This window comes from Diadema setosum, chromosome 3 (genome assembly GCF_964275005.1).
Source record: "Diadema setosum chromosome 3, eeDiaSeto1, whole genome shotgun sequence".
In the NCBI taxonomy this organism is placed as follows: domain Eukaryota; kingdom Metazoa; phylum Echinodermata; class Echinoidea; order Diadematoida; family Diadematidae; genus Diadema; species Diadema setosum.
The window spans coordinates 13,366,363-13,638,191 of NC_092687.1; the positions used below are offsets into that span (position 1 = coordinate 13,366,363).

The window sequence follows — 271,829 nt, forward strand, 5'->3', positions numbered from 1 at the left end:
TCTGGGAGTTCTGTGGAGGACATGGCACCGACCATTGCGGCAACAAAGGTCTCTGTGGACGCCGCGCTAAGAACCGTTCTAGAAAGAGGATCGCGTGCCAGGCGCTCTTCCCTCTCGGACGAGGACGCCGGATATTGCGAGGAGCCGACTTATATCGAAGCCATTCGGAACGCCACCCTCGACCAAGGGAGTGACATCACTAGGCCCGAGACAGCCGCGTTTGCTAACACGTGCGAAGTTGACTACCTGAAGGGAGACCTGACGAACCTAAAGGACAAGACACTGTGTCCCTGGAAGATGGTCATTGATCACGACTCGAGCAGGTGAGTGTCCAGTGGATGAAGAGAGTACTCCCGTCTGAATGATTTCATGACTTGCTTTGCCCATGCACCTGTTACAATAAACTTTATATGTATTCTATATTACTCAATGTTAACCGTCATCATAGGAGAGACGTCTACTTCTTTGAGACATAACCAAAAAAAAAAAGCTAAAGTCGTGCGTCTGTTGCAAGTCCATATAAAGACATCTTCCGTTATTGCAACGATAGCAATTTCTTCTTTTTTTTTCACAAAATACCATGTTTGCTTCTGCCATAAAGAGACTGGTAGAATACTTGGGCCGCAGAGAGAGAAAGCAAAGTAGCTGGGGTCTTAAAAGTCATTTGGCAGTAACAGCTGCAAACAAGGCGACACTACAAGATTTGCTTCGATGGGAGTAGTTTTCAACTTAAACGTTATAATGGGCGTGGTTTTCCCCTCTCTCTGTTCCTGCTCCAGATACCCACGTGACATTCCGGTCGCCCAGTGTGGATGCAAACGTTGCATCAACCCAAGACGCCACTACGGGGGTTCGACTATGTACAGGTACAACACTCACACGATCTTCAACCGATGCCAGCCTGTTCATCGAACTATCACTGTACTCAAGAGAGGGAACTGTGAGAATGGCATGTACAGGTGCGTTGTTTTGGCCCTCTAAGGCCACCTTCTTGTTCTCCCTTAATACGTAGATTGTGCACTTGAGTATGACTCAAAATGATCGAATGCAATGCGTAATCAAAAAGAAAAAGAAAACAAACACACACACACACAAAAAAAAAGACTTAGGGAATCTAACATATCGTAGATGTCTTAACGAAAATTATGGGTGGAGCTAAACTTTTTCAATGTTTGCCCTGAAAAAAAGAAGCTAGACTCTACGTATACAACTTCAACCTAGGATAAAGTCAAAGATAGCACTGTGATCGAGTTTGAATAAAATTAAATGACTAAAACAAATGTGATTTAAGTTAATGAAAGAGAGGTTGGGAGTTTAAGTCCTCTTTGTTGGTTCGTCAATTGATCTCTATTCTCTCTACTTTTTTTGTTTTGTTTTACAGGTATAAGGTAACAGAGATGAGCATACCGGTTGCCTGTGTGTGCAGCCGGCAACGTATGGCTTAAACAAATGCAGGCCTAGGCTCACTGGCAAGACCAACTCATCACCATTGGATTTAAGAGCGATGTCTTCGGGGTTCCCTAACCCAGTCGTCACCAACATCAACTCTGCTGTATGCCATGTCAACGGTATTTAAAATCAAAGGCTCTGTGAGGGTTAAGTGTAGACAATGAAGCACCAAAAATACGTTGGGTACCAGCTCATCTCAGGTGTGTTACAATATATTTTCTACTGGGGAGAAAAGTATCATATACATTGTACCATTATTTATTTCTGCAATGGATTCCATATCCTACGATGTACTGGTCATCGCGATCACCTCAGAACACGCATATCTACCTCAGCCATACGTTAAGAGGCTGCAAAAGATCTGACATTGATTGCAATGAAAAATTCACAGAAGGTCAAAGTGGTGGTGTCGAAATTCTGTACTGACCGATTATTGTGTGCTGCTTGTTTGATTGTAAATTGATTCTTAACATTCAATATGAATTTTCTGATTCTCTCTCGTCTACTGCTCCTTGAAAGAAAAACCTTGATGTACAGTAAGTCAGCTTTAAATAGTACTTGTGCGATAGTCATATCAATGTATTGCTTGTTGGACCACCATAGTTATTTATTAGAGTGAATGTGAGGCTGTAGGCCTATGTGTGCTTGAGTCTTTCTGTGTTAAAATGGAATCCCATGGATTCTTCTAGAATTTCCCATCATGTGATGTAACCGACGTTGTTTGAGACATGTTTTCTATATTGCTAAAAAGGCATTATTTCGCACAGGGAGAAAGTTGAATCGAAACATGAAGGAGGAGTTTCAAGGGGGTAAAAGGAAATATGAAAAAAAAGTTGTTAGTCGATGTTGTTCAGTGTGAGCTCTAATAGCGAAAAAAAAGAAGAAGAAGAAGAAGAAAGAAATGTCTTTGTCACTTGCTTCAGGCATTATCTTTCATGACCAGGTTAAACAGTATACCCGATATACTCCACAAGAAATCGTTTCTGCCACACAAATTGACAAACCTAGGATTCGAATACAGATGTCCAAACATGAGATCTTTCGTCATATATATGCATGTTCTCCTGAACTTTTTGAGTAATCTGAAAAAAAGACCTCTGTGATTTTTGTGTATTGGAACAACAATCTCCCTGTAGTGAACGTCCCTTAATTGTGAAAGATATTCAGCCTATAAAGCAACAATCTTATACAGATATAAAGCATTTTTATATTTTGCAATTACGTTACAATGATGTTGTGGAAAGCAAACGTTCGGTGGATTTAGAAACCCAAAAGTCATGAAATAAGTGACGATATTTCTTTGTAAATGACACCCATTTCGACTGGGTAAAATCACAAAAAAAAAAAAAACATTAGTGATATTTTCTGTTTGTGTGTTTGTTTTGTGTGTCAGTGTGTGTGTCTTCCAAATCTTTTATTTGTTGATATTTTCTAGTCTCTTACTTGCTCGCTTACAGATTTGTGGCAAGTTTCACCAACTTTTTTATACTAGTTATAATTCCCCTTTTCATACCTCATTACTTGTTTCGTCGTGTCCACACGCTGTTTCCAAGGGTGTATTCAGTGTTTGAACAAAGATCTTCCGGAACCTGCGGCCAAATTGTGGCGATGCACTATACCATCATCGTTAATTAGGCCTACTCATAATCATCCGTAATTGATGAGGACCAGGATACAAAGTGTGTATGCTATTTTTAGACCTTAAGGAGAGTGGCCTCTTCTATTGCCTCATAGGTGAAATCTGTCGGGTTTTAAACACTTTACTATTTTTATTTTGTTGAACGTTAGTGCCGTCTGACCAAAGGTTATCAATTTCCGTTTATTCTGTGAATGAACATCCTGTTGAATCAGGAACTTCCGGTCAGTAAAAAGACCTCTTTCTCTCTCTGCCTCATTTCCCTCTTGTTCCACGCCTGTCATTTGATCTTGCGATGTATGGAAAGACCTTTTCCCTGGATATTAAATCTCAAATAACTATATGTGGTAAGGCTAGTTAGTATTGCAAAGGAAGAAGATATCCACAACATTATACCCAATAGTGGTCGGGCCGTGCATTTTTGCCCTTGGGTAAATTGTTTCAAAGTTGTCGTCGTGCGCTTTTGCATAATGTTTATGTACTATTTCTGTGAACTTATCTTAGTCATTTACTCTTTTTGAAAGATTTTAATTTGTACATTGTATCTTAAACTATTGCTCTTGTTTGCTGTGCAAGTATTCCTGCTTCTATTTATATTATTGAGATGCATACATGCCTTAGTAATGTACTCCGCAATGGCTGAAATTCAGTCAAGGAATATAATTAGGCAACAACTGAAATCAAATGACGGTAATGTCAAACCAAAAGCGCATATTGCGCGATTACGAACGAAGTCTTGTATAAAACTATTTTTGCATGATTTAATCTGTCTCTGACGTATTTATTCTGCAGTGACATATGTCATTGTAACATATGCATGACAATAATTTTGTCAAGTGTATAAAATGTACTGAGTGAATGTCCTAAAAACCCATGCCTCTATGTATCTTATCTATCATTTTGTCTTCTATACTTCATTTCATATTGAGATGATAAATTGTTGTTGATATAAAATATGTGGTGCTGTAAATAAAGTATGAGGCTGAATCCCAAAAGCAACTTCTTTTTTCTCCGTATTTTGTCCAAGTGTATTTTTTTTTAAACACATGGAAAGAGTATGATTTCGCTAGGTACAGTATTTGATGTTTAGTGCTATTGAAAGTGCCGGAATCATAATTTCAGCATACTTACTAGCGGACATGTGTTATGGATACATAGCAATACGTGTATATTTCCACGAGCACGCCCGCACACCCACACACACATACACACACCTATTTACATACATATACACAAAGAGAGAAAAAGAGTTCGATTGTGAAATTCAATTCAAATCATTTTACTTCCATATAAAGTAATGCAAAACAATGTACATATTGGATAGCGCTTACATGAATAAAGAATTTCAAATCGCACAAATCGTAAAAGAATACATAATATAATCTTAGTCATTACGTCTTTAGATTTCGATAAATGATCTAAGGAAGCAATTAAAATTGCATTATTCAAAATGAAAGGCTAGGAGCTCCATTTTAAAAATTCTAATTTAAGCCCATCTTGAGTTCTGTCTAGCAAGATAAAACCTCTCCAGTGATACCTCATTTGTAACATAACGGGGAATATTGTTGTTGTCGTTAAGAAATATTCCATTTTTGGTCTTTTCGCAGCTTTAATTGCAAATATCCAAACCTACTAAGAGTGGCGTAAACTATTTAAATAGATAGATTGATAAATAGACAGATAACTTCCACGAATTTCCATGTAGTAGGAAAGGTTTTAAATTTTGTATGATGGTGGCAATAATGTCCCTTCACAGGAAATTATTGAGAGTGCTCACTTTTAGACCAGAACTAATATTTAATATAGTATGCAATATATGATATATTCATATTTTTCTTGTCATCATAGATTTCAGCTATCTTGTCTATCTTCTTAATTCGAGTCCAACGTAAATGTTAACAAGTATAATACAGTGTACTTTAAGTGCGAGTTTATCAAAGTGATTATTTCGCTATGTTTGTAGCTTTTTTTTGTATTTCATTAAGAATTAGGTGTATTAATCTAAAACAAACAAACAAACAAACGAAAACAACACTGCAAAAAAAATCCGACGTTAAGAATGAAACACCGAGCTGATGTTAAATTTCCGATGCTCATTTGTGGTGTTTGATTAACACCTCCATGTGGCACTACAAAAAAAAAAAAAAAAAAAAAAAACACACACACAACAACAACAACACTACACAAAATAATAATAATAAAAAATATACATAGGCTTTAACGAGACGATCAAAGACTTTCCGATAAAGTATTTTTCTGTTTTAGTGTGAACACATTTACACCAAAGTAACACCAGTTGGTGTGGTTTCCTATAGACACAGGGAGTGTGCTACACTATTGACATTAACACCAGCAATATCAAATCAACACCATGTGGTGTCATTGTTGAATTAACACACCATCGAAGTGTCAAAAATATTACCTGCTACAGTATCAAATTAACACCACGAAGTGCCAGCTGAACACTTTTCAACCCCATCACTATAATACTTTCAACACCTGTCGGTCTGGTACTCTATTGACGCTTGATCGGTGTTAGATTTGACACCCATGGTGTGAAAATGTAACGCCGATTTTTTTTTCCTTCTTTTTTTTTTTAAGTAAAGGTGCGTATCAACAAACCCTTGTAAGGGCGAACCTTCTTTCATTTTCGGATAAATGAACTTCCAGAATAGTGAACCTTCGGAATAACGAATTGTACATGTAAATTCCTAGTGACCCGGCTCTTGATCTTACGAGCAAGGATGTCTCGGGTTCAATGCTCAGTGAAATCGACTGTAAAATACTGTGAGCACTCACGAGTGCCTTCCCCCCTGTTAGAACGCTAAACATATTTTGCCTCGGACAAGACATGTCTGGAGGTCCAATGAATGTGTGGGAGGTGCATAGACTAAAGTCACAGATTCCACTCGGCTTTTCCCGTCAAGTTCATGGAGCGGAGGGAAATCTCAGCATAGTGATGCGTTCCTAACACCACGGTTGCTAAGCAACTGATTCCCTACACCCTTGTCAGATCTCCCCCAGGCGACCACATCAACAACGGTCGATAGCCCGGTATCCACCCCGGAAATTGCTTCACTACGAGAAGAACAAGGCGGTAGGACTCTCTCCCAAGAGTGCATCCTGCTTCCGGGTGTAAAGAGGTGAGTTTGGCACCGATCAGTGCCGTAGATGGAAGATGACATATTAATATCATCAGCCAAGATTAGATGGAGACGATTCTGTCTTGGAAATTCCCGGGTGTGGTTAAGGCATAATTAACCTATAATTCCCTTGTTAAAAAGTGATAAAGACACTTGTTAACATCATGGTGGCTCACATTATTTCAGAAATTTTGGAGCTCTTCACTAGGCGACCTTTTGATGCCATAATTCGTAAATCTAAAACCATCAAACCTATTTGGTTTAGAGATTTATGCTGTTTCTATTAAGAGATATATGAACAAACTCTCATCCTGCTAAATGACAAATCTAACACTATTTTCTCTCCCACCTTTACCTAAAGAAATTAGAGAATGTTTACGTATAAATATAGCCCCTACACGCAAACATTGTTTGTTTTTTGTTTTTTTTAAGTAGCATTCTAGTACTTATTGTGACCATTGTTGATTAGTCATTGAGATGTAAAATTGCGCAAGTGGAAAATATCAAAGAATTGAAACTATCTGTAGGCCTATATGGAAGATATTTGAAAACCATCATACAATTTCTTCACTGCTTTAAAGCATTTACTATTAGTTTTCAACCCTACCATTATACTTACCTTCATATTTACATGATATCATATAGACCCTCCATGGTTGTATGTTAAGCCACGAAGCTCAGATTCTTCAAACTATAACCATTGCCTCTGAGATGCTAATTTCATTGCACACAGTAAACGTCTTGAATATTTTGTTTAATACTTGACCAGCCAGCTCTGTAAAGCGTCTTTTTATACCGATTGAATACAAACAATAAAAAGAAACAAAGCACAAATTAAGCTTCCTTCTGTTTACTTAAATCATACTTTAAGCAGAAGAAAAGAAAATAGAAGAAATGAAAAATAAGTAAAATAAAGCAGTCTCTAACCAGGCAATACACATAACTAATCTATCAACTCGATTGGTTTCTGTAAACAGTTTAATTTTAATTAATAATCAGAGAATTCAATCCTTGAAAAAAAAAAAAAAACCAGAGCTTCCTTGTACAAAAAAAAGGGGATTAAAATCATTAAATACTACCACCGAAAATCGGATATAGGAGGTTTCAAGTAGATGTAATGCAATGTTCCTTCTGACGCTTCTTAGAGCAAGAATGATAAACCTTAAATAGAGGGCAAGAAAAATAAAAACGAAAGCGAGTGAATATGAGAGGAGAGATTTCAAAGTGGTGACGTCTTTCGAAACTATTTTTTTTTTTTACATCGACTGATTCATTGAACAGACGATGAACACTGTACAATAACATGAACAAACCCATGCAAAGAGAGTCATCTATGAATCTATTGATGTAATGTATGTACATACATATGTCATATGGTTCTGTATGTGAATATAAACAAATTAACAAATAATTATATCTATAAAAAATATAACATGCTTAATTCTATATAGTGTTCATGTTTATATACGTATATATACATCATGACGAAGTGTTTTAAAAATACATGTAAATCTTCGCGATGGTGAAATATGTTATGCAGTTTTGCATTTTGCTGTTCACCTTATCTTATCCATACATTCATAACATAATCATAATTTAAGTTGTATGTCATGCCTTCACGGATAAAAGAGTCTAGGTACAATTATATGATGTCTCACTATTTTTTCTTTACATTATGCATGAATATGAATTTATATGATATGATATACATATAAATATATTCATATTAAACACAACTTTTTCTTTCTCTCTCTCTTATAATCTTTAAATCTAAAATTTTTGTGGCCCCAAAAAATAAAGTATGCCTATTTGCTTGATATAAGAGAAAACAAAAATGAAAATCTTTTTGTTGATCTGAATTGTTAGATTGGTCCACGATAAGACAGCCTTTAAAATAAATGGTGACCCGACATTAATTTTCAGTGGCCCCAGACAGCAGTCCAGGGCCATTACCGAGCCCAAGGTGATACATGAATATAGAGAGGTTTAATTCAACACATAATTATTATAACGATTCGATGTTTTCAAGCTTCCTAAAGTAAGTTCACCCTGAAAAGGAGAGAGACAACATCTTTTTAATGATAAGAGGCCTACACTGTTTACTTAATGATATCCTGGAAGGTATTGTCAAAATTACCACGTAGTAATTATGAAGAATTATATTTCACTTATTTTCTTCGATTTTCAGCGCTTTTATCTCTATTATTTCAAACTGATAGAAATGGATCTGCTGTTTGTACTCTTCATGTACACGCGTGTGAATGATATGCACACAAATGGGTCATGTTAATCAAAAAACATGGTGACGATCCAACAAACATTTGTTATTCCCACCATACCCTTTAGCCTACTGCAGGACGTTCAAAGGATACGAGTTTCGGTTCGCATATATCAATTAAACCCCACGGATACTCGGCAGACCGCATCCAGACGTCACCAATAATACCAAAGTGTCAATGACCGAGTCCCATGTCCCGAACGGTGGAAGATCAGGTCGAAGGTCATACTATGACCTCAAGGACTTCATACACCGGGAGTTCCCGGGTATATGCCCGGAAAAAGGGAGCAGCAGTCAGCTGAGCCCTGCCCGCAGCGCATCTATAGACTATTCCCTGTTTCCTCAAGATCATGTAACATGATTCCGTCTGTGAACAGTGAACTAGGTCTAAGATACTATATGCGGTGGCTGCAACAGCTACAGTTTCACTTCAAAAACAAACAAAAAAAATAAACACGTTGACTTTTTCGATGCTTCTATTTTCACATTCAACGTGTACAAAGTTTGAATTTACGATATATATACATATATATATATATATATATATATATATATATATACATAATTTTACATGCATTGTTGTGTATGTTTACATTTACGCACCTATATGTTTATTATTTATCACACACACACACACACACACAAGGTTTCAAGTTACCTTGCATATTCAAGATTTGAAGAACAAAGCGAAATATATCGAATTTTAGTCATAAAAAGCTGATTAAAAAAAGGAGCACAAATGTGCTACATTGTCATTGAAGTAGGTATGAACCCCGAAAATCAATTCTTAAAGAAAACAGAAAAATAATTAGTGCAGTCAAACGGTGTACATCAACTGCGACCTGGGCCCTGTTGCATAAAACCCTTACCGCTGGACTTACAGCTCCTTTCTAGCGGTAAGTCTTCAAATTAGCGGTAAATTTTATATCCTTGATGCTGATTGGCTGTGACGCCTAATTTTGACGGTAGTTACCATTGAAATTCAATGGTAAGTTTTATGCAACGGGCCCCAGCTTCCAACGCAACAGTATAACTGTGTACAAGCAGCGCCCGGGGTTACTGCTGGGCATACTTGTTATAGTCATAGAGAAGAGAGTGGCACAATGATTTTATGGTGTGTTTAGGATGAAGGGATGGGATCAAAACTATATATTTATGGATGGATGTAAAAGATAGCTCCCATTCTCTTTTAGGACAATTATTTTGTTTACATTTGTTGTTGTTGATATTTCATTCATTTCAAACGGATTTCCATCAGATAAGCATTGGTTCATGGACTTCAAATGGTTTGTGGGATTTAATATTGTTTATACAGGGTACTGATGAATAACCCATTTCTGATTATTATTATATATTTTTTTTTTTAAGTCAGACGGGTCCGGCGGTGATCCGATGAGGAAAGATCGTCCAATGAGAATCACGCGCGACATGAACCATGTCTGACACCCATTTGATATTAATACTCGACCAACCGAGTCGCATTATTCATCGGACGGCGAGCCGATACACTTTCGTGGGTGGCCGGGAGTAATAATCTTTGCTTAAGATGAATTACCGATTAGCGAGAGAGAAAAAAAAGTCTCTCTTGAACGGGGGAAAATGTATTATCTACAAGGGGTTTAGCGCAATTACCCCCTGGGCAATTACCCCGGACCCATCTCCTGTCCCTTATCCTAATCCTGAACCTAATCATAACCCCAACCAAAACTCCTAACCCTAAACCTAACCCTAATCCTAATCTTTACTCTAACATTACTACTAACCAGTACTAATAAGCCGGGGGAGGGGGGGGGGGGGGACTGCCCTCTGGGGGTTAATGCCCGGATACGACCTACGCATTTGTGGTACATCTTTTCCTGCCGTATGATGCAGTATAACAGAACAGGGTAAGGAGTGCTAGTCTTGTATCCGGCTCAGGCAGCACCACCTGATCCTCAAGATCCTTAAGCCTACCTGCCTGTAGTCTCTGGACTCTTTTTACTCGTAGCCGTGATTCAGTGTACGCGACAAGCCGAGGGCGTGACAACCGAAAATTGTGATACGCCGAGAACCGCGATTTCCGAGGGGAATCGCGGTTCTCGGCGTTGGGGCGCGCAGTCTCACGATTATGGCAATCAGAAATTTGCGCCCTCTCTTGGTTTATCGCACCAAGGAAAAGGGGACGGAGCCAAGACTAACGTGCCTGGCGCAGGTGGCAGTCTTCCACGATGTGACTCAGCGTCAGCGTTTGATCAGTATACTATAGTACCTTCCATCCGTAACGTGAAAATGGCGAGAGCCCGAGCGCCGCTCCCATCTTCAAGACAAGTGTGACAGTCGCAAGTCGCGGTATAAAGGAACCTTAACATTTCGACCATGAGATGAATGGCCCATTTTTCTAGACAGCTCGACACGCGAGAAATGGAAGCACCCCCCCCCCAAAAAAAAAAAAAAAAAAAAAAACGAAAAGCAAAGCAAACGTTTCACCCGAATCTGTTGCAGTTTAAAGTGATCATTATCAATATCTATGGCTATATCAAACTCCAATTTGTTATCATGGCCCGTGCAAGCGGGAGGAGGGGGGGGGGGGGTCGCCACCCCCCCCCCCCACCCCCTTCTTTTGTAACATACAAAGGAATGTACATACATTGTCACCACTTTCGACCTAAACTTAGTTTTTACCCCGGAAGTGCGTAACTGTTTCTTCCTTCTTTTTTTTTAATCACGGAGAAAATATGATCAAATTATGAGTTTTCCCGCTGCATTCAAATATAGAACATATCCTCTCATACTATACTGCACAGGTATCGAGCTGTCAAAGATTTGTGGTCGATTTTGGAGTGGATGGAATTGTATTGTAGCCGAGTTGTGTAACTCCTTATTGACAGGTGTAAACTCTGAGGACAAAACTTGATACAATCTAACCAATCACAACGCATATTTTACTCTACCTATTTGCTATCAACGATTATTGAATAACTTTTGGTGTAATTGGGTTTGCTTTGAAGAGAGGAGGGATGTGTACAGTCATAACGGCTTTCCTTCATCGTACTGTTCTCTCTGTGAATGAGATCGTATTGCTTGATTTGTATTATCATGAGGACTTCATTTATGCGTACGATGGCAGTCTCCGGCATTGTTCGCAATAACTAAAGTTACTGAAATAATCACAAATTTTCTAATTCTCTGTTGGTGTAATGTTTTAATACAATTGAATTTTACATAATTGTATGTGTTATGATTTGTGATTGGTATGTTTGTATCATTTTGTCCCCTGCAGGTTTATTTTTTATTTCTTTTATGTGTGTCATGTTATACTGTTCTTCAAGAGTGCAGAGAATTAATCAAATCAAAATAAATCATATCAAACCAAACACTAGATGAAGGTGAAAGCAATAAAAAAGCAACGGTCCTAACTTTATCTGTGTTAAATTCATTCGTGACAAAACCTTTACTGTTTCGTATGTTTGGTTATTGACTAATCTATTTGTTCCATTCCTTCTGGGATGAATATTTCTATGTACAAAATGCACATAGTTAAAAAAAAAAACCAACTCCCGTTTCTATGATTACTATCAATCTGTACTTTTGCTCGCGACTTTATCATTGTTCGCAAGAACTGCGGAATGCTGAACATGCGAACGCCTTTTCACCATGCTACCGCCAACGGCTGGATCCGAACAGTAAATCATTCTGTTCATAAGGGAAGAAGCTGTCATCAACGTTGTTGACTTGTTAGAGTTATGTGAGTGTTCTGTTAGTAATTCTTTCATTTTCCTTGGTTAGGGTTATAAGGTTAGATTAATGTTAGGGTAAAAGTTGGGGTTAGTGTTAGGATTAGGTTTAGGGTAAGAGTTAGAGTTAGGGCTAGGGTTAGAGTTAGCAGGGGCAGATCAGGAATCCCGTAAAGGGGAGGTTTACAAAATTAGGGGGAGTTGCACTTGCTCCCCCTACTTTTTTCTCTTTATATCTTTTATTTAAACACAAAAAATAAAGAGGGGTTGTTCTCTTCTTCTTTTTTTTTTTTTTGCATGGAAATTGAGCAGTTTTTAATATGCGTTATTCACTGAACAAGTATTCTTGTCATGTGTGACTTAAAAAAAAGTTTGTCAAACCATAATGTTTCAGTTGTTAGTAATGAAACGTAAATAGCAGGATGTTATTTAAGATGTATATTTAACAATGATAAATTCTTTTCATTGATACTTGTATCGAAACTTCCTGAGGTAGCTAGGTAAATATGTAGCATGATAGCATATCTCCATTAATGGTAATGGGAATGTTAAAGGTGAAGAGATCATCTTCTTCTTTCGTGTGAGAGATAGTAGTATCAGGCTATTTCTTGAAGCCGGGCGAGCCAGTTGGCTTGGGCATCGTTTGGACTTGTCAGGTCGGTCATCCCATCAGGGGGTTGAAGAACAGGGCAGTTGTAAATGACGTGGTCTGCTGTCTGCTCGTCTGCTCCGCAAATGCACGCCGGTGACTCTCGAAGTCCCCAACGATGCATGTTAGCATTAAATCTGCCTACCCCAGTTCGCAGCCGGTTGAGTGTTACCCAATCCCTCCGGGGTAGTTCAGAGCCAGCTGGAGCTTTGGTGTCGGGAGGAATGGTGAATTGATGTGGGCGGGCTGTCCCTTCCCAGTTCTTTTCCCACTCCTGAATTAGGTTGAAGTTTGAGCTGCTTAGGGTGGCTGCATGTCGGGAGAAAGGTCGACGTGATCGGAGGCGTTGACGACGTAGATCTTGCGATCTTGTCATTATCCTGTGTAGGGGGTGACCTTCATCAGCAAGGGATTTGTTTGCTAGCTTGTTTGTGAGATTCTCACGACGTAGCCTTGGTGGCGCAATCCCTGCAAGGACCGGGAGGAGATCTGTCGGTGTGGGGCGGAGACATCCGGTGATGAGACGTAGGGTGTCATTCAAAGCACAGTCCAGCTTTTTGGTGTGGGTGCTCCTGCACCATGCCTGTGCAGAATATTCAGCAGTGCTGAAGACCAGGGCCAATGCTCCTGTGCGAAGGGTGGATGTTGATGTTGATGTGAAGAGATCAACTACTCAGTATCACAATGCTTTATAATTTAAAGCATTGTGATACATATTTGATATATTATTCTATCAAAAAGTTACCGAATCCAGTACAGCGCGTGTATTTTTTCTCTTTTTTTTTCGTCTGTATAGATCATACCATGTACTTGTCCTTTGTCAATGTGAATTAATCCTAGTATTAGAGAAAGGCATTAGGATCCTTCTTGAGAAATTGTAATTAACTTACCAAAGATTGTCTTTAACACAGTTTGAGCTTTTAGTAAACAGCTGAGACTACAATGCTCTCAAAGATCCCTTCACAAAGATGCAGGTCCGTGCATTTGTGGACACATTTTAAACAATGTCAATACAGTATGTTTGTAATTGTTATCACAGATTCTCTCTCAAGAGTTTCTCTTAACTCTTTATGTGCCAAGGAGGAAACCCCTCGTGTGCCACATTATTCTGAGACACCAACGTGGTCAAGCGTTGAGAAAACAAGAAGGACAAGAAGGAAAAAGAAATGAAACGAAGTTTAGTATGCATGTTGATAATATTTTATGGTAAATCTATGCTGGGTATGGTGTAGTATGCATAGTATCCAGGTGTGGTATGGTATCGTATGGTATGGTATGCTTGTAACACGGTGCGTACCTCTTCCCGTGTGTCCAATAAGCAATGCAGAATGTTACAGTAACTAACAGTGACCAAAATGTATTAACCCGTTCCATACCGAATTCTGAAACCCCCATAGACTTAATACACAGGCCACGAGGTTTCCGCATGGAAGGGGTTAAGAGTAAAGAGCTCAACGTCGAACAAAAAGATATATATATAAATCCTACAAACCCCATAAAATTTGATGAAGGGGAAAAAAAGTCAAGCCCAACAAAAAAAGACTAAGTAATCGAAGTACGTTGAAATTCAAGGAAAAAATAAATTCATGTACGCTATAGATTTAGCTGATTGTTGATTTTTGCTTTTAAACTTTCGTTTGTTGGTTAAATGTTGGAAAGTCTCCCCATAGTTTGATCGCATGATATCTAAGGCTTCCTTTTGGAAACAATCATAATATGTGTAGGAGCTACATTTTAAGTGTGTCGACAATTTGACATGATTTGTTTTTCAATCCGTAGGCCTTATTTCAAGATTTGTCGTCGACACCAAATTCTGGTCCTATGCCCAGGATGACTTCAGCTGACATGATTAGGTTTTCACTGTACAGATTTAGAAATAATCGTTAATTGAAATATGCTTTGAAGCATTTCAAATTCCTTATTTCTGCACCAACTTTACTTTCAGCGATTTCAGACGGAGTAATTACAACAATATCATATGGGTCTGCATCTTAGCATCAAATGGCCCATCAGGTTCAGGTTTATGAAATCACTAACCGGCATCAAGAATTCGTTTTATCACGTATTTTGTTACCTCCGCCAAAGGATGTGGTTATGTTTTCGTTACCGTTTGTGTGTTCGTTAGTTAGTTCGTTAGTTTGTCCGTGTGCAAAATAACTCAAAAAGTACTTAACGGATAGGAATGAAACTTGCAGGAAAGGTTGAGGATGACACAAGTAACAAACTTTAACTGTTAGTAGTGATCCAAGAATATTTAGGGAATTTATGAGGGGTTTTTGATATTTTGGTAGGTAGGGTCAATGAACCCGAGAGTTCAGGCTGCGGGTATTTCAGGTTTGCATGCGTGCACTAAAGTGCGTGCCGTAGTTTTTGCTAGGGCGAGGCGCGAAGTGCAGCTGAGGGTTTATGACGAAACAAAGGCTTCTATATTGGTAAATCGAGCGACTTTCAGCACAGAATGGGTGGATATGATTGATATCTAGATCTCTATGGAAGAACAAGGTCAGTGGTGGAAATGAGCTGCATGCTTGGCGAAGGTCTGTGCTCTCAGAGTGCTTCTCTTGTTTTTTAATGGATTCATTTTGATTTTTTTTTCACATGTCTCACTCACACACTCTCTCTCTCTCTCTCTTATAAACAAACAAAACAAACAAACAAAAAAACAAACCAATTATCTTATCAAAGTTAAACTGCTACTCCTATATAGACTGTTTATTTCTCATTGAAAAAACATTTCTTTATAATTTGAAGGTAGTTGGTACACAGAAAGCGATGGGTAGTTGTAATCGTCTGAGCAAAATTTATTTTGTTATGGTTCAATTATACTAGACATGACAAGCATGAAAAAATATATTCAAAGCATGCTCTCCCTTCACTAGCTCATAAATCCATATATCGGATGCTCCCTGGATCTTCGCAGTCATTCTTCTTTGCATTCATTATCTTGTTTTCAATCTTTGTTCACCTTTACGTGATTACATTCTGTGAATTTCATGAATTTCATGATACACGATGAAATTCCGTTGATATTCCAAAAAAATGAAAGAACTCGATATTTTATTGGTGTCATCGTTTTTCTTATTCTTTTCCTTCTCCATTGCTCTTTTCGTCACGAAATTCACTGACGTACATGAAGTAGAAATCCTATCTAAGCGTATTTTACAAGATAATATTAATTTGCCTTTCATCAGAGCGATGTTGGTGTGCGAACTTTGAATTGAGAACAACTGTAGAAAAAAAAAAAAACATGCGCGGTACTTAGGCCCTATGTTGTATTGAAACAAAATATTGTGCTATATTCACTCTAAGATCTCCTATATCTACGACTTTTGTACCACACACTTGTGTGCTCCTGCAGTATAGATAATGTAGGTGCCACATCCTGTAGATTCTGTTGATGCGCTATAAAGTAAGATGGTAGATTTGCATAATTTCTTAAAATCGAAATTTCAATAGCATTTTGATACAATGTGAGCACAAATACATAATTGCCATTTCTGAAAACAAGTTAAAGGGATCGTATATTTTTGGTTGAGACCTAATTTCAGGTTTCTATTTTTTTGTGTGAGATAATGAGAAACCTCTTACGAAATATGAAAGAGCATGTAATTTCAAGGATTCAACGCTTATATGATGAAAATTAGTCTTGAAATGGCTGAGATATTACTAAAGCGATCCAACGAAAAGAAGGAAATGACAGGCCACAGGTTTCTTATTATGTCACCAAAAAATTAGAAACCTGAATCCTCACCTCAGTTAGTATACTATAAAAAAATGGACCTCGTAAAAGTCACGCTGCTTAGGCTGGAAATGCGAAAGAAAGTGTGCAAATCTCTCGGAGCTCCAAATGTACACAACCAGTAATTCTTATACAACAGTGGCAAAGAACAGTTACATAACGCAACCAATAGTCGTTTGAAGCATTATACACAACTTGTTAACGTGTAACCAGATTTTTCACATTTACTGTTGTGTGAAAATTGATAACACTGTGTAAAATGTACAAAACTTGAGTTGTGTATGACTTTACACAACAACTGTGTGGTTCATATAGTACTCAGGGGTTGCGCAAGAACATTTTACACAACTAATTTGCAGTGCACTGTCTCTTTAACATGTGTTTCGTTAAGAGGGAGAAAAATCAGGAAGTGATTCTCTTTAATCTCTCATAGATAGCTGGAATGGTCGCGAATACACATTCAAAACAAATACTATAAAACCAAAGTCTTTAACCACTTGCTGAAGAATGTTGTGCATTATCGTAAACATTATGAACACTTTTTGGTTAATTACGTCATTTGATGACAGGAATCAACGACTTGAAATATCTTATCTCTCTTTTTGAGAGGTAGCCTTAAATAACATATCTCAGTGATCAGCCGATGAATGCACATTTGTAGTCCAAATTAACTCTATCAATCGCGAATAATTCTGAAGCAAAAAAACAAAAACAAAAAACAACACGTCAATTTCTTACAAAGCAAGTGGAGTGTATTTTAAAAGGCAACATAATTCACTCATGTGACCATGGCTATTCTTTAATACCTAAATAGCCAAGTAGGCCTATTGTCATATTAGATTACTTGTCACGACATTGAAAATATGGTCACTTTCTTTCTGAAGATGAACTTGACTTTGCACCAGAAAATATTTTTCTTTTGTTGATCCCTTCTTGATTTAACATTATCACAATCTTTACATTACATTGACCATAAACGCTGGGAACATCAAAATGGAAGCAGGAATGTTATTACTAAAAGTATTCACCTATAGTTAGTTCGCATGGTAAAATATTGCGCAGTGTGACTATAAGATTAGTTCCTAACTCATATCAACTTAAAACCAAAGATCCTTTAGGGCCTATGCGATATTTTGCAGTAAATCGATTTTTTGCTTGTTTATAAAGTACATACTAATAATTGTTATTAACATTACCACAATCAATGATACAACTCTACACATAATTGTCACACAACATCTACAAAATTCGTGTAGGTAACCCTACTGGGAAGAACACAGTGTGATTACATTGTTGACTATGTCAGAACGCTCGAATTAAACTCGAATTAAACTAGACTGAGCTAGAACGTGAGTAGACAAGCGCGAAACTCACCAAAACCCTTGTCCACCAACAGAAAATTGACCTGCATCCTGGAAAATCCATACACTCAATAGGCCCACGTACTTGCCCTGAAAGGTGTGACAGGGCCTCACCAAAAACAAAACCTTATAAATGGCATTTCGTTCTAACAAGTAAACATTCAAGTTCGAAAATTATCATGTATTTCTTCGACTGTAATGGAAGGTCGATATAAGAAAGAAAACTGCCTGTACCTAGTGCTTTATTTGAATGGCATTTGATATCAGGTCCACATTAGTGTGAAAGAAATCGAAATGCACCTGTATTCTTTCTCTTGTGCTGCTAAATCATTTTTCCAAAATACAGTACAAAATATGTTGGGGTTTTTGCTCAAGTCATGCAATGTTTATATAAGAGGAATGACATGAAATTATGCATGACTCTAAGAAAAAGCTACATTATCAACCTAATTAAGCCAATCCTTATCTGCCTCATTACACACACACAAACACACACAAACACACAAAAAGAAACTTGTGGTGCTGAATCACCTTATTTTTTAACATATTTTTTTCTTTTGCAGAGCACGCTCTATATACAAAAAGAAATTATCAAATTCAGCATATCTATTAGAGAAAAAAATGTTGATCAACTTGATCAAATCAATCACTATCTGCTTCATTACATAAACTCTAAAACTCCCTTACACTCCCATGAGAATGTATTGTTTCCTAAAATCTTCAGTAAACTGAAAACCAAAATAAATCACGCTTAAACTAACAGAACGAAAATCATCATTTTTTATAACCTAATTTTTATCAACCTACCCCCTGTATAAAACAAAACAACCATGATATTATGTGCATATTGTCAAAACAAACGCCATTTTTTAGCTTAACCTTAAAGGTAGGGAATCTCATTTGCATGCCTTAAATGAAGAGTTGTATAAACACAGTGGTATGTTGAAGAGAGTATCATTTTAGAAACTCCCATAAAGTATTGAAAGTGGAAGGTAACATTTAGTACATTTTTATTGACCGTTAGATTTTGAATTGAATTCTCTTCGGGGCTCACCGTAAATTCCAGTACATTACTAGGCTACCTTTGCAGACCCATGCACTGCATGTGTGTCCATCATGAATATTTTGTGAATAAAGTTCATCAAAACTTACAAACATTTCTATATACATTCTTGCCACACACTCTATATGTTATTACATCAGCTCTTATACTTTTAGATTTGTGTTTATAGATTAAAAAAAATACAGAAGACTGCAACAAAAAGGCTTAAGTGTGGCTGACACACAGAACTACTGAGTAGTTGAGTTTTGTGCATTATTCAAATTTTAGATAACTGTTGACTTCCAAATTTCTCAGCAGTGGCCTAAACAAGACCCCCTGAGGTTCATATTTAATGTTTAGCTGCATTTTGGGAGTTCTGTAAAAGGTTTCCCCTACCTTTAACATCAATACGCCGAAACCGAAACTGACAACACGTCTGATGTGGGGGAAGAAAAATTAAGAATGGCATAATTAAGATATACAATTGAAGAGTTTGTTTGCAAAACCGATACATCCATTTTTGAAGATTTTGAAGTACAATCTCTGTCATAAAGTACAAAATAATACCCTTTAAATGATATATTGGTCATTACATATAAAGGTACATTTTTGAAGTTATGGTCAAAAGAAACGAAAATTTTCATATTATTCTCTTTATTTTTCTTGACCTTTAATCGCAAATATCTCCGTTTGGGAAATATGGACATATCGGTTTTTGCAAACAAATTCTTCAATTCATATTTCAATTCATATTCATATCATATTCAAATAGCAATCCCTACAAAAATCTTCAACTGCCCCTATTTCTGCGAATGAAACCCGGCTCACCTGCTTTACCGCAATGTTCTTTTTTCTCCATTATAATAAAAAAATAAAAAAAAATCTTTATCGTTTCCTTTTGGGTAACTTATTATCTACTCTTGACCGAAATATTACAACATTCATCAAAACTATCAAAGCATTCATTTCGATTTGAACTGCCTCGTAAGCTCTAGAAAATGTCTCTCCATGTGAGATCCTCTAACCCAACTTATTCATGATACTCAATAAGAAACGGCGATGTCGGCTTTTCTTTAACACAATTATGTGAACAAATATTTTCCCTTGTGTATATCACCCCGTATAACAACTTAAACCAAAATTCTCCTTTCTAACTAAGTAATGTCTTTTTTTTCTAAAAAATAACTTTCTAATTTACTTAACCGTGAATTTGTGCTTCATTTCACCATGTTATACAGTTCTTGTAAATATGTAACAAAATAATCATCCAAATTTTTGACTTAGTATTCTGAAAATCTAATATTTTTCCAGAAATCTTCAACTCTCTATTTAAGGTAATACATCAATTTGCTGAAACCTTAAGCTACCTGTGGGCTGTTTCGAATTCTCAAAAAAAAAAACATTGTAAATATCATTTACCTTAACCCGTTGGGTACGGGAACCTGGTTGCCTGCGTATTAAGTCTTTGGGCATTTCAGAATTCAGTACGGGACGGGTTAAGTACACCATTTCCCATTATTTACAAGTACAAAGGTGGAATTGGCTTTGTCAGTGTCAATCTAGACCATTCATAATCACATAGGAATAAATCCACATAAACCACATAATACATTGCTTTTTGACAACCAGCGTAAAATTTATCTTTCGCAGTCCCCCATTGATTAATTCAAATTTTCAAATTCAAATTCAAACTTTATTTTCACTTTCTTTCTTCAACAGAATGTATAAGAAACAATATCATGAACTTTACATGCGACTCGTTGTAAATATATATAACCAGACAGGTTTAACAACATATTCTTGTCAACATGATCAGTAAAATAAAGATACATACACTCTATATATACACATTGAGGAGAAAAAAAGTGGAGGTACCCACTCAAAAGACTAAGCTTGTAACATGTGGATACCTCTGAGGGAAAGGGGGAAAATGGGGTGAAAACTTACAACTACAAAGAGTGCGGGAAACTGGGGAAGCGGGGAATAGAGAAAAAAAGAAAGCAAAAGTGTGAGAAAAAAAAGAAACAACAAACAGGGAAAAGAGGAAGAGAGAGAGAAGAGAGAGAGAAACCAAAAATTTGTTGATGCATACACCAAGGGCGAAAGCCCACAGAGACAATTAGCCAGGTGTTTTCGAAAGTGACAAATTGTCGAGCAGCTTTCCAGCGGAAGAGATTCAACTGTGAGGACGAATGAACGAGAGCACGTATAGAATACTACCAGGTAGTAAAAATAAGTGATACCTCAAGAAAACGCAGCCTTTCAGTCAAAGAAGAGAAGATGATATCGTGCTCACAAAATATATTACAAAATTACAAGCATTCAGTTACATTATAAGACTTCAAAAGAAGCATTTTCAATCTCGTTTTAAAAGAATTCAATGAAGGTGCACTTATCATATCCATAGGAAGGGAGTTCCAGAATCTTGGACCTACATAAATAAAAGTCTGTTGAGCTAACAAGGTTCTTAACAGAGGTAAATGAAATTCATTTGATTGTCTAGTTGGGTATCTATGGTATGTCCGGTTGCGCATAAACATGGAGTTAAATACAAACGGGAGGCAATTATTATTATAAGTATACATAAACTGCCCTAATTGTAATAAAAACAAATCCTTAATTTTCAGAATCTTGTTATCAAAAAACAAAGGATCTGTATGAGAATATGGGACAGTATTACAAATAATGCGAAGAGCCTTCTTTTGTAACAGTAGAATCCTATCCAATAATAATTGATGCGTGTTTCCCCATACCAAAATTCCATAATTTAAATAAGGCAATATCAAAGATGAATACAATGTTAACAGCGAATGCTGAGGAATAGACAGTTTTAATCTATTAATAACACCTATGTTACGTGAAATTTTCTTGCAAACATTATCAATATGAAATTTCCAAGAAAGTTTGTCATCAACTGTAACACCGAGAAACTTTATATGGGGAACACTTTCTAAGACAGCGTCACCAAAACAAATGTCCATATCAAAATTATCTTAAGTGTTACTAAAAAGCATATATTTTGTTTTTTGGATATTCAAAGACAACTTATTTGCTTTTATCCACTCACATAAATTTTCTAATTCGGAATTAACTGTCTGCACAAGAATATTTGGGTCTTCATGTGAGTAAAAAACATTTGAATCGTCGGCAAAAAGTATGAACGATAACACATCTGACGAAGCACAAAAATCATTAATGTAAACAATAAACAATAGTGGGCCCAATAAACTACCTTGTGGCACGCCACACTTCAGTTCTCCCATATCAGAATTATGATTGTTCAAAAATACATATTGTTTGCGATCAGTTAGATAACTCCTGAACCACTCCAAGGCCTTCCCACGTATACCATAATGAGACAACTTGTATAGTAAGATATCATGGTTTATAGTGTCGAAGGCCCTGGAGAAGTCCAGGAAGATACCAATCAAATGTGACCGATTGTCTAAAGCATGTGCTACTTTGTCAACAAAATTAAGCAAAGCATGACAGGTGCTGTGCTTTTCTCGGAATCCAAACTGCGAATTTGTAAAAACATCACACATCTTTAAAAAATTCATCGTTCTTTTATGTATAATTTTCTCTAAAATCTTGGACAAACAAGACAGTAAAGAAATAGGCCTGTAATTGCTTATACCCAAACTATCTCCATTCTTATATATGGGAATAACTTTAGCTATTTTCATTTGCTCCGGAAACACACCCGTTAACATAGACAAATTAAAAATATGTGCCAAAGGATCCGCAACAGAAGATATAACACTTTTCAAAATCATATTGCTTATGTCATCATAACCGGAGCTTTTTTTGTTTTTCAAACCAGATACAATATCAGTAATCTCGTACCTCGTGGTAGGGGTAAAAAATATTGAATTCGTATTATATCGATTTAAAAAATGAGAGAAATGTTTATTAGTATCGGGAATTTCTTGAGCAAGGTTTTCTCCGATTGTTGTGAAATATGTGTTAAAAACATTTGCTATATCAACAGGATTATCAATAATTTCATCATTAAATCTTATTTTCGAAATACTTAACTTTTCATTTGAAATATTCATTGCTTGTTTCAATACATTCCATGTACTTTTCATATCACACCTATATCTCTCTAATTGTTTAGAATAATATTTTTTCTTTTCAATACGTATTATCTTAGTGAGAGTATTCTTATACAAAGAATATTTAATTCGTGCTTGTTCAGTTTTTTTTTTTCATTTTAAATACATAAAACAGTTTATTTTTCCTATTTATGGAACGTAAAATAGACTTGGAAATCCATGGAAGCTTTGGAGTTGTTTTATAATTCCCCCTTTTATCCTTTCTTTTAGGAATGTGAATATCCATATGATTATCAAAAATTTCCAAAAAATTATTCAAAGCCAAATTAATGTCGTCAGTATCAAACACACAATCCCAATTAACATTATCCAAGGAAGCGCAAAAAGAAGACAAATTTTCTTGGGTTACTTTACGCCTCAAATATCGCTGGGGTGAAGTATTACTAATATGGCTAAATTTAAGGTGCGTCATTATTGGAAAATGATCAGTGATATCTGATAAAATTATCGACGACTTTGAAAGGGTTAAAACATTACTAAAAATATTGTCAATTAAAGTGGCTGACTGACGTGAAACGCGTGTCGGTTTCGAAATAAGAGGTAAGAAAGAAAAGGACAGGAATGTCTCAAGAAATTCTCCCGAGATGTTGTCCGTTGTATGCTTTAACAAGTCAATATTGAAATCACCGAATATAAAAGAGTTTGAGTTTATAAATAAAGGGTTTGTAAGCACCTCGGTGAGATATGATAAAAAGTCTCTGTTGTTGGAATTTGGAGGTCTGTAAATAATACCTATTACAATGTTTTTATTACCGGGAACAGTAATCTCAATGAAAAGGGACTCAACAATGTCATTCATTGTGCTAAGCTCATCAAGGACAGTGCATTCAAGGCAGCGTAGAACATATAAAGCGACTCCACCACCAGAGCGATCAGATCTATTATTTGCAAAAATATTATACCCTTCAAGTGTAAAAGATTGTTTTGGACATGAGGACAACCACGTTTCAGTGAGTCCTATCACTGAAAATAAAAATTTATCTGGGTTATCCAACAATAACTGCAATTCTTCAAAATGCTTATTCATACTTCTTATATTTAAATGTACCAATGAAAATGTATCTTTCACAAAACCCTTTCTAATGTCATTGAATTGATTCAAGGTGACATAATTACACAATGGAGCTTGAGTCAGATCGTTAAAATCATACTGCATTTCTTCCGCTGCAGAATTAAGATTGTCCGCAACTAGTTCATCAAAAGGATATGAGCGTGTATTAAAAGCTTCTTCTTTATCTAGAAAATCAAATTCCGGCGTAACAGGTCTAAATAAATCAAAAAAATCATCATCTAACATAGAGTGAAAAGGTACATCTTCTATCCTGTCATTCATTCTGAATAAGGGCAATTCTGACTAGGTGTTATCCGAGCCATTGCTGCAAGAGGGCAACCATGGCTAACGTTGGCACAACAGAGAAACTGACATGACAGGAACTTAACGCGATACTGCGGGATAAAAGCGAATGTAGAGGATAGTGGGTAGCGACCATGCGTGACTGTGAAAGGTACGCGTTCTTTGTATGCATACGAATTGTTGAACAAGGCTGGTTGGCTGTTAACGAGAAGTGAGGTGCAGAGAGTGTCAAAAATGAAAAGATATAAGAAACAATGAATATACAACATGTAGAACGTGGCTAATGTCTCAGTAGGCCTTCCCCCCGATAGAATGCACAAGAACAAAAGGAGTGAAGCACGTCGGCCAGAGAATAGCTTCATGTTATTACCAAGCAAATGCTTATTCAGCATCTGACGATGGTGAGCTCCCTTTCTTAAAGGGGCTTTACAGAAGGAAATACTTTTCAAGGAGGAGATAAGGAAATGGAATAGAAATTAAGAAAGTGAGAACGGCAATAAGTTGACCAAAATTTGTGTTTAGGAAAAACACAAAATTTGTGTTTAGGAATAAGTCAAACCACACTTTTATCAAATATATACCCATTATTCAAGCATTCATTATAAAAAAACATCCAAAATTAAAACGTTTCCATGCGTTCGCATATTCATTCATAAAGTATTCTTGTAGGCATACGATAGTAACTTCAGTTATGCGAAAAACCGTTTTCAGTCCATATATTAACAAAAATACATGTATACATTAATAGGAGAGCGAGGTCTGATCATGCAGACAGTAAATGGTGGAGATTTAGTGTAGTCAAAATATTTAAAGTAAAAAAACTTCAAATATTAGAAATTAACTGTTTTATAGCATACAGCTGTAGCACTTGCACAAAAGTGAAAAAAAATGGGAATTTATGTGACATGAATATGTGCACAATTCACCAACGTACTGTAAATATTTTACGTTCTCTGTTAGTTTTCTAAGCAACCGTGACCAACGTTTGTCTCAGGTGCAAACCATAATTGTGTGATTGCGTCTAGCATGAATAAGGTGTCAGGTAAACATGATTGGTGGCAACCAAAAGGGAAGAACACACTCGGATATTGAACATTACTTTGAATACAAAAGCAGATATCATTATGAATATACAAAATATATACTAGTATACATTTTTTTTTCCACTTCAACCCGTATACTTCAACCCGTATACTTAAGATAAAACGCAATGCTATAAATTTCAACGAAAAAAAAAAAAATCTTCATACGCATTTCTAAGTACAAGGTTGTATACGCATATCACAAATACATCAGGTGCCTGACTAAAAATGCAGACGTAATTTTAGTTTACAAAAGGTGAGCAAAATGTCAAAAGGACAAAATTCATATCAATCGGACAATTTACTTTCCAAAATTCGACCCAAAATTACGTGACATTAAAGACAGTTCTTCCACCTCTGGATAGAAGAGAAAGGAGCAGTGCCCTTGTCAGGGGTCAGATATCACGCCAACACATGAAAGTTTATACCAGAAGAAATGAAACTTTCTGAGTTAGACGTCTTTTGGAAGATGCATAATAATAATAATAATATTGTATACGGGCTAGGCTTAAGAGAGGGGAGAGTGCTTTACTTATTATATTATAACCGACACTGGCGCCACCATGTGATTTCAGCATAAACAAATAAAACGATGCATAAACAAATAAAAAGATGCATAATAATAATAATAAAAATGTATACGGGCTAGGCTTATGAGAGGGGAGAATGCTTTACTTATTATATTATAACCGATACTGGCGTCACCATGTGATTTCAGCATAAACAAATAAAACAGTCTCATCTCGGACTGCTATAGCTGCCAGGAGGCAGAACATGGATATTTAATGAGGGGAAAAAATGGGAATGTATATATAGTCACTATGGGGTGACAACACATTACTTTGATTCGATCATGGTATAGTCCGTGACAGTGCGCCAACTTGATGATGCTGGTATCGAAATGTACCAGAACTGCAATAACAAGAGCTCCGGCATTAATGGTACATACAGGATTAATAAAGATATAACAATAGAGATTTTCTTCATATACACATGGGTCAACAGCCAGTGCTGTGACCTCGAACATCATTTGGTTTACACGTCACTGTTACAAATGGAGAGCAAAACAAATCAAGTATGTATGTGTGAACAGTTCAAGAACAAAAACAATGAACATTGAGAGGGTAGGCATTCTGCCTTTTCCTTTGTGTGATGTTAAGGTATTTATAACCAAGTCTATAGGTTAAGATGGGGGAATAAGATACTTTGCTAATGTTGCTGGAGATTGTTAAACCATCAAAAATATTCAGGCCCTCATTTCGTCGTATAAAGAAACAATTAGGCATAGTTGTATATTTCCTAATTCCAGGATCTTTGTTCTGTAGCTCATAGCTTCTGATTAATCAGCTGGACATACCAAATAGGTTTGGACATACTATTTTTCTGAGATTCAAAAAAAAACGAAACAAAATTTAGTACGATGTATTCATTGCCGTATCAACACATCCATGCCCCCATGATACGTACACACAACATACACCGCACAGGGGTATCGTTCGATCGTACACTACTGGACGTCGGACATAAAACGCACACAGTGGCTATACACACAATGTACGCAGTTGTCGACAGCTTGCTCTGCTATAAACGGACCGCGGATCGTAACCTCTGGGATGCGGTCGCGCTTGTGTACAGTACACTTCAGTAGTATATCACAGAACTCTCGCAAGAGTTCTGTATAGTAGTATAGTATCAGTAGTATCCGAAAACCGACTTTCTTCTCGGGACCGCAAGGGGGCGTTGTGAATCATGCGCTCGAGACCAAATCCTTCCGTTTAAACGAGCCGTTATTTTGCGAGAGTCACTACTGCAGTTCTCATCTAAATTGACGTTCTAGTAATCAAACATGAGTTATAATGCTCCCTAAGCATCATACTGACTAGCAGTTATATCCAGATACTTTGAATCATGGTTTCACTCGGTGTTAATGCACCTTAACAGGAACTCCATTTTATCTTTAAAAGGTATTATTTTGTACTTTATGACAGAGACCGTAATTCAAAATCTTCACAAATGGACTTATCGGTTTTTGCAAACAAACTCGTCAATTGTTCAGAATATTGAGTTTTTGTTTCTCCTTCCTCAAACAATTCGGCCCTACAACAAACTCTCAGACCTTGTCGAGAATAATCATGAATTATTCAATTTCCCTTTCTAATTTCTCTATTCTACTTCTTCTTAATCGTGCTTTTTCTTCAGAATAACTCATGTAATTATTTCAGTACTAAAATTTTCAACAAATTCTCTCTCTATACATAAACTGTTTTTGAATTTCCAATATGACTCACCATAACAAAACGTATATTCCAACTATTTAACCTGTAGCAAACAAAACTAGAATGGCGGCATTGACGTTATAATTCCACACTTTTTCAGTGTAGCTTTGAATAACAGGCCTTTTTTTAGTCTGAACGCTAATAGTTGTATTTTCAGATTTTCCTTTCTCCATATATCTATCAAATTAAATATATTCGCAAAATCAACTTTTTATTAAAAACAGTTTTCAACACCTTCCTCTTACACATAAGAGCATGCACATAGTAATGGGAACTCGTTAAGTTGGACACAGTGATCGAGTCAATTTAGATCGATCTTACGATTCTTCGTCTAACTTAAACCCACTATGTTCAAGCAATACGTCTATCTTCTTCTCCATCCGATCAAATCGATCCTTCAAACTCTTTTGTTCCGATTGCATGTTGAAAAGCTCTTCTAGCCTGCTAGCCTGCTTTGCCATCTCATCGTTCACACTACCGCCAATGGTTTCTACTTTGCTATCGATTTGCTTCAGACGATATTTCAGATTAGTGAAGAGCTGACCACTCGTAACCGTTTCACGCATGACGTTGCCCTAGATGAAAAAAATATGATTGTGACGATAGTGTTTAGAGTCCCACAATCACTATATACCATTTGTTCTGTATTCTGAGCTGTTATGGAAGATTTCAAGCACTCCTTGCATATTCCAAACTTACTGTATGTAAATGAAGATAATGCATGAATGACGTATTGAGACGCCCGTGTTTTCCACTTCTTCACAATGTTCCTGTGACCTTTTTAACATTTGAAACCAAAAGTTGATTTTGAATCAACGGTTTGAATTTCTTAATTTCTCTGAATTCCTCTTATGTATCTGCAACGTATACTATAAAAGTAAATTCTAAAATATTGCTGTAAGATACATTTTATTAGTGTTTACACTCCAGTGATTCGATTTCAACGAATAACGTTAGATCAAATTATGCCATGCTAATAATGAAGAAATGCATCATAACTCGACAACAACAACAATAACTAAAAACCTGGAATGCTAAAACTTGAGAGATTTCTCAAGAAAGTATTATTGTCGAAAATTAAATATACATATTTATTAGGTGTAAATATCAGTCAGCATAAGATTATTCTAGCCCCCCCCCCTCATATATATATATATATATATATATATATATGAAGAGTTTGTTTGCAAAAACCGATAAGTCCATATTTGCCAAATGAAGATATTTGCGATTAAAGGTCAAGAAAAATAAAGATAATAATAAGATTTTTTTTTTGCTTCTTTTGACCATAACTTAAAAAATATACCTTTATATGAAGTGATCAATATATCATTTAAAAGGTATTATTTTGTACTTTATGACAAAGATCGTACTTCAAAATCTTCAAAAATGGACTTATCGGTTTTTGCAAACACACCCTTCATATATATAATATATATATATATATATATATATATATATATATATATTGTGTATACGAAGAGTTTGTTAGCAAAAACCGATAAGACCATTTTTGCAGTTTTTGAAGTCTTAAACTACAAAATAATACCTCTTAAATGATATGAAGAGTTTGTTCGCAGAAACCGATAAGTCCATATTTGCCAAATGGCGATATTTTCGATTAAAGGTCAAGCAAAATAAAGAGAATAATAAGAAATGTGTTGCTTTTTTTACCATAACTTCAAAAATGTGCCTTTATATGTAGTGACCAATATATCATTTAAAAGGTATTACTTTGTACTTTATGACAGAGATCGTACTTCAAAATCTTCAAAAATGGACTTATCGGTTTTTGCGAACAAACTCTTCATATATTAGTCAGTCCATATAAAGGTACATTTGAGTTATGGTCAAAAGAAGCAAAAAAAAAAAATCTTACTATTTTTTTTTCTTGATCTTCAATTGCAAATATCCCCATTTGGCAAATATGGACTTATCGGTTTTCGCAAACAAACCCTTCATATGTGACTCTGTATCACAAAACCAACAAAAAGTCGCCAGACATGAATTTTCAGTTAAGTTTAGAATTATGTATAGCTCAATTCACATGGGCTCCCCTAACCTACCTAAATACTGGAAAGAAAGTACACACTCTGGAAAAGTGTGAACTGATCAAAGAAGCTCTGAAGTACATAGTCTATACAAGCGCAATCTTTAAGATTAACGAGCCGTGCTAGCTGTTCCATGAAAGGGACAAAACACAGGATGTAAACCACCGGAGCAACAACAATGATGAGATTATTAGATTAAGCTGAAATTAAGCATGTTTTATTACCACATTCTGCCCATAATTGATGCTAACTTTCAAAGCAGTAGTGTTATCCTTTCAAAAGTTATTAGACTTGAAAGTGAAGAGTTTGCAAAGGATTTCAAGACATGAAAAGCGCCCTCTACCTGATCATTCTATTCTTCCCCCCCCCCCCAAAAAAAAAGCGTTGTGGAAAAATTGCTAAAAATACACTTTCACATCAGTGTTAAGATACCAAACTGAACAATAATGTGGAAGAAGGATAGCTCTTTCAGAAAATATGAAAAACTGAAAATTGACTTGGTTGAACCATTTCACCTCTTTTGAGTCCTCACTTAAAATACAAGGGGTGCGACTTTTTGTTTGTTTTGTGGTGCACGGTCACATATTATTAACTCTTTCAATACAAATTGGTGTAATTATTCTGGGATACTTCCTTTGCAATCGTCTGGGCCTGTTTTTCTTTTAACATAAAGCCAATTAACCAATGACAGTATTAACAGTCCATCTCTATACTCACTTGTGTTTGGTTCTTGATGCAGATCTTGGAAGCCTGACGTAACACATGCTTTTCCCCGGTGAAGGCGCGGTACCACTTCTTGAACCAAGCAAAGCGTGCTCGATTCACGTAGACACGTTTGCGCCGGATGACAGCCGACCGCCAAATAAAGATTGGGAGAGCTTGCTGGACTTCCATCACCAATTTCACCTTTTGACGAAAATGCCAATAATCTCAGAAGCTCTACCGTATAGCCTCAAATCAAGTTTTAGTCATGTCACATAATCATGAAATTTGTAAGAGGGGTATAATGACCTTTTGGCTTTTGCAATTAAGCAGAAATAACAATCTGATGATGGAAATCTGTTTCAGGTTAACTCTATATTTCAATGATTACAGTGTATTTTCCTTCTTTTTCTTTTAAATTTCTTGGTTTTTCAAATTACTCATCATTACGATTAGATTCATTTGAAATGAATATTCTTTTCGGCCAATATGACAAGTGCCGCATTTTTGGCAAAATGGTGCATCTGTAGGACAGTGCAGGAACGCCACTTTGTCATAACCAACAGAAGGGAATTATATTATAAATCCCTTCTGTTCGTTATGCCAAAGTGGCGTACATATGCATCCTGTTGCCATCACATTTGGACCCACAATGTGAAAATGGCTCAAGATATATCCTTTCATCTAAGAAAAAGCAACAACAACAAAATGCAGCACATTCGAAAGTTGACACTGGCCTCTTGGCGTAATTATTATAGTTAAATTATAGCGCCTATTCAAGTTTGAGATTAAAAAAAAAAGAAGAGCAACTTTTCAAAGGAAGTGGGTATACTTACCTGCATCGCAAGACGATGTAACTTGGCTTTCTCTTGGATAGCATGAATATCATCTACCGCCAAGCCGACCTGAGAGACCGCGAACATAAACATTATACATGCTATATCTAAAACTATAAAAAAAGTGTTATAATGATACCTCGAACTACACCGCAACCCGTCATATCAGTTGTCTTGAAAACATGATAGGGGAGCAGTGTGGAGCTGATACAGGGCTAGTTTTAACCAAAAAGTTTGAATTTACTCGCCAATCCAGCTTTTGTTCGTTTGTTTGATTATTTCTATCTGAGAAGATGGCTGGATAGTCTATATTCAGCTACGCTAAGCTGGTCTTCCGTGGGGTCCAGCTGGATGTGAGGTGGGACCACTTCACCGGATTAAATACCCTGCTCTTTGCGATGAATGAATGAAGCGAGATCTTTTACATGCATGAGTTGTGACTCTCTCACACATGGGACCTCCATTTTATGTCCTATCCGAGAGACAGACTGTTTTTTTTTTCTTCTAACTAGAGGGGACGATATGATTACACACAACATTGCAAAGTCAAGACTTGGGTTTGAACCCGGGTCCTTTGGATCGCGAGGCAGACGTGCAGCCGACTGCTACCGACTGAGCCAACTCTCCGTCCTGGGTGATTTCAGTAGGGCCTATCTACTTATCTGTCCATCTAGCCATCTATTCATCTACAGACATACCTACATGGTCAAGTGGATAAGGATATAGAGCCTTAAAAATTAGATCAGTGGTTAGAATCCAGGACCTGCCAAGCGCTTATCAAACATCTTTTGACAAGACGTTTCACCCACTATTGCTCTCTTGTGTAGTTCCGCAATGGGTATTACAGAACGTCGGGTATTAGCAAATACAGGACTCCTTGTTAAAAGAAAAAAAAAGGGGGGGGGGAGTCCTGTCACTAAAGAGGTTAAAAACTGAACGTTGATGTGCTGTAGTATGTAAATTCAATGTTATGTTTATGTATTACATATGTTTGACCAGTTAGTTCAGAGTTTGACTATAAATGAACACGTAATATTGATGCCGTTTGCCGTTTCCGTGCAGCAAAATCATTTTTCTCCAAACTTACCAGCAGATTCATGATGAGGATTGACATGACAACGAGGAAGAGTGTGAAAAAGCTGTAGGTGATGCCTTGATTAAAGACGGAAGACAAGAAGTAGTCTTCCTCGCCATCCGCTGGAGTGTTTTCAGTGTTTAGGTAGTTCTGACTATGGAAGATGTCACTGAAATCCAGCTCGCCAATCATCATGACGAAGATCTTGGCGAAAGAAAATTCGATCCGGTGGAATGGTTCCTACATCGGGTGAGAAAAAAAAAAATACTGTAGCATGTGTATATAATTCTGTTCTGAACAGATGCTTATATGGATCCTGTGGGGAAGATAGTTTGATAAATGCAATGAACACTAACAAGAAATTGGTAAAGCAAAGTAACTGTTTTTTTTTTCTCTCTGAAAATGTATACACCCACATGTCCGTGTATATGATTATGAAAGGTGATCAAGCATGGCATACGAGAAACATAGTATAGAAATCATTTCGAGCGTTGTTTATCGCTTGGATAATATCTCTCATTGGTTACCTGGTTCATGAGAAGGGTGTAAAAGGCGAGGGCGAAAGCCACGATGAAGAGAATTAGCACCAGAACGAACCTCATGAAGGTACGGACAATGTCTAAAGGAAAAAAAAAAACATATATATATATATATATATATATATATATATATATATATTATTGATTATCTGTAAGACATTATGATAGACTGGAAACGGAACATTGCCTAAAGCTGGTCTGAGGCTCGCATTATAGGTAAAAAAAAAAAAAAAATGTTCTCTTGGCTCAGCACTTCTTATTGCCATCTTTTTCATACCTCAGATGAAACCAAAAAGTTTAAATACTTCATAAAACACTTCAACATATTTCGTAGTGAAACATAAATTCCACATACACACACATACACACACACACACACACACACACACACACACAAACACACGAACAAGTACGCGACTATGGTGGAAATCGAGGACATGTTTAACAAACAAGAATTTTACCACATAACAGAGGACCTGTGTGTAAGTATATAGGAATCTTGTCAACCGAGGACTCATTCGCATATTACCATACTGCCGAGGACTTATTACAGTAATGTTAATCGAAACCTACGAACATGTACTCATACATGCAAAAGCAGACCGTCTGGAGTGGTCTGGAAACCAAGCACGTCCTCGGTTCGATGGGTGTTTAAATGTTAAATTCGTGTGTATATCCTCGTTTTTTCACCATGGGTAAATCCATGCATACACAGACACACACACACAGACACACACACACACACACGCACACACACACACACACACACACACACACGGTTCTACACTGATGTATTGTGAATGATTAATCCCTGACGTAGAAGCATGTACCTTTTAATGGGAATGTTGATACATGCAACTGTGTACATAGAATGTATGAATAGATTAATGAGTACGTATTACCAAATAGGTATAAACACGTATATATATATATAATTATAAAATAAAAACTTTGAGCAAAGAAAATGGGTTTCCATCGGAATATTGAGTAGCCTTTTTTGCACAAAACCCATTTTCTTTTTTTCAGTTCAAAGTTTTCACTATTTACCATTTGTTTCTTGTCAGTTTTACCCTTTCTTTGTTTCAATATATGTATATATATATATATATATTTATATATATATATATATATATATATATATATATATATATATATATATATATATATATATATATATATATATATATATAAGAAGAGTTTGTTCGCAAAAACCGATAAGTCCATATTTGCCAAATGGAGATATTTGCGTTTAAAGGTCAAGAAAAATAAAGAGAATAATAAGCAAACATTTGCTTCTTTTGACCATAACTTTAAAAATATACCTTTATATGTGGTGACCGATATATCATTTAAAAGGTATTATTTTGTACTTTATGACAGAGACCGTACTTGAAAATCTTCCAAAATGGACTTATCGGTTTTTGCGAACAAACTCTACATATATATATATATACATATACATATACATATTTGACCGTGCACCTCAAAACGAACATAAAGTTGCACACACTGATTTTGCGTGAGGACTGAAAATAAGTGAAATGGGTCAACCTAGCCAAACTTGACTTTTTCATATTTTCTGAAAGAGCGGGTCTTCTTTTACATTATGCTAAAATTTGGTATCATAATACGGGCAGGAAAGTGTGTTTTTTTTAGCAGTTTATCTCGAACAATTTTGGTAGAATAGTGTGATTAGGTGTGTCTTTGGAATCCCTCTTTCATGTCTGAAAAACCTTGTCCATACTCTTCACTTTCAACTCTAATAACTTTTGAAAGGACAGTGCTACTGCTTTGAAAGTTGGCATTACTTATGGACAGAATGTGTTAATGAGGCATGCTTAATCTTAGTCTAATCTGATAATCCCTTCATTGTTGTTACTCTGGTGGTTTACTTCCTGTTTTTTGTCTCATTCATCGCACAGCCAGCACGGTTTGGCAAAGATTTAGCGCTTGAATAGACACTGTACTTCAGAGCCTCTTTTCTCAGTTCACACTTTTCCTGAGTTTGTGCTTTCTTTCCAATATTTAGATAGGTTAGGAGAGTCCATTTGATTCGAGTTATACATCATTCTAAAGCTCAAAGTCTGCTCTTTCAGAAAATGGTCTTTACTAAAAATTCATGCCTGGCGACTTTTTGTTTGTTTTGAGGTGCAGGGTCACATATATACATATACATATATATATATATATATATATATATTCACATTGAGACAAATATGTACCTGCACAAGACCCCAATATGTGAGACTTTTTCCTTGCAAGCCAAGATGCCTCTTCAGGTCGATTTCATCGTAGACTGATTAAAATGGTGTGACTGCAGAGATATCGCGCACACACTATTACTAGCCTTACAGACTACCGAGACGAGTGTGCCAACATGCATCTTCAAAATGAGTCATAATGTACCCGATTGAGTTTCTTTTTCCCACCTATGAACATGATCACGTAGATTCCGAGTGCCGAGAACCGCCGTATGAAAAGAATGAGGTTGATCCAAGCAAGGAAAACGGCAACCGCCCCACACTGCCATTGCCAGACCTTCAATGTCAAGGTTGGAAATCAGAATACAATTATCATATTTTTCCTTGAGAGTTTCTGGTTTAACTATGCAGAGGTAACTCCAATTAGGAGTTTTTCATGGAGTGGATTAGCCCTGACGTGAATAGGTATTTTCGAAGCACCGATCCTTTATAGTTTCACCACTAACTCGAATGTAGGCAAAGCATATTTGTCTTATATTTTGAAGCAAAAAAGTTAACCAAAGACAGGGAAAATGGAGAAAATGCGAGGGGCAAAGTTGTGTGATGGATGAGATGTTGTGAGGGAACCCAAAGAAGCCGCGCACAATGTTATTGTTTTTTGACGTCACAATATTTTTGGTAAGAAATGTTGCATTTCACTAAATGACGGTGCAAAGCCATGCACAATTTAAGAACTGCTTTGTGACATCATTTTCAAATAGTATATTATTTGTAGATGCCGTCATACATGTAGGAGTGACGTCATTTTGCATTATAGTACATCATGGTGAGTTAAACATGCCAACACTCTGACATAGCTTAAAATACCTATAATCACGTGAAGCTCTTTCAACCTATCGCTAGAGGACGAATTTTTGATCCTAGATAAAATTAAGGATATCGGACAAGCTAGGTTACGCGTGATATCATTCCTTTACTTTGCACAGAAGAACAGACACACTATGAAATGTTTTTAAAGTTCGGTTGTTCTGTATGTTTCAGTCGCTACAATATGCGTTGTTGGATGTGTAACATGAAAACCCTGACGAAGCCGAACACTCCAGATAACTATAAGTCTCTTGATTATGGGATCTGTATTGAAAGACAAATTTTGTGATGTTAAAATGCCATCTACTTCTCTGTTCTGCCCCCCCCCCCAAAAAAAAAAAAAAAAATGGAATGGATACGGCCTGGGGAACCCCCTTACCAATCGTATGCTTATTCCGTTGTAGTATTCAATCCGGCTCAGAGGGAGAACGAGTAAAATGGCAAGAATGTAGAGGGACCACTCTATCAGATTGCCAAAACCAAAATACGACATGCGTCGAAGGAACAACTGGAAAAGCTGTTTAAGGAATGAAAAGGGAGAGAGAAATAAATGATTTGATCCCACCCCCCCCAAAAAAAAAAAATAATAATAAATAAATAAATAAATAAAAAATAAAAATTACAATTGAAAGACCGGAAACATATTCTCCTGCACTGATTCAAAGTTTCAAGTGCATTTTAAAACGATCCGAAATAAAGAAATGAGCAGTACTAGTGTTAATTTGTCGTAAACTCCGCCAATAAATGTCTGAAGTGAGAAGATGTAATGAACAGTCATATCATGTTCATATTTCGTAGATTGAAAACTATAAAATTTATCAGTACTGGACACCAAACGTCATCGCATTCTGCAAAAAAAAAACCCTTTAAAGACCAAGACTTCGAAATATCAACATCATCTGACTGTAATATAGCTCTACTGAGACAGAATGAGTTAATCTTACAAGGTCGTCAAAAAACTTTTAAACAAATGCTGCCATTGCTGCGTTGTTTATGCAAGAAATCTGTATCACAATTATCCCAACAATTATGCATCACTGGTTACTGTTCAGCGACTAACAATTAAACCGTTTTTTTTTTCATTATTTTTTTTTATGCGAGGTGATGTCTTGTTTTTAAAAGGGGATGTCTAGTAACTGATCAGTAGGAATGCTGGGAGATGATTGTTCCAATCCTTGTGGAATTCATTGAAGAGTACATTATATATCTATTATTGTGTATTGTGTTATTGCTTCAGAATGGTCTCACATTCAAGTAATGTGCAGTTTAATGTTTCCAGGTTAGCATGCCTGTATAGTGACGGGGCATTAAACTGCACATTACTTGAATATGAGACCGTTCTGAAGCGAATAATTTTCATACAACAATAGATATATAATGTACTTTTCAATGAATCCCACAAAGATTGGAACAATCATCCCCAGCATTCCCACTGATCAGTTACTAGCCATCTCCTTTAATGTGGTACTACAGTTGTATCAAAGACGCTGGCACCGATGCAGTATCCAGCCAATAGGCATATTTATTTATTTGCCTTTGTAAGAGCATGGAAACGTTATGATGATTCTTTTCACAAGCTTACTTCGCGAATGATATTGATGATGGCAAGTCCAAGTATAATCCAGTCGCCAATACAACCGAAAAAAAACAGCGTGGTCTCGGAGAATTCCCCCACCCAGCGCTCCTCGCCGTTCGTGAACCACGTCACACCATCGGTGGCGTTGGCGAAGCGCACATAGTAACTTGGAGGAACGACGAGGACATAGCCCGTGAGCATGGCCACGAACAGCAAGTAGAACACCAGAGAGGCCCAGAAGAAGTATCGTCCAACTCTTCTCCACTTGTGATTGAGGAGGCTAGTCACCAATGGGTGGGATAGGATTTTTGTCCTCTGGGCGTAAACCTGTGGCAAAGCATGTAACACTTTTTAGAAAGCAGATTTCAATCGCTTATTGAATGGTTATACAAAAATGCCACAGACATACACTTTTAAGCGCGGGGGGGGGGGGACGAAAGCTAAAAACAGAGGTCGAGTTCCACTCCCTCTACAAACTAAGTAGACCAAGATTATTTTCAAGTTTTAACTGTAACAAACAAAATTCCACTGGTCTACCTCCAAAAATTTGACGCGAAAGCCTCCAAAAGCAAGATGGCGTCCAAGATGCCCGCCATATTAACTGAATTTGTTATTTGAACGATAAGATTTGATAGAAACATTAGATTTCAACAAATTTGATGTCATATGAAAAGGAATACAATTTTATACAAGTTGATGTCATTTTGGGGGGTTATTGTGACAACTGCACTGAGATTTTAAGGAAAAAATATGTCTTATTTTTTTTTTGGGGGGGGAAGGAAAATCATGAAAATGCTTGATTCAGCATAAATTAAAGAAAGACTGAAGGATTTTCTTGAAACGTTTGAAAAATTCTGTTTGCTATATGATTAATACTTGGAGAAAATTAGGGTTCAGTTCGGGAGTGTTAATGTCTCAAACTTGAGAAGTAATTTTATTTAAAAATGGCCACTTTAGTTGTGACAATACCTTGTTGGTCGTAAAAAAGTCTGCGCGCACCAAGATTACTACACGCACCACCTGACTGGCAGTGCTACAGGTGCCAGTGCCAGTGTAATATTTTTGGCAAAATTAACTTCTTCTTCGACAAACAAGTACGGAGCCCGTAAGGGGACATGGCAAGAAATATTTTTCCTAAGTCGTTCCCACGACTTACTAAGTCGTTCCCTCGACTTACTAAGTCGTTCCCACGACTTACTAAGTCGTTCCCTCGACTTACTAAGTCGTTCCCACGACTTACTAAGTCGTTCCCTCGACTTACTAAGTCGTTCCCACGACTTACTAAGTCGTTCCCTCGACTTACGTAAGTCGTTCCCTCGACTTTCGTATGTCGTTCCCTCGACTTACTAAATTCATGCATAGAAATGCTCCATAGCTCAATGTGTCGTGTCTCTCCTGTGGTTGAGGTCTGCTGTGCGATCACTGGAGATTCAAAACAGAGTAAGTTGAAAAAATTGTCGACTTTGATCCCATTATTTGCTCATTTTATCTTGTATTGAAAAGAGCTAGTTCCTTAGACTTACTTCTTATAAGAATTTCCGTGAAAATGAGAAACTTGTGTTTCCTAGAACTGACAAAGTTGTGGCCGTCTCGAACACTCTGTGGGCACACAGTTTATCGATCATAGTCCCACACATAGCTCTTTGTGTTGGCATTTTTGTTGTTGCATTTGCAAGCTCCTTTTTTTCTGCTGCCAGGGCTCTGTCTAGTACAGTATAGGCTAGCTTTGAAAGAAAAAAGAAAATCGGAAAAAAATCAATATCAGCTAGACCTTCTGAAAGTATGAAAGTGTGAAAAGGACGTTAAGATAATGTTCATTGTCAAAAACCGCTACTTTCAAGCAGCATTCAGGAGCCACGGTAGAGTGCTGGTGCATGGTGATCCGTACCGTGATTTGCTAGGCCTACTGCTAGGCCTACGGCTACACCTATGAAGGAAAATTACCTGATACATACCGGTACCTAGTTAGTTACTACCATATACATAGGCCTACCCCACCTCCTTGGCCTCATTCCCCTCCTGTACATGTATAGGCCCTACAGATCATGCTGTAGGCTAGTTATTTTTCGTAAGGTTTACTGTCCATGCGACACGAAAGCTTGCTGAATTTTTTGAAGGATCAATTGAAATCTTAGAATTTAGTGTTCACTTGCTAGATCAATGAAAAGCTAAGACTCACAATGAACAAAGGCCAAGTACATCTGTTTTGTTTTTCTTGGGGGGGGGGGGAGAGAGGGAAGAGAAATTGAATCATATCCATAGCAAGTAGCTGAAAGTGATCAGAGATGCAATGATAGTACTGTAGTGTTAAAGTGTATTAAACATTGCCAGTAAAATCTTAAGTTTTGTAATACAGTGTGTAGGTCTATACTGACTATAGCCACCATGTCTGACATTTCAGACAAGAAGCGTACGATAAGATCAGCAAACTGACTGTAGGATATCCAAGCAAAACTAGTTATCAGTGCTCTTGTTGAAAACAAGTGATTGAAGGGGTATTCGTTGAAAGCTACAATGGCCTGGATTTCCAGTGATTTACTTGATGGAGTCATATCTATGAGTACAACAAACTGACTTCTTTATGCTCTTTTGTTTTGTGGAAAGAACGAATAGTCCTTGTTAGAATGCATTAAAACAAATGGTATTATGGACACTTACCAATTTGATACCAGAGTTTGCATAGTAGGCCTACTCTACTACTTTCGATAAAAGGTGTGTGCCAACCTATAGTGTAGTTGTATGTAGGCCTACTCAAGCCCCAAGTCACGGTGACCTCTTGATTGAGGGGATGAAGAAACATGAGAGGAGAGTGCTTGCAATAGGCAGGGCACATGAGGGCCTGATGGATATAGGATATGTACCATGTGTACACAGTATTTTAAAAATAGATTTTTGTACATGTCTGCATAATCATGAGTGGGGGCTGATGGATTGATGTACAGTCAACAGTGCCTAAGTCGAATTTATTTGAACTAAAGAAATAGATTCGGCTTCAAAAAAAAAATTCTTTTGAGGGATCAAATTTAATAGAATATAAAGGGAAAAGGATGTGAAAAGATTGTAGACTTTGGTGATCATTTGGCTTTAAGATGCAAGGTGAATGAATGCATAGGCGCCGGAAGTGGGGGGGCAGGGGGGCGGCCGCCCCCCCCCCCCCCCCCCGCCAATCCAAAAAGTGGGGGGGGGGGCAAAACGCATTTTTGCCCCCCCCCAAAAAAACCCCCCCCCCCCAAAAAAAAAAAAAAATAAATAAATAAAATAATGATAATAATAAAAATAAATGAATAAACAAAGAAAATAAAATAAATATGTATATATATGAATAAAAGGGAAAAAATATGGCTACAAACGGCAGCTTTTGGACTGTAAAATGTCAAAATTTTCAAGCTCGCTCGCTTCGCTCGCTCGCATCAAGCAGTTGAGCCCGGTGCGCCTCTAGCGAAAACATAGCTACGACGGCAGTTGTTGGACTCTAGAATGTCAAAATTTTCAAGCTCGCTCGCATTGAATCGTTATGCCATTCTCCTAATGTTGCTGACAGTAATTGCCAGTAGTTGCGCCCGATGCCCCCACCCCTTAATTTCCAAAGCGAAAGAATATAGCTACAAACGGGAGTTTTGGGACTGTAAAATTTCAAAATTTTCAAGCTCGCTCGCTTCGCTCGCTCGCATTAAATCGTTATGCCACTCTCCTAATGTTGCTGCCAGTAATTGCCAGCAGTTGCGCCCGATGTCCCCCTTAATTTCCAAAGCGAAAGGTATAGTTATAAACGGGAGTTTTTGGACTGTAACATGTCAAATTTTTCAAGCTCGCTCGCTTCACTCGTTCGCATTGAATCGTTATGCCACTCTCTTAACGTTGCTGACAGTAATTGCCAGCAGTTGCGCCCGATGCCCCCCCCCCTTAACTTCCAAAGCGAAAGATATAGCTACAAACGGGAGTTTTTGGACTGTAACATGTCAAAATTTTCAAGCTCGCTCGCTTCGCTCGCTCGCATTGAATCGTTATGCCACTCTCCTAACGTTGCTGCCAGTAAATGCCAGCAGTTGCGCCCGATGCCCCCCCCCCTTAATTTCCAAAGCGAAAGATATAGCTACAAACGGGAGTTTTTGGACTGTAAAATGTCAAAATTCTCAAGCTCGCTCGCTTTGCTCGCTCGCATTGAATCGTTATGCCATTCTCCTAATGTTGCTGCCAATAATTGCCAGCAGTTGCGCCCGATGCGCTCCCATTTATTTCCAAAACGAAATATATAGCTACAAAACTCCAGTTTTGGAACTGCAGAATATCAAAATTTTCAAGCTCGCTCGCTTCGCTCGCTCGCATTTTATTGTTATGCCATTCTCCTTATGTTGCTGACAGTATATAATTTGTCGATCGTTTCACACCGTCATTCCATAATCCGTGTAAGGAAAACTTACAATGTTCCTCAATGACTGCGTTGTTGAATGTATCACATTCCGTAATGTATTGTAGTCCCATTATTGCTCACGCACACACGCACAAGCATACAGACCGTCAAAATTACTTTATGGTTCCCCCATGTTTCGACCCACCGTACGCCACTTTACATATATGTATATATATATATATATATATGTGTAATAGATGTGTGTGCGTGTGCGTGTGTGTGTATATATGTGTATATTGTGTAACATATGCATGGTCTAATCTTGAGCCCCCTCCAATGTTTGCCCCCCCCCCCCCCATCCAAAACTGCTTCCGGCGCGCCTGAATGACTGTATAGAGGGTTAAATTGTTACTGAGGGGAGGATATGAAAGCAGTTCAAAGAATGTTCTTACATTATTGTAATATTGAGAAAAAAAGTGCCTGCTTCTAAACATCAGATGTCCATTTTGTTCCTACATTGATTGTTTGCAAATTATCATTCCTCTTTTGTACTGCATGATAAGACAATTTTATCTATTTTATCATCAGGCAAAGGAAGAAAAAGAGGAAAAAAAAAAAAAACATGTTTCTTCACGGCCGAGACTCATACCAGCATAGGAATTCCAGCTAGTGCACACAGACAGTAAGTGAACATTGTAAATTGTACAATTATTTCTAGTTATAGAGAGAGAATGAAAAGTTAAGAACCTCACAGCTTGAAATGTTCATAGATTGATTTGTTGGAATCTGTCTGTATTGTTTTAGGATAACTTCTTATATGACTTCTCATTTGAGGATACCTGTACATCTGTGACTTTATCCTACTGAACAAGAAAATGTACAGCATGGCATAGTTATGAATAAAGAAGACTTCACAGCAGTTCATTCAAGATTGTAAAGCTAAAATGATGCAATGAAATTTACATACCCAGGTAACACAAATCTACCAATAACGAAAGGACTGTTTTGAACAGCAATAGCTTATATTGTGTTTACTAAAGAGTTTGGACCTTTAAATTTCTTCATAAAGCCCTCTGAAAACTGAAAATGCTCTACATGTCCTGGCAGAAGTACAAGCCTTCATGATTCAGGTACATTGTGTAATTTTGGCGCATGAAGTTACATGTAATACTCATCAGTATCTTACTGATTGTTATGTGAAATTCCCCTCATTTTCAAATGAAGATGTTGGCACCATCATACCTTTATACAAAACACTTTTAGATCTGCACAAAATGACTTTTTGAGTGCAATGTTGCCATATTTATTTTCTTTTTCTTATTTATTCAATATTTCTTATATCATGTATAGGTATAACTTCTGTGAATCAAGGGGAATGGCAGCTGAGGGCAGACAGGCCAAACTTGACGTCAGGAGATGGTATACACTGCAAAGGATGAGCAGCTCGCTGTCAACAATGACGAAAAGTGCAAACAGAACAAGGCGCTGATTTGTTAAGCACATTTCATCAGGCTGAGGTCATCACCCTTAAAAAGCAAGGGAAACACCAAGCAAGCAGTGTTTCAGAGCTTTAACAAGTGCATGGGCAGTAATAATCTCGGCTACATCAAATGCATCCAAGTGTGATAATTGCGATAATAGCACATTGTACTTTTCAAAGATATTGAAGAGTCCTCTGGATATTTTGACCCTGATAAAACTCATTTATTCTGCAGTGTTAGCACGGATAATCAGACACATCGTCATCCTTTCACTGTTGTAATAATGAACATCGTTGAACTCAAAATTGCCAAGGTGTATTGCGAGACATTTCATGTTTCTCGGTGGTTAAAAAAAAAAAAGTTCTTAAATAAGTACTGGTTAAAATTATGATGATGTTGATCTTGTTTATTGTGAAGCACCACCTGGGGGCAGATGAACCTGTGCTGTGGCAAGATGGCACTGAATTTTATTTATTAGCAAATAAACCACTTATTGTATTGCATTCATGGGTCCAGGGGTGGTTCCTTCAGGTAGTTACGAGATACGTAGTAAACCATATTTTCCAACAAGCTGCGTCTGTTTCACACTAGCATAAAGGATCAGTAGATACTGCTGTGGACCAAACAGCAGATTAGATTACCAATCAGTTGTACAAAATTATATAGTGAACACAATGGCAAATCTATTTTTGTTAATATGTTGTTCCCAATTGACATTGTGATATTGTAGCATAATTGTACACATTTCTAGGGCATTAATTTTTGCATACACTTTTGAACAAAATCAACAGTTCTGCATGTTGGAACTATTTTTCAGTGTAACATTTGGTTACCATAAACTTAATAAAGCTTGTTGGTATGATTAGATCACAGCACAAGTATACAAATGCAGATAAGTTACATGTAGATAATCTAACTTTATACCTGGTTGTATTGATATTCAGCTGTATTAGTACATCTTTGATCAAGCATGCTTAAAAGACGTGCATGAGTGTTTGACAGTGTGGAACACACACATGAGCCCATGTATTCAGCCATAGATGTGGGTTCATTTTGAGCTCAGTGTAAATTGATGGTAGGATCTGGGATAGATAGGGTTTATGCAATGGGAAGAGAAACTTGGTGTAATTCAGATGTGATTGCATGATGTTATCATGAAGATGTTCATGTCACACACTGTAGGGCCTACATAATGTGTTCATCCGTGCTGAACTGCAGAGAAGACATTTGGTATAGAATACAGATTTTAATGTGGAGGCTTTGACACATTTAGCGATGGGCCTATATGTCCTTAGAAGAGAGAATGTGAAGTAATCCTATTCATGAGGATAGCTAGGTGACTGAAGAGTTTCCAGCAGACTGTCACCCAGTTGGCAATTAAGCATGGTACAAAGAACATTGAATTTATCAGTTTTAAGTTAAATTCATGGGGTAAAACTGTTTATTGACTTAAAAGACATAAAAACAAATGGAAAAATCACAAGCAAGGGACTAATGAAATCATTACTCTTTGTTCACAGCTTTGATGGAGTCAATCACACAGTGAACATGGAGGTATGTAAAGAGCAGCATGTTAGAAACATACGGATTATCAGCAGTAATGAATTGGCACTTTGATTTGCTTACCCCTTATCCTTTCGTAGGTGTAACCAGTGTTTCATATTATGAGGAGTGTATGAATGGCTCTTCTGTACTCGGCAAGGTGTGCATTCTCATTAACTGCCTTTGCATACTCGTAGTACTTAGTATACTTTTCTTTTGCACATTTCTCTTTACCATCATTCATTATAATAGTATGAACACTTCTTTCAATATGAGAGCAATATTAAAGAAAAGAGGTACAATGTAGGGGTCCTACATATCTGTGAAAGTGCACACTGTCTTGTTCTTGGTAAACAGCGTACATTGCGTAAGAGCATTCAGCATTATGAAAACAATGCAAGTACATGTATCTATGTTCGACAAAATTGTAAAGAGACAGTGTGTCTTGTGTCTCTATCATGTCTTGTCATCAATAGCCCAACATCTAATATGTTGGGGTGGTTGTGGGGGGGGGGGGTTGAGGAGCAAGCTTAATTTGCTAAGCTGTACACCAGGTGTACGCCATATATTTAGCAAGTATTTATCAAGACTTTGAGACAATTGTGCAAGTACTTAAATTCATGATTGTGGGGTACACAGTATACTGAATGTACAAATATATGTATGCAGATGCCTTCTCATGTCAGTGTCAGAGTTGATATTTTTGTGTGTTTATAAATTCATGGATACATGTAGCAGCTGTCTTGGGAAATTCATGAAGACAAATACCTTGCAGAATATTGAGCGTATACAACAGGTTAATTTTAGTGTGGTATGGTGTTGTATAGCGTGTAATGCATCATACTCATAATTTACATCTAAATTTAAAAAAAAAAGTCATTCTAGTGCTTACAGCTGCTTAAAAATACTTCTTGTGCAGTTCTAAGTTACCATCCCGACATGTGCCAAAATTTCCTCTGAATTTCCTAAGAACTGGAGATGAATTTACATCTACATTTTAAAACCAGATTTCACGGTCAAAATGCACTGTTTCCATGGCAACAGAATTTCAACTGTACTCTTGAAAAATGTGTCCAGCACAAATTTGCACTGACCTTACTATATGTGTGTGTGTGTCTGTCTGTGTGTATACATGTGTTTAGTACATTGTGAGTACCTGGTGAGTTTGACTGCTGCAGTAACCGTGGCAACACGTGAGGTACAAACACAGAGCGTCTTGCATAACTACACCTATAGATCATTGTAGGAACTACATACTCAGTTTGAAATAAATTGCTTAAACACTGGAAATAGTTCACTCCACAATGTTTGGGGGAAATTGCGGTTACCATGGCAACGCTTTCTCCGACAAACGAACAAGCGAACAAAAAATAATGTCTTGCATATCTACACCTCAATGTCATCATGTGCACCATATCTAAGTTCAATTTCCTCAAAATTGTGGAAGCAGTTCACTCCACAAGATTTTTCAAGAAATATTCCACAAGATTTTTCAAGAAAACATGCAGTTACCATGGCAATGCCTTGTAGGGTACAAACACAAAGTGTGTCTTGCATAACTACACCTACGGATCATTATACATACCAAATTTGAAATAAATTGCTCAAATACTGTGGAAGTAACTCTCTACAGGGTTTTTGGAAAATTGTGGTTACCATGGCAACTCTTACTCCGACAAAAAAAAAGCATGTCTTGCAAAATATTATGTTCTTCTCAATGTCATCATGTAACCAGTTTCATTGAAATTGCTTCAAAACTGTCGAAAGAGTTCACGACGCAAGATTTGCAACGGACCGTCCGACCTACTACACGCTGATTCCTATTACCCCTTAAACACATTAGCCCGAATTCACGAAGGTGGTAAAAATGAAACCATGGTTTAAACCATGGACAAAAACCATGGAGCGCCAAGTGTCGCATGGAATATTTTGCTACGAAATCAGTCATTTCATCAATGAAATGATTATTTTGTAACGAAATGACAACATTTTGTAACTAAATGAACATTTCGTCCACGAAATGATAATTTCGTTAACGAGACGGTCATTTTGTCGACGAAATGACCAATGTCGTAACGAAATGTTCCATTCGACACTTGGCGCTCCATGGTTTTTGTCCATAGTTTTTAAACCATGGTTTCATTTGTACCACATTCGTGAATTCGGGCCTTTGTGTATGCGGGGAGTATTTTTTTAAAGTGTATCTTACACAATCATACATTTCATCAAAATGTCATTTGTACGGAATATTTTCTTCTTCTTTTTTTTTTTTTACAAGGAATGAATAAATTTGGAGATTAAATATTTTTGTCCCCCAGCATTTATATAACAGCCTCAATTATGACATTTGCAATCTATTGCAAAATTTGCAACTTTTATCCCTGAATCTATTGCAAAGTTGCAATTGATTGGCAATAAGCATTTTTTGATCAGTGTTTTAGAACCAACATTTGCTGTCGGGCGAAAGCTCCGTGGTCTAGTGGAGATGACGCCTGTCCGGTGATCAGGAGGTCGTAGGATTGAATCCTGCTCGTGTATGTACGCCCATGATTTATATCACGGCTACTATGAAAAAAAAAAAAAAAAACACTTATCAATTAAGTGATTATTTAAGTCGATGTAAGGCGATTTGTCAATCAATTGCAATGAAAACATCTCGACGGAAGAATTTCATGACTAAAGAACCTCTGAGTAGGTAATTTGTGTGTTCGGATTAACAAACCGGAATAACGAACAGCACCCGATTCGGTATGCATGCCCCTGAAAGATGAATTTCTGGCCAGCATGCTCCCCAAAGAGTTGGAAAGGTGGATTTTGCAAGTGCAGGAATTGTAATGAATCTAGTTACTGGAGTATCAATAAGATGTTGTGCTGAAGGATTCATGTGCCATCTTTCTAATCACCATAAAGAGGATCTGCTTTGTCAAACAATGTTGATGAATCAATTTCACATGTACGTTCCATCAGGTGTTCAACCTATAGCTTCACTTTTTTGATGGAGCATGCGTGACGATTCTCCCATTTTGAAGTTAATAAGTAAATGGCATTATTCTCAAATGACCTTTACACATTCGCAAACTTCCGTAAAGCTGTAAAATGCTCACAGATGATTTACTTCGTGTAAGGTGCTGTGCAATGTATATGAAATGAAATTCATTATTATAGGATACTGTATGTTAATATCTCTGCACGTTAAGAATATAGTATTGTGGATGTTGCCCCCAAAACTGGGGGAGCTCCTCCTCCACCGCCCATACAAAAGCTATCTTATTTTTAATTGTGGTGATATCAATAGCATACTTGAATGGATTCTTTTATTCAGACAGGCACATATAGCTGTATAATCCAAGCCAATTTAATTTATAACTAAATTTCAGGAAAATGAACTCCAGCCTCCTGTCCTGCATGTGGACATTTTCACGCTTAGATGTGTATTCTTCCTTATTTCATCTTTATAATGTAATCTCCGTAAATTTGAAAGAAATATACTATTTTCATGTGAAATATTTCTTATTCAAGACCTTGATTTGTTGAATTACAAACCACTAGAGGGCAGCAGACAGTTGTGACGTAGTTCTTGGCGTGTCTCTATGAGATTATGCGTAAGTCGAGGGAACAACTTATAAGTCGTGGGAACGACTTACGTAAGTCGAGGGAACGACTTACGTAAGTCGTGGGAACGACTTAGTAAGTCGTGGGAACGACTTGGTAAGTCGTGGGAACGACTTACGTAAGTCGAGGGAACGACATAGTAAGTCGAGGGAACGACTTAGTAAGTCGAGGGAACGACTTAGTAAGTCGTGGGAACGACTTAGTAAGTCGAGGGAACGACTTAGGAAAAACATTTCTTGCCATGTCCCCTTAGGGGCTCCGTAAATACATAGAGCCCTGGCATCAGAAAAAAAAAAAGGAGCTTGCCAATGCAACAACAAAAACGCAACACAAAAAGCTATGTGTGGGACTATTATCGATGAACTGTGTGCCCACAGAGTGTTCGCGACGGCCACAACTTTGTCAGTTCTAGGAAACACAAGTTTCTCATTTTCACGAAAATTCTTATAAGAAGTAAGTCTAAGGAACTAGCTCTTTTTAATACAAGACAAAATGAGCAATAAATGGGATCAAAATCGACAAATTTTCAACTTACTCTGTTTTGAATCCCCAGCGATCTCACAGCAGACCTCAACCGCTGGAGAGACTCAACACATTGAGCTATGGAGCATTTTTATGCATGAATTAGTAAGTCGAGGGAACGACATAAGTAAGTCGAGGGAAGGACTTACGTAAGTCGAGGGAACGACTTAGTAAGTCGTGGGAACGACTTACGTAAGTCGAGGGAACGACTTATGTAAGTCGAAGGAACGACTTAGTGAGTCGTGGGAACGACTTAGGCTCCGTAAGTCGAGGGAACGACTTACGTAAGTCGTGGGAACGACTTAGTAAGTCGTGGGAACGACTTATAAGTCGTGGGAACGACTTATAAGTCGTGCGAACGACTTAGTAAATCGAGGGAACGACTTAGTAAGTCGTGGGAACGACTTAGGAAAAACATTTCTTGCCATGTCCCCTTACGGGCTCCGTACTGATGAGATGAAGCAAGAAATATTTTTTTTTTTCAAATAGAGGTAGAAGCTCGAAACTTGGCACCAACCTAAAGATAGTTGAAGATAAAATTTAGATCAACCATTAAAAAAATCAAGATGGCGGCCATCAAAGTTGGCATAGTGTATTACGCCAAATTAAACGTATCACTTCGATTTTGATACAACTTTGTCTATTTTGCTGTCTATTTATATGTTTTTTTTAATATATTCTGAACATTATAATGCTAATTGTGTACAATCTGTAACAAAGCGCTGATATTTCGAACTTGGATATGAAACATCACTACTAGATATCAAGTTAATGCATTAGATAATAAACTGATACACCTCGACAATCACTGATCTGTGTTGATGAGCTTGGCAGTGTGGTACGGCAGCCTGACTTGATCTGTATCAGATTCCATGCAAGTTTCATTGTGGTTTAGTACTATCGTTGAAGGCACAGTAATTGATGATATCTTGGTGGGAAATCGCCCTTGAGTGTACGAGCTCAGCATTGGTACGATCTCCAAAGTGATCCTGATATTTTATACAGGAAAACATCTACCAACGGCACAAGTTCAAAAATCTACTGAGGTGTACTTACGGAACATTGCTTTGTATGTTTAAAAGTTGAAAATATGTATGGTCTTGTTTATAGAGAAAGTGGAACTCAAAAAGTAAGCACTTTTTTTTTTTATTTGACCCTCTGTGAAGTCCTTGGAAACAGATGCGTGTAAATACATGATAATGAATTTTGAAGGTTTGAGACATCATAACTCCTGAACTGAATACAATACTGACCTATAATTATCTCCAAATGTTAATTATATGGTAAAGATGTTAAGTTCTACATGACTACAACATTTTTTTATTCTATTTTTTAGCCTTTTAAATAAATATTCATGGTGCATTCTGAAAAAAATGTCTCCATAAAAACCTAAGACGGTTTAAAATAGCATTAACCATGTTCAGAATATATAAAAACATATAAACAGCAAAACAGACAAAATTATATAAAAATCGAAGTAATACATTTGCTTTGGCGCCATACATTGTAATCAACTTTGATGACCGCCATTTGAATTTTTTACCCATTTACCTGCCGCTATGAAAATGAATAATGATTGTTTGACTGAAGTTGAATCGTCTAATTGTGTAGGTCTTTATGTTGACCATGAATTAACATGGAAATATCACATAGATTATTTATCTAAGGTGCTTTCGAGAAATACTGGCATTTAAAATAAGCTAAAAAAAATTTTCCAAGTATATTTTGAAAAAAAAAAAATATATATATATATATATTCAACGCTTGTTTTACCCTATCTCAGTTACGGTATACTTGCCTGGGGTAACTGTGCCAAATTACACATTGATAAATTTTTCAAACTACAAAAACGGGCTATTCGTTCTGATTTTTATCATCACACGAATTATTTTTCTTTGAAAACAGACTCCTTAAAGGTATCAGCCCACATTTGTAAACCTGCAGCAATTGGTCTCATCGTTGGCATGGAGTTTGGGTATGATTGCAGTAACACCTGTGCAAAATTTCGTTCCAATTAGTCCATTACTTTCATAAAGATAAATGAAAATGCACCGTAATCCGTATGCATGCGCATAACGCTCGCTAGCTCCGGTCCACGTACGTGTTACATGTACAATGTACGTAGCTATAGCCCGCGCTCGTAATTCGATTTTGGGTCGGGTTGACCCGGTTTGAGAATTGATTTTAAAACGATAATTTTCTCTCTTTTATCGAATGGTATAGACAAAGAGCGACAAGTGAGGTATGTTACTGTTATAACTTGTACTTGAAGTCATATTGGACCTGTTTTATGCAGTTTTGATTTTCGTGGGTTTGCAAATGTGGGCTAGTACCTTTAAAGTTGCTGACTTGTTTTATACAAATTAGGCTCATTTATGTTTCAGTTATCAGCCAACGGCTTGCCTGACGTATTTACTCATATGTTTCAGAAAAAAACTATGCCGTCCATGCTTACCAAACAAGACAAAGAGATTCATTTCACATTCCACGTACTCGCACACTCCTTGCTTAAAAAAAAGAAGATGAGGTTGGGTTGGAAAAATCATTCTAATTTTAAGGAAAATCATTATTTGTCCATATGCCTCCTGATTTTATAAGTGAGATATATTCTCAACACAGTATACGTGTTTTGATGAAAAAAGGACTTGCTCTAATGTGTCAAATATGTGCCTTAACATGAAGCCAAAATTGCCAAACAGGCATTCATGCATTCATACTACATAGACTGCAGAAAGGTACAGTGTATACTCTTTGGTATGGGAGTACTGATTTCACATAATATACGTCACTTAGAAACATCAGACACACATACAACACACACTCCCACACGCATACAGCACACACTCCCACACACACACACACCCACAACAAACACACATACACTCACAACAAACACACACATACGCACACACACGTACACACCAAACCACATTTTTTTTTTCAAATTCCAACACACATGCACACACACACACACACACACACACAACACACAGTGTGTTTTGTGTGTGTGTGTGTGTGTGTGTGTGTGTAAGAATTTGAAAAAATGTGGTTTGGTGTGTACATGTGTGTGCGTATGTGTGTGGGTGGGTGTGGGAATGTGTGTTGTATGTGTGTGGGAGTGTGTGCTGTATGTGTGTCTGATGTTTCTAAGTGACATATATTATGTGAAATCAGTACTCCCATACCACAGAGCATACACTGTACCTTTCTGCAATCTTTATTATGTAGTATGAGTGCATAAATGCCTGTTTGGCAATTTTGGCTTCATGTGAAGGCACATATTTGACACATTAGAGCAAGTCCTTTTTTCATCAAAACACGTATACTGTGTTGAGAATATATCTCTCTTATGAAATCCGAAGGCATATGGACAAATATTGATTTTCCTTAAAATTAGAATGATTTTTCCAACCCAACCTCATCTTCGAAACTGTACTTTACGTGTATTACTATAGGCACTTCCGGGTTCAGTCTTCTGGTAGTCGACCTCTTTGCTAATGGCGGCGGGTCGTTCAATTGGCCCCGCTTCTGTATGCGAGCGCGCGCTCCATCACATATATAGAACCTCTTTGATGCTGACACACTTTCTGTTCATGACCCAGTTCATAACATATTTTGTATCTTGCTTGGTTTCTATTCTTTTTTGAATGTATCTCGATGTCAAATGAAATATGAAAATAAACGTGCTGGAACTGTTCACTGTGTCTCGCGTGTAAGACCAGTGCAATTTCAGTTATTCAATTCAATTTAATTCAAAGGTTGGTGACAAGTTTCGAGCTTCTACCTCCATTTGTAAAATATTTGTTGCTTCATCTCATCTGCTTCAGAACAATCTACTTTAAAATAATAGCGATCAGCGTCACCTCCCACAAGGTATGAAAAGTTACTTTTGCATGCACAAACACTTGTTTGTCGAAGAAGAAGTCAATTTTGCTAAGACTACTACACGCACCACACTGGCACTGGCGCCTGTAGCACTACCAGTGGTGCGTGTAGTAATCTTGGTGCGCGCAGACTTTTTTTACGACCAACAAGGTATTGTCACAACTAGAGTGGCCATTTTTACATAAAACTACTTCTCAAGTTTGAGACATTAACACTCCTGAACCAAAAATGGTACTGAACCCTAATTTTCTCCGATTATTAATCATATAACAAACAAAAATTTTTCAAACTTTTCAAGAAAATCCTTCATTCTTTGTCTGATTTATGCTGAATGAAGCATTTTCGTGATTTTTTTTTCAGAACAAAATTCAAAAGCATTGTTTTTTCCATAAAATCTCAATGCAGTTATCAAATTAACCCAGAGAAATGATATCAACTTGTAAAAAAAAAAAAAAAAAAAATATATATATATAATATATATATATATATATACATTCTCTTTCATAAATTATGACATTAAATTTGTTAAAATCTGATGTTTCTATCAAATCTTATCGTTCAAATAGCAAATTCAGTAAATATGGCGGCCATCTTGGACGCCATCTTGGATTTGGAGGCTTTCACAACAAATTTTTGGAGGTAGACCAGTGGATTTTTTTTTGTTACAATTAAAGGTAGGGAATCCCATTTGCATGCCTCAAATGAAGAGTTGTATAAATACAGTGGTATGTTGAAGAGAGTATCATTTTAGAAACTCCCATAAAGTATTGAAAGTGGAAGGTAACATTTAGTACATTTTTATTGACCGTTAGATTTTGAATTGAATTTTTTTTTCGGGGCTCACCGTAAATTCCAGTACATTACTAGGCTACCTTTGCAGACCCATGCACTGCATGTGTGTCCATCATGTATATTTTGTGAAGAAAGTTCATCAAAACTTACAAACATAAACATTTCTATATACATTCTTGCCACACACTCTATATGTTATTACATCAGCTCTTATACTTTTAGATTTGTGTTTATTGATAAGAAAAAAAAAAAGATACAGAAGACTGCAACAAAAAGGCATAAGTGTGGCTGACACACAGAACTACTGAGTAGTTGAGTTTTATGCATTATTCAAATTGTAGATAACTGTTGACTTCCAAATTTCTCCGCAGTGGCCTAAACAAGTCCCCTGAGGTTCATATTTCATGTTTTGCTGCATTTTGGGAGGTCTGTAAAAGGTATCCCCTACCTTTAAAACTTGAAAATAAGCTAGGTCTACTCAGTTTGTAGAGAGAGTGGAACTCACTCGAAAAGTAAGCGAGTTTTGGGGGTTTGGCCCTCCGCTTTTAATAATATGCCAAAATACATGATGTAGAATACCACTGCTTTTGCAATTTACTATGTGCTGACTCTTTGTTGATTTTGATTCTTCTTTGCGACATATTATGTACATTTGTTATGAATGGCTGTATATTATAGAGCTACCTTATTAAATGAATAACAAACACGTTATCAAATTTCGATTAATGTTAATCATCTTATAATGAAAACTTGACCTTGATTAAAATGAATCGAGCCGAATGGACTAAAATGAAGTGACCCAAAAAACGAACTGAGCCGCATTAAACAGAATTGAACCGAGAATAAATGGACTAACTTGATAGGGAGTGAATATCCCGAAATGATATGAGTGAAGTGGAGTGAATTATTAAAAGCTGAAACTGGATGAAAAGATAGGAACTAATTAAGCAACGATCAGTTGACGCTTGGCGTTTCTTGTGACGCCGAACGCTCTGACAGCCCAGTGTATATTGAAACTTAACTCGACTTTGCAAAAACTCTCGACGACTGGACAAGTCTTCACCACAAGCGCTATCATCATAGTGACCGGACCCTGACATAAACTGGGGCTAGTTTTGGCAACTCACCATAATATTGAGAGGATGACTGAGTGCAATGTCCTTGGAGATTGTCGTATACGATGTCGCGTCGACCTTCACATATCTTCTGGAGTCATACTGGTCTGTCGTCGCGGGGTTCGAGACCGAGTTGACGTCGTCACCTGTATTGTTCGCAGTCAGTTCAGAGATAAATGTTGTCCCCGTTTGTCTAAGTTCGCCGCTGCCGATAGAATCGCCAAGGTCTGTAACGAAAGAATCGTTCTACTGTTTCGCATCTTCCTTGTTTCCTCGTTGCCCTTTTCTTTTTTCCTTTTCATCATCATCATCATCATCAGTGTTCTTTATCAGACAAAGTGTTAATAATCTCATTACATGATTAATTGTATTAAAACATATTCAGTCGAGAAGTCCTTCCTAAACCAAAATTGATTCGGATTAAGATTTTAATCGATAAGAAATTTATATAAACGATCATACATTAATCTTTCAAGAATTTTGGCTAAAACGGGAAGCAACGAAATAGAGCCGTAATATTTTACTTCGGCAGGATCATCTTTTTTAATAATAATAATAACAATAATAATAATAATAATAATAATAATAATAGCTACTTATATAGCGCATAATATTCCTGGAATCTCTATGCGCTTTACATAATTGGGTAAAGTTCCCTAAACTACAACTTACATAATAATAAAAAAATATATATATACATATATATATATATATATATATATACAATTAAACATATAAATTAGAGCTTATCATAATCATTTGATAACAGATCAAATATGTTTGTAAGGACTTGAGGAAAGTGTGAGTACATTTGATGGCCCTAAGTTGACTTGGTAATTTGTTCTAGAGTACAGGTGCTGCTGACTGAAAAGCCCGATCCCCATATTATGAACATGTTTTGGTTGTTGGTATAATTAATAAATTCTGGGTAGAAGATCGTAGATTTCTTTGTGGAATATATTCAATAATCATGTCAGACAAATATGCTGGGGGCTTATTTATCAATGCTTTATGACATAATGCAAGGATCTTAAACATGGTTCTCTTATCTACAGGCAACCAATGCAGGTATGACAACAAGGGTGTTATGTGATCTCAATTTGATTACTCATTACATGTATTTGATATTTGTATGTCCTTTATCGCCTTCACTTTCTCTTCCTTCCGCGCCTAGAGCACTCTGCAGAGTGGGTTTGGGGCTATATAAATCATATCAATTCTAGAAGAAACGAATGCATGAATTAAATTTTCAGTAGTTTTTTCGCACAAATAATTTCGTATTTTCCCTTTTCTCTTTAATGCACACATTGCAGATTGAGTCATAATTTTAACATGTTCTTTTATTGAAGGCATCTGGAAAAGTTCCCGTAATAAAAGAAAGATTGAAAATATGTTTCAATGGGGAAACAATTATTATTATTATTATTATTAATATCATTATTATTAGTAGTAGTAGTATTAATATTATTATTATTTTGGTTTTTGGTTTCTTTTTAAAGATAGACAGCACTTATTTCATCATAACCACAAGATTTACTAGGTTCGAAGGATTGCACAATTTTCAAAATTTTCCTTTCATTGGTTGGAGTAAGAAATACAGATGATTAAAAATGTTCAAAATATAATCAGAGATACAGGAAACATTAACTTCAATTGAAGCAGGTAATTCAAGACCATTATTAGTGAAATAATCGTTAGTGATACAAGCAATTTCAGATGGGTCCTTTACTTCAATTCCACCTTTATTGATAAAATCAGGGAAATTTTGCTTTCTTGTTTACAAGAGTGTTATTGTTTTGTCAAATGTTATTAGAATTCCTTTTACTTTGTTCAATTAAGTTGGAATAACAAATTTTACGTGATAAACAAATTAAAGAAATGTAGTTATTCGGGTATTTTTTTAATAATTTTGTTTATTTATCAAAGTTGCTTTGTGAAGATATAACATACAACTGATTGCGGGTATATATAGAGGGCATTATGAATTTGGTAATCCACGGCATTTTCTTTCTTTTCTTGTGCTTTGATTTGCAACAACAATAGATTGCCTTGTTTATGATAAAACGCAAAACTATTCATGACATTATAGGTTTTCCGGTCAATTCTATGCTTTCGTCATTCAAATTCATTAATGTGCATTCAAATTCACACATCGCACGCACGCGAAAATATTCGGGCACTTAAATTCAGAATCCGAGCTATCAATTTCATTTATAGGCGTTCTATTTCGTTTTCGTGAAATCAAATTCACGATTTAGCATGCAATTTCAAAGTGAGAGCACCGACTTTCCTACTCGTGCATTCAAATTCATGCGATAGTCATGTTTGGAGCTTTTCTAGGCGATCAAGTTCCTACTTCATGCAATCAATTTAACGAGGAAAATGGAGTAGACTTTTCAAGAAAGGAATAGGGCAAATACAACCAATGAGGGCATGAATATAGTGTAACTATGATTTTTACAGGTTCTGCCTTGTTCTCTGTTCATGTATTTTTGTTTTTCATTTCAACAAATTTCAAATTGTAATGTCCAATCAGCAGTGCATCCAAACAACACGACGACAATTTGATCATAATTCTTGATGATTCTGCATGCTGACAACGCCCCAACACCAACCACATGAAAATTCATCAATTTAAAGACAAACTGACACATAATGATCTCACATAGTCCAGGAAAAGTATACCAATAAGGCAACAATACACAACAAACAAGACGTTTAAAATGTTCAAGTATCAATTTCAGTGTATTCTAAATTGTTTTTTTTTTTTCCCTCGAAGGTGTCAACCAACCCTCAGTATTATGCTCGTCTATAGTCCTTTACAGTGCATAATGTTTGTTTGTTTGTTTGTTTCAATGAACAAGTGGACGTCTACTGCAAAATAAATAATCATCATTAATCCAATATATTCACAGCCAAATGACAAACACATGCATACACGGCCCCAAACTAACTAAATTCAGGACTTCTTTTAAATTTAATGCAGTTATTTGGAAAAAGGTTGCCTATTCACGAATTTGAATGACCGGCGAGATTCCGTCGCCAGCTTGATATGAATTTGAATGCTCATTGATGAAATGCGTGCTCCTCTCTTAAATTTGAATGTTCTGATAGTGAATTTGAATGTTCCGATAGTGAATTTGTATGTTCCGATAGTGACTTTGAATGCTCCGACAGTGAATTTGAATGCTTGGATAGTGAATTCGGATGACCGGATTTTGAATTTGCTTGCTGATTCAGTGCTGCGAGCGTGGAATGCGTAAAATCGAATGCTCGGAATAGGAAAAGGAATGACAAAAAGTGTGAAATTGACCGGGAAAACCTATATTATAACTTTTATTGACGTCAGATTCAGAATAAACTTCCGACCACTCTTGAACAGCTAAATTAATATTAAGTAAGTCTGCATTTTCTTGAGACTCTTTATGATATGATTTGGGTGTATTCTTAGGTGTCGATCCTAGATCGAAAAAAAATTGATTACAGATTGCAAATGTGACCCGCTACAACAAAATGGTCCTAAAGTCGCGCACGGTCGAAGCCGTGAAAATCGAGTTTGAAGTTAGAGCATCAAAATTGGTCAAAACTTACGATTTTCTGAATTTGACATATCATTAGAGTCTGACATGTCTTCTATCATCTGTCGAAATTTTAAAGCAAAATGATGAAAGGAAAGACCAAAAAAATAGCGTTTTTCTGGGCCATGTTTTTTGGCGTTTCAACGAAGCAGAAATTGGTTCGAACATTTGGATTGAGCGCCACACATAGGCTCCGCCCCTAACAACGACCAGAGTGAGCTCATTGGTCAGTTTGCTGCTTGCCGTTAACCGAAGCGTGAAGCTCGCACACTGCCCAGTCGACTGGTGCGTGCGGGCGGGTTGCGCTATGCCTTGCCGCTTCTCCTGACATCCTGGTCACTGATTGGTCGGTGAGGAGACCGCCGACGCTGTGTTTGAATGAGCACTTGGGGGGTTGCTGGGGCTTAACTTCTTTTGTCCGGAGGTGAATACTGACTTGCGTGTCTCTTGATTGTGATTGCGTCGCAAGGAGAACTTTTAGGGCGCTTTTCTCGAAACAGTGATTTCCCAGACGTCTTGACATGCTCTCTTTTAAACATCGATATCTCCGCAGCCGATTATGTTTATGAGACGTGTTATATCAATGTAAAGCAGAAAGATTAGGGAATTGTGTCATGCAATTTTCAAATAATCGACCTCGCCCGACTTTAGGATCATTTTGTTGTAGCGGGTCACAAATAATTTGTCAATGATCAGAAATATCTGAATAAGTAATACCGTTTACTATTTTTTTTTTTTTTGTAAATATACATGGGGAAACATATTATCTATGAACGTTTGACAAGTATTTGAAATTCTCGTTGGTTGATTAATGTGGGGAAAAAATCCGTTAGACTATAGAATATTCACAAAATCAACAACATTATACTGGGTTAGATTTAATAAATCAATATTATAATCACTCATTGAATAAACATTCCAACTTTCTTGCAAAGTTTTATGAAAGGTCACATCAAAATTTTCTACAAACATCTCCATATCATAACTACGGGGTCTATAAATAACACCAACTATTTCATTTCTACCCCTTTCAGAAAGAATGTCAATAGATACAAATCTTCGGCTACCTCACTATGAATACTGCTCAAAATTCTGTATCTCAATTGAGTATGCATCAACATTCCTACTCTTCTCCTTTACGATGTGTGCGATCGGCATGAATAAAACTATAATTTGGAACTGACGAGATGAAAAATGGGTGGAGAATTTGAATACAACCACGTTTCGGTTATACCCATAATTGAAAAAGGAAACTCATTCATTGAGGTAATAAGTAATTCCAAGGCATCATAGTTTTTACTGAGACTTCTAATATTTACTTCCAAAAGACTGAAATTTTTTTGTCATAACAAGTGTCGAAAGAAAATGAGTACACTCAGGATTTGAACTAAATGACATCTTAAAATCAGCGGGTGAGTAGAACTTGCAATCATTATCAATGATGTCATGATCAGATGTTATTTTGATTTTTAAAGCGCGTGTCATTCATTGCCCGGTTTCTCGCTTCCATGGTCTTCTTCCTGCATCTCTAGAGTGACAAATCATGGAGACATGCAGCGATGAAGAATCTGACACCATCCTCCACAGGCTTGTCCATTCTTTTCAGGATCGCTCTGTTCTCAGAATACAGTGGTGACTGTGGTTCCTAGTGTTTATTTCCATGTCACATTATTGTGCGAATATCTTTGGATTCGCATGCTTCACATTTCAGTGAATTGCAGGTCACATTGTTGCTATCACGGAGTTTGGACATTAACTTAGATGTTTGTTTTTTTCATTTGACAATTTTTTTTTTCAATTGTAATTGGAAGTCTAGAATGTCTTAGAAATCTTCTAGAAGTTGGCTTATTGGACTTTATTTAAGAATCAAATAGCACGTGTTACTTATTTTCAGAAAACTGACATTTTGAATTTTGAAAACAAAAGCCTGGAGCGTGATACGAAATTTAAAAGGAATTACTTAAAAAAAAAAAAAAAAAAACTAATGGCTATGCTTGATTTTACTTCTGAGAAGAAGGTACAGTCGCGTTGTCCAGTCGGTTTTCAATATAAACTTGTCTCCAGTCATATCGAGGTCACGTCGTGGCATGAACCCGTTCTTCAAAATGAACTCATTTAAGTTGTTATCAGAGTGTAATTGAGGTATTCGTGTCAAAACAATAATTTTTATAGGCAGTAATTTTGAAACATACTGAATCTACAGGTATCTGCAGAAAATTTGAAGAATGTTCATGCAGTTCAGATACGGAAAGTTGATTTAAGTAAACGAAACTGAAGAAATACAACGAACCAGCATTCTTCTACATGATATGAAAAGAACGGAATCAAAGTGACTCTGTGAGCTTGAAAGTCTCTGCACAATGGGAAATCAACCTCTGAAATTCACTTATCAATAAACGAGATGATAAGGTTTAAAGATTCAACCAACTTGACCACCATATAATATGTTCCTCACCGTCAGGATCCCTTGGTATCTTCCACTTGGAGAACGAATCTTCCAGGAGCTCGTAGTAGAATTCAACCCAGAAATCGGGATCGTTCGGCTGCACTTCTGGGTTTCCCTGAACGCAACGGTCCATAACTCGTTCGGCTACTTCTGTTACATTTATTTTTAAAGAGATAGAACACAAACAGTTAAGACAGGTGGTGCTCTTCAGGCAAGCGATGATCAACTGTCGTGTTGTTGAATGTCTTCAAATAATCATTTAAACAAGAGTTTATTATAACAACCAGGTAATCGATTGTGACTAAAACAGTATCATTGTTCACTCAGCAGCTCAATCATTCAGCTAAATGCTTTAAAGGGCCCCTTAAATCCAAACGCATGTTGATTTGTGTTGATTTAGGATACCTTTAACATCACTTTTGCAGTGAAACGAATATCTAGAAACGTTCCGTATATTTTCAACGATTTTTTTTTCTTCTATTTTTTGTTCAGATTTCTTGGGAACGCCCACAAAAAAAAAAAACCTTCCAAACCAATATTTCTCAGATTACCTCGTCTGTCAATCATTGCTAAAGTGCTGAGATGTTTGACAAAAGACAATGGAATGCACCTTCCCCTCGACTTAGCTTAACTTGCATGTTTATGTGATATTAATGTGACTAACAAAAGACATGGCAATGGAACATGCAAATTATGCTGGGTCAGGGCCCCTTTAATCGGACGTCAGTATGGTCAGTGTAAAAGGTAGCGAGCTGAATCTATAGATGAGACAGGAACAACCTCTTGCATGGAACGTCGAGGGCGACCACATATTGCACACCGCGCCTGTCAGAAGAAACAGGCAAAAGATGACGTATCGTTTTAGATAAGGAGAAGTGTATACCTGGCATGCTTTTAATAAGTTTTCTCATAGGCGTTGTCCTCTCGCCCGTCTCCTGGTCTGAGCTGCAGACCGACATCACCTCCCGCCATTTGTCATGGCTAATCAGCAGGTTGGCAATGTCCCTGACCAATGGCAATAAGGGAGAGGTTACAAAAGGGCATTCCAGACGATTTTCAAATTTCACATCATGTAGTATAATACATAAATCGACAGCTCCATGTATAGATTCATGAAATTTATAGTGGTCTTTGAGGAGAGAAACCAATAGTCTGAAAAATCTTACACCAATTACACTGAACAATTTTGATGACATAAGAGCCTCACATATTTCAGAAATGTAGCAGTGCAATTCCATTAAATTACCGCTTCGCAACAACTTTCTGTGAATAATCTATGTAAGCCTTCTTCTTTTGTTCTGCTTCCTTGAGCCCCAATTCATGCATTCTTATGGTGAGGCTGTCATGTTATCATACTTGTTCATTTCAATATGCTATAAATGTTGAAAATATCTTCACTCCTCCTCCCAAGCACACACACAACAAAATCTGAAACTCTGTACTCAGCTTAACTAATTTATGGTTATTTAAATGTAAAAGTCTGAGAATCGTCCGGAGGCCCCCTATAAAAAGACGATTTCAACCAATGCTAATGATAATGGTGCATTGATTAATTGTGACCGTGCACCTCAAAACGAACAAAAAGTCGCACACACTGATTTTGCGTTAGGACTGAAAATAAGTGAAATGGGTCAACCTAGCCGAACTTGACTTTTTCATATTTTCTGAAAGAGCGGGTCTTCTTTTACATTATGCTAAAATTTGGTATCATAAAACAGGCAGAAAAGTGTGTTTTTTAGCACTTTATCTTGAACATTTTTGGTAGAAAAGTGTGATTAGGTGTGTCTTTAGAATCCTTTTTTCATTTCTGAAAAACCTTGTCCACACTCTTCACTTTCAACTCTTATAAGTTTTGAAAGGATAGTGCCACTGCTTTGAAAGTCGGCATGTATTACGGACAGAATGTGTTAATGAGGCAGGCTTGATTTCAGTTTAATCTAATAATCCCTTCATTGTTGTTACTCTGGCGGTTTACTTCCTGTTTTTTGTCCCATTCATCACACAGCCAGCACGGTTTGGTAAAGATTAAGCGCTTGAATAGACACTTTACTTCACAGCTTCTTTTCTCAGTTCACACTTTTCCTGAGTTTGTGCATTCTTTCCAACATTTAGATAGGTTAGGAGAGTCCATTTGATTTGAGTTATACATCACTTTAAAGCTTAAAGTCTGCTCTTTCAGAATATGGTCTTAACTAAAAATTCATGTCTGGCGACTCTTTGTTTGTTTTGAGGTGCAGGGTCACAATTAAGATCATGATAGAAATAAAATACCACGATAATTCATTAAAACAATATACACACATTCACCATGTTCAATGATTGATTTGCTCGGAAGAAGTAAAATAAAAAAACAAACACGCTATCCCTGATGCCAATTTTCCTTTGTAGGGCCCTGCCATTATCTACATGAAAGCAATATCAGATATCCCTTTGTTCACCGTGGGCATGGTGAACACACTATGGCCATAATAGAGTTGGCCAAGGAGGCCATAAGTATTAACTGCTCTGAATTCATTGAGGCCAGAGTTACCAGAGTATCAACGTAAACTATTTTGCTAACATGACTTTTATAATCGCACATAAGTGTTATGGGTATAGATAGTATATTACACTTTTCGAAGAATGAAAACAGGAACCGATCTAAGGAGTTGTTCAAATATTAACACCAAATCGCAATATGACAGACACTCGTCGACTAGAAATCAAAAACTGATATCCTTCAAGGAAAATGCGACTCCAGAATTAACGCACCAGATCATCAAAAGCTAAGTTGAAAATATTTTTGACAATCGTTGAGAAAATTGCGGTTGATTGAGTCTACACACAATTCAGCTTATGTTTTTTAATATAGAGGACATGCCGCATTATTGCGATTGCGTGGTCACAGTTTGATCGATATACAATCGAATAAAGATATGTATAATATGACCATGCATCACAAAACCAACAAAAGGTCGCCAGACAAGGAATTTTAGTTAAGGGAAGATTCATAAAGAGCAGATTCTAAGCTTTAAAATGATTTAGAACTCAATTCAATTGGAATCCCATAACCTATCTAAATACTGGGGGAAAAAACACACTATGGAAAAGTGTGAAGTATAAAGAAAAGAGGCTCTGGAGTACAGGGTCTATTCAAGCGCTTACCAAGTCGTGTTGGCTGTGCAATGAAAGGGACAAAACACAGGATGTAAACCACGGGAGCAGCAACAATGAAGGAATTATCAGATTAAGCTGAAATTAAGCATGTTGTATTAACATATTTTTTCCATGCTTAATGCCAACCTACAAAGCAGTGGAGTTATCCTTTCAAAAGTTATTAGACTTGAAAGTGAAGAGTGTGCATAGGATTTCAAGACATGAAAAGGGGATTGTAAGATATACCCGATCTTTTTTTATTCTCCCCCATTAAAGGGTTGTAGAAAAAAAAACTGCTAAAAACACACTTTCTCATCGATGTTATGGTCCCAAGCTAAAGAATAATGTAGAAGGATAGCTCTTTCAGAAAATATGAAAAACTCAATATTGACTTTGTTGACCCATTTCACCCTTTTGAGTCCTCAAGGGGTGCGACATTTTGTGATGCACGGTCACACACACACACACACACACTCACACACATACCGTATGTCCACAAAAAAATTACAACGGGGCCCTATGCCATGATATCTTTAAAAATATTTCATCAATCTAAATGCAAATTCAGGGTATGAAACTATAACCCATTGCCCACATCTTACAGAAAACCCCATTCATTTTGCTTCAGTGGTCAAAGAGAAATGAGGAATTTTATAGAGGATGTCGGGAATCTCTTTTGTCCAAGTTCTGTCTATTTTTCACACTCAAAACCATCGAAGTGCTAAACTTGGAAAAATCAGACTCACAACATGCTTTACAACAATCTACATTTCTCTGTGATCGCTTAACCAAATGTGACCGTGCACCTCAAAACGAACATAAAGTCGCACACACTGATTTTACGTGAAGACTGAAAATAAATGAATGGGTCAACCTAGCCGAACTTGACTTTTTCACATTTTCTGAAAGAGCGGTTCTTCGTTTCCATTATGCTGAAATTTGGTATCATAAAACGGGCAGGAAAGTGTGGGTTTTTTTTAGCAGTTTATCTCGACATTTTTTGGTAAAATCGTGTGATTAGGTGTGTCTTTAGAATCTCTTTTTCATTTCTGAAAAACGTTGTCCACACTCTTCACTTTCAACTCTAATAACTTTTGAGAGGATAGTGCTACTGCTTTGAAAGTTGGCATTAATTATGGACAGAATGTGTTAATGAGGCATATTTGATTTCAGTTTAATATGATAATCCCTTCATTGTTGTTACTCTGGTGGTTAACTTCCTGTTTTTTGTCCCATTCATCGCACAGCCAGCACGATTTGGTAAAGATTAAGCGCTTGAATACACACTGTACTTCAGAGCCTCTCTTCTCAGTTCACACTTTTCCTGAGTTTGTGCTTTCTTTCAAATATTTAGATAGGTTAGGAGAGTCCATTTCATTTGAGTTATACATCATTTTAAGCTTAAAGTCTGCTCTTTGAGAATATGGTCTTAACTAAAAATTCATGTCTGGCGACTTTTTGTTTGTTTTGAGGTGCAGGGTCACAAATTGAATGGGGTTTTCTGCAAAATAGAGCTAAGATGTTATATCTTAAGACCCTGAAGCAGCACTTAGACAGGTGGATCATTTTGGATGTTATCAATTCGAAAAATTGATTGTAATTTTGGGAGGACATACTGCAGTATGTCACACAAAAATTACAATCAGATTTTCGCATTGATAACGTACAATATGATTTTTTTTTTTCAATGCTACTTCAGTTTCGTAAAATATAACATCTTAGTTCTATTTTGCAGAAATTCCCATTCGATTTGGTTAAGCGGTCACAGAGAAATGTGGATTGTAGTAAAGCATGTCATGAGTCTCTGATTCTTCCAAGTTTAGCACTTCGATGATTTTGTGTGTGAACAATAAACAGAACTTGGACAAAAGAGATTCCCGACATCCTCTACAAAATTCCTCATTTCTCTTTGACAACTGAAGCAAACCGAATGGGGTTTTCTGTAAGATGTAGGCAATGAGATAGTTTCATACCCTGAATTTGTATTTAGATTGATGCTATATTTTTAAAGATATCATTGCATAGGGCCCCGTTGTAATTTTTTTTTTTTTTTTGTGGGGACATATATATATATGAAGAGTTTGTTCGCAAAAACCGATAAGTCCATTTTTGAAGATTTTTATAAGATTTCGAAGTACGGTCTCTGTCATAAAGTACAAAATAATACCTTTTAAATGATATATTGGTCACTACATATAAAGGTACATTTTTGAAGTTATGGTCAAAAGAAGCAAACATTTTCTTATTTTTCTTTTTATTTTTCGTGACCTTTAATCGCAAATATCTCCATTTGGCAAATATGGACTTATCGGTTTTTGCGAACAAACTCTTCATATATATGTATATTTACTCAAATATTATCAAACTGTTGCTTTTCCTACACGTACTCATGGCCGTTGTCGATGGCGTGGTCTAGGCAGTTCAGACCATATTCGTCTCGGAGAAGAATGTCGGCCTTCTCTGTGTTCTCGCTGTAGACGAGGAGTTTGACCGTGTCGGTGTGACCATTTTTGCAAGCGAGATGCAGAGGAGTCATCTATAAAGAATATTGTATTGCTTATCACAGCTATAGTCATGTTCACTTTAAATGTGATTTCAATTTCTTGATCATGATGATGACACTGTTATATACATATATAATATATATATATATATTTATTCTTTTTTTTTTGTATATAAGATGCATGATACCATGACGATTTTACACCCTCCAAATAAAACTCAATGCAGTCATCTTATATCACAATCAGGGAAGCAAAAAAAAAAAAAAAAATCTTCCATACTCTCTTACTGTCACAGTCTTGGCAAACTCAGGTTGCATTTTAACCTCTTCTTCGAGTTCATTGTATTCGTTCGTTAACGCCGTCTAGTTTGTGCATATTCAAATTCATAATGAAATTCATAATTATTTAGTCGATAATCGAGTCGAGTGCTCCAACTTCTCTCCCTCCCCCCCCCCCCCCAAAAAAAAAGAAAGAATGAATGAATGAATGAAAAGGAGACAGGAAGAGGAAAAAACCTGTAACGTGTCAACTGCGTTGATGTTAGCTTTTGACTTGAGGAGCAGATTTACTGTTCGGATCCAGCCGTTGGCGGCAGCATAGTGAAGAGGTGTTTGTTTGTTACCACTCTCCGAATTCCTGCAAATTATTGGTAGAAGTTGCATCCAGTGCATTTTATTTAGCCGAACGTCGAGGTGGGCGTAATCGAGCATATTTTACAGAATGACAAATAGCTAATGATTCAAAGTTTTATACTATGTCATTGATTCAGTGTGTAAATTCTTCAATCGCCAAATGCCCACCTGTCACCCGAAGTCATAGTCATCTCATTTCACGATGAATCTAATAAAAAAAAAAGATGACTTCACGTTCTAACGTATACAAATCACTGCAAAATTTCAAGTTCCTCATGTTTTCTTACAATTGGTACATGAGGCAAATCTCTCGTTTGAAGAAGCTACACCCCTGTAGACAATGCCAGTGTATAATATGTTGGCAATCAAGGACTTAAAAACCAAAGATATAAAACACCTGTTTCTTGACCCTGGCCTAATCTAAGCATCAGTCACCGCCACAGGGGGGGGGGGGGGCACCCGCGAGAGGAGGAGATTGTTTTGGTTTTGGCATGGGCTATGTAGCTCCATGGTGCGTGTGTGTGTCGACAAACTTCTACTATGCTCTCCTTCTTATTTCTGTATTTTCGTTATTTGTGGGTCAAATTTTATCGTTCGAAATTCAAAACGGATGACTATAGAATTTCTCAATAGAATATAAAATCTAATACTTTAGAAAGAATAGAGAAAATTGAGTGCACTTTGAATGGTCTGCCACAGGCAGATATCCTTATCATGCTCTTACGTAATATGACAGCTGTTGCAGTCATTAAACCCTGGCTTGGCCTCCAGGTTTGCCACGCCTGAGTAGAAAGTTATTTGGCAGTGGGCAAATACATCTACTCCCACTTCTCAAATGAGGAATCGTTAGGGGGGTATAGCACCCCATCAGCTTCGTTTGGCGATGGGGTCTCGCCTCAAACGGGGTTTGACGGCATGGAAAAGTAAAATAAAATATGAGAGAACGACTTTGAGTGCTACGTATATCGGAAAGCAGACATAAACTAACCAGGGCCCCGTTTCATATAACTAGTTATCAATAACAAGGTAGGATAGTTGTTATAGGTTTCTGAAATCATTTGATCTGATCGGCTGAAGGTAAATTTGTCATATAAATGTGCCAGTTCTAACTGGTAACATGTTTTATGAAACGGGACCCTGACGTGGCACCGTTTTTGTTCTGTTTCCTTTTTTATTGCTTTTAGGACATTGGCTGCAATCAAACTTGTACATTATCACTCACGTCGAGTCGTTCACGTTTGCCTTTGCCTTGATGAGCTCCTGGACAGTGATGTCGTGTCCGGCTTCGGCGGCTTGATGGAGCGGAGTGTTGCCGTCACCATCGCAGTCATCGACCACCTCCCTTTTCCATCGAATTAGAGCTGCCACGGTTCTGCAGGGAACGGGGAAGGGAGAATGAGGGAGGAAAAGTGAGTTAGAGGCACAGGAGACAGAAGAAAAGATATAGAACGGGAGAGTGATATAGGAGAGAAGGAGAGAGATGGAGTGAGAGATGGAAATGCATAATGTATGTAGGAGAATAAAAAGTGTCACCATTACATGATGTATAGGCGACTGTACGTTATTGGTTTCTGCAACTTTTTCACGGACAAAATCTCAAAAAGAAAATAAACTTCCATAATCTGAAACTAAACTTGAAAAATGCACATTTTGAATTATTTATACAATATGATTTGTGCTTATCACAATTTCTAAGCAACATAGATTGTATATTCTGTTAGAATGGTTGAGAGAGCTCCAGGAATTGGCAGTAAACGAAAAACAAAAAGCGTGTAAGTAGGAAAGCCAAAAAAAAAAAAAAAATTACCCGTTGAGGACCAATCCCTAGTATACTTGGGCAGTATCTATGGGAAATGCGTGTGGTAGCAAAGTCAGGCCGTCCTTTATTTATGTTTTATAGGTGTTTGCACATGAGGGGCTACAGAGGGTGCTTGGTAATAAAGCGAGTTTTAAAGTTGTTATGTTATGCTAAAGGTACTATGTATTCACTTCGTTACATATTGTAACATTATTGACTTATTATTATATTTTCCTTTGGAGTCAGGAGGTTTATATCGTATATGTTTGAGGGAATTCTGTAAGGATTAACAATAAGGTTTGATTATTGAAATGGGTATTTTTTGTATGTGTTGGATGTATTTGCAAGAGACTTCTGTGTGACAAGAAATTGTAAAATGCTGACGGAAGCATTAATGGCAATAAAAATAGCAAATTTTTTCGTTGTTTTGATGAGCACATGGATATACATTTGCTAGTAAATTTGAGTCCGGTTCGACTCACTTAGTGTGTCCGTTCTTCGATGCACCGTGGATGAATTTTGTGATCTTCTCATCGCTCATGCCAACTAGTTTGCGGCCTTGGTGAAGAAGTAGCTAAATCAATGAGAGAAAACGAATGCAAAGCATCTATGATCACAGTTTTATGCCCTTTGATGCCAGAATTCGTGGAACTTACGTATTCCAAGCGAGATAAGTGTCACAGGGGACTTTCCTCTGAATGTGGGGAACGACAGTCCTCCCTGCGACTGGGATCTTTTAGTCAAAGGTTGACTCCAAATGCAGCAGATTGTTAGCAGACCATTCATTCAATCAACTCTTTCGACTTGCGCAACTAATGTGCCTCGAAATAAGTAGGCAATCACACAGTATTCTTACATTATAACAATCAATGAGATTTATTGTACTGATCTCAAGGTTGTGATGGCTTACGATAATAACATTGTACAAACTTGAGTACAGATATCCAATCCACTTGTCCTTGAGCTTGGATGCTCTGCTCGTTGGTTAATTCTAGAAGCTCCCGTGCTTGGTTGCTCCAGGCTGTCGATGATGCCCTGCCTGAAGTAGCGGGACATCTCCCTGTCCTGGTCGTTGGCTTCCCAACTTCGGTTCTTGTCGGAACCCTGAACTGTGGTCCTCTCTGGAACCCTAAAGTGTGGCTCTCTCTTGAACCCTAAACTTGGTCTTCGCTGGAACCCTAAACACCATGTTAATTTGATAACATGATACTTCCCTTATAATTTGAGGTCTTTTGTTATTCCTGATTCTATTCATATGCAACTTTAACAAAACACATTTATAATACCATCCTGTTTTTCACAAATAATTTCCATAATGTTTCACAATGCATCATTATCTTTCAACATTAAGGAAAAAATGATTAATCAACCCATTAAAATCTAAGCGTTGTTCTGGGTTCTATTTCTTCAGCAATGCAATTAAAATTCGGTTTGACATACAAACATCACACATGCAATGCTATATCGGGAATTACCTAGAAACGTACATTGCACAAATGACTTTCAATTAAATGATCGTGTACTTACAACAGTTGTTGGTGTTTAAACTCGAATACTCCTATAAGATTCTTTTCTGGACGGTCAGGCTGTCCGAGCCGAAATGCAACAATCCCTGAATCACACTGATTCCAAATGATACTCTGCTACTCTCTAACTTCGCAATCTCGAAGTACCGTAGCATGGTCCTGAGTGTTCCGAAAATTATGGCATCTGAATTTTGTGCCTAAACATTGCATATTCATACATTTGTTGGACCATAGGTCTCCATGTAAACTCAGTTAAATGAAGTGATTTCCTGGAAAGTTTTTACAAAAGTCCTGCCCCCTTTTCTTATTGGTTGACGTTTTCTGCCTGTTAAAACTTTCCTGTGTATCTCATTTTGCATTGGTCAAGCCGCCGCTTGACGTCATCACTTCCTATCAACGGAAACCAACATTCTTTGAAATGGTCCTGCCTTGAACTAGCTAGAAACTTGTGTTTGCCGTCGTGAATGACGTCCACATTCCAGATAGTATGAGGCATACTACCAGGGATACCCTTTCCTCTTATTTTGACGTCACATAGGGTCTACTCATCCTAAAAAATATTTAATTCGAAATCACTGTCTTTTACTTTCATTGTGCATCGCAAAATCTTCTTATGTGGTCATGTTGACACAGTCTTTATTTTTAAATTTGCACTTCTTTTCTAGCCATTAAAAAAAAAAACATCAATTTCTTACATGATCTTCATGACGAAAAAAGATAAAATAGGACAAATTATTACGCGACAAATACAAAATATGTCATATCATGACAGTAAGTATCCTAATGAAGGTCATGACTTTAAATGTACCATTTGCTGATCAGATGGATATCCTATCAATTTCTTTTCGCAGAGGCTCAAAATAATATATTAAACAAATGAGTATGATCTAAACTCATCATCCAGTATCAGGTACATTTAAATGAAGAAAACGGGAAAAAAAGTGTGGACTGGTGGAAAAGAATGGAGGAAAGAAAGACGTGATAGGTGGAGCCGAAGAAATTGATAGAGTGCGATCCCGTCATAACGGACACGGTTATAACAAAACTCTTGTTACAAGGAAATATAAGTCCCGGTCACAAAATTACCATTGGCTCTGTGTCTTCTATTGTTAATTTGTTCGGTTACAACAAAATTTCGATATAACGAAAGAAAACTACCGGTCTGGAAGACTTTGTTATAATAGGAGTCGACTGTACAAACAAAAGGGAGGAGGACGATGACTAGGGAAAAAGAAAAAAAAAATACAGAAAAGAAAAAGAAAAGAAATGTAAAAAAAAAAAAAGAAAGAACGAAAAAGACAAGAAATGAAGAGGTACGGAAAGAAGAAGTGTACGATGGAAAAGAGGCAATTGTACAGATCACGTAAAACGAATGGGTAGAGGGGAAGTATCAGGAAATGCACCATTTTTATTTAGTGAGAGGGAAAAAAAGAATTAAGAAACAAAGTATTACTCAGCTACAAAACCGTGACAGCTAAAACACGACCTACATTTAGAGTATCGGCCTTGTTCTCCTCTGCTGCCCATTTGAGTAGCTCAGCGGCGGTGTCCTGGTTGTCTTTGGCGTTTGTGCTCGTGTCCAGGTTGCACTGGAGCAGGGCGATGATGGTGTCGAAGCTATTTGAATTCGCCGCCGTCTGGAGAGGCGTTAGATCCTCATCGTCTCTAAGGCTCATGTCTGCCCCCCTGAGAAATGTGGGGATTGTTAAAACCAAGTCACTGAAGCGTTCAAATAATGGATAGTGCATATGAATATTTCAAGGAATTAATAGGAAAAAATTGTAAGCTTGTTCCACATTGTTTGGCTGAAAAAAAAAAATGGACAGCATAAATCTTTCGCACATCTGGGCAGACATTTGGCACTTACTCATTGATCAAATATTTAGCAACTTGTTGATGGTTGTTTGAGCATGCGAAATGCAGTGGGGATTGGCAATCCCAGTTTCGGACGTTGACTTTCGCGCCCTTTTCACAGAGCATCTTCACCATTTCCAGACGACCGACAATGCAGGCTTCGTGGAGGGGAGTGTTGTTGTTCTCGCCGCCGCTCTTCAGCAAACTTTTCACGTCAATGGATTCCCATTCGTCATCGTCCTTCTCTTCATTGTCTATCTCATCAACCTGCGCAGTTCCCACTGTAGAAGAAAAAAAAAAGGACCCACGGTTCAATTTCTCTCTTTTTTTTTTTCCTCTAGCGTTAGGAAAACATAAAGGGAAGGACACCCATATAAATGTGCACACGCACAGATATTTTATGCGTTTAATAGATAATTATATACTTACAACATTTTGTTATTATTTTATATGATTTGAAGACGCGATGTCTATGGACCTGTTCTATATGTGACCCTAAAACAAAGACACAAAAAGGTCGCAAGACATGAATTTTTAGTTAAGAGCAGATTCTTAAAGAGTTAACTCTAAGCTTTAAAAATGATGTATAACTCAATTCAAATGAACTCTCCTAACCTATCTAAATATTGGAAAGAAAGGACATACTCTGGTAAGTGCAAACTGAGAAAACAGGCTCTGAAGTCCAGGGTCTATTTAAGCACTTAATCTTTACCAAGCAATGTTAGCTGGGGGATGAATGGAACAAAAAACAGGATGTCGACCAGAGGAGCAACAACAATGAAGGGATTATCAAATAAAGCTAAAACTAAGCATGCTTGCATTCTGTAGATGATGAATGCTAACTTTTAAAGCAGTAGCTTTATTTTTTCCAAAGTTATTGGAGTTGAAAGTGATAAGTATGGACAGGGTTTTTAAGAAATGAAAAGAGGGCTCTATGAGAAAAACCTAATCACACTATTCCACCAAAAAGTGTTCGGGAGAAAATGCTGAAAACACGAATTCCTGTTTGTTTTATGATCCCAAATTTTAACATAATGCAGAAGAAGACCTGCTCTTTCAGAAAATATGAAAAACCCAATATTGGTTAGGTAGACCCATTTCTTCTATTTTCAGTCTTCACACAAAATCACTGCGTGCGACTTTTTGATCGTTGTGTGATGCACGGTCACATATATCATTAGATTAATAAGATTACATATTTCAAATAATAGTCAATATCGGGTCAACTGCACGAGTGAACATGTCGGCACTGCCAGTGAAAGGAGGAGAGAGAGAAGGAAAAGTGTTTTTTTTTTTTTTTTTTTTTTGCTCTTCATTTGATTATTTAACATATCATGTTTCACCAAATCAGATAGCTGTTTATTTGAAGAGTTTGTTCGCAAAAACCGACAAGTCCATTTTTGAAGATTTTGAAGCACGGTCTCTGTCATAAAGTACAAAATAATACCTTCTAAATGATATATTGGTCACTACATTAAAGTTATGGTCAAAAGAAGCAAAAAATTGTCTTATTATTCTCTTTACTTTTCTTGACCTTTAATCGCAAATATCTCCCAAGTTTGGCATATATGGACTTATCGGGTTTTGCGAACAAACTCTTCATTTGTATGTTCTTTCACTTAGTTATTTTTTTTTTTTTTTGGTGACATTGATTCACTTTGTGCATATATTTGTTTGATTAGTTTATAATGTATTTTTAAAGTATCCCTTTTGGTTATCCAACAACCTAAAAACGTACACAGTACGAAAATACACTTCATCAAAACTATGAAATGGTAAAACAAAAATCAACACAAGCTTTATCATTTTCTGCAGGGGGATGTCGTTTTAATTACTCAGATAGATATCATTTCCTCCTCATATTCGAAAAGAGCGAGAAAGCTCATGGACTAGGTGGCGTATTGTCAGTTGCTCTTTGATGATTATCAGACCCTTAATATCGGAACATTTGTGACCCGCTACAACATAATGGTCCTAAAGTCGCGCACGGTCGAAGCCGTGAAAATCGAGTTTGAAGTCAGAGCATCAAAATTGGTCAAAAGTTACGATTTTCTGATTTTGACATATTATTAGAGTCTCACATGTCTTCTATCATCTGTCGAAATTTTGAAGCGAAATGATGACAGGAAAGACCAGAAAATAGCGTTTTTCTGGGCCATGTTTTTTGGCGTTTCATCGAAGCAGAAACTGGTTCGAACATTTGGATTGAGCGCCACACATAGGCTCCGCCCCTAACAACGACCAGAGTGATCTCATTGGTCAGTTTGCTGTTTGCCGCTAACCGAAGCGTGAAGCTCGCACACTGTACAGTCGAATGGTGCGTGCGGGCGGGATGCGCTATGCCAAGCCGCTTCTCCTGGCATCCTGGTCACTGATTGGTCAGTGAGGAGACCGCCGACGCTGTGTTTGAATGAGCATTGCGGGGGTTGCTAGGGCTTACCTTCTATTGTCTGGAGGTGAATACTGACTTGCGTGTCCCTTGGTCGTGATTGCGTCGCAAGGAGAACTTTTAGGGCGCTTTTCTCGAAACTGTGATTTCCCTGACGTCTCGACATGCTCTCTTTTAAACATCGATACCTCCGCAGCCGATTATCTTTATAAGATTTGTTATATATCAATTTAAAGCAGAAAGATTAGGGAATCGTGTCATGCAATTTTCAAATAATCGTCCTCGCCCGACTTTAGGATCATTTTGTTGTAGCGAGTCACATTTGTTTGTTTATATATATTTTTTTTTTAGTATAATACCTTTTAGGTATAATTTTCGTTTCGTTTGTATATGACAGAATGTCGAATAAAGTTTGTCATAAAACTTGGCAGCAGTATATCACTGGCGTAGCCAGGGGGGGGCGATGGGGGCGGTCGCCCCCCCTAAGATTTGGACCGAGGAGTTGGGAGGCGGAAAAAAAAATGCGTGTATACTGTATGCATGCACATGAAGAGGGTCTCCTTTGCAACCTTTCATCAAATAAGATATATTTTTTTGAATATTTCACTCAAAGTGTGCACCAGATCGTTGAATTTCAATTCAAAATATGCAAAATCTCTCGTGCTTGGGAGGGGGATACCCCCTCCCAAACCCTCCCCCTCTTTGCCGCTTTCCCTAGCTAAGTACACTTTTTAGATTAAAAAAAATTCTGAATAATTCTGAGTGCACAAGACTTTTCAGTAATATTCCGAAAACTGAAGGTTCCCTCATGTATAAGGGGAATTTCCCCTTTTAATCGACCCTTTCCTCCCTCAGCCCCCCCATCACTTTTTTTTTTTTGAATACCCAAATGTTGATTCCATCAAATATGCTTATTATGCGTATACGAGATATCTCAATTTCAGCCTTAAAAAGATACAAGCTCCATCGGAAGGGAAGAGTGGAGATAACACTCGCCAACGCCTTCTTCATGTTCCCCCCCCCCCCCCCCCAGCCATGCAAAGAAGTAGACTGTGGCTATACCAAGATCGCTTTATTTCAATTCTAAAAACGCAAAAGCTCCGCGAGCGGGAGGGGGAATCCCCCTTCCCCTAAGTTCTACCTCACTAGACTTTATACATACACACAGATGGTGCACATTCGGAATAAGAGCTAAATTCCGTGATTTTAACACTTCGATGAAAAAGTGTTGCACCAAAAATTTGCACCAGATCGCTGAATTTCAGGTCTGAAAACGCAAAATCACCTTCGTGTGGGAGGGGATATGCCCCTATCTACACCCTCGTGTGCATGCTTTTTCTGTTTGATTGCTGAACAGACAGCGTTCATGATATTCAGTTGTAAGAATTAATACAAGAAGACTAGTGTGTTTGAATTATACTGTTTTATAGGCAAATTGTTCAATAATAATCTACAATAAAATATACGGCAACCTTAAACAAGTGGGACTGTTTCAACTCGTTAAAACACGCAAAAACATGCATCAAATTGCACCATTTGCAACATCAAAATGCAAAACGTTCTCACCGTAGGAGGGGGGACACCCCCTCCCACACCCTCCCCTATCCCCTCGCTCGCTCCGCTCGCTCGGGTTCAGTCGAGTTCGTGATATACAGTGAAAAGAATTAATACAAGAAGTGTATCTAAATTATACCATTTTACAGGCAAATTGTTCAATAATAATCTACACTAAAATATACTGCTACCTTAAACAAGTGGGACTGTTTCACGTCGATAAAACGCGCAAAAACATGCATCAAATTGCACCATTTGCAAAATCAAAATGCAAAAAGTTCTTACCGTCGGAGGGGGGACACCCCCTCCCACACCCTCCCCTCCCCCCTCGTTGGCTCCGCTCGCTCGGGTTCAGTCGCGTTCATGATATTCAGTGGAAAGAATTAATACAAGAAGTGTATTGGAATTATACCATTTTATAGGCAAATTGTTCAATAATAATCTACACTAAAATATACTGCAATCTAAAACAAGTGGGACTGTTTCACGTCGTTAAAACACGCAAAAACATGCATCAAATTGCACCATTTGCAAAACCAAAATGTAAAAACTTCTCACCGTGGGAGGGGGGAAACCCCCCTCCCACACCCTCCCCTACCCCCTCGCTCGCTCCGCTCGCTCGGGTTCAGTCGCGTTCATGATATTCAGTGAAAAGAATTAATACAAGAAGTGTATTGGAATTATACCATTTTATAGGCAAATTGTTCAATAATAATCTACACTAAAATATACTGCAATCTTAAACAAGTGGGACTATTTCACGTCGTTAAAACACGCAAATACATGCATCAAATTGCACCATTTGCAAAATCAAAATGTAAAAAGTTCTCACCGTGGGAGGGGGGTTCCCCTCTCACCCTCCACTACCCCCTCGCTCGCTCCGCTCGCTCCGCTCGCTCGGGTTCAGTCGCGTTCATGATATTCAGTGAAAAGAATTAATACAAGAAGTGTATTTGAATTATACTATTTTATAGGCAAATTGTTCAATAATAATCTACACTAAAATATACTGCTACCTTAAACAAGAGGGACTGTTTCACGTCAATAAAACGCGCAAAAACATGCATCAAATTGCACCATTTGCAACATCAAAATGCAAAAAGTTCTTATCGTGGGAGGGGGGACACCCCCCTCCCACACCCTCCCCTCCCCCTCGCTCGCTCCGCTCGCTCGGGTTCAGTCGCGTTCATGATATAAAATATACTGCAATCTTAAACAAGTGGGACTGTTTCACGTCGTTAAAACATGCATCAAATTGCACCATTTGCAAAATCAAAATGTAAAAAGTTCTCACCGTGGGAGGGGGGAAACCCCCCTCCCACACCCTCCCCTACCCCCTCGCTCACTCCGCTCGGTCGGGTTCAGTCGCGTTCATGATATTCAGTGAAAAGAATTAATACAAGAAGTGTATTGGAATTATACCATTTTATAGGCAAATTGTTCAATGATAATCTACTCTAAAATATACTGCAATCTTAAACAAGTGGGACTGTTTCACGTCGTTAAAACACGCAAATACATGCATCAAATTGCACCATTTGCAAAATCAAAATGTAAAAAGTTCTCACCGTGGGAGGGGGGAAACCCCCCTCCCACACCCTCCCCTACCCCCTCGTTCCCTCCGCTCGCTCGGGTTCAGTCGCGTTCATGATATTCAGTGAAAAGAATATTTGAATTATACCATTTTATAGGCAAATTGTTCAATAATAATCTACACTAAAATATACTGCAATCTTAAACAAGTGGGACTGTTTCACGTCGTTAAAACATGCATCAAATTGCACCATTTGCAAAATCAAAATGTAAAAAGTTCTCACCGTGGGAGGGGGGAAACCCCCCTCCCACACCCTCCCCTACCCCCTCGCTCACTCCGCTCGGTCGGGTTCAGTCGCGTTCATGATATTCAGTGAAAAGAATTAATACAAGAAGTGTATTGGAATTATACCATTTTATAGGCAAATTGTTCAATGATAATCTACTCTAAAATATACTGCAATCTTAAACAAGTGGGACTGTTTCACGTCGTTAAAACACGCAAATACATGCATCAAATTGCACCATTTGCAAAATCAAAATGTAAAAAGTTCTCACCGTGGAAACCCCCCTCCCACACCCTCCCCTACCCCCTCGTTCCCTCCGCTCGCTCGGGTTCAGTCGCGTTCATGATATTCAGTGAAAAGAATATTTGAATTATACCATTTTATAGGCAAATTGTTCAATAATAATCTACACTAAAATATACTGCTATCTTAAACAAGTGGGACTGTTTCACGTCGATAAAACGCGCAAAAACATGCATCAAATTGCACCATTTGCAACATCAAAATGCAAAAAGTTCTTATCGTGGGAGGGGGGACACCCCCCTCCCACACCCTCCCCTCCCCCCTCGCTCGCTCCGCTCGCTCGGGTTCAGTCGCGTTCATGATATTCAGTGAAAAGAATTAATACAAGAAGTGTATCTAAATTATACCCTTTTATAGGCAAATTGTTCAATAATAATCTACATCAAAATAAACTGCTACCATTAACAAGTGGGACTGTTTCACGTCGATAAAACGCGCAAAAACATGCATCAAATTGCACCATTTACAACATCCAAATGCAAAAAAGTTCTTACCGTGGGAGGGGGGACACCCCCCTCCCACACCCTCCCCCCCCCCCCCCCTCGCTCGCTCCGCTCGCTCGGGCTCGGTCGCTTCCCTCCCTCGCAGACTAACCGCCCCCCCCTAAGATGAAATCCTGGCTACGCCGTTGGCAGCAGTTACTTGTGCATTTCAATTCCGAGAGAAAGAAATAAGACCAAGGCCCCTGCCTAGTCTGTGAATCTCACCATGTTCCACTGCGAGTTCAACTAGTTCCTTGTGGCCTTTTTTCACCACCTCGTGAATCGGTGCCACATCGTTCCGGTTTTTTGTTGTCAGCAACTGGGAGTGAAAGATAGCATGGAATTGTTTAGCATGCAGTTATCCATGTAATTCAATACTAGTGTAACCATTCTACTATGTTTCATACTTCAGATATAACACACAAAACGATAATACATGCATGCATGTGTATTATATTATTATGGAGGGGTGGACAGGGAGAGATAAAGGATTAATAGTAATCTCACCTTAAGCAAGCATTTTTTTTGCTTGCCCTTCTCAATGATTCTGCGGGCGATTTTTTTCTTTCCCTCCCTGAACGCGAAGTGCAGCGGGGTGTCGCGGTTTTCGTCCCACACGTTCAGTTCGGCGCCTTTGTTAATGAGCATGAGAGCAACATCGGTCTTCCCGTGAATGCAGGCGACAAGGAGGGCCGTGATGCCGCGCTGGTCCTCGCACTATGGTTTCCAAAGTAAAAATACAGCTTAATTGATAACAGAATTACTGGACAGTTATTTTCCACAACGAGAGTGTTAAGTTATTAACACAAAAGATGTTGTAATGGAATTCGTAATGGCAGCATTTAAACGGTACAAATCTGATCTAAAGCAAATTTTACAGTAATGATGGCATTTTCGGACAGTATTGTCTTTACCTGAATCCAGGACCCTGTGAATGTTAGTTGTTGACACAAAATTATGCTGCAGTTGTTACATTCTGCAGTTGTTACATTTGAACAGGTAATGTATATCATTGCTAAGAGACATCAAAGCTTATGAAATGCTCTGTCCATTTTGAAATACATACCTAATTTTGGGTGTTACAGGGGAAAAAAATGTTGTTTACAAAGTTAAACCTAAATACCTCAATAAAAGTGACTTCACTCTCCAGCAGATGACCCGCCGCTTCGGAGTTTCCGTGAAAAGCGGCTATATGAAGTGGAGTGCGCCCTCTACTGTCTTTGGCAGTTACATCTGCCCCAGACTTCATAAGGATCATCGTAACGCTTTCAGGCTGGCTGTCGCCTGGCGTCTTTGACATCAATTTTGCCCCGTCTGGAATCTTCGAGGGCTTCTTCTCTACTCCAGACTAGGGAGAGGAATAATTTTGGTTGCATAACGGGTGCGGAAGTATACCTCTGGGCATTAGTCATACGATTCACATTCGTCGCAATGGTATTAACAGAAGTACCGTTTTCATCATAATTTTTTTTTAAATTTATTTTCAAATTTTTCACAAAGAGCACAAGAAGGTATAATTATACAATACAATCATTTTACAAAACATAAAGTACATGAAATTTCCCCGGAATTTACTGAAGTTAGTTTTGAGATATGGTCATTATGCGAGAAATTTAATGGGGATTGTGTAAAAGCAAGCGTGTACATCAGCAGGTCCCGTGATATATCAGGTTAGGGGAACTTTGAAATATAGATAGTTTTAGATCATATACTATAACTAGGGGAACCGACGAAAATAACAACAACAAAACCGATCAAATCAATGTTACAAAATAAAAGGTGACTCGGGCTGCAACAAAGGGATCCGAAAGTCGAGAGAGGTCGACTTCTATTAAAAAAATGACAGTAATTATTTCCTTACTCTTCCGTCACAGGACTCAAAAAAGCATTCGGAGATACTGGGGATTTTTTTTTTTTTTGTTGACTGTGTCGAGTGGTCTAGGAAATCAACGTTTTAAGAAAACCGCCTTCATGACCCCGTTTAACAGTGGGATATGAATTATTCATAAGTTGAGCTGAAATTTTGATGTGCGCAAGCCCGTGGACAAACCTTAAATTCTATAGCTCGCCCAATTTGTACACGAATGAACGAACTCGCATACTGTACATACATGATCACGTGTGATCACTGCGTGCGTACAATGTACGTACGTGCTCGCTATTTTAAGGCCGTGTCACACCTTTCCGGGCAAGCCTTGCGTGCGACTTGCAAAGAGCATTTTTGACTACCCGGAGGTTCCCGTAGATGATCCACACATGACAGTACCTAGCATGTATCTCAACCGTAGTCGCCCGGAGGTGCGCACGCATATATTTTTACCCGCAACCGTGTTTAGGCCCTGCCACACCTTTCCGTGCTACTCGGGCTTGTTACGTGTAGGGATTTTCTAGCATACCGGACATTCCTGAGGGCGGAAAAGGATTTGAGCGAGTCAGCGCATGTGTCTACTTGCTAGACGCGTTCTACTTAAATTATACTTGCGAGTTATACTGTGTGACCTTTGTACCAGTCGCGTGAGGGCTGACAACTCAGTGAAGGAATTCCTCTAATGGAATGGCTGAAATCCCACAGAATTTCATTATCTTGGCTGCGTACGGGACTGCTAAGTACCTGCGTGGGAGTTGCCTGGGAAGTGTTGCCGCTAAGGGCCTCCTACTGGCGTTCTGCGTGGACCTCTACGGGCATTCCCGCGACTCACCCGGAAAAGGTTTTGGTCATGCTCAAAACTTGGCTGCGGTTAAATCGGACTTGCGTGAGCACCTCCGGACAACTACGCGCTAGATAATGTCAGGTGCGGACCAACTGCGGAGAGCTCCGGGGAGTAAATTTGTTTCCCCGCAAGTCAAGCCGCAAAACTTCCCCGGTACAGTGTGACAAGGCATGAATGCAAATTGCAAACATTCTTGTTCGCCCGCTGAAAATCTTCTACGTGCTGGAAACTACCTCCTCGCCACAAGCCCGCGTAGGTTGCCCGGAATGGTGTGACACGGCCTTTACATTCGATTCGCAGTTCTTATGAGCGCCCTACGTACGTAACCCCGCTGGTAATATGCGGGGAGCAGACAGCATCGTGATTGACAGCCAGGCAGGGCAGCCGGAGTGGCGAGCATAAGCATGGTTTAGTAGAGGCTACTATGTAATCCCGTGAAATTTTTGTGCCAACATTGATTTTTTTTTTTTTTTTTTTTTGGGGGGGGGGGGGCTAACTTTGTCAATTTCGGGGTGCTGAATCAAAAAAAAAAAAAAAAAAAAAAATTGGTTCCATTTTTTTCGGACCACGTCTTCAGCCGCCATTTTGAATTTCAAAATGGCCGCCATGGCAAACTGTATTTTTATCCATATCTCATTAAGTGAGCATTGTAGAATCTTCAAATTTGGTGCAAAAGGCATGGTTGTGATGTCAGACACTCTGGTATATCTTTTTCTGATATCTTGCACTGTTTTGATACAATTTGTAGGCTGCCATCTTTAATTTCAAAATGGCCGCCATAACAAACAGTATTTTGAACTATATCTCATACAGTAAGCATTGTAGAAGCTTCAAATTTGGTGCAAAATGCATGGTTGTGATGTTAGACACTCTGATTTATCATTTTCTGATATTCTGGATTGTTTTGATACAATTTATAGGCTGCCATCTTGAAATTAAAAATGGCCGCCATAGCGTTTTTACCCATATCTCATGTTGCAATTATTGTAGCAGCATCAAATTTTCAGTAATGCACATGCTTGTGGTGTCCAACGTTCCAGTACAATTGTTTCCTTTTGTGGATCATGAGATAGGCCACCATCTTCACATTTTAGATTGTGGCCATAGGCCAGACTGAAGAGTTTGTTCGCAAAAACCGATAAGTCCATACTTGCAAAATGGAGATATTTGCGATTAAAGGTCAAGAAAAATAAAGATAATTATAAGAAATGTTTTGCTTCTTTTGACCATAACTTCAAAATGTACCTTTATATGTAGTGACCAATATATCATTTAAAAGGTATTATTTTGTACTTTATGACAGGGACTGTCTTCAAAAATGGACTTATCGGTGTTTGCGAACAAACTCTTTATATGTGACCGTGCACCTCAAAACGAACATAAAGTCGCACACACTGATTTTGCGTGAGGACTGAAAATAAGTGAAATGGGTCAACCTAGCCCAACTTGACTTTTTCCTATTTTCTGAAAGAGCGGGTCTTCTTTTACATTATGCTAAAATTTGGTATCATAAAACGGGCAGGAAAGTGTGTTTTTTAGCAGTTTATCTCGAACATTTTTGGTAGAATAGTGTGATTAGGTGTGTCTTTAGAATCCCTTTTTCATTTCTGAAAAACCTTGTCCACACTCTTCACTTTCAACTCTAATAACTTTTGAAAGGATAGGGCTACTGCTTTGAAAGTTGGCATTAATTATGGACAGAATGTGTTAATGAGGCACCCTTAATTTCAGTTTAATCTGATAATCCCTTCATTGTTGTTACTCTGGTGGTTTACTTCCTGTTTTTGTCCCATTCATCGCACAGCCAGCACGACTTGGTAGAGATTATGCAAAGCGCTTGAATAGACACTGTACTTCAGAGCCTCTTTTCTCAGTTCACAGTTTTCCTGAGTTTGTGCTTTCTTTCCAATATTTAGATAGGTTAGAAGAGTCCATTTGATTTGAGTTACATCATTTTAAAGCTTAAAGTCTGCTCTTTCAGAATATTGTCTTATCTAAAAATTCATGTCTGGCGACTTTTTGTTTGTTTTGAGGTGCAGGGTCACATATATAATAGCGTTGTAAGCACCTTAGATGAATTTGCCAAAATTGTCTTAGTTTATTTAGACCAAATTCATTTTCAGGTCACGCAGAACGACAGCCATCTCTTCATTCAAAATGGCCGCCATAAATTCAGACTATAAAGACGAGGTTCCAATGACGTCATTAAGCCATCCTGAGGGGTAAAATCTGCGTCAGGGGGTGGGGGAGGGGAGGGGTCTCATACCACTTTCCATAAGTGTGGGCAAGCGTGTAAGCCTTACATCCCAGATCCCATAATAGCCACGCGGGTGGTTCGAGAACTGCGTGTTTCAGCTATGCGCTTAATACACACGTGATTTGTTTTTGCCTCTCAGGCAATACATTGTTTGGTGTCGTGGAAACTCGTTCATAGTTATATTTAACCCCAGTTATCAATTATTTGTACAAAAGCAAGCATTCATATGATTAAAGATGCTCTTCAAAAACTTGATGCTGCCTCGAGAGAATGAACACAAACAAGGAAAAATCTCGCAAATGGCAAAAAAATGCCATGGTCAACCTACCAGGCATCCCATTCACAAGCTTGTTTGTTCACCCCAAAATGAAACAACTCATCAGGGGGGCTCATAATTGCTGGATGTATTTCTGGAATAACACAGAATGAATAAGGAATGTCAATGAGTAGTTTTTTTTTTCCTGATTGCCCTTCTGTGGGCCATTCTTAATTACCAAGACTTCCAAGATGCTTAGGCCTACTGCTGTACCGCCAGTGATTTGAAAACTATATACAAAGGGGCAATAATAGCTCAGTTCTGTGGCACTTTGGATGCATCAGAATTCTCAAAAATTGTCACTGCATTGAAACTGATGAATGTGGTGTTTGGCAATCAGGTATCGGAAACATTCAAGGAGGATATTCTAGAAAGAGATGAAAAGGGAAGTTTTCATGTTCTGTAATAAGAATTTGTATCTGAAAGAATTTAAAAATGAAAAATATATATCTGGGATAATATGAGAAAGGCCAGACATTTAACTCTGGCAATTGAAATACACCGTGTAAGATTGGATCAAAATCCATTGCGCTTAAGAGGATCACTACCTTCTTATAACTGTTCTACCGTTACAACAGTCTGATATACCTGTCATTATCCAGTCAATGCTGGACAATACAATTATCGGAAGTTATAAGTTCTACTGTTCTAAGTAATTCCACAATCACTCTCCATCTCACAATGTTATGGCCTTCTCCCCATTCTCACTAACAAAGGCTCATTTTTCATACCCATGCCTTAGAAACCCCCAAAAACTGAGCCAAACAATCAGCCTGAAAGTTGAAATACTGATCAGTCAATTCCATCCGACACAGATACCACATCACGGAAAAAAAAGAAACAAAGGGTTCATCAAAAATGCCATGGGAGCTGTCACCCGTCACAGCGAGGAAGCAGATTTCCTAATTCCATTGCATGTATTAGATTCTACTTAAAGAGCAACAGGGAATTTCAGAGATGTTGATGATTATTACGTACAGACACTGACATTTTCATTCTCCTAATAGATCTTTGCTTTATTCTTAATATTGCATCGCATGTTGTCTGCTCCATCACTGGAAAAGGACATTATAAAGCACAATTGAGATTGTTGAGAGATTATGTTCTGCAAATTGTTGCGAAAAACAAAGGTCTGCTTGGTCATGTCTTTCATGGTGAAAATTTGAGGATGTCCCAATGGATCAAGAATTCTCTAAGCCTTGAATAATGCAGAATGTGCAGTGACACATTCCTTGCCTTCCAGAAGTTGGGCGGTGATGACTTCAACCTGCACAATCTCCCGCTTTGCTCTTGTAGAGTCTTGATCAGTGGCGTAACTACGGGGGGGGGGGGGGGGCATGGGGGGCACGTGCCCCCCCCCCCCCAATCCGCTGGAAAAAAAAATACCAAAATGTTAATTCAAGAGTTAGTAATCTGCTTTTGAAATCGACATGAAAGGATGATCAAGAAAAAAAATATTTTTCTAAGATTTCTTTCAACCATATAATTACAGAGGTATTATAGTGAAACATTGTTCAAAAAGCCCGGAGACGACAAAAGATTGTGATTCAGTGTGATTCCTGGTTGGCATTTTGAATACAAGCAGGATGTGCGCAGTGTGCTCAGAACATCGGAATGGCAAAAAGAATCGCTGCAATATTGCGCAATGTGATGTTTGATAGGTTGTACACATTTGCTATCAAAGCTTGATCATTGATTTTGCAGTGTTGCTTTACATACTAGTCTATATTAAAATGCCTTGCATTGCCAATAATAAGACTTGACCTTGGCTATTTCCTAACTTTTCCATCTATATGAAACACACACACTCACAAACACAAACAAATTAGGGGATGCTCTATTATAAAGTGCAGATTTTGGACATCCTTCTCCCGCTTGGTCACTTCGACGCCCCCTCGCTGGTCATACATCCCCCAATCATGAACATAAATCGACACCCTTGACTACCAGTGGCGGATCCAGGGGGCGCAAAAGCACCGGGCGCCCCCTCCCTCCAAAGCGAAAAAATATATATGTAGCTACAAACGACAGTTTTTGGACTGTAAAATGTCAAAATTTTCAAGCTCGCTCGCTTCGCTCGCTCGCATTTAATCGTTATGCAATTCTCCTGATGTTGCTGTCAGTAATTGCCAGCAGTTGTGCCCGGTGCGCCCAGGTCCTCTCCTTAATTTCCAAAGCGAAAAAATATAGTTAAAAACGGCAGTTTTGGGACTGTAAAATGTCAAAATTTTCAAGCTCGCTCGCTTCGCTCGCTCGCATTTAATCGCTATGCAATTCTCCTGATGTTGCTGTCAGTAATTGCCAGCAGTTGCGCCCGGTGCGCCCCCTCCCCTTAATTTCCAAAGCGAAAAAATATAGCTAAAAACGGCAGTTTGGTAAAATGTCAAAATTTTCAACTCGCTCGCTTCGCTAGCTCGCATTTAATCGCTATGCAGTTCTCCTGATGTTGCTGTCAGTAATTGCCAGCAGTTGCGCCCGGTGCGCCCCCTCTCCTTAATTTCCAAAGCGAAAAAATATAGCTACAAACGGCAGTTTTGGGACTGTAAAATGTCAAAATTTTCAAGCTCGCTCGCTCGCATTCAATCGCTATGCAGTTCTCCTGATGTTGCTGTCAGTAATTGCCTGCAGTTGCGCCCAATGCGCCCCCTCCCCTTAGCTATGGCGGACATTTTGAATTTCAAGATGGCAGCCCTCAAATTGTATCAAAACAATCTACAATATCAGGAAATCTTTGTATCAGAATGTCTGACATCATAAACATGCTTTTTGCATCAAATTTGAACCTTCTATGATGATCACATCATGAGAACTGGGTCAAAATACAGTTTGCTATGGCGGCCATTTTGAAATTCAGAATGGTTGCTGAAGACGTGGTCGAAAAAAATGGAATCAAAGTTTTTTTTTTTTTTTTTTTTATTCAGCATCCCCAAATTGACCAAGTTGGCTATAAAAAAAAAAAAAAAGAAAATCAATTTTGGCACGAAAATCTCACGGGATCCAATATTTCGACATAGCAGACCGTAATAGTTCGAAGAAAATGCGGTTGATTGTTGGAAGCAGGTACATACGCAGCTCGCGTGAAATGTACAACTTTACAAGCTACAACCTCATCTACAGCCCAAGGCTTGGAATTGATGCCACATTACCACTATTCGTACATGCATAAATGGCCAAATAAGAGCTCTTCCAAAATCTTTTGCACTCCATTTTTGTCGATCGGGTAGGCCCTATTAGTATTCGTAAATACGCCGCTACCACAGTAGGCCTACTTTGTACTTGGCTATGAAGCAGATACGTATTCACAATCGACTTCTCAGTGCTACCAGTGACTCGAGCATCGGTAGGGTAGAGGGCGCTGTTGATGATACTACCAATCACCGTTAGCATTGATACGAAGATTACCGAAGTTGAACTGTCATCAACAGTAAAGTGATTAGGTGTTGCTATATAGATAACGTTGCCTTCGTCGTCTTCTCTGCGCATTGCGCAGTCCGTAAGAATGCCAGGATGCGTGCATATGTGCTTCTTCACAAAATAAGTTTTCTAAAGCTGTTATTCCTTTCAGCCGAATCATGAGCCGAACTGTGATCGGACCACTACAGTGGATCGAACTTCTTTGGACTCGGGGAAGTGGGCCACAACGTAAGCGGTAAACAGGAGTCGATAGCGTAGGTCCCTATAGGAAACTTGCGCCGTGCGCCCGCGTACGCATTTGACTAAAACACCGGGACCATGCAACTCTAATTAAGGAGGGTGTTTATTAACTACCTTGACAACAAACGTTTTGGCGGGAGAGTCTTACGCGCTTACAAGCGCGTATCAATGCGCGTACACCTCTGAGAGGACTTAAAAGAATTAATTACAACTCGGTATTCTGAGCGTGTAATTATGTATGAAAGTTAATGGAAAACGTAATGATACCAAAGAGTATCATTAAAGGTGCATAGTCCCGGTAGAATAGAGGGCGCTGTTGATGATACTGTCGATCACCGCTAGCATTGATACGAAGATTACTGAAGTTGAGTTGTCATCAAGAGTAAAGTGCATAGGTGTTGCTAAGTAACGTTGCCGTCGTTGTCTTCTCTGTGCATTGCGCAGTCTGTATTGCCAGGGTGCGTGCATAATGTCATTATGACATCACAAAAAAAAAAAAAAAAGTTTGCTAAAGCTGACATCCCCCTCAGCCGAAATATGCCGAATTGTGATCGGACCACTAACTACAGTGAATCGGACTTCTTCGGACACGGGGAAGTGGGCCACAGCGTAAGCGCCAAAGAGGTCGAGTCGATAGCATAGGTCTCTATAGGAAACTTGCGCCGTGCGCCCGCGTACGCATTTGACTAAAACACCGAGACCATGAACCTTATCTACTCCGATATCACGCATTACAAAGTTTGTTTGTTTGTTTGTTTGTCTGTTTTTTTTTTTTTTTTTTCTCGGCCACAACGAATATACTTACTGTCTTCGGTAACCGAGAGGAGGTTGAGTCTTGTTGTCATGGTATCCGTAGAGTTCAGTATACCATTTTATGTGAGTTCTTTGGGTGCGTAGGTGAAGGGTTGTAATCAAAGACCCGTGGTCCGGAGTGTGGGCACGGAGCTCTTGCGCTGTACGGTAATTACAGGGAGGGTGTGGAGGAGTGCGCATTGAGGGCATATTTGTGCGCGTGCGTGATCATCATTAATTTTCTTCTTCTTCTTCAATAGGCTGAAGATTGTTGAAGATGGTTCTATTTACATTTACAGTTTATTTACAGATATTTACAAGCACATAGAAAATATGAAGAAATGACTAGCCAATTAGACAATTTCTGACGACAGAGAATTACAGTTCCTTACAGTTCTTGGAAAGAACGAATGGCGATGCAATTCAGTTCTCGAGTATGGTACGTGATAGGAATGTGGTTGCGAGGCTCTCGTCAACTGAATAACCTGTTTGATACTATAGTCCTGTGCTGAAAGATGGGTGAGATTATTGTATATTTTGTACATCATAATTAGCCTGTCATTTTCTCTGCGCTGTTCCAGAGTGGTCGAATCAAGTTCTTGCAGCATTTTGATGACACTTGAGGCTTCTATCAACGAGTTTGATTGGAGGGAATAACAATTAGATGGGAGGAACCGAAGATAATTATAGGGAACTTAATCATACCTTAATTACGTCCACATACCGATTTTTCCCATTTTACTTCTCGACTTAATTACGAAGTTAATTAAAGACTTAATTACGACCTCAGAATACCACCCCTGGTCTTAGCTGCAACCTCCGCGATGTTCATTCAAGCTTATCGCTAGCGGTCTACGCATGACCAATCAATAAACCAGTGTGCCACTCAATGACCATTATGACCAATATGATCATTCTCTCGTTGCTAGGAGCGGAGTCAATCTGTGGCGCTAAATCCAAATCTTCGGACACAATTCACTGCACTGTTGAAAGTCAGGAAATCATGGCCCAGACAAATGTCAGTTCCTTGCCTTTCTTTTGAATATCTTAGCTTCGATTTTCTTTTTTTTTTCTTTTTTTTTTCTTCTTTTTTTTTTGCAGATGATAAACAATACATTAGACTACAAAATTATTCCAAAACAGAAACCCGATCACTTTAACTAATTTTGATGATCTGACTTCAAACTCAAGTTTCTCAGCTCAGCCGTCAGCGACTTTAAGATCCTTTTGTTGTGGCGGGTCATATACACAATCATAATTCCACACTTCATCACCCCCCCCCACACACACACACACACACAAAAGAAGCTGGATTTGGATGTTTTTTTTTCTGTTCGTTGATCATTTATGATGTCAATCCGTTTGTGAAGAATAAGCATAGATATATGGATGGTCCATCAGTAATCCATATTTTCGTTCCCTTTTCGTTAACAAATTCACTGCTCGCTTGAAAACAGCACAATAAGTCATTATGTTCCTTTTCGTGTCATAATGGGAATAAAAACCATAAGTGAAAATTCCTTAACGAGCCAGAACGTTTCACCCGTCAAAGATTTTTTGTTGATTGTAAAAATGAAATCATTTTATTAATGATTATGATAACTATACATAATGTATGTGCATATATGTAAGATGTAGTATGTACGAAGATTGCATGCAATAATCAAGCAATGCTTAAGCTGTCTGATCTTGTATTATACATTGTATTGCTGATATGTTTCGTTGAACATTGATAAGGCAAGAAACTTATGTTGTTAACAAGTAATTATATATGTGACACTGCACCACAAAACAAACAAAAAGTTGCCCGACAGGGATTTTTAATTAAAGCATATTCTAAAAGAACAGACTCCAAGCTTTAAAATAATGTATAACTTAAATCAAATGGACTCTCCAACCTTCTATACATATTGGAAAGAAAGCACACACTCCAGAAAAGTGTGAACTGAGAAAAGAGGCTCTGAAGCACAGTCTATTCAAGCGTTGAATTTTCACCAAACCGTGCTACCTGCGCAATGAATGGGTCAAAAAAATAGGACGAAAACTCCCAGTTTTACCACAATGAAGGAATTATCAAATCAAGCTGAAATTTAGCATGTTTTATAAACACATTCTCTCCATGATAAACGCCAACTTTTAAAACAGTAGCATCATCCTTTCTGAAGTTATAAGATTTGAAAGTGAAGAGTGTGTATATATTTTTTTAAGAAAAAAAAAGGAGACTCTAAAGACACACCTAATCACACTCGTCTAAAAAAGTGTTAAAAAAAGTGCCCAAAAACACACTTTCCTGTTCATTTTATGATACCAATTTTTTTGCATAATATAGAAAAAGACTTGTTCTTTCAGAAAATATAAAAAATATCAAGATTGACCAAATTGACCCTTTTCACCTATTTTCAGTCCTCACACAAAATCAGTGCGTGCGACTTTTTATTCGTTTTGTGATGCACGGTCTATTGTACATGTATATGTATCTATATGTGCAATGATAATGCAGGGACCGATAAATCAAATCAAATCAAATCAAATCACAATATTGTAATTTCATGAGACGCATATTGCAAGTAACACGTTCAGAATGAAATAGTACAGACTCAAAAAATGATAACTGTGTGATGTGTTTCAAAATATCACCAAAAATAAAAAATAACCGAATAGCTCGTAGATCCCCTTCGATTACCTTAGTCTGGTCTTTTTCCTTTCTGGCTGCTGCGGCGAAATGAAGCGGTAGTCTAGAAGCCTCGCCGATGTCATTTACGTCTAAATTTTACAGAATCATTGATTAGGATGTGTTCGCTAGCTTGGCAAACAAAATGAATATTGCCATGGCACGACAATTGAGTAATGACTGTCAATTTCTAAAGACACTACGGGATCGGAACGTACAGAGGTGTGCAGTGACTTTTATGACCGTACAGAAGCAAAGTTCTTGGAAATAGAGGACTGCTGTAAAGAAAAGCTTATGATTTTGGCTTACAGAGATTATATTCATTTAATTTATTAACTGAATCGTCTTAATAGTTTACAAGAAAATAGCGGTAAAACCAATATACGTAAAAGTGTAAGGTACATTTCAAGAAAAAGTTAAAATATTGTTTTGGCCAATCATCGCTCTAGGAGATGGGAACTCTAACGCAAGCTATGTAGATAATTTTATCATTCGTTATCTACAGAATGTAATCTTAAGAAAATGGGAAGTGTATGAAGAAATGGCAACAACCTTAAGCTATATAAGTTAAACAATTCGCTCCACCTCCAAATTGGAATTGATAGATTGTGTACCTATCTGATAGACAGAATCGTATGTATCTTTTATAATCTAAGACAATCATGAGCTCACATGTATGCACGAAAATTAGATAACAAAGTTAGTGCCCTACATTTTTACTGTCTTATCAGGTCATAGACAAAATACAAAATACATACATACTGCCTAACGGCAATCCTATGACATGATCGCATTATCCTCCCACCGGTAATATAACATGTGCACCAATAATATAGCATTTGTTAAATCGTATTATTTTTGTTTCATAGAATATGAACACTCTACAAATACTTTGCCCCGTGTTCATCTGAAACTTCCAAAAAATCTTCTTGAGGCCCCATTTTTTTAATCCATATTTTCAACAGAGTCAGCCTAAGCATAGAGTGTCATTTCTTTTAACGGATCTCTGAAGGACTCCACTTTCTGTGGAGGCCCTAAATATATAATGTAAGACAAAGACTAGATGGACATGGGTAGATCCATTAAAGTTGCAAAAAAATAGATAAAAAGCACAGTAATTTCACGCTAGTCAGAGAAATGTTTCAAACACCTAAGTCATTTCTAAGTCAGAAATACTCTTTGATAATATCAAAGAGACTTTTAAACTCTTCAACAGAAAAAAAAAATACAAATGAAACGCAAAAAAAAAAAAATATAAAGAAAAAAAATACACTTCCGATTTTTTATTATTGTTATTACTAATATCATCATTATTATTATCATTATCATTATTATCACTACTGGAATCCTCGCAACGAACGATGATTTCGGAGAATAAGAAAGAGCACATAGGAAAATGGGACATAATTACTTGCTCCCCTGTTGACCAGAAGTCTGACCATCTCCACGTTATCACTGTGAGCTGCATAATGGAGGGCGCTGTAGTTTTTTCCGTCGTGTTCATTGATCTCCTTGTAGGCATTATCGTCGTCCAGTTCATTTAGCAGGGTCTGCAGGTTTTCTAGCTCTCCAGAGCGGGCAGTCTGCGGGGAGGACAATGATGGTGCAATCAGCGAGTGATAGGATTCCAAGTGTTCTTTAGAATGTACGATAGATATGGGAGAACCACATTATACGTTCCTTTCAGGTATAGTTACCTACCTTTCGCCAATGGGATTACCATTTAATCACCATCGACTTTTAGTTTTTTACACATCATGTACTGTTCATGCGGAAAACCTATCAATGACCGGGGACCGGGGGGGGGGGGGGGGTTCACAAAGCTATTCTTAAAGTTACAAATGACTTAAGAACGACTGGTGATGAGTTCTGATGTGCTATACTTACTAGAATTTCCATAATTCAGCACAAGAATTTGAATAATTCAGCATACTCACAGCCTTTCAAACCTCAGTTGTCGGTGGGATTATAATTAGTCGTTACCCTTCACCTTACCATTAATATTTTGGTGTCTTTCAATTTTGAAATATGTAAATTTCCTGTCCCACGACACTCTTACGGAAACAAACCTATACAGTTGGCTCACCTTTCAACTACCATTTAATGTCTTTGGGACTAACACTGGACTTCACTACTTTTTTTATCAATTAGATGTTAGTACTTTCGACCATATAATTTGCTGGCCCTAATATAAAGGCCATTAATTCCGACTACTTCCGAATGACTGTACCACTTATTAACCATTTTCCCCTACACAAGTCCTTTCAATAACCACCTTTTGCTACTATTGTCCTACCTATCGATAATCACTAACCGATGGCAGTATCATTTCATTATCATTAATTTACTGTAAATTTTGTTTATATGTTTTATTAAGGGGAAAGCTCGTGTCTCGTTTTGGGTGAGAAGGCAACAACGTATCACCTTATTGGCGAGAGTTTACGTCGCCTTGTGGTTGTGTGGTCCTTGTCATAATAGAGCGCTGAATAATCAACAACTGTAACTTGTGAAAGATTACAGCTAAATAAAACGGAAATACAGAAAGCAGAAACAAATCATGTGTATAGTCTTGTTTGTTTGTTTGTTTGCTTTTATTATGCAACATCCAGCAGAAATGCGATAAATTTTGACAAAATAGATACTGCCTCATTTCCATTACTGTGCTATTGAAATGTTAATCCTTTGAGAGTTACAATATGCATTGTTTTGAAAATTAAAAATATTATACGCATATTACGAGTGAGGGGCTATATTACTACTATGCCCTTAGTGCATAAGGGTTTCTTGTATATGTATTTTCATCAGTCGAAACCTTTCACCTTGTAGTAATGACATCAATTTAAAGATGCATTTCAAAGCATGCATCGTTTCTTCGTTTCATCACATGAGTCATCGTCGGCGGGCATTCGAACCGTCGTGTATGCGATTTTGGCGCAAGAATAACATTATTGGAGATAATCGCGTTTGAAGTTTACCCATTTTTTTTTTTTTTATCATGATTGCTATACTCTTATGTCTGGCAATTGCATTTTTGTTTTTTTATTCTTGCTCTAACATGTGAAGTATTCGTCGAAAAATCGCAAGAGATAGAACAACTATTTTTTCCGGTTTGCAATCACTGTGGTCATTTACCACGTATACGACAGTTTTGTCGACCGCGCGCACTGTAATTGCGGTCAATGAATCGTCGTATATCAAAGATTACGCGCAACGTCAATGCGTCCAATATACGACGGTTCGTTGACCGCGCGCACTGTGTTTGACTGCAGTCATCCGAACCGTCATATATAGGAGAGGACGGACTATCGTGCCGAGTGCTGTGTTTTAACACGGGCGCCTATGGGGAAATGAACCAAATTAAATGACATGACTCTATAAAAGTGATAATTACACAAAATTTACATCAAGTAAGAAATTGAAAATTTCACAACATGTAAAACGGAATGTCCACATCCCACACGCTGAGTGCGTGCTCGCCGGGCGCGCAGAGGGTGCGTGCGGTAAGTGACTGTTTTTGTTTTAGTTTCTCTGTGCTTATTATATGCTCTCGGGTTTCTTGGCGGTAGCCTTTAAGAATAGCATGCTTTTGAGAGACAGGCGACCAGTTGTATTGAATGTAGAATACATTATCCCACGGGGGAAAAAAAAAATCACAACCAGGGGAAATATGGCATTTACGATCCTCGCAAACAGTAGCATGTGGCAATCTTTCGACAAATCACACCCAAGTAATTGTAAAGGCCATCTACAAGTACTCATTTATGGCTATGAACATATTATTTCTGATTTGATTTATTGCTGAAATTGACTGATTTTAAGTCACAGACTAAGATTATTTGACTTTAAAGTATAACATCTCACATACTGTTCAAATGACATTTTTTTTTTTTTTGCCTTATCACAATGTTATTGTGCATAAATTTACTAACACAGTTTCTATGCCATAGCAGCTCATAGTATGCTGAGGGAACATTTTTTTTTTTTTCGAAATAGACTTTATTTGTAACTCAAGCATCTCGTTCTTAATGTGTGCAGGTACCCTTGCATCCACATAGTGTGCGCATGTTTATAATCGGTTCGATGTGAAAAGCCTCTTTTTTTCGCTTGGTTGCCTACAAAATACAGTGAAAAAATGAATTCATACTTTCCCTATAGTAGTGATGTTTGTAAAGATTTTCTAACTATCACCTCAGTGTACTGTTTGCAAGGGAAAAGAAAAGTTCCTTTCGTAAGCAATATTGTTCCGATTTGCATATTCAGTGCTGTTCCAATGTAGACACTACTGTTATATTTGCATTATCATATTAAAGAGTGTTACTATCGATTGCTATTTTTCCCACCCTGCAAAGCATTTATGCAATGAGGGAAATTGATAGTAACAATTATTTCAAAGATCAATATGTCTCAAATTTTCACGTTTTATATACCAACGTCTTTTTTTTTACATAATTTATGCGTAAAATGTCCAAGTTTATGAAATAATATGAAAATATTTTAAGCAACTGAAGAGTTTTGTTGCAAGAATATTGTCTTATATATTCTATTACCTTTTTGGATATTAAGTTCAAAGTAATTTAATAAGGAACATCCATCCCAGGTTCAAACGTTGTAATACAAGATCCATTGCTTAATAGATTATAAATTCTTTCAAAAAAAAACAGATTTTGGCTCAATAACTTACATAACTATGCAAATTTTATGTTTATTTACATAGGTATGTCATCAGTTTTTGCAGGAGTTGTTTTCACATACTCTACATAATACTTCTACCAAATTAGGTGTTTCTGCTGGATGCACATATATTTTTTTTTATCAAACCTTATATATATTTTTGCATGAACAATGCAAATTAAGGCTTATTAGCATAGATACAGATTGTCCCTTAAAATGAATAATTTTTAATTGTCCTAGGGAACATCTGTGCCAAGTAGGGCATTTGTACTATAAAAAGCAGCGTTTATCCCCTTAACAAGTCTACTAAAGAGATTTAAGTCAGTTTTCTACACAATGTGGGAAAAGAAAAAATGTAGACACACAAACTCATTTGAATTTATTACACATGCAAAGTAACAGATTGTAGTTTTTTTTTTTGCGATTATTGTGTAGTCGTATTTTTTGCACGATAATACGGAAATGTGATATCATTACAGGCATAATTATGTCTAAATGAGTAAACAAGTTGATCGTGATATAATGATCGAGTACCCTATGAGCAACGTGCTCCAAGGTGCTGTATTGATGCATGAACGACTGCTCATAGATACGACAAAGACGTGTAAGTTATCTGTGTTTGCCACGGCATTTTACATGAAACCAATGAACCCATATGCACGGTGTGTAAATCGAACCCTTTGTGGCCCTGTCGGATGATACGGAAATCTAAGAACTACTGGCATTGAAAACAGAATACGCGAGAAATAAAAACAACGAAGTAAACTTTTTTTTAGTAATCTCCGTTTCGATATTTCCCATGTTCATGATACATCTCTTACTCTTTTACAAGGGGAGTCGCATGTAGCTTCTATAGTAAATTTGTTACAACTAATCTTGCAATATAGTGTAATATATAGTTATGCCTTTATATGTATAGAAAAAATCCACAACAGCACTTTACATCGCAGTGTTTTCTTTCATGCACACAGGCTTGTGCTTGTACCTTGTACAATTTCCTCTCTCCCTCTCCTTCTCTCTATCCCTCTCTTTCCAAAAAATATCAAACCACACGATCATTAGCTACAATTATGTTTCGAGATGCGATCATAGCGGACATTACACAATGATATTGAAATAAATATCAGCGCAACTGTAACGTAACGCAGCTATTATGTCGCCATTTATTTATTCACCAATTTTGCTTAAGAATGTGTTGTACGGCATTTTAACCCTTTTTCGATTTGGTCAGAGTTCAGCATTTCGAATAAATAACAACAACAACAGGCGTCGCTTACACATATTTAGAAGACAAAAAAGACAAAATCTCCAAAATCTTAGGCTTCATCATCACATACACTGTCAGGATCAGTAAGTGTTTTGCGCATAGGGGTGTGTGATGCGACTTTCAAACGAATCGACACCTTGACGCGCCATGAGAAATCTCACCACCTTCATCGAAATGTCAAATTCATCGTGGTTCATGTCTTATTTCATGGACGGTAAGGCCCCAGTCACATAATGTTCTGCCTCCGGAGTATATATATGAAGGGGTCGGTGCATATAGTGTTAACCCACACTTTGGTGAAAAATGAGTTACATGCATTTACACCATCCTGAATCACTGCTCTATAATCCCTAAAAATGTCATCTTGAAATTTAAGCAATAAATGGGTTTTTAATGCAGGCATCTTTTTGCCCCGAAAATTAATCACATCTTATAGGCAGGAATATAATGCTAAGCCACACTTTTCAAGATGACGACCTCCATGGTAGCAGACAGAAGGGTGTCATAAAAATATCTAAATCTGAACAGTGAGTAAACTTTTTCATCTACAAAAATAAGTGATTCTGATTCATAACATAACTTGTACTCTTCTGCCAGTTATGAAAATGGAGATGAGATAAACATTAATGAAATTTTAAGCATTTAATGAGTATTTTTTGTTAATTTTTGTACTTTTGGGGTTAGCACTATTTTCATGCTAATTCTACTGATCATGACATTTTTCGCCAGTTTTTTGTTTTTGTTGAACTTATCAGGAAAATACCACAATCACTGGTTTTAGGAGTATTTTAGCATTGTGCATTATGACCTATAAGAAAATACATCAACATTCATGGTCTGTCCCAGCACCTTAAAGTTTCATTAGTGGGTTAGCACTTTATTCATGCTGACATTTCGCTTCAAAAGGAAAGCTTCCTCAAAATTGATCAGTCGTTAAATAACTGATGAAATATATCAAAAAATATAAATCTTTATTTGTTATGTGTGTTTTTTCTTTTTTCATCGAAATGGCTTATTGTAATAAGTGTATTGTCTCTAAATTTATGATTTTTTTTCCCCGATGCAAGTGTGATCTGAAAACGTTCAAATGGGTACAAAAAAAAAAATGTACCGATAGCTGGATGTTTGGACATGTGCCTTATCTGTTTGTAATTCTTACAGAGTTAGATCACTAGTGAAACAACATTTGAAATTGTCATTGATTAATTTGTAACTTCTTTTGAATAAAATGCAATTTTGCTATGCTTTCACAGCCATATTTAGGGGGATTAGCCATAGACAGTAGAAAATAGATGAAAACAAAATGCATTCTTAATATCGATTAATTTACCTCAAATTTTCAACAACAAAAAAAAAAATCCTGCCGCTGTTAATACAGTTGTGCTTCCCTGTAGTTTCTTACATAACCGAGACACGATACTTACATGTTTAACATCCTTTGAAAGGATGTTACATTTATGATATAACTGCAAACATTATTTTTCAAATCTAACGCTGACGTATAAAATTCATAGTTCCATGTTGTTGATACCTCTATACGGTTTCTCAATTTAAATCAATAATAGGTGAAAGCAATCAAAGCGGACTTTAAAGCATCAATGCTGATAGTATAGTGGGTTTTTTTTTTTTACGTAATTTAATTTTGTGAGTCAATAGCTCCCTTTTTTCCACTACTGAATTTACCTTTTAAACTCGGTATTTATCATGCATTTTTATGAAGAAGTCTCCATGTTGGAAAGAAAATGTATTTGCTGTATTCTGTTACAAATTTCAGAGTTTTTTTTTTCACAGGGTTGTTTAAAAGATTAATTTACAAAAAAGAAAGTTTCCTTCAAATTAATTTGGAGATTTGTGATCGATAAAACTATTGAAAGCATATAGATTTTTCACTTTTTCGTGTATGTTTTTATCACCGTAACAGTTTTGACATGAGAACATTTTTTTCTTATTCCTAAATGATCTTCATGATCCAAATGTAGTCTGAAAACGTGCATATGGGGTAATGATGTATTTGTATAAACACACCAACTTGGTATAATACGTAGACTATGTTGGTCTTATTCGGCACATTGTATTTCAGCATGTATGGTCTGTGCGAATATACGAAATCTATAAGTGTTCAGACTTCCAAAGAGATTTTTTCCCAATTTTTTAAAAATGTTCTTTTTATGGATTTTGGGCCATTAAGAGTTAGTCATTCATTTTGTATTAAGAACTTTCCTGCATGATTTCAAACAGCCTGCATTTACCAACGAACATGGGGGAGGAGGATTCATTGAGGCATGTACAGTCATAATTCTCATGCAACACTATTTTTTGGTAAATTCGTTGTCATACAAAGAAGGATTTTAGAGTACATTGGTGATTTTGATACCCTAAACAAGAAAACCAGTCTAGCTAAACAAGGCCTTAATGTCTACTTTATGGTATTTTATTCCCTTTAACAAAAGACATGATAATCTCTGGAATAATGTTGATATGTATCATTTTACTTTATTTTCTCTGATCTATACTCTAAATTTAAAATGCGTTATATGCATAATGCTGAAGAAGGGACTCTTTCCCTGCTTTTAAGTACACGGAAGATGTAAAATCCTCAATGAGATATAACCCCTCCCCCCCCCCAACAAATCATATTATTATTTTGTATGACACTGAATGCTTTGTCTTTTAAAACTTGAATTCTTGCAATTGTTTAATATCCACATTTTCAAGATGTCTTTATGCATATATGATTATGTGCGCGTGTGTGCGTCTGAAATATATGCAAAGTTTGTCTTCATAATTCAAAGAGATTATACAATACAGACAGTTAAAAACAATTATATCTTATTTTAATTTCACGTCACAAAGGAGGTAAACTCAAATATTACATTAATTTTCCATTTTTAGCGAAGAGATATTGATATTTTGTGAGTTTTCAAAAAATAAAGAGTATTTGTATACACGACGGATTTGGCTGCATTAAAGTGCTAAGCCACAAATTCAGAATGTGACTTGAAAAATCCTCTTGAATCCACCAAAATATCAGTGTAGTAAATTTCCCCAAGACACCATACAATCTTGAGTATGTAAAGGTTCATATACGAAAAAATTGGCCTTCTCGAGTCACTGACCTGATTTATGGATTTTTTCAAACTTTCAAAAGCGATTATCTCAAAATGAACATTGTGTGGGTTAGCACTATAATGCACCGACCCCTTCATATATTATATATATATATATACATATATATATGTGACCCTGCACCTCAAAACAAACAAAAAGTCGCCAGACATGAATTTTTAGTTAAGACCATATTCTGAAAGAACAGACTTTAAGCTTTAAAATGATGTATAACTCAAATCAAATGGACTCTCCTAACCTATCTAAATATTGGAAAGAAAGCACAAACTCAGGAAAAGTGTGAACTGAGAAAAGAGGCTCTGAAGTACAGTGTCTATTCAAGCGCTTAATCTTTACCAAACCGTGCTGGCTGTGTCATGAATGGGACAAAAAACAGGAAGTAAAACACCATAGTAACAACAATGAACGGATTATCAGCTTAAACTGAAATTAAGCATGCCTCATTAACACATTCTGTCCATAATTAATGCCAACTTTCAAAGCAGTAGCACTATCTTTTCAAAAGTTATTAGAGTTGAAAGTGAAGAGTGTGGACAAGGTTTTCCAGAAAAGAAAAAGGGATTTTAAAGACACACCTAATCACACTATTCTACCAAAAATGTTCGAGATAAGCTGCTAAAGAAACACACTTTCCTGCCCGTTTTATGATACCAAATTTTAGCATAATGTAAAAGAAGACCTGCTTTTTCAGAAAATATGAAAAAGTCAAGTTCGGCTAGGTTGACCCATTTCACTTATTTTTAGTCCTCACGCAAAATCAGTATGTGCGACTTTATGTTCGTTTTGAGGTGCACGGTCACATGTATATATATATATATATATATATATATATGTATATATATATATATATATATTAAGCTTGTATTCTTAACCTGTACGTAATGGCAGACAACTGATGATTTAACCAAATTCGTTATTTCTGTTGAAATATTAGGCGCCTTGGAAGATTACATTGTGCGGCCAAACCGCGACGTGGCCGTTCATCGGTGCTTTGAGCGGTCTTTTGAAAAGCCCGCGATGCGCCGGGGTACTCAAGCGTGTATTCACTTTGGCCCGATCTACGGCGTTTCTTTCAAAACGCCGCGTGGGTCCTTTCTAATCCTTGAATGAATAACAAACTCCAAGTTGTCAGAAGTGTGACAAACCACATTTTTAGCACAACGCCCTTTCGTGGCGGCGTTTGTGATTAGCACAGTACCTGTAGTACGTTACGTTTTCAAACCTTGATGGGAGCGCAAAGCAGATACTATGAAAAGGTTGTTACCCGACTCGTGGAGCTGATCTTATCTCCCTAAGTTCACACAATAAATGCAGATTCAAACCTTAAGTAAAACAGAACTAAGTCATTATACTTTCTACGTCATTTTGCTTGTTTTAATAAGGTATGATTGTATATGTTTTTTGAGTTCTATAATTCAGTTTTTGTAAGGTATGTTTTTTTCTTTGTTGCTATCAACGCATGCAGTGCACACTGCCAGCGGCGCTTTCAATAATATAGAAACGGACACTTTTTTCATCTTGTGCTTGTGTGTATTTGTGTTTGTTTTCATTTTTTTGGTCTTGATTTGTTTTTCTTTTCTTTTTTTTAAGGGTGGGGGTGGGGTTGTAAATCAGTGAATTATGTAGGCCTATACAAAAGCACCGGTAACCAGTTGTGAAATCATGGCATGTTGAAAACGCAACAAAACCATGGGTTGTGGGTTGCATGAGGATGGACAAGAGTACCATTATTGTCTCCCATGATAATTTACTTGAATTCTTGATATCTTTCTATCTGTTTAAGTCTTTCAGTACTATACAAACTTGCAAACTCCAAATATAATAACGAGAATATTTTTTTTTTCATTATTCTCTTTTCAAAAAGAAACTCGATCATAAATAAATATGCTAACAGATTCAGATTCAGATTCATTTATTGTCCATATAGGAAATTATTCTTGTTGGCATATGGGTGTACACATAGGAATATCTGCATACATACATACATACATACATACATTCATGTACATGTACACATATAAATAAATACAATTTTCAATATATACACAATAGTACAAACATTATTAATTTTTTTATACTCACAATATAATGAACACATATATCATTACAAATTTATATTTCATCACAATTAATTATAATTACCGATCAACAACAAAACAAGAGTTTAGAAAACATGAAGCCCGTCCTTTCCAAGGGAGTGCATATTTTACGTAACCTTTGCACACCCACACATACACACACTCGCACGTACTCCAAAGGATAACACTTCGCGTGGCGCCATTTATGACACATTTACATCACTGGATACATACAGGTGATTCAATTCAATTCAATTCAATTCAATTTCGGTTTTATTAAAAAACACCAAATAAAAGTCCGAAGACTAACCATAATGGGTTTACATCAAACTTTACAGCTTTACAACAGGGAGACATAAAGAAAAGAAATAAAACAAACTGACATTTTACACAACTGATTCATATGGACACCCCCCGAAAAAAAGACAAACTATACTCACGCTTTCATAAAAAGATAGCACCAATAATAACAACAAAGATCAACTGAAGAGAAATTGCACACACCCTACCATACAATGTACATATCATATGATAAAATTCATTATAAATAATTCGCACATTAAAAAACTTTAAAAGTTATCATATTGATAGAAAAATATTAGAGTAAAAAAAAAACAGCAACTAAAAATGAATGCAGTCATACACAGATATTTAAATCAATTTCATCCTGCTGCAAATAAAGTTATTCCAAAAAAAAAAAACAGCCTAATGCGAACATCATAATGTGTCATGACAAAAAAAAAAAAAAAAATCATGAAGGCTACTAGTATTCGAAAAAAAGTGAGAAAAAAAATCAAGGGACTTAAATGGGAGACGTTGGAATAAATATTCGCGAACAGGTGTGGAAGCGGATAAGAAATAAAAAGAGGACAACCAGAAAATACAAGAGAGAGAGAGGGAGTGAGAAGACACTAACATAGGGATCATGAAAAGGAGGGAAACAAAGCGGAGTAGAGAGAAAAATAAGTACTCGCGAACAGGTGTGAATAAGTATTCGCAAACAGGTGTGAAAGCGAATAAGATAATCAAAGGATAGCAGCAACATATAGATCAAGAGAAAACGAACGGAGAAATCAAAGAGAAGGGGTAAAACAAAATGAAACAGAAATTGAGAAAAAGTCAAAAAGAATTTGGATCTTTCAAATTGATTACAGATAATTAGAAAAAATACCATAAACAGCAGCAACGAGTTACACATATGAAGTTCACATACGTAGTGCCAATTGTTCAATTAGAATTTAAAAAAAAAAAAAATAGAAAGAAGAAGAGCATAACATAGGAGGTAATCACAATGCGAATAACGCTACATACAGTGTAAATGAGAGATGTGACCGAGCGAATGCTATAATAGTTGCCAACAACAGTATACAATGCAGTCAACCATTCTTATTTAGAGAATTTTAATTAAACCATAAAATGATTCATTACTATTGAAACCACAAAAAAAAATTGAAATGAAAACTTCCTGACGAAATTTCCAAAAATTCAAATTCCAGTTATAATTGAGCTCGATACTGACATAAGAACGAAGAAAAAAGGGAAGAAAACTGAAAGAAAAAGTGTCGAAATGAAAGGAGGATGGACAAAGAAAGAAAGAAACAGAGGGAGAATAGTATGGAGCAGACCACAGAAAAAGAAAGAATGCAATGCGTATTTCAATGCGTATTTCACATTTACAAAACAATTCTAATGAAATGATAATTAAGACGAAGTAATGAGGGCACTGTAGTTTGCTGGTAACGGTGTGTTCTATAACATGGTGAAACCACATGGTGAAACCAAAAAGTGATCATTTCTACAACTATATCGTGCTGATCTTAAGAGCGATCTTACAAATCATATTTCACATTTACAAAACAAAACAAAACAAAACAGAACCTAGTGAGTTGAATTAAACAGACGAACTAAAGAGGGCACTGTAGATCGCTGGTACCGCTGTGTTCTACAACGTGGCAAAGCCAAATTATGATTGTTTCTAAGACTACGACCAGTTTCAACATGGTGCGACAGTGGCAAGAGATGGCGGTGTCGTGCGGATCTTAAGAGCGATCTTGCAAATCATGACAGGATTTCAAGGCGGCGATCTGCAAGGGATTGTAGTTCAAGTTGATCCAGAAGGTCATAACTAACATTAGACGGGTAGGATATCATGCGAACTACTCTCTTTTGCACTCTTTCGATTTCAGCTGCTTGGCTTAGGGTCAGACCAGACCCCCACACTGGCAGTCCGTACTCCAAACTTGGGTGAATGTAGGTAGAGTATATGAAAACAAGATCCTCCAGTTTGACACCGAACATTTCTTCAGTTTACACAAGATGAAAAGGCGTCGAGAAGCATTTCCTATAATACGTTTCACTTGCTCATTCCACTTGAGGTCATCCTGAATGATAATTCCAAGGAGCTTTAAGGATGAACTGGATTGCAGAGGCACATCGTTGATTGTGAGATGAAAAGGAGGGGGGCATGACGAAGAAAGGAAATCTGCAACACTTTGCACTTCTCTAGTTTTGGAGTCATGTCGTTACCATCACACCAACGACTCAAAGAGTCGAGAGTTGACTGCATTTCGGATGGTTGCGAATGATGCACAACTTCCACAAGCGACAAGTCATCGACATACTTCAAGTGTTCACAATCTTCAGCAGCATTGTTGATCATGACAAGGAATATGATGGGACCAAGTTTCGTTCCTTGGGGCACACCGCAAGAGAGCTGACGGGACTCGGACGACACACCCTTGAAACGAACAGACTGAGTTCTGTGCGAAAGAAAGCTGCAAATGGTTGGAAGAATTGCCCTTTCAACACCAAGATCTATCATTTTCCTGATAGCAAACGTATGGTTGATCTTGTTAAACGCTTTACAGAAGTCAATAGCACAGACGTTCGCAACAAAACCGGGGTGGTCTAAGCCTCTGTGAATATGGTCGAGCATTTCAATGAGGTAGTGATCGACTGAAGAGCCTTTCATGTTACCAAATTGGCGGGGATCCACTCGGGATTTCATGTCCTCCATTACCCAGTCAGCGAGAAATCCTTCGAATACACGAGCTAGAATGGGTGTGATAGAGATCGGTCGCAACTGGTCGTATCCTATGACAGGACTGCTCTTTGAAATGGGACAGACTGATGAGTTTTTCCAGGCATCAGGAAAGCATCCGGTTTCCAGACAGAGGTTAAAAAGCACAGTGAGAGGTTCTGAAAGCTCATAAGCGAACTCCTTTATCAGTCGGGGCGGCAAATCCTGAGGATGACACGCCTTTGACACGTTTAAACGACGAAGCCGGTCGTAACCCTGACGACGGTCGATGATAGGCGGGCAAGTAGCAGGCGGAAGATAAGCAGTGAGGTCACATGTGTCAAGTGGAGGGAGGGTAGAGCAGATATGGGCAAAATATTGATTCAGTTCATTGGCAACATCTGGGGGGACGTTTCGTCGTCAGGGAGACGCAGCGACTGCTTACGAAGTTCAGTCATTTCTTAGATTGGCTGTTTTCTGTTCGTAGAAAGCCTTCTTGGCAGCTTTAATCTCCCGTTGGACAGCATTACGCAGAGAGTTGTAAGAAACGCAATTGTTCCTGAAAGCCTTGTCATGCTTCACTATCAATCTGCGAATTTTATTCGTGATCCAATTTTTGTCACTCGGTCGACGCTTGATCGTGACGAGTTCAAAGAAATGTTGATGTTGACGAGCAAGTAGTTGTTGAAATTGCTCTGTCATTAAGTTAGGATCATCGCAATCGGTGATGCCGGACCAATCCGTCTGTGCTACCCACTGACCAAAAGCGCGTACAGCGGAGTCTCGGAAGGGGCGGAAGGAAACACGTAACGAAGACCGCGGAGAAATGGCACATTTGGAATTCTCGCTATCGCCAATGACGTAAAAAGTACCCGGATGTGGCTTTTTCATCAAGATTTAGTGCACTTGGTAGCAAGGGCACTTCCGGCGCGGAGCATAATTTGCACAACGCTAGCGTGCGCGTACGTGTACCTTTCAACCTGTAGCGACGCGCCGACCACGGATACTAGTACAGTAGGCGGCTGTACCGCCCGAGCCAGCGAGTGGCCAGGCCTGTCTCGTACACTGTAGTCGAGTCCCCGCCGGACCGCGGCCGGCCTTGCATTAGCATGCACCATACCACTGCACGCAGCGCATAAGCTAACACACACATACCGGTACAGCGTACTGCTTGATCATGCGATCGATGTGAACATCACAGATCAGTCATCTCTGCATACGCTGAAAATATGCTGGAAAATATTCACCCACCTGGATATCGTCATAGAATGACCATCTTTTTTTTTTTAATATTTGTTCTCTGTCGAAATGTCGCGAACACAATCGGGAACGAACAGTGATCTCGAACTTATCCTGTCTCCGATGCAACTTCTTCCAAGTAAGTACAGTACGTACAATGTACGTAGGGACTAGGCCTACTACCTAGTGCTACTACCACTACTAGTAAGTCGCGCGTGCACGTACTGCGCTGTGGAGTCACCCGCAAACTTCACCCACGCGGCCACGTCACGTCTCGCATGCCAGTAAGGGTCCTATTTTTGCAGATTTTTTTTTTCATATATTGCCGTGCGAACAACACATGGCAGCTTCGCAGCAACAACCAATAGTCGTATTAACAGCAATTTCTTAAGAATGGAGAAATTTCAAATCATATTAAAGCTGTAATTCAAGTCGAGAAAACAGGAAGTACACGTAGAATACGGTCGGTTGTGTGTGTAAATAGCATTAGTCACGTATCACGCGCGTACGAACGGAAGTGACTTTGCTACCGGACTATCCCATAATGCACCGTAAATGACGCTTAAATCAACATCCGGGTACTTTTTACGTCATTGGCGATAGCGAGAATTGAGAGTGACCACAGCATGATCACTCGTAGAAATCGGGGCAGAAATGACTGGTTCCTCGTAATGATCCGCGAGATCAGTTATGATCTTGTCGAAAATTGCGGAGCCACGAGTCGCTTTGGTGACCACTTGAGACATTAAAGTGTGCTGTGTTATAGCAATGTACTGGTGGTGTCAACGTCATTAAAGTCACCCATGATGATAAATGACGATCGATCACATGACGATCGAACTCGGTCTACCATGGCGATGATGTGATCAGATAGCTGCTCCTTGAATTGTGATCGGGGAGGTGAGTACAACACACACACATAAATGTAATTCGGGAGACGAACTGAACTGGACGATCGAAGTTTCACCCACATAACTTCGAGACACTCGGTGACAAGGTCAGTAAATACCTCAGAAGCACTGATGTCATCCCTCACAAACAGAGCAACTCCACCGCCTACGCGCCGTTGACGATCGCGATGAAACTGACAAAAGTTCGGCAATTGGCAAGAAGGCGCGGGGTTGTCAGCTGAAAACCAGGTTTCGGTAACAGCAATCAAATGATGGTTGCAGTGAGTAGATGCGGTGACTGCCTGAAGATCGCTAAATTTGTTGTTGAGTGATCTTGCGTTGAAAAGAAGTGCGGATGGTAGGGATGGATTCAGATGCACATGTTTCGTGTGGATCAGATTAGATGTGTTTCTCCCACGAGGACTGAACATTCTTGGTTTTGGAGAGAGTGGCTGGAGGACAGGAATGCGTCTGCGCATATGAGAACCAGCTCGACGACCACGGGGTCTGGATTTCGAAGCCCGCGAGATTCCAAGCGACTTAATGTTTGCGTAGGCATCTGGGGGTAAAGGAATTCCACCAGTCACTGAGCGATTACGTAACTCGTAGAGTTCAAGTCTCAAATAGCTCATTGTGGGACGATCATCGGCCATTACCGTGAACGACATGCAAATCATGCAGAGCAACATAATTTGCATATGAAAGTGAAGGTTTGAGTTCCTGCTGCAAATGGTGTAGGTATAACCCTTCGTGTAAATCTGCAATGCACAGAGCCCAACGTACCTTCGTGTTCAGGTTCCATACTATTCCTTTCGGCAAAACTGACAACGAGTCCAAGTTATCACGCAAAACTGGTCTTGTGAGTCCTCCAACTTAGAATAAAAACATTGAATAAAGAATTTGACACAAATGGGTCAGTACAGGCCAAAAATAAGAAATCTGACGAGAGAAACGAACGCATGATGTTTGGTCTTAGTGATGACAGCGCCCTGAAGGCAGACAAACGCATGCGCGCACTCAAAAATACAATACACACACACGTTCTCACACACACGCACGCACACGCACATACTCCTTTAGCTCAGTCATATCATACACATAAGACTGTCAGGAGAATTTACGTGTCCTACATGATGCTCTGAAGCACCATTGAGCATAACGCACCCACATAAATCAGGTAAACGCAGGCACACCACTGCACATGCGCTAGTCATAGCACCCGCGAACGTACAGACATGTACATTCAGCGGTGTGCACACTTTGACTCTAAACATACACACACACGCACACGCACACATGGACATATATACACACGGTCGCACCATCTATATATATATCTAAATAGAAACTCAGGGGACAGTGCATCCAATCATGACCTATACATCATACATAGGCCTACTGTAAACGCACACATACCCCTACAAACAGTCACAATTATAAATACCCTAGAGCAGATACAAAAAAGGGAGCCCAAAAGAGTGAAGGTTACAGTTCACATGAACGTAAAACGATTGGGGAAATATGATAAATCAGAAAATTTGGATTTGGCGCTTGTGTTTTGCTATGAAACTCGTCAAATAAATAGATAATGAACAGATCATGATAGTGGTAAAATTAAGGGGAAAAAGACTAAATATTCAAAATAATAAAATTCATTCATCAATAAGTGAAACTAAAATTACACTGTAATTACTTGTATGTATCATGCAGTTCAAATATCACATTATTGCAACTTAAATATACATGAATGATTAACAAAAGCGATGAATCGAAAGGTAGCGAAATATAGAATCACTTATTGTGATTCATTGTATTTTCGGATCGAGAACGAACAAAAGAATTAAGGAAACGCGAAGTCCGTGCTTTCACTGACTTGTATCGTTTCCCTGACCGCATTAGAGTGTAACATTAATGAAGAAGGTGATTAGCACTTCCTGGGATTTGGGACACTTATTTCAGAATCATAATATTGCACTCCTGTTACAGATTTGTCACCTCGCCAGTCACCTTGCCAGCATATTTAGGTATTTTCTGTAGTTTCTTGAAATCTTTCTTTCTACACCCACCATACCAGATCACACAACTGAAAAGCAGCACGCTTTCAATTACAGACTTGTAGAAGAGCCGTAGAATTGTCCTATCAATATTGAATGAGTTCATCTTCCTAAGAAAATACATTCTTTGCGTGGACTTGGCATAAAGGTACTGACATTGGTCTTTCCAGGACAATTCGTGGTCAATGACTGTACTTAGGTACTTGAAACTCTCAACTATTTCTATGTCTTCTCCTTTTAATTTGACTGGCTTCATTTGACCTTTGTTTGAAAGAATATCGACAATCATCTCTTTCCTTTTGGTTGCATTCAATACCAGGAAATTATCACGACACTATTGTTCAAAGGCAAGTAGTTCTTCCCAATATTCACGCTCATCGTTACCACGAATCATACCTATTATAGCAGTATCGTCAGCATATTTAACGATAGTAACGTTGTCATGTGATGAAGTGCAGTCGTTTGTGTAGATAATGAACAACGGAGCTGACAGCACACTGCCCTGGGGTGACCCTGTGTGTAGTTACATAATCAGAGAACACATTCTGTACTTTTACTCTTTGAATTCTACAGGTGAGGAAATCATTAAGCCAGAGAATTAAAGAGGGCTTAACATTAAGAGCCACTAAGCTTATTAGGTGATACGCTACCAGCGTATCACCTATTGTGATTGTCAAAATCTCTCTTTATTTCTTTTTAGGTGATGCGCTACCGGCGTATCACCTCTTGTGTTTGTACGGAATCTTCCTTTTTTGTCTTCTTCTTCTTCTTTCTTTCTGACGAATTTTGTGGACAAAATATCTCAACAATGACATGACAGAATAACATGAAATTTTCGGTCAACATATCTCATATCAATATCTCTGTACAGGAAACTCTTTATGACGATAACCTATCCGTGACGTCATCTAGGCTCTATTTTGTGATATTCGGACAATGTCACATGATCAAACATAACTTCATAACTAAATGTCATTTCTGTATCATTTTCGATAGATACATAAAAGTTACTTCAGGTCACGCCTGATTGTCCTGTACTATGCTAATTACCCAGGTCATCATTACGCGCTCGTACGCGCGCGTCAAAAATTTAGAAATGCTCAAAACGACTTCCCAATTGGAAATGAAGTTTTAGACAATTTTAAGCGTTTCAAAAAATTTCACGCGTACGCGTCCGTCCGCGCGTTTTCCCGCGCACAGGGCGTCAGCTACATGAAAATGCACCTTTTTCTTCTGATTTTGATTCCTGATACATTTAATTATAATATCCATTGATTTTCGATCGGATTTTATTTATAAGAAAGGAATGCACTGGCGTCAAAGTGAAAAATCTGCGCGCTCGTCTATGTGCAAATATAGTGAAAAAACATGTTTTTGTTTATTTCGCCATCGCTCATAGGTGACCCTATGTTTTTATTGCATAATAAACACAAAAGCATATGAGTTGTAAAGAACATTTCAAGTATCAATATTTCCATAAATGCTCTATGACGTCATCATATCGTCATCTTAAATCAAAAAAGTGGAAATGATTTTTTTGAGGTACTGTTTCTGACATTCATTTGCTGGTATCTCTTTCGTTTTAGCTCAATATTATCCCAAATTCGGATATGTTATACTTTGAAGATTTCCCTCTCAAGTCCATGCCATTGTTTTTGCGATTTGATGACGTCATGATACTGGAAATTGTAATTAAAGGCAAATACTCAAAATCAGCCAAATTTACGTGTTATGTCTATGGGAGGGGATTTTTTTTTTTCATAACCTTGCATTGACTTGACAATGTTCTAGCACCTCTATCTCAGTTGCGTTTGCGTCATTTCCTCTGGAACTTAAATATGTCGTAGCTGAGACAATAAGCTGCAGTAGTCATGCATTTTATTTTTTCAAATCTCCTCATCAGATTTACAATTTTGCTGCTTAAAACTGAAAATGAGAATGGAATGTGAACGAAATGATTCCTGATTTACCTTTCACATATAAGCTTACGTTCCAAGTGCTTTTCTCGTCGAGACGTATAGCTGAGTGGTTAAGGGCGACGTCTCTGGCGCCGGAGACGTGAGGTTGCACACGTGCGGGTTCGAACCCCACAAGAACTCGAAACAAAATATTTCTTCTCTTTTACTTGTTTTTCTTCAATGGAGTAATGTCACCTTCGTTTATGTAGAAATCACGTTTTCCTGTAAACGCACCCATACGCACGCACACACACACACACACACACACACAACATCCCTTTGTTTTGTGTTGGAGACTACATTGCTTCGACTGCTGCAAAATTTTGCAGGCTTATAGAGTTTGTCAAACTCATCATATTTTATAATGACGATGAGATGAGACATAACCCTTTTGGTTATGCAAATGATGGTCCAAGTTCATATTTGTGACCCAGCACCTCAAAACAAACAAAAAGTCGCCAGAAATGAATTTTAAGTTAAGACCATATTCTAAAAGAGCAGACTTTAAGCTTTAAAATGATGTATAACTCAAATCAAATGGACTCTCCTAACCTATCTAAATATTGGAAAGAAAGCACAAACTCAGGAAAAGTGTGAACTGAGAAAAGAGGCTCTGAAGTACAATATCTATTCAAGCGCTTAATCTTTACCAAACCGTGCTGGCTGTGCGATGAATGGGACCAAAAAACAGGAAGTAAACCACCAGAGTAACAACAATGAAGGGATTATCAGATTAAACTGAAATTAAGCATGCCTCATTAACACATTCTGTACATAATAAATGCCAACTTTCAAAGCAGTAGCACCATCCTTTCAAAAGTTATTAGAGTTGAAAGTGAAGAGTGTGGACAAGGTTTTTCAGAAATGAAAAAGGGATTCAAAGACACACCTAATTGCACTGTTCTACCAAAAATGTTCGAGATAAACTGGTAAAAAAACACACTTTCCTGCCCGTTTTATGATACCAAATTTTAGCATAATGTAAAAGAAGACCCGCTCTTTCAGAAAATATGAAAAAGTCAAGTTTAGCTAGGTTGACCCATTTCACATATTTTCAGTCCTCACGCAAAATCAGTGTGTGCGACTTTATGTTCTTTTTGAGGTGCACGATCACATTTTGAAAATACAAATGTTACAGTATAGGTGACTCTTAAAAGACTTTATCTCCATGTTTGATTTTTATTACATTTTGAAGACCTATTGGTAAATGTTCAGTAGCATAGCCAGTCTACGCTACTTACTTGCACACACCTACACACGCATGAAATTTCCACTTGGTTGCATGACAGAAACAATTTGATCTGAATTATGTAGGACTGTATAAAGAACAGGACTTCACGAATATTTCTCAATATAACTTGAGGTCGCTACTTTACATCATTTTAATTGTCGATCACCCGTGACCGATATCTGATGACCCACAGCGTATCACCTAACTCGTCTTCAGTGTGACGAGTTTCATATCTCGTTATTCTTCTTTATTTCTGGACAATTTTGTGTCGTGAATATCTCAACAATGACATGACGGAATAACATGAAATTTCCAGTCAACATATCTCATGACAATATCTAGCCACAATAAGCTTTTCATGACAACAACATATCTCTGACGTCATCTCGGCTCTTTTCTCAGTTCACACTTTTCCAGAGTTTGTGCTTTCTTTCCAATATTTAGACAGGTTAGGAGAGTCCATTTGATATGACTTATACATCATTTTAAAGCTTAAAGTCTGCTCTTTCAGAATGTGGTCTTAACTAAAAATTCCTGTATGGCGACTTTTTGTTTGTTTTGTGGTGCAGGGTCACATTTTGTGATTTTCGGACTATGTCACATGATCGAACATAACTAAATATCATATCTGTATCATTTTCGGTGGACATAAATTTCAGGTCACGCTTGATCTTAGTCTTTAATGCTAATAACCAAGGACATCATTACGCGCGCGTGCGCGCGTCAAAATTTTAAAATGCTTAAAACGACTTTCCAATGGGAAATCTCGAAGTTTCAGACAATTTTAAGCGTTCCGCACGTATGCGTCCGTCCGCGCATTTTCGTGCGCACAGCGCGTAAGCAACATGAAAATGCACATTTTTTGACTGATTTGAATCCTGACACATTAAGTAACAATATCCATTTATTTCCAATCGATTTTGACCTATAACAAAGGAATGCGCTGGCGTCAACGTTGAAATTCCGCTTGCGCGTCTATGTGCAAATATAGTGAAAACATGTCTTTGTTTATTTCGCCACAGCTCTTTAAAACGCCTGGTGACCCTATGTTTTTATTGCATATTACGAAAGCATATGAATTGTAAATAACATTTCAAGTATCAATATTTCCATGAATACATTATGACGTCATCATATCGTCATCTGAAATGAAAAAGTGGAATCATTTTTTTAAGATACTGTTTCTGACATCCATTTGCTCTTATCTCTGTTGTTTTATCTCAATATTATCCCAGATTCAAGTATGTTGTATTTTGAACATTTGCCTTTTAAGTCCATGTCATGGTTTTGAAATTTCATGACGTTATCATACTTTGAATTGTGATTAAAGGTAAAGACTCAAAATCACACAAGTTTACGTCTATTGTCTATGAGAGGTGATTTTTTTTTTAAACCATGCATTGACTTGACAACGTTTAAGCACCTTTATTTCAGCTGATTTTGCTCCATTTCCTGTGAAACTTAAGTATGTTGTAGCTGACACAATAAGCTGCAATAATCATGCATTTTATTTTTTCAAATCTCCTCATCAGGTTGACAATTTTGCAGCTTAAGACTGAAAATGAGAATGGAATGTGGACGAAACGATTCCTGATTCATCTTTCACATATAAGCTTACGTTCCTCATATTATTTTCTCGTCGAGACGTGTGGCCGAGAGGTTAAAGGCGACGTCTCAGAGACGTGAGGTTGCACACGTGCGGGTTCGAGCCCCGCAAGAGCACGAAACAAAATACTTCTTTCTTTTACTTTTTCTTCTTCAATGGGGTATTACACCTTCGTCCAGGTAGAAATCACGCTCGCATGTAAACGCACCTATACGCACACACACACACACACACACACACACACAATATCCCTTTGTTTTGTGTTGGAGACCACATTGCTTCGATTGGAAACTTCGACTTGAAAATACAAATGTTAAAGTGAAGGTGACTCTTAAAAGACCTTATCGCCATGTTTGATTTTTTTTTTTTTTTTAATATGAAGACCTATTGGTAAATATCCATTTACATATCCCGTCTAATCCTAATCGACTTACTTGCCAACGCCGACACACGCATGAAATTTTAACTTGGTTGCATGACAGAAACAATTTCATCTGAATTATGTTGTACTGGACTTCACGAATGTTTCTCAATATCACTTCAAGTCGCTATAACATCATTTTCGTTGTCGATACTGGAAATGAGAATGGAATCTGGACGAAACCATGCCATACCGGAAGGCGAGAAGTTCGAGTCTCGCACTTTTTCTTTTTCTTTCTTTTTGTTTTTGTTTTTTTTTTCCGGCAGTTCAGCTTCACTCCGATGTCATTTATCGTATCATTTCATCAAGTATACGCAACACAGATACTCTATTTCCCTTGTTTTGTATTGCAGTTTGGAGGTTGGATTTGCTTCATTAATTTTGTCACACGTAATGTTGTAAATTGCCCCTTGAAACATTGCCCCGCTTGCCACCTTTCGTTTTCTCTTTCCTTTTCTCTACGTTTTTCCTGTTACACTTTCACAGGACAGGTCGAAAAATAATTTACATAACTCAAGTCGAGTTTGTGTGTGTGTGTGTGTGAGTGTGTGTGTGTGGATGTTCCGTGGCCGACTAGTAGAGAAGTGATTTAAGTTACGGTTTTAATGCATCTTGTCTAGCTTCTTCTCTAACACTAAGTTGATGGTTTTTAAATTTGACATTGTCTATTTGTCTATTTATGCTCATAAAACACTGCTATAACCTCTAATACATTTGCTTCACTTGTCACACGCAAGGTTATGAATTGCAGTTGTGCAATCTTCCTTTTACCTATGTTTGCCACCTCTCATTTTCTCTTCCCTTTTCGCTCAGTTTGTTTCTGTTATACTGCAGATGGGAATGATTACAATAACATAACCCAACTTAAAGTAGGAATGAGAACTGAATAGCGTCTCGCTCATCTCTTTGAAATTTAAGGTTGTCATTGTTTGATCAGCGGAGTTGTAGACAGGCTTTATGTTGCTATAGAGGTATCTCGCGCCGTATGAGTGGAATGCATATGCTGTTTAGTATTAGTAATGAACTTTTTCATGTCCCTCCCTGCCAATTATAGTGTGTTTGAACGGGTTGTGTGTCGTTCTGCTAAAGAAAAGGCAAAACTTTTATTTTCAGCATGGCTGTTTCTCTATTCAAATACGTATCCGTAGATGATGAGTGTTGTTGGCATTTGGGCAGTGAAGAACAGAATATCAGGCTATGATCCCCATGGGTTATACGTGCTAAGCGTTCAATTTGATATATCTTTATGTAGTCAATCACTGCTAATGGAGTTACAGAATTATTCTATGACACGTTTCACTGAACGTTTGTAAAGCAAAGTTTATGGAGTATGCAAGCAATGGTGCATGATTAATACCATTGATTTCAGAGGCGAAATTATGGTATGCCTAAATGTAAGGGTGTCATTGCTTTGGAATTGCTGAGACAATATGCTTGGAACTCCTTCCACTTCTAATCATCCCCTTTGAAGATGTGTCGGTCACGGGTGATCGTCATGATTCATCTTTCACTTAAAAGCTTACGTTCCACACTCTTGGTTCGAGGAGACCTACCGTTTAGTTACGTGGTTAGAAGCGATGTCTCTTTCTTTATTTTAATTGAGGTAATGCCACTTTCGTCCAGGTACAAATCACATTGTCATGTAAACAAACACACACTCTCACTGTTTGCCTTTGTTTTGTATTTGGACGTTTCATTGCTTTTACTGCTGGAAAATTTCACAGGCTTGTAGCTGTAAGGGCTTTCTTTATTTTTCCTTTTTTCTAGGCAGTACAGCTTCACTCCGATGTCATTTATTCTACTATTTCCTCAAGTGTACGCACCCCCACGAACACAAACACGCAATTTCCCTTGTTTTGTATCGGAGGTTGTATAGAGTGTTTCTATTGCTCATTGGAATTTTTGGTTATCGCCAACTTACAGTCCATTTAGTTGAACATAGATACTCAAGCAGCAGAGCCCTTAAAATGGGTCAGTAAGTAGATACAATGCAGCACCATATTTCGTCCAGGTATAGATCCCATTGTCATGAAAGGCACACATACTGTACTGTATTATACTGTAACAGGACAGGTAGGAATGTGGACGTTTACATAACTAGCAGGAATCGATACTGAATTAATTAACTCTATATAGTCCAGGTGAATGGCGTCTCGCTCATCTCTTTGAAATATCAGGTTGTTATTGTTTGACCCAATAACGCAGTTGTAGACAGGTAGGAAAGGAATGGGCTTTATATTGATTCATTATGAGGTATTTCGTGCCACAATATGCCAAGTGTGGTGCATATGACGGGATTCTGCGTCTTTTATTTTCGTCATTGATGGCTGTTTCATTAGTAGCCATAGGTGACACTTGTATTGTTGGCATCTGGGGCAGTAGAACAGATCAGTATCAAACTGGAATCACCCTGAGTAATGAAGTAAGCATTCAATCTGATACCTTCTTTAAAGTCAATCACCACTGATCGAAATACACAATATTATAATACGGCACGTTCGACTGGTAGTTGAGGAAAAGGGAAGTTAATGCACGATGAAATCAGATGTGCATGAGTGCTGCCATTGAATTCAGAGACGTCATTGTTGTGTGATAATGGTGGTGGTGGTAAAGGAGTCATTGCTTTTGAATCAATGAGACAATCATCAATACCATGCGTGCTCTTGCGGACACGTTTGTTATCCTGACGCGAACATTTGTTTCTTTTTCTTTTTCTTTTATTAAAAATAGTGATATATAAAGTTGTTTCTTCTCCTTAATATTGTGTGTGTGTGTGTGTGTGTGTGTGTGTGTGTGTGTGTGTGTGTGGATGTTCCTAGGCAGAGTGGTAGAGCAGCGATTTACGCTACGGTTTACTGCATTTTGTAAGTTAGTTTCTTCTCTGACATTAAGTTGATGGTTTTTAAATTCGACATTGCCTATTTGTCAGTTTATGCTTAAAACTACACGCTATAACATCGGCCGTGATAAGGCAAAGGAACGTAACTCAAAATTTGGGCATTTTGAGTTATGAGCATATGGCTCCTAAATAAAATGTGCTCTTTTTAATGGTGAATGTCTCAATTCTCAAATGTTTACCATTTCAGAGATAAAAAGCGTATCTCACACACCTTTTTCACAACGTTGCCGTTTCCAGCTAGGCAAAACAACGTAAGCTGAGATACGTATAGAAATGATAAAGAAACCATTTTCGCTGTTACGGCAAATGAACGTATCTTTACATACACTGTTTTTTCATGGTGGTTTCTCAAGAAAAAAGAAGGAAATTGCGACGCCAAAAGAACGTATGTCATCATACAGCGCTTTGCTGTATAAAATCAGGGCCATGCGCGCTACAGTCAGCACGGCAAAAGAACGTATGTCATCATACGGCGCTTTGCTGTATAAAATCAGGGCCATGCGCGCTACAGTCAGCACGGCAAAACAACGTATCAACATCGTGGCCATCACAACACACGCTACACTGCATAAACTCTATTTGCAAGACCTACGGCTACGTGCTGCAGATCCATTTCAGCCGCGGCAGTGAGTGTAGTGCCGCCGCTGATGCCGGGCCGCTTGCGACAACAGCTGCAGCAGTGCTGCAGCAGAGTACTGGTTGACTGGCAGGCAAGCTTTGCTGCAGTGTGAACCATGAAGTCATGCCAGTTGTTCTGTTTTGCAGTCATGGAATGGATATTCTCCTGACCAGTTAATGCTACCACAAAGAAAATCAGCGGTAACACCGGTAAGTTTTATTTTGTTTTTGTCAGGTCTAAGTTTGATCCAGCCCGACCAGACGCCGTGCGAAGTACGGCGATTGGGCTGTACAGAGTGGACGACAGTACGCTATGCTAGTAGGGTCCAGTACTTTCAATTATAGTTTTCACTAAGATTTAAGAAAACGATGAGTAAAAAACAAAAATAACAAAAAACACAGCAAGCTACGAAAATAAAGAGCAAACATAGATCTATGAGTATGACAGCCTTTCCTGTCGGTGGGCCTGGCAAAACGTGGCTCATTGGTGTGGTTGTGGTTCTACTATTAAAGGACTATGTAAATGTAGGATACTTGTACTACTACTAGTGGTCTAGTAGATGAAGTAGTGACTCTCAAAAGAAATTTACCTATGCGCAAAGGAAGTGGACCCCAATATACTGTTATGATCATCGACATCATTCGACTTGAGGTCTTCTACCTCAAATTCAGTTTTGTAAAGTAACAGCTTTATAGTAAACAGTAGACTCGACTTCAAGCAAATGACAATAAAGCTTGATACTGATGAATTCCATTTAGTCTTTAGTGGCTACATGAACTGATGGCAGACGATTATGTTCTAATAATGACATTAACATCACTACTTTGGCAAGAAAAGTAGGGATAAAATGTAATGTTTGGTCTACATCTTTGGTTAAACATAAGTAGTCTTAGATCTTGTTTGTTATTTCTTGAAAGGATGAAGAATGTGATTGTGGTGTTTTCATACATACAGGAATTTACTCACTTAAAATTAGCCTAAAAAATAAGGTAATATTTAATGGTACTCTTCACCTGCTAACTATGGAGGCCTGATTTATTTTCTTTTTAATTCTTTGTGCAATTTTAGTCAGCTGTAGATATTCTTTAAAACATTTTTTTTTTCATTTCGATACGATATAATGCATTGTTGCCATGGTAGATCCTATACATGCTAAAAAGTTCCACCCCTCCCCCATAAAATTGTTGAGGGCAAAAGCTTATGGAATTCAAATATTTATTCTTAAGTTAGGTGGTTTTAAATGCTATGTAAAGTTCAAATATTCAGACCCAATCGTCTACTTTAGGTGATATTAACATTCGTGTTGATATACATATTTGCTTGTCTCTCTTTTCAGTGTCCACATCAACCGCCAGCCTAGACCAGCAGAGAAAAGGAATGCAGTGTATCAAGTACAGTGAAAGGTACGCGTTGAATAATCACCTATTAATTCATACAAAAAAGTATTAGGAGAAGGGGGCAGAAATGAATCCCACCTTTGTCATTATCACTAGAAAATAATCAATATCACTAAATATATCAATAAATATCACTAAAAATAAAAGAAGGCAGAATCCATGATGATGACTCTCTGATGATTTGAGAATACCACATTTCACAGTTCATTCCTTAGCGATAAAAAATAATAATATTAAATGAAAACTGAGGAAATGGTAACCATAATCTGTCTCAAAACAAACACACAGCCTTGTGCATCCTCAAGGGGTATTTGTATGATGTTGAATAATAGATATTGTGAGTGTATTTCATTATTTGAAGAGTTTGTTTGCAAAATACGATAAGTCCATATTTGCCAAATGGAGATATTTGCGATTAAGGGTCAAGAAAAATAAAGAGAATAATAAAAAAAAAATTGTTTGCTTCTTTTGACCACAACTTCAAAAATGTTCCATGTTAGGGACTGACCAGTATATAATTTAAAAGATATCATATTGTACTTTATGAGAGAGACTGTACTTCAAAATCTTCAAAAACGGACTTATCGGTTTTGCGAACAAACTCTTCATAAATACTCATTCTCATATTCTTTGCTTTTTTTTAGGGGGGGGGGGGTCTGTGAGAGAGGATTTGTTACAAACAACCATGTCTAATGAAGAATTTAATCACATAACTAAAGCAGAATTGAAATTCACTAGCTTTCTTTTATGGAAAATACAGAGTGCCTCATTTTGTTTTGTGTTAATTATTCTCTTGCTTTTCTTTTTCATTTTCCTGCAGTGGTCTACCGAGCAGTTCGAAAGCAGAGAAAGGAGCAACTATACAAATTTCAGAACAGCTCTGCACGCCCGTCAGAATCTCATGAAAGATGGAGTGGATTGTGCACTAGATCAGTCAACTCTAAAAGAAAAATAATAACACTCGGATTGTTTATATAGGATCAAGTAAAATTTTCACAGTTAAATTAAGAACTCGCAAAACTCAACTGTGAAATGTTAATGACTATTCTTACGTTATTAAGGCACAAGAAAGATTTCTTTTTTATATTGATATGAAACTAAAGATTCTATTTCACAAAAAAAAATATGATGAGGGCTTATTGCCCTTTGAAACGATGATTATCAACTTTAGGTAAAACTATCACTTGTTCATATCAAATTTTGTTGTAAATGCTTGCCCTCAAACATATATCAACATATTTCAGAAAACCAGGGAAATAGTAACCTTTATTTCCTGCATAATTTTGATTTATTTTGAGCCTAATCTCTCCGGGAGCTCTCAGACAACGCAGATGTATTGCAGCACAGCAAATCGCTGTTGTGATAAGACGTTTATTGAAATGTGTTTAAAGTGAATACTGTTGAAAATTCTCCCTTCGTTTCAGCTGCCTGATAATTGTTCTTTACCCAAGTATTTACTTCTTACTACACTTGATTTTCAACAACAGTAAGGATTAAAAATACATTGTGTGCTATTTATAATTTGTAATTTGTAGATGTTCTGATCTTCCAAGGTAAAAATTGATGCGAAGGTCTGATATGGTAATAGTATAACTAAGTATAACTAATCTCCAGAAAAAAAAAAAAAAGATGTTCTGTTCTATTGAAATTGAAAATTTTGGTCCCATGGTTCTGTTCAACTGTGGTACGTAATAATAAAGGCTACTTTACTCGGGAAGTAAATTACATTTTTTTTTCTATTTCTTTTACCATCATGATAATGTTTATAGTTACTGCTGATTTGCTTTCAATGTGATAAAAGCATAATGGCATATCAAACTCTATCTTAGATTGTAAGAAGAAAGCGTAGATACCTATTTAATATTTTTAAGACTTGCAAATAATCGAATGATTTCTGTAATGCTGTTGTCTTTGAGAAACAGATGTACACACATTTTTTCCCTATAAACCTTTAAGAAAATGTAAATCAGTCTCTGCATCTACGTTTCTGTCATGTCTATCTCAAAGTTATTCAACTGAGAGAATGTTTGCACCTCTGACAAGTCTGAGATGTGTGTGTGTGAGTGTGTGTGTGTGTTTTGTACTTGCTTGGTTGTGTGTGTGCGTGTGTGCGTGTGTGTGTGTGTGGTCAAGTTACACCTAAAAACATTAAAACCTGGATTCATACTTACCTGATAAATCATTGTTATTATTGTTGTTGTTCAAAGAATTGAGGCATTTTAACCTTACGGATACAAATCATGCAATCAACCAAACATCAACAACTTATAACGATAAACAAAGTACTTAATATCATTCTGTCTGTTCAAATCCTTTCATCTCAATGGAAATCGTTAAATAAATCAAAGAAAAGATAGAAATTAAGACAGGAGTCTCAATATTAACACATGCGTGTATGTGTCTTTGAAACGAAGTGTATGTGCAGATGTCTATACAATTCTTTTTTATACCCATTTCATTTTATTTTTTTTTGCCAGTTCCCATACAGTCGTAATAGTTGCCACTCATGCATTTCATACTAAAAATTAAACATATTTCAAGTTCATCTTAATTGTAGCACATGGCATAAGAAGTGTAATGAAATCCATTTTCAGACTTTACCCAAACTCGTACTTTAGTTGTCAATATTAATCCAAATCCATGCTTTTGTTAAAACAACATGAATGATAAACCACATATAATTATGCTCCCGATGAAAAAAACTTACATCAAGAGATAAAAAACATACACTTAAAGATAATAAAAAAGAATGGACATCTCAATAAACTATAAACTGTGTATGCAAATGAAGTAAAACAAAAATATACGGTAATTGGTAGATAACAACTAATTACGTTTTAGTACATACTCGGTAAATTTTCAGAAAAAATGAAAATGTTCAATTGCATCGATAATTTTGCAAGCTAACGTGTTTTACTATTCCTTATGTATATTTAAAAACACATAACGGGACTTTTATCATCCAGTTAACAAAATTGTCAAAGTAAATAAATCATAGAGATCGTTGCCATAGAGTTGGGATACGTCATTCTGCCTAATTACATTGATGAAAGGGTTGAGGCACAGATATTTGTAAGTCAAGATACGTTCTTTTGGCATACTGAAGTGGCTTCGCGGGAGAATGCTTACGCGCCGTAAGTCAGGATACGTTCTTTTGCCTAATTGATATGATGCCGCGTGAGGATTCTCGCACAACGTAAGTAAGGATACGCTCTTTTGGCAAACTAGAATTACTCATCAGCACAGTGCTGTGATTCGGTAAAATGCTGTATCTATTCTAAACATGGCAATTACTCTAAAACGGGAAGTCCTATTTTACTGAAATTTTCCCGAGATATTCTTTATTAATGCCTAAGAAACTTCGCTGCTTCAAAAGTGTTTTGCTCCTATGACGCAAAAATGGGAACCAATTGAATTTTCAAAGTCGCTTTTCTCAGAACATGATATTCTGAGTTACGTTGTTTTGCCTTATTACGGCCGACATCTGAAACATTTCCTTCACTTGTTTTCCCTTTCCTCTACGTTTTTTTTTTTCAAGTTATACTGCAGATGTGAATGTTTCTATTAACATAATCCAACTTGAGTATTTGGAATGAAAACTGAATTAAATAACTCTAGGCCAGGTTTATAGCATCTCACTCATCTCTTTGAAATTTCAGGTTGTTATTGCTCGACTATCGGAGATGTAGACGGGCTTTACTTTGCTATAGAGTTATCTCGTGCCAAAAACGTGGAAGGTATGTACACTGTGTAGCATTAGTTAAGAGCTCTCTCATGACACAGACTGCCAAGTACAGTGTGTTTGAAGGGGATCAGTGTCATTCCGCCTATGAAAAAGCAAAGTTTTATTTTCACCATGGCTGTTCTCTATGCGTAGTAATGGTGCATGAGTCCTATACCATTGATTTTAGATGCGAAATTATGGTTTGCCTTTATGTAGGGGTGTCATTGATTAGGAATTAATGAGACGATTAAGCACCACTTCCACTTCTAACTGCCCCTTTTGAATTTGTGTCGATCACGTGTGATCGTCATAAATTATCATTCACGTATTAGCTTACGTGAGGAGACCTACAGTTATATGGTTAATTAAAGGCGCTGTCTCTTTCTCAGGAACCGTACGTTTTGGCCCGTGAAATTTCAAATAATTAACCTCATAGGATGAGAACCAAGAATAGTTTGTCTTATGCCTTTTTTTTTTTTTATTCAGGCAATGCCATTGTCGTCCAGGTATAAATCACATTATCATGTAAACAGACACACTTGCTCTATATCCTTTTGTTTTGTATCGGAGGCTTCATTGCTTTTACTGCAAGCTTGTATATAGCTGTAAGAGCTCTCTGAACTGGACATATTAAATTACTATAACAAGATTAGAGGGAATCATAATGGTTATGTAAATAAATGTCAAAGGTCATGTTTCAGATGGCCAATGTTAATACCAAGATGGTTATCAAAACACGAAATTGTCATGTTTAATTTGTTCACTGGGTACATGCCCTGTACGTACTCAAAAAGCCTGTAAATCGACTTAGTCGCACACGCAAAGAATTTCTAGCTAGTTTGTGTGACAGAAAAAAAAAATGTGATCCGAATAATGTAGATCAAAAAAAAAAGTAAATATCTCAATATAACTTCAAGGTGCCATATCACATTCTCTTCTTTGTCGATCACAGATGACCGACTTCTGATGACCCCAAGCGTATCACCTAACTCGTCTTCAGTGTGACGAGTTTCATATCTCGTTCATCAGTATATGAGGCTGAATTGTGTTAAATGCCGATGAAAAGTCGACAAACGTGGTACGCACAAAACATCCTAGTTTATCAACATGCTGGGCAATCAAATGAGTGAGTAAAAGGACAGCTGCATCATTTACAGACTTTCGGGGTTGATATGCAAATTGTAAGGAATCTATGCTTGGCAGGATCTGTGGGAGAATGTGCTTATGGAGAAGAAGACGTTCAAAGCATTTCATCACGAGTGAGGTGAGAGATAAAGGTCGGAAGTCGTTAGGTTCAGAAGCCTGGGATGTTTTAGCTGCTGGTATTATTGTCGAGGATTTCCAGCATAGTGGGATATGGTTCTGATTCAAAGATTCTTGAAAAAGTGTTCCATAACAGGAAAATTAGCAGATAATATTCATGTCAACACCAATTCAACTAAATTTCGATTTCATCTGACACGGCAGTTCACAATCTCAGATCGTCACCACCCACGCATGTACGGACACGAAGTAGACTTTTATAGTATAATATCTCACTATGATTTGCAACGCGGTTCTCGTCTACATAAATCATAAGCAGGAGCCACAAGTTTCATATACGAAAGGGCAAAAGGTATATGATTGCTGATATATTAAAAAAGAAATAACAGAAACAAACATACATGCAGTGCATGTGATGGATACAGACACTTATTTTACCTTGTAGTGAAACATTACACACCATTTAAATAAAAACAGCATGTCTGTAGGAGGTCATACTATTCTGTAACATGAATGGTATAATAATTATTGTGAGCTGAATCGACTCCTATCAGCTCACCAGCTGATGTCAATTGTTTGACTTATATGGATCGCTGAAGTACATGTCATGTATAGGGCTATGATATAGGGACTGCAGCCAAGAGATAGTGATCGAGAAAGCTGCAGCGAAACGATTGAAAAAGCTGCGACCTACGAGTCCAACGGGTCACGGTAAATTAATGATCAAAAGGGCTGCAACCAATAGTAAATGAAAGGGGGCACAACCAAAGCCACCGAAGGACCGCGGGAAGGGTGAATTGGGAGAAAGAATAATAAAAAAAAAACCTGTTTCTAAGGATCGCCAATAGACTGTGCATATACAAGTCGGCATGTTCAAAGAAGGTGCTACACGTACAATAGATCTGAGACGTCTCTCCAGAGCGCCCTAAACCTGTTTTGTCCCGAGAAGATTAATTCTTCCGAGATGCATGAATCGATAATGACCCATTGTCATTCCAAACACATATCATAGCTGTGAAAGCTCACACAACTGATGCACATACTGCGTGAGTGGGCAGTGATTTGTCGCATTTTCATTATGTAAATTAAGAAGAACAGGAAGACGAAGATGATAAAATTCCCTTTTTTCACCCAAAATGCCTCCTAAAACTAAAATTGTGTACATTTTTTTTTTTCATATTGTTTATCTGCTTTTATTATCTGTTATTTTCATTTCACTATCACATTCATTTAATTTGCTTAATTCGCCTTGGATATAAGGTTTTACTGCACTTGGAGTGATCACGTATCTCCTGCTCTTTCTACCTGTCTCTATCTTTCTGACTGTTACCTGACATATTTTTTAATATCCATTTTGTCAATCTGTATACCAGTCATCTATCACAGTGGCGGATCGGGTGGGGGGAGAGGGGAATGCACCGGGAGCGCCCCTCCCCCCTTTATTTTTTTTTTTTTTCGTTTTTGCTTAAACAAAGGAAATAAAAAATGGAGGGGTGCGTGTGCCCCCTCCCCTTTATTTTTGTAAAGGCGCCCCCTCTTTAAAGAAGAAATTTATAGGAAATAATATCATATAAATTGACTGTTTTCCATCATTTGATGTTATTTTGATTAATTTCTGACATAAATCATGCAATAAAGTTGTCTCTGCTTTGAATGTAAGAATCTTTATTTTTACCAAATTTGAGCACTGGAATAAGTTCGATGCGGCTTTCTTTTTTTTTTTTTTTTTTTCTGGTGGTGGTTGCGCGCGCCCGGTGGCTGCCCGCCAGCAGAGCTCTTAATTCTTCGCTTATTTCTCCTGTTGTAAGTTTTTCATTGAGTGTGTGTTGTATTCCATCTTTGAATATTTGCCTTCAAGCACTTGCTGAACAAACTGTAGTGATTTTTGTACAGTTTTTGCGCATTTACAGTGGATTGATTTTTCAGTACAGCTACAGTGTATACAGTGCAGACAACCACAGCAATTTTATACTTGCTGTAGGCTTCACGGCCGTAATAAGGCAAAACAACGTAACTCAGAATATCATGTTCTGAGAAAAACGAGTTTGAAAATTCAATTGGTTCCCATTTTTCCGTCATAAGAGTAAAACACTTTTGAAGCAGCGAAGTTTCTTAGGCATTAATAAAGAATATCTCGATAAAATTTCAGTAAAATAGGACTTCCCGTTTTAGAGTAATTGCCATGTTTAGAATAGATACAGCATTTTAGCGAATCACAGCACTGTGCTTATGAGTAATTCTAGTTTGCCAAAAGAGCATATCCTTACTTACGTTGTGCGAGAATCCTCACGCGGCAACATATCAATTAGGCAAAAGAACGTATCCTGACTTACGGCGCGTAAGCATTCTCCCGCGAAGCCACTTTAATATGCCAAAAGAACGTATCTCGACTTACAAATATCTGCGCCTTAACCCTTTCATCAATGTAATTAGGCAGAATGACGTATCCCGACTCAATGGCAACAATCTCTATCATTTGTTTATTTGACAATTTTGTTAACTGGATAATAAAAGTCCCGTTATATGTGTTTAAATATATATTAAGAATAGTAAAACACAGTAGCTTGCAAAATCATCGATGCAAGAGAACATTCTTGTTTTTTTTTTCTGAAAACTTACCGAGTATGTGCTAAAATGTAATTAGTTGTTATCTACCAATTACCTTTCATTTTTGTTTTACTTCATTTGCATATACAGTTTATAGTTTATTGAGATGTCCATTCTTTTTTATTATCTTTAAGTGTATGTTTTTTATCCCTTGATGTAAGATTTTTCATTGGGAACATAATTATATTTGGTTTATCATTCATGTTGTTTTAACAGAAACATGGATTTGGATTAATATCGACAACTAAAGTACGAGTTTGGGTAAAGTCTGTAAAATGGACTGTTTGAGAACTGGCAATAAAATAAAATAAAATGGGTATTAAAAAAATTGTATAGACATCTGTACATACACTTCGTTTCAAAGAGACATACACGCATTTAATGTGTTAATATTGAGACTCCTATTTTAATTTCTATCTTTTCTTTGATTTATTTATTTATACACGTTCCATTGAGATGAAAGGATTTGAACAGAAAGAATGATATTGTGTACTTTGTTTATCGTTATAAGTTGTTAATGTTTGGTTGATAGCATGAATTGTATCCGTAAGGTTAAAACTTCTAATGATAATATGCCTCAATTCTTTGAACAACAACAATAATAACAATGCATGAATCCAGGTTTTAATGTTTTTAGGTGTAACTTGACCACACACACACACACACACACGCACACACACAACCAAGCAAGTACAAAAACACACAAAACACACACACACACACACACCTCAGACTTGTCAGAGTTGCAAACATTCTCTCAGCAGAATAACTTTGAGAAAGACATGACAGAAATGTAGATGCAGAGACTGATTTACATCTTCTGAAAGGTTTATAGGGAAAAATGTGTGTACATCTGTTTCTCAAAGATAACAGCATTACAAAAATCATTCGATTATTTGCAAGTTCTAAAAATATGACATAGATATCTTCGCTTTCTTCTTAAAATTTAAGAGAGAGTTTGGTATGCCATTATGCTTTTATCACATTGAAAGCAAATCAGCAGTAACTAAACATTATCATGATGGTTAATTAGAAATAGAAAAAAAAATGTCATTTACTTCCCGAGTAAAGTTACTAGCTTACATACGTACCACAGTTGAACAAAACCCTGGGAACAAAATTTTCAACAGAACATAATTGTTGTTGTTGTTGTTGTTGTTTTTTCTGGAGATTAGTTATACTATTACCATATCAGACCTTCGCATCAATTTTTACCTTGGAAGATCAGAACATCTACAAATTACAAATTGTGAATAGCACACATAACATTTTTAATCCTTACTGTTGTTGAAGATCAAATGTAGTAAGAAGTAAATACTTGGGTAAAGAACAATTATTAGGCAGCTTAAACGAAGGGAAAATTTGCAACAGTATTCACTTTAAACACATTTCAATAAACGTCTCATCACAACATCGATTTGCTGTGCTGCAATTTACATCTGCGTTGTCTGAGAGCTCCCGGAGGGATTAGGCTCAAAATAAGATATGAAAATTTTGCAGGAAATAAGGTTACTATTTCCCTGGTTTTCTGAAATAAGTTGATATGTTTCAATCGACATGATATTGATTTTGAGGGCAAGCATTTACAACAATATTTGATATGAACAAGTGATAGTTTTACCTAAAGTTGATAGTCATCATTTCAAAGGGCAATAAGCCCTCATATATATTTTTTTTTTCGAAATAGAACCTTTAGTTTCATATCAATATATATATAAAAAAAAATCTTTCTTGTGCCTTCATAACGTGAGAATAGTCAATAACACTTCACAGTTGAGTTTTGCGAGTTCTTAATCTAACTGTGAAAGATTTACCTGATCCTATATAAACAATCCGAGTGTTATTATTTTTCTTCTAGAGTTGACTGATCTAGTGCACAATCCACTCCATCTTTCATGAGATTCTGACGGGCGTGCACAGCTGTTCTGAAATCTGTATAGTTGCTCTTTTCTCTGCTTTCGAACTGCTCAGTAGACCACTGCAGGAAAATGTAAAAGAAATGGAAGAGAATAATTAACACAAAATAAGGCACTCTTTCCGTAAAAGACAGTGAATTTCAACTCTGCTTTAGTTATATCATGTGATTAGATTCTTCATTAGACATGATTGTGTGTAACAAATCCTCTCTCACAGACCCCCTTCCCCTCCAAAAAAAAAAAGCAAAGGAAATGAGAATGAGTATTTAATATCGAAATACACTCACAATATATATATTATTCAACATCATACAAATACCCCTTGAGGATATACAAGGCTGTGTGTTTATTTTTGAGAGAGAATGGTGACTATTTCGTCAGTTTTCATTTCATATTACTTTTTTTTTTTCATTGCTAAGGAATGAACTGTGAAATGTGGTATTCTCAAATTATCAGAGAGTCATCATCATGGATTTTGCCGTCTTTTATTTTTTTTTTTTTCTTTTATGACTTTTCCAAATGCCGGCTTGTGTCGCCAGTGATAATGACAAAGGTGGGATTCATTTCTTCCCCCTTCTTCTACTTTTGTTGTATGAATTAATAGGTGATTATTCAACTTGTACCTTTTATTGTACTTGATACACTGCATTCCTTTTCTGTGCTGGTCTAGGCTGGCGGTTGGTGTGGACACTGAAAAGAGAGACATGCAAATATGTATTTCAACACGAATGTTAATATCATCTAAAGTAGACGATTGGGTCTGAATATTTGAACTTTCCATAGTATTTAAAACCACGTAACTTAAGAATAGATATTTGAATTCCATGAGCTTTTGCCCTCAACATTGTTATGGGGAGGGGTGGAACGTATAACATGTATAGGATCTACCATGGCTACAATGCATTTTCTTTTTATCGAAATGAAAAAAAAAATAAATGTTTTAAAGAATATGTACAGCTGACTAAAATTGCACCAAGAATACAAAAGAAAAAAGAAAAAAGATAAATCAGGCTTCCATAGTTAGCAGGTACAGAGTACCATTTAATATGACTTTATTTTTTTTAGGCTTATTTTAAGTGGAAAAATTCCTGTATGTATGAAAACACCACAATCACATTCTTCATTCTTTCAAGAAATAACAAACAAGATCTAAGACTACTTCAGTACTTGTGTTTAACCAAAGATGTAGCCCAAACATTATTAAATAATGTTTGGCTACATCTTTGGCTAAACACAAGTACTGACAACAAATTTTGTTGTCCTTACTTTTCTTGCTAAAGTAATGATGTTAATGTCATTATTAGAACATATCGTCTTCCATCAGTTCATGTTGCCACTGAAGACTAAATGGAATTCATCAGTATCAAGCTTTATTGTCATTAGCTTGAAGTCGAAACTATTACTGCTTACTATAAAGCTGTTACTTTTTTAGATTTTTAGACGAAAACTGAATTTGAGGTAGAAGACGTCAAGTCGATGATCATAACAGTATATTAGGGTCCACTCAATGTATTTGCGCATAGGTAAATTTCTTTTGAGAGTCACTACTTCTACTAGACCACTAGAGTAAAATATCCCGTTTGCGGCAGTTTAAGCATTGTTAAGGGTTTTTCCAACTTGTAAACAAATCAGGCAAATTATTTTCAACCATTTCATATATCATAGACAAGATTATTAATTAACGCAACTGTTTTCATAAAAGAAATTTACCAATGACCAACGCAGTTTTCATGATTTACCAGGGCAAAACCCGGCACAATTTTCGCCGATAAGGGCGATATGCGACGTAGTATTTCTGCTTGCGGCACGATGTACAATCCCTATGCAATACGCGCGTGCTCCGCGATCTGTAGCTGAACGCCTTCACATGTCTCGCGAACATTGCGTAAGCGCCAATTCCCATTGCGAAAGCACGTGAAAATAGCGGGCGCACATGCATTGGCCGCAAACAAGATCGCAAATCTTGCGGTGTTGTTGATGTCTTTCTCGTGTTTTTCTCATTTTTTTCGATGGTAACATCCACTTTCCGAAAAAAATGGCGGCCCACATCGGCTCGCGAAAGTTCTATTTTACGTGAGGATATGTTTTCAAAATCCATGAACATCGAGAAAATGACAAAAAATCCAGTTTCTTGGACCATTGTTTCTTAACTGTTATGTTAAGAAGTACCGAAAATTTCATTTTGGATGCGATATGTTGTCATTTAGGTGAGAAAATTTCACTTTCGTCAGAGATCGTGCCCATTTTAATGGTTGGTTTTTGTTGATTGCTAGTGTGTTAGTATATGTGTAGTGTGCATACTCAGTGCAGTGCTGTGTTTAGCGGTATATTACCGTGTATGCTCTACCTGCCGCGAACGGCTGCAAGGCCGCATACTGCCGTAGTTACTCTAGTAGTAGTACTACTACAAGTATCCTACATTTACATAACGCGTACATTAGTAGAACCACAACCACAACCACACCAATGAGCCACGTTTTGGCAAGCCCACCGAAAGGAAAGGCTGTCATACTCATAGCTCTAAGTTTGCTCTTTATTTTCATAGCTTGCTGTGTTTTTTGTTTATTTTTTTTTTACTCATCGAGTTCTTAAATCTTAGTAAAAACTATTATCGAAGGTACTGGACCCTACTAGCAAAGCGTACTGTCATCCAGTCTGTACAGCCCAATCGCCGTACTTCGCACGGCGTCTGGTTGGGCTAGATCAAACTTAGACCTGACAAAAAAACCATAAAACTTACCGGTGTTACCGCTGATTTTCTTTGTGGTAGCATTAGCTGTTCAGGAGAATATCCATTCCATGACTGCAAAACAGAACAATGGGCATGACTTCATGGTTCACACTGCAGCAAAGCTTGCCTGCCAGTCAACCAGTCGGTGTAACTCTGCTTAAGCTGTTGTCGCAAGCAAGAAAGCGGTGCGGCAGCAGCGGCGGCACTACAATACACTCACTGCCGCGGCTGAAATGGATCTGCAGCACGTAGCCGTAGCTCTAACACATAGAGTTATGCAGTGCAGCGTGTGTTGTGATGGCCACGATGTTGATACGTTGTTTTGCCGTGCTGACTGTAGCGCGCATGGCCCTGATTTTACACAGCAAAGCGCTGTATGATGACATACGTTCTTTTGGCGTCGCAATTTCCTTCTTTTTTCTTGAGAAACCACCATGAAAAAACAGTGTATGTAAAGATACGTTCATTTGCCGTAACAGCGAAAATGCTTTCTTTGTCATTTCTATACGTATCTCAGGTTACGTTGTTTTGCCTAGCTGGAAACGGCAAAGTTGTGAAAAAGGTGTGTAAGATACGCTTTTTATCTCTGAAATGGTAAACATTTGAGAATTGAGACTTTCACCATTTAAAAGAGCGCATTTTATTTAGGAGCCATATGCTCATAACTCAAAATGCCCAAATTTTGAGTTACGTTCCTTTGCCTTATCACGGCCGTTCACTGCACTTGATTCTGTGTGGTTCACTCTCACTGACACAATGTTACCATTGGCATTGCATTCTTTTGTATTTGTTGCCCTTCTTTTGTGTAATAGCACTCAGCTATCACAGACCTATTGTCGTATGTGTGCTACCCAGCCTGGTATGTCCCATGGCTCTGCCTCTGTACAACCAAAGGGCAAGCACATTGGGAGCCCCATACTGTACTACTCCAATACTGTATCAACTTATCGTGTAAAGTTGCTTATATGTGGGGACATTAACCCGAATCCAGGCCCTTCTGAAGATGTATCTGATTCTATAACTTTTGGCACACGCAATTCTAGGGTTCGATATTCTAGTGAGCTTCTTCACTCATACAACTGTGGCAATAAATCCCCCAAATGGCGTCAAGAAAACAAGGAAATATGGAGGAGTATTCTGTCCCTGGGTATCGGTCGGAGGTCGAAGACACATCGAGGGAAAAGAGGAGGTTATGACAAATTTAGTGACCATCTTAGATTCTGTACAATCAATGCCCGATCCCTTTGTAATAAGTCAACAATTTTTCAAGATTTTATTGTTGATAACAAGTTTGATGTAGTTGCAGTGACTAAGACTTGGCTGACTCCATTAGATGATGCAGCCATCGCAGATCTCACTCCACCCGGTTTTGTATTTCTGCACCAGCCCAGAGCCTCCAGGCGTGGTGGAGGTGTTGGGTTCTTGTACAGGGACAATCTCTCTGTAGTTCTCAATCAATCAGATCACCATTTAAGTTTCGAATCTATGTCAGCCGTGGTCTCTAACAACACTACTAGACCAAGTCTTGAGATTGTAGTTATGTACAGACCACCAGGATATCGTTCTTTTTCATCTTTTATTATGAGTTCTCGGATTTGTTAGATGAAAAGTTGTATAAGTTATCTTCTCTCGTAATCACAGGAGATCTTAATATACACTTAGATAAGCTCTCATCCCAGTACACGCAGAAGTTCAACGACCTCGTCGATGGCCATGGACTCCGCCAGTTGTTGACTACACCTACACATGATCATGGCTATGTTCTCGACGTCATCTTGGTACGGCAATCTGATAGAATGCTATTTTCTAACACACGAGTTATCCCCGGCATCTCTGACCATTCCGCCGTAACCTGCTTGTTTCGTTTTAACAAGCCAGAGAGGAATGATGCTACGTTCTCATCTCGCAACATAAAAGGCATCAACAGGACTGATTTCGCCAACGATGTGTCTGAGAGTAGCATTTTGTCCTTGTCAAGAGCCGACGTTGATGATGCTGTGACCCGCTACAATTCAGAACTCAGCAGGATACTGGACATTCACGCACCAGTCAAGACTCGGAAAGTCAAGTCTCATCAGTACAGTCCCTGGTATGACTCTGGTATCTCTGAAGCAAAGAAAAAGCGGCGGCGACTTGAGAGGAGATGGTGCAACAATTGAAAGCTGCAGACAGACAGAAAGTTGTTCTGTGATCAGAGAGACCGAGTAAACTACCTTGTGTCCAGAGCCAAACGCATCTATCACACCAGACTCATCGAAAACTGCGGAGATGATCATAAGAAGCTTTTTCAACGTCGCCAATCGACTTTTGAACCGCAAACAGTCATCTCCATTGCCTAAACATGTCGATGGCTGTGCCATCGCTGAAACTTTTAGTCAGTTTTTTCATTCGAAAGTTGAAAAAAATCCGAGATAATATCAATTGTAATGTTGTACTACCTGAATCTGAACCTGTCACCTCTTCCACACTGGAAACCTTCCAACATACAACTACTGATGAAATACTTCTCCTTCTTCGTAAATTGCCTCCTAAATCCTGTCCATTGGATCCGCTTCCAACCATTCTCTTAAAGGACTGCGCACCCACGTTTGCCCCGATTATTTCTCAAATTGTTAACCTCAGTATTGAGCAAGCCAGCGTTCCCTTATCTTTGAAGAAAGGTCCTTTACTGAAAAAAAAAAACCTTCATTGGATAAGGAATCACTGACAAGTTATCGTCCTGTATGCAATCTTTCATTTTTGTTCAAGATTTTAGAGAGAGTTGTGTTTTCGAGACTCTCAGACTATATGCTGGAACATGGTCTATTTGATCCTTTACAGTCGGCTTATCGCCCTCACCATAGTGTGGAGACCCTTTTGATGAATGTTTCTAGTTATATTTTAAGGGAAATGGATTCCGGATCCGTCACAGCAATGGTTTTGTTGGATCTGTCTTCGGCCTTCGACACTGTAGATCACAGAATTCTTGTCAATACACTGACAAGTTTGGGTATCCAGGGACAGGCTCTCGAATGGTTTAAATCATACCTATCACACCATTCACAGTGTGTTCTTTTGAATGGTGTCACATCGTCCTCAAAGCCATTAGGCCGTGGTGTACCTCAAGGCTCTGTTGGCGGGCCCACCCTTTTTTCTATCTGTTTGATCGGTCTGCGGAAAATATTTCAAAGTCATTCTGTTCGGTATCATCTATATGCAGACGGCATACAAGTTTTTGTATCTTTTCCACCGCATCAAATCCAAGCATCCCATGCACTGCGCTGTCTAGAAAATTGTATCATTGATATTGATGCTTGGATGAGGTCTAACTCATTTCTTCTAAACCACAGCAAGTGTGAATTTATCCTTTTTGGTTCTAAATCTCACTTGAATAAGTTGGATATCAATTCTATTTCGATTGCAGGTAATGATATCCCTCTGTCAAAGTCATGTCGCAATCTGGGTGTTATGTTTGACTCTCACATGGCTATATCTGATCAAATCACCAACATTTCTAAATCAGTCCGTTATCAATTGCGCAATATTGGTTTTATTCGCAAGTATTTGACTCGCTCTGCCACGGAAAAACTTGTTCATGCACTTATTTCTTCACGCCTTGATTTCGGTAATGGTTTGTTTTTCAATATACCAAACTCACAAATTGCCCAATTACAAAACAGTGCACATCTCTCTATTCCTTTAAGGCAAATACAAAGAAATATTTCTTGGCACAATATCATACGGTACAGTAATCATTAAACATGTACCTCTTATACTCAACAACAAGGCAATATTTGGTCCACCCCCTTTTCCTTTTCTTTTACTTTGCTGCTTGACCCTTCGCCCATATTATAACATATCCAATCATTTTCTTAGAAGTGCTGACCATCAACACTTTCGCGCTTCATCACCTGCACACGCACTCACAGGCACCACTCCTGTTTACCAAGTAATTGTATAAAACTGGATTTACACGCACTTTAACATGGCCCATCTGTATTAGTGTTCAAGTACTACAATAAAAAATGGTAATTTAACTCTGGCTGTCCGTCTGCTCAAGCACGGCTTATAACGGCGGCCCTCTGCATCATATGTATATATTATATATTGTACTGTGAATTAAGTCATTATTGGCCATATAAACATTTTGTATGTTATTTAACGTTTCATTTGTCTTTACATACAAAATATGACATACTATGTAATATGTCAATAATTTTCAGAATTGTATTTGTGTAATTGAACCTGCCTTTGTTATTTTTGTTATTCTGAAAGAAAATATGAAATGCAGAAAATAAAATCTTTTCAAAAAAAAAAAAAAAAAAGCTACAGAATGCCGATGCACGTATTGTTTCTTTGTCAAGTAAACGCAGTCATATCACACCTATCCTGAAGAGTCTTCATTGGTTGCCTGTACAGGAGCGTATTCGGTTTAAGATACTTCTTTTGGTTTATCATGTTATTGAGGGAACAGCTCCTGATTAAAATGTTTGTTTGTTTCGTCAATACCAACCTTCACGAACTCTTCGATCCTCAACTTCAGGTCTCTTCCATATTCCGTTTTCTAGGAAATCTTGGGGGGAACGAGCTTTCGCTCACGCTGGACCAACACTGTGGAAATCACTTCCTCGTGAGCTGAAAGACTCAAGCTCTATAACATCTTTCAGGAGTAATTCAAAATCCTATTTGTTTAGCAGTGTATTTTCAAGACCAGTGCCTTTTGAAGACAGACTTTCATGTCTTTTTTTTTTTTCCTTCTGCTTCTTCATCTTCTTCTATTACGGTGATGTACTTGTATCTTCAGTCTGTTTGCTTTGATGTACAATTGTAAAGTGGAGAACGGCGCTATAGAAATTGTACGTATTATTATTATTATTTAAAGTGCCAAATCTGCGACGTCACTAAATGTGTGTGCAACCCAGTGGGATTCACGTATCTATAGGCAAACTGTGTGCACTTTTCAGGAAATTGGTGTGTAATTTGTTGTCTAGAATAAATCGTCCGCCAAAACTATATATTCACGTCGTGAAATTGTTTGTTTGTGTTCCTTGGAATCATTTTTTACACTCATAAATTTACGGAAAAACAAAGTTGTAAAAGCACAAAACCTATCGTCAGTTCAAGATTCACGATTGTCGTGATCAGCTGTTCCTTCGTACAGCCACAATTTGCTGTTATTATTGACACAACAAATCGATCATTGTGGGGGAATTGCTGATTGCCGATTGCGGAATAGCTGATGTAATCTGACATACTCATGAAGGATGATAACTAAGTCAAAGAGCTGTAATTGACTGGAAATCATTTTTACACCCATAAATTTACGGAAATACGACGTTTGAAAAGCACAAAACCTACCGTAATCAGCTCAAGATTCGCGATTGCCGTGATCAGGTGTACACACAACAGTACCAGCAGAATCGGCAGTGAAGAGGTATTCCATGATGCCGTGATTCCAGCTTGATTCTTCTTCGAAATGGCATGAGGAAGGTTTGTTAGATAAATGTGACCTTCTTTTTCTCTTGTGTGTTCGTTTAAATTCTAATTTCTATCTCAACTTGCTAAAAAACAGTCTAACAAAGCGGGAAACTGCAATATTTCCGTGCTGAGCAGCAGTCACGATACACGTGTTGCATGCAAGCATGCACCGCTGCCGCAGCAATCCCCATAGTATAACACGTAGGTTGCTTGTAAACAAGGGGGTCCTCAGCGCAGTTGACCAATCGTGAACACATATTTCGATCACGTGTCTTGGTAAGCAACAAGGCTGTTTACACGTCTGGGAGACGATTTGCATAAACTTACGCATGTTTCAGACGAATTTATGAATAAAAGTGAGTAGCATGATATCATGCCGTGACCATATTTGGAATAAGCAGAGGTAGAGCTTTTTGTAGGTACCAAATGTGTCAGGGTTCAACGCAGAATATCTAAGACACGATCGCCAAAAGAACAGTCATTTTCGCCGTAAGCGAAGGCGATTTGGTCTTTAGACGTAAGATTTTGGCCAACTTTTGAGATTGACATCCCACTTTTCTCTTCAAAATTCCACATTTTGTAGGTTGTATTTCGAAATGTTGTTGATATCAATCAGAAACTAGAAAATTTCCCCTACAACGTGATACCAAAATGTCAATTTGGTCCCTGAGGTAGGTCATTTTTTTCGGGCTGTAGCGCAAAATCACATTTGCCGAGAAGTTTCGGGTTTTGCCAGAACGGGTCTCATATAGCCGTACGGCAAATCAGCTCATACACATTTGGTGAGTTGACGTCGCTCAAATCCGACGTTTCTTGTAGCGAACGGAGCTACGTGGTCGTGAAAATTGGGTGTTTTTTTCAATCTCAAAAACAGTTTGGTGGTAAAATTACATCGTCTAAAAGATATCCAGTTTTGTTAACTAGCTTCTTAGCTTTCCGTAGATATGAAACTTTTCATATGTCTAGATTCTCTATAAATTTCTGCTTTAAGGAATTCCTGGATCCGTCCCTGTATCAGTCAAACAAAATGTCTAGCAACGTATTTTTTTTCTCAATTTCTTGATTCTTTGACATATGAATCTCGATGATGTATCTCAGGAATAGTTCTGCTTAATTTCGCAGATGCATTTTAGGTGGAATTATTGGCAAACCGGATAACGGCTATTAGACAATGTTATCGTGAATTTTGCATGTATAAGGTTTCTTGATTCCACACATACAAAGCAATGTAACTTTATGCAATCAATCCCTCAGCACATCTTTACAGTAATTGTATTGCACTTTACTGTCACTTCAAATTTCAATATGTTTTTAAAATGAAAATTCCTGTTCAGGTATCATTAGCCTCGTTCGACAGTCATTTCCTTTGTGATTCAGGACCTGTAATAGGAGGACAACTCACTGCCAAGCGGTTACCACCAAGATGTAACTCGACGATTTATCGGAAATAAAAACACCCCGCCTTCTTTTCCACCTCCCCGCCTTCTTTTCCCCCTCCCCCTTCCCGGAAAGAAAAAAGAAAGACTCTGAAAACATTTGTGATCATATTCATGATTACTTACGTAAAAGATTGCAACCTCATTATGAAAACACTACAAGATGAGAAGAGAAGACTATCTTCTATGTATATCTACCTAGCCCCGTCATTCATACTTTGAAAATGGATATTCAGGATCCCTGAGTGTTTGTTGTTGCGTTTTTTGTTTAAAAGTGGCAGCATTGCGGTTACAGATTAAAGCAGTATCTCTATTGCATTAGGCATTACACTTTTTCAGCTTATTGCTGTTCCTTTTGAATTGCTGCGCAGCGTTGTATACTGTTTAAAGCTGCAGTCCTTATTTATCTCAGGAGGTCATGTTGGAGATGATGATGATGATGGTGATGGAGGGAAAGAGAGTAAAGAAGTCGTGAGGAGTGACATAAAATGTGGTTACATCTCGTTATTCCGAGGGTTCATTATTCAGAAGGCTCTTCAGTCCGAAGATTCATTATTCCGAAGGTTCGTTATTCCGAAATTCATGTTCGGATTAACAAATTTTCGGCATAACGAACCTTCGGAATAACGCCACCATTGTTCGGATTAACGAACCCTCTTTCATGTTCGGATTAACGAACCTCTAGGTTTAGGGGATTCGGAATAACGAACAGCACCAATAGATGTTGTTAGGCCTATACTTTCTCATGCCATCATCCCATGGCAGCGTACATGATGTGGTCGTAAATTGGATAAAAGTGGAAAGTACAATGTGTGTTACACTATGTAGAAGTTTGCAGAGTTATAATGACAAAATGTTATGCTTTACTAAAAATCCATCGATTTTTTTTTAAATGATAGAATGATTAATTCTATAAACAAAAACTACCGTGAGAGGTGGTCTCGACGCCTTCAATAGATAGGCACGATATACCTATTTGCTAGTCAGATTTCCAGACCCTCTGCCACCTGGACTCCGCAGCGACGGAATTCGCAGCTTTTGCTGAGGGCAAATCAACCTAGAGCAGATAAGCCGAAAAATTGTGCAAAATTTGACTAAAGCATAAAACTTTCAACAGTGTTAGTACCTGCCATAGGATTCATTTTAAGATCGGAGGTAAGTTTGAATTGACCTCTGATGACCTCAAAAGGTCAATGACCTCAAAATTTCAGAAAATTACTATTTTGCGTCACTGATTAAGGTTAAACAAAGGAATGATTGCAAGTGATTGACAAATTGCCCTACATCGTCGTAAGTAGGCGCTGAATTGATCAGTGTTTTAGTAGTAGCCATGATAAAAAATCATGGGCGTACCTACTCGAGCAGGATTCGAACCTACGACCTCCTGATCACCGCACAGGCGTCATCTCCACTAGACCACCAAGCTTTCGCCCGACAGCAAGTGTTGATTCTAATCCTTATAGCGTGCAGCGGGTACTGCTTTGTTATTCAAATTCATGAATTTCTTCCGTCGAGATGTTTTCATTGCAACTGATTGATAAATTGCCCTGCATCGACGTAAATAAGCGCTGAATTAATCAGTGTTTTTATCATTATGTTCAGACTTTTTATCATGGCTACTACTAAAACACTGATCAATTCAGTGCTTATTTATGTCGATGCAGGGCAATTTGTCAATCGGTTGCAATGAAAACATCTCGACGGAAGAATTTCATGAATTTGAATAACAAAGCAGTACTCACTGCATGCTATAAGGATTAGAATCAACACTTGCTGTCGGGCGAGAGCTCGGTGGTCTAGTAAAGATGACGCCTGTCCGGTGATCAAGAGGTCGTAGGTTCGAATCCTGCTAGAGTAGGTACGCCCACGATATTTTTTTTTTTATCATGTCTACTACTAAAACATCTCTACGGAAGAATTTCATGAATTTGAAAGTGATGATGTACATAAAACTCATTTTTGTTACAGTCGAATTGTCTTTATGTTCCATAGAGCCCTGACAGGTTTCTACCTTTGATCTCTGATGACCTCCAGAGGTCAATGACCTCAAATTATCAATATATTGATATTTTGTGCTATTGGTTGATGATAAACATGATAACGTTGTCCCAGAAATTAATTTGCGTTACAACTGAATCCTTTTCCTTTTCCTCAGATCAAAGGATATTAATTACATGTCTCTGCCTTTGACCTCTGAGGATTGTGACAGGTCAATGACAAAAATTTCAGAATATTGATATTTGATACATATTCATTGGTTAACTAACTATATACGTGATGTTGAATCATGCATTATGCTGTTAACGTTTATTCTACAATAGAAGTGTCTTCTTATTTCACAAAAGATTGGTCATTACCCTGTGTACATGTAACTTTGACATCTAAGGACAATGTGCGGTCAGACTTTTAGAATATCAGAATTTGTGTAGGATTACGTAAATATTGATGTTTGGCTTCACTGGTTTAATCCTAAATTTTTAATCATGTAAAAATTACGCCTTGACGTTATAATCAAAGTATGTATGCATATTCCACAGAGCATTGGTTCATATAGTAACAGGTCTCAGGAATGTGAGCAGTCAATTACTTCAGAAATGATATGTTTACGTGTCGTCAGTGATGACAGTGACCTCAAATATAATATTTATGTTTTGGTTAGTTATGCAGACTAGCTTGCATGAAATTATGTGCAACATCATCTAATTTGCACTAGATAAAATTTTGTACGCTTGAAATATGTAAGGTGGGGGAGAGGAGTACCATGTTTTGGGTTGATGCTTAAGTTTGTGAAAAGGCATATGGCAAAGTCCCTTGAACTGGATGAAAGGGTGACAGATGCTACTACCAGAAAACAACAGGCTCACCTCATCGGGTGTACGTCACATGTCAAACAACCCAAGAGTCGAATACAGCCCATGAGTTACGCAGCCCACGAGTCATACACCCCGTGACCTAAACACTAGATGACAAGGTCCACGAGCTCGACATCAAATAAAATAGGCCCATAACCTGTGCGGTCCGCTGCTCGACACTCGAGGAAAACATATAAGGCCCACGAAATTAGTATTACATCTCTAGCCCATCAGAGAGCTTACTCTATTCAGTGTAGGTCTCGTGGACCTCACTTCCAACTATTTGCTCTAATTGTCTTCTTTATATTCTATACTCCTTAACAATTGGGCCTGGCCAAGAGTGGTGCCCCTATGCCCAAATATTGCTTGTTTCCAATATGGCCGCCATCCGGTTTGCATCCAGTGTGTGAATCAGGCTACGCTGGCAGCGGGTAATATCAATTGCATGATTCGGTTAAAACTCTGCCAGCAAGTGACGATTCAGTGTAACCTCCTGCTGAAATTGGTCTAGATCTATACCCTCGATCTCTTTCAAGACAGGGCAACATCTGTGTCTTCAGTGAAGCACGCGATGGAGCTTACATTGCAGGGATCGGTACAGAGATCTCCTCCACGACTAAGCTGGATAGACACTCTGAGGTCAGACCGGCTCGCCGGTTCTTATACGCCGCGGCGTTTTTATAGGTGCACAGCCACTGTATGCGACCATCAGTCTTCCAATGGCAATATCTAAACAGTTTAGGTGAAGCCAAGTTTGTCGCTATGATACTGGTGAATTGCACATAGAGTACAGGATGCATGAGATAATAGGAAAGCTTCTTTTCGACTCCTTTCTCAGGAAGATGTTCTGAATTATCGGATCGTGCTCAGTCTGCACTGAGTTAGACAGAAAGATCCGTCTGTCCGGAGGACTCTTTTATATTTTGCCATTAACGCTGTCCCCCTTAGACAGAGGGGATCCGTGAAGCCAGACGCAGTCTCCGCGGAACATTCCCCGACGGACAGATACAGACCGATCTTTCGGTCAAGCACTGAGTGGGCTGAACACTATATCAAGTATAGGCCTACGCGGTATGCCAAACTGTAGGACCTTTATGTCCTACAATGCTAGCTCTACAGGCAAATATACGGGGCCATCCCATGAGACCGACACCCACGAGTCATACTGTAACAGCCCATGAGTTCGACAATGAAAAAGGTCCACGAGTAATACAGCCCATAAGTTCGACAAACAACATGGGACTTAATGTGTCGGTCTTGTACCTGGGCCTTGGTGTTTACTAACAAATGTAGTGTCGAATTCATGGGCTGTATGACTCGTAGGCTGTATAATTCGTGGGTCGGTCTCATGACGTGCACCCAAATAATAACATACTCCCCAGCCATGTCCAAGCACCTCAGAATGCTAATGTACCCTAAATGACGTATTACGGCATACCGTTATTATGTACCGCGTTAGATGACGTTATACCTGTAAAACATACCCTTGTGGCGTCACCAGGGGATATGGTACCAAGTACAATAGTTCACCCTTAATGGTATTTTAAATAACTATTTCTCACACTAGTTGGAAAATATCAACAAAATGATACTGTCATGATTTACAATAAGGAATTCACTGAAATAATGAAAGTCAGATTTAATTGTATTTAGTAGTGATCTCTGTTATCATGATATATTGTACTGCCGAATTTACATCCTTAAATTTTGATAATATATAACAAACTAGATGAATTCAAAGCGCACAAATACAACAAAACAAAAATCTACGTCCAATTAATTTCTAAACTGTCTTCAAACCCAATATACTTCAAGAGATTGACAGCTCATATCGGGGTAATTTTTTGCATTTCCCACATTTTGCACTGCTTGACACTTCTCTGTGTGTAATGACATGGGAAAAATGCATGGAAAAATCAAAATACATGTTTATGTATTTTACATGGAATCAGTTCCCGTCTATTGTGTTGGCAGAAATGCATCAATCTTGCAACGTTGTTGTTTATTATTTTCCCTCTCCATCACTAGTGTGCATGTACTTACTACACATGGACGTTCATCGCTAGTTAATCAATAATGCAACTGTTTCTATCAAAAGTGGCACAAAAGCATGTTAAACATGCTTTCCTGCATTGATCTTATCATCACCGCCGACAGCCAGCCTGGATAAAAACATGACATCGCTTTGTTTCTTTTCAAAAGACTGCACTTTCCGTTGGTGCTCTATAAAACATTCAAACCCACCTCCAGCTGAGATATCCGTGGGCGTTGTGGTGTGACCCGGATCTCAACATCTCTGATCCATGAAACGAGACTTCTCATTTCTTTTCTTTTCCCCACTAACAATATGAAACAATCAAAGTATTGTTTCTTTTCAAAAGATAGCGTGCCTATTCATCTGCAGTACGGTTGGTGATTTATACAAGTCACTCCAACCCACCCCCAGCTGAGATATCCGTGGGCGTTGTGGTGTAGAGCGGGATCTTAACATCTCCCATGAAGCGAGACTTTTCTTTTCTTTTCTTTTCCCTACTAAAAATACGTTTAGCAGGAAACATAAAGCATTCGCACATACTGTTTACATTTCCCATCACATGCTTTTAAAGGGGATGGCGAGTAACTGATCAGTGGGAATCAGTGGGAATGCTCGGGATGACTGTTCCAATTCTTGTGGATTCATTTAAAAGTACATTATATATCTTTTGTTGTGTGAAAATTGTTTCCTTCAGAATGATCTCATATTCAAGTAATGTCCAGTCTAATGTTTCCAGGCTAGCATGCTTGTACAGTGACGGGGCATTAAATTGCACAATAAACTGTACAAGCATCAGTGACAGATTCAGAGGGGGCGCTCCGCGCGCCCCCTCTTTGTTTTTGGTTAAAACAAAAGAAATAAAAAGCAAAAATGGGGGATGTGTGCGTTCCCCTTTAATTTTGCAAAGGCGCCTCCCCTTTACGGAATTCCTGGATCTGCCCCTAAGTATGTTTACAAGACTACAGACAGTAGAATGATTCAGTGCTCCATAACAAAATAATCAGACTACTAGTACATCTCTGGAAATGTCTTTGAACCTAAATTAAAGTCATTCCTCTTAAACGATTACTGTAATCTTGTATACATACACGTACTGTCCTACTTAAGTGGGGGGGGGGGGTTCGACAAATTACTCAAATCGGATGTATTGATGTTTTTCTGGGAAAAAAAAATATGGCGTAGAAATCAATCCCATTGAGATATGTCATTGGAATTGCCTGCGCAATATTTGATCATTAAATATCGCATTTGTCACTTGTTACCTTTTGCCAGGAAGGGGGGGGGGGAGGTACAGGTACAGGTACAGGTACAGGTACAGGTACAGGTACAGGTACAGGTACAGGTACAGGTACAGGTACAGGTACAGGTACAGGTACAGGTACAGGTACAGGTACAGGTACAGGTACAGGTACAGGTACAGGTTTGACAGATTTGCCAGTGTATTATACAGTGTAATTGATATAATCTTCCCCGGGGACATGGTGACGTGCACTTCACAATCTAATTTTCCTAAAGAGTGCACCTTAACAGGGCGGCGGAAATTATGTGTGTGTGTGCGTGTGCTCCGGGGCAGTGTTTTGGGCAAGGGTCAATGGTCGATTTTTTTTTCATATGTTTTTTTTTTTTCTGTTTTCGATATGCACCAAACCAGATCAATAAATAGGGCCTACCAGTGCTCTCTAGAACATCATCATGTTAACCATTAATCAATGATGTCAAACATCAATATTCTGATATTTTGAGGTCATTGACCTGTCAAGGTCATCAGGTCATCATATTGGATAGGTCTGTCAGCTTCTCTCTGTACTAGTCGCTGGTTATTTGCTCACATAGACGCCAATCATCACCAAAATTCCAAAACTAGAAGTAATTAGATATTGTTCCACAACACCAAATAGTCCAGGCTAGGCTCCATAGAAAGTGCACCTAACCTTGTTTTTTGATATATACAATGTTTTTTGATGGTTTCTTGTCAATTCAAGGGTGCTGATTCCAAATCCGATTGATGCCACTCGCGTAACCTTGAGCATTTTCGGCAAAATGCAAAAATCCAAAATGGCCGCCAGATATGCTAATTTGTCCATGATAATCCCAGTTATGTCAATTTTATGACCAATTATTCCATCAAAATTTTTTAAATTTTTGTTCCTTGAGTGATTCTACTTGCACATGCAAGAAATTTTTCATTTGAAGAGGTACATTTAGTATTTTAAGCTTATTTTGCAATTCAAAATGGCCGCCACTCCTATACTCATGTACTATATGAATAGCGAAAAATATGCATAGAAATAGAAGACGAATTTTCAGTCACATACCTACGCTTTTGCATATGCAATGCAAATCTGATGAGTGCCACTAGCAAAACAAGCAAGCAAACAGAAAATTTATTGTTTTTATAGGCTTATTATGATTCTTCTTAATACAAAACTTCAAAAAGGATGCCACTCATATACCCCTGCTCAATACGAACAGCAAAGTGTACATGGAAATAAGCAAAATTTCTATATTTTTTTTCTGTCACTCAGGTACACTGTTTGTCAATTTGTGTGCTGATTATAAATCAGAAGGTAGTCAGTAACAAAAGCTGTTTTATTTTTTGATGCAAACATCAAAATTTGCTAGGTCAATCTGAATTTCTCCCTAGGAATTTGGAAAAATCCACCAAAGCTTGAATTGACGCCAACATCAAGGTCGTTTATATGGACATTTGATACTTACTTGCCTTGAGATGTTCAACATCATAATATTCACTTTTATTTACCAAATTAAAAGGCTGAATTCTAGATGATGACACAAATGAAATTTTCAATTACCTGTCATGTTCTACATTATCTAAAAGTTATAGTATACAAACTTTTCAAGCCCCTCATCCGAGAAAGAACATGAGGCAGGGGAAAGTGGAAAACAAGGGACCACCTCACTTCCTGTCGTCAAATCTCTGAAAGGAAAACAATGCCCAAAAGTTTTTCATATTAACCCAGATGAATTATATATGATAGATGATTATTTTACCACCAGTTTGTTTGTTTTTTTCGGAGGAAATGTGTTTGCGTATATGATGTTTAGGGAGACTCTGAGATCTGTACAGTGCTGCCTCATTCTGAAAGCAGTATTATAACAATTTCACACTGCTTGTCTTTAATCTTCAGCACTAGCAGATTCAGGATTGCTCTATGTAACCTGACCAGCTGTGTTACGACTCTGAATGATGGCCTCCTTAATGGTGGCTATAAAGTAACTCCACTAGAGCTCTTTTTAACATACATGGTGACAGAACATTCACTTCTCGCAGGAAGTTTGCAGACGATCTTGCCTTTACGTCTCATAGAAAGTCTTTGGATGACATGAGCCGAGTATTGACCCATCTCAAGACAATAGAGGAGTAATTCACCTTCTTGAGACTTTGCCCCAACCTTTATAAGATTATCATCACACCCATACCTTCCATCTTAGTAACCATCTTGCCAACGCTATGTTCAAGGTAGCCCTCTGTGGCAAGCCTTCCAAGCATAGGCTAAGGAACTCTACCCTCCTCCACTGGCACTCGATTACTCTCCCTCACGCTGGAAGGAAAGGATGGCAAGTGTCACCAGTGCCGTCAACACATACCCTGACCTTCCAAACACGATAGCATGGGGGCATTTCATGAAGCGTTTTGTCTAGATTTTCCTCCCGTAACTTGAAAGCTTTGACCCCAAAACAGGTTGGTGCAGATGCTGGTCTGATGTCATCTCTGATACCACCCAAATTACCTACAACACTGTCTCTGGCCTGGCAACAAAACCATAGGGCTTCAACGGGTGGTGATCAAGCAAGTCTTCATGTCTTCATTCTGTTTCTATGGCAAATAATCGCCCTCTGACCCCTGAGGAAGTGCTGAACATCACCAGATGTGGTTGCAATTAAAGCAATTGCAGGACTAATATGCATCTTTAGCCTGAGAATTCTGCAAATTTGGGGGTGATGTCGCCTGCTGCCAAACATCCAATTAAAGGGTTCTTTAAAGACAATAGAAATGACAGTTTTAGTTTTAAGACAAGACTGTATGAGATCATGATGTCAAAGTGTATATTATCAACACCTGGGAACTGTGAGAGTACTGAAAGAGGTATCTCACATTGCTCCTTGGTTGATGTTTAAGGAGAGTTTGTACGGTATTGCGTTTGGACAGTTTCGTTTATCCTCCGCCAGCTTTTGTTGCTGCTTTAATTGAGAAGAAAATCAAGTTTGCGCGATAATATCAAGGCGGTACTTCTAAATCATATCATATCAAAGTGATGGAGGTTATGATCCATTTCAAACTCGCTTCAGGACTCCTCCTCCCCCCCCCCCCCCACTCCTTGCTGGAAAAAAACAAACTACAATGTAAAGGGTTTTTAGTTGTGTCATCAATGTCCAATGTGTTTTTGTCTGCAACCATGTATCTTTGCACTTACTGTATAGGATTTTTCTGTATTTTGTTAATATGGTTCAAGGGGAATGCATATTAGAAGCTTCGCTTTCTAGCTTCCCCTCGATTTTCAACATTGTTTGATGAATACCATGCATCTAGGCTTCTTAATATATTGTTAGTATTATATTTTATATTCAACCTGCATGTAGAATATGATGGTATATTGATTTCTTGCGAGACGTTTAGTGAACGTGCTATATTCGTTGTTGAGACAAAATGAAATATATAAGAAATTGTGTTCACATTGTAAGGTTTATGAATATTAAATGCTCATATATACATGTAGGCCCTCTATATTGTAAGTGACACCCAACATATTTGTATTACACATGCAACACTTTATGACAGCATAGGTACGGGACTGGAAATACAGAAAATTTGTTCTATATTTCCATGCATATGTTTTGCCATTCACATAGTACATAAGCATAGGAAAGGCGACCATTTTGAATAATAAATGAGCTTTAAATACTGAATAAACCTATATGAAATGAAAATTCTCTTGCAAATGCAGATGGAGTAACTCTAGGAACAGAAATGTACAGTTTGGTGGAATAATTGGTCATATAATGCACATTATTGTGTTTATCACGGCCGAATTAGCATATCTGACGGCCATTTTGAATTTTTGCATTTTGCCGAAAATGCTCAAGGTTACGCGAGTGGCATCAATCGGATTTGGAATCAGCACCCTCGAATTGACAAGAAACCATCAAAAAACATTGTATATATCAAAAAACAAGGTTGGGTGCCTTCTAGCCTGGACTACAAATGCAAAATACAGGAGAAGGATGAAATTTACATGGATAATACCAATGCTACTAACGGCATATCTATTCAACGACCTGCCTTCCTGTATTTCTGAAACTGAGGCTTCATCACAAATAAGTTTCTTTCCTCACAACTTTGTTGAGTAATAAGTCTTTACGGCTTTTGAGATCATTTCATATACCATCTTATTCTATTGAAAAGGGAGGGATTCGGTTGGTAGGGAGAAATTATGTTAGTGGGTGTAGCCACTTATCTCGACATCGGCACGATCGACGAATGAGTTCCTAGTCTGCATGTCATTGTCGATCTCGTCAGTGTGGCTTGGCCGTCCGTTGAGTGGTCTGCTGTCACGCTCTCGTTAGACTCTTCGTCACCATCACTGTCCACTTTGTATCAGTCTGACACGGCGTTTCAACATCTCCGATGACACCAGTTGACTACTTGTATTTTTTAAAGTTTTGTCTTATCGTGATGCACAGTTTCTCCTCATGTGCTGATGCTTGCTGATTCAGTCATGACAGTCAGATCCACATCACATTCACAGCATATAAAGGTCGATGGTGCATTCAGCGTCGATAAAGATAAGTTGATTGATTGAAGGGGGCATGATGTATCAAGGAAGGGGAGCTCCTGACTTTATTTCTGTGTTCTCCAACTATTCTCAAAGTTCCTCAAACTTCCAAAATACTCTGCAGCCTTTGCTTCATTACATACGTAGTGTGAAGCCGCTCCCATTGTGCTTGCCACTCTAACTGATATCTCGGCTCAAACATTTTTTTTAACATGTTTAATAACTTATTTACTAACAAACTACCTTTCCCTAAAACATTTGATTGGCTGAATTTTATATTGGGGTGTGGTGTTTACATGAAATTAATTCCTTATTGGTCAAATGTTCAATTTGCTCCTCCTATCTGCTTCTCCTCACGTGGTCCCCGCACCTGTACCCGTTATGGTGATAGTGCCTTTTCTGTTATTTCCCCATTTCTTTGGAATAACTCCTTCTTTATACTCGCAATGCTGAAAATATTGATAGGTCAAGGCATTGTTGAAAACTTATCTGTTTACATAACCTTAATTCTGCTGTTGTTGTTGCTGTCGTTGTATCATAATCTGTACATAATGCTTAAGGCCTATTTTACTTTTATGTCATACGTTTTTCTTTCTTTTTTTTTCCGGATTGATGCGCTTAGAAACATCAGTATTAAGCGCTATATAAATGTTATTCATTACCATTACCATTATCCTATTCGTTTCTATGAAAACTCTGTAAAAACTGGTAAAGACTTTATTGTTTCTTGGAAACGATAAACCAAGTGAATATTAATGTCCCTGTGACATCCAACGTCATCGTTGCTCTAGGTCGTTGTCCCTGAATTTGTCTTTGGAATTTCTGTATGACCCACTCCACTAAACAATGAATGCTAAAATAAGAGGACTAAATTCTGGCAGGAGGGCGACCTTCCAGCTCAGAGGGTCATTTATGTTTGGGGATCAGAGGGCAAAAACACGTCATCATGTCATTCCCCGTAATTTGGTGCGGGGCTTTGGGGATGAAGAGTGCCTGAAACTGACCACTAGCGGGTAGAGTAGCCAATGTCAAACCAAGGAGGGTTAAGAGTTAGAGTTCCAACTGGCTGTCATTATTTAAACAGTTGTCAGATTTCTATTGATGTACAAAAGAATTTCACAGGTGCATTTGTGCCTTTGATGATCGATGTTCGAAGCCGCCATCTTGCTGAGCAATTTGAAGATTTATTTTGAACGTTAACATAATATTAGCCATATTTTGCTTATTTATCGATAAAACAAAACGAAATTTCATTTAATGATAAAGCATCCAAAACAGAAGTCAATCCCGTGCAGAAATGTGTGCAAAAGTGTAAATCAGAGCTGTATCATGTGAAAATGTTTGAAACTGTAACATCCTGGCAAAGCAGGTTTTATCACTTTTCCACTTAATTCCAACAAATAAAACTAACATGGAATAATCTTCAAGTGTAGTTCTTTATTTACAGACACAGATTACTGCCCGGGTATGCCCAGTCGAGGAATTTTCATCTTTATTTCAGCATTTTTGTGAAATTTCAATTCGCACATCCTCGTGTCTGTACCACCTATCTTTTATAAGAAGGGATAGCGAAAAGTAATTATCATAACAAAGGCATAATGTGATCCGCTACAACAAAAAGGTCCTAAAGTCGCGCACGGTCGAATCCGTGAAAATCGAGTTTAAAGTCAGATCATTAAAATTGGTCAAAACTTACGATTTTCTGATTTTGATGTATTATTGGAGTCTAACATTTTTTTTTTTCATCATCTGTCGAAATTTTGAAGCAAAATGATCAAAGAAAAGACCAAGAAATAGCGTTTTTCTGAGCCATGTTTTTTGGCGTTTCAACGAAGCAGAAGCTGGTTCGAAAATTTGGATTGAGCGCCACAGATAGGTTCCGCCCCAAACAACGACCAGAGTGATCTCATTGGTCAGTTTGCTGCTTGCTGCTAACCGAAGCGTGAAGCTCGCACACTGCCCAGTCGACTGGTGCGTGCGGGCGGGGTGCGCTATGCTCAGCCGCTTCTCACATCCTGGTCACTGATTGGTTGGTGAGGAGACCGCCGACGCTGATGTGCTTGAACTCTTCGGGGGTTGCTAGGGCTCACCTTCTATTGTCCAGAGGTGACAACTGACTTGCGTGTCCAATGATCGCGATTGCGTCGAAAGAAAGACTTTTAGGGCGCTTTTCTCGAAACAGTGATTTTCCAGACGTCTCGACATGCTCTCTTTTAAACATCCATATCTCCGCAGCCGATTATTTTTATAAAATGTGTTATATAACAATTTAAACAGAAAGATTAGGGGATTATAATAATCATGCAATTTTCAAATAATCGACCTCCCCCGACCTAAGGATCATTTTGTTGTAGCGGGTCACATATCTTTCTTAGAAAGTGGCTGGTGATTATGCAATAGGCGTTTTCACATCAGTCGGATAAAAATCCAAGCTCGAGATATTTTTCGCGATTGCGAATTAGCGCGCTATTTCATTTCTTAAACCCCATCTGAACGGGCCACAAAACGCAGGTTAGCCTCGGGGTAGCCTCGGGTGAAGAATCTTCCCCTGAGACTGTTAAGACGCGACACAGTGGATAGCCTCGGGGTAGCCGCGGGGTAGCCTCAGGGTAGCCTCGGGCGAAACCTCACCCATCGATCAACCAGGGTAGACGCGGGGTAGCCTCGGGAGAACCGCCGGGGGCTACCCCGCGATATAGTGTCTGTGAAGACGCTCGCGGAGTGAATCTTCCCCCTAGGCGTCACGTGACCAGCGCAAATCCACGAACTCTCCCTATGTATTACTAGTAGAACGACCTGACGTATTGGGTTTATGTGTACTCACGTACTAGTAATAATTATAGGTGTTTTTAAAAAATCCCGCTTTTGATGTTTGATATAGTTACAAAAACTATACATTAGATACATGTAACACCGGCATACATGAGCAATAGCTGAAGAGAGTACAATTTTGTTGGAGGTAGTTCGAAAATGAAAACATTCAAAGATTCAGTTTGTAAAGTGTGAAATGCTTTTTTGTCACACGTCCTGTGTATTATGTAAACAGTCGTAACACTTCTCGAGTTCTGCGGGTTGCACAATATAGTAACAGACGTGCTCTGATAAAAACCTGTGGTTGATTTCATGACTTCTTCTTTCTTTACTTCTTTTTGAAAGATCATTATGAAAAGACAAAAGAAAGGCGCTTTCACAGTATACACATATTAAGGAAACACAGTTTATCTAATATATATTGAAACACCTCGATAGATACTAGTTCCAATATGCCTGTGTCAGCAGTACACACTGTCTTGTACATTAGTACTCAACCACATGCTAGTGCAAAAACAATGATGTGCATATGAAATGCTTCATTTTCAGCGTACCTGTAATGTGATTGGTCGAGGAGAGCGTATCCTCCCCGGAGAAGGTATTCGAGCAATGCCTGTTAAAACGGGACACTTTGGCGGTTAACCCCTGTTTTATGGAATTTGTGGAATGCAACCTTCGCCGGCAAACACCCGGGCGCACCCGGAGAAGGTCTGTTAAGACGGGGCTATTGAGAACGTGTATTCTCCGGGGAAGGTTTTTGAGCAATGCCTGTTAAAACGGGGTACTCTGTGATTCATGGAATCTGTGGAATGTATATCTTCACCGGGCGCACCCGGGGATTCCCGCTTAGCCGAGTTACAGTGCCGAGCTTTGGTGAGTTGTGGCGAGTTGCCTCAAAGGGGCACTCGCGCTAACTCGCGTAAAGCTCTTCATGTAACTCGGGATAACTCGTGCTGAACTCTTTTAAACTCGTAATAAACTCGCACTACTCGTAACAAACTCTCAATACTCGGACGAAGCTCGCAATGAACTCTTCGTACCTCGCCACCTTCATGTATATACGCGAGTTCTTGTCGAGTTTTGAAGAGTGCAATACGAGCACTATGACCCTACTACCAGTTTGAGCTTCTTCAGAGTGCATTGCACTGGCCTATTAATATGGAATTCTTCACATATCACAAGGATTGCGCAAACTCATGACGGACTCGTAGCGGGCTCGTAACGGGCTCGTAACAAGCTCTTTATAACTCGATGAAAGCTCGATTTAAGTCGTACACAGGTCATTACAACTCGCCCCAAGATCGATGTGACTTGTATCACGCTCGGATCACGCGTACCGCTATTGTAGTAAACTCGATGTTGCCTCGTACATCACTCATGCGGAGCTCATTAAAATTGACAAATTTCACGCGAGTTTACACGAGTTCACGCCAGTTCAAGCTCGCGCAGCTCGGCACAACTCGGGACTCCAACTCGGCTAAGTTGGAACCTTGCTTTATTCACATCAGCCCGAAGAGAATTAGCCCGAATATTTTTCGAGCTAATTCGACAGCTGAGTATGTACAAACAGTATCAGTAATGTGTGTGCCCTCTCAAAAATTCCTCATGATTTGTGTGCAGTTTGCCTCGATTGATCACACACGCTAGGCATGATGGAATGCATCGCGCTAATCTCTCGAGTCGTTTTCACATTATCAAATAGCGCGCTACTATCCCGCTATTTCAGAAATTTCCCGAGTTGGACTCGAGAAATTTTCTCGATCAGAGCGATACAGTAAGCGCGCTAATTTGTGTTCACATTATCAAATAGCGCGCTATTTCGTAATCGGATTAATTTCCCAAGTCAGAAACTAGACTTGGAATTTGTCAACACTAGGCGTTTTCACATCAGCCCGATGTTTCGAAATAGCGCGCTATTTGATAAAGTGAACACAATTTAGCGCGCTAATTGTATGGATCTGCTCGAGAAAATTTCTCGAGTCCAACTCGGAAATTTTTGAAATAGCGAGATAGTAGCGCGCTATTTGATAATGTGAAAACGACTTGAGAAATTAGCGCGATGCATTCCATCATGCCTAGCGTGTGTGACCCGATCGATAGAGGCAAACTGTACACAAATCATGAAGAATTTTTGAGAGGGCACACACATTACTGATGCTGTTTGCACATACTCAGCTGTCGATTTAGTACGACAAAAATTCGGGCTAATTCGCTTCGGGCTGATGTGAATAAGAAATGAAATAGCGCGCTAATTCGCAATCGCGAAAAATATCTCGAGCTTGGATTTTTATCGGGCTGATGTGAAAACGCCAACTGACAAATTAGGTGATCCGATCTATTCGAACACGTGTGATGTTTGGATACTCATTTAGAAAAGGGAGTCAGACCTGCAACCTTTGAAACCAAATTCCGTATACACCATAACGAAGATACAGAATGAAGTATATTTGACCTTTGACCCATCTTTGCACTCCCAAGATGGCACCTGAGGAAAAAGTGATTATTTTATGAAATGATTCTTGCGACATCGTCTATACGTGTGCAAAATATGGCAAAGGTACAGGTACTCACCAAGATACAAGATGAAACATTTATGACCTTTGACCCTAATTTACCTACCCAAGATGGTGTCCGATCAAGTACTTGTTATTTTATGAAATAATGTACGTGACATGAACTTAACATGTGCAAAATATGGGGGGTGATACAGGCTGTTTTTCTGGAGTTATTGCAAAGAAAGTTTCAGAAAGAAAGTAGTATGAAAATACATCGAAGATAAGCTTTAATTTCAACCAAGTTTTTTAACGTGATCCTGACATCGTATGAAAAAAAACAAAGGGATCATTACGATAGCGTAAAGTCTCAGTTACAACATATTAAATTTGGGAGAAATTCACCGAATGGTAGGTGAGCTATAGTGCTCGATAAAGACAACCATGTCAATGTTCACATCTAGAAAAATCCCCTCCCATAGAGATAACACGTCATAACGAAGATACAGAAAGAGGTACATATGACCTTTGACCCCAATTTGCACAGACAAGATGGTATCTGAGCAAAATGTGGTTATTTTTTTGAAATGATTCTTATAACATGGTCTTTGCGTGTGCAAAATATGGGAAAGATAGGACATGTATTCACCAAGATACAGGATGAAACATTTATGACCTTTGACCCTAATTTACATACCCTAGATTGTGTCCGATGAAGTAGTTGTTATTTTATGAAATAATGTACGTGACATTAAAGGGACTGTACAGTACTGGTTGAGGTGGGGATTCATGTTTTGAACATTCCTAAGTGAGATAATGAAAAGCCTCTTATGAAATATGAAAGAACATGTAATTTTAAGAAGGATTCAACGTTTATTTGATGAAAATTGGTTTTCAAATGGCCGAGATATCCAAAAAAGTGCTAATAATAAAAGGCGACATGCCACAACTTTATTATCAGCTCTTTGTTTCACCTTGTTTTTGGATATCTCAGCCATTTCAAAACCGACTTTCATCGAATAAACTTTTGATACCCCTTAGAACTGCATGCTCTTTGACATCTCATAGGGTGGTTTCTGAATATCTCGCAAAACGTTAAAAGCTAAATCCTCACCTCGACCAGAACTGTACACACCCTTTAACTCAATATGAGCAAAATATGGGGGTGATAGGGACTGTTTTCTTTTTTTTTTTTAGTTAGTGCAAAGAAAGTTGCAGAAAGAAAGAAATATCTTAATACATCGAAGGTAGGCTTTAATTTCAACCAAGTTTTTTTTTTCTTTTTTTATGTGATCCCGACGTCGTATGAAAAAAACAAACAAACAAACAAACAAAGAGCAATTGAACGATGGCGCAAAGTCTCAGCTACAGCATATCAAAATCTGGGAGAAATCCATCTAAGGATAAGTGAGCAAGTGCTCGATAAAGATAGTCCTGTCAATTTTCATTTCCAGAAAAACTGCACTCCCATAGAGATAACATGTAAACTGGTCAAATTTGACAAGGTTACTTTCAATTCATTTTTATGAGGTGATGCCATCATCTAATCAAAATTTTGATAAACAATTATGAAAGAAAATTTAATAAGCTACAACATACTGAAATTTGGATGAAAATCGAAAAAAGATAAGTGAGATACGCTGGAATGAAGTTGAAATTTGATGACGTCATTTTGAAAATTAACTTTTTAAATTTTATTAAGAAATTTCATATCTCTTGATCACTTTTCCAGCATCGCCAACCCATGAAATGACACGTACAATTCATCAGCTTTCAGAATATGTATTAAGAAAAGGGGGGGGGGGGGGGGGTCACCGTCCATCCTGACGAGTAAAATCGGATTGAAAATTGGCCGCTTTTTGGCATAGTTGCACTGTATATCGCCATTGACGCGCGCGCGGAATTTCAACTTTGACGGGCCCGTATGACGTCATATTGAGTCGGATTGACTTGAAACTTGATAGAAATATTCCTTGACATTTCAAACATCACATTCGTGTGAAAAAACGAGAAATTTCTATTGCATATTAGTTGTGCGTGCGTATATGTGCGCGCGCGAACGCGTCCGTCCATTTTTTTTTCAATTGTTTAAAAAATGCTTCAAATGGCCTGAAACGTGTTAAAAAAAAAATGAGCTCGATTGGAGCATGTAAATATTTCAACGCGTGCGTACGCGCGCATTTTAAGGGTAGAGATGAATTTTGAGAATGTGAGTAGAATGAGCTTAACTTGAAATATATGTGACGTAAATTTCAGTGAAAAATTACATTCATTAATGAGATATAAATGAAAATGTGTTTTCATATAATGACGTCATAGTGACGTCATGGTCGACTGATCACTATAATTTTACTTGATCTGTCGTCTTTGGGACATAATACATACATGGTATAATTTTGAAATTGATAGGCAGAGGACTTTCTGAGCTAACCTCTGCGCAACTTTTGAGGAGAAAGAAATAAAGAAGACTAAAGAAAGAATCAGTACAGATACAGAAGGTGATCCGAGAGGATACTAGGTAATAGCGCGCTATTTAGAAGCATCGGGCTGATGTGAAAAGGCCTATGCCTATGCGGCCGCGGCCGAGACCACCTCCAGAGCCTGGCCAAATGGGCGGCCAATTTTGGCCCCGCATTTGGGCCTTTTGCGCGTTTACACTGAAGTGAAGGCGGGCCGACCGCGGCCGAGCCTCGCACTGCAAACGGGGTCGTATTTGTAAGTTTATGCAAGTTGAAAAACAAATTACGTGCCAATTTGTAAGAATATCCGCAAGTGGATGCAAGTATTCGCATCTGGTCGTAGCTGTCGGTATCGCTCGCATTTTTTTTTTTCCGTATGCTTTGAAAAATTTTTCTCTTGACGCAAGGCATCCGAGCGAGTCCGCATAAAAAGTGATTTTTTTTTTTTTTTTTTTTTTTTTTTAACGTAACGCCGGACACAGAGCATTATGTGATATGGGCCTCACATAATAATGTAATGATATCAAATATTCTTATGTATTAGCATGTAAACATGCGACTCTAAAATCTAACTCCACAATTACCATTCATTCACTTCAGGAGTCCTCCACAGCTCCACAATTCCCTACTGATGATGCCTAATCTTACAATCATACAAAATTCATATAATACGTATTTGCATACACACAGTATTATTCATAATTGTTAGCTCATAGAAATTCATATGCTAGGTTATCTTGGAGCTCCGCTGCTCCACGATTTGTCATGAATGATGCTTAATGCTACACATGGCTGATACTTTTGATAATCACTTTATTGATATTGGACGAAAAAATACAGGAAAGAGTTAAAATTTTCTGACACTACCTGTTTAAATGAAAACATACAATCATTTTCCAGTAATATATCCCTATTTAAGTGTGACAGTATTTTCGGTTTTCAACAGGTAACTGAACAACAAGTTTTAGATATTATTTAGAATCTTAAAGAAAATAAGGCGTGTGGTCCAAGTAATATACCGGCTGCTTGTTGGAATATGGTAGCAGATGTTATAGTTAAACTTTTTACGTACATTATCATTCAGTCAGGGCGTTTCCTCATGGATTGGAAAGAATCACGTGCTGTTCGATACATATTACATGGGCGATAATAGCGATATGATTAATTATCGGCCAATATCGATTCTTTCTGTCTATTCTCAAATTGTTGAAATGTTGGCATTCGATCAACTATACCCTTACGTCAATTAGAACGCCATCTTAAGTAGGTCTCAGTGTGGGTTCAGACCATGGGAGTAAATCCCGGGGGGGGGGGGATGGCCTGTACAATCATCCCCCCCCCCCTCAATTTTTGGGGAAAATGGAGGAAGCAGAAATGTGATTGTATCAATTTTGGCATATTGCATGACGTTTATACGCCGGTCTTCAGACAGGTAACAGACCTGAACAGTATTCTACCTTGTGAGAAAATGTATACATACTATTTTCTCAAGCGCCCGCTCGCTTCGCTCGCTCGCTCGCGAAGAAAGTAACATCGACATACACTGTGAGGTATGGCTCAGACGTTGACAACGTCAAATAGTATAGGCCTACATGTAAACATGCTATGACGCGAGTAACTGGGGACCATCTGCAAAATATGTACGAAAACAAACAAAGAAACAAACAGACAATAACAAAAACTATATCGCCATAATTGAACCCCCTCCATTTCCTGAATCATTCCTGAGAAACTACAGTGACTGATGACTAAGTCAGGATACATATGGGCATACTCAGGGAAGATCAGGGGCGTCGAATCAATCGGGGGGGGGGGGTGGAAGGGGCTTTTGCCCCGCCCCTGCGGGAGTGTTTAGGCAGACAAATCATTATCCCCCAAGCAATTCCCGAGATGAGGACAAATCTCGAACTTTCTTAATGGATGATACTATGGAAAAAAGTAGAACTATGCACCAGATCGTTGTATTCCAATCATAACTTGCAAAAGCTCCGCTATACAGGATCCCTTTAGATAAACTTCGTACACTTTTGACATTGACGTATATTTCCCTAATTTATCAAAGAGTGTGCAGCAGATCATTCACTAACAAAAGCACCCTCATATGCAGAGGCGTCAATGGGGGGGGGGGGGTATGGTTCCGCCATAAAAGTAGGACAAACAAAAGCGAAAAATATAGCTATAAACGGCAGTTTTTGGAGAGTAAAATGTCAGAATTTTAAAGCTCGCTCGCTCCGCTCGCTCGTATTTAACCGCTATGCCATTCTCCTGATGTGGCTGTCAGTGACTGACAGCAGTTGCCCCCGGTGTGCCCCCCTTAATTTCCAAAGCGAAGAATATAGCTACAAACGGCAGTTTTTGGACTGTAAAATGTCAAAATTTTCAATGCAAAAAGATTTGACCGTGGGAGGGGAAAACCCCTTTACCATACCCTCCCCCCCCCCCGCTTGCTTCGCTCCCTCACATAACCGCTCCTCCTATTAAAGATCAAATCCTGTCTACGCCGGTGATAGGCCCAATTATCTAGTAGGCCTTCACAGCGATGTCGCACGGGCGAAGCAAGAGCTGCAATACCACGATTTAGTTATTCAATAATACATTGTGAATATATTTAATTTTCTTATTGTGTGTGTTTTTTTTTTAAGAAAAGAAAACAAAATTTTCAGCAAAAGTGTACACCAGCTCGCTGAATTTCAGGTCTGAAATGCAAAATCTTCCTCGGATGGGAGAGGGATACCCCCCCCCCCCCATGCACACCCTCCCCCCGTTCGGCCGCTCCGCTCCCTCTCACAGATATTTCAAAAAAAAAAAAGTCTTCATACTTTTAAGATCTGATTTTCCGTTGAAAGTCATCTGACAAACAAACAAAAAAAGAAAAGAAGCAACAAGAACAAAAAGTCTTCATATTTTTTGCTGCCACTTTCCTCCCACTTTATATTTCATGCAAAAGAGTGGGACATCCGATCCTTGTAAAGTGTGTGTGTGTGTGTGTGTGGGGGGGGGGGGCGCTGCGCCGGTCCGGTTATGGGCTTGTAATCGTGGTGATGGTGACCACCCCCCTCCCCCCACACACACACACACACTCCTCAGTACGGATTTACGCCGTTCGTTCAGACCAAAGCATTCTACCGCGACAGCTCTACTCAATGTCACGGGAGACTGGTCTGAGAGTCTAGACAAAGGCCAGTATGTAGGAGTTGTGACCCTTGACCTTTCGATACAGTTGACCACCACATCCTTTTAAATAAGCTGCGCTTCATTGGGGTTGATGAACTATCAATCAAATGGTTCACTAGCTACGTTACTAATCGCATGCAATATACATGTGTAAATGGAGTTGAGTCTTTTCAACAAAAGATACAGCGTGGAATACCACAGGATTCAATTCTACTCCTTTCACTTCTTGCTTTTTAATGATTTATCATTGTGTTTGCACAAGTGCAAAATCTCCTTATATACTACCGATACTTGTCTTTATTATGCTAGTACAGTGGACTCCCGTTATAACGAAGTCCTCGGGACCGGCAGTTTTCTTTCGTAATAACGAAATTTCGTTATAACCGAATGAATAAACAATAAAAATACATAGACTTGATAATGTTGCGGCCCTAAATTTTATTTCGTTGTAACCGGAATTTCGTTATAACCGTGTTCGTTATAACGGGAGTGCACTGTACTAGTAGTGATCTTGAGTCAATAACTGAGACGCTGAATTCAGACTTGTCTATAATCAATGATAGTTAACCCTAACTAGGCCGGGCTATTTAGGTAGATGATATTAGCCGGGGGAGGGGGGGGGGGGGCTTTTCGCTTCTATCTAATAGAAGATATAAGCAAATATTATGACGTATATAAGATTGCATGTGATATGATACCGAGAGAGATTTATAACATTTTGTTCTTAAAAAATATCATAATGGTTAAAGAAATGTGTATTAATGCTTGAGTTATTTAAACCATGAACCAATATTAAGGAACGGAGTTTATCATTTCGAAGAAAAAAAAATCGATTGCCTAGGAATCTGGAAGAAATGACCTTCACTAGAGTTAAATTAAATATATAGTTTTGAATAAGGAGACTTTTTTCAGACTATTTTTGTTTTGTAACAAATAAAGACAGAATAAACTGACCAGAAAGAATATAAATTATAAGTGGAAAAGAATAAAGACAGAATAAACTGACCAGAAAGAATATAAATTATTAGTGGAAAAGTGAGCAAAGAAAATGGGATTCCAATGGGATTTTTGTTTTGTGTATACTTGTTTGTTTATTCTTAGGTAAAAGTCCAAAACATGCATAGATTTTGCGCAGAGTTATTTGTGTCAGCGGGGAGGGGGGGGGGGTAGAAAATATGAAATGTAGCCTTCAAGCTTATGTCTTTATTTCTTTTTTCTTTCTTCCTCTTCTTCATTATTACTTTGTATATTATGAGGTTTTTGTATTACTTGATGCTACTTTTTTTTTTATTAAAATGCACGGACTTATTGAAAAACAGCCTGTGGCCGAAACAAGTGACGGTGGGAAAAAAAAAAATGAATGAATGATAGAATGAATGAATGAATGAATGAATAGATGAATGAACATAAGTTACTGTCACTGATATACTCATGATATTCGTATCAACTAGCCGTATCGTCGTGCAAAATTATATGACTCCATGAGAACATACACTCGACACTAAATCCAATACAGTAACAACAATACATGTCTAACTTTCCATAGTTCCACAATTTACTATAAAAAAAAAATGCTTAAAGATAATATAAAGTTTTGGTACTTCAAAAGTTTCCCTGAATTTCCTTGTCTTAGTCTAACACTGTGAGACTTACTCGCCCCAAAGTGCTCTCATGTCTTAGTAATCATGCAATTGCTGCAACCAGCAGCCCCATACGCATAGCGACCAGCTGCAGCCCCATACGCATAACGTAATCATGGGGCTTCGCATTGTAGCATTCAGGATCATGACAGATTTAGAACTTGGGAGAGCTACATGCACTGAATACTACGGCCAGCGCATGCGCACACATCACATGCGCACAAATTTCAAATCCATGAACGGATAAGATGTCTGTGTGCGCATGCGCTGGCCGTCAATTCAGTGTAGCTCTCCCAAGGTCCTCTCGACCGAGTCACATTCAGTCATCAATTCGAACAGAAAGGGACTATTGGCAAAACCAAACGTTGCCCGAAGCCTGTTTTCAATACTTCAACTTAACTGGTAAGTCTTCAAATTGAAGAAATGTTTGGATGTTAAGTTGATGATAACCCGCGATACTAAATCTGTCATGATCCTGAATGCTACAATGCGAAGCCCCATTTAGCTATGCGCATGGGGCTGCTGGTCACAGTTATTATACAAATAATACACAGGCGAGAGTGCGTTAGTGGAGATGTAGCGCACTCGGGGGTATTTACAATTGTGAAACATGCACGAGCCGAAGCCGAGTGCATGTTGCACTACATTGTAAATACCCGAGAGTGAGCTGCATCTCCACTAACGTCTCGAACTCAAACCAGTGTATTATTTGATTTATAAAATGGGTCGAAAACTAACGGCATTTTCATGTACCTTTGTGGGTCAATACCAGTCAGCTACATGTAGCACTCGCTCAAAAGTCAAGATGTCCGAAGATGTTCGTCCCAAACATTTACGCACGTCGCACTCGGAAATCCCGCACATATAAGTACTGTACGTATAAGCGTATACGTACGCCACATGTTATGCACAAGAAAGGCCGGCTGGCAGACCGAACTAGAAGTTGTTTACAGGATTGACAGCGCGTATAGTAGCGCGCGACGCACTTGAAACAACTGATTGAGTGTGCACTGCTGCTAGTGTAAACATTGTGACGTCAGTGACTTTACGCTTTTTTGCACGGCCGTGCAATAGCAAGAAATCATGAACGCACACGTGACTCATTTCAGAGCTTCCAATTGGCTACATTCTTGAACCCATTTTATAACATGCAATAATGATTTCGTACAATACGTTTACTACCCCGCCGCCGTACGGCGGCGCATACTAGTAAACGGCTCTGGTACGATACCATTATTGCATGATTACTAAGACATGAGAGCACTTTGGGGCGAGTAAGTCTCACAGTGTTAGTTAAATGAAACTTACTTTAACCTGAAACACAAACTAAGACAAGGAAATTCAGGGAAACTTTTGAGGTGCCAAAAATTTATATTATCTTTAATTTCATACGGTACTGCCACACCCATTCACACGCTAATCATCTCCAGGCCATACATTATATCATTATCTACATTTGCATACACATCCTGTACTGATATAAAAATTCCTTCCATATTATCATCGTGCAAGATTACACAACTCCACAACATACACTCCACAAAAGCCATACAATCGGTTGCAAAAGACTCGCTCTCCACAGCTCCACAGCTCAAACATAATTCATATATATATATAAATATATATGGACATAAATACATATTCATGCATATTCATGATTTACAATCATAAATATTCATGTGCGATATCATCTTCGAGCTCCACAGTTTCACAATTCACTATTGATAATGCTTGTTTCTTGTTGTACGTTACTGCCGTATGCATTCTGCATAATCATATTATTTGCATCAACCTTACGTGCGAATATACACGACTCCACAACATACACTCCATACCAGCCACACAATCCGTTGCAAGTGTCACTCTCAACATCTCCACAGCTCCACAGCTTCATGTAGCTCCACAACTTGTACATAATTCACGCAGTGTTTGCATGAATGCATATTCATACATATTCATGATATCATCATATTAACCCGTTCCTTCAGCAATTCTCTGAGAGTCTTTAATGCCCGAAAACGAGATTCTTTTTGCCCGTCGACAGAGAGGCAGACAGGTTGGTAATTCACCTGTGTGAAGGCAGTCATGCGGTACATTGTATCCCCCTTCCCACTGACAACTACATGTCCCAGTGAACAACGGAAATATCGATCGGGTGCGAGGAATTATGAATAGACCGCGCGCTGATGAGCTCACAGAATCTTTTGTTCTACAGAAAACCAGGTACCTGAATGAGGTGACTGGGGTCGACGAACCCAGATATCTAACTGATCTCAGCCTTGATCGCTATGTACATGTTCGTACGAGTTTACATGAGAACAAGCGAAAAACTAAATCAGGAAAAAGGTACATAATACTGTGAAATACGCATTTTTCAAACAGAAGGAGAACAAATGCTGACAGAATGAACTCGGATCCTTTTATCAAACCCTCTTTTCTGGGAATTTTAACACAAAGAAACATGAATTTAGGCCATTAAAGCAGGCACTCTTGTCTTCATTTTCCCGTAATACCAGGTTCCCGTATATCAGTTGCTCCCATGGGAACCTGGTACCCGTATTAAAGGAACAGGTTAATATTCATAAGCTAAGTTATCTTGGAGCTCCACAGCTCCACAATTTACTATTTTTTTTTTCCGATTCGATTCAAATTTTATTTCATTTTCCGACAAAGCATAAGTTACACTTCTTTTGACAACAGAGAATAAGGTAAACAGAACATTATGTATTGAAAAGAATGTACAACAATTGAGGACCTTATAGTAATTATACATTGTTGTAAAAAAAGAAACAGAAGTGATCGAAATGAAGTACATATATAACTTTGCAGTGCGAAAAATGGAGAGACCAACTAAAAAGACAGAGCTTGTGGAATGTGGGCCCCTCTGGAAAAATAACATCAATGGGAAGATTAATTGAAGCATCATAAATACAAAAGGAAAAAAAAGAAAAGAAGAAGAAGAAGTCTGGAAGCCCACTGAGAATTAGATTCACAGATAAATACATTTACTTTCATAGACGCGAACAAACATAGAAAAAGACTAGACAACGAAGCAACTACTGAAGACAAGGATGTACGGGACAAAACGGAATGGACAAGACTAACAAACAGAAGACAAAACAGCAAACGAAAATGCACAACAGAGACAGCGATCTTCGACAGAAGCATGTCAAGAGAAACAGATGATAGTTGTGGAGGAAAAAAAGTGATATTGTAACGCCTGAAAGGAGAAAAGCAAGGAAATGAAGTTACGTATGAACAGGAGTAAGACAGAAATTCAAGTCTTTGACGCTTTCAGCGATAGCGTAGATGGCAGCAGACAAAAGAATACAATTTATTCTTCAAAGAGGAAAAAAAGTAATTAAGTCAGTATGTGAGAAAGAAGGCCAAATGGCTAGTTCAGTACTGAAGAGTCATACGATTGCAATAGAAAGGACTTCAGTCTCCTCTTGAAAGAATAATATAGATGGGGCGTTTTTTATATCATGATTCAAAGAATTCCAATAATTTGGGCCTATATAAAAAGTGTATTTTAGCAAGGATCGTGCGTAAAAGGGGTAAATGAAATTCATTGGAACGCCTAGTGGAATATTCATGAAATGATTGGTTTTTGAGGAACAGAGAATTAAAAATAGATGGAAGCAAATAGTTGCAATAATTGTACATAAATTGGCCTAAATTATACAAAAACAGATCTTTAATTTTTAAGAGCTTGCTAGAGGCAAACAACGTGTTTGTATGAGAACGTACAGGGGAATGGCAGATAACGCGGAGGGCTTTCTTTTGCAAGAGGGACACTTTTCAAGTAAATTCTAATGCGTGTTGCCCCAAACTAAAACTCCATAATTCAAATGAGGCAATATTAACGACGAATATAACATAAGTAATATTTTTGGTGGAATATGAAATTTCAATCTATTTATAACACCTATATTACGCGATATTATGTTACAAATATTATCAACATGTGATTTCCAGGAAAGTTTATCATCCACAATGACCCCCAAGAATATAATATTTGATACTCTTTGTAGATGAGAATCATCTGAAACTATATTTGTGTTTAAACTATCAACAGTATTACTAAAAATCATATATTTCGTTTTTTGAGCATTGAGTGATAACTTGTTAGCTCTGACCCAGTTTGTCACTTTATTCAATTCAATATTGATTTTGTGAACGAGAAAATCAACATCGTTATGGGCGAAAAATGCATTTGTATCATCTGCGAAATGAATAAAAGAGAGATCATCAGATACGCGACAAAGATCATTTATATAAATAATGAACAATAACGGCCCTAAAAGATTTCCATGTGGGACGCCACATTTAACTTCTCTGATAACTGAATCAATGTAACAAATTGTTTTCTATCGACTAAATAACTCTTGAACCACTCCAAGTCCTTCCCACGTATCCATAATGCGATAATTTATAAAGTAAAATGTCATGATTGATGGTGTCGAAGGCCTTGGAGAAGTCCAAGAAAATACTAACTAAATGAGAATGATTATCAATGGCATGAACTACTCTATCAACGAAATATAAAAGATCATGCGAAGTACTGTGTTTCTCACGAAAACCAAACTGAGAGTTCGTAAAAACTTCATGTACCTTCAAAAAATTGATCATTCTCTTATAAATAAGTTTTTCTAAAACCTTAGACAGTGAGGACAATAATGAAATTGGGCGATAATTGCTGACGACAATTTTATCGCCTTTCTTAAATATTGGTATTACTTTAGCCAATTTCATTTTATCGGGAAAGACACCGTTAAAGATTGACAAATTAAATATGTGAACAAGTGGATCAGCAATTGAGGAAATAACACCCTTATGTATAAAAAATATCTATCTCATCATAACCAGAACTTCGTTTGTTCTCAAAAGAGGAAACTATATCAATAATTTCAAATCTATTAGTCGGTGTAAAAAATATGGAATCAGAGTTGCGCTGGCCTAAAACTTCAGTAAAATGAGTTTCTGTTGCAGGAATATTTTGAGTATAATTTTCACCTATTTTTGAAAAATAGGAATTAAAGATATTTGCAATATGAAGAGAATCATTAATCAATTCATCATTCATTTTAATTTTGTCAATGTCAGAGTTTTTACTCGGAACATTCATGGCCTGTTTTAGAACTTTCCAAGTATTTTTCATATCAAACCTATATCTCGAGAATTGCTTAAAGTTATATCTTTTCTTTTCAGAACGTAAAATCATTGTCAAAGTATTTTTGGTATGATGTATATCTATTCTTCGATCGCTCAGTTTTTTTCCAACTTATATTTATAATACATACGATATTTCCTGTTAATTGAACGAAGGATTCATTTTGAGATCCAAGGTAACTTGGGTTTTTTTTTTTTGTAATCTGTTCTATCTTTTTTTTTTTTGGGAATTACATCATCTAAATGATGATTGAATATTTCCATAAAATTATGAAAAAATATATTGATATCATCGCTGCCAAACACTCCTGACCAGTCAGCATTCTCGAGAGCCACATCAAAACTAGCTAACTTTTCGGGTGAAACTCTACGACTAAACAAAGGAAATGAAGGAGGTTTAATATTAGATGATGTTTTAAGAGTAAAATAAGTCATTATTGGAAAATGATCAGTCATATCTGAAAGAATTATGAAAGAATCGGGGAGGGGTAGAATATTACAAAAAAGGTTATCAATGAGGGTGGCAGAACGATCTGTAATACGTGTGGGTTTAGAAATGAGCGGAAGAAAGGATGAGGATAGAAGTGTGTGAAGAAAATCACTAGAGATATTATCATGCTCAGACTTCAGCAAATCAATATTGAAATCGCCGAGTAAAAAGCAATCCTTATTTCGGAAAACGTGTGAATTTGCCAAATCTGAATAATAGGTTACAAAATCATTAGCGTTTGAATTAGGAGGTCTGTATACAATACCTGACATAAGATTTTTACATCCTTGGATGAGAATTTCTATAAACAAAGATTCAACCGTATCGTCCATTCTAGAATTATCTTGATGGACAATAGTTTCAAAGGAACATGATATGTACAATGCAACACCCCCACCATTCTTATCAGGCCTATTATTAACAAATAAATCGTAACCATCAATTGCAAAGGAATTTTCTGCATTAGAAGTTAACCATGTTTCACTAAATCCAATAATCGATAACGACTGACTTTCATCAGTACTTTAAATCATGTTTATTTAAACTCCTAATATTTAAGTGTAACAAAGAAAACGTATCCTCAGAGAAGTTATGAATCATATCTTTGTATTGATTTACTGTAATATAATTGCATAACATATTTTGAGTGAAATCATTACTAAAATCATGAGGCAATTCATTTGCTCCTGTATTCAAGGTATCGGTAACAAAATCATCATAAGGGGTGGTTCCTGTACTGGTTAGCCCACTAACTGGGTCAGAGTCTAACTTAGTGTTCCTAAACAATTCAAAAAAGTCATCATTCGATACGGAATAAAATGGAGTATTAAAAAAAAAATAGCCATGATTAAAGGTACGAGACGAGATTATAAAAGTCTGCGATGTCAACAAAACTAGGATGTCGTAAATAAGTGGATGATACAAGAAAATAACCAGTCGCCAGAAAGAGGCAAAACACTGGAGTATTCTACAAGTATATGGCGTCAAAATCACGATAAGCAGGAGATCGCTGAGGAGAAGAACGTAAAACGAGAAAGAGCAGAATAAGTTAAGTGAGAACGTTCAGAAGCATCGTCAGAGAAAGAATCAGCGCAACCTCCTCAGACAATGGTGCAACCCCCCAGCTAGCTGGATCACTGGAGTACAAAACAGGATGATAGATGATTAGAATGGATGCTTCCTTGACAATGCTTATACGCTGCTGCCATACCCATTTGTATGATAGCGTAATAATCTCTCGTATTGTGGAGCTCCACTGCTTCACGAGGTGCATCCGGGTACTATATACAATACTCGGGGAGTTATGACTAACAGTGCAACCGTATCAGCATGGTATGGTCCACCAACATAGTCTGGCCTGGGATAAGTTGGCCACAGTTTGGTCTTTATTTTTCACTAATGCGCTAAAAGGGTCCTTTACACAAGGGACGTTGTACTGTATTATTATCTGGGAAAAAAAAAAAGGATTTTGGACATGGGGAAAATTGAGGGATAGGGATACCTACGGACTTACGCTTGAAATGCAACCATACGGGGACTGTATGGTCCATAAACCCAGCTGCCACATATATATGAATTTACTATCAATAACAACTTAAACAAAACTGTTCATTGAGGCCCTATTCATTGTAGGACCCCCACAACATACATTTGATAACAATGAACAGCTACAATTACACAACAGCATTGTAATGCAATGTTTTTTATGGCACAATCTCATCATAGTCTAATGCAACAGTCTCAAGGAAGCATCCATTCTAATCATCTATCATCCTGTTTTGTACTCCAGTGATCCAGCTAGCTGGGGAGTTACACCATTGTCTGAGGAGGTTGCGCTGATTTTTTCCTTCACGTGAAGCTCTGTATGGGACTTGTACATCCACAGTGTGTCCGTCAGGCTACGTCCTTGCCTCCATTCACCAGGCTCCATGTTCCCACTCCCCCGTTGACGGTCGACAAGTCTGTTCTGCAACACTGAGTAGCTCGTTCGCATCTGGATCCTGTTGGCCAGGATGTCGAAGGTCTTCTACACCACCCGTCTCGCCGTAGACAGCCTGTAATTGAAGATCCTCTCTTCACGGGTGAGGTTCTTGAACTGTTCGGCTTCATGAGGTAGGTTCTGAGGGAGAACGCGTCATCACCAATAATGAAAAGGGCACATCTTGCTTGCCATTGGGAAGGGTTGGTTGGTGCCAGGCTCGGTCAAACTGTGTCTCAGACTCTCTACAAGTTCTTCAAACATGGCTGGTGGCATCCTCATGAAGTGATGGAATGCACGAAGAACTTCCTCAGCTCCACTATCAACTGATCATACAGTCCAAGGTATATTCTTCTCACGATCCATCCTCGGACCCACACAGTTCTTGGATATATCCTTCTTCTCCTTGCCTCTAAAATTTAATACCATCTAATGTGAACGGGTTGTGGTTCTCCTGTTGAATGAGTGCAACTATCATATATGGACTCTTTGATCATCATGGTGGAGAACAGTTGGTGTTGAAGACTAAGACCAGGGGTGATGAGGTCTGTAACCACCGCTGCTGGACTCATACTGAGATCCAGATGATTTTCTCCCCTTTTTATACAAAATATCAGTTGTCCGTTAGGTGTCCTTCTACATACTCTAACATACTTCAGACATCCTAAATAATATACTTCCTCATATCTGTTACAAACAAAGTCCATCTTTTCTTCGAGCAAATTCCAGGGATTGTCATTAGTGTTCTCTATAAAGACTAAAAATACAAAGCTGATCAAAAACGTAAGCATCTTTTACTTCCGTTTGTTTCTTTTGTTTTGTTTCATTTTTATTCCGTCCCGAACCTGATCGGGAGCTGACAATAAAGACTTGCTGATTCTCTGTCGGTCAAAAATTGGTTGTGTTCAAGCGATCTGAAGTAACTATTTCAGTGACACAGCCTTTTACATTGTAGAATGATCAGATGGTAACATGGTGGATGTGATGAAGACAATTCAGAATAATGTAATGAAACTTCAGTAAAGCCTTATATACACTTTCATTCTCGTAGAATATATTCTGCATTATCTTACCGCACGACATTTCGGAAACTTCACACAGGATTGATCAGCATTAATTAATAACGAGCAATCTTAATAGATCCAAGATTCGCAGTTATAAGCAGTCTACATCTACAAAAATAAGAAAAAAAAAGAAGCAGAAAACTGTGAAAACTAAGAGAATAATGATACCTCTTCTCCCTTCCCCTCCCCCTCCGTGTGACAGAGGCAGTGATATATAGTGTTGTGCTAAGTGTGAATAGGGCACAAAACGGCTTTCAAATGTTGTGATTTCCTAGCAAAGAGAGGTACATGGCTCAACTTATCCTATCCACTGGCTAATCTTGCCTGATTTTCCCCTAATACACGTATAGATAGAGCATTGCGTATGCATATATTAGCGCAGATATAGAAACGGTGCATAATAGGACAGAAATTTATCTTCCTTTCCGCGTTATAACATTATTATAGTGAGGACACATTTTTGGGAACTTCTATCTAACTGCTTGAGGCAGTGACCAGTTCCTAGTAATTATAGGCGTTGTTGTAAATGACTGTGACGCCTTCACTTTCGCAGGAGGAAAGGAACGTAAAGGAAGTTATTGTGGATGTCAAACATTCTGTTCACGGACTTTTCATGACTGGTTCAGTTCATATTGCCTATAACTTTGCATCGGACATAGAAATACTAAAGTGTAAAAAGAGCGAGTAGACACATAACGATTGATCCCATATGTAGGCTGACAGACTGACAGAAAGATAGGCGAAAACAATAGAACGGAAGGACAAAGGGGTACAGGGAAAATAGAAAGAAATAGACTGATAGATCAAGAGGTAGATAGATAGATAGATGGAATGAAAGAAACATAGAAACATCATAACAGTGATCAAGTAGATATGTTGATAGATAAATAGAAAGACAGATAGATGAATAGATACGTAATTAGTTTAATAAGATATTAAATCGTTGTTTTTTTTGTTTGTTTGTTTGTTTGTTTGTTTGTTTTGTATAATTGTACTAAAAACTATGTGTCGATATACTGTTTGTCATAAATGACATGTACATAATCATATCTGATGTAACGGAATTAAGCAGAAATAAATCAAATCAAATCAAATCAAACAAATCAAATCAAATCGAGAACATAACGTAACGGAATTAAGCAGAAATAAGCAGAAATAAGCAGAAATAAGCAGAAATAAGAAAAAAAAACAGAAATAAGCAGAAATAAGAAAAAAACATAATGTAACGGAATTAAGCAGAAATAAATCAAATCAAATCAAATCAAATCAAGTCGAGAACATAGCAATATTCGTAGACCGGTAGACAGCTACAGATACTCCATTCACTATACTTCAATATATCTTTTACATACTTGATTCCTACTTTTTATAACAAAATCCTGGGATTGCTCTTCTCTACTATGTCTAGCCGCTGAAGAGGTTGCTATAAAACCCAAAGCTGCACAAAATGAATCATTTGATTTCTTTTTTCGTTTCACCTGAACAAGCTGACGATCTGTAATACTTTGATTCTTCTTTCGGTTTGAGTGTTACTTATTGTATGCAAGCGATCCGCAGTTACAATGGCACACCATTTTTATAGCATAAACACGTGATAACATGGTGGATGATTGGCTGAAGACAATTCAGAATAATGTAAAGAAACTTAAACAAACCCGTGTATACTCTTCCATCATCTATGTGAAAATATCGCATAAAAGAGAAAACGAAGTCTACACACGCATAATCCGCCGTGTAAAGATGTAATAATCTCTCTGTTTACCTGCACAATCGATTTTCGCGGTATTGCCTTCTCTTTCTTCTTAAGTGATTTCACACGTCTTGGCATTCTGTAACAGTCATAGCCCCAACCGTACAGATCGAGGTCAGAAAGATCGCTGTCCAGCGAGCTATCGTCTGAACTATCGTCCCGGCCATTGCAGTAGTCGTAGTCGTAGTCTGCTTCCTGCGTCAGAGCCGATGTTGGTCGGGACGCTACTGTAATTGACGCCGTCTTCCAATTCGTGGCCGCTGCCATCGCGATTTCAATGTTAACTGATACTACTGTACGCTTGGAAATGAAATCTGTAGCAAAGGTCTAAAAGCCCCCTCACACCTGAGCGAATGTAGGGGGACGAAGGGGACGAATGGGAAAAACGCACGAAATGCGCGCGAATTCAACGATTTCAAATAAAATTGCCTTCAAATCATTCGATTACAAACTAAAGTCAAATATGATTAACGAACGGTAAGCGAAGGATAAATATGACATGCGAAGGATAACGATTTTTCGGTTCCCTTCTTTGAGTAAATTGCGACCGAAGGCGAGCGAAGGGTTGATATGACCCCATAAGACGAACGAACAATGAGCAATGATTTGATATGGCGTGCGATTGGAAACGAAGACAAAAGAATAGATCAGGCGTTCTCGTACGTGTGTGTGTGTGCTCCTCGGGGAGTATAGATTTCGTACAGATTTCAGTGCGGCCAGAGAAATCATCCACGCAACATTTACATTTAAAGGACGACAAAGATAAACAGTAAAATCAGCCGGAATATTCCAGCATTTTTGGCACTTATTTATTTATTTATTTATTTATTCATTTATTCAGTCTTTTTTCAACAGGGTAGCCCCATCAGTAGGCAGGTACTGTTCTTACTGGGGGCCCTGCACAAACAAACATTACAGTTGACAAAACAAAGACATATACATCAAATACAACACACTGTATGTGGACAAGTACAATTCTTCCACCGATTCCCCTACATACAGTCACACAATTACTATACACTGACAATTACACGCTTACTAGTCAAACAAGCAATAATAACATGGCGGACTTACGTATCTATCAAAACCAAACAATTAACCATAAATTTCATCAAAAATTAAAACTGTCACTGAAAGTGATAAATACCCCCACCAAAACGGAAAAAAATGAACCCAACCAGCAACCATCTTATTATATTCTTACTATGTATGACAAAATTATTAAAATAACAATATATTACTCAACATTAAATAAGTATATACTGCCCACTGACATTCACATATACAGCTGTTTATCTCTTGTCGAATGCTCAAAATATGAGAAAAATAAATACATCGGTAAGTTCTGTGATTGTCAGTAAAAACACTGTTGCCATAGTAACACAATATATAACATAAGAAAAATGATAATTCTACACAACTATGATATCATAGATCATATCATATCCCAAATTTCAAATCAATTACTCAAAAGCTAAAAAAAAAACCAATATTATTCTATAATTTTCATTTAAATTATATTGTTACCATGACAGCACACTTTTCAACTATAACATTACAAAAATTTTAAACATCTAAATCGTATAATAATCACATATGCCAAAATTTCAAACCAAATACTCAAAACTCATATGATGAGTTAACGAAATCCATAATTTTTTATATAATTTTCATTCAAAATTTACTGTTACCATGGCAACACACTGTTCAACTTTTAACCAGAAAGCCTATCTCATCTACTGGCAATTGAATGACCTTCAAAAGAAAGAAAGAAAAAAAGAGAAAAGAAAAGAAAAGAAAAACAAAACAAAACAAAACCTGTCACCACAACACATACTCTCCGACAACTAGAAAAGGTGGGTCTGCATTCCTACAAACTTGTACATACCATAAGAATCACATGTGTGTTGAACTTCAAGTCTAACGCTCAAAAAATAAGTGAGCTCGGAGAAAAAAATTCATTTTTTGAATGATCTTCAAATAAGAAAGTATACCATTACCAAAACAATATTGCTTATGAAAAAAAAGAAAGAAAGAGAACATATACCAAATTATCAAATGTATATGTATATGATAATCACCAATACAGCATCTTAATATTGCCGACTTTTCAGAAACTGAGTACAAAATGTTTGCTTTGTTTGTTCACTTGGAAAACTATTCCAAAGTATTGCACCATCAAAAGAAAATGCCTTTCTGTCACTTTCAGTTTTTACTTTGGGTACAAAACCTCTACTTTGAGCATTTCTCGTACTTTATCGATGTACACTCATGGCAGCTGAAAACATTCTCTGCAGATATACAGGGGCAGAATCATTCAGAATGTCAAACATAAGTTTTCCTTTCTGAAATTTCCATCTTTTCTCCATATATCTATCCATTTTAGACGTGTGAACATTTCATTCGTTGGGGTGCGAGTGTTTGTCTGCAAGACTATTCTTGCTGTTTGTTTGTGTTGCTTGATAAGAATATCCTTTATTCCTTGACTTGAGTTTGTCCACACACTTGAGCAGTAATCATAGTAAGGTAATATCAGAGCATTTGCTAATAGCTTAGCGCTCTCTACAGTCAAATACTTTCTTACTCTACGGAGCAAAGCTAGCCTGGAAGCAATTTTGGCAGATACCTGGGCAACATGTTCATTCCAGGTCAAGCGTTGATCCAACCAAACACCAAGATATTTGACCGTCTTCACATGTTCTATCGACACACTTTCAACTTGAATATCAATGTCTTCCATGATACCATTCACTCTCTGTGCGGTGCCGACTAAAAAAACTGTGTTTTTTCAGTGTTGAGTGTTAAACGATTTGAGTTCAACCATGACTCTACTCGCCTTAGATCATCATTCAATACAGTCTCTAATTCTTTGGGACTCCAAGCGCTATACATAATAGCAGTGTCATCTGCATACGGAACGATTTTGCTGTGTTTAACAACAGAGGGCAGGTCGTTAACAAAAAGCGTGAAGAGCAGGGGTCCTAAAATAGAACCCTGCGGTACTCCTGATTTGAGAACCAGTGTGTCAGATTTTTTTTTTCCTTGGATCATTGTACTTTGTTTCCGACCTATCAAATATGATTTGAACCATGATAGTGCGTTATCACCTACACCATATGTACGTAGTTTATGTAATAACAGGCCATGATCCACAGAGTCGAAAGCTTTCCTTATGTCTAGGAATACCAAACCTGTTAATTTCCCGCTATCCATATTCCTGAATACATAATCACTGACATAAATTAAAACTGTATTAGTTGAGTACCCTTTCCTGAAGCCTGATTGCAGTGGTGTTAACAGGTCGAGGTCAGCCAGATAATCATGCACCTGAGTGTGAACAGCTTTCTCCAGCACCTTCATTATTGTTGGAATAATTGAAATAGGACGATAGTCATTTACACTGTCCTTATCCCCTCCTTTGTGAATGGGGGTGTGTAGAGCCCACTAATGTCAAAATCGCCCACTAATGTCAAAACAACCACTAATGTCATAACACGTCGACGACAAATGTCAAAACAACCACTAATGTCATAACACGTCGACGACAAATGTCAGAACAACCACTAATGTCATAACACGTCGACGAGAAATGTCAGAACAACCACTAATGTCATAACATGTCGACGACAAATGTCAAAACAACCACTAATGTCATAACACGTCGACGACAAATGTCAAAATCGGATCAACCACTAATGTCATAACATAGTCCATGGGCCAAGAGGCGAAAAATTGGTTATTGGTACCATCTCAGGTGGCAATACCTTTTTGGTGTCATTTTGTTTGTTGGGCATAGATATGCCTATCAAGCTATGATAGCATTTCCAAATGAGTAGCTTAGTCCTAATAAATGAATTTTTAACCAATTTGGTCTCGTTTTTATATCCCTATACTTCTGAATCGAGGCTAACCGCTATAGAAACAAGAGCACGGTCTTCTGTATGTCCATGGAGCTCATGGTATGTCCACAGGTGTTCTGTTGTAAACGCGGTGCGCTTAGTATTTATTCAAGGCGGCGAAGGGAATATCCAAAGGGTGATGCTGCCCAGAGCTAAACGGGGTGCGTTTAGTCTTTATTCAAGACGGCGAAGGGAATATCCAAAGCCTATGATACAGTGTATATCCCTTTATCTAAAAAACAAACAAAAAAGCAATTCCTCGTGGATTTTGCCGTATTTTTGATTATTCATCATTTTCCGGTGAAAACGCTGAGGTGAAAACACTAATGCCACGCCAATGTAGCTTTATTTCCATCAAACAATGAACCGGTACACTACAATACGTAATAATAAATACTATTGTTCCGCAGCGCTTCCTGATCACTCTTCTGATGAAGACCTAGCCAATAACTTTGGGGAGTTCTTTGAGAACAAGATCAGCTCGATTGTTTCTTCTTTTGATGATTCTTCTCATGAATTCTCCTGTGTGCCTGCACAACCTGGGATTTCACCTGACTGCAATCTGTCAGAGTTTGATCCTGTTCCTGAAAGCCGAATGAAATCCCTCATTAAATCGCTATCCTCAAAGTCTTCCAGCTTGGATCCTATCCCCACATGGCTGGTAAAGGCATGTCTCGATGAACTTCTGCCTCTTATGACACAAATCATCAACCTCTCTCTTTCCTCAGGAGTGGTTCCTGAGCAGTTCAAGACAGCACATGTGGTACCTTTATTAAAGAAACCTGTTCTTGAACGGAATGATTTAAAGAACTACAGGCCTATCGCTAACTTACCATTTCTTAGTAAGGTCCTTGAGAAACTTGTTGCAGCTCAACTCAGGACTTATCTGGATGAAAACAGCTTGTTTCCACCTCATCATTCGGCTTATCGTCATTTTCATTCTACTGAAACTGCTCTGGTAAGAGTCCTTAATGATCTTCTGCTTGCTCTGGATAAGGGTCAGGAAGCTGTCGTCATTATTTTAGACTACTCCGCTGCGTTTGATACACTAGATCATCACAATCTCCTTCATCGTCTAGAGTCTGATTATGGTATCAAAGGAACTGTTCTCCATTGGATAGAATCTTATCTGGAGGGACGCAATCAGGAGATTCTTGTTAATGGCACTCGCTCCAGACCCTTTTACCCTTCCTTATGGGGTCCCTCAAGTATCAGTTGTAGGACCCCTGATGTATATCCTGTACACCGGTCCTTTGGGAAGACTTATCAACTCTCGTCATGGAATGCAACATGCAACCTACGCTGATGACACTCAAATATACCTCATCATGAGCTCATCAGATCATGAGGGGGCGATGCTCAGACTCTCCGCCTGCATCAATGATGTGAAGAGATGGTCATTTGAGCATAAGCTGAAGCTTAATGAGCTCAAAACTGAAATGCTTCATCTGTCATCCAAGTTCCGTAATACAGACCGCCTGCCATCTCTTAATTTTGAATCTGGAAGCATTTCTTCGTCAGAGCGTATTCGAGACCTCGGGGTTATTCTTGACAAGAACCTGACTCTTAATCACCAAATTAAAAGTATATGTCGATCCGCCTCATGGGGTGTATGCAAAATCGGAAACATAAGGCGATATCTCGATAAGTCATCCACGGAACAATTAGTCCATGCCTTCATCTCATCACATTTGGATTACTGTAATGATCTCCTTGCTGGTCTCCCGTACTCCAACATTGCACCCCTTCACCGAATACAAAACACTGCAGCCAGACTTGTCACTCGAACTAAAAAATCAGATCATATCAGCCCAATCTTACAGTCCCTTCACTGGCTACAGATCGAAGACAGAATCATCTTCAAAGTTCTCCTTCTCATTTTCAAAATCAACCACAACCTCGCACCACCCTACCTTCAAGATCTTGTTTCTCTCCGCTCTGCATCCACTTCCTCCACAACCAGACGTCTTCGTTCCGCCACCACTGCCAATCTTCAGTTATCCTCTGGACCTCGTACCAACACACGTTATGGTGATCGTGCCTTTTCCTCTCTTGCTCCTAAACTATGGAACAATCTTCCCGTCAGCATCCGACAAGCCAATACACTAGATTCATTTAAGTCAAACCTCAAAACATATCACTTTAGGAAGTGTTATCTGTGTCGGTAGTGTACTAGTATTTGTACAATGTTGTTGTCATATATATGATTGTTGCTGTACTATTATGTGGATTGCTTATTGTTTTCTTCTTCACTCGTTCTCTATCTTTGTTTTTTCCCCAGCGCTTAGAAATATGATATTAAGCGCTTTATAAATGCTATGTATTATTATTATTATTATTATTATTGTAAATGAGCAGAGTGATTTTTGTTTAAAACTGATCTATTTGTTGAGAGGGTAGTATAAAAACAGTGTAGATAATTCCTTTTATTAGTAACTTTAGATATGATAACGGTACATTGTTTTGTTTTGTTGGTTTTTTTTTTTTTTGCAGTGTTCACCAGAACTGATATTGTTGTTAATCAGACAAACACACACACACACACACACACACACACACACAGAGAGACACGGAAACATTGTCACACAATTAGTCCATGGGCCAAGACCCGAAAAATGGGTTACTGGTACCACCTGAGGTGGCAAGTTCTAGTTGTGCATTTTGAAATGGCATAATTATATCTAAGGAAAATTATTTTGCTATAAAAGTATATTAGCATTTCCAGAGTAGTAGCTTAGTCATAGATTTCAGCCATCAACCCGACCAATGCCAAATATTTTTGACGCTCTTTGACCAAAGACAGGCAGAGTGTGACCTTTGAAAATTTCCACTAGAAATTGTTTTTTGTTTGCTTTTTAGATAAAGGGATATACACTGTATCATTAGCTTTGGATATTCCCTTCGCCGTCTTGAATAAAGACTAAGCGCTGTGGACATCATAACCCTTGGATATTCCCTTCGCTGCCTTGAATAAAGACTAAGCGCACCGCGTTTACAACAGAACACCTGTGGACATACAGAAGACAGTGCTCTTCTTTCTATAGCGGTCAGTTTCGATTCAGAAGTAAAGGTATAAAACAGCGAAACCAAACGGGTTAAAAATTCATTTATTAGGACTAAGCTACTCATTTGGAAATGCTATCATAGCTTGATAAGCATATCTATGCCCGACAAACAAAATGACACCAAAAAGGTTTTGCCACCTCAGATGCTACCAATATCTGGCCTGGCCCATGGACTAACACGTCGACGACAAATGTCAAAATTTCCATTTTTACTGCAAATGTCATAACACGTCGACGACAAATGTCAAAATCGGATTAACCACTAATGTCATAACACGTCGACGACAAATGTCAGAATTTCCAAATTTACTGCAAATGTCACGACGCGTCACAAGGGCGGATCCAGGAATTCCATAAAGGGGAGGCGCCTTTACAAAATCAAAGGCTGGCGCGACCCTCGCCCCCCCCCCCCATTTTCTTATTTTTATTTCTGTTGTGTTGACAAAATAAAGAGAGAGGCACTAAAGGGGGATGCGCCCCCTCTGAATCCGCGATTGCGTCAACCACAAATATCAATATTGGATTAACCACAAATGTCATAACACGTCGACGACAAATGTCATAAATCGTAACAGGGGCGGATCCAGGAATTCCGTAAAGGGGGGGGGGGGAGGCGCCCGACAAAATCAAAGGTTGGCGCGACCCACCTTTTCTTATTTTTGTTTCTGTTGGTTTAACCTAATATAGTGAGGGTGCACAACGAGGGGGAAGCGCCCCTCTCGATCCATCATTGCGTCAACCATAAATGGAAAAACTCATTGCTTGCATTACAGGGGCGGATCCAGGAATTTTGTAAAGGGGAGGCGTCTTTACAAAGTCAAAGGCTGGCGCGACCCTCCCCCCTCCCAATTTTCTTCTTTTTATTTCTGTTGTGTCAACGAAATAAAGAGAGGGGCACTAAAGGGGGATGCGCCCCCTCTCAATCCGCGATTGCGTCAACCACAAGTCAAAATCGGGAATTAACCACAAATGTCATAAAACGTCGACCACAAATGTCATAACGCGTCACAGGGGTGGATCCAGGAATTCCGTGAAGGGGGGGGGGGCGCCTTTAAAAAATCAAAGGCTGGCGCGACCCCCCTCCCCGCATTTTCTTATTTTTGTTTCTGTTGGTTTAACCTTATATAGTGAGGGTGTACCAGAGGGGGATGCGCCCCATCTCGATCCATCATTGCGTCAACCACAAATGGAAAAACTCATTGCTTGCATTACAGGGGCAGATCCAGGAATACCGTAAAGGGGAGGGGCGCCTTTACAAAATCAAAGGCTGGCCCGACCCTCCCCCCCCCCCTCATTTTCTTCTTTTTATTTCTGTTGTGTTGACGAAATAAAGAGAGGGGCACTAAAGGGGGATGCGCCCCCTCTCAATCCGCGATTGCGTCAACCGCAAATGTCAAAATCGGGGATTATCCACATTTAATGTCATAACACGTCGACCACAAAGGTCATAACATGTCACAGGGGCGTATCCAGGAATTCCGTGAAGGGGAGGCGCCTTTACAAGATCAAAGGCTCGCGCGACACCACCCCATTTTCTTCTTTTCATTTTCTCTTGTTTTAACAAAATATATACAGGGGGCACCATGAGGGATGCGCCCCCTCTCGATCCATGATTGCGTCAACCACAAATGACCAAACTCATAGCTTGCATTACAGGGGCGTATCCAGGAATTTCATGAAGGGGAGGCGCCTTTACTAATCAAAGGCTCGCACGACACCACCCCATTTTCTTCTTTTCATTTTCTCTTTTCTTTACAAAATAATGCTCGAGGGGCACCATGGGGGATGCGCAACCTCTCCATCCATGATTGCGTCAACCGCAAATGACCAAACTCATTGCTTGCATCACTGGGGCGGATCCAGGAATTTCGTAAAGGGGATGCGTCTTTACAAAATCAAAGGCTGGCGCGACCCTCCTCCCTCCCCTTTTCTTCTTTTTATACCCTTGCCACACATAGTGTGAAGGGGGTATATAGGAATCACCGTGATGTTGGTCGGTCGGTCGGTCTGTTGCAAAATCTTGCGTCGCGAACTCCTCCTACAGTTTTGAAGCAATTTAAATGAAACTTAGGGTAAATGATGATATTGAGGTATAGATGTGCAAGACATGTTTTTTTGTGTTTGTCGGACAATGTGTTGCCATGGTAACCATAATTTTACCAAAACCTTGTGGATTGAATAACTTCCATAATATTTAAGCAATCAATTTCAAAATTGGTATCTATGATGATCTATAGGTGTATAGTTATGCAACACACTCTTTGTGTTTGTACTTGACAAAGCGTTGCCATGGTAACCGCATGTTGTTGCTTTTTAATTCTGTGGAGTGAACTTCTTCCACAGTTTTCAAGCATTTGAAACCAAATTTGGTAAGCATTATGGTCCTGAGGTATAGATGTGGTACACATAATTTTTGTGTTTGTCACACAAACCGTTGCCATGGTAACCACAATTTTACCAAAACCTTGCATATCAAATAACTTTTCCATCATTCAAGCAATTAAAGTCAAATTTAGTATGTATCATGATCTAGAAGTGTAGTTTTGCAAGACACCAATGTGTTAGTTTAAGGAAAATATGTTGCCATGGTAACCACTCATTTTTGTATCAAAATAAATCATGAAGCTCAAATTTGGTGTGTATGATGGTCTTTAAGTGTAGTTATGCAAAATGTCCCTTGTGTTGGTATCAGACAATGCATTGCCGTGGTATCCACACTTTTTACCCAAACCTTGTGGAACTCAGTGTCAACTCTGTAATTGTACAGTAAACTATAATTATTCTGTTTCCAATTCGACAAGCGCACAAACTTGGTATTAACGTCATTGCCCTCATGACATCACATGCTATAAAGCAACACTAGGGGCGGAGATATTAAACACCTTCAGTGATAATTCTAGTTATTTCTGTTGTGTTGACGAAATAAAGAGAGGGGGCACCATGGGGGATGAGCCCCCTCTCGATCCATGATTGCGTCAACCACAAATGACCAACCTCATTGCTTGCATTACAGGGGCGTATCCACGAATTTCGTGAAGGGGAGGCGCCTTTACAAAATCAAAGGCTCGTGCGACACCACCCCATTTTCTTCTTTTCATTTCTCTTTTTTTTAACAAAATATATACAGGGGGCACCATGGGGGTATGCGCCTCGTCTCGATCCATGATTGCGTCAACCACAAATGACCAAGCTCATTGCTTGCATTAGAGGGGCGGATCCAGGAATGCCGTAAAAGGGAAGGGGGCATGCACCTTTGCATAATTAAAGCCTGACGCATCCCCCATCTTTTTATCATTTATGTTGTTTTGAAAAAAAAAGAGGGGGCATCAGAGGGGGATGCGCCCGTCTCGATCCGCGATTGCCCCCTTCCCCTCCCCGTCTCTATTTTTGTTAACACAAAATAAATTAAATGGAAAAAAAAAAGGCGAGGCGGTTTGCGCAAGACTTTGATTTTATAAACGCCTCTCTCCTTTACGGAATTTGGACCCGCCCCTCTAATGCAAGCAATGAGTTTTGACATTTGTGTTTAACCCAATCGCGGATCAAGAGGGGGCGCATACCTCTGTGGTGCCTCCTTTAGTTTTTTTTTAAACAATAGAAATAAAAAGAAAAAAATAGGGGGTGCGGCAGATTTTAATTTTGTAAAGGCGCTTCCCCTTTACGGAATTCCTGGATCCGCCCCTGTAAGGCAAGCAATTACTTTTTATATCATGGTTAACGCAATCGCGGATCGGGAAGGAGGCGCATCCCCCTCTGGTGCCACCTCTCTGTTTTTTAAAACAATAACAATAAAATATTGGGGGACAGCCCTTATAATTATTTTGTAAAGGCGCCTCCCGTTTACTGAATTCCTGGATCCGCCCTTAATGCAAGCAATGTGGTTGACGCAATCATGGATTAGGAGGGTACTGATACATCACTGGTGCCCCCTTTTTTTTTGTTAAAACAACAAAAATAAATAAAAATGGGGTGTGGAGGGGGTGTGGAAGCCTTTAATTTTGTAAAGACGCCTCCCTTTTACGGAACTCCTGGATCCACCCCTGTAATGCAAACGATGGGTTTTGACATTAATTTTTGGTTGACGCAATCTCGGATCGGGGGGGGGGGGGGGCGCACCCCCTCTAGTGCCCCCTATCTATTTTTTGTTAGAATAACAGAAATACAAAGAAAAAAGGGGGTAGGGTTGCGGCAGCTTTGATTTTGTAAGGGCGCCTCCCCTTTACGGAATTTCTGTATCCGCCCCTTTAAAGGTAGGGGATACCTTTTACAGAACTCCCAAAATGCAGCAAAACATTAATTATGAACCTCAGGGGACTTTGGAAATTTGGAAGTCAACAGTTATCTACAATTTGAATAATGCACAAAACTCAACTACTCAGTAGTTCTGTGTGTCAGCCACACTTAAGCCTTTTTGTTGCAGTCTTCTGTATTTTTCATCTATAAACACAAATCTAAAAGTATAAGAGCTGATGTAATAACATATAGAGTGTGTGGCAAGAATGTATATAGAAATGTTTGTAAGTTTTGATGAACTTTATTCACAAAATATTCATGATGGACACACATGGAGTGCATGGGTCTGCAAAGGTAGCCTAGTAATGTACTGGAATTTACGGGGAAGGGAGGAGGGTCGCGCCTGCCTTTGATTTTGTAAAGACGCCTCCCCTTTACGAAATTCCTGGATCCGCCCCTGGGATGCCAAGCAATGAGTTTGGTCATTTGTGGTTGACGCAATGATGGATCGAGAGGGGGCGCATCCCCCTCTGGTGCCCTCTTTCTTTTCTTTTTCTTTTTTGGTTAGAACAACATAGATAAAAAGAAAAAAATTGGGGGCGGGGGTGCGGTAGCCTTTGATTTTGTAAAGCCGCTTCCCCTTTACGGAATTCTTGGATCCTCCCCCGTAATGCAAGCAATGAGTTTTGATATTTGTGGTTGACGCAATTATGGATCGAGAGGGGGCGCATCCCCCTCTGGTGCATCCTCACTATAATTATTAGGTTCAAAAAACAGAAACAAAAATAAGAAATGGGGGGGGGGGGGGAGTGTCGCGCCAGCCTTTGATTTTGTAAAGGCGCCCCCCCCCCCCTTCACGGAATTCCTGGATCCACCTCTGTGACGCGTTATGACATTTGTGGTCGACGTGTTATGACATTATATTGTTAGTCGGTGGCGCAAGGGATTTTTGGTTCAAATTTTTCCAAAAGCACCAAAATTTGGCACACATGTAGCCCAAACTATACTATTTCGATTTTTGATGGGCGCCAAGAAGGGCGCCCTCTGGGGCGGCCATTTTGGCAAAATCCAGTATGGCCGCCATATAGGTTTAAAGGTCACTTGCATTTTAAAACATAAAAGGGTCACAATCATTTAAAAAGTCAGTTTAAGACGTTTTCTGGGTCAAGGAATTCGAATCTGAAGTTGTTTTTATGGTCTGAAGTCAATTTTTCCTTATAAGGTCACCTTAAGGTCATTTAGGGGTCAAGCCATTGTATTCATAACAGTTTATTGAAAAAAATGGCTTCCTATGCATAGACAATATTCCAGGAATGCCAGCCTTAGTAATAGAATTGCAGTTTTCGACGGCTGAAAAACAAAAAGGCGTATTTCTTGTGAAGGGCGCCCTCCGGGCGGCATATTTGCAAAATCCAATATGGCTGCCACCTACGTTTAAAAGAAAACTGTACTGACATTTTCTAATTGTCTGATAATTCTAATCTACATTTTTTGATGCCTACTACTGGAAAGAGAGGATTGTAAAACCCAGGATAAGCCTGTAATGATTTTTTGAAAAAAATGAAAACGAGCAAGCCATGGAACGATCCACGCAATTTGGCCTACGTCACAGGTGCTCTTTGTGCACAACTCCGACATTAGCAAGACGAACTACATAATGCCAATTTACTGATGAAATTTCACACGAAGCACTCCAAAAGCTGTTAATTAGTAAAATTGCAATATGGAGCTATAATAAATATGTTAAACAATATCTATTAATCTTTAAAAGCAAGCTCTTCAACAGCTTTTTATTTAGATAAAACTTGTGGGGAAATTCCAGATATGCAAAATGAAATTGGCATCGTTATCAGAACGCGCTGCCCATAGAAGACCGTGTGTAAGTAACGTTACGCATTGATGATCATGATCGAGCGATGGTTCGCCAGTTCAAACTATCTAACGTAGATGAGGGCTGAGTGAATCTCGAAAATCCAAATGTAGATAGACTCTCTTCAACGGCACGCACGATTTACGCTTAGTGAGATGAAAACGGTACCCAGTACACATAGACTCTGAAATACTAGAACTAGGACTAGGACTACTGAGCAGTCAAGGAGTAGGTTCTACGTGGCAGTCCAAGTTTTGATGAGTAGGCCCTACACCAAAGCCCTACACTCACTCACCGTCGACATTGCAGCTGTAGGCCCTATGTGCACAGCGCTAAGGCACAGCGTAACGTTACATACCCTGCTGCCAGAACTTGAAGAAAGTCCAGACGAAAGTCCAGACCCCAGATCTAGATCTGGACCCTTGTCCTGCAGGCACTGTTGTTCCTGTGCTGAATTTTTCAGGTAAGGTATCTGCTTTATGGATTTCCGATGTTTTGTAGTCGAGTAAATCTCATAGTGGTGTTCCTTACACCAAGGACTAATGTTAGCTCTAACAGTTTGTTTCAGTAGGCCTACGTACTAGGACCCATATCTCGGAAGAGTGGCGTGACCACGTAGATTCTAACACAGTGTCGCCGCTTCGCGATCCCAGCGCTGGTGTATACAGCTAGCGTACTTCCGTATCCATGTAGATATCTCAAAATTCACCTTGCCAAATGGCACCAAACTCACAGGAAGTACTTTTTGATTCATATCCAACAGCTCACATTAATTGGAAACAAATCACATGTCGGGAAGCGTAAGTGTAGATGTCGACTTTCCTGTCGGCGTCGCTAAAAATAATCTGCTCTACGACTAACATGAGTGATTGCGGCCAGGCCCTACCTAAAGTGTCTATCTGCTGCGCACGCACAGACTGAAGTTAGCCATTTAATATCATGAGACAAATCTTTCAAGTAATCGGGGGCAATAAATAAATTTACAAATTATTTGTGGTAAGCTGAATGAAAAATGTAGCTCCTATATCACACAAATCGCAAAAATCATTTCACTTTTGAGTTTAGTTCTCGCGTAAATTTCCCGTTCGCACAGTACTAGTCGGCTAACTTCAGTTCTAGATTGTGCATCTTGCGTTCGCCAAGATCTCTCGCGAAGAGTGATTTTTTTTTTTTTTTTGAGTGACGACTTGAAAGTCGGCGTCAATATTGATACTTCTCGATTACTGATTTCGTTCAAATATAAAAGAATACTTTGAAATATGCTATGAAGTATATCCTGTAATTTTGGTGCGATTTGGTTTGGTGAAATTTGAGATATCTACATGGATAGAACAGTACACAAGCGCCGCCTGCTAGCTAAATTAGGCCTAAGCGTCGTCTCCTACTCGATACGAATTAACGCACGCGTATGCAAGCACTTGTAATCAGTAATAGTGAGAGCACCTGTGACATCATAACATCCGGGCTCGTCAGCTCATTAGCATAATACTCACCTAAAAAGTTCCATTTTTAACATTAAATTACGGACTTAATCGTTATGAAATTTTGATTCTGTTTGCACCGCTGGGTCTTTTAGAATTAAAAGAACAACATATAAGAAAATAAAAAACCGGTAAAATGCCCTTTTAAAGGCCAGTATAAAAACCTTTAAAGTGTTACAATAATTTGAAAAGTCTGCTTTAGAGGTTTTATGGGTCAAGGAATTCGATACTGAAGTTGTTTTTATGGTCTGATGTCAACTTTTCCTTATAAGGTCTCCCTAGAGGTTCTTATAAGGTCTCCCTATGGAATATCATAGTTCATGTCACAATCATTCTATTAATTATTTTTACATTACAGGCGCTAAGAGGAAATGTCCTCATCGACTGGTCATATTTGCGGAATTCAATATATTTGCATTTGCTTTAATGACAGCCAAAGAGCTAGTTAGAATTATGGGTAATGCCCTTTTAAAGGTAGGGGATACCTTTTACAGACCTCCCAAAATGCAGCAAAACATTGAATATGAACCTCAGGGGACTTGTTTATGCCACTGCTGAGAAATTTGGAAGTCAACAGTTATCTACAATTTGAATAATGCACAAAACTCAACTACTCAGTAGTTCTGTGTGTCAGCCACACTTAAGCCTTTTTGTTGCAGTCTTCTGTATTTTTTTTTATCTATAAACACAAATCTAAAAGTATAAGAGCTGATGTAATAACATATAGAGTGTGTGGCAAGAATGTATATAGAAATGTTTGTAAGTTTTAATGAACTTTCTTCACAAAATATACATGATGGACACACATGCAGTGCATGGGTCTGCAAAGGTAGCCTAGTAATGTACTGGAATTTACGGTGAGCCCGAAAAAAAAAAATTCAATTCAAAATCTAACGGTCAATAAAAATGTACTAAATGTTACCTTCCACTTTCAATACTTTATGGGAGTTTCTAAAATGATACTCTCTTCAACATACCACTGTATTTATACAACTCTTCATTTAAGGCATGCAAATGGGATTCCCTACCTTTAAAGAGTTTTCAAGATTTGATTATTGGATTATTATTTTCATCTTCATCTGCAAGGAATGCAATTAAAAACATACGTATATGAGAAATAGAATCCTATTGCTACCGAATATATTAATAGTTTAGCAATTGGGGGGGGGGGGGGCTACTCTCTATATTACCAGCGTCCTTGACGTTGCCACTAAAAATAGAAGTGTTTTTTATTTCTCTGTTGCAGTTCAGGGATCCTCAATCACAATAGATATTCATAATTCAGATTTAAATTCAATGGAATGATAATTATGAAGATCACTTCTAATCTGGATGAAAAAAGAAAAAAAATCTGTCGTGTTTAAGAGAGTTTTTAGTACGTCAGGTTGGCATCAATTTGCTATTTTCGAACTTGTGTATCAAAGTTCGATTCTATAGGAATTTTTATGTGCCTCCACAGCTAAATATGCCGTTCAGAGAACATGACGGTCCTGGTGACGCCATGTAGGGAACAAGCATATTTCACAGGTGCCACAGTGACACCATTAACAGGGTACAGATTAGATATGCTATAGTACAACTTTCACGACACCTTCTCGGGTCTATTAAGATTCTATCAAAAGTGCTTGGACGCAAATTGGTATGATATCACAAGACTTTATAAGTTGGTATCTCGTTGGTCTGAACACTGTAGGTTGCAACTCTACTCTCCGCAACATCTCTACGACGCACGTCTCCTGGAGACGAGCCCAATCTCCAGGATTCGCAGGAGAATCGAACATTTTCGATTTTTTAAGAGACTATTTCCGTCTTCCAGCTTGTCTCCGAGACGTCTCTGCGAAGTCTCCATCACTGTGGCCATGTCGTGGGGACTTTATTTGTCTGCAACATCTTCGAGATGTCCCCGCATCTTGTGGAGACCCTAATAACATAATGGCGCTGAGAAAAGACGTCTCTGATAAGTCCCTGCGACTGCAAAAGCCGTGCCAACATCCCCGTGACTTCCAAGCAAATAAGTTGTCCCTTTGTTTAAAGACGTCTTGGACGTCTGCCCTGGAATTGCATTAGTTGTGACAGCGAAAATAATTTCTTCGAGACGCTGGCATTGCGACAATGTCTCCTCCCGTCAGATAGGCTCTCAATCCCCTCCCCCCCCCCCCCTTTAATTTTGCAGCAATATCAAACTACTGACCATGGCTCGTCTGACACCTGCTCTACATTGTGCATTTTCACCTTCATTCATCCGTTCATTCATTCATTTATTCATTTATTTCATTATTTCTTTTTTCATTTCCATGTTTTCCACCTCCCAATGCATGCCTTGAAACAGCTGTGGTGCAGAAGAATGAAATTTAGTACTGACTGAAGCATTGCGGATGGTGACTGATAGTACTAGTAATTGTTGTTACAAGTCATTTCTCCCCTGATTTTTCTATTGCTATTGTTACGCCCTACTCAAGAATCTGGGCTACTACCGACAGACAAAAGGGAGTTATGAACACCTGGACAGAACATTCCTGTGTATAGAAATCTGGCCTAGCAACAATACATTGCTGAAATCATACAGTGTCTGGCTGCCAGTGTGGAGAAGCACTGTGCTGGGGAAGCTACAGGTGTTTGCATAGAACAATGTTAGTTGATTTAATACATAGGGGCAATACAACCACATGTCATACTGGCTTCATAGAAGCAACCTCAGTGGCTATGCAGCAGTTGCAGGGGCAGCAGTTAGACTGCAGGGTCTGCTGGAAAAGGCTTGAGCAGGCGATATGAGGTCGGATACCGGCAGTTTTTAGTCACCAAACTGTAAGTTAATAGTTTTATTACGATATCCTCTTTTTTTCCAAATATCAGTTATTATTTGAAGTTGTATTCTACAAAGGGAAAGTGGTTTTGGTAAACCGACCACGTGTTATATTATGTGCACAGCTTTTGTAGTCTCTGGTATAGAGCAAGCTAGTTGAAAGCGTTGAATTATATACCGTCTGTGATAATATGTTGATGAAAGTTATTGTTTGTGATAATGTGTAATGCAGAGAAGTTATTCCCCCCCCCCCCCTGTTTAATAACACCGTTGCATGTGTAAGAGGATAATAGATTATACATGGTGGTTACTGGTGTAATGATTACTTTCAAGCAGAGTGCTGAAGTGCTTTTATGTTGATATTTGATATACGGAAAGGAGCATTACATGTATGAAGCAAGATAAATGCCCAACCGAAGTCAAAATGGTTGTGTTCATGCAATGTAGACTATAGACATGAGAAAATGTTTAACTCTTTTCTGTAGGCTCCGAAGTGATACTAGTAGCTGCAGTATTAAATCCTTGTGGATAGGAGTTTATTGATATAAAATGGTAAGAGAGTAAGTAGTTTTATGTTGTGGTAATTTCGTTACTGTACTCTGTAGATGGCGTTAACTTGGGTCATTCGGGTGTACGTAGACAACCCGTGCACGCCGTGCAAAGATAACTCCAGCTCGTGACAATGTGTTCGGGCCACTTCGGACAAGGAAGGAACCCGCCGTGTACTACACGTCCCGTTGGAAACCGTCCCTTCGACGAGGTCTTGCACTCCGTCTTCGCAGCGAACTGTTTCGCGTTCGACTTCGACGATCACGGAGACAACTTCAGCATGACAATACCAGGTTTTGTTTACCCCGAAAGAAACACTTTGGACTGTTAATAATCAAACCCCAATTGTAAACTGTGCGCACAGGTAGTATAAACTGATGAGTTATCGCAAGTGTTGAGTTTAATTAAAGAAGCTTATGCAAAACCATATCTGTAACCGGAGTAAAGTTTAGGCAATATTTATGGCCATATTGCGAAGCATTTGTTAAGTTTTCTCTATGCTATGAATAGTTAGGAGATTGATATGAAGCCGGCGTTCAAGCATTACGTCGTTAGAGTGAGATTTGAGGTGTCATGATAAGCATTGACTGAACTGTGTGCATGGGCGTATGTGACTTGTCTGTGTGTTGTTTTGTTTATTGTACCACCATCTTATTTGTATCTAGATTGAAAGACCGGAAATAAATCTTAAAATTTCCAGAATTATGGTGTTTTGTGCTTACTTTGTCTGAGTTCTGTATTCAAGGAGTCACACTGGACCAACAAGCAATCACACGCTCTCACCGGCTGTGACAATTGTCATGTACCTGTGCCATCTTTCCTCCAACTCCACTCCCTGAAGTCAGGGATCACATCATGACCCATGCTGTCATGATTCCAGTAGAAACTCACTTGCAGCAGCACTTAATCATATCTTCGAAATGTTGATACAGCGCCGCTTGAGCAGATAGGGTAGTTTCTGATGATTTGCTCCCACGTTATGACGAGATGATGCCTATACCCTCGTTGACGCCGGCTGCCCCACAAACCTTGTTGCTCATCAGTCCTTGCTGGACATGAGCACGATAAGTAAAATAGTTAATGTGTCAGTGAGCTCTGGTTTGCTGACCCATACTACTTAGGCATTTTGCATGCCACATCAAAGCAAGTCTGAAGTAATGTCGCACCCTGTCAGTGCCTGATGTTAAGCTCTGGAAGAGAGGTATGCTGTACAGGAAAGAGCTGAAAAGGCCTTTATCTTTTCAATACTACGACCCACCTGTAACTCCCTCAGATCAAAGGGATTTAAAAAAAAGCACACTACCGAAAATGTGATGTTATGCTCATCCGTGCGATTGTATACTGTTTTCAGAAAATGCTTTCAGAAAACATTATGTCATCCTTTGTAAGGATATCTTTGCGGAGATCGCATCTAAGTAAAAGTTGGAAAGCTGAAGGATTGTGAGATCACAATTCCTGTTGGATATTTCCGTCTCGAATCAGGTGCTCAGGATGAGTTGTCCGTCCCATTTATTCTTGGATATCTGTGCGCTGATAAATGAGGGCAGTTCTTTATTTTTCAATCTTAATTTTCAGCAAGCCGCTACGCTCTTCCAATCATAATTTCAGATTTGAGTGGTGCCATCACCATCTCTTGTCAGAGGACTGCACAGTGTTGCTGCACAAAAATGTTAAGACTATTTTCTTCAGGATCAGTATCCCATACAACATCAATAGGTGTTCAGTTAATTTCCCTAGTCATTTTGCGCTTTCAGTAAAGAAACGGTTTCGTTTGATAAAAAGAGAATAAAAAAAGATAGGAAAAAAAAAACCTTCAGCTGAATTGTCTTCACCTACTCTGATAAGATACTGCCATTAAAGGACTTTAATGTTCAAATTTAGTTTACTGCCCCTAGAAAACTGGTCTGACCTGGATTGAGGAACTCGATTCCCTGGAAGCTTCGGCCATTGCTTCCTTCACTGAAGAAGCAAACGCTGTCTTGCCAAGGGAGAGCAGGCATACACCAATTTCAGAATCATATCGCTTGCCAGTTGGAAAGTTATATAATTGACCATGAAAGGTGACGAGGTGGCTCAGTCAGTAGCATATGGCTTGCGGTCTAGGGACTTGTGTTCCGGCGCGGGTTCGAATCCCACTTATCTCAAGTCTAGCTAAGCAATGGTGTGTGTTGTCATACCGTCCCCTCTAGTAGAGGCACAACACTTTGCACCTTATCACTTGGATATAAAAAGTGGAAGTCCCTTGTGTGAAAGAATCACCAACCCAGACACATGAAAAGATCCCGAATCGCCATTCCGTTATCGGAAAACTCAAGGTGCATAAACCGGTAAAGACCAGTGGTCCACCCCAAGTACACATACAACTGGCCAGCTTTACAAACAGACCATCTAGTTGCATACGGGCTATCCAGCTATCTCGTCAGAAATAAAAATGAAGACAAAATAAGAGTAGGTGTGTTTACTACCCTCTTTGCCATTGCACCCTGATTCAGCACCTTCGAATAGGATGGCAGCCGTATTTAGGCATATATATATATACTATATATATATATATATAATAATATATATATATATATACATATATATATATATATATATATATATAGACGATGAAGACAAACAAGTTGACATAATGCATTAGAATCCAACTTCATTTATTTGTAAACCAAATTTTCGACACTTGCACGGATCTTCCTCAGGGTAACAGTGATATTTGTATTATGTCACCTTATGTCAACTTGTTTGTCTTCATCGTCTTCATGCTCTTATTCAAACACGCGGATAATAATACCATTAGATATATATATATATATATATATATATATATATATATATTGAAACAAAGAGAGGGAAAACTGACCAGAAACAAATGATAAATAGCGAAACTTGAGCAAAGAAAATGAGAAAAGAAAACGAAACCGATGGAAACCCATTTTCTGTGCTCAAAGATTTCACTATCATAATATATAATTTTTCATTTATTTGTCGCAATCATTATTGATATGTAGGGAGATGGAACCGCTCTTGGCCCTAATTGATCATTGAAGAAGTATGGAAGAAATGACAAATGGGACAAAATAGGTGTACCAGTAAATTCCAGTTGAATGCTCACAGACGCCATTTCCAAAAATGCCCGAAATGCCTGATTTGACCCTTATTTGGCCTTGAAAGTGACCTTGAGAGGTGATTAGTGACCTTGAATTGCAGAAGTGACATTTAGAATCACATTCTCTAACCCCGTAAACCCTTCCACATAGGATTCATTACTTTGATCAACCTTTTCAATTTTTAACTGCAGTTGACCTTTAGCCCGGATGGCGGCCATATTGGATTTCACCAATATGGCGGCCCCAAGGGTTTTTAGTCTTGGCGCCCATCAAAAATCGAAAGAGTATGGTACAAGGGACCTATGAGCCAAATTTGGTGCTTTTGGAAGAATTTGAACCAAACAACCCATTTTGAGCCCTTAGGCCCCCAATTATGTGGTTAATCCCCGATTTTGACTTGCGGTTGACGCAATCGCGGATTGAGAGGGGGCGCATCCCCCTTTAGTGCCCCTCTCTTTATTTCGTCAACACAACAGAAATGAAAAGAAGAAAATGGGGAGGGGGGAAGGTCGCGCCAGCCTTTGACTTTGAAAAGACACCTCCCCTTTACAAAATTCCTGGATCCGCCCCTGTAATGCAAGCAATGAGTTTTTCCATTTATAGTTGACGCAATGATGGATCGAAAGGGGCGCTTCCCCCTCGTGGTGCACCCTCACTATATTAGGTTAAACCAACAGAAACAAAAATAAGAAAAAGTGGGTCGCGCAAGCCTTTGCTTTTGTAAGGGCGCCTCCTTCCCCCCCCCCCTTTACGGAATTCCTGGATCCGCCCCTGTGATGATTTATGACATTTTTCGTCGACGTGTTATGACATTTGTGGTTAACCCAATATTGATATTTGTGGTTGACGCAATCGCGGATTCAGAGGGGGCGCATCCCCCTTTAGTGCCTCTCTCTTTATTTTGTCAACACAACAGAAATAAAAATAAGAAAATGGGGGGGGGGGGCGAGGGTCGCACCAGCCTTTGATTTTGTAAAGGCGTCTCCCCTTTATGGAATTCCTGGATCCGCCCTTGTGACGCGTCGTGACATTTGCAGTAAATTTGGAAATTTTGACATTTGTCGTCGACGTGTTATGACATTAGTGGTTAATCCGATTTTGACATTTGTCGTCGACGTGTTATGACATTTGCAGTAAAAATGGAAATTTTTGACATTTGTCGTCGACGTGTTATGACATTAGTGGTTAATCCGATTTTGACATTTGTCGTCGACGTGTTATGACATTTGCAGTAAAAATGGAAATTTTGACATTTGTCGTCGACGTGTTATGACATTAGTGGTTGATCCGATTTTGACATTTGTCGTCGACGTGTTATGACATTAGTGGTTGTTTTGACATTTGTCGTCGACGTGTTATGACATTAGTGGTTGTTTTGACATTAGTGGGCTCTACAGGGTGACGGTGGCTAGTTTCCATTCTTGGGGAATTACCCCAGATCCAAGGGAACGATTAAAAAGGTCAGTAAGCGGTTTGCTAACAAGAGGTGCAGCCAGTTTGAGAAGGCGGGCACTGATACCGTCCAGTCCGGTTGACTTGTCAATCCGAATTGATTGCAAGTCCTTCATAACAGAATTCTCATCTACATTCACAAAAAGCAAAGGTACCTGGAGTGACTGAGTGATAATTATCCCCAGGCGCAACTCTGGTTTCTTTAGAAGAGAGTTTAGCTACCAGTGTAGGCACTGTTTAGGCACTGTAAACATTAATGGTTTTTTTTTTTCGCAAAAATTGTGCGAGTACGTGGAAGGTGATAGTCATCACGCTGACGAGTTGGGTAGATATGAAGAGATTTATTTCTTATGAACATATGTGCAAAAATGTCAGGAAGCTCATCAATTGAAATTTTATACATAAAAATACCAACATTATAATGAAACAAATCAATCAATTTCAGATTTTTGCTTCTACACAAAAGATCATTTGTGTGAAATAAATATTCAACATTATTGATTATTCTTAAAGCACGTTTTTGAAGAAGAAAAAGGTATCAAGCAAAAAATGAGATGAATTGCCACAATTGCTATCATTTTAGCAAAAAATAGATATTGAAACAGTAACAATGGAGGTGAAGTGATAACAAATCTGACGTACCCCTAAATTGACTCGACCTACCCCCCTTTCCCCTATTGTATCATACCTACCACCAATATCGCACCAGACAAATTTGTAGCCACTGTCCACTATATAGCCAACAGGATTATACTTAAAAAAAAAGCCCTTGTAGTTGTAGTACAGGGGCCGCGGAACCCACATTTTTGGATCGTGAAGAAAAAAGGAAAGAAAAAAAAAGAAAGAAAGGGGAGAAATAACACTACCCGAATTTCTCACAAAAAGTGTGCTTCAGATTGCTTTATCTTGATTTTAAAAACGCAAAAGCTCCATCGAGTGGGAGAGGGCATCCCCCTCCCACACCCTCCCCCTCTACCTCATTAGACGTTGTACATACACACAGATGATGCACGAGCGAAATAAGAGCTAAATGCCGTGATTTTGCTATTAACGCCTTCCTGAAAAAAAGTCGAAATTATTTCCATTAGTATGTGTGTGTGTGTGTGTGTGTGTGTGTTTTGTGGGGGGGTGGGGGAGCTAGAAAAAAAAAATTCCAAGTATTGCACCAAAAGTTTGCATCAGATCGCTGAATTTCAGGTGTGAAAATGGAAAATCACCTTCGTGTGGGAGGAGAAATATCCCTTTTGTACATTCTTTTCTGTTTCATTGCTTAACAGACAACGTTCATGAAATTAATAGTAACAATAAATTAATACAAGAAGTTTATTTAAATGCTACCACTTTATCGGCAAATTGTTCAATAATAATCCATATCAAAATATCCCGCTACCTTAAACAAGTGGGGCCGTTTCAAGTCGATAAAAGACGCGAAAACATGCATCAAATTGCACCATTTACAACATCAAAATGCAAAAAGTTCTTACCGTGGGAGGGAGAAGCCCCCCCCCCCCCTCCCACACCCTCCCCCCCCCCCACCCCATTCCCTCCGCTTGCATAGTAACCGCCGCCCTCCCAAGATCACAAGATCATTATCCAGGCTACGCCGGTGCGTCTAAGCGGGGGGGGGGGGGGGGGGAGATTGATCTTGATACACCCCCCCCCCCCCGGCTGCGCAGCCCCCCCCCCCCCCACACACACACTGAAAAACGTTCCGCGGCCCCTGTAGTATAGCGAGCCAGACAGAGGAGGCTTTCTGATGGCCACATGCATGCCATCAATAGCTGTCACAATTATTCCGAATTAGCGCTCGATGGAGACGGACGTGTCGCCATAGCTCTCTTGGTTCTGCAGCCACCGCCCTTATCCCTCACCACCACTTCATGGATTATTTTCTGACTCTTTCTGCATAACTTTTCACCTTAAGCCCAAAAGTAACTTTGGTTTCAACCTGTTTCAACGAAATTTTGAACATAATCCTTGAAATTTATCAAATTTGGAATTTATTTGCAACTTCTGAACGCGCATTATCAGTGCAGATGGCGACCCGCCTTACCCGAGCTACCAGTAAAGACCGGACTGTTCCCACCCACGCCCCGCAACCCAGCCGTGCCGACGGCGGTCAGTCTCACTCAAGGAGCGATGACGGCGATGGCGGCGATGACCTGACCCTGGCGGACATACAACAAAGTATAACTCGTTCTTCCTCTACAGTTTGTGCAAAACTTGATGTTCTTTCGCGAGAGGTTGCTTCAATCAACACCAAACTGTCAGAACTAGAAGACTCCGTCAGCATGAACTCTGACAAGATAATAGAGATTGAGAACAAGAAGCTTCCAGAAATGGAAAGCAAGATGGCTGCCGAAATTACCAAGCTCCAAAACAAGCTCACGGCAATGGAGATTTACTGCCGTCGCGCAAACCTGCTCTTTTACGGTGTAAAGGAAACGCCAAACGAAAATGTTGAGCGCACACTTCGCGACACGTTTTGCTACCTCGGGATAAACGCAGATGATGCCGCCAATATTGCCCTCGTGAATGTTCATCGGCTCCCCCGACGCGACAACGCCAACGCTGCTTCCGGCCAGGCCAACGGAGCCCCATCTCGAGACCCTGTTCCACGAGCCATAATTGCAAAGTTCGTCTACATTCGCGACAGGGATCGTGTTCTTGAATCGTTTGACCAGCGCCAGCGCCAAAATAGCCAGCCGCGAGCCAACACCGGTCCCGGTCAGGAATCTCGACGGATCACGGTCCGCACGGATCTGCCCCCTGCCCTCAAAGCCAGGAGAAGCTTTCTCGCGAAAACGGCCTACGACCTCAGAAAGCAAAAAAAAAAAACGCTTCTACCAAGATATACCTAGCTGGCACAGAAGTACTCCTTAAATGGAAAGAAAAAGGCTCTGCGACTTGGAATCTGTACCGTGACTGAACCTGAAAGCCGCGAGTCTCGTGTGATCTTCAGCTCCTATGTGCGCCTTTAAGTTAAAATACCTCTTGCGACTTGACTGGTAAGCTTTAGTACCCATCAAAGCTCTGATCAGTTACATTAGTGTTTCTTTCTTCTAAAGTACCCGTTCTTACCCATTATTATTGTTATCACCTCTGAGTTACAATTCCGATTCCTTTTGCCAACTACGTAAATTCATTATCACTGATGTAGCACCACTCGCAAACTTCAAATAGCTACCACGAGTTGTGTTCGTTCCTTTCCCTTCTTTTTTTGTGTCACGTTATTCAAACATAGCACTCAACAATTATATCAAGTGTATGAGGCCGATGCCGCGGCTCACACAGTCAATTATTCATTTTGGTTGAATTGAATTTAAATATAAACAGTGCGCTCATTACACGTTTATGGGATTGAATGGCAATGATTGAACTTGGAAGTTTACTGCCCAACAGATTTGGTATATACATGTATATTGATTGGAAGTAAGCGTCTTCCTCTACATGTTCTTTCTTTCTTCTGCAACTGCTCCAATATTCGGCAAATGGAAATTGTCTTTCTCGTAATCTTAGACTACCATATCCAGCATGAGATAGCTTGTACTATGCTACGACTGAAACTTAACCTCTGACTTCATAACACGTTTAAACTATGTGATTGAAAAGTAATGATCCAATTTACTGTTCAACAGATTTGGTCTGTTTACTGGTAGGAAGAATGTGTCTTAATTCCTCTATTTTCTCCCATTATGTCCCAATACTCGGCTATTGGAGAAAAAAAAATGTAAAATGTGATATGCTTTTTTATCGCAATCTTTGATTATAGTATATCCGACATGAAATAGTCTGTTCTGTGTTATGACTGAAACTATCATAACCTTTTGTCTTTTTTTCTTCACAATTCCTTGGAAATGATAACAAAATTATAACTTGTACGTAACGAGAAAAGAAGTAAATTGCAATGTTGTTTGTACTTTGATTGCAAAGGGATTTTTCAAGGGTGAGGGAGGGAGGGGTGGCTGCGGGTAACATCTGGAGAAAACGGTCTAAAGAAGACATGTATGTAAGCAATTTTTTATTGATTATGTGTCTTTCTGTGTGCTTTAAGTACGCACACGACACACCGATTGATTTTCATTTCAACTTAGATTTTGTTTTGTGCTCAGCAGTGTTTGCATTTTGCCTTGACATACATTCCATGCACGCAACATCAAAATCTGTCTTACCTGGATGTATCAATTTGATTTTTCACAATTGTGCCAAGTGCATACTTATGAACGTACGTATAACCACTTGTATGTTTAGATTTGAACAGAGAACTGTATTACCATATCCACTATGTAAAGAACCAGTACTCGGTATACCTTTTTACATTGTTCTATGCACGCTCACTGTGCTTTCTCTCCTGGCGAAATTCGCAAAAATTTACATAACAGTGTTAATGAATTTCCTATTGTGTATGCAAAAATGTGTTATGCCGGCGCTTTCGACCGCTATTAACTTGTCATCAGCTTTCAGCAATCTGTCATCCTTGTGTATTCAAAAATGCATTATTCCGGTGTTTTTGACCTCGCAAATCAATTCACTACCTGTTCTCAGCTATTTGTTATTGTATATCCAAAGACGTGTTACCACGGTACTTCCGACTCCTCTCAGTGATTTGTCATCAATGTTCATGCAAATATGTGTCACCCCGGTGCTTCTGACTCCTCAACGTAATTTGCCTCCTACCCTCTGCAAACTGTTATCATTGTGTATGCATAAAGGTATTTCTACGGTGTTTTCGTTCACCCCCAATTATTTTTTGTCTGTTTGCTCTGGCATTCGTTTCTTTGAACTGTTCAGTGCAATTCTGGCCCCATACAGCCTAGCAACAACCTCATTCCCTACTTACTATACTGGTGCAGTTACCTTTGAATTTTCTGCATGCTTTGTTTTATGTATAGCCATTGGACATTCTTTACCCATATATCATCAGGGTGAATGTTCTCCCACTTGTCTCCCTATAAAACCAAGTAGCAGATGTGTTCTTAAGCAGTTATTTCCTGTATACAGCCTGTCTTCATATTCACCTGCCTTGTATCATTCACAATGATGAATCCAAATACTACAGTAAACTCGAATGTCGCATCAGTTGCCACCCTTTATCCTCAGTCATTTGCTGATATGACACCAGTAATTTCAGTAGACAGCGAAGAGGGTGAGGATTCCGACATCGTCACTTTCTTAAATATGCAAACTCCTGAATTAAGACTGGATTTTGACTCTAGCGATACAGCAGTCCAAAATGTATTTACTCACTACCACACAGAGGATGAGCTTACTTCACTCACTCATACCGATGCAAATCAACTCTTTATTTCACATTTTAATATCAGAAGCTTAAACAAAAACTTTGATCAATTCCTATCTTTTGTGAGTATACTAAAATCCAAATATAATATCATCGGGCTCAGTGAAACTAGGTTGAAGGAGACATCACCCTCTTCGCTGCTTATTATAGACGGTTTTAAACTTATAACAAATAACAGAACATGGAAGAAAGGTGGGGGAGTCGGATTTTATGTGTCACAGAATTTAGATTGTGTCTTCTTAGAAAAATACAGCGTGATGTCAGATACATTTGAGAGTGTATTTATCGAGGTCAAAACTCCAAACAAAGGTAATATTATAATTGGGGAGATTTATCGACCCCCAAGCTCAAATCCTGCTGAATTTTTAGAGTTATTCTGCGGCCTTATCTCGAACACTTATTTTGACAGTAAGACATGTTTTGTCATGGGTGATTTTAATCTCAATCTCCTTAATTACAGTGATAATCCCTTATGCGCAGATTTTCTCAACCTTATGTTGTCGAAATCATTTATTCCCCTTATAAGAAAACCGACTCGAATAACTGATGATGTATCTACTCTTATTGACAACATTTTTGTAAATGACTCATTTTCTAACATCACATCTGGTATTATAGTTTCTGACGTCACTGATCATTTTCCAATTTACGCCCTTGTGTCCAATTTTATGACTGCTAATGTTTCTCACACCCACAACTCAGGTATTCGTGTAATGTCTGAATCCAACCTTAATAAACTTAGGGAGAAATTAAGTTCAGAGGATTGGTCCACCGTGTTAACAGTCAAAGCGACATTGATTTAGCCTTTGAAAATTTTATGAATATTTTAATCGCTAATTATGATTCTTGTGTTCCTCTCCGAAGACCTCACCATTCTAATTATAAAAAAGTGCCACGACAACCATGGGTTACAAAATCTCTTCTCAGGTCCATTAACCGCAAGAATAAATTTTTTCATAAGTATCGTAAAGATCCATCCCCTTTAAACAAATTGAGATATGTTCGTTATCGGAATATATTGACATCCATAATACGTATAGCCAAGCGAAATTATTTTTCCCGACAGTTTGTTAAATATAAATCTGATGTGAAGAGTACGTGGAAGGTGATTAATGAGGCGCTCAAACATAAAAATAATACCGATTCTCCTAAATATATTTCAGTGGACGACCGCCAGATTAACGACCCGGTCATTATGGCGGAATCTTTCAATGAATATTTTGCAACTCTTGGTCCACATCTTGCCAGTAAAATCCCGAAATCATCACTTGAATTCCATAGATACTTAGGTAATAGGAATTCTCAATCAATATTTTTTGAACCTATTGCTGAAGAAGAAATTATAGATATTATTAAGAATTTGAATGATAAAAAAAGTTCAGGATATGATGGAATTACAAATTTTCTTTTAAAAAATGTTTTAAGCGAAATCATTACTCCTCTTACCTACATTTTCAATCAATCCTTATTTAATGGCAAAGTCCCCAATAAGATGAAGGTCGCAAAAGTTGTCCCTATCTTTAAGAAGGGACAGAAAGATTTGGTGAATAATTACCGACCAATTTCTTTGCTGACTTCAATCTCTAAAATTCTTGAAAGGGTGGTTTATACACGATTATTAAAATTTCTCACAAATCATAACATTCTGTCAGATTCTCAGTTTGGTTTTAGAAAACATTACAACACAACCCATGCTTTACTTACTTTTATAGACAAGGTAGCTCATGCTATAGATAGTTTTGAACATACAATTGGAGTTTTTCTTGATTTTTCTAAAGCTTTCGACACGATAGATCACGAAATCTTGTTTTATAAATTGTGTCACTATGGAATCCGCGGGACCCCCTTAGAATGGTTTAAGAGTTATTTAACAGAAAGAAAGCAATTTGTTAATATCAATAGCCATGATTCGCAATTAAAGCCTATTTCATGTGGAGTCCCGCAGGGCTCCCTCTTGGGCCCACTTTTATTTATCTTATACATAAACGATCTTCCAAAATCATCGCAAATTTTGTCATTTATCTGTTTCGCCGATGACACTAGCTTGTTTTTTTCACATCGAGACCCTAATGCATTAATAAATATGATGAATACTGAGCTTAGGTCTGTGCAATCCTGGATTTATGCGAACAAATTATCTTTGAACATAGAAAAAAACTCATTATATGGTATTCAGTAATTCCTTGAATGTTGTTCCATATGATATCAAAATAAATGATTTATGTTTAAAGCAGGTTAATAATACAAAGTTTTTAGGGCTTTGGATTGACCAAGAATTATCCTGGAAAACTCATATTAATTTTGTAAGTAAAATTTTGTCTAGAAATATTGGAATCTTGAATAAGCTCAAACATTTCTTTCCTGTTCATATTTTGCAGAGTATATATTCTTGTTTAATATCTCCACACTTTAATTATGGAATTTTGACGTGGGGAAATGCAATTCACTCATTACTAGATTCCCTTCTCCGTATTCAAAAGCGTGCAATAAGAATCATAAACCACGCCGGATATTTTGCCCATACAAATTGTTTTTTCCATCAAAACAGAATTCTGAAAATTCCAGACCTATTCTATTACAATCTCGGAATTTTCATGTATAAACTAACAACTAATGAATTACCATCTGTTTTTATCCACATGTTCAAAAGGAATCGTTCTATCCACTGTTATCCCACTCGCCAGAGTGACGCCTATCACCTTCCCCGTACTCGCACTATTTTTGCAAAGAAAACAATTATATTTACTGGACCCAGATATTGGAATGATCTCCCTCTAGATATCACTTCTTCCTTATCTTTATTCACCTTCAAACGCAAATTAAAACAGTTATTACTTAGTGGATACACACTACCAAGTTTTTAGCAACCCTTTTATGCTCCCAGTCTTTTGTCCTTGTCCGCAGCACCAAGTCATTCAAGTTATTTCATGGTACCGATACATCTTTTAATAATATAGCATTTTTGTTATTCAAACACTGCGAGATTTGTATGCAGTCTGGATTGTGCGATATCTATGTGGTTCATTAGTTTATTACTCATCGATTTTTTTGTACTTGTGTAATTTTAGTTGGTCAAGACAAACATATCCGTTCTCCGTGTAAAATTATATGCCTATGAACTCGGGAACCTACAGTTTTACAAGCTTTAAAGCTTTTATGTAGGCCCCATCATATTTCTTATACTTACTAGTGACATTTTCACACAATATGACCTTGTACATTTGTGTCAAGTATATTTTCTTTTTCTTTTCTTCTACGATCAAAAGACATGATTGTATATATTTTGTATTCTTGTTTTGTTGTCAATAATTTTGTAATGTCATCATTGAGAAATGGAAATATGAAATAAATTTGAACTTTGAATTTGCCACACAGTGGGGAAAATTCCACCGCTTGTAGAATCCACCAGCAAGTTGTCTCCATCCATCGAGGTTAAAGGGGCTGTCGATCATGACTTCATCTGCATACTCGTCACATGTTGCTTGACACACTTCCCTGACCACTACAGATAGGGTGTTTTCAGGCACCCTCTGCCTATACTGCATGTCGGAGTACTTGGTGCCAGACACAAGATGACGGAGAGTAGCTGCCAACTTGAGACCTTCTTCCAGCGGCTCCCTGTACCAGGTGTACTGCCTCCTGATTCTTCCTCTGGCCCTCTCCAGGATTTCATCGTAGAGTTCAGTGGGCATGCAAAAAAAAAATCTTGAAAGTCGAAGGGTCTCCTTTTCGGAGCCCAACCAACAGCTGGTCGTAGATTCCAAAAGCCCTTCTTCTAGCAGGGTACAGCCACGTCCTTCTCCAGATACGACGTCGTCTGAAGCCTCGTCTCCATCTGAAGCGGCCTCTAATGAACTGGTGTAGGTTCAGCTGCTGATGTTTAACTTCATTCTGAGCCATTGCCAGTAAATACTGGACTCTGAGGCGGGCTGCGTCTTCCATTTTTTCTGAAGAAACTTTGAAACTTTCGGGTGGAATGTTTTTATATGAGTAGCGTGGTGAGTGGCTTGTCACAGAGAGCAGCTCAGCATTCGCCAATTTTTTCGTCAGGTCATTCGGTCGCATTCGTATCACTTCACAATCCATAGTTTGTCATAGTATCTCTTAGACTTGCCTTCGTGTATGCATCGCTATTCAAATTTAGTAAAAATCAGTCTTGGTTTTCCTTCGCATAAAAGATGGCAAACGAAAATACGTTTGTCATAGTATCTTCGTTTCTATGCGCAAGTCATATTTGGTCATCGTGTTGCTTCGTTTAGGGTTCGTTAGAGATCGGTCCACCCTGGCAAAAGCGCGATGAGGGACTATACGTGACAATAGCACACGAACGATAAACGAACGATTACCGCAGACTAAATATTCAGAGATGCATATTCAAGCAAATGACAGACGATTTTTCAATTCGTCAGGAAATTTTAAACATGTTCAAAAATCCCGTGGGAATTTGAATAATCGCAACTGTTGGTTCAGAAGGTGTACGAACCCAAACACGAAGGGTAAATATGATTTACTATCAATTACCATTGAAAACGAATTTTCAAAAAAGTGCCTTTCGCCAGCCATAGCAAGTCATATTTCAGGCAATTCGCTCAGGTGTGAGGAAGCCTTAATGAACAGAAGGAACCAAATCCAGAGTGACAGCTGCGTATTGTCCGCCAGCAAGAGGCGCTTCTGCTCGCACAGGGTTTGGGGCACTTTCCGCATATCACTCAAGGAATCTAGTCGATGCAGTCAGGCGAATTCAGCTGTGACGCACTTCCGCAATGCCGAAGTTTGTATAGGGGTTATGCTCAATGACATCGTGACGGGTGCTTATAGGTTCGTTTGAGATATTATGGCTTCGGGTTTCTACTTCTTCTTCTTTTATGAGATAATGAGAAACCTACTTATGAAAACAAAATAATGTGAAAGAGCACATGTTAAGTTCATGAAAATCGAGTTTAAAATGGACGAGATATCCAAACCAAAGCAATCAGAATAAAAAGTGGGACCCAACTTTTATTAGGATCAATTTGTTTACTTTGTTTTTAGTTATCTCAGACATCTCAAAGCCGATTATCATCTGATAACTTTTAATTTCTCTCAAAACCGTATGCACTGTAAAATTCATAAGCGATTCCTTAGCATTTTTCAAAAAAAAAATAGAAGCTCAATCCTCATATCCATCAATACTTTATCATCACTTAAAAATCCTTATTGATATAAGTTCTCAGTAACACGAGTGTGTGTGTGGTCTATTAACACAACCTACACTCACTGTAGCTGGTAGACACATCCACCTCAACTGCACTGCATTTCTCCAATCACTCAAGTCCGACACCAATTATGTTGACACCAAGTCCACCACGCAGTATCCATAGTTCACATTAGCAAACTAGTATGCCGGAAGTGGTGACAACAAGCTGCTAACGGCAAGGTTCAACATTGATTTATTGACAAAAGAAAACAAGGTTCAATGAGTATCATGAACACTGTACAACGGAACAATTACTGCCAAAACAGTAAATCATCATAATCATCTAAATGTACAATATATTGTATTCAGATACCCCCATATCATTTACTCTCAAAACACGCGAACTCACGCAAATGTCCACGTACACAGGTGGGTTGGTACTGCCGTGCCGCGCTGGGACACCATGACCAAGCAGCCGCGGCAGCATCTACTCGTGCGGATGCATATTCGATTCATTAGACCATGGTATCCTGCTACACAAATTAGAACACGGCATTCGAGGTGTACTCCTTTGCTGGTTCGAAAGCTATCTCAGTGGTCGAAGTTAATATACTAGTTTTAAGGGCACCAACTCAGCCATTCTACCTATATCGTGTAGGGTACCACAAGGGAACATACTAGTCCGGGAGCCAGCGGGGGTCAGCCTAGCTGAAAAGGTTACCAATTTTTATGTATATAGCAATTTAGTACATATGCCCCTGAGTATGGAAATGCACGTCTGGCTGGTCATCGGTGGTGGGTGTGGCCAGGAGGGCCATAAAAAGGATCCCCCAAAATTAGACTAGCCTAGCTGAAAAAGTAACCTCTTGAAACCTGCGGGACATTGTCAGGCATAACCCAAGATTCAATAAAACACCATTGCCAGACATTTTGGGTGGTGGGGCGTAGCCGCCAGACGCAAAATATTGGCATGCCAGAATTAGGCTAGCCTAGGTGAAAAAGTCACCCCATGAAAACCACTGGAACTTGTTCGCTACACTTGCAGGATAAATGAATGACCATTGCCAGACGTTTTAAGTGGTGGGGGTTAGCCGCCAGATGCCCTCAAAGACCCAACTTTTTCCAGCTATGCTAGCCAAGCTGAAAGAGTAACCTAATGAAACCCACTGGAACTTGTTCGTTACACTTACAGGATAAATGCATGACCATTGTCAGACGTATAGTGGGGGGTAGCCGCCAGACGCCCTCAAAGACCCAACTTTTTCCAGCTAGGCTAGCCCAGCTGAAAATGTAACCCCATGAAAACCACTGGAACTTGTTCGTTACACTTACAGGATAAATGCATGACCATTGCCAGACGTTTTAAGTGATGGGGGTAGCCGCCAGACGCCCTTAAAGACTCAACTTTTTCCAGGTAGGCTAGCCTAGCTGAAAAAGTAACTTAATGAAACCCACTTGAACTTGTTCTTTACACTTACAGGATATGTGCATGACCGTTGCCAGACGTTTTGAGTGGTGGGGGTAGCCGCCAGACGCCCTCAAAGACCCAATTTTACCAGCTAGACTAGCCTAGCTGGAAAAGTAACCTCCTAGTAAAACTCACTGGAACTTGTTCTTTACACTCAAAGGATAATTGAATGATTGTTGCCAGACAATTTAAGTGGTGGGGGTAGCCGCCAGACGCCCCAAAGACCCAACTCTTACCAGGTAGGCTAGCCTAGCTGAAAAGGGTGCTGTTCGTTATTCCGAAGGTTCGCTATTCCGAAGGTTCGTTATTCCGAAGGGTCGTTAATCCGAAACACACAAATTCCCTATACCTAGAGGTTCGTTAATCCGAAAATGAAAAAGGGTTCGTTAATCCGAACATTGTGGCGTTATTCCGAAGATTCGTTATTCCGAAGATTCGTTAAGCCGAAAATGAAATCCGGAACAATGAGCCTTCGGAATAACAAATCTTCGGACTAAAAAGCCTTCGGAATAACGAATCTTCGGGCTAAAGAGCCTTCGAAATAACGAACCTTCGGAATAACGAGCTGTAACCGCTGAAAATTAAAGTACGGTAACCCCATGAAACCCACTGGAACTTTTTCTTTACACTTACAGAATAAATGCCTGACCGTTGCCAGACGCTTTAAGTGGTGGGGCGTAGCCGCCAGACGCCCTCAAAGGCCCAATTTTACCAGCTAGGCAGCCTAGCTAGAAAAGTAACCTCCTGAAACCCATTTGAACTTGTTCTTTACACTAAAAGGATGAATGAATGATTGTTGCCAAACGTTTTACGTGTTTGGGCTCAGCCGCCTTTAGACGCCCTCAAAGACCCAATTTTTCCAGCTAGGGTAGCCTACATGAAGAGTACAATAACCTATAGTGAAACCCACATGAACTTGTATCTGTATTTGTCCTCGGTGATATAAAAAAAGAAAAAAAAAATTATTTGGAAAGAATAATAGACAGCAAAAAAAGAATTGCCCAATCAAACATGTGGGGATTTTCTCAAACATGTTCTCATTTGATATGCAGTGTACAACAAACAAACAAACAAAAAAAAAAGACAGGGCCGGGTACAGGATCCGGATGAAAATTGGTGGGATGGGCGCAAACCCGCGGGTATTATAACATACTGACGTTAAAAAAAAGACAAAAATGACTTTCTTCTGTGCCCTGGGGAGAAATATTCATCAATTGCAGTTTTGAAGTGTTTGAAAATCACAACTTTTGATGAAATCGTGTCCTACAGTATCTCTTCTTATATGAAGGCTTTTTTTATAATTAAGTTTCTTTCCTCTATGACCATGATAAAACAAACCCCTGATGACTAAAACAAAAGATAATCAAAACTTGGCAAATGAACTGTTTGGACATTAGCAAAAGGGAATGATTAACAGTTTTTGCAAACACTTCATACATTTGTCTAATACTCCATCAAGCTCATAAAAAAACAAAATTCTACTGCAACAAGAAATCCATTCAGTAAGTACTCGGTGTACATAGCTTAAAATGCCAACTTTTTAAAGAAAATGCTCCAGCTCTTAAATTTACTTTAAAATGGGAAGTAAAGCTCAACACCTTTGGCCTATGACTTTATAGCCGGGAACCGTATTGCCTTGCAGTTGAGGAGATGGGTAAATAAAAATTATTAACGAAATAAAACTTCTAGGACCATGCTTCACATGAACTCACCGTTTTCTTCTCTTAAGAAAGAAACGAAATCTGAAAATTGTTCAAGAGTGTTTTTTTAACATAGTACATTGCAAAAATTCAGTGCTTGTAAGAAACATAACTCACAACAACAAGGCATTCTTGTCGTGTCTAGTATTGTACGTTTTTGGTTTGGAGGGTTTTGGATGCTAATATTTCAAGACAAGTTTATGCTCCAGCACTTAAATGAACTTAAATGTAAAGTTTACTCAATGATCAACCTCTCTTGCCAATAAACTCAACATTTCCTCTTCTTCACTAAAATATATGACAGAAAAATATGAGAAACGTGTATAAGAATTCGTCACGTTTATATGAATAAGCTCACAGCAACAACAAAAATATTATGTTATCTTTAAACTAATACTGCATGTACTTAGTTTCGAGGGATTAAGATGCAAAAATATTATAAGACAAAAGCCACTACGTGGCTACCAGCAATTAAACATCCTTCAACTTCTTTAGCAAATGAGCTCGTGTGTATCACCTTATTGTTGAAAAGACGAAGATGAGAATGATAAAATAACCAAACTATCAACTCTCCTTAACATGTTTTACATGAAATCATTATTGCCTCCTCGTAACGAAATTGAAAAAAAAAAACATCTGAAATTGTTAAAAATCGCTTCCTGATAACTATGAAAGCAAAGGAAACTTAGTGTTTGTAACCACTATGACACGTGTCTACAGATCTGTCATGCTCATAAGAAACGTAACTCACAGGAATATAACTTTATGCCGTAAGCAGTGGTTTGGAGGACATGTAGATGCCAACTTTTCAAGAATAATGCTCCAGCACTGACATTAACCGACGAAGAAAAAGGAATGCTCAGCTTCTTCATCCAATTAGCTCATAGGTAATTTCATTTAGTTGCAGAAACGAGTACACATAAAAATATAGACTTCCCGTAACATGTATCACATGATCTCCACATTTGCTCTTCTTAACTTAAAAGAAATAAATATATATTTAAATTTGTTTTAAATGACCGTTGAACAATATGAAAAAAAAAAAAATCTGTTTCTGCAAAGGCTTGACACGTGTCTAATACTCGGACACGCTCATATGAAACGTAGCTCACAGGAACAAGGAATTCACGTGTGTATAAAATAATGCTGCAAGTACTTGGTTGGAGGGATTAAAATGCTAATGTTTTAAAGCAAATGCTTCAGTAACTAAATGTTCAACTTCTTTAGCCAATGAGCTCATATATCAATCCAAGCAAGTACCCTGTGAGATCTTTTGGGTGGTGAAAGTTGCACCCTCGGGAGCCCCCTTGAAAAAGGCGCAACCTCGTACCTTTAGGTGCAACTTTATACCCGAAGGATGCAAGAATGTACCCTCTCTTGAGGGTGCAATCTTGTGCCTTATAGGTATAATGTTGCACCTAAGTGGTTCTTATTTGCTCCATGACTGCTGCAAAATTGCTCCTTTAAAGGAGCAAGTCAGTGTCACTGCCTGCTCCTTTAGAGGGGCAATATTGCCCAGTCATCTCAAGGTGCAACTTAGCATCACATAACCGGGTACGATTTAGTTACTTAACTACTTTAAACCTTAAATAGTGCGAACTGATGTAAGCCTATTTGCTCAGTATATCAAACTTATGTTGTTGTTGCACTCTGCAAAGTAAATAGGATTAGTGTAACTTGGATCTTGTGAATCATGAAATGTGTGTGTATGTGGAACTTGTGAGTTGTGAAAATGTTAATGTAAAAGTTAATTTAGTTAACTGTGTTATACTGAAACCAAACATTTACCCAGTTACCTTTCCCATAAGGTGACCACAATCACTATCTATCAAGCAAACCTTCCAGGCAAGAGTATACATCTGCATGAAGGAAGAGGTAAAAATATGACATGCAGTTGTCTGGATACGTTTTATTCAAAACGTTCTTGAATGCGTACTTATTCACATAATCTATTAGAATAAGATATGCTTCTTACCAGTATTCAAAGCCTCTAAAACAAGAGCATGCTTCTTACATTTCTAAAGTATACACCATATCTTAAAAACAAAATGTAAGAGGATTTAAGAAGCTGTTTGTATGCATTTAAACGAATCCATATTTCTATGCTTACAATATTCACGTAACAGTGAGTCATCAAAAAGATACGTTTCTAGCATAGACATGAATTTATCTAAAATCTAAAACGTGTCTTACAATAAAGGGGAATTTGCTTTATAATGACGATGCCAATTGTCTTAAAGTCCTTATCACGACATGTCTTGGAGTTCACACTTATATAAAACATGAGATTCTTGGCACGTAGATTACAACTATGGTTTAAAGAGTTAACTGAGATACGCATACCGTATCCGGGCATTTCGATGAAAACATTTAAATATAAGTTATTGTATATAATATGAAAATCAAACTTGATACCAGCCCCTTATCGGCAACCAGTAGAGACTATGGAGGATTGCAGTTATGTGTTCAGATATTGTTTTGAGTGATACACGCATTCCGACTAATTTGGGATCAATTCGAGTCCCTCGAGCTGATATTCCGGAACTGCAATGAGCAAACCATCATTATGAATAACAAAGTGACTGAGAATGATGCGTGCACCAGTTTCTGTTTCGTTGTTCTAATCACAGAAAGTTGTTTCGTTTTCCAATCCTGTGCAGGCACACAGGAATTTACCATGGTCGCGTGCAAAATGAATGCAGCTTATCTAACTTAACCTGTAGTTGCTGAATAGGGGACTACTGTATATTCAATTTATACATATTAACCGGATGATAGAACCTGTCAAAGAGTAAATTGTGAATATCATATACCATTGTCAAATCCGCATTCTGTTTTATACATAGTATCAATGGAAGGTTATGAACCACTTAAGCATTACCAAATCATGAAGTATAAGAATATCATATTTCCCTGAAACGGCTGCATTTGTATGAGCGGGAAGGGTTTGGCATCATACAACGCAAGTGTCGTGACTACAAAACTAAATACATGTATTATACAAGGCTTTGGGACATTTTGAATCATGCCCCCCCCCCCCCTCCCAAAAAACAAACAAACAAACAAACAAACAAACAAGAACAACAACAACAACTAGTGAAATGTTGTATACCCTAGTCTGGTCCAAATACTTGTAAAGCTGATTAAATACTATTTTTTCAACAATTTTTGCTATTACGGACAGAATAGATATCGGTCTATAATTGTTCATATCATATTTCTTGCCTGATTGATACACGGGAGTAACACGAGACTTTTTCCATTGCATAGGCACAATTCCCTGTTCCTAAGATAGATTTATGACATATGTAAGAGGTTGTAAAATTTGATTTGCAATTATTTTCCAGAATGTAACAGGTATGTTATCTGGCCCACAAGCTTTCTTTTCTTCCAAATCATTTATAATTTGAAGAACTTGATGTTCATTAACTTGATCAAAACAAAAATTTACTTCACAATTTAATGAGTGAGTGTCTTCTAACGTTTCATATCGACCAATAGAGGGCGCAATACTACGTTAAACTTCACGTCCGATCTCTATAAAATGAGAATTAATACAGTCAGCAATTTCTCTTTTATCATATACATCATCGTTATCACGTTCTATTTCATGTATTTTCATAGAATCATATTTTTCTGGCATTAAACTCTTCAGTGATTTCCATATATGACCAGACTGGCCACTGCTTTCGTTTATACTTCGAGCAATGTAATTTTTCTTTGCTTGACGAATACATGCGGTAACCTTGTTTCTTAATTCTCTATAACATCTCCATTCATCAGCGTCACCGTATCGTCTTGCTTTTTTCTTTTGTTCATTTCTTTGTCTGATCAGTAATAAAATATCATTGTTAATCCAAGGAGATTCTTTTTTCTTAATACGAATATTCTTTACTGGTGCATGTCTGTGAAGTATACGTACCAGTGTATTTTCTAAAAAATCATAGGCATCGTTTACATTGCTTTGTTGTGTAATTCTTCCCACGATATAGCAGCAACATCTTCCATAAATTTCTCAACATTAACTTTCTTCATATTTCTTCCAACCTTATGTCTATGTTCATTCTCTTTATATATCTGTCGTTTACCTGTGGTACAGTAGACAAGATAATGATCACTAAACGATATTTCAATAACATTTGCCTGTCCTATTTTCTCTTGCTTATTTGTCCAGATTAAATCTATTGCTGACGAAGTATCAATAGTAACTCTGGTAGGGGAAGTAATAAGTTGATGAAAATTAAATCTTTCCATTAATTCACACAAATACTTCGTATGAGAGGCTCTATGTGTTTTTAAAACATCAAAATTCATATCACCAAGAATAATACATTCACTATTTAATACATCAATTTTCTCTAACATAGTTTCCAAAGTCTGAAAAATAGCGACATTATAATTTGGCGATCTATACCAGTTAACAATAATCATTGGACGTGAATACGGGCGTTTGACCTCAATAACAATGCTTTCCAAATTATCATCACATATATCACTTCTTACAGTATAAGTTATGTTATCTCTCACCACCACCTCCTCTATTCCTGTCTTTACGTTCAACACAATAGCCACTGCATGATATTTCAGAATCACCAATGCATTCAGACAGGTGGGTTTCACTTAATGTCAATACATCAATTTGTGTTCGTTTTAACAAAATACGAATTTCTTCAATATTCTTTATCAGAGAAGCACAGTTCAAATGAGCTAATTTAAAACCGTTGCATTTGTCAAATGTCATGAGCTGTTCTTCTACAGTTGATTTTCCTCTTATACCCTACAGATCAATCTCCTGAGAATTATCAGGTAAGTTAGAAGCAATGTTACACGATTCTCCTACACTTTGTAAACCACACTCAATATTAACGGGTAAGTTATTTTCGAGATGATTTCGAGTATTTTCTCCGTCTAAACTAGGCTCTACATAAATATCAGGTGAGTTACAATTACAATGTATTTTCAAATTCTTCATTATGATTATCATTCACGCAGTTATAAAATGGAAGCTCTTTCAAACAACATTTTTCACATATCCAGTCATCGCTGGAAAGGAAAAATATCCTGTCTAATCGGGAACATTTAAGGTGGATCCAGTTACAAGAACTAACACACATTATTGCATCCTGTTTATACCCTACTGCTCTCTCACATATAATACACGGGTATTTACATTTCATTGTTGATGTACTTACTAATTAAGAGCTTTTTATTCCAGTCGTTCGATGTCATTGCTGTTCTTTATCCTGACTCGTCGGTCTTCAGATCCATGGACCTTCACGAGGGCTGTGATCCTGCCGTCTCGGGTCCATATTCGCTTGACGCTTGATTTCTCCAGTGCTTTTTTCACAAGATCTCTCCTTTTTGCCGTCAGATCTTCCTGCACGAAAATGGAGCTCCCTTTGAAGCGCGATTTGGCCTGGCAGACGGACTGACGGATGTTGTAGGAGCAGAACTTCACGATGATGGGTTTGGAGGTGCTTCAGTACTTGTAGAGCCTCCTCCACGTAATCCATGGTCAATGGCATTGTGCTGCTTGACTGACCAGCCGGGCTTTCCTGTGCTTCTCCCCGTGGAGTGGTCGGTGAAGTTGACCGGAGGCGGTTTGTAGCTTGCAAGCTCCGCTGGTTGGCTTACTTCTATCAGCTGGCTTCGTAGGTGGCATTTTCAGCTAGTTTTTTCGTCAACTTTAGCTTGCGTTTTACCACGAAACTTCCCGCAAAACGTAGTTCAATGTTCCTACATCACAATGTGCGACGATATGATCATATATCGGGGACATAGATGTACTATTCAGCGGCTCAATCGGAGAAAGAGGTTTGGCGTGTTCATTCGCCTGTGTCGCGTGTGTTGCATTGGTCTTTGAGGGTGTCTGGCGGCTACCCCCCCCCCCCCCCCCCCGCCCCCACTACTTAAAACGTCTGGCAACGGTCATGCATTTATCCTGTAAGTGTAACGAACAAGTTCCAGTGGTTTTCATGGGGTGACTTTTTCAGCTAGGCTAGCCTAATTCTGGCATGCCAATATTTTTCGTCTGGCGGCTACGCCCCACCACTCAAAATGTCTGGCAATGGTGTTTTATTGAATCTTGGGTTATGCCTGACAATGTCCCGCAGGTTTCAAGAGGTTACTTTTTCAGCTAGGCTAGTCTAATTTTGGGGGATCCTTTTTATGGCCCTCCTGGCCACACCCACCACCGATGACCAGCCAGACGTGCATTTCCATACTCAGGGGCATATGTACTATATTGTTATATACATACGAATTGGTAACCTTTTCAGCTAGGCTGACCCCCGCTGGCTCCCGGACTACACTGGGACTACTTTTGTTTTTTGGTATACGTGAATGACATCATCAATGAGTCCAATCTACTTCGTTTTGTACTGTATGCGGACGACGTAAACATTAGGACTTCTCATTCTGACAAAAAATATTGAACAAAATGACGAACGATAAACTGCTTAAAAGCTAACAGATTACAATTGAATGCAAGTAAAACAAAATATACAATATTTCAGTCCTCCGGAATAAAGCTGTCACATGATGATACGATGATATACGCAGATGGTAATGCTATTTCCAGAGTTAATTCAATTAATTTTTGGGGGGTTATTACAGATGACAGATTATCCTGGAATAATTACATCAATCACATTTATGGCAAGATCAGAGTATCCAATGGAATGATTTATAAGCTTCGCGTGATATTGCCAAGGAAAACCCTACTAATGTTAAGGAGCGCCCTTGTCTTACCGTATCCAATACGTAGATTCCTGTAACTTGGTTTGGTCTGGAGCCACTGAGCGTGACTTAAATCGTCTTACTGCTCTTCAGAAAAACGCTATTTGATTGTGCACCAACTCTCATTATCTCTCTCACACTCCTCCTCTTTTAAAAGTCGTAGGTTGTTTATCCCTCACAGATAGGATCTTTTATAGAACAAGTATTTTTATGTTTAAGTAATAGTACATTAGATATGGTCGTGAATTTTAGATGATTATTTTAAAACGCGTTCTATGAGTCATAATTGAATACAAGTTATAAACAAAACTTTGTTTTGCCATTATGCCGATCTAAGATGAAAAAAGGAACTCAGTGCAATATACAGGTGCAAAAATATGGAATTCATTGCAATATAATCTTAAGTGCATTATGAGTTTAAATCATTTTAAGTTGAAATTGAAACAATATTTCTTTGAATCTTCTGATTAATTACGCTTTATCAAGGTATTGGAACATTATACGCATTCGTGACGTTCTGTTTTGTGTTGTATTTATGTATGTTCTGTTTGTTTTTAGGTGTATTTTTGTCTATTATTGAGTATCTAGTGTCAGAAAGGGAGCGATCAGCGCCCTTGGTATAAGAGGCTTTTCGTGAGGCGCACTGCATGCCTTTTTCTTTCTTTTCTGTTTACTATTGTTTGTGAGTTTTACTTGCGGCAAACTACATCGCAGCCGACACACAACACGTAATATTAAATGGGTTAGTCAAATACCGGTAAGTTATTGGCTAAACAAAGTCACGTGATGGAGGCCCATTGCTTATGTTCGCCCATTTGCAGAACATTTTTGTAATGATCTCCCATGGGAAAACATTAAAATCACGTAACAAAAATGACAAACGATACCAAACGATTAAACGATCATATTTTTCACGCAATCGATAGGATAAATTTGCCTATTCCATACTATGTGAAAAAGCAGATGACCGACTATTGTAATGCGTACGAAAGTGTGATTTGAAGGACCCATGCACAGTGAATTTGGCTCTGCGCGAGCGATCGAGTGCGTTGTGCTGGTGGTTAACAAGTTGAAGGTAAGTTTTCTCAGATTACTTTGACTATAATATCAACCCATAACAGATGATGGTATTTGACTAACCCATAATTATAATATAACCGATAATGGCTTTTGTTGTCGGGAACATGTACCAAACGTTCCACCCTCAGGGTTTGAAATGCTATTTCGGGAGGCTATAAGTCCCTCGACTTCGTCTCGGGACTATAACCTCCCTCAATAGCATTTCAAACCTTCGGGTGGAACATTCGGTATGTTCCCTCTCCCGCCAGTCATCATCTAGGGAGTTTTCGCTACACGACGGGAAGACCGAGAATACGCGGAAGCAATCAGCTGTGACAGTCCCCGTACTCGGACTCCCGTCCCCATCAGTTTCGCTTTCCTGTACAGGACGGGAGCGTATGGACAAGATCGCTGATTGGCTGGCTGGCTGGCTGGCTGGCTCACTCGCTGCCCAGCATCGGGACCGAACGCTATTTTGGCCGAGTGCCGTACTTGTTTTCCCCAGGACGGGACGTTTCCCGGCTTTGATCATGCGCAGAAGCAAATTTTGCACACGGCACGCTCAACTCCCTGCCTCGTCGTGCTTGCGAAAACTCCCTATGCAGGCGCGGTGGAGCACCCCAATTATCTCGCAGAAATCCATCGGCAGCCGAGCCTCATTTGCATAAAGTAAACAACATGTACTCGCGTAGTTGAGAAAAAGTAAACAACTTCTCAAGCTAATAACAATTTAAGGAAACCTATTTTCGGAGTAAAATTGAGTTAGTTTGAATTTGAAAACATGTCCGAATATGCACATATAACATATTAGAGGATTTGACAATGATAAAATGTGAAATTTTAGCGAAAACCTGGCGAGCAAAATCCTCAAAAATATGCCTCGAAAATCATCCTGACATTCACGAAGTGTGATTGCGGAACCAAAGCGCCATTCGAACAAAGTACACCTAAATTTATTTATCTGCTTGCATTTTAAATTTCATGCCGTAATATTCCCGGCCATGGTTGTGTCGGAAAAAAACAGAAGGTGATGTCAAAAATGACACGAACGCAAAGCGTACAGGTCGGTCCCATGTATATATAATCGCGTCACTGTATAGCGTTGCATGTCACAGCCACAGCACACACAACGCATTGCTGCATGCAGCGTGCGCGGCAGCAGCTCAGCAGTCACCGTACCGCCGTGCGACACTCAGCAAAATTGACTGCGTCACATGCAAACCAACAATGAGCACGAAATCCTGAATCTCACGTACCACGCAGGCCCAATATTACGGGAAAAGAAACTGACGTCATTTTCAATTGTTTCGCTGGCTATAATTTTCTATTCCAAACCCTGTAGAAACAAGTTGATTTCTCAAAGAGTACAGGTGGAACCAAGCGAAAACTTTCACCATACATATGGATTGAGGCCTGATGAACTTATGTTGCCAATTTCGGACACATTGGAGCCCGGCCATAGTCCCGTCGGAAAACAACAGAAAGCATGTTTTGCGAGAGGTGATTTTCAAAACGCTTTAATATCTCAAGTTCTAGTGCAGCAAATTTCATAATTTTTTCATCAAAAGGAAGGTTTTTAAAAACTTAGGTAGTGTGGGAAGTTTGAGTTTACTAGCGGCACGCATAGCGGCACAAGGAGAAGGTAAAGATTTGACTTTTTCATGCACACAGTTTCGGGCAGCCGTGGATGCCCGTTGGAAATTCAAATAGAACGGGGCGATAATGAGATGCAAATTGGGGTGCTCCACCGCGCCTGTATGTATACTGTCTCATTCATACAGCGGTACATTCGGGCTGCCCTATTGGTCAGAATCATTGATAATAGACCTGTCTTGTGATTGGAGTTATTAATATTATCTAACACACCCACCCAAGCTGTCGCCTTATACGGTAGTGCGTGCGTTGGAGCGTAAACGCCGTCGCTATGCAGGACTGCTATTGTTTCGCCCGGGGACAGAAAAAGGTTCTGAGCTTGAACGTAACCTTAACTTTGAGAGCGATTCATACCGGGGGCCCAGAAGATTTATTCAGCTGAAAAGGGTCACACGGTTTGGTGGTCTCATCATATTAGGATATAGTCCAGTCTGGCCCTTTGTGTAGGGGTGTCCTCAATCCCGACATAAAACATAGAGCTCCCGATTATGGTCCACTGATCTCCCCTCTAACTGGATGTGCGGAGCGGTCCGTTGATTGGAAGCCGCTGCGTTCTATTGTCCGCCATGTTTGTTCCCCCAAGAAGAGCGCGATCTCGTTGCTGACATACTGTACACTGGACATGTTGTGACGGAGCTGCCTGCAAACTCTCGGAAATCTTCATGGAAAATAAAATATAACAACGTTGGAAAACATTCAGTCTATCCCTGCCATCTCTTCTCAAATCCATATTTACATAATATTTACTCTACTTTTCTTTTTATTCTCTGTAGATCTTTTCTGTTTTCTCCCCATCATCGCATATCTCTATCTCGTGCGGTCGATTGCTCTTTTTTCACGTAAATATACTGTTGGTTTTTTTTTATTTTTTTAGTCATCTTCTCACTCTCCATCCGTCTCCTTTCTTCAGATTAATACATGTATATCCCTTTCAATATCTATCTCTCTCTTCTCTCCTTATTCCATATCACTCCCTCTTCTTCCCCAGCCTCATCTCTTTCTTCTCTCTCTCTCTCGTATCCCCTATCCCTCTCTTATCCCCTATCCCTCTCTCATCCACTTCAAACTCTTTCTTCCCCAATCAATCTCTACCTTTCTTCCCTCCCACCCAACCCCCACTCTCTTTCTTTCTCTACCTCTCTCTCTCCCTAACCCTCCCTTTTCCAAAACAAACTGTTTACAGTTTCGTTTTAGTCACTCTTTTTTGTAAAAGCATATTTAAACATTCATTTAACCATACAGTGAACACTGTCTTCTGGCAAAGACTGACTTTTTTTTTCTTTTTTAATTCAAATTTTGACTGAAACAAAACAAATTTCAATATAAAATTTTGAAACAGATTTTCATTTATGTCGCAATTTCTTATGAATTTTCGCCATCTTCCATAAAACAAACAGAATCTATTTCCAAGCGCAACAATGATTTTCAATTAAGGACCTCAGAGAAATAAGCTTGTAAGAACCCATCAGAGCATTAAAATGTGAATAAGCTCCAAATTGAATTTCTGTGTATTACTGTTCACATTTCCACTGAGGTCTTAATTGAACAGAAGGTTAAAAATCACTTGAATTGCATGTATGTAAAATCAACATAACCATTACACCCAAAAATGACAAATCCAAGATGATAACATTTCCAACTAACACCTCCCTACCACATGCACTTTCAAAACATGAATGTAAATCCTTAACTCCTCATTGGTACAGTGGTACATTGGTACATGGGTACTCTAACGCACCCATGAATTAAGACAATGAAATGCATAAAGGTATAGTCACATTAATCATGACCATGTAGTACAGAACTTCCAAATTGTTCTATTCATTAATGACTAATATCCCTTATTTTTTGAAGGCACATAGATGTATTATTGCAATTTTACAGGAACCAGCCTGCAGGACAATGCACGACAAACATTTTCATGCAAGGCAAGATATATGCAGAGGCAAAAAACAGGTATATTATTGCGTAAAATTGATGTATTGCATATTTATGTAAAGGATTTACATTGGAAACTAGTGGTAATGACTTGCACTGGTCAAAACTTTGCCTTCTATTGCCCTTGTACCCTTACACATATATAATATAGAAATATAGACGGCTATGAGAGTCATGGCTGATTTTATAGGCCCAAGGGGATCTCAGAACCATGCTATGACCCAAGGCGCGCAAGCGCCGCGGGTCATAGCATGGCTCTGAGATCCCCGCGAGCCTAAAATCAGCCATGACTCGAATATCAAAGCAGTCTATATTTCTTTTATATACCAAGCAGCAATTACATTCTAAAACATGGATTTTGATTGAATATGCTATCTGATTGGTTGAAAAGAATGTAAAGTGTAAGATCGCGTTCAACATGTAATTACGCGTATTGAATACATGACTGTAATTAACATTATGGGAATAGTAGGCAGCGCACAAAAGAGCAATTACATATCTAGCCTTCAATTCTTGTCATGCAGCACATTAATATTCTAACATTAGTTTACATTAACTTCACATGCTTTTAATTATAATAATGATAATAAACTAGGACACATTAACGGGATATTTTCAATGACTAATTCAAGAACGCACACATATTTGAACATAATGGGACTGAGAACAAAAATGGGGCTTTTTAAAAATGTTTTATCTGTGAAAAGTAACACCTTCTTCTCTGTTCCTACGGTCATCCCGATTGGTACAACCAAATGCAGCGCATGACGGCATTTTCAACTTCTCATTACATGACACATCCACTTGAAAAATGGAGTAAAGGAAGTGAAATTAGGAATTCACGGTACAGATCGGCGTGTAAATAGCGTGTACTTTTCTCCGTCTCCGGATTCGCTTTTGGGGGAACAAACATGGCGACTGTACAACTTCCGGTGACTTCCGCGCGGAATAGGCCAATCACTGCACGTCCGCACATCCAGTTAGAGGGGAGATCAGTGTTATGATCCCTTTACAAACCTAACGTAAGAGGGAGACATACCAAACCCCTCCGAAATGCACGAGGGTGCGTTTCGGAGGGGTTTGGTATGTCTCCCTCTTACGTCAGGTTTGTAGAGGGATCTTAATCGGGAGCTCTATGTTTTATGTCGGGATTGAGGACACCCCTACACAAAGGGCCAGACTGGACTAATTAGGATATGGCCAAGGGTCAATAAAATGCATTGCTGGCAAGTCTTATCCTGTACCCTAAGCCAAGAGGCCACAAAAAGGGACCCCGAAAAATGCATTTATTCAGCCGAAGGGGGTCACGGACAAAAGTTTTGGGTGTACCTATCATAAAAAAAGCAAAGCCAGTACTTTCATCTTCTACGGGGCTCCAGACAGAAGCCCCAAAGGGCCCACCCATTATGGTGTTATTCAGCTGAAAAGGGTCACGGCTAATTTCTTTTGCAATGGAAGCAGTTAGTACCCATCAGAGATATCCATGACAACAAAGCCAGCTATTTTATCCTGCACGGGGCCCCAAACAGTAGCCCCAAAGTGCCCCCCCCCCCCCCTCCACGTTGATTTTCTTCAGCTGAAAAGGGTCACTGCTAATTATTTTGCACTGGAAGTAGTACCCATCAGAGATTATTATAGAAAACATCAAAGCCAGTTATTTTACCCTGTACGGTGTACGGGGCCACAGACAGTAGCCCCAAAGTGCCACCCCCTCCCACACACACGTTGATTTTATTCAGCTGAAAAGGGTCACGGCTAATTTCTTTTGCACTGGAAGTAGTACCCAATAGAGATATCCATGCAACAAAGCCAGTTATTTTATCCTGTACGGGGCCCCGGACAATTGCCCCACAGTATCCCACCCATATACTGTTAATCTTTTGAAAATGGTCTTCGCAAATTCTTTTGCGGAGGAAATATTAGGGCCTACTGAACAGAGATATCCCAAACACCAAAGCAAATATAGTCATCTTATCCTGTACATAGTCTTATAGCCTACAGTAGCCCAGATTATGATATTTCTTTTTTCCTTTTTAAGAGCTGAAAAGTGTAATGACTTATTTTTTTTTTTTTTTTGTAATGGAATTCGTAGATCCTTACAACAACTGAGATGCTCCAAACACCAAACCAAGTGATTTTATCCAGTAGGGGGCCCTATAGTAGCATGTTTTTTTTTTTTTTTTTTTTTTTTTTGGCAGTGGAAAAAGTACTTAACAGTGATACTAAAAACACCAAAGCAATTTGCAAAGAAAGCATACTTTTGTATAATACACAAAGGGAGATGACTAAAATCCCAAATTACGAAAAACAGTCATTTCATTCTGTACTGGGCCCGGTACAGTACCCATAAAGTGCCCCTCCCCGACTTAACATTTTATTACAATATCATAGCTGAAAAGAGTCATGGTTGCTTTTCTTTTACAATGGAAGTAGGCCTTAATACACATCATAGATACCCAAAACACCAAAGCCAGTTAGGTTTACTCTGCCAATTTCGCACAAAAAAAAAAATATATATATATATATATATATATATATATATATGAAGAGTTTGTTTGCAAAAACCGATAAGTCCATATTTGCCAAATGGAGATATTTGTGATTAAAGGTCAAGAAAAACAAAGAGAATAATAAGAAAATTGTTGCTTCTTTTGATCATAACTTCAAAAATGTACCTTTATATGTAGTGACCAATATATCATTTGAAAGGTATTATTTTGCACTTTATGACAGAGATCGTATTTCAAAATCTTCAAAAATGGACTTATCGGTTTTTGCAAACAAACCCTTCATATATATATATATATATATATATCTAATATGAAGAGCTTGCTCGCAAAACGATAAGTCCATTTTTGAAGATTCTGAAGTGCAATCTCTGTCATAAAGTACAAAATAATACCTTTTAAAGACACCCAGTCGCGAGGATACATGGACATATTTCAGCCGCGGGCGGCAGCACGTAAAGTCGCTTCCGAAGTTGCTACGAAGCGAAATGTGTGTGTGCGCAAGACATCCCTAAAGCAATGTATCGCGCTATAGTATCTCGTTTGCTCGCTTGATTGATCTGAGCGCGGGGAGTACGTTTTGTGTAATGTGAATTGAATGTATGGTATACTGTATGTACTGTGTGATGCAATGTTCGCATGAGCTATAGTAGCTAGCTGCCTATACTTCGTACGACTACAGTGTACGCCTTCTCTTCATCGCACCGTCGATCGTCGTCACTCGTTAACTACACTGTAATCGTCAGATCAGATTATATATAGGTAGGGTGGCCATCATGGACGATGACACATCGTCATGGGTAGCGGATATTACCGCCGAGTTGTCCATTCTGAACGCGGACGATTCGGTCGGAGACCCTGTGTCTTGTATGGTAGCCCTACTACAGTCATATCGACCACCCTTATTGAAACCGACCGCGTATAATTCGCGCACTGAACACTTAGTACGCGCTTCTCTGCGCGCAAAGCACATAAAAATGGATTGGCTTTGAATGTAGATGAGGATGGTGTGGGAAAAAGCGATAATTCATTGTTCATTAATGGTTTTAATCAAGGACAAAATTTCGAATGAATATTTTCACCGAATCGTAATGACAGCACAATGTAATGTCTATGGAAGTTTTTAAAAGGCTTCTAAAAAGCTTCGTACAACACGGTGTTCAATACAACTCGGTTTGCGTGCATTGTCAATGCAAAAACATTTTACCGCGGGGAGCTGAAACGAGGCCACGCAAGTTCGTCGGCGATATTTTTGCACTGAAACTTCGAATCGAAAAGGGAACAACAGCATTTAATTGATAGAGCTGGATTTCCTCAATCACGTAGGTCAAGTTTTTTTACGTGAATTTCAGTGTTAAATATTCTTATCAAGCAGATAAACATTAGGCGGTCGATTAGTAGTAGGTCCAACCATAGGATTACTTGCCCTGGCGTGTGTAAATTCAGGACGGGGAAGCGACTGTGCCCGTGCAGGGCCAACGGCCACAGTTGCACTGCACAGTGTACCTGTGGCCGTGGCAGAAGGGGGGCGTGCACCAACCGACATACCTTCAAGTCGAAGTAGGGCCTAAACTAGAATCTATTATTGTTAGATATATCATCTTTGAACATATAGTTCCCCTGTTTAAACGTTAGAGTTCTACCAGATCTATTGGGTTAGACTACATGTATGATGGAGCTTGCGATAGATCTATTCAGTTTTTTAAAATTTATTTGCAAATCCTAAATCATATTCTTGGGGAATTTGCATAACATGATTGATATGAAAAACTTCTCATTTAATGGGACTAATGACATAAAACTGACCCAGCAAATGTCATTTCAATTACGGCATTATCATGATTTGACATAAATGAGAAAACTTAGAGAAGTTTTTCGCGGAATTATACATAGAAAAATAGGCCTACTTGTCGATCAAACGCAAATGCCCTAAAGTTACTGATACTAGATTAGAAAAAGTCATTCCACTTCAATCATTGATTCATGTGTAGACTTCTACTTACACATCATCTGGATCTGGATTCCTTGAAGTTGTTGACTTGGCCAGCTGGGGTTGCTTGATTGGCGTAAGCCGTGGCAGCACAATTCCACCGTGCATGTCGTAACACGAATTTGCACATTCTAAATAAAAATTCCTGCAAAACTGTTCATGCAACTCCAGCAAGTGGAAAGCAAATTTTTCATCGGCACGCTGACGCTGAAGCCTCCCCCTCTGGTCTCTTACTTGTCCTCCAGCTAAGAACACGTCTCTCTGCGTTCTCCACTCGTCGATAGCGTCAAACAAGTAGATACGTTGCCTCGAGTTGGACGGCTGTTTGATCTCCATTGTGAGGTTTCATTACTAAACCAAAGCCAAGGCTAAGCCGAAACAGTACATCACTTTTTATTGCAAACAGTACACGTATACCACACACAATATTGATATTGACATACCGGTACCGACGACTTTCTATCAACTTTGTTATGTTACGATCCTACTGTAAGCTGTACGTATAACACATGCAGCTGACGCAGCAGACAACATTGCACGATGAGATCATAACAACCTGCCATATGGCCATATGCATTACAACTTGCTATACATGAAGCTTAGAGTTTTAATATTTCTTCATCAAAGCATAAATACCAAATATGAAACAACGTAATATATGAATAATTTATGATATTGTTATATAATATTTTCAGACATTTTGAAATATTATTACTTAGATTGCTGAAATTGGCACCATAGTGCATATAAACAGAGACTGGAGCCAGATACGTACGTACGTACACCCGACAGCTCTCACTACTTGTGTCCACAGAACTCTTACGAGTACATACATACATTGTGTGTTTCGGATATCAAAATGAAGCCTCGGAAAAAACGAAACTTCGGAATAACGGAACCTTCGTTGTTCGTTGTTCGTGTGAGTGTGTGTGTGTGTGTGTGTGTGTGTATGTATTTGGGTTGGTGAATGTGGGTGTGGGATGATTTAGGTTGTGTTTAATCAGGGGTTGGTGGGTTGGGGATTGGATTTGAAGAAGGATAGTTATAAATGGTATGACAGATGTTGGTAGGATTTAATATTTAGGATAGATGTAGGCCCTAGATTTGTTTCGGATGGGGAGGGGAGGGGGTGGTCGGGTTTTTTTTTTTGTGACTGATTTCATTCTAGATTCGTGTAATGTATTTGTGTTTTTTTTTATGTATATGCCCTTGTAAGTAAGAAGGTGTTACATGATCCAAACCAATGTATTCAAGGAATATAGGTTTGGTAGGGCCCTACATGTCAAAACTTTCTCGTGAAGAAATTGTTAGTAAGGTTGGTCTAGAATCGAGTTATCTATGTTGAAGTGAGATTATTTGTGGTATAAATTGACAAATGGATTTGTTTCTGTTTCGAATTGCCATTTGTAACTTTTTTTTTTCATGTTACACCCAGAATGAGTCGATTTATGAATGATTTGAATGAAATCAATGAATATCAAGGAAAAAGTGTTGAGTTGGTTTATTTGCATTATGAGGATTTGTTTGAGTGTTTGTTGGTGTTTGTTTGTATTACGTATGTATTAGCGGTGTGCAATGGCAGTTCGTTTGTGCTAAAATCAACTAACGATTGACAAATTTTTTACGGCGTGTGGAAATTATTCGCTCGTGCATAAAGCATGCCAAACCTATTCTGGGACAAAGAATAGTGGTATGGACGTTCTAGTTTATAAGACTGATGGAAGAAAATGACTGCAGTGAAAAATGAAAAAAGACAAATAACATTTGGGGAGGGTACCTCCCTCGTATGTATTTTCTCTCGGTCTCTCTCTCTCGCCTAGCCTGCCTCACCGCTGATATTGGTTCACACACCCATACTATTTTTAGATCAACGCTGGTGTGAATTTTTTAAACACGTGCTCATACACTCTGAACAGTAGCGCCGCTATATTCCACATACACACGTAGGCATACAGGCACACGTATACACACAGACAAACAAACCACTACCACTATGACCACCACACATGCACAGTTTCTACATATTGTATTATTATACTCCAAACACACACACATACACACACACACACACACACACAACAAATCATACACATCACATATCATGCAGCTCACAATACACACACACACACACACGCACACACAGACACAGACACACACACACACACACATACGCACAACTTACCAGTCATACCCATCCCACCAAAGATTAACACCGGAGGAACCACCCCGAGCCCGGGGCGACAATCTGTGACTGGGCGACAATCCGTGTCGCAACAATTTTTTTGCCAAAACGGATTCAGAGTGTATGAGCACGTGTTTAAAAAATTCACACCAGCGTTGATCTAAAAATAGTATGGGTGTGTGAACCAATATCAGCGGTGAGGCAGGCTAGGCGAGAGAGAGAGACCGAGAGAAAATACATACGAGGGAGGTACCCTCCCCAAATGTTATTTGTCTTTTTTCATTTTTCACTGCAGTCATTTTCTTCCATCAGTCTTATAAACTAGAACGTCCATACCACTATTCTTTGTCCCAGAATAGGTTTGGCATGCTTTATGCACGAGCGAATAATTTCCACACGCCGTAAAAAATTTGTCAATCGTTAGTTGATTTTAGCACAAACGAACTGCCATTGCACACCGCTAATACATACGTAATACAAACAAACACCAACAAACACTCAAACAAATCCTCATAATGCAAATAAACCAACTCAACACTTTTTCCTTGATATTCATTGATTTCATTCAAATCATTCATAAATCGACTCATTCTGGGTGTAACATGAAAAAAAAAAGTTACAAATGGCAATTCGAAACAGAAACAAATCCATTTGTCAATTTATACCACAAATAATCTCACTTCAACATAGATAACTCGATTCTAGACCAACCTTACTAACAATTTCTTCACGAGAAAGTTTTGACATGTAGGGCCCTACCAAACCTATATTCCTTGAATACATTGGTTTGGATCATGTAACACCTTCTTACTTACAAGGGCATATACATAAAAAAAAACACAAATACATTACACGAATCTAGAATGAAATCAGTCACAAAAAAAAAAAAACCCGACCACCCCCTCCCCTCCCCATCCGAAACAAATCTAGGGCCTACATCTATCCTAAATATTAAATCCTACCAACATCTGTCATACCATTTATAACTATCCTTCTTCAAATCCAATCCCCAACCCACCAACCCCTGATTAAACACAACCTAAATCATCCCACACCCACATTCACCAACCCAAATACATACACACACACACACACACACACACACTCACACGAACAACGAACAACGAAGGTTCCGTTATTCCGAAGTTTCGTTTTTTCCGAGGCTTCATTTTGATATCCGAAACACACAATTCCCTAGACCTAGAGGTTCGTTGATCCAAAAATGAAATTCGGAATAACGAACCTTCGGAATAATGAGCCTTCGGACGAATGAGCCTTCAGAGTAACAAACTTTTGCAATAACGAAATGTAACCCCCTTGTTGCGACACGGATTGTCGCCCCTACACGGATTGTCGCCTCCTGCTCGGGGCGACAATCCGTGACGGGCGCTGGCGGCACGGATTGTCGCCCCCTACACGGATTGTCGCCTGGCGACAATCCGTGACGCTTGTGCAGTTCCCAGTTTTTTGACCTCGAAGGCGACAATCCGTGTTGGCAAAAAAATTGTTGCGACACGGATTGTCACCCCGTCACAGATTGTCGCCCCGGGCTTGGGGTGGTTCCTCCGGTGTTAAGCTTTGGTGGGATGGGTATGACTGGTAAGTTATGCGTATGTGTGTGTGTGTGTCTGTGTGTGCGTGTGTGTGTGTGTGTGTGTATTGTGAGCTGCATGATATGTGATGTGTATGATTTGTTGTGTGTGTGTGTGTGTGTGTGTGTGTGTGTAAGTGTGTGTATGTGTGTGTGTTTGGAGTATAATAATACAATATGTAGAAACTGTGCATGTGTGGTGGTCATAGTGGTAGTGGTTTGTTTGTCTGTGTGTATACGTGTGCCTGTATGCTTACGTGTGTATGTGGAATATAGCGGCGCTACTGTGGCAATACAAACGCCTTCAGAGTGTATGAGCACGTGTTTAAAAAATTCACACCAGCGTTGATCTAAAAATAGTAGGGAGTTTTCGATTGGGTGAACGAGAAGGACGTGCCGCCGAGCGCAACCGTACGTCAAGGCGTCACGTCTGTACGTTGACCCGCTGCTAAAACACATTTCGATTTCGGGCGCCGGCGTCACGTCTCGTGGCGTGTGCAGGAGGCAACCAGGCCCTGTGCCTTGCGTGCATATAAGCGGAATTTGTGACTCGTTTCTGTACTTGTAATATTTCTTTTGTCTTTGACTAACTGCGTATCCTGGGAGGAATTATGTGGATTTTAAAACATGATGCATGGTAAGACTACTAGGCAAATGCACTGCTGCACTAGCTAGGCCAAAAACAAAAGCACCAAAATCTGTTTGCGTACAGCATTACGTGTAAATGCATGTGTGGGACTACGGTAGGCAGTTGCAAAGTGCGAAACAGTGAAAACGGGCAAATAAAGTAGGTACCAGAGGCTGTAGTTTGTATGTCAGCGCTGCTGCTGTGACGTATCAAGATCATAAGCTTTCATGTAATTAGAATATAGATATTCTCTCGAAAGAAAAAGGAAAACAGGTGAACTGAGCACGGATTTCCCGAGAGTCATCGTGCTCTATCGCACGATACCCGAGAGGAGTGTGACGTCATAGCAAGGGTGGGTTGAGCGCGGCGCAACCGATTTGGGTGGACGGTGATAACCGGGGTTAACGCGTTCGAAATTTGTGCGATGAGCAGAGGGTCGACACTCGCGCATGCGCAGTACGTAAAAACTACGTCATAACAGGGTGACGCCTGGCTCAACGTGCAAATCGAAAAGTCCCTAGTATGGGTGTGTGAACCAATATCAGCGGTGAGGCAGGCTAGGTGAGAGAGAGACCGAGAGAAAATACATACGAGGGAGGTACCCTCCCCAAATGTTATTTGTCTTTGTTCATTTTTCACTGCAGTCATTTTTTTCCATCAGTCTTATAAACTAGAATGTCCATACCACTATTCTTTGTCCCAGAACAGGTTTGGCATGCTTTATGCATGAGCGAATAATTTCCACACGCCGTAAAAAAATTTGTCAATCGTTAGTTCATTTAAGCACAAACGAACTGCCATTGCCAACCGCTAATACATACGTAATACAAACAAACACCAACAAACACTCAAACAAATCCTCATAATGCAAATAAACCAACTCAACACTTTTTTCCTTGATATTCATTGATTTCATTCAAATCATTCCTAAATAGACTCATTCTGGGTGTAACATGAAAAAAAAAATTACAAATGGCAATTCGAAACAGAAACAAATCCATTTGTCAATTTATACCACAAATAATCTCACTTCGAACTCGATTATAGACCAACCCTACTAACAATTTCTTCACGAGAAAGTTTTGACATATAGGGCCCTACCAAACCTATATTCCTTGAATACATTGGTTTGGATCATGTAACACCTTCTTACTTACGAGGGCATATACATAAAAAAACACAAATACATTACGCGAATCTAGAATGAAATCAGTCATAAAAAAACCCGACCACCCCCTCCCCTCCCCATCCTAAACAAATCTAGGGCCTACATCTATCCTAAATATTAAATCCTACCAACATCCGTCATACCATTTATAACTATCCTTCTTCAAATCCAATCCCCAACCCACCAACCCCTGATTAAACAAAACCTGAATCATCCCACACCCACATTTACCAACCAAAATACACACACACACACACACACACGAAGGTTCCGTTATTCCGAAGTTTCGTTTTTTCCGATCAGGCTTCATTTTAATATCCGAAACACACAATTCCCTTTACCTAGAGGTTCGTTGATCCAAAAATGAAATTCGGAATAACGAACCTTCGGAATAATGAGCCTTCGGACGAATGAGCCTTCAGAGTAACAAACTTTTGCAATAACGAAATGTAACCCCCTTCCCACATACCGACGCACACCCGAACCGATACCACATTCTTTCCTGATGAAACGATTTCCCAATGTTGATAAATAAGACATAATGGACCGTATGCAGAAAAGCAGCATCTGCCCGCACGCAAGCTCCACTCCGAATTCATAATTATACAAATCTGCCAAACAAACTCATCAAATTCAAAGCTGCTGATAAAATCAATATCAACGTTTATGCCAGCAACAGCTTACTAGCTATCCCTCCCCACGCGCAGCTAAAAAACACATACGCAAAAAACTGACATAATAAACACATTCTTCCATCACACACACACACACACACACACACATACGCACAAACGGACACTGAATTATCATGTGCACGCGCACATACACACTTCCTTGAAACCTCACCATGACTTTTTACATGGCATGTTTGCATGGATGTAGCCATGTAAGTTATGTGTTAGTATTTCAATGATTATGTCCAGAACGATATTACCCAGCAAAATGTGCTTCGAGGGCGGGCGACAATCCGTGTAGGGGGCGACAATCTGTGCCGCCAACGCCCGTCACGGATTCTCACCCCGAGCAGGAGGCGACAATCTGTGTAGGGGCGACAATCCATGTCGCAACATCCCCCTCATGATCAGTATAAGGGGCAGAATCTCCAGCAAGTTGGGTATGCGAAACACTATGGCCACCAATATTGGCAGGTGCCAATTTGGTGGGGAAAAAGAAATGGTTTATTTATGGAAGTTAGTCGCTATTGTGCGAAGAGAAACCCAAAATGTTTGCTTTGGTATACCCAAAATGTCCAACTAACACAGCTGTGAGAAAAGGTTAAGGGATTCGTCTCCCATATGCCGCTGCAGGTTGAAGTCAAGTGTATATCAAATAAATCAAATAACATGTCCAAATAAGAATTTCCAAGGCTTGGAGAGAATCAGAAAATCAATTAAGAGGCATCAGAAGAGGCACGTCCGACCGCCTTGACCGCCTGGAGTGGGGAGTGTTAAGGCCGTGTCACACCTTTCCGGGCAAGCTATACGCGGGCTTCTGGCGAGGAGAGAGTTTCCATTCAGCACGTAGAAGATTTTCCATGGGCGCTCGACAAGAATGTGTGCAATTTTCGCGCTTGTTTCTCACCTATAGACGCGTGCTACTTAGCTTCTACTTGCGTGCATTCCATGTTACCTGCGTGAGGGCTTTGAAACTGATCCGTTTTCTGTTACGAGCGACTTATGGGTACTGAGAAGTACCTGCGTCGGAGTTGCCTGCGAGGTGCTGCCGGTAAGGGTCTCCTACTGGTGTTCTGCGTGTACCTCTGCGAGCGAACCCCCACGACTCACTCGGAACAAGTTTTGAGCATGCTCAAGGCCTTGTCATACCCTATCTGGGGAAGTTTTGCGGCTTGACTTGCGGGGAAACAAATTTACTACCCGGAGTTCTCCGCAGTTGGTCCGCACCTGACAGTACCTAGCGCGTGTCTCGCCTGTGGATGCCCGGAGGTGCTCACGCAAGTCTGATTTAACCGCAGCCAAGTTTTGAGCATGACCAAAACTTTTTCCGGGTGAGTCGCGGGGATGCCCGGAGAGGTCCAAGCAGAACGCCAGTAGGAGGCCCTTGCAGCACTTCGCAGGCAACTCCCATGCAGGCCTCTTCGCAGTCCCCGTATGCAGCCAAGATAATGACATTCCGTGGGACTTCTGCCATTCCTTCAGAGGAATTCCTTCACTGAGTGTGTCAGCCCCCACGCGACTGGTACAAAGGTCACACAGATACCCGCAAGTAGAATTTAAGTAGAACGCGTCCAGCAAGTAAGACACATGCTCTGACTCCCCCGAATCCTTGTTCACCCTCAGAAATTTCCGGTATGCTGGAAAATCCCTACACGCAACAAGCCTGCATAGCTTGCCCGGAAAGGTGTGACAGGGCCTAAACATGGTTGCAGGTAAAAAGATTTGAGTGCACACCTCCGGGTGACTACGGGTGAGATACGTGGTAGGTACTGTCATGTGCGGCTCATTCCGGGGACCTCCGGGTAGTATTGTTCTTCATAAGTCACACGCAAGGCTTGCCCGGAAAGGTGTGACCACGGCCTTTAGTCTTGTATCCAGGACAGGGCAGCACCAGCTGCCGGAGCAAGCTCCTCAAGCCTACCTGCCTGGGAATTTCCGCAGGTGGCAGTCTTCCACTATGTGACTCAGCAGCGTTTATAGGGCTCACACCTGTAATGGTGTCCCAGAATGTCCCAGACCCCTTCACAACTTCGTACCAAACATACCAATATAAATGAAGAAAAAACTAATTAAAAATCAATAATGCAGTTTGTCAAAAAATGAATAGCTGCAGATATTGAGTATGAATTCCTCTATACAAACTGCATTTTGGTTGGAAGATGAAAGCTTTTCTCATGGGATTTGAAGGGACTGTGTTTCATTCGATGCATATCTAACCCCAATACAAAAAATTAGTGATTTTTGAGTGAAAAGAACTCGTAGTCTGGCTTTGCGGATCATTGGACTGATTTTAAGATGAAGAACCGACCCTGGAAATTTGATGGATGAAAGGGTACATCTCACCTAACCAGGTTAGTGAAGCTGAAACACCTCATTTCTCCCAGCTACTTTACAACATTTTTTTTTTTTTTTTTTGGAATTTTAACAGGTCTCTATGGGGAATTATTTACCCGTGTGAGCACACAAGTCAACGAGAAGTATCCATCCCATACAAGTTCTGCTGGTTTATGTTGATCTATTCTGTCAAATCTCTCCCCTCCCACCCCTTCCCCATCCCGGCCTTCCCCCTATATCCCCCTACCCATTCCTCTACCCCCCCCCCACTCTTTTTAACTACAATTTGCTTTCCTAATATGTTCTTGTGGTACTCGATAGATCTTCGTTTTTTTTTTTTTGGCTACCACTGAAACAGCTCAAAATAGGCCTACATAAAGTTAATATGTTTGATAAAACAAAGTCTTTTACAGTACTTTGTATAACTCGGCAACTTTGGTATTGCCGTACTAGAATTTTTATGGAATTTTTGCTGGGGGAATACACATATTCGACATTGTTAGATAAACTTTTTCTTCTGCAAAAGATGGCGCTCAGAATTGTTTTTAACCTTCATATCCGAGCACATACTTACAAGCTGTTTCTTGAACACAAAATTCTGAAAATAAAAGAGTTGTATTTGTTTCAACTTGTTCAATTTATGTTTAATTACAACTGCAACCATCTACCCAAAATATTTCATTCTTTATTTCACCGTTACAGCCACGTATATAATTATCCCACGAGACAATCTAAAGAATTTCATCTTCCCTTAGTGAGAACTGTACACACTCAAAATACATTTGTTTATACCGGACCCAGATTTTGGAATGGCTTAGATAATGATCGAAAAGAATCTGTGAAGTTAATTGCATTTAAGTACAAACTTACAAAATACTTGTTTTCTATACATAGGCCTACCAGTTAATTCTGTTTAATGAAAAAAAAAAGTCATGTTTCACTTGTCCTTGAGATTTTGTAGTGTGTCCACAGACCTTTTACATCCCTCTCCTTGACCTTTGCCTTCTCTATTCTTCCCTGCTCCTCTTTCCTCGTTCTTCGTTGTCCAGTATATCTGTCTGAGTGCATTTCCTCACTTTCTTTTATTTCTGTGTTTTTTTGCTGTTATTGTTGTTGTTGTTGTTGTCGTTATATTTGTTTTTGTTTTTTTTTTGTTTTTTGTGGCCAATTGCATATCTTCCTTTCCGTTCAGTTTTCCTGGCATATAATCTGGCCCCATAGTGTCAGTGCCAAAAATGTGATCTGTTATATAGTTTATATGTTTGCATTCTAAAATCCTAGTAAGTATTGTTCATAGTATCAGCATCATTATATCAATGAGTAAATGTACAATAGTATAGAAGAATTTAAAATGAATATATTTTATTGGTATAACAAATTGGTGCTGTTTTTATTTTGTTCCAGTGTTCCACATCTTACGAGCTTGGCTTTTTTAATGGAACACTGTTTTCCATCATTGTGATTATTTACTATTTCTGTTGCCATGGCAAAGTGCATTGTTTCTTTTTTATGACATCATTCGTGCATATACTTTATATTCTATGTGAAAAAAAAAAGATACTTTATCAGACGAGTGTAAGAAAAATGACAAAAAAATGAATCACTTTGGATTATGTCAAGCTTTTCTTTTCTTTTTGATAATGTAAATAAATAAACTATTGAATTGAATTGAATAAGGTGATGATGACACCCCCTTTCTCAAGGATAACTGCCTGCGTCTATGTATTCATCTCATAAATAACTAATCAATACTAGCTGCAAGATTTATTTTTGAAGAAAAAGAAAAACCCAAAGGGCATCATTTTCAAAAGTGTCCATTTGAGAAGTTTACAACCCTTCATTGTTCAATTTCTCATATGATATAGGGGCAAATATCATCAAAAACACATTAGGCCTATGATGTTAAAAACTCAATTGAGAAATGTGACCCAGGATGGCGGTACACCTATCCAACGCGAAGCCGAGTATCACAAGGTCAGGAGCGCTCCAGGGTTGTACTTCATGAGACTATGGTGAAAACTGGCATATGATTTAATATGTCAACGTTTCTTTTTTCTGTTTTAATCACGGAGAAAAGAGTATCAAATTATAGTTCCCCCCCCCCCCCCCCCCGCTACATTCAAATCAAAAGCATTATCCTCTCACACTAGGTTAACTATACACAGCCTAACTGTGACTATACACAGCCCAGTGGCTGTAAGTAGCGACACAGCGTCTGGTCGGGCTAACACTAGTTGTAATAATAATAATGATAATAATAATAATAATGATAATAATAATAATAATAATAATAATAATAATAATAGTAATAATAATAATAATAATAATAATAATAATAATAATAATAATAATAATAATAATAATAATAATAATTCATAATAATAATTGCATTTATATGGCGCTTCATACATGGTGTTTAAGCGCACTTGTGCTATTCATACAAAAAAGAATAGAAAACACAATAACATTAACAAAACGAGCATATTAACAGTACAAAAGAAGAAGAAAAAGAAGAAGAAAAAAATACATAAAATGATGATACAATAATTAATAACTGACTGTACAGGTATCGAGCTATCAAAGATTTGTGGTCCATTGTTATAGTGGATAGAATTGTATTGTAGCCGAGTTGTTTGACTCCTTATTGACGGGTGTAAACCTAGCTTGTATTCTCTTTGGTGTAAACACGTACAGTACTGTTACAAGGCTACGATGCTGGTAATCCTGGCATGCACCCAGTCGCTATCTAGTCCGGCTACTAAGGCCTACTGGGTGTGTACGTGCAAATGTTAGTGTGATTATCACAGGGCGGTGGCTACTAGCTCGTTTTAATAGTGGCAGAGATTATTGAGAAAGAGCTTGGACAGGAGGCACATATATCAGATCCTTCCGCAGATTGATAAAGATAAGGTAGGTTCTTCTTTCTGCGATAAAATACGTTGCTTGCCAGTCAATGTGCAGGTGATTATATTTGCACAATTGCCACAAAACAGGCAATCGGTTGGGGCCTAGTTCTGATACTTCATTGATAATGATTAATAGCACCAGCGACCAACAGCGCCCCGGGGTTAATGGTAATGGTACAGGCACGTTTGCCTTCTCCTAATGTTAGATTGGTAATGGTGGGCTACACGCCACAAACTGTACGACAGCTCTACGTCGTTAGTGCACGTAAAAATAACTACCGGTAACGATACAAGTAGCTGTAAACAACAGTAGGGGTCCTAAATAAAAGTAACGTTAATCATGTTAATTAGAAACCTCGAACCCCAAGTTTATCATGTTTATATGGTAGGCCTATTGCCATCTATCATGGATCTATGGCCGATGGGTTTAAATCCCACTCCATCCAGCTCCATGCTCAGCCAGGATTGCAGGTTTGGTTTGGTTGACTAGCCAGCTAACGTCACTGCTCTGTCGTCATTCATCCTACATATAGCTCGTTAACCGGGCAAGTGCCAGTACCACTCCAGCTACCAGGTAACGTTAGGCCTATGTGTTGTATTGATGTTTTTGGGCCCTTTCACTATCAGTAGGACTAGATTCTAATACAGTTGAACCTCTATTATCCGGCCTCCCTTTATCCGGATCTCTCTAGATCTATTATCCGGACACAATCTCGCCGTGATTTTTTTATCTTTTGTAATAATTACGGGAGGAAAGGGGGATTCCCAACGGATACATTTCTTAATAATTATTTAGGTAAATCATCCCAAGAATTTATAAAAGAAAATGATTTCATTCTTGCAAACACGAACCTCTATTTCAGGGTCTGTTACTGAGTGTAACAATGAAAAGGTTGCAGTATAAACATTACTACATGTGGTACTATACAATGGGCTACATCAGTACATGTACATGTGTGTATATATATGTAGACTCTACATGTATAAAGCATTGAGTCTCCCGTATCCGGCCAAATCCCTTATCCAGACGAGCCCCGGTCCCGACTCGTCCGGATACGAGAGGTTCAACTGTATTATATGTTCTGCCTCTCGCGTACTCAGTAGAGTTTCTATGGTATCACACCTTGAGAATAAAAAGTCATTTGTATCCATGTTCTTGTTTCTGGGAATCTTGATTTCTATGCTAATTTTTAAATATTTTTTAACTTTGTTGTCCCCCTTTTTTTTTTCTCATTAAAACTTTCAGCAGCTGTAGGTGAATCTCAACCATGTCTGACGAGAAGTCAGCTGAAGAGTCCAAGCCAGAGGCTGCTGCTGCTGCCAGCGAAGCGGAGAGTCTGCCAGCACCCAGCAGTACTGGCGCAGAGCCAACACAAGAGGGAGCCGCAGTGCCGCCTCCCGACGCACCAGCCACAGACGCAGCAGCCTCCGCCCAACCATCCGCGGCCTCGACCTCCGAAGGGGCAGCTGCCAAAGTTCCCGCGCTCCAGGGTGCGTTGGATGCATTCCGCGAGACAAACCAGACAGCATTTGTCGTGGGACACACGGGGGAGTGCGGAAAGGCGCTCGTGCAGGAGTTGGCGCGGACCAAGATCTTTAGCAAAGTGTTTCTGATTGGCCGGCGGGAAGTGACACTAGAGGGCGATGTTTACAAGGACTTCGCTGTAGTGAGTACATAATGGTAATGTAAAGCGTCATAAAGTATTGTACAGTGGACTCCCACATGGTGTTGAATAATTATAATGAAGTCGTCGGGACAAGCAGTTTCCTTACGTTATTTCAAAATTTCATTATAACCAAACAAATAATGAAATAGTGCATCTATAGAGTTGATAATGTTGCAGCCTGAATTTTTACTTCGCTATAACCGAAATTTCGTTATGACCTTGTCCATTATGATGGGAGTGCACTGTGCATGCTGGACCAGGTGTTCTATAGTTGGGGCTGAAATGTATGAAATTTATTATTAAATGTCTTTGAACTGAACAAAAACTTGGTGATAATGTCACATTTTCCAAAGACTTTTCTTCAGGACTTTTTTTTTTTTTCAGTATTCTTTAATGTGGCTATTTGTACAGATTGGAGATATTAAAATTTTCCTAACTTACTCTGTTATTCTCACGAGGGTTTAATTTTGGCTAATTTCACAAATCACAGTTGGCGCATATTTAGCAACATACAAGAATGTTGCAATGCGGTACGTTAATACAATGCACTCCCGTTATAACAAACACGGTTATAACAAAATTCCGGTTACAACGAAGTAAGAATTCAGGCCGCAAGATTATCCACTCTATGTATTTCTATTGTCTATTTGTTCGGTTATAACGAAATTTCGATATAACGAAAGAAAACCGCCGGTCCCAAGGACTTTGTTTTAACGGGAGTCCACTGTACTACATTTACGATAGCGTTGTGTCAATTCCCGAAAAATGTCTGTGACCTCATCATTGGCGAAAATATATGTGTGCGAAAATACCAGCTTGTGCAGTAGATGGAGTATAACAACATTTGCCTTTAAAAGCACTCAAGAGAGCACAGTCCTCTGCCAACACAAGCAGCTCAGTTCTACCCATTCACACATGCTCAAAAATCACCCTGGTTGATTATTTTCTAGTGTAATCAAGAAGCCATTCCATTCTGCTACATGTATGTCTCACTACCTTATCAGCAGCTTACTCCATGCTGCATCTGAGCGTGTGCTGAGTGTGAATATAATGCACACCTCAAATACACGCAGCTTGAAGTCCCTTGCGTTGTCACCATTTGTCAATGATAATCCGTCAAAAAAATTAGGCAAAGTATCCGGGTTCCACACGGTGAAGTTATCCAGATCACTACCAAACTTTTATCATCTCTTGTGTCATTATAAAATTTTCCTGCAAGTGTCATTCAAATCTGTTCACAATTTTTTTTTTTTTTTTTTTTTTTTTTTTGGGGGGGGGGGGTTATTTTACAAAAAGACACCCAGACAGACCAACTGACACGGGTAAATATGCAACCTCCTTGGCAAAGGTTAAAGGTACCCTACCGATCCATTCATTCACCAAATGTGAGGCATGAGTTATTGCTATGTGAAATTCCATTCTCATTGGTTTGGTTTTGTCGTTGCTATCATTTAAAGTCGAGTCTGTATGTGAGAATGTGTGTGCATGGAGGTGGATGTTATGGGATTTAAAGGTTTGGGGGAGAGGCAAGGGAGATTTAGAGGGAGATGAATATTGAGGAGGGGAGGGTTCTTGTTATCATTCTTTGATTTCATTCAATATAGTTCTGATTTATTGCTATTATATATTCACTGAATTAATTCAAACAGCTGTATGAGTTGAGTTTTTTGTGTAACAATGGACATAAAACATGTTTGATTTGTTATTTGCCCTGAATGAACAATTTGAGCAAAAGGGCTCATTTACTTTTGTGTGATTGTATGATATTGGTAAAGTAAAAAAAAAAAAAAAAAAGAAAATAGGAAAACAAATGTGTATAGAAGCGCTTATTTACAGAGGGGGCTATATCCATTGTTAATGAAAATTGAGTTATTAGCATCACTGCACAAAATTCCATTTAAATTAGTTACAGTGAAAATTTCAACTCCAGACAACCTTTTGAATCTAATAGAAATTATTGCAAAATTAGATTTAGATTTTCCATGCACTTGTGTACAAATTCTCACAAACAAACCAATTTTTCTCTCAAGCATTAAAAGTGGATCTGGCCCCTTTTGCAAATAAACTCTTCATATGCATGTAGATGAAGGTGAACATTGACACTCATGACATCATAATGGCAGCATAGTGACATCACTCCTGACCGTATGATGTCACTGATATTATCTGAACAGGAGCAGAAGGTTGTAGACTTCGACAATCTGGACGCGTCGGCAGATGTCTTCAAGGGACCGACGGTTGGTTACTGTTGCCTAGGAACGACCCGGGGCAAGGCGGGAAAGGTAACTGTTACTGTAAAAGTGGATATTTTAGCGCGAGTAATTTTTCGCCCTCAGTAGGGTAAGAAGAGTTTCGTGTGTTTAAATAATTCCACGGAATCGAGACATCAACTACCGGCACATGTGGCAAGCAAAAAAATTTGCATTCTTTTATTTGCGCGCTAGTTTCGGGTTGCGCGAAATGCGCAAAAATTTCCGCTTTTACAGTATTGTACGACAGTGCGCAAACTACATTCGGCTTCATGTCCCTGTTTCATTCCGCTCTGCAATTCTAATCTCTCTAAAAAAATAATAAAAAAATAAAAAATCCTCACAATTAGTTTGCTTTGACCCATCAACAAGATTGTGTGAAAAATTCTGCCTCTAGCAGTCAGTAGTCTTTTCCACAGGCTTCTCCAATCATAAGGGTTAATATTTGTCATTTTCTATGCCACTACACAGAGCAGAGGAGATTGACCTTTGTGCCTCTGTTCACGTCTGATTGGATTGGATTTATGGTCTCTATGGCATTCTGTCTTTTTGCAATTCCATCATTTCTTTTTTTTTTCAAGCAAGCTCATAAACATTGTATTACAAACATTGCACAGCATGGTTCTTCTGTAAAATTTTGATATTTTCCGCTATACATCTTTGATAATATTGCATGCGTTTTATTGTGATTTTCATACAGAACAATTGCCGAAAATAAGCACAAAGTTGGATTGTATGGCGACCAATACATGTAGATACAGTGTAGACAATTTAACATACAATGTTGCTGCTGTCGTGCCAAAGTTACACTGGGAAGATAACCCAAGACAAGCATCTAAAAAGTGATGACACATCATTTGATCCTGTGACAGTTGCTCCTGTCTTATTTTTTCCAATTAAGGTTTAGGGTTGCCATACAGTTTTATGATAAGTTTGATGTGAAGATTAGGATTAGTGGTAGGGTTATGTTTGTGGTAGTTTATGCCCCAGTCACATAGATATCCCAAACCACCCTGGACCACCCCGGATCTGATCTGGGGTGATCCAGGGAGAGATCCGTTTTGAAGCCGGGAAGCCAACACGGCAACTTTTGGAGGTCAAAAACATCCGGCGTCATCCGGGGACTTCCGTGTTGGCAGAGCAATCCGGGATGGTCCGTGTGGCTGCCGTGTAGCTGCCGTGTTGATCCTTGTAGATGCCGTGTTGGTCCGTGTAGACGCCGCGCTCTTCTGGCCTTATCCGTGTAGCTGCTGTGATGATGCCATGTGTACAGTCGTATCATCGCTCGTCGACGCTCCATCGAGGTCGAAACTATCCCGGAACTCCCCGGATCATCATGTAGATACTTGAGAATCCGTGTTCATATTTGACTGGGGCATTAGTTTGGCTTAGTGTGCAGATATTTCTTGGGAGCCATTGTCACAAGAGCAAAATCATGTCATGGAACCTTAAAGAGCATTTTACATAGTACTAGGAAGAAAGTCTTAGATAAAGTAAAAGAAAATACATGTTAGTAATTTTGTAATCCTTTTGTCTTTTCTTTTAGATTGATTTTCATCTCTAACCTACATGTATTGCTCATCTCTGTTCCACATGAATAAAAGAGGGTTGAGGGGGCACCATTGTTCACTACAGGTGGGGTGAATGTGGACCATTTCATTTTGGCATCAAAATATGAAGCCGAAGCTAGAATGTTGCGAAAAAAGTTTCACCAAAAAAAAAAGAAACTGCTGTGCGTTGTAATAATGTTTAAACGGCACATGGTGATTTCACGTACCAACTTCCTCCGAATTTTTGTCGTGGTTGCGTGGAAAATTTGTGAAAACTTTTGTACATGTTTCACACTCCTGTTGGTATCAGTTTGTGATCAGCCAGTGTTAACAATCACGCTCTTGCACTGCTCTTGCGCCCTCTACAGGCTGGATTTGTCAAAGTGGACCACGACTATGTGATGAAAGTCGGGGAGCTGGCAAAACAAAATGGCTGCCATCAGTATCATTTGATCTCGTCAACAGGTGCTAATAAAGACAGCAGCCTTCTGTACCCAAAGGTCAAGGTGAGTATGAAGAATTAGTGAGGTCTTTATACACCTCCAGAAATTTCCTCCAACTTAAAGGTGTATACCACATACAAAGAAGTTCCAAATGTATGTATCGTGAAATAAGGGTTTTTCTCAATTTTGTCTGCCTTCTGTAAGGGGCCATTCACAGTTATCAACATTTTCACAAGCGTACATGTGGGGAGGGGGTCAACACCCGGCGTACGCTTTCCAATTTCGAAAAATGTCGATCCACATTCTCGCGCCCATCCCGTCTGATCACGGTCTCTCGTCTTGCTCATGCGCGCTAGTATGCCCGCGCGCCCACAATGCAAGAAGTAGGACACAAATACGCGCGTGGAAACAAAGTCAAAGATGGTGGACAATAGAACTAGTGACCTGGAAAATCTTACGAAATTCCTTCTTAAGCGAGGGTGCATTGTGCACAAAAATCCCGTTAACACATACATGAATTTATAAATGCCTTTGTGTTCGTGAATGAGGACCGTAAACGAGCAGATGCCGTGTTGGAAGGTCGAAAGTTGTGGTGGACTGCGTCTGCTGAATGTGCTCTCTTCACCAAAGTTCTTGACAAAGCCCTGCTAGGAATGCTGAAGATGGAGCGTGTTAAAAATCAGAGGGGGACGATTAGCCCCTGGGCGCTCCTTGTACACAGTTATACTGTGGCTGAACGCTTTGCGTTCGGCTGTGTTTCGCAGTTAGGGGACGATCAAATCGTTCTTCCAAGTCAAAAAAATCAATGTTTTTCTTCGTACACTTTAAAGGTCTAGTTTACCTTTTGGAGCAGTGATTTAAAAAATGTTCAAGATATCACATTTGATACATATGTGTAGGTCAGTTGTATCACAAAACATCCTACCATATAAAAGTTTTGCAATAAAGCCTAAAATATAAGGAGATATCGCTATTTTTCACATTAAACCATAACTGTAGACGGTTTAATCTGGAAACATTTTTATTATAACTATTGTTTACATTTTGTATATTTAACAATACTTAACATCGATTATACTGGTTCAAATTTTTACATTGGTTGTTTCTACCCTTAACTCACATGTTAGAACTTTTTTAAAGCACTAATGCTGGATTTTTGTTTTATCTGCAAATGGTAAATTATGCCTTTATTGGGGAAGGGGGGTTATTGAAAAGTGTATGGTTTGTACACTTGTGAAAATGTTGATAATTGTGAACGACCCCTAAGCTCGCAACTGCTGATCTACATTTTTAACAAATATACAGGAAAAAAGAAACCAGCGGGAATCAAACCTGTTAAATATCTACTGCTTTCCAGGCAGTGACACTACCACTAGGCTACACGTGGCTGCAGACAGCGACACGATGAACATGGAACAAATACCCAAGCTCCGAAATTCTTACATTTTTCTGTTAATCTGTTACAAGCATTATATATCATAATGACAACATGTCTATACGGTAACAACATTACTTTATGCTTTCCTTGTGCAGTCATTGTAGACAAATTTGACTGCATATCATATTTATGATATTCACAGTTTACATGTCATTGTATCTAATCATTTTATACATTTATACCTTTTGCTAATTTGGTGATTTATTGAAGTCTTACGATACAAATACTGCATACGCCATATATTTCGCGAGTCTAAATTTTCGCGAATCGGGAATTCTTGACGATTTCACGAGTGATTAAATTCACGATCGTGGAGTCCTGTCCTGAACAGAGAAGAGTACACACATACGTCACATTCACATAGGGATTAGAGTCAATATTTTCACAAGTGTTTAATTTCGCGAATAGCACCTGACTCGCGAAAATAAAAAATACAGTATTTTGCCATTGTGTATATACATCGTAGGCCTACCCCGTACATCTCATCATGCTTTGCTACCTACATTATTCCTTTTGCTGTAAAAGACAGGGGTGAAACATGTGCTCTGTTCTGTATTTAAAAGAAAAAGAAAATGAAATCTGGTTTTAAAGGGGATATACTGTAAAACACAATATATTTGCGGCATGAAATTTTCGCAAATTGCCACTGGCATTCAATGCATTTGTGTAGGTAAGAACTTTCACATGCATTTTAATTTCGTGAATCTTGGCTCTCGCAAAATTCGTGAAATTGAAATGCACGCAAACACTCCTCGATTTACAGTAGCATAAGTTGAGAAGGGGATTTGTGAGATACTTAGAGACCATTTATATGGAATATTCAAGAGCATACAAGTTTAATGGGCATAAAAACTTTATATGACAAAAATCGGCTTTGAAAAGGCTGAACTATCCAAAAACAAAGCAAAAAAAAAAAAAAAGTGGGCTGAACAAAGGTGGAGCCCACCTTTTATTATAAGGACCTCTTTGTTTTTGTTATTAAATAGCTCTGCCATTTCAAAACCAATTTCAGAAATAAACTCTTAATTCCTTTTAGAATTGCATGCACTTTGTTATTTCAGAAAACTGGTTTCTAATTATCTTGCAAAAAGTGAAAATCTGATTTCCCAACTCGCCCAAAACTATACCACCCCTTTAATTTCAATTGAATGTAAATTTCTTTTTTTTTTTTTTTTTTACACAGGGACAAGTGGAGGCAGAGACTGCTGATCTTGGTTTTGAAAAATACAGCATTTACAGACCGGGGTGAGGATGACACTACCATTTTTGTAGCTGTCCAAAGAAATATTTTCATTTTATATTATTGATCTACTGCTTGTGATATCCATTATAGCTACTGTAAAAGTGGAAATTTTCGCATTGTTGAAATTTTTGTGCAACCAGAAACCAGCACAGAGATAAAAGGATGCAAAAATTTTTGATTGCTATATCATGTTCCAGTAGTTCACGTCGTGATTTCACGAAATCAAAAACATGTGAAACTCATCTTACCCCGCCAAGCGCAACAAAGAGAAAAGAAAAAAAAAAAAATCTCACGAAAATATCTATTATTTCAGTATTCAACTAAAAAGTCACATATTGAACTTTGCGTGTCGCTCAAATAACACTCAATTGAACTTTGCATACTCCTGCAATGTATGTGCTTTGTTGTGTTTCATTAAGATATAAAATACATTTAACCCTATTCTAACTGGGCTATTTGAGACCAAGTTTTTACAGGGGCGTCAATTTGACCCCCCCCCCCCCCCCCCCCTTTCAGATCTCGGCCACCGATCGCACAATAGCCGCGGAATTTTGCCTAAAGATAGAGCTGGATGTCAACTACAAGATTACATGGTCATACAATAGAAAAATATTTCCTTTCTATTTTCAATAAATTAATTATGCAAATTTGTGCATGAAATCATATTTTCACCTATAACTCCATAAAAAAGACTGAAGGATTGCTAAATATTTGTGTCAGAATTCCTCAAGACATATCAAACAATTTTCATGTAAAGAGATAGAGCAATCAAAATCAATTTGTTTTGTTTTTTATTGTCATGTGAATTTCTTATGTATTTTCTTGTTTTTTCGCCAAAATTTGTTGCAGGCACCTTTTCAGACTTATCTACACTAGAATTGATTAATTTCAATGGTTAAAAGTTGAAATAATCTAATTTATATCAATTGAACCAAAAAACACAATTTGCATTGGATTTGCACACGATATCATGAATTTGAGCTGTTTTCGAGTTGACATGCATATGCAAAACATTACGTAACTTCAGAACAGTGTACCCGGACGTCGCAAGTTTGGTCTCACAATTTGCGGGAGACTTCAATGAAAAAAGTCGTGAAACGACGCTGCAAAATCTTTGCGCGTTGCGGAATCGTGGCGCGAAACGTCGAGGGGGGGGGGGTGGTCAATTTGACCCCCCCAGTTAGAATAGGGTTAAGGTAAGGAAACACAAGTTTATCCTACTGAAGTCGAGTTATAAAGTACCAGGGAATAGACCAGTTCATAATTCCACTTTGCGCATGAGCAGAAAAAGGTTATTTGTACCAACAGGCATTTTGGTTTATTAATTCACTCAGATAAGCATCTGTGATGCGATGATTATTCATGTGATCCTTATCTAAATAGTGCTTGCCAGGACACCCACCTGACAGCAAGAATGGTTGTTAATACATTCAATACAAAGCAATGAAATGGATGCCTGCTGAAATGTCATTTGTCAAACTGTTCCCTGGACCCCGTTTACAGTGCGGGGCTGGGCCACGGCTCGGCTGCGGCCGAGCCCGCCTTCATTTCAGTGTAAACGCGCAAAGGCCAAAATGCGGGGTCAAAATTGGCCGCGCATTTGGCCACGCTCTGGAGGTGGTCTTTTCTCAGTGTAAACGCAAACTGAGCCAAATGCGCGGTCAATTTTAGTCTGGCTTCCAGACCCTCTGGCCGTACTATTTCGCTTTTCAGGATATTGACCCCCTCAACGTCCAAAACTAGTATAGTTTAAGGTGGTTTTGTCCTGCAAAGGATTTTTCCTTCGGCAAAGGCCTTTGCCCGAACGGCGATTTTGTTGCCACGGAATCCATTTGGCAAAGGGTCTGAAAACCAGACTATACCAAATTGCTTTTGTTTACAAGCAGAGTGCCACTACGACAAAGTCTTGAAAGGTTTGAATTAAAAGCGCGGCCGAGCCCGGCAGTGTAAACGGACAAAATTGCGGGGCTTGGACCCGCAATTGAGGCTGGGCTCGGCCGTGGCTCGGCCCAGCCCCGCACTGTTAAAGAGGTCCTGGTCTGCAAGTAACAAGTTCATTCGTTGGACGTGAATTCCATGAACTGTTACAGCTGGCAAACTTATGCATTATGCCGCTTAAATGAAAACGAGTGAAGTGCCTATACCAACTGAAAAAAAAGAAAGGTCATTTGTACCAATGAGTACATGAGCTAATTGCAATGAGGCCCATTTTCTCTTCCCTATATTTCTTTATTTTCTTCCGTAGTCACTTCTTGAAATCATGTTTTAATGTCTGTTTGGTCATTTTTTTTTTCATCGTTTCCTTGTATTGTTTGTTTATTTGTTTCTCATTGCAAAAAAAGACCAGAAAATACAATCATTATTGTTACTAATTATAATACACTGTGTGACTGCCTGCCATAGTTTTGTTTGTCATCTCTGTTATCTTTCTGTGCTTTCAAACTCAAGTTTGTATTCATTTGTATGCTGGTTATTCTTGCATTTGTCTGTTCTCTTGTTTGTGTGTTTGTCTTATTTCTTCCTGACCCTGATTTGTTGATTGGCTGTGTTTTTAATTTCTTAGTCCACTTTGATATTCATTCATCATTCTTTACATACATTGTATACATGTGCAATGTCCATCCAAACAAATTTGTGCACATCTTGATTCTTCTATTTAGCAGCATGGTGCTTTGGAGACGAACGATGAAATGTCAGTCCTGGGAATATCCTGACGTTGCATATCAAGAAAACAAGTGTCTTTGAAGCAAAAATTTCACATTTGCTTGTTTGCTGCTCTTACTACTTTTCTTCATTCTCTGCTGCAGGGGCGGATCAAGAAATTCCAAAAGGGGGGCGTCCAAAATATTTCTGGTGCCACTTCAGGGTTTCATCGGCTGACAAGCAAAAAACAAAACACACACAAAAGAAACCCTTCAGCGAGCAATTTTGTCAATTTCTCAGTGACTTCTGCACCCCCTTTAATTTTTTCATTTTTATTTCTTTTGTAAAAAAAAAAAATTGGGGGGTGCACGCCAGCCCCCCCCCCCCCCCCCCCGAATCCACTTACAATGTATGGCTTATGTTTTGTCTCTGAATGTTTGTCTGTTTGTTTTGCTGAAAAAATTCTATTTTTTTCTTTACCTACCCCAGACTGCTGATGTGTAAGCGCAAGGAGTTCCGTTTCGGGGAGTGGATAGCGCAAGGTCTGATGAAGCCAGTTGACTATCTCTCACCCGGCAGCGCCACCAATACGGTGGTGTCTGTAGGTCAGGCCATGATTGCCCGCACGGTGAAGCCAGCTGAGGAGTCAAAGGTCATACTCGGCGGCAAGGACATCTACCGAGCGTCGCAGGAAGTAACCGGGTAGACCGTTTTCTAAGCGGCCAAGCGCCACCCATCAGCGACAATCTTGAGTACCGATTCGAGACCGTGATGAATCAACTCGTTCGATATTTCATGCCGAAAGCCTGTCCTCTTGTGTTCAAGCTCTGAAGAGATTGGTGATTCACTATTCTTCCTTGAGATGACGTTGTAATAACTCTCTTTAAAGCTTGAAACCAGTTCAGTTGTGTAGAGCCGCCCTGTCTTTCACTCCACACCACCTGACATAGTTTATGCATGAAATAATGACCACATGCATGCAATATAACAAAATATTGCCCATTTTAAAGGGACCAATAGGCAGCATGACTACTTTTTTCCAGTTTTCTATGGATTACTTCCTCCGTGTTCTTGTCACCACATAATATGAAAGTCTCCATAATTGTTTACCTGATGTGGAAAGGCGTGAAATCTCTGAAATCACTGCCACACTGAGCAGGATTTATTAGAAGTCAAAAGATGAAGGTGTTTGGTGTTTGGTGTTTGATACTTGGCAAGTTTGTTTTCACTGACACTACACTACAGAGTTATTGCTGCAGTATGAGGTGTAAACTTCCTCTTCCATTTCCATGTCATTTCTTCCATGTTTTTACTATAAAGACACCACATTTCTTTGATTCGGTGTTAGACGTGGTGTAGACATCTTTAGTACTCTTCTGTACTGAGAGACAATTTTGTCTCTCAATACTGTGTAAGGAATTGATATCTCTTTCCATTCCAAATTTTCCTGTGTAATTGCCAGATGTAGATACACACAGGCTACACTGAGTTGATTCTGCAGCCATTCGACATTTACAAAGTGTCGGTGTAGGGTGTTGTGTGTAAGTAGGATAGAAATATTAATTCTTTCTTTGTCCGTACATACATATTCTTAATGTCATTAGTTGCCATACCCACCAGTGTTGATTTTGGGGTTTCCTTTTTCAGTTTTCATCCAGTGGAATGGTGTTGAAGCTGTTTTTACGGTACTGCCACAAATCTTTGTGTAAGTGAACCTTTAGCGAATTTCAAGGGGAGCCAAGAGTCACAAAAGTAAAATGTAATCAAATGTTTTTGTCTACGCAGTGCATTGAGTGCTAGCAAAATGTGGTCTGTGTAAATATTATGCTTTGTAAATTTGTGGCATATTTGTAAAACATGGTGGAGTTAAAAATTGCTGTGGAGCGATCTTGTTGTAAAGAGGTTGGATACAATAGAACCCTCATATAGCAAGGTGATTTTCTTAGTCCCAACTCTAGTAAGAAACCTGATATAAAGATATTCCCTGAACTCATCCCCAGATAAGCTACTGTGTCAAAGTCAAGTATGGAAAGCTGGAGGGAACTAGGCTTAAAGATAAGATATGTACTATATAGATCAAAAGTCTTCACAGTTCCCCTGTGTGTGTGTGTGTGTGTGTGTGTGCACTTTATAATACCTAAGGTGGAAAACGAGGACACACACATGAACTTTACATTTAAACCGAGGACACACAGAGAACTGAGGACATCCTCGGTTGGCAGGCCATTCCAAACGGTCTGCTTTTGAATGTAGGAGTACATGTTTGTAGGTCCTCGATTAGCATTACAATGTATTGTAATAAGTCCTCGGTTGGATGGTAATCTACGAATGAGTCCTCGGTTGACAAGATTTCTACATACACACAGGTCCTCTGTTATGTGGTAAAATTCTTGTGGGTAAAACAGGTCCTCGGTGTTCACAATAGACGCGTATTTGTTTGTGTGGGTGTGTGTTGTTTGTCCCAATAGTACAAAGTCTGTCATGTTTTTGTCATTAATTCAGCAGTACGAATTTGAATTCACGCGTGCAATGCTGTTAATAATGTGATATCCAGTACATATGTTTGAAGTAATGTTCGTAGGAAAGCATCAATTTCACAAATATATGTTTTATTGCATTGATCAGATTTACAAGAAAATATGACTCCAGGGCAGCTATCTGTCCCTGCTGAAATAATGTGTTGCAGTTTGATTTGCATAGTACAACATTGCATGCAGATGTATTGAAAGTTTTGCTTTATTGTCTCATAGCAAATATCAGAGAAATCAAGTCCTCCGGACTGAAATAATAAAAATATTAATGGAAGAAAAATATCTATTTCAGAAATATATTCTGCCATATATCAATAAGATTTGATTCATAAGTTTCAAAGGCAATAATAATTCTAATATGTTCATGCTAAAAGTAATCTGCTGTCGTTTGCTTTTTGTAATTATAACATGGCATTGGCGAGCGTTTATTACGTATGGATTGTATTTCAAATGTTGTAGTCCAATTTGTTTGACAGCTGTGTGTAGATCATACTCTCCATGTGTTTTCTCATGTTTGCATGCAAAAAAAAAAAGTTTCAGTCTGTGTAATATAGGATACCTTAAAGGAAGAATCCACTCCATTTCAATTTGAACATTGATTAAAAAAAAAAAAAGCAATGTAGCCACCATTTCATGTTCAGAGAGTGAAGGATGACAAAAACACACAAAATTCCAAAGGCTTGTGGGATATGAATCCCTTTACAAACATACAATTGTACACTGTACATTCCCAAGTTAATCACTTTAGTCATCTAGGAGTAAATTCAACTAAACAGATCATTGAAGTTATTGAAATTAGACATAGTATGGGACTTTGAGGAATATCATTTCCCAGTATAAAAGTGATATCAGTCACAAACATTCCTGCCGTACTTTGGCAAAAGGAAGCAAGTGACATACCATCAGAATTTGAGTTATTGATGTTTTCATAATTCACATGAGCTCTTCTTTCATGCCAAATTTCATGCAGAAACACTCATCCTACTAAGAGATATGTTAGATAAGACATCATGATAATCCATTGACGTCAGTGTAAATGACCAACACATTTTGCTCTTTTACGAGAAATGTCACTTTTGTCACTTGCTTCCTTTTGCCAAAGTAGGGCAGATTACTTGCCGTTGTGGTTGCTATGATAGTCAGCAAACTTAGCATTCGTGGCAGGTGTAATATGGAAGCGTGTATATCTAGAAATGTGGCAGAGGTCTTTCAGTATCAAGTAAGAGCTTCTGTCTGTGTGTGTTTTCCATTGACTTCAGAACTTCTGTTCTTCAATAAGCATGGAGATTTTAAACTGTACATAGTTTCCTGTTAGTAATATCATAATAATGAAAATAGTCATGACAGCAAGAAAAAAAAAATAGCACTGTTGAAGTATGTGAATGTCATTCTTCTTCCCAACAAAGAAAATTTATGAGACTTTATAGTAGTGGTATCAAATTATTCATTGTTTAGCTGATTTTACCATGAAAGAGAATTGTGAACTATATTTCATAGGTATTTTCATGGAATGTGGTTTGTTTATTTGTCTTAATCTTCCAAACTCTGTGATGTAAACTGCGACCAAAGAAATGCAATAAACTATGGAGAAAAAAAAAATGACAATCAATATCAGGTTTAATCTTGGAGTTAAAAGTGATAGGAGATAGTTGCGGCAAACTTTCATCAACGAAGTGGAATGTACTGAGAAATTTGGTTACAACGAGACCACCGATTATTAATACCTCCTTAAAAACTGGTAGTCCAGTTCATTCCTTACAATGAAAGGTAGACTGTACTATCATCAGTGCCATCCAGGAACAAGCGAGAGATGCCACGCTATGAGGGCAAAGCATTTTTTTTTTTCTTCCGTTGTTTGTGTTTATGGTTCACTTGGAAGGTAGTCAATTTCAGCTTGGTTCTCGCTTGGAAGGTACTGCATTTCATCCTGGTCAACTATTTTCAAGCGAAGGAAAATATTTAGTGCTACATTTTTGACGAGCGTTCATTCATAAACGCGATTATTTCTGCTATAAGGGAGACGTACGAAATGAACAATGCTGCAATTTGTTCGTACTTGTAAAGTCTACCAACAAATTAGTCAATATCATGGTTATACTTCTTGAGAAGAAAGCTCGTATGTTTGATTTTGTTCTTTTCAGTGGTGGAGATTGATATAATATAGTAATGTATCTTCCAAAACACGTACAGTAGTATAAGTTTGTAATCATCAGTCTTCTACTTATCGATTCCATAATAAAGTCGATGTCACTTGTATCTTGTAGCGTTATTTCAATTTGTGTTGTATTTTGCGTGTGACAAAGGTATCTGTAAAATATTTCTTTGTCTTATCGAAACTAAAATTTCGAATCGTCGTGTTACGAACGAGTGCCTGAAATTTATACATTCTGTGTTGATATGAATGGATCAAAAGGCATTGATAGTGTTCACTGTGCATATTTACCTTTCTACGTATAAACATACATACACACAGACACACACATATATGAATATACTATATATAGATATGTGTGTGGGTTTTGTTTTTGTTTGTTTGTTTGTTTGTTTTTCCTTACACGACTCAAAAGTGAGAATATACATAAAAATGTTAGAAAATTGTTGTACCCCGTATTTAGGCTTTAAAGGTATTAGCCCACATTTGTAAACCTGCAGCAATTGGTCTCATAGTTAGCATGGAGTTTGGGTATGATTGCAGTAACACCTGTGCAAAATTTCGTTCCAATTAGTCCATTACTTTCATAAAAATAAATGAAAATGCACCGTAATCCGTATGCATGCGTATAGCGCTCGTTAGCTCCGGTCCACGTACGTGTTACATGTACAATGTACGTAGCTATAGCCCGCGCTCGTAATTCGATTTTGGTTGACCCGGTTTGAAAATTGATTTTAAAACGATGATTTTCTCTCTTTTATCGAATGGTATAGACAAAGAGCGACAGGTGAGGTACAGTATGTTACTGTTATAACTTGTTCTTGAAGTCATATTGGACCTGTTTTATGCAGCTTTGATTTTCGTGGGTTTGCAAATGTGGGCTAGTACCTTTAAGTCTCTGTAAAGTGATACAACAATGATATTGAATTATTGCTTTGTAGTTTCAAAAATCCTATAGTATATGTATGTATGTATATATATATATATATATATATATATATATATATATATATACTTGTTCGCTGTCTTTTTTTTTTCGACATGTTTGTTAATTTACAGATCAGCAGTTGCTATCTTAACAAAATTAATTTGTAGAGGAAGTCAAATTGAAGAAACTCACACCTGAACCTTCACCCCTCTGAATAATAGCTTTCTTTCAATATATACATAATGTACCGGTGAAAAGGAGGAACAGTGAGGAATAATGATGTCAAAGATACGCACCGATTTCTCCTTCCCTTCTCATATCTCACAATATATATATATATATATATATATATATATATATATATATATATATATATATATATATATAATTATATATTTATTCATCTATTTATTTTTTATTCATTCATTTATTCATTTTACATATTGATAAGTACAGTAGATGCCACATGGTAAGGGAACAAAATGGCCCTGTTGCTCAGATCCCTCTCCTATATAGGCCTATTTGATACTGTACGTCTTTGTTCGTTCATAACATATTGTAAGTCTGTTTTAATGTTATTCCGCGACTGCCGACAAGAAAATGCCAGATACAGGGAGCATCCTTATTAGAAAGACACTAATACTTTGATAATACGATGTGTTATGATTCTTGGTAAATAGCCTTTATCTGGAGAGGAAAACAATGATATTGCAATATGATGAGCAGACATATAGTATGAATATGCAAATCACCTTGTGAGAGGGTGTTCTTGTACTACCGCATTACATAACGAGCTCCCATTTCGTATACCTGACAATCATAATGGTGGTTTCTCACTGTTTTAGGATAGCCGAAAAATATGAGCGAAGGCGTACAATTTGTGAATTACCTTGTTGTATAGGGGTTTTCTCTTATATTCGTCTGCGTCATAACGGCCTTCTATTTTATCGTGAAATAGCAGTTTCTCAAGATGTCAGGATACAAGAGCAAAATTAATAAATCAAATGAGCAAAAATCTAATGATGAATTTGCAAATTCGTTTCTTGTGATATAAGATGGTCCTCTTCATTATTGGACCTCGTATAGGGCTACTGACATTTCACTGTATCATGAAATAATGAGGTAAGTCTCTATGATATACTACTAAATGTAGTAGTATAATGCCTACTAAATGTAGGATATGTTAATAAGGCATGCTCAATTTCAGTTTAATCTGATAATCCCTTCATTGTTGTTACTCCGATGGTTTACATCATGTTTTTTTGTCCCATTCATCGCATAGCATGAAGATTAAGCGCTTGAATTGACACTGTACTTCAGAGCCTCTTTTCTCAGTTAACACTTTTCCCGAGTGCATGCTTTCTTTCCAATATTTAGATAGGTTAGAAGAGTCCATTTGATTTGAGTTATATATCATTTTAAAACTTAAAGTCTGCTCTTTTAGAATATGCTCTTAACTAAAATTTCATGTCTGGCGACTTTTTGTTTCTTTTGTGATGCAGGGTCACATATATTCAGGCTTCAGCCCCGATCGGGCGTATTCTGTAATTAAGTGAAATATTTTTGGATTTTTTTTTCTACCAAAGGAAAAGTAAAGGAAAAGAAATATTCACAGAAATGGCAGTGACTTAGTCACGGTATCTCAGCTCTTGTTATACGTGTGCGCCCTGTAATGTATACGAGTAGGAGGTTGAGGGGTGGAGGGTACGTGGGATTACCTTCCACACGACGGAGCCTTTGCATTTCTAGTATTGAAATAATACGATCTGATTCACACTTTTTGTGGAATATTCGGGAAATCGCCAATCCCGAAAGAAGGGGCGGATCCAGGAATTTCGGAAAAAAAAATAAAAAACAAAACAAAACAAAACACGCTTCAGCGCGCAATTTTCCATTCCTCGTGACACGTCCGGGTTTCATCGGCTGACAAGCAAAAAAACAAAACAAGACAAAACAAAGCAAAACAAAGGCTTCAGCGTAATTTTCTGCTGCCACTACAATCGGCTGACAAAGATGGTTCATTTTTTTATTTCTTTTGTTTTACCCCCCCCCCCAAGAAAAAGAGGAAAATAGGGAAAGATGGTGTGCGCCCGGGACGCCCCCTCCTTATCCGCTTATGAAGAGGGTGCGGAATAAAGGGGGGGGGGAAGCAAGGGGATGGTCGGATATTGGGGTTGGGTACTCGTTTCCTCTCTCATTCAAGGGAGCTTTTGCACTAGCTTTCAGAATTGAAATTCAGCAATTTTGGCGCACACTTTTGGTGGAATATTAGGAAATTTGCATCAGAGAAGTGTAGTGAGTTTGTCATCTATGGAGGGAGGCCAAGCGGAGGAAGGGTGCGGGAGGAGGTATCCCCCCCCCCCCTCCCCCCCCCCCACACACACACACATGAGGGAGCTTAATTTTGCGAATAAACTTTCTCGCGCACATTTTGATGGAATATTTGGAAATTTGAAAACTGTCAATTCCCAAAATGTAGCTTTAATCAATGTGTAGAGGGCTGGGAGGCTTATAGCGGGGGGGGGGGGGGGGAGGATGGGGCGGAATGGGTAGGAAGGGTGTGTCTCCGAAACCCCCCAATTTGACGGAGATTTTGCATTGAACCGAAGTGAATAATTATATAGGCCTCTACACATTTTATGATACAATATTTGGGAAAATGTCAATCAAAGAAATACAAGGCCTACTTAATCTTTGGGTATAGAGCCAAGCGGGGAAAGGGTGAATAAAACATGCGGGAACTGTTGGAATTACTGGAATTGAAGTGATAGATAATGGTTTACTCTTGTCTCTTTGATGAAATATTCGAAAATGTGTCAATCTCCAAAGTGTACTCAGTAAATGAAAGGGGACCTAACGGGAGGTGACGGAGGTCGGGGGGAGGGGGTAAGTGGTGAGGTAACATACTGCTAACATGAGTACAGAATTTAAAATGACACAGATTTCAATAATATTATAATATAATGCAATCATTGCATTTTTCCTTCTATTTCAGTTAATGAACTCCGTAAGGGATTAAAATTATATTGTTTTAAAACTGAGATGGAAATGATAAATTCACAGGAAAAGCTGTGCTTGTAAATATTTTGAATATCTTTTTTTACTTTCTATTACTCTGTTAGTATTTTTACCATGTGAATATATATGAAGAGATTGCTTCCAAAAGGCGCTAAATCTATCATTTTTCAATGAATCTAGCGGCATTTGGAGGCAAGCTCTAAACTTTTGCTAATATATATTACCTTCTTAATATTCATTACTTTGTAAATATAAAACACTTTGTGTCACTTTGTTAATGATGTAAAGAGTTAAAGTGTACAGGGTGGCACTTCCTTTTGACCTGTGACATTGTTTAAGTAGGCATCATCACACTGTCCTGAAGTTGAACAAGATGGAAACACTCTATAGGAAATGTTCAAATTCGGCTCTGATCATATAAACGTCGTGCCATTCATGAGGGCATGTTAAAGCCATCGTACGATCATTCCGAAACCCCGGTGGAACTTCTCAGGCTGATAAAAAAAAAACAAAAAAAAAAATCGCACTACAGCTTCAGCTGTTGATTGAGTTTTGATCAAGTCAGCTAGGCCAACCTGAAAATTCCACATTTCGTTTTGCCATTTTGTACGAAAGACCATTAGTGCACCGGAGAAAAAAAAAAAAACTACTATTTCTACTAATCTGTTTAAACAGATTATAATCTGTAATAACAGATTACGGTATTTCTACTAATCTGTTCAAACAGATTACAGTAATTCAACTAATCTGTTTAATTCAACTAATCTGTTTAAACAGATTGTAATCTGTTTAAACAGATTACGGTATTTCTACTAATCTGTTTAAACAGATTACGGTATTTCTTCTAATCTGTATAAACAGATTACATTACTTCAACTAATCTGTTTAAACAGATTACGGTATTTCTTCTAATCTGTTTAAACAGATTATAATCTGTTATAACAGATTACGGTATTTCTACTAATCTGTTTAAACAGATTACGGTATTTCTTCTAATCTGTTTAAAACAGATTATAATCTGTTATAACAGATTACGGCATTTCTACTAATCTGTTTAAACAGATTACGGTATTTCTTCTAATCTGTTTAAACAGATTATAATCTGTAATAACAGATTACGGTAATTCTATTAATCTGTTTAAACAGATTACGGTATTTCTTCTAATCTGTTTAAACAGATTATAATCTGTAATAACAGATTACGGTAATTCTACTAATCTGTTATAACAGATTATAATCTGTAATAACAGATTACGGTAATTTTACTAATCTGTTATAACAGATTATAATCTGTAATAACAGATTAGAAGAAATACCGTAATCTGTTTAAACAGATTACAGTATTTCTTCTAATCTGTTTAAACAGATTACGGTATTTCTTCTAATCTGTTTAAACAGATTACAATCTGTAATAACAGATTATAATCTGTTATTACAGATTACCGTAGTCTGCATGTTACGTTCTATTAACGAAAATCACGTTGTTACAAATACATAACCATTACTGATGGCCGGTCAAGCGTGCAGGACAGGACATCTGGAGCTGCATTATAGCTATACCTTTTTTACATTTTCAATGTATCTCACGATCCTTTGGAAGAGGAACTTCTTGTGGTTGAATGGAATGTGCAGGCTTGGTTCGGAATTACTTTAATTTAGGATATAACTACAACGAAATCATTGCTTCTCTTTTGTTCAATCACAATGTAGCGATAAGCAAACGAACACTGAACAGAAAGTTGCGAGACCTTGGTCTTTATCGTCGTAAAAACCATACTGATGAGTTAGATGTAGCTTGCTTTATTCTACAGGAACTTCAGAGTTCAGGGTGCTTACATGGTTATCGATGGATGCACCTGAAATGCATCCAAAATGGTATCAACATTGACAAAGAAACTGTTCGGCATCTACTCGGAGTGTTAGACCCAATAGGTCTTGAATACCGATCACGTAGAAGGCTACGAAGGCGTTTATATCGAGGACGGGGACCAAACTTTATATGGCATCTAGACTCCTATGACAAATTGAAACCTTTTGGAATCTGCATTAATGGATGTGTAGATGGCTATTCAAGGAAGGTAGTTTGGCTAGAAGCTTACACGACAAACAGTAATCCCAGAGTAATAGCTGGATACTACATGCAAACGGTTAGGAAAGAGATGGGATGTCCTCGTGTCATTCGATCAGATTTTGGAACAGAGAATAACACTGTCCGCCAAATGCAACAATTTCTGCGCAGAAATGGTGACGACCCACTTGCGTCTGAAAAGAGTTTTATGCAAGGAACGAGCCAGCATAACCAAAGAATAGAGAGTTGGTGGGGCGTCCTTAGAAAGCACTCTACACAGTTCTGGCTGAACATGTTTGGACAAGTGAAAGATCAAGGTCACTTTACTGGAGATCACCTGGACAAGTCACTGCTGCAGTTTTGTTTCATGAATCTAATTCAGGTAAATTGATATGTGTTCATGCTGTTAACCAGCTCTAGAAGTGTTGGTCGAGGTCGAGCGATCCCAATAGCTCACTTAAGCCTTTAATATTTGGATGGGGGTATGTTCTGCATTCATCCCAAAATAACAAAATAAAATAAATTTATATTTCATGGCTCAACTTTTACCAACATTGTGCACTAAACATAAAATTTGAAAAGGGCCCCTTTTTAAACCAATCACAATCAATCTTATGTCACGGGATAGCTGGAAAATAGCGCCTTGTATCCTCTGGAAAAGACGCCATAAAATCCAGTTGTTGTTATCATTATTATAATTATTATTATTAACATTATTATTATTATTATTATTGTGATTATGATTATTATCATTACGTTGCTTAATATAAAAACGCGAGAGTTAACCCCCCCCCCCCCGCTCCCTGCAACCTCCCCCTAGGGCGCGCGCGGTATGTAATTTGCACGCTTCGCGTGCTCATCCTTACCGCCCCCCTGAAATGAAATCCTACCTACGCCATTGGAGGGTTTTGATATTTTCTCAGTACTTCACCATGGATAACCCACTCCATAACTGAACATACTTGTCAGCTGAAATCTCTTAAAATATGTTAGCGATAAATCCTGAAAGAAATGAAAAAGTATATTTTTATCAAATATTTATATATAATACTAATATTTATTCTTTTCTTCTTCTTTGTATATGGAACAGGAAGAACTGGACAAGGTTGCTAAGGAATGGAACGCTCATAGAATCAGCCAATCAAGGAACCAGTGTGGACCATTTGGTCGCCCCAACGTGATGTACAGGACACCCCAGGTGTATGGAACACAGGATTTTCTTGTCCCGTTGGAAAACGATGAGGTTGAAGTATGCGAGGAAGAATGTACTTTCAAAAGTCAGTACCCTTGTGACAGAGACATATTTGACCTTTGCTCGATCCTGATGACTGAAGAACAACTACCTGTACCGCAGAATAGCGAAGAAGGACTGAACCTATATCATACTTTGAGAATGCACTTGCTGAGGATGACTTAATCAGAGTATTTTGCATTAATTGCATGTGTATTTTGATATTAGATGAAAAACACAAGTAGATATTTTTCTACAGTGCTTGGATCAGCAACCAAGACTTATTCATATCTTTCCCCATAATGACATCTTTTCTCTCTTCAAAGAAGACTAGAAGACTGAAGCGTCTGATCCGGTTATTTTTAATTCACATATTCACCACATTGCTTAAAATGATCCTTAAAATGATCTGCATATAAACACAACAAAAAAGTTTTTACCCCCTAAGGAAAGTGACATAACTTTTTAACGGGGAAGTGTCAAGTAACAAAATTTGCAGGTGATATTAATCAACTATATTGTTATCGTATGTGTAAAAATCAGCATAATCCTATATTCATGAATGAACAATGGTCAAGAAAAAATGTCACTTTTTAAAAGTCACAAGGGTATTTTTACGAGCACCATATGTACCAAAAATTATTAAAATTATGGTTCTCGTGTACAATAAAAGTAAAAATTTTGCTTTTATACCAATCTTCAGACTCCTATTCATCTGACCATTAGTTTTGCGCATGGATGGACATATTTTCAAGGAAAGCAACTCTTTTTAACGCCTTTTGGTGGGTTAAGCTTGATTTTCGTGAAAATATTGGGAAGTGCATTTTTCGCCAAAAAAAAGTCAGTTTTGCAATCGGATCGTAAAAAGTGCCTAGATTAGTAGGATAGAGTGTGATAATTGATAACATAACAAAAAGACACTAATACACATCCATCCAAGTATAGGTTTTACCCATTATTTGTTCAGTTTTTATCCCCAAAATGGATTCATATGTGATTTTAAAAAAGTGATATTTTTTTTTTGTTTCATGTGTGACCATTCAGGCGTTACAATTAAAATCATGCTCATTTTTGCATGAGGAAATATGATCCATTATGTAAAATAATGTATATTTTCTTACCTTTGTGTGATTATTGAAGCGTAACTTGCAAACCACCAATGATCACAAATGATTTTGTATGTTTTCTGAGAGATGTGACAATACCCTTTAATTTAATACACAATTCTAGTATCTGCAGTTGTTTCTATTTCTTTCATGAAGAAATAAAAAATAAAATTTTGATGAAAATATAATCTGTGTACAAAAGTCAACGGGGCAACAAAAATGAAACAGTTTTTCTTTGAAAAATGTCTATAAATATAGTAATACCTACCAAAATATTTGAAATTAGACATCAAATTATACAATATCATGTCAGCTTTCAAGAAAATGACTTATGAGCCTATATTCAAGGGCTGGCTTGCAAGTAACGCTCCAATAATCACACAAATCCAAGAAAATGTACATAAGTTTGCAAAATATATCATTTTTTCACGCATGAATGATCTCAATTGGATAGCATGTGGAAAACAAAGATTATGTTTCCCTTACATATGCAGAGATGCCAACCGTTACGGAATATGCATGATGTGTATTTCCATATGAATTCAAGGCTTTCATCACCAGTTCATTGATGTTAGTATGGTCATTGTTGTTACGCATCTTTCACTATTGTTCAGCAGTTGAGCTATTCATATTTTAATTTTGACCTCATGCATATTACGTAATGGTTGGCATCTCTGCATACGACATACAATTCACTGCGTTTTATGATGTCTTGTTATGAATATTTCATACTTTACAGCACAATTTGTAGTGCTATTTTATGCCCAAAATGTGAAAGGGGTTGAATAATTTTGCTGTCAACTGTATGTACGTGCAGGTACAGTGTTTTCGCAGAAGGCGAAGGCCTATGTATCTGTAGTTTTTAATGTACATGTATGACTGTGCACAATTCAACCATAGGAGGGGTTGTCAATAGGATATCTTGAAAAATTAATGATTTATATGCCAATGTCTTATATTTCATGTTTCAAGCAGAATGGTACGTGCCTATGTATACGATTTGGTAATAAAGGCTTTGGAATGATGTGTATTTTTCGAAAGGTTTCGTAGGTTTGATCTTATGGTGATTGCACATACCATTGTTTAAAATCAGCACTCTAACTGCGTATTTGGTATGTGTTGATGTTTATATTTTTATCTAAGGTTTTGGCTGTAACAGTTTGCCATAGTTAATGTTATATTGGTTGTTTTAGAGGAAGGTTTTATTACCATATAGGCTGCCAACTCTATGTACGTGCAGGTACAGTGTTTTCGCAGAAGGCGGAGGCCTATGTATCTGTAGTTTTTAATGTACATGTATGACTGTGCACAATTCAACCATAGAAGGGTTGTCAATAGGATATCTTGAAAAATTAATGATTTATATGCCAATGTCTCAGTATCAAAAGAATAATCTAAAATACAAAAAAGTCTAATGATCCAGTCATCCATTGTTAAAATAATGATATAATTTTTTATGTGGTAACTTTGCAAACACACATAAAGAATCATTTCACACAGACTCTTTGCATACTTTACCATCAGAGCGAGGATTTATTTATTATGATGATGGTCAAAGATTTGAAAATATCTGATATGGCTGAGCAACAGTTAGCTGTGTAGCTACAGTAACATGGTCTATCCACACTGCGCAATTCAATTAGTTTTACTGATATAATGTCATAGAGGTTAAAAGGTATGGTCTTGAAAATATGAATATGGCTAATGGAAAGCAATAAAACACTCGAACAGCATGGTTATAAGCAACGGCGTAAATCCGTCCTGAGGAGTGGGGGGGGGGGATGGTCACCATCACCACGATTACAAGCCCAGCGGACCGGCGCAGCCTTGGGGAGGGGGGGGGGGGAGAGAAGCTTGGTGCCCCCCCCCCCCCACACACACACACTTTATACACAGGGATCGGATGTCCCACTCTTTTGCATGAAATATAATGTGGGAGGAAAGTGGCAGCAAGAATATGAAGACGAAGTTCTTGTTGCCTTTTTTTTTTTTTTTTTTTGCTTATCAGATGACTTTCGGCGGAAAATCAGACCTTAAAAGTATGAAAATATATATAATATATTTTTTTTAATATTATGTGAAAGGGAGCACAACGACCGAACGGGGGGAGGTTGTGTATGGGGGGGGGGGGGGTAGCCTTCTCCCACACGAGGAAGATTTTGCATTTTCAGCCCTAAAATTCAGCGATCTGGTGCACACTTTTGGTAAAAAATGTGTTTTCTTTTCTTTAAAAAAAATAAGAAAATGAAATATTCACAATATATTATTGAATGACTAAATCGTGGTATTTCAGCTCTTGCTCCGCATGTGCGACATCACTATGAAGGCCTACTAAATAGTGGGGTCTATCACCGGCGTAGACAGGATTTGATCTAAGGAGGAGCGGTTATGTGAGGGAGCGAAGCAAGCGGGGGGGGGGAGGGTATGGTAGGCAAATGGTAGGGGGGAAAATTTTGACATTTTACAGTCCAAAACTGCCATTGTAGCTATATTCTTCGCTTTGGAAATTAAGGGAGGGGCACACCGGGCGCAACTGCTGTCAATCACTGGCAGCAACATCAGGAGAATGGCATAGCGATTAAATGCGAGCGAGCTTGAAAATTTTGACATTTTACAGTCCAAAAACTGCCGTTTGTAGCTGTTCTTTTTCGCTTTGGAAATTAAGGGGGACCGCACCGGGCGCAACTGCTGTCAGTCACTGGCAGCAACATCAGGAGAATGGCATAGCGGTTAAATGCGAGCGAGCGGAGCGAGCGAGCTTCAAAATTTTGACATTTTACAGTCCAAAGACTGCCGTTTGTGGCTGTATTTTTTTTTTTTTCGCTTTGGAAATTAAGGGGGGCACACCGGGCGCAACTGCCGGAAATTACTGGCAGCAACATCAGGAGAATGGCATAACGATTAAATGCGAGCGAGCGGAGCGAGTGAGCTTGAAAATTTTGATATTTTACAGTCCCCAAAACTGTCCTTCGTGGCTGTAATTTTTCGCTTTGGAAATTAAGGGGGGCGCACCGGGCGAAAATTGCTGGCAATTACTGGCAGCAACATCAGGAGAATGGCATAATGATTAAATGCGAGCGAGCGAAGCGAGTGAGCATAAAATTTTTGACATTTTACAGTCCCCAAAACTGTCGTTTGTGGCTTTTTTTTTTTCGCTTTGGAAATTAAGGGGGCGCACAGGGCGAAAACTACTGGCAATTACTGGCAGCAGCATCAGGAGAATGGCATAATAATGAATGCGAGCGAGCGAAGCGAGCGAGCTTCAAAATTTTGACATTTTACAGTCCAAAAACTGCCGTTTGTAGCTATATTTTTCGCTTTGGAAATTAAGGGGGGCGCACCGGGCGAAAACTGCTGGCAATTATTGGCAGCAAAATCAATAGAATAGAATAATGATCAAATGCGAGCGAGCGAGGCGAGCGAGCTTCAAAATTTTGACATTTTACAGTCCAAAGACTGCCGTTTGTCGCTGTATTTTTTTTTTTTTCGCTTTGGAAATTAAGGGGGGCACACCTCGGGCGCAACTGCCGGCAATTACTGGCAGCAACATCAGGAGAATGGAATAATGATTTAATGCGAGCGAGCGAAGCGATTGAGCTTGAAAATTTTGATATTTTACAGTCGCCAAAACTGTCCTTTATGGCTGTATATATATATATATATATATATATTTTTTTTTTTTTTTTTTTTTTTTTTTTTTTTTTTTGCTTTGGAAATGAAGGGGGGCGCACCGGGCGAAAACTGCTGGCAATTATTGGCAGCAAAATCAATAGAATGGAATAATGATCAAATGCGAGCGAGCGAAGCGAGCGAGCTTCAAAATTTTGACATTTTACAGTCCAAAGACTGCCGTCTGTCGCAGTATTTTTTTTTTTTTTCGCTTTGGAAATTAAGGGGGGGGGGGGGGGCACACCGGGAGAAAACTGCTGGCAATTACTGGCAGCAACATCAGGAGAATGGCATAATGATTAAATGCGAGCGAGCGAAGCGAGTGAACTTAAAATTTTTGACATTTTACAGTCCCCAAAACTGTCGTTTGTGGCTGTTTTTTTTTTCCGCTTTGGAAATTAAGGGGGCGCACCGGGCGCAACTGCTGTCAGTCAGTGGCAGCAACAATAGGAGAACGGCATAGCGGTTAAATGCGAGCGAACGGAGCGAGCGAGCTTTAAAATTTTTACATTTTACACTAAAAAAACTGCCGTTTGTAGCTATATTTTTCGCTTTTGTTTGTCCCACTTTTATGGGGGAACGATCCCCCCCCCCCCCCATCGACGCCTCTGCATAATGAGGGTGCTTTTGTTAAGTGAAAGATCTGTTACACACCCTTTGATAAATTAGGGAAATATACGTCAATGTCAAAAGTGTACAAAGTTTATCGAAAGGGATCCTGTATAGTGCAACTTTTGCATGTTTATTGCAATGCAACGATCTGGTGCATAGTTCTGGCGATATTTGGACAATTTTCCATTTAGAAAGTTCGAGATTTGTCCTCATCTCTGGAATTGCTTGGGGGATAAATGATTTGTCTGCTTAAACACTTCCGTAGGGGTGGGGCAAATGCCCCTTTGCCCCCCCCCCCATAGACTCGACGCCAATGATCTTCCCTGGGTATGCCCATAGATGTATCCTGACTGAGTCATCAGTCACTGTCGTTTCTCAGGAATGATTCAGGAAATGGAGGGGGTTCAATTATGGCTATATAGTTTTTGTTATTTTTTTTTGTTTCTTTTCGTACATATTTTGCAGATGGTCCCCAGTTACTCGCGTCATAGCATGTTTACATGTAGGCCTATACTATTTGACGTTGTCAACGTCTGAGCCACACCTTACAGTGCATGTCGATTTTACTTTCTTCGCGAGCGAGCGAAGCGAGCGAGCGCTTGAGAAAATCATACATTTTCCTACAAGATAGAATACTGTTCAGCTCTGTTACCTGTCTGAAGGCCGGCGTACAAACGTCATGCAATATGCCAAAATTGATACAATCACATTTCTGCTTCCTCCATTTTTTTCCTCAAAATTCAGGGGGGGGGGGATGATTGTACAGGCCATCCCCCCCTCCTCCATTTCAGGGGGGGATATATCCCCCCCCCCCCATCCCCCCCCGGGATTTACGCCCATGGTTATAAGGCATTTATAAACCCCGAAGAGGATATTTTGTGAACACTATTCTGTGTTATTTAATTGTTTGGTTATTTACAGTCAGAAAAAAACATGAGGGCCTTACATTATATTTTACATTGCTCAAAAAGGTGTGTAAATAGTTGACACACAGTATGCAAGTTACATGTACGTACGTTATTGTATAGTCATATAATATTTGTGTAGCAATTACTGTTCAGGGCGTATATATTCAAGACCAGTGCTTTTAAAGGAAAATTAGAAGCAGCAACACTCATATGATTAAAGGACATGATTCATCCTCAACAAGTCATTACCATCTTTTAGTGTCCTTTGTTGTTTCAGTAGGGTTGTACCAACCATTTCCCACAATATTAGTGTAAGCGGTAAAATGTGTTCATAAAACATCTACATGTAGTTTATACAGTGGAAACTCGGTAAAAGAGATCTGATATAACAAAACTCCTGATAAAAAAGATGTAAAAATTCGGTCCCAGCTCTCTATAACTTGTTTAATAAACCTGCTATATAAACTAGATTACTGCTATAACAAGGTACATGTATTTTTGATGGTCCCTAGCACCTCGTTATACTGAGTTTCCATTGTATACACATGTATTTAAAGCAGAAAAATAAAAAACAATTAATAATATTTCTCCGGGACTGTCTTATATAAGTTTGGGTGAGATATGAGGACTCAAATATAAGCATATGTACATGAACTTGCCACAATCAAAACACTTCAAATAAAACATTTTCATTCAGCTTGTTATGTCATTAACTGTCGTTCATATTTAACACCGAATAAACAAGAACACTCCCGTCTCAGTAAAGTATATTTTTATTGTAAGACAGTAGCCTTTGAAAGAAATTAATTCAAGAACTCTGGATAATGAACAAATAGCATTACCGTAAAAAACGTAAGCATCAGTTTGGCATTGTGATATGATATCACTTTTTATCAAAGTTATTATAAAGTCCTTTATACAAATATAGGAACACTTATTGCTACCCTCTGTTATTCATGAAGAAATAGAAATATGGATAATACTAAACACAACAAAAAATGTTTACCCCCAAATGAAAGTAGCATAACTTTTGAACGGTGTTTAGTAACAAAATTTGCAGATAGTCTTAATAAACTCTTCTCAAAGCATGTGTGCAAAAATGAGCATGATTTTAATTGTAACGCCTGAATGGTCACACATAAAACAAAAAAATATCACTTTTTTAAAATCACATATGAATCCATTTTGGGGATAAAAACTGAACAAATAATGGGTAAAACCTATACTTGGATGGATGTGTATTAGTGTCTTTTTGTTATGTTATCAATTATCACACTCTATCCTACTAATCTAGGCACTTTTTACGATCCGATTGCAAAACTGACTTTTTTTTTTGGCGAAAAATGCACTTCCCAATATTTTCACGAAAATCAAGCTTAACCCACCAAAAGGCGTTAAAAAGAGTTGCTTTCCTTGAAAATATGTCCATCCATGCGCAAAACTAATGGTCAGATGAATAGGAGTCTGAAGATTGGTATAAAAGCAAAATTTTTACTTTTATTGTACACGAGAACCATAATTTTAATAATTTTTGGTACATATGGTGCTCGTAAAAATACCCTTGTGACTTTTAAAAAGTGACATTTTTTCTTGACCATTGTTCATTCATGAATATAGGATTATGCTGATTTTTACACATACGATAACAATATAGTTGATTAATATCACCTGCAAATTTGTTACTTGACACTTCCCCGTTAAAAAGTTATGTCACTTTCCTTAGGGGGTAAAAACTTTTTTGTTGTGTTTATATGCAGATCATTTAAGCAATGTGGTGAATATGTGAATTAAAAATAACCGGATCAGACGCTTCAGTCTTCTAGTCTTCTTTGAAGAGAGAAAAGATGTCATTATGGGGAAAGATATGAATAAGTCTTGGTTGCTGATCCAAGCACTGTAGAAAAATATCTACTTGTGTTTTTCATCTAATATCAAAATACACATGCAATTAATGCAAAATACTCTGATTAAGTCATCCTCAGCAAGTGCATTCTCAAAGTATGATATAGGTTCAGTCCTTCTTCGCTATTCTGCGGTACAGGTAGTTGTTCTTCAGTCATCAGGATCGAGCAAAGGTCAAATATGTCTCTGTCACAAGGGTACTGACTTTTGAAAGTACATTCTTCCTCGCATACTTCAACCTCATCGTTTTCCAACGGGACAAGAAAATCCTGTGTTCCATACACCTGGGGTGTCCTGTACATCACGTTGGGGCGACCAAATGGTCCACACTGGTTCCTTGATTGGCTGATTCTATGAGCGTTCCATTCCTTAGCAACCTTGTCCAGTTCTTCCTGTTCCATATACAAAGAAGAAGAAAAGAATAAATATTAGTATTATATATAAATATTTGATAAAAATATACTTTTTCATTTCTTTCAGGATTTATCGCTAACATATTTTAAGAGATTTCAGCTGACAAGTATGTTCAGTTATGGAGTGGGTTATCCATGGTGAAGTACTGAGAAAATATCAAAACCCTCCAATGGCGTAGGTAGGATTTCATTTCAGGGGGCGGTAAGGATGAGCACGCGAAGCGTGCAAATTACATACCGCGCGCGCCCTAGGGGAGGTTGCAGGGAGCGGGGGGGGGGGGTTAACTCTCGCGTTTTTATATTAAGCAACGTAATGATAATAATCATAATCACAATAATAATAATAATAATAATGTTAATAATAATAATTATAATAATGATAACAACAACTGGATTTTATGGCGTCTTTTCCAGAGGATACAAGGCGCTATTTTCCAGCTATCCCGTGACATAAGATTGATTGTGATTGGTTTAAAAAGGGGCCCTTTTCAAATTTTATGTTTAGTGCACAATGTGGTAAAAGTTGAGCCATGAAATATAAATTTATTTTATTTTGTTATTTTGGGATGAATGCAGAACATACCCCCATCCAAATATTAAAGGCTTAAGTGAGCTATTGGGATCGCTCGACCTCGACCAACACTTCTAGAGCTGGTTAACAGCATGAACACATATCAATTTACCTGAATTAGATTCATGAAACAAAACTGCAGCAGTGACTTGTCCAGGTGATCTCCAGTAAAGTGACCTTGATCTTTCACTTGTCCAAACATGTTCAGCTAGAACTGTATAGAGTGCTTTCTAAGGACGCCCCACCAACTCTCTATTCTTTGGTTATGCTGGCTCGTTCCTTGCATAAAACTCTTTTCAGACGCAAGTGGGTCGTCACCATTTCTGCGCAGAAATTGTTGCATTTGGCGGACAGTGTTATTCTCTGTTCCAAAATCTGATCGAATGACACGAGGACATCCCATCTCTTTCCTAACCGTTTGCATGTAGTATCCAGCTATTACTCTGGGATTACTGTTTGTCGTGTAAGCTTCTAGCCAAACTACCTTCCTTGAATAGCCATCTACACATCCATTAATGCAGATTCCAAAAGGTTTCAATTTGTCATAGGAGTCTAGATGCCATATAAAGTTTGGTCCCCGTCCTCGATATAAACGCCTTCGTAGCCTTCTACGTGATCGGTATTCAAGACCTATTGGGTCTAACACTCCGAGTAGATGCCGAACAGTTTCTTTGTCAATGTTGATACCATTTTGGATGCATTTCAGGTGCATCCATCGATAACCATGTAAGCACCCTGAACTCTGAAGTTCCTGTAGAATAAAGCAAGCTACATCTAACTCATCAGTATGGTTTTTACGACGATAAAGACCAAGGTCTCGCAACTTTCTGTTCAGTGTTCGTTTGCTTATCGCTACATTGTGATTGAACAAAAGAGAAGCAATGATTTCGTTGTAGTTATATCCTAAATTAAAGTAATTCCGAACCAAGCCTGCACATTCCATTCAACCACAAGAAGTTCCTCTTCCAAAGGATCGTGAGATACATTGAAAATGTAAAAAGGTATAGCTATAATGCAGCTCCAGATGTCCTGTCCTGCACGCTTGACCGGCCATCAGTAATGGCTATGTATTTGTAACAACGTGATTTTCGTTAATAGAACGTAACATGCAGACTACGGTAATCTGTAATAACAGATTATAATCTGTTATTACAGATTGTAATCTGTTTAAACAGATTAGAAGAAATACCGTAATCTGTTTAAACAGATTAGAAGAAATACTGTAATCTGTTTAAACAGATTACGGTATTTCTTCTAACCTGTTATTACAGATTATAATCTGTTATAACAGATTAGTAGAATTACCGTAATCTGTTATTACAGATTATAATCTGTTATAACAGATTAGTAGAATTACCGTAATCTGTTATTACAGATTATAATCTGTTTAAACAGATTAGAAGAAATACCGTAATCTGTTTAAACAGATTAGTAGAATTACCGTAATCTGTTATTACAGATTATAATCTGTTATAACAGATTAGTAGAATTACCGTAATCTGTTACTACAGATTATAATCTGTTTAAACAGATTAGAAGAAATACCGTAATCTGTTTAAACAGATTAGTAGAAATACCGTAATCTGTTATAACAGATTATAATCTGTTTAAACAGATTAGAAGAAATACCGTAGTCTGTTTAAACAGATTAGTTGAAGTAATGTAATCTGTTTATACAGATTAGAAGAAATACCGTAATCTGTTTAAACAGATTAGTAGAAATACCGTAATCTGTTTAAACAGATTACAATCTGTTTAAACAGATTAGTTGAATTACTGTAATCTGTTTGAACAGATTAGTAGAAATACCGTAATCTGTTATTACAGATTATAATCTGTTTAAACAGATTAGTAGAAATAGTAGTTTTTTTTTCTCCGTGGCACTAATGGTCTTTCGTAATTTTGTGTCTATTTGATCCTAGCACGAGACGTTTCTTATGAGAAGCTTGTGGGTACCCTGCAGCACAATAATTGCCATTTCTTCCCATTCTTACTTCTTCTTTTCTTTTCTTTTTTTTCCCTTTTTTTGGGGGGGGGGGGGCACTTATCAAAACTTTGAGCAGTGCTCTAAAGTGAATTTGTCAGAATTGGTAACTACATGAAAAGTGATAAAACATGCATTATTTTCTCATTATTGAAAAAAAAAAACCAAAACGTAGGTCCCTACATCTTTTGTTTTGCACATTTTCCATGAGAGCAGTGCTATAATAAACCAGGGAGGTGCCACCTCTCCGAATAAACAATACAGAACCTAATGGGAAAATGCAGCCACTACCATGACTACAAAAGTAGTTTAACCATTCATGGTTTGTAGTCTTTCCCCTGAGGTAACTCGGGTTCAAATCGCAATGAAATCCCATTTTCTTTACTCATTTTTTTTTTCCAACCCGGTTTTAAACTCTTTGAACAGCAATGCTTTCATGATTAAGATGGAAAAAATTATAGATATATGTTTCACCTCACAAACCTGTCGTTGGCATGCGTTATTAATAATAATTATTTTTCTGACAGTTCAAAGTCAGTCTGTCCACATTCAATGACACCACTGTGTCGTTTGATGTCACTGTATTTGTTAGAGCCAACTGAACATGCAGTGGTAATGTACTATAGGTCTGTGAGTCAATGTTACAAAATTATACTACACCGCTCCACCCCTCCCCCCCCCCCCCACACACACACACACACAAAAGAAATATTATTTGCAAAATCCGGACGCTCATTATTCCGGATGAGGAAACAGCGTGTATTTCGTTCAATGCGGCACCGATCAAGTGACAAGATATTGTAATAATATGCTGGTGTACACACTGTGCAGATAGTGGGACAAAAAACTCGAATGCCATAATCAGGTATTGCATTATGCTTTATGTGTGGTTCTGTGTATGTTGGTGATGTTGATGATATCGCGTCGGCCTTCGAAAGAACGTGAGTATTTAAGCCTTATGTTATGTCGATCATCAGTGAAAGTCGACGTGGTTATAGTACGGATACTCCTCTACATCTTTTACGTGTATCGTTTATCCTCAGCTGGATGGCATGTTGACACCTTTAGTGATACATGAATACCATCATAACATGAGGGAAGATCTATCCAAGCGCTACTGATGCATTGCAGTAACTACGTCCACCTCCCTAATATATTATAACTATCCCTGTATCCCTGAACTTCTATCGGTCAGCTGTCACGTGATCACCTTCATAGACACGTGGATTGAGTAAATGCAGCAACATTATGAGAACACATCGGTGAGAGTTTGAGGAAAATCGGACAGTCGGGTCAACAGTTA

General features: G+C 38.5%; 3 protein-coding genes, 1 long non-coding RNA gene and 2 pseudogenes across 4 annotated transcripts; 2 read left to right on the forward strand and 4 right to left on the reverse strand.

The window, feature by feature from the left end:
• Window positions 1-28,157: 28,157 nt before the first annotated feature.
• LOC140246558 (uncharacterized) lies at window positions 28,158-172,997 on the reverse strand. Its single transcript, XM_072325901.1, has 24 exons — window positions 172,743-172,997; window positions 92,821-92,992; window positions 91,422-91,501; window positions 80,132-80,356; window positions 79,516-79,725; window positions 79,234-79,327; window positions 74,929-74,966; window positions 72,474-72,700; window positions 72,097-72,292; window positions 69,563-69,654; window positions 68,505-68,654; window positions 67,166-67,286; window positions 66,534-66,682; window positions 61,895-62,016; window positions 61,021-61,161; window positions 55,000-55,214; window positions 37,694-38,014; window positions 36,491-36,628; window positions 35,473-35,581; window positions 33,032-33,123; window positions 32,517-32,744; window positions 31,430-31,498; window positions 30,609-30,797; window positions 28,158-28,415 (listed from the first exon to the last, which is right to left on the reverse strand). The coding sequence occupies exons 1-24, from the start codon at window positions 172,995-172,997 to the stop codon at window positions 28,158-28,160; spliced, it is 3,891 nt and encodes a 1,296-aa protein (XP_072182002.1).
• Window positions 129,411-132,172, reverse strand: LOC140226504 (uncharacterized). Its single transcript, XR_011900970.1, has 3 exons — window positions 132,135-132,172; window positions 130,018-130,084; window positions 129,411-129,456 (listed from the first exon to the last, which is right to left on the reverse strand). It is a non-coding gene; the product is annotated as an uncharacterized lncRNA (long non-coding RNA).
• A 28,956-nt stretch (window positions 172,998-201,953) lies between the features above and the next one.
• Window positions 201,954-204,180, reverse strand: LOC140246559 (uncharacterized). Its single transcript, XM_072325902.1, has 2 exons — window positions 203,862-204,180; window positions 201,954-202,006 (listed from the first exon to the last, which is right to left on the reverse strand). The coding sequence occupies exons 1-2, from the start codon at window positions 204,178-204,180 to the stop codon at window positions 201,954-201,956; spliced, it is 372 nt and encodes a 123-aa protein (XP_072182003.1).
• Window positions 204,181-237,453: 33,273 nt separating this feature from the next.
• LOC140226536 (oxidoreductase HTATIP2-like) lies at window positions 237,454-252,220 on the forward strand. The gene is made up of 5 exons (XM_072306986.1): window positions 237,454-237,867; window positions 240,042-240,149; window positions 242,035-242,172; window positions 244,731-244,792; window positions 247,923-252,220. Exons 1-5 carry the CDS (start codon window positions 237,469-237,471, stop codon window positions 248,137-248,139), a joined length of 924 nt encoding a protein of 307 aa, XP_072163087.1. The 5' UTR covers window positions 237,454-237,468; the 3' UTR covers window positions 248,140-252,220.
• Window positions 252,221-258,115: 5,895 nt separating this feature from the next.
• LOC140246560 (uncharacterized) lies at window positions 258,116-259,547 on the forward strand (annotated as a pseudogene).
• Window positions 259,548-267,623: 8,076 nt separating this feature from the next.
• LOC140246561 (uncharacterized) lies at window positions 267,624-269,051 on the reverse strand (annotated as a pseudogene).
• Between the last annotated feature and the right edge of the window lie 2,778 nt (window positions 269,052-271,829).

Coding starts and splice junctions, on each gene's coding strand:
- LOC140246558 (XM_072325901.1), bottom strand. CDS start 172,997: ATGGCAGCGGCCACGAATTGGAAGACGGCGTCAATTACAGTAGCGTCC. Junction 80,357..91,421: donor AGGAAAAAGACCAGACTAAG/GTAATCGAAGGG, acceptor TCCTCTCCCTAG/TCTGGAGTAGAGAAGAAGCC. Junction 35,582..36,490: donor ACGGAATAAGCATACGATTG/GTAAGGGGGTTC, acceptor TTGACATTGAAG/GTCTGGCAATGGCAGTGTGG.
- LOC140246559 (XM_072325902.1), bottom strand. CDS start 204,180: ATGCCCACTGAACTCTACGATGAAATCCTGGAGAGGGCCAGAGGAAGA. Junction 202,007..203,861: donor GCGGTGGAATTTTCCCCACT/GTGTGGCAAATT, acceptor CCCTTCTTAAAG/ATAGGGACAACTTTTGCGAC.
- LOC140226536 (XM_072306986.1), top strand. CDS start 237,469: ATGTCTGACGAGAAGTCAGCTGAAGAGTCCAAGCCAGAGGCTGCTGCT. Junction 240,150..242,034: donor CCCGGGGCAAGGCGGGAAAG/GTAACTGTTACT, acceptor CGCCCTCTACAG/GCTGGATTTGTCAAAGTGGA. Junction 242,173..244,730: donor TTCTGTACCCAAAGGTCAAG/GTGAGTATGAAG, acceptor TTTTTTACACAG/GGACAAGTGGAGGCAGAGAC.